We start from the raw sequence: 278,980 nt of genomic DNA on the forward strand, positions 1-278,980 counted from the left end.
AAAAGTAAAAAAAAAAAATATATATATATATATCAGGTCATTTGTCATCTGAAGTCAAGAAGGACCATTCATTTTCATATATGATCAAAATGATGAGAATCATTTTTTGAACAGGATTTTTAAAATGGACAATTACCTTGCCACCACTGAAAATTTGTCTATTTGATGGGAAACCTGCTTATAGCAATGACCTTTAACTTAAAGTGATATATGTCAAAGAAGCAGACCTCAGTGTTACAGAAGTAGAGTTACAGAAAGGGTAGTTTGAATGTCTGATCTGCAATTACTGGAAATCGTTTAACAAACAAGAGATCATTTCGAGGTAACCTTTAAAAAGGTTGTTACAAACATTAAAATGACAAACCCCCTTCCGGAGAGTATTTAGAGTCTTCCCATTACAAATCACATTAAAGGTATCCAAAATTTAACTGAAGACCCATTATTAAACCTTAAGTGATTTCAGGTGGGAAGCTTCAAAGGATAAAAACCACATGATCATCTGTGTGACAGATATTTTGCTAATCCTGATGAGATTTCCAAAGAACAGATCAGAGGGAGAAACAGGAAGGGAAAATGGGGTATGGAGAGGAAGAATATTATATGAAAATATGTTTGTTGTATTTATAACTCATACAGTCACTAAAACATTACTTTAAATGGTGTCCCTTTGATCTCTCTTCTGTTTGGCCATACTTGGCTATTTGAAGAGCCTGCCATCGAGGTATCGTAAATTGCCTTGATTTCCCCAGAACTGAATTGGAAACACCTGTCTGTTGAAAGTAACTAGCCAAATAAACCTCAGAAATAGCAATGTCAATGGTGAGGGTACTCGATGTGGTTAGTATTGTTATTTTGCATTGGAAGCTTTCTACTTGACCTTACGGTATTGACTAGCCCTAGCTAAGAGCAGAGACTGGAGGACAAGCACCTTGGTAGAGTATGGCCACAGACTATGTTCTGAAGATGTAGTCATGGCAATGGACAGCACGAGGAGAAAGAGGAGACCTTCAAACTGGCAAATAATGGTGTGGAAAACAATTCATCAGAGCATCTTTAAATTTGATAATGCTACTTTTATTTTACATAGCGAAAACTTTATTTTGATATGTAAAATAAAAATAATTACCAAATTTACAGAGCCTTTTCTCCGCTTACTTCTCATGGACTTGTCTGACACACCTGCTGACGCTAAATAGAAAATAACAAGGGCACAAGCTCTTTCCTTCACTAGAACAAGCATGAGAAATTCATCCAAGCAGACAAAATGGAGCCACATCTCAAACAATGATCAGATTATTCTGCATCAAACATAATTACACACATGAACAGCAGTGGGCCTCACAACAAATGTAATACCAAATATAGCTGCGAGCAGCAAAGGGGCCAAGCACGACTGGGGCGCCAGGAGGACAAGAAACCAGAACAACCCTTGTACAAGACACCAGTCAGTCGCAGGGAGAATGGCATAACCCTCTACCATTCTGCAAAGTTTTGTAAAAACCGATCAGTCGGTTACAGGGGCCGCCATAGACTTCCATGGCAGAAAGCAATTGAAGCATTTGTCAAAAAAGTTTAATTTGTGGAAGATCACAGCTCTAGGACAAAAAATGTCTAATTTGCGGAAGATCCAATGGGCGGGGCTTATGGGTCCTTATTGGAAACTTGTTACCCTTGACGAGTTGCACATATGTGCAAAATTTCATGACTGTAGCTCAAATGGGGCCGGAGATATGCTTGTTCAAAATTATCTAAGAAAAACACCTTTTAGCTCATGACAGCGCCACCTTTTGCCTTTTACAGAGTTTCGAAAACATCGGCACAGCGGCTATACCTAAACAGAAAATAAGCTCTCTAGCGCCAACACATTGCTTGATCGGGCCGAAAATGGAGGGTTAGCCTCCACTTATGTCTGCTGATGGGCCTACCAAGTTTCATGCTGTTAGGTGAAACCGTTCAGAATTTACACCCCTTCATGTTACAAGCCACGCCCTTCTCAATATTCATTGGCTCATTGTGGCCATACAAATAGATTTAGCAAAATTCTGTGAATAGCTTTTGGTCAGCACCATCTGTAGATCATACGTACCGAATTTGGTGGTGATCGGATCAACGCCCTAGGACTAGTTCGCAAAAGTAGGTTTTTAGAATAATTCAAAATGGCGGAAAATCTATTATGACGCGTTTTTAATGGTGCATTGGCATCGGCATGACCCAAGGATTCAGGGGAAACAATCCTCACAACTCTAGGACAAACGGTTCAAAAGTTATAAGCAAAAATGTACCTTGAAGTTTGGCCTGTTGGTGGCGCTACATGGATTGACCCCAAATTCGATGCCTGGATATATTGGACTGTCCTTTATCAATGTGCCAAATTTCATAAAAAACCACCAATGGGTTCTATGGGCTGCCATAGACTCGCATTGCAGAAATAATAATAATACTAACGATTACAATAGGTGCCCTGCACCTTCAGTGCTTGGCCCCTAATAACTAAAATATGATAGAGGAATATTCTAAATGTTTAATCGGATGGTTTGTTTCATGAACGCAGACTTTGTTCTTACCATCCATATTGAAACATCTGCCCTACACTCAAGCAGGTGTTGATTGGAACTTCATAAGCATTATCATGAAATGTTAACTCTGTTTACAAAAGTTTCATCTGAGACTGCAAACCGTGAAAATATTGTGACAGTTCAATGATTCCCAGTCTCCTGTTTGATGTTTGATGTTTTTGTAAAATGCAGGCTGTTACAACGACTGCATCTCATTAGTGCATTTACCCAGCAAACTAAAGTGAATACCATTTTTTAAATGAATGTTCCTTCCTTCCTTAGAAAAGGAATTTTCTTTTGCTTCTAAGCCTTCCTGTAATTAAGAAGATTACATGGTATGTTGCTGGGACAGTGATATGCATCACTTCCTCCCTGGAAATTGTCTCGTATTTTCTTGATGGCAATGATTCAACAACCGTAAAAGTAGGGGTTGCATTGCTTTTTAGCTTCAGAAGAAAATGCATTGGAGGAACAGAACAAATTCAAGAACTTATGGAGGTGTAAGAAAGATCATTTTCATCAGTCATGGGAAACGCACAACTTTACCAACACGGCATCCAGACTGACCCCATTTCGAATGCACCCGACAGTGATGTTCTGTTGCGAACAGCTTCTCACCTGCTCCTCTTGTGCTGATGTAATTCCTGTTTTTGTGTCAGTCACACTGAACATTTTACAGGCATCAGAAATGCAGTTTAATACAGCAAACAGGATCTATCTGTTAAAGCCAGGTGTATTGATCGCATTATTCATGTCACGTCATATCAAACACACTCGTAAATATATGAAAATGTTATGGTAATGGAAACTGGAAAGTAACACCCCAGGTAATACTTAAGTAAAGTGCTGCATTTGAATGATAGATAAAATGATACCTTTTGTCATACATGGTTTTGATTGAATATTGATTATATCCAGGAACATACATACCCTTTTTACTTTAGGGAAAAGCTTAACCATTAATAAATGGTCTCTTACAAATTTTTTGTACTTTTGATTTATAAAAACACATTCAGATAGATTATCTCAAAGGAGTATGAAGTGTGGGGGTAATTGTGCACGTTATGCAGTTTCTGTCAATAAGACTGTAGTAACTGTTATTTTTCTGTAAAAATAAAAAATATATTTGAAATATCAACATTTCAACTCTTTGAATACTGGTAAATTTTGCAATCACCCCAGCAGAACCCAAATAATTTTCCATAAAATCTATTTAGCAGGTATAATCTAATAAAATTAATTTTCAGAACATTTGATACAAATGGATGTTTCTTTTAAAATGGGTTGTAATCTGTAAGATGGCTACTGGTCGCAGTTTTTCCAGGTAATAACTTGACCAAAGTCTGATAAATAAATAAGGGTGCTTTAGAAGCTGATTTAATTCGCTGTTGAGAATGAGCATCCAAATTAAATATAGTTCATTGTTCACAATTAATATTTAATACCCATTATAAGATAAACCAAAGAAGGAAAACAACATTTTGGAGGGGGGAGGGGGTAGGTAAAATGAGGGCTAAGTTCCTCCTCTTGATGAGACCCTTCAGTTCAATTTCAAACCAATTCCATTATTCTAATCCCATAATATGAAACAGCATCATTTAGTTATTTTAAGTTGTTTAGTAGACTCTTACCCCCCTTAACTCGACATTTCTATCAAGTAATCATACTTCACTGATTGTAAAATGCAATGCATAATAAGCAGGTAAAAGATTGGACATCAAGTATTCTCATCTAGTGCACAGTAATCTCCTCTATCAATAAAGAGGCAATTGGTGCTTCACTGGAAGTACTGATTCCACACACTTTAGACTTTATTTTGCCCTTGATACTTAAATGAACATAACTAACTAAATAATATCAATTCACTTGTGACAGGACATCGACCCTGTTTGTAGAAAGCCAATAAAATAATGTAAGAAAAATCGATTACCTTTATTCATTCTAAAGTCAAGGTTTGACATCATAGAAATATGTTCCAGTTTAAAACACAAAACCATTCATCAAACAAATAATTTAAGAAAACAAATAGTCTATCACGGCATAATTCTATATAAGAAATCTGTACAGGAGACATCTAAAATAAAAATAAGAAGAATGTTATCTAAAATTATACATGTGCCATTACCTCTCACTAATTAGGATTCCCATATAAAACAAACTAACTTAGTGAGAGTCATATAATCACATAGCCAGTGTTTTACTTAAATATGGCAAATACACCATAATTGTTGAGGAATGTTCTAGATGGAATATTTCACAATATTCAAAGCTGGCTCCACAAAGCGACAACAGCACCCATCAAATTAAGGCAAACTGCGAGACAAGAGAATTCCTGAACAATCCATTTCACCTTTCTATCCTTGTCCTCTCCTAGTCAATCTCATAGCCTGGTCAACCAGGCTTGGCATAAAATTTTAAAAAATGTTTTTTTTTGTGTGTGACTGAACTCTAGTTCATCACACATCGATCATACCTAAATGAAGAAGACAGAACAAAGACTAAATCATCTACTAAAGTAACAGAGCTATCCCCTCTGAGGGAGAAAGCCTGGACAGCTCTTAATGCTGATGATCAGGTTTTGACAGCAGAGAAACTGTCGATGAGCTTTCGTGTGCTTTGAAGACTTAGGAATTCAGTCTTGGGTCTAATGCAAATACAATGAGAGCTTTCTGAAAATATATGCCAATTAAAGGAAATTTAAAAAATAATAATAAAAAGTGGATATAGGGTATGAAAGCAGAGAAGCAGTACTTTCGGTGACCAGCTCAAGTCAGCTGGTACCGGTATGAGAAAAAAGAAATAACCAAAAAAAAAAAAAAAACTAAACACATTTGTACCTTAAAATTCCTGTCGTGACATTGCAGAACTGACACTACAAGCTTTAAAGTGTGCGATACAAAAAGCAGCCCCTAAAGGCCGCTTTCTGTCCGTTACGTTTAAGGGAGTGACTGTTCCCCCCTCGGGGGGGTTAGAATCGCCCCTGCTTCGCGTCTCCGATGGCCCCCCAGACGTCGAAGACGAACTCGTCCGGGAAAGCAAAGTCCCCCAGGGCTTCGTCCAAAGCCATGGCGAACTCGTCCGGGTTCATCTTGTCCTTGCCCACCTCCACCATGGTGGCAGCTGAGAGATGGGGAGAAGAAAGAGGTGGAGCTTTATGAAGGTAAAGGGCTCAGGTAAATGGGGGGGGGGGGGGATTACAGGGAAGGGGTGTCCAGAGGGAAGCTATTTGTGACACTGAGGATTCATGAACTCTATACTGGGTGGAGCTACACAGAGCTGCCAATAACTGACTGGCTTGAACCAATGGAAGGAATTTGCTCTCAATCTCCCATCACTAGCTGAATGAATCAGAGCTAATAAGGGCAGAGCAATGGCACCAAAGCAAACGGATCATCCAAACCTTCTCCTATAGATAACTCTATGGTCACATGTCACATTATCTAAGCAGTAAAAATGACAGGAATATTCATGGCAGACTTGGAGGCTGTGTTGATGGTGCAGGTTGTATTTAATGAACTGTCACTCTGGCCAAATGCTAGTGACTTCTCACGTGGCACTGAGCTCTACCCACCTAGTTCCATATCACGGATTCCCATGTAGCTCTCTAGAAGATCATCCACCTTCTTGACGGCTTTTTCTTCAAATTCGGTTGGCTGTAAAAATTGAAGCTTCATGAATACAACATTCAGTAAAAATTCATCATAACACACTAGCCGTGTCACTGCTAGTCTTCACAACTCAGCCCAGGGTATGCAGGAGCATGGTTGTGTAGTCATCCATCCATCCATCCATCCATTATCTATACCCGCTTATCCTGGGCAGGGTCGCAGGTGGTGCTGGAGTCTACCCCAGCATGCATTGGGGCGAGAGGCAGGAATGCACCCTGGACAGGCCGCCAATCTATTGCAGGGCATCATGTAGTGACAGGAATAAAACAGAATTGTTTTTCGTCTGAATTTGTGCTCCTCCAAGCAGAACGAACAATAAAAACACATCTTTCTGACCTGCCAGTCAGGCACAAATAAAGGGAATTCACAAATACCCCTCACAGGCACAAAAGCACGTCTGTACTTGTGCCGTTCGTGACACCCATCTGAAAATAAAACATTTAATTCCTATCATGCAAACGTTGTGCCTGAATTCTAAATTCCCATGACTTCACGAGGCATTGCTTAATTTCACGGGATCTCTGATGTCTGTGTAAAAGGCGCTGTCTCGGCAGTGAGGCGCAGTTCGCGGGTTTCCTCACCATTTCCTCAACGGTTGCCGGGCCTTTCGAGCGCAGTCTCAGCGTTCCCCGGCCAGTGCCGATTTTGCCCTCTCCGCCAGGCTTCGTGCCCCTTGACCTCGGCTCAAGCATATCTGTCAATCAAAGCAGCGATAATTAGGCTCCGCATAAGTGCATAAATACTCATAGAGGAGGAAAGTGCTACGATGCACATCTACTCGTCTGCTTCGTAAGAAGTATGAAAATGTACAGAATCCCCATCATGACTGCCAATTGCCTTAATCTCTTTTTTTCCCCCTCACACCAGCACTCGGGCTTATAACCTGTCTGCTGTGGCAGTGTTTTCAATCCTCTCCTTGGGTAAGCCCAGCGGGATCCAGGTATTTGTTGTGTTCCATCTCCAGCACGCCTGATACAACAAATGAAGCCCTTGATCAAATACCTGGATCTGGCTGTGGCTGTTCGAGGAGAGGTTTGGGAACCACTCTGCTATAGTACATTGTTATTGGATTTAAGCATCGATTCTCAACATTTCAATATTGCCACAAATGTGGCTAACAAAAATACTGTGTGAGAATGTGGGAAAAACTGCATTATGAATATGTAAGCACAAACGTGCCTTGCAGTTTCATTAAATCTCAGGCCACTGCATGGGCAAGCATGAGCCAAACTTTCTTTCAGAAGCCATTTTACTCAGCAGGCAGAAAGCACAGAACGTCCATCAGATTTTCTCACCCCAGGGCATCGATTGCAAAGTGGGCCCCGATTCCCCTGCAGGTAATGACAGTGTGCTGAGTGCTCACTTTCGCGGGACACCGTGACCGCGATGCCAGCCCCGGTAAGGAGCCATTTTACCTCAGAGCCAATAGAGGCGGCTTTAAGGTAATCTGGGAGATGGTGAGTGAAGCCAACAAGGAGGATGTGAAGATGCCCGTGCCGCCTTCGGTTTGAAGGTGTGCGGCCTTATTTGGGGCTTGGTTGCGGTCGCGGTCGTCTCCCGCACGACAGCTCTCCCCACTTGCGCGCTCAGAGACCGCGGGTTCACTGACGAATCAAGCGAGCCGTTATTACAGCTCGGAGGACTGCTGCCGGCGGCACAAAGGCTCGGCTGGAGGGGATTTCATTTCATTGTAATTTGTCTCTTTCTGGACCTTGACACAGCAGATTGGACAATTTATGCTCTTCAGTGCAGTGAAGAGACCCTTCAAGTGCAAGCGAGTGAGTTAAGTAAGATAAGAAGGCAAGAGAGTTCCCCACTCAAGCAGACATTACAGCCAGGGATGCACTCAAAAGCTGCTTGAAATATCCAACAGAAAACTTAGCAATACCTCTATTGAATGGATGCTGGTACAAGTACAGTACATAGTACAGTGGTACTATGAAAAACTTGCATCAACTAATGCCACTGGATTGTTTATTGTGCTTTAATTGTATGGTATCTTTCCAGATAAAAAGCAATAGAGGAAATTCCAGCAAAAACTTTTTTACCTTTCCATATTATTTAGACAGTGCTACCTAATCTATAAGCAAGTCTTTTTATCTGAAAGACCTTACTTTGTCATAATAATGAGGAAAAAAAGAGAAATTCCAGCAGCTGCAGATATATGACTTCTATGAAGAAGTAGATGAGTAATGGTTCAGATTAATGTACACGAATTTCAGCAATATTAGAGAACAGCTCGTCCCACACTAGGTCATTATCAAAAGTGATGACGGTGGCCAAAGAGCTTAGATGGAAATGGCATTGCAGAAAAAACCACTTATAAGTGCAGACTACAACTCCAAAGAAGCAAATCTGAAACTGATAATCTACAGAGCCTAATATAATTCTGAGTATTACACTTTCAAAACTTAGCCCATAACGGGGGGGGGGGGGGGGGGGGGCATAAAGCTGAATAGTATAGCTAATGTCCTCACATATCTCCATTCCAGTCCACTCCACTCTGCTTCCTTATCTGTAGCCAACAGGCAGCAGTTAGAAACCAATCACATTCAGACAGCACCAGTAGAGGTCTCTTTCCCTAATTATATCTATTTTACTTTTTGCCCCCGTATACACCCCCACACCTTGGTGTTATGCTTAAACCTAAGATAATGTGCACTTTTAACAACTCCAGACTAGCAGATATGGCTCTGAATAATGTAATACTCCATCAAGTGCAACGGGCTTGGTGTGTGTGTAATGGGACAGAATGGGAAATGACTGTGGACTTAAAAATAAGGTAGGAGTTTGTTCTTCACAGGAGGGTATTGCGTTCGCTGCCAGGGTTGGAGCCTTGCTCATCGCTCCCACCTCACAGCTAGTCACAGCATGTGTCTGCCGCACAAGGCACATCGGATGCGGACTGAGCGTGACGCATCGGTCCTAGTACAACGGAAAGCATTTTAAAAAGGGAAACTTTTATTTAGGGCGCAGCCAATGAGCAGGTGACAAGCAAATGGCGGGTTTATAAATCTTCTACCTCGGCGTCACGGAAACTGGACTTTCGCTGGTCGGGACTACGAGAGGATTACGAAACCAAGCGCGGCAGGGCTATAAAAAGGCGTTAGAAGGGAGGCTGGGTAACAGCTGCATGTGTTGCGAATATGGAGGCTTCCAGATGGTTCTGTATGACTCCATTTACAGTGCATTAAAAAGTCAGTTATGACACGGTAAGCCCACTGACAGCAAGATGCATAGCCATCTAAAAGAAACTGGCCAAAAAATGATACCGGAGGAGACACAGCCCCATGTGTTGAACATCACTGCTTGCGGAACTAACTTGATTTAAATCAGCGATATAAATCAGTTTTATTTTTTTTTTCCTGGAGTGCACAGTCTAGCATCAGAAGTATGTGGGTTTATGGCACTCTCTGGTTGGGCGTGAATGGAACATCTTTAAACCTCCTCCTGCCTCCAGAATATTCCTCCCATGTGGATGCACAGACTTTTCATACGCGGCTTTCCAAAACACCACCGGGCTGTTCTGGGATCAGTTTCTCCAGTGCTAACCCTGATCCAGACTGCTATGACTGAAGTTGATTCAGGGTGAACTACTTCACGGGAGGACAATTCATGTGCCATTATGTGTTCTTTTCCTGTTAGTCATTGGGGGGGGGGGGGGGGGGTTATGGCGGTAGCGCTTGGTAGCTTTTTCCCTTTGTGGTGCCCGTGAAGTCTCGCAGCATCAGGTGCTCGGCTCTCTGATTTGAGTAATCTGTCTGTCTCCCCGTATGCTGCTATGGACGTGCAGTCTCTGTAATACACAGGCCATAAAGAGATCTGGGGAAGGCAGGTGCTTATGAATATTCACCAGCAGCGCGACTCTGATTTTAGTTGCCGCCAGTGTTCAGAACCATTATAATCAGCCATCGCTCACTGAAATCATGATGCCCAGCAGGCTTGCTCGCCCATCAGTATGCAACACCACACATGGAGCGCTCATCGCTGAGATTATTTATATTTTCATTGTTTTAAACTAAGAACGAGAGGACAACAGAGTAACGGATCCTGTCTGGGAAGATTAGCCCCTTTCCAGTGGCGTTCCCGGCCTGAACCCGCCATTAACAGCACGCGGGTCCCACTCACCGAAGGCCTTCATGGGCTCCACCAGCTTGAGGGTGAAGGCCTGGTCCTTGGGCAGCTCCTTCAGCATGCGGGCCACCTCGTAGTGCCGGCTCCCCACGATGTTCCTCCCGTTGATGCACTCTATGTGGTCGCCCACGGAGATGACCTTCACAGAGTCCACCACGCTCCCCTCCTTGATCCGCTGCGACAGGAAAAGCAGAGAGAGAGCGGGATGAGGGGGCGGCGCGTTCAGCTGAGCTGAGCTCGTGGACACGAGCTGGCAAAAGAAACGCGTTCCCCGTGTAGCCCGCGGTCATGTGACCAAGTTCCTACCACAGCGGCTTGACCCCTGGAGCGGTTGTGGGTGATAACATGAACCACAGCGCCTGGCATTGCTTTAGCTTCACTTCCATCTAGATCTTAACAGCTTAAGGCAAGCCCTTTTTTTTGGAGAGCTCAAGCCTCTTTGGATAGCTGAAATTCAAAACTAAACATTGAGCAACATTTTAGAGGTCAAATCCAGAGTGTGCAACCGCTCGTCCTGGCCTTCTCTGCGTAACAGAACCGCTGCTAAATATTTGACCCAGTTTTGCTAATTGAACTTCCTTCTGTCATTGAAAATATGAAGCCATTGCTGACGGAATGAACATAAATTCAGTGTTAACCTGTAAAGGAATCACATTTACTCCATGTTCAACTCCCCTGCAGATGTAAATTATTTGATAATCTGGTGCAATTTCATTTCAATTGTGCATGGTCCCTGGTCAATTAACAATAAACTCAAGTAACAAACAAAATGATATTGCCACTTGCAGCATTTGGAAGCGATTCAGTCAAACGCCTGTCCCCACTCCACTCAATATGCTGTGATAGAGCCAAAGCCAGTCCTTTCTGAATACTAGATTCTGATTGTACGCCAGGAAAGAACAATGTGTGTGAGCTTGGTGGCCAGCGCCACCTGCTGGTGAAACAGCTGAACATGATGAGAGCTGCGAGAAGATAAGTGTTGGTGAAACAGGGATGCGCTGAGAGATCACTGAGGTCGTTTAATTTCACCAAGGGCAAATGATCGCCGCTGGTGAAATGGAACTTTTATCTTTTAATTGGTTTATGTAAATTAACCATAAGGGCAGAGTCCCTTCACATTTTCTAAGTGTTTAAATATATCAGTGAGAGAACAAGAGAGCGAACTGAAAGAGAAATTAAGCGTGCGTGAAGGCAGGTGATGCATGTGTGGATATATACGTGTTTAAATACATTAAGGACAAAAAAAGAAATAAGCTGAAATATAATGTAAGGAAGCAAATTAAGCAAACCACTGAACTGTGCAGTGTGTGAGTATATGAAGTCCAACACGCAACTCCAGGCCCCACACATAAATAAACTTATCAAATTACTTTTCCCACAGTAAGATAACCTAACAGAGCATAAATTCACACTCAATGATCGCCTAGCTGCTTAGCAAGATAACCACAAACAGTAATTAGACGTCCATTATCCATTAATGGCTCATCTTCACTGACAATACTCTCGGCAATCTGACAACAAACATCGGCCAGTTAGCCGGCAAGACCATAAATCACAGCAAGAGATCCCACTGAACCATTTATGATGTGTGTCAGGAAGGTGAGTTTGTAAATAGCCCTTCAGTGGAAAGGTTTTGGTACCCCTGATAAGAGAGCCACTAGGATCCCGGGTCATTCAATAAACATTATGGCTGGCAGTGCAAAACCCTTCAGTGCTGTTTGTGTGGCACTAATATGCGGAAGCAGGTTTTGATAAGGGTGCAAAATTAATAGTGTGGTCTTTTATATTCAGCTGAGAACACTTGTTGGTGTAAGGGAGAGATTGGTTGTGATTTTTATTCTTCTACTACATTTGAATCCTTATTCTGAATACCAGTAATTTTGGAAGAAAAAAAAGAATGAGATCTAATTTATCTGTCCTTTCAACAGATTGATAACTCCATATATGGTTTAATGCAAGTGAATGCATTCATCAAAGCACTGGTTCCAGCTTTAACTATATGTTGTTATTTAAACAAAAGACGTATTATATAGGATCTATTAATAACAAAATACAGGTACTTTCTGTGCATTACATTTCCAGTTAAAGTAGATTTTTATGTTTGTAATTCCAACAGGCAGTCAATTGCAAACCAAAGCTCGATTAATTAAATGTTATATTTAACTTACTTTCCTTTGTCTGGCACACTGCATACGCCAAACATGTACAATAGCAGAAATCCTTGCAACTGAAGACACAGAAGGACTCAGTCTACAATTACAGATCTCCGTGTAGGTAATTAGTCCATCTTTTACCTTCCCCCCACAAAATCCAATGTGCTTAACAAAAAAAGTGTGTGCAATTAAAACCACACATGCTTCAATGGCTTCAATGCATTTTTAATGCACAACTCTTGAGAAAAATTTACAATTCAGATTTCTTTTCTGAAATGGGGTTGAGCAGCCTGTGTGGTTTCCTACCTTTGAATATGTATGATTTACTTAAGCCCACTTCTAGCCTTCTCACCAAGCCTTCCTGTTTTATTTCTGTGATGGAGAAAACTGATCATCAGGAGTGCTGCTCCTACTGGCACCCAGAGGGCGCCGTTGAGCTGTTTTTTTGTTTGTTTTTTTTTACATTGTCCCGATGACTAAGCGGCCTTTGCTGCACAGAATATTTCCGGGTCTATTTCAATACTTATTGAGTACCAAACAAAACTCTTATAGGAGGTGTATCATGCATTGGGATGGGGGTGCTGCTGGACTTGTCACCATCATTTGTGTAATGTTATTGTTTTACAAACATGCATTTTTTTGACAAATTAATTATATGAGCAGGGAATAACAACCATGAAACAACTTGAAAGTGCAAAGTCATTCACCAAAGTGTTATATTACGGGATAAAAGAGAAACCATTTTTTACTGAAATACGGGATGTCCCAGCTTGTTTGGGACAGTGGGCTACCCTCAGCCCAGCGTACCTTTATGAATGCGTATCCCACTCCATTGTCTGTGATGGTGAGCCCCAGGGCGTCTTCGGCCTTGAAGACCTCCACCTCCTTCTTCAGCCCCTTGACGTGGGCAAAGATGAAGTCCTCCAGGCCTATCTGCCCCCCCAGGAGCTTCTCCATGTCGATCTTGTGAGTGTTCAGGGTGCAGAAGAGAATCTGATCCCCAAAAAAAAGAATGAGCGTGATTTAATTCAGGGACAATATTAAGCTTCTGCGGAAACACAGATCATCCAGGAAAAAGCCACATTTGGATTTTGTTTAGCCAAGGCCATTTTAGCATTATTGGACACAATTATGAGATGCTTTTGCTACTGTGCACCGCACGTCAGTAAGATAAGAAAATTACTATTTAGAGATACATATTAACATTCAAGAAATGACCTTTTTAAAAAACACAATAACATATTTAACATCAGATAGTATTACCAGAAGTAGTAGAAATAGTATTACCAAAAAGTATCAGAACTTACATTGAAACCATCACGATTAGCTTTGAAGAACACAAGATAATATCAGGTAGCTCAACCAAAAGGTTTACAGCAAAACAGAAATATGTTCTTAACACCAGCTGGCAGCTAACCTTGATAAAAAAAAGATCAATGAGAATCACAGGCAAATTCAAACATTACTACATGTTATCACAGTTCAAAACTGGAGTGACAGCACATTTTGCACTAACAATACCCTGTGCTCGGTCTTAGCCATCAAAAATATTGGACCGGCCTTTCTGTAAACACAATAAAAGCAGGTTCCCTTCCCTCCCGTTATTGTATTCCATGGGTTTTGTTTGGTTTGAACCTTATCTGCGCACTGACCGCGCAGGGGAAAGAATGGGGAAAATGAGAAGGATAGTTTTGTGAAGACCGCTGGGACAGTGGAGCTGACCAGTATAGGTACAGACAATCTCCATCTCTGACTAAAGGTTTTAAAAAAAAGCACAGCTATTCTCCTGCGGTAAATTTATTTAAAATTTAAATGCCAAATTCCATTTATAGCTGAGACTTGATCATGACCACGATCTAATCGCTTTCAGTCTTAAATTAGTTCAACAGTTTGCGTTCTACATTTCAGCTGTTTATAAAAAAAATGGGAATGGCTTTTCACACATGGGAAAAACTGTTTAAAGACTATTAGACAATCTACTCCTGTAGGGATTTTCCCCACTCAGAGAACACAAAATTATTTTTTACCCTGCAAGAAAAGTCTGTCTTAAGAAGTGTTTTAATTTTGTAATGACACTTAAAAAAATATTTTTTCCCACTATTTTTCTACTCTCAGGTAGAAAAGGTCAGTTAGTTTAAAGTTAACTGTTTACTTGTGAAATAGTCTTCCCCATTCTTGAAATGAGTCAAACTGTCTCACCTCATTGGCAATCTGTTTGACTTATTTAGTAAAATTAAAAAAGTAATAGAAATAAGATTTAAAGTCTAAATATAAGACTTATTTTTTGGTGTATTCCTTTCATAATTGACAAAAGATAAACATCTCATTTGTAACTCAGTGATGATGACGCTAGTCTTATATTTGCACCATTTAGCCTCACTCAGTGAGTCAGCGATAGTGGATTTATGGCTGTGAATAAATATTTATAATGGTATTTGCACAACATTTGGACACACAAAGAGAGAAAGATCGTATCTGGTGTTACTGTACCAGAGATTCAACTGTTAGCTTCCATCTAAAATGGGTATATCTGCCGCCTGAATGCCCAGAGCTTTTCTAGAAGTTTCTCTCCCCCCCTCCTCCCCTCCCCTGCCCCATGAAAAGGGGAAAATGATTGGCAGGAACATAACATGGCCGCCACATTCACACCCGGATCCCAGAGGCTCGGCCAATCACGGGTCCTCCCGGGTGGGACCCTTCAAACTCAGGCAGTTACTTCACGCCACATCACTGAGGTACCAAGTAAGGCCTGAACCGGAGCGCTATTTACTTAGGAACTAATCTGGAGACATGTATAGCTCTGTAGCGCCTGTGCTCAGTTTACAGCTCCCCCCCACCAAAAATACCCGGGGCTCGGCTGGCAGAGCGCGCGGCGGCGGCGGCGAGCTGAAAAGCCGAAAGGGGGGCCGGTGGAGAGGCGCGAGGCCGCCACCCAGACCGCCCCGCTTGTCCACCGCGCTCCTTTTGTGCGCCACAGGCCCTGAGCACACATCAGCTGACGCGCATAGGCGCGTTGCCCCTGGTTACGGGAGCTTGTATAAAGGTCTGGATTAACAGCCCGGGGTGGGGGCGGGGGTGAGGGTGAGGGGGGGGGGGGGGGGGGGGGGGGGGGGGGGGGGGGGGGTGAGTGGCAGCCGGCGTCAGAGCGGATGCCTCTCGTAACCCACACTCCGTGGAAAAGCAGACCGGAGCTGCCCCGCTTGGTATGAAGAAAAACGCCTACCTGCCGCTACCGTGATGCAACCGGATCACACACACACCCCCCTTCCCAACCACCCCCCCCCCCCCACCCCCCCACTAAAATAACTCATGACGCCTCTCCGCACAGTACTTCCTCCAAGCGCACAAACGCCTCCCACATCCGCTGGCCCGGCTCCCGACGCCGACACTCCTACGCGCTCCTGCTACTGCACCACCTGCGGTCCACGAATCAGGAAGCCGTTCTTGTGTGAATTTGTACTCTCACTGTCTAATTATAGGCCGAGCTTTCAATGGTCTTGGTGCGTTTTGTTTTTTTGTTTTTTTTTTATACCGAGCAACGTGGTGTGTTTTCCAGAGTCAAAGAAAGCTGTTCATTCAGCAAGTGAAAGCAGGTTTTAGTGCATTCTATGGCACCTGTACGCAGCACTTTGTACCGGGTTCAAAGACGTAACAGCGCACGGCTGTATAGGGTGAAGAATGTGACATCAGTGTTCAGTCACAAACCATCTAATACCAGCATATAATATCTGATAGCTGGAACATGGTCATTTTGATCAAAGTACAAAGTCTCCTCCTTATTAATCAACTAAACATTTTTTCATTGAAGATTAAGACAGTAATGTAATCAGTTACCAACCAAAACCCATTACGTCTGAAAGAAACCACAAAAATGAGGACTGTTCACACTGAATATTACCCTATTATCCTAATCATTAACTTGGGAGAAAAACTGATAGCTCTAATACTGTGGGGGACAACTGTGCCATTATTTTCTACATAGTCATCTAAATTCAGACAAAGAAGATGTCTTCTAAAGTGAATTCTGTGGCACTGTAACATTGTGGTATTATGGGCATTATATCCTTGAGCAAGCACTTAACCTCAACTGCAATAGGAAATATCCTGCTATGTAAATGAATAATAAACTAAATGTGACTGATGCAATTTGCCCTGGTTAAGGGTATCTGCTAAGCTAACAAATAATAACCACTTATTATTATAGTTACATTACACATGCTTTTGCTCATGTTCTATCTTTAGGGTGGGCTACAGCATTGTACCAGCTGTTTACTGGTAACAAGGGGTGCCTCTTTTCAACACATATCCAGACATAAATAGAAGTTGCTACTCTAAAGAGAAAAGTGTCTGTGAGGGATGGTCTGTGAAAATCTACAAAACCTCAAGAAGTTTTATCTAACTGAAAACACCTCAGACAAAACCACAGGTTCAGAGGCAATAGGAGACTGCTGAGAACAGGCTAGGCATGTATAAACAAACCCTTTTGTGTAGCTAGATCTTTTAGATACTAGTACAGCTCCAGGACTTGCAATGAATTTTCTATAAGCTGTTGGGTACACACACATAAGGGCCTGTTGAATTATCCGTTATTTTCCAGAAACAACCAAAGCAAACCCTTGTTTTTTTTCTAGGAGGAGACACAGACACTCATGGTAAATCTGAAACCCCAAGCACTTTGTAAAAGACATCACCCTGCAGGCTAGTTACTGTGTTGAGACAAAGTCAGGTGCTCTACAGCAATCGTTAACTCGACAGCAAGTGCTCAAAAACGGTCACCCAGGCAACCTCAGTCAACTGTAGCGTTCCAAAAGCCCAAGCGCTTTCCTACGGCCAGGTAGACACAACGAGCCACAGCTGAGACTACATTCAAATGTCCAGTTTGCGTGCGCTCACTCCACCTTAATCGTGTTGTTGCTAAATAATGTGGCAGGGCGAAAGCGCGTTGCTGAGCGATGGCCAAAGGCAACAGTTCATCCACCGCTGGCCGTTTCACTTCTACGCTCTGCATGACAACAATGTTTGAAAAGGGACAAGTGGCAGGGCACTGCAAATGTTGGTGAAAAACTGAGAAAGAGCAGAGTGATACCGCGATAGGTGTGAACACTGAACCTGGGGGTCGGGGGGGCACAAAGACAAAACACAGCACAGCACAGCACAGCACAGCACAGCGGGGGCTATGGAGCAAAATGAGCCCTGAGTAAAGGCAACCGGCATATAGGTTAATCGAGAGGATTCCTGAACACAGGGCATTTATAAAGCAGCCACGAGCACACGGTAACATCACATGAACATATTACGGTAACCTCACATAAACATATGACATGTACACAGCAGTCTCGCGGTGGCGCGTATTGAGGAATAATTGAGTTCTCTCTGCTCGTCAGATGGTGCCCAGGGTAGCTTTTCACCCGAGGGAAAGCCCAGGGGGGCCGTACCCCCGGAGCGCTTCTCCCGGGACGGGGGACCGTACCTGCGCTCCCAGGGCAGCTGCTGGGAGGGCTCAATTACCGCTGCCGAATTGTTTTCCTCCATCGGAACAGAAGAAACTCACAAGGCTGGCTTCACACGGCCTTTGTCCCGGCTCGGCGAACGAGGCCCGCTCGATCGGTGCCGTTACAAAGCGGGTCTCAGCCGAGTCAGCTGGGCTGCGTCTGCTGTGAGCCGGGGATGCTGCACACAGTCAGGACCAGGGGCCAGGCTGAAAACAATTAGCGCAGAGCAAAGCTGTGTACCACCAGGCTTTAGGGGGAGGGGAGGAGAGGGGAGGGGGGGTGGAAGTATGTCAGGCTGCTTTCCATTTAAGCCGTAAACATTCTGAGCCAGTCAGTGCATTTGATGTTTTTCCTTTGTGATGTTTCCAAGACCTGCTGTGCAGCTGACATTTAAAGCACACACACGCATACATGCACGTGTGCACACTCACACACATGCACAGACTTTGAGGCAACTATAGTGTATAATAAGACTGTACATCTTATTTAGCAAAATGCACACTCAAAATGAAACATGCATACTATATAAGTGATAGTAAATGGCATTGTTCATATACTTGTGACTAAACTAAGCCATTTATGCAACCTCATTATTTTATTTTGAGTATACGGCTAATATAGTTTCTACTATACTTCAGGGGAGGTCTAAATTCAAATTAGGTGATTGTAATTGCACACACATAGAAAAACCAAGTCTGTTAGCAACAGTTCAGTTACATTCCCTAAGATGGATGGAAACAGTCTCTTATATTTATCATGAAAATCAAGTCTGGGTGACAAGTGACCTTTGACCAGGAGCACAGAGATCTGCCCAATGGCAATCAGTTTTAATATTCAAACTTTGGGCAAATTATGTGTGGGCTGGACGTCACTATACAAAACAGCACCCTGACTGGGCAGAGCCTCACACGGCCACACCTGTGCCGAACGCTGCCGCCGTTGCTGCTGCTAGCAGACTTTGTCCTGAGTGGTAAAATAGCTCCACGGTTCCACGCGCTCACATGACAATCTGCAGACCTTCACAAATGAATACCCACCATCAGAATCTGACATGCAAAGGCTGTTGCGGTAACATCTGCTTTGTATAGACGCCAGCAGACACATCAGTGACAGACAAACGGCGCTATCTTAGTTACAGTGCTCTCTAAAAATGATTCACTCTCTTGATAAAGATGGACAAAGACGGCTGTATAATATAAATGCTACAGGTAATGAGCTATACTCATAAAATGGGAAAGAAACATTTATTTATATGAATAAAATTTCCCAAGAGACAAAGATGTAGTGTTATGTTTGTAAAGGGAGAGAGAGAGTATTGAAACCAGGTGTGAATATTTGTGACTTGCTTTTGGACATAAATTTATAATCTGGTTCATTGCACTGAATCATCATTAAAGTAGTAGTAATGTTCTGCTCTAGAGAATTAAATACCTTGGTACTTGTATTATTTATAGTCTTTGCTTTGTTCATCTTTATCAAGGGTGTGAATCATTTTGTACGCACAGTTTCCCTGAGCCCATCCTAAAAGCACACACATGCTCATGCACACGGTCACACAAGCACACACCCACACACGCGCACACACACACACACACACACACACACACACACACACACACACACACAAACACACAAACACACAAACACACACACACACACACTCTCTTCATGCTTGTTATGAATCCAGTCATAAGTAATCATCTGGTTCTGGGGCTCCAGATCTACCTACACTGAAAATACAATAAAAAAATCCATATAGAACAGCCGTACAGTACACTCCCCTGTAAAACTTATGCAAAACTTCAGTAAACTTACAAAAGTTATGCAAGTGCCCTCACATACATGTGACATGTGCATGAAAGCTTCTGCCATAAACAGAAATGAATAGTTGCAGACAGTTTCTGTTTATTACTATGCTGCCAAACAAAAAAAAAAAAAAAACTAGAGAATGCACAAACATAAGATGATTTTTTTCTCCTCCAACATCTGCCTTGTGACTGATTGCTTTTGACTGTGTTTTTGTGACCACCTGACAGAATGTGACTTCCTGGATGGGCAGAGGGTCACTGGGAAAGGTCCCCTCTCCTTAGGAAGAGACTGAGCGATACCCTGTAGTGCCCAAAGTAGCATGAGATTGCACAGAGCACGGGCAATGGAAACACTATCATATCTTGTATGCATAGAAACTGGGTTGCTGGGATGCATGCTTGAGGTGCATTATGTAAGCAAACATATGCATACATCATAATAAATAGGTTGTTCTGCGCAAGTTCCTGCCCCCAAAGGCTAAGGAAATAAGTCAGCCTCTTGTGGATGAATAGACTTTTTCCTCTCACTACATTTATAAACTTAACGTCACTGAACCCATTCCTCAAAAAAAAAGAATGATGATCCCATTTCTTAATAGAAACGGGGACACAGTTACAGGAAACAAGGATCAGCCTTGTGTGTGAGAAGGCAGCAAACTTATTCTTCCCAACCATACAGACTCTGAAGCAATTATATCCCAACTAAACTGCCCTACAAAGCCTAACTGCAGTAACTACGCAAAGGATAAAACTGAGAAAAATGGCTTTAAAGTATTTTAACTGGCCAACCAAATGGGTTATAGGCATATAAGTGATATTGGACTAATTGTACATGTATTCATGAGGTAATTTTTATGCCCAAAAACCATGACGGCTGGCCAGTTAAAACACTTTAAAGCCATTTTTCTCAGGTTTACCCTTTGCGTCGTTACTGCAGTTAGGCTTTGTAGGTCAGTAAAATTAATCAGGAAATACCTGTAAACACAGATATCATTCTCTGAGTCTGAAATAAACAAATACTTTAGATGCAAACACAGTAGCCAATCCACGATTATGCACCACTGCTCTCCCACCTCTCTGTAGAGAATTCCACAAAATGGCAAACCATGTTACACAAGGGCAGGGCCCAGTGTTTACAGTACTGAACACTGCCAGTGATGATTTCACCAACACTCAGTGTGCAGCAGTTGACGGACTGGTTTCTGGATAACTCCCTTCTTCATTTCAGTAATCAGACTGTACCAGTGGACTCTCCCCCGTATTTCTGCGGCTGATACACCCCACTCAGGAAACGCTTTGACCCGCATATCTAATCCTGCTGCACGAGACAAAGAAGGACTGTCACTCAGAAAGTCTTTGTAAAAGAAAAAAAACGTCATACAGTCTGGGACCAGACAAAAGCTTTGATCTCACACTTATTTATCGGGCCTCATGCTCGTAAAGTTTTCCTTATCTCCCCCAGCGAATAGAGGAAAATGTTAGGAGTCCACGATCAAAGAGAAATACGACATATCAGTTTTATAATGATGGGCACCTCAAAGTTTGGCTACGTTGTCAGCGAAACATGGAGGATTCTGGAGTAGCCTACAACAGTTCTTCTCATAAGTACAATCTAACCAAAAAAGCCATAATTTTAACACTGTTACGTAGGGAGAATTGCAGATTATGCATATCTCTCAGCCACAGGTGCTGCTGACATGTTTCTGTCTGCACCACTAAAACACGTCTCCTCCTGTTGCGCCTCCGCCAGCCTGCTTTTATAAATGTGGTACAGTCTGTAAGCAACCAGTTCTTAGTTGTACAGTTAAAAGTTTAATAGTCATCACATTCACCGCAGAATTTAAGCTAAACCGACCGAATCTAACGACATAAAAGCGTACAGGTTCTCATAGAGATAAATGAATGTGGCCTGTGATTTAGGATCGAGTAACTTGCCTCAGCAGGTTGCACCTTACGCAACCTTGATGCTCGAGGCACTGTTTCAAAGAGGGTTGGGCTTTTTTTCCGATTTACAGTACGCCACAAAATATAACTGCTTTTTAGCCAGAATATGTATTCACAATTTAATAAATTACGACAAGGAATCTACCATTAACTTAAAGCATATGTGCGATAAGTAAATGCATACTATACCTCCGTCGCGCTCAAATTGAAAGCATCTGCTATTTTAGAGTAGAGCTCTTTCACATTTGCGAAGCCCTCGATCCTGCCGGTGGGACTACCGTGGGCTAGCTGCGTGTGAAACACCAGCTTGGGTCGGAGATTGACAGGCGGAGGTGGCAGTCCGGCTCCATTGACCACAGACTTCGCACCGCTTCCAACGCCGTGCCCCCCAACCTCTTCGTTTTCAACCAAATTCGAGCTCTCCCTCGCTTTGCTCTTCTTTTTCCTAAGTCCCAAAGGCATCTTTGAACTTGTGGTAAATCCGTCGCTGGCGAGGCAAAGTTTTCAAAAAGGAACTTTGTCGGCTAAAACATTTGAACGACACCCTGTTGCAAGACTCCCTTTTCTTAGTGCAAAGTTTCTTTCCAGGTTCGACTTTGTTCTTCGGTAGAGGCTGAACCCTCACTTACAAATAGAAAATTCTAAATATTCAACAGGTGGGTGGTGAGTTAAGAGCGCTGTTTCCTCTTCCCTATCTGCGGAAAACTCCTGTACGCTGGTTGGCAAACAATAGCTACACTGTTGCAACATTGTGGGAACGCAGGCGCAGTAGGAAGCACAGTCCATGGAGAGTTTGACATACGTCATGCAGAAACGTATTTACCTGTCTAAGGTGATATCAGACAGACCCCGCCCTGTCCCTTCCCGTGGAGATTCAGCAATGTGCGTTCATGTTTTTTCTGTTGATAATTCTATCTAACTTTCTATAGCAACAGGAGCTATCCGTATGTATGGTTTACATTGTCCTATTGCATGAAATGTAAACAAGTATATATAAATCTATAAAGGCAATGCAGTTTTGCGCAGGATACTTACTGTTCAATATGAAGTTTCACGAGTTTGTGATTGACACTGACATAATGGTTATGCTATTGTAGACATATTTAGTTGCATTTACAACGGTTTGGTGCCATGCCAGTCTGAAATCAGGCAATTTCACGTTTTCTAATACATTCTGTATGTTCTGATTCCAGTGCGCGGTTTGGTCGCGCAGGTTTGCTTGGAAACATTGCAGTTTATTTCAATCGCGGTATACAATCAGACAGTGACAAATTCGGTGCAACGATTATGTTGGCTACCTATCTGTATACTATGTTAACTAGACTACATGATTTCTCTCGGGGGTGGACGACTTAGCTTTGATACCGACCACATAGTATCTTTAAGCATGTGCGTATGACAATATGGTTATGCAAGTAGCCTGAAAGTGACGAAGCTCTTTAAACTAAATGCATGCAGTAGTCCTATTTAACCAACGTGTCACTGTTTTAAATAACATTTTTTAAAATCCGAGTACATCCCCCCTACAGCTTCACAGTGGTAGGCCTGCATATGCAAGACGCTGATTCAGTGAGTGGATGTTTCCAAGGTAACACTGCCCTTAAAAAACTCTGATGACGAAATATGTGGCGTCCCCTGGTGGTACATCTGGGCTACACTGGTGTGAGCGGTTGCGTCAATTTATATTAACCTGAATGGATGTAGGCTATATACGTATAGGCCCAATATCCTCTTTTTTCAGAGGTTGTATGCAGCTAAATCAATTAGACCACGGCAACCCAAATAGACGGTAGCTACTTTAAAGTAACCATTGACAACACAATTCCCTGCCACTGGAATACTGGCACTTGGAAATTATTAATTTCCAACATTCTTCTTCACCTCCATTGGCCACTAATATACCTCTGACATCCTCTGAATGACTTCGGTGCTTATAGTGCACTCATCTGCACCAACTACATGCCTGCCATCTGACCCCTCTGGCCCTCTTACTGCTAGCTGCTATGTCTGTTAATCCAACCCATCGCTCATCACGCAAGTACCTCATTTTCATCACTGGTCCCTCAGTGCTAGAACAACTCTCTCCCTACCATTACCAAGACAACACAAAATTCAACATTTACTGGAAATGCTTATTCATAGGATTCTTTGAGTCACTCAATGCAGATCGTTCCAGACTCGATACTGCTTAACAAGAACTTTGCGAGAGAATGTTCCAGCTGAAAAATGCTGCAGGTTTCAATGCAGGCTACTTGATAATGCAGCAGAAAACCAAAATCATCTTTGTTGGTTGCAGAACCCCAAAATAATATGTAATACCCATTTCACTGTAGTTGCATACCCCTTCTAATTGGTAAATATCACCATTTTACACAAATTTCTAAACACACTGTAGTGGCTGGCATAGCAATAAATAGCTGTGTTGCTTCTCACCTTTCCTATGCTCAAAATTCAATTAGTTGTTTTACACTTTCGTGAAATTTCTCCTTCACATGCAAGTTTGGAGAGCAGAAATTAGTCTTATTGCTGCTTTTTTCAATTGAGAAAAACCTGATATGGCTGAAATGCTTATACTAGACTTAAGTTGTACAGTTCCACAGTTAAGTTTTCATAAAAATGTCACAATTTTCAGGGTTCATTAATGTATGTTGTGGCTACATTTGAATCTTACTTTATGCATCAAATGTTCAATTTGTAATACTGGAAGCAAGACCATTTAAACTCTTACCACACACTTGAACTCTCTTTCAGGCTGATTGAGTTACCTGAATAATTTAGTGAAAACATGGAAATTGATTTAAAACTGAAAGGGCTCATTTTCAGCTCAAGACTAAGTAATATCAAGCCAAAAGCTGGCTACATTTTATAGTTAAGGTTTGGATGTAAACATCAGCTTAAGTTTCAGATCTCATTTTTATATTTAGGCCATTAAAGGAACATGGAATTTGACCTGTCCTGAAATGAAAGAACTACCAAAGTATAATGACAATTTGTTTGCGCTGCACTGTAAATACACACACACATATATATATATATATATATATATATACATATACATACACATGTGTGTGTGTTCAACATTAAAATGTATGAAGGATTAAATTTTTTAAATATACTGTCAGTCATGTATAATAATGACAATAATTCATTATTTAATGGCCATCTCATAAAAATAAGAGGATTTATAGTTAAATAAGAGGATTCATACAGTCACGTGTTTGACTACCAAAGTAAAATAAATAAGTAAATAAATAAAAAATCAGTAAGCAGGGAAATGAAACACATTTAAGGTTTACATTCAGACATCAAAAACTTTACTTTCACTTAATCATTGTTGCATGCAGGATATTTAAAAATAAACACAATATAGATAAAAATATAAATTGCACATTCTTTGTAAGGGTTTACAAGTAGTCCAAGGAATGGTGCACTGCCATTGCAGCACCCATTTGTCCAGTCCAATCCTTCTACGAGGCTGGTAAATGACGTTTCAGAACATCCTTTGAGTTGGATGGGAGGCTGTCCGGAAAATTCACATCAAACTCTACCACCAAGTCTCCCCTCTGGTCCGGGTTTTTGGGAAAAGGAAGTCCTTGTCCCGCAACAGTCTTTCTCATCCCCGGTTTGATGACTTCAGTTACCTTCAGGTTACACGATTTCCCATCTATTGTTGACACGGTGACTGAGCAGCCACACAATGACTAGAATAAGGGGGGGAAAAAACACGAGACATGAGACATCAACATACTGGCCACTAATTTACACTTGGTTTCTAAATGGAAAAAAATCTCTTCACTCATTCACAAATAGAATTATAAATTTGGACTGGGGTGGGCACCACTGCACCAAAGAAAAACACAAAGCTGGGCAAACCACTGCATTTCGACTGAATTTTAAGAGGAGTGGGACAAAATATATGTGGCTTACTATCTGGTGGTAGATTGCTTTTCTTGGGGTAGCCACTTAACCTTTGCTGATGATCCTCTGTGGGAATTTGTGCTTTGCAAATAAGATATTGTAGCTTAGTTCTATGGAAATATGGTAGTGATTCTGGACCAAGTCTCTCTTGAAAATATGGATCCGTATCTCAGTAGGGCAGCCAGTCAAAAACTTGCTTTAAAGGGAATATGCATGTAAAATTAAACAAATGATAAAGAATGTTGGCAGCCATGCGAGCACATCAGAGCATCCTTGCTGTATGTGGGTGTTATGATGTTGCTTTCTGGCACCCCACAAGTGTTTCAGCTCATGTTTCCCACCATATATATAACCACAAGTTATCTTACTCGTCATGCATAATTATTCAACTATGAATGTACATAACTTCTGTCCCTGGATACAGGAGAGCTACATAGCAACGATTTCAACCATGCCATTTTGCACAGACTGTAAACAGCAGCTAGTCCACTATTTCTGTCAGGGTGAAATTCAATCCCAGTATGCAGTCTGCTTTAATAATTGCTTTCTACCGCGTTCTGTTGGCTGGACAGCTTTGCTACAGTGCATTTGCACTCTGATTGAGTTTAGGTCTTACTTGTCATTCATTTTGTTCTTTGTACAAGACTCGAATTCTCTTTGCACAATAATGTCTTTGTGTTTTCCTGACTACTGTAAAATCGATACTAACATGAGCAATCAGAGTTAGGATGTGTTGTCAGCTTAAGCAACCATGGACTATGAAATCTCTCCTGCCTGTCTTTGGATCATTACACCCAAGTACTCCTTTTACAAATGCCCTGTGTGTTCCTTGCCCATCCTAAACGATGAGTTAAACAGCCTCTCACCTGCCGTAGGCTAACCCGCACCGGGTACACAATGTTCGATCCCTCACGCCGGAAGTGGGCATGGGGCTTGTCCTTGATGACGAACACTATGTCGGCGGGTATGGTGCCGGGTGACTCGTCGCCCTCCCGGGGGAAGGTGATCTTGGTGCCCTCCTTCCAGCCCCGCTTGATCTCGATGGTGAGGATCTTGTCCTCGGTACGCATGGTGCGCCCGTCTGGGTTCAGCCGCTTGCGGGAGATCTTCATCCTCTTGGTGCAGCCGTGGAAGATCTCCTCCAGGGAGACGCGCAGCTCGTGGTGGATGGCTGGGTCCTGCTTGCGCCGCATGGGGCCCCCGCCCATGTGCCGCTCCCGCGGGAAGCTGTTGAGGTTGAAGCTGGTGAAGGAGCCGAAGGGGTCACCGTCCACCTCCATGTCCTCCTCCTCACGCCCGTTGGCCGCCTTTCGGCCAAAGAACATCTCGAAGGGGTTGGCGCCCCCGAAGAACGTGGCAAACGTGGCGTGGGGGTCACCGTGGAACGTGTAGGTGAAGTTGCCCCCCTGACCGTCTGTAGTTCCTCCGCCTCCTTTGAGACCTGAAAGCACCCAAAATTTGAGACATTTTGTTATTCCCAGTACAAAGACTTAAGTACCAGCACAAAATAAGTAAACATGCAAAAACGTTCTATCTCTGGCCACAAAGACAACTATAAATTTATTTTGTGGTATTCAAATTACATGAAAGAACGTGATGCAGTTTGCTTACGTATTATTTATTTTCTTTTTTAATGTGCCATGGAGTGCTCTGCCTTTAAAGGCAAGGATTTATGTTCCCTCCTCTCCCTGTGAGATGTGGAAGCCTACATGGTTTTGCGGGGAATGTGGGGTCATGACTCGTACCCGTCTGTGTTTAAACCAATCATCTCACAGCTTTCAGAATTAGCATTCTAGCTATGTGCAGTTGGGACATGCGCACGGAATACATGGGATGAGTCCAATTGTTCCTTTAGTGTCAATTTCACAGGAAAGCTACTCATTCTAAATAACTGACGAACATAACACTGCTCAAACAAAGGGACAGCATGAATTTGGCTTTATGAAAGTACTGTTTAGGTGTTATAGCCCATCGTCATGTTTCATCCATGCGTGACAAGTGTTTTCTGATTTTTTGTTTTATTTCACAATTTAGCAACTTCTCCATCTCAAAATAAAACACTTACTTTATAAACAACTGATACCATGTTTTTGACACCATGTAATGGGACAATAATAGACTATGTATTCCAAAAATAGGCTATATAGCGTGCACCCAAGCACATAAAGGAGAAAAACGGTAGCAGACAGTTCAGTTTGTAATATGGCCACTGGCGCTACAGCATCGCGACCAAATGTAGGCTATCATTTTCACCTTAGATCTAACAATAATATGACAGGTAGTAAGAAAAGAAAAAATTCTTCACATTAGACGGTCTACATCAATCACGTATGGGTATAGTTGCAGCGAGCAAGATGTCTGAAGTGTAATGACTGCAATTGTAAGTTTTACGCTACACCGTTAATTGGACATCACAGCAAATTCGCAACCGACAAAAAAATATGGGTAGGGTAATAAAATTAAGCCATGCTTTTACCTTCTTCTCCATATTGGTCATAGATTTCCCTCTTCTTGGGATCGCTCAGAACTTCGTATGCCTCGGCGATTTCCTTGAATTTCTCCTCTGCATTGGCTGCTTTGTTTTTATCAGGATGCCATTTCAGAGCTTGTTTTCTGTATGCCTTTTTTATATCCTCGTCCGCCGCTCCTTTCTGGATCCCCAGTATTTTGTAATAATCCTTTCCCATCTTCCTCCAAACAGCCCAAAGTCTCTAGCGTTTAATGTAGGCTAATAGTCCACTGCAATAAAAAACAGATTTGTCAGCACTGTTGCTGGGCGCTGTCAGCTTCCGAGAACGAAATCCCAGAATATGGCGTTAGCGGGTGGAATCCGTCGCTATTATGAACATTGATAGCTAACAATGCCTACCCTACAGTGTATGCACGCTGATATCCGTGCTATAGCCTAAACCGCTAATCTAAACTCAAGTGCGTGTTCAGTCTTTCCAGCGCCCTCTTTAAATAGCCAATAACGTTACTCCCTCCCCTAGAATTCAGTGGTTCTTTCTAGAAAGTAGGTGCTGAAGCACGTCATTTCCCGGGCCATATGCTGATCAGTTTTTTTTGCCCAGCTATTGTATGGGAAACTAAAAAGCTCGGTCAGTGATTTCATTTCTGTGACACCTCACTTTAAACTCTAACTTATCCTACAACTAGAACAATTATTTTAAACAAACACACAACGCTCAAAGTGTGTAGAAAGTTTAATTCTTTAATTAGAACAAATAGCATATTGACATAGCACATGACTTAAACTATCGCAAGCTCCAAATCATTAACTTATAACATCACAGCTGGTGTCAACCAAAGTAAGGCTTGATTAACGGGTCCACACCGTTTCTAGAAATGCTAGCCCACATTTCATAGATTCAATGAAACTTAAAAGGCGAATTTCACCCTCCAGTTGCCTAGTTGTGAGAATTTTTGCGATCTGTCAATCACGTAAGGACAGTTCTGCCATTTTGTGACATTTTGTAAGCAATAATCAAGTAAATTTTGAAACACTATCCTCTTGGGAACCATTAATTCCATATCAGGCTAGAATCATCGAGGACGCTAAAAATGTATGACGGTGCCCGTGACACTAGAGAAATTGCGCTATTCAGAGCGTTAATGTTCGGACAGTGCCATCTACTGCTCAGTAACGAAAACGCGACTGCAATGTCAAGAGCGTAAAATACCGGACAACGAGATAGTGCAGGGGCAGCATCTGCAACATAAAGGTTAAAGGTATGCTATCATTTAAACGTGCACGCTTAGGCAGCATGGGGTAATGATTAACCGGATCACGCGGTTCTAATAATAAAAAAAACAGTTTCATTATATTGTCTCTACATTTCCTCTTCGAAGCATGGATCAATTTCGAAGCATATTCCTTAAACTGGACAAAAATGAGGATGGTTTCATTACTGTTGATGAACTGCGCAAGGAGATGACGAAAATTGGCATTTCGTCAGTGGATGAGAAAGCTCAGGTATATGGTCTGATTATACCACGTATTAAAATGTATGGCTCCCATTTTGTTTGGCTTATTCTGCGGCACTAACGACAATCGTATATGGGCATATTATGCTCTTATTTATTTGTACTTGGAAATATATAATTTTGGCTTTTTTTGTAATACTGTATGTATGTATTGTTCCAGGCAATTGTGGGGAAGTACGACAAAAATAATGATGAGCATTTAGATTATGAGGAGTTTCTCAGCTATATGATGGACAGAGAAAAGAAATGGAAAATACATTTTCAGACCCTTGACAAAAATAAATGCGGTGAGTTATTTTTCTGGCGTATTGAATATCCGCATTGATCAAAGACAATCACCCTCCTGAACTAGTATGCTACTACAGCGTGTCCCAGATCACTCCATATGTTTACAGAAGAGTTAGTTCTTTTGTTTTTATTATATTTTGTTCCATTTAAGATTGTAGGATTAAACTGGATTTTTGTTGTAGTAAAATAACTTGACGCACACTTAACCACGATTTTCAAGGTCAAAGCGTTGCTCTTTTCAGGAATCCATTTCTTGATATTCAACAGTAAGCTACAGGCAAAGTCATGGAGGGCATAAACGTGAGATACCTACTTGTGAGTCACGTGAGATGGTATAGGTTTGCATGATCAAATTGCATAATTTCCACGTCGTATATATACGTCACATATGATGTGAAAATAGCTATTCCAATAATAAAATATTAGAAGCCTATGTTTTTTTTTAAAATTCATATGTCTTCTTTGACTAGGAGCTATTGACCAGGATGAAATCATGCATTTGTTTAAGGAGTTGGGGTTAAGCATTTCAAAGCAGAGCGCAAAGAGAATAATTCAAATGTAAGATCTATTCTTTTCCTATTCCTCCCTTCACATCATTATTTTCTTTGGTAACAAGCTACAATATTGCATTTTCAATTGAAGAGATTATAAATGCAAAATTCTTTAAAAACAATTTAAAGGATTCAGCGTTTATAATATGTTCTTCAGTCGATTCAAGCAATGATCACACCATTACTCATTAAATAATTTAATTGTATTTATTTCTCATAAAAGGTACTAATCATACAAATCATATTATCATCGATTAATGCACTGTAAATGTAATGCTTTTGTTCTAATTAAAGTTTTGGACCACTATTACCACTTATAATATTTTTTTGTAGTCCATTATTCTGTAGTTTGGCTGAGCCAATTGTGTGTTATGGGTACCGTCAGGATGGATGAGGATAGTTCCATGACTGTGGACTGGGGGGAGTTCCTTCAGCACATCATCCTTAACCCAGCCGAGGACATAGCAGAGCTAGTTTCATCCTGGAAACGTAGCCTGGTAAACATCTGCATAAACTCACATTCACATTACAATTACAGCACAATTAGAATTGGTATGCATGATGATTTACAGTAAACTTTGATATTTCATTCTCCTGTTTTTTAAACATACTGTACTTGAGTTAAATTACGTTAAATACTTAATATTTATGCCTGTACCTTGTGATTTGGGGCGGTGCTTCAGGTGTTTGATGTGGGTGAGAGTCGTGCGATGCCTATGGATTTCACCCAAGAAGAAACTGATTCAGGAATCTGGAAGAAGTATATTTTGGCGGGAGGAATGGCAGATGCTGTGTCCCGAACTGCCACAGCACCAATCGACCGCTTAAAAACTCAGCTTCAGGTGGATTCAAGCTATAGCCACTTCATATTGCTTAAACTCCTCATTCACAAAGGTCTCTTTTGTCATATTATGCGCCTTGTCCTATGAAAGACTACAAACAGAGAACCTTATTTTAGATCACAATATTTTGGAACCTGGGTAAGACAAAACATAAGCAAATTTCTTAGATATATCCGTATAAGTTTCAATCTGTTGATTTGCAATGTATTTCCATCTAATTATTGGCATTTTATCAGTTTTGTAATATAATATTTGATCCCTTTTGAAGCTTTACATGATGTAATATAAGGTTATTAAGTATTTCACAAACATTTTTCCCATGAACAGTGTTTGCTAGTTATTAAGTTTCTTGCAACTGGCTAACTTTCTTATTTGTATGACTGTACAATATAAATATACTGTTGAAATTAACTGTTTAGTTACCTTTTATAAGTGAAGTGAGGATTACTTTTTAAAGCAAACTGTGCATTTGAGAAGTTATCAGAAGTTATTCAGAAGGATACCCACTCCCTGAGTTTGACTGTCTGAAGTAAAATTCAATTAACATTTTAAGCAATTGGTTATTTTGTACATTTTCAGGTTTATGGCTCGAAAGCTCTGTCCCGGGGTCTTAGAGAACTCCAGTTTGGGGGCTTTAAGTCCATGTGGCAGGGGAACGCTGTGAACGTTCTGAAAGGAACTCCCCAGTCAACCCTGCAGTGCCTCATCTATTCCCAGGTGAGTTGCAGAATTTCTGGGCGTCACATAGTACTTATAGGATATAACATGCAGTGACATTGGCCACATGGTTCACATGAAATCATAACCTATAAACTACTGTGGATATGAATGGATTTACGTTTTGTTATTTCTGATTCGTTCTGCATCCAGACTTACTGGATATGTATCACTCACAAAGATGTAAATAGTTCCCATGTCTCTGTGTACTCAGTACTAGGGGATTGCATGCTCTTATTGAGTGCATTGTTATAATCATTGGCTATTTATCAATGATTGGTAAACAAAATGCGATTCCTTTCATTAAGACATTATTAATGTCATGTGTCTGACTTGCGTCCTCTGCCCCAAGATGAAGGTGCACTATCAGGGTCCAGATGGGTTGTCTGTACAGCAGAGGTTTGGACTGGGCTGTGTGTCTGGGGCAGCCGCCCATTCTGTCTTCTACCCACTCGAGGTATCATTACAGTACATTACATTACAGGCATTTAGCAGACGCTCTTATCCAGAGCGACTTACACAACTTTTTACATTGTATCCATTTATACAGCTGGATATATACTGAAGCAATGTAGGTTAAGTACCTTGCTCAAGGGTACAACGGCAGTGTCCTTACTCGGGAATCGAACCTGCAACCTTTCGGTTACAAGCCCAGTTCCTTACCCACTGTGCTACACTCCGACAGCATTGACAGGTCTGAATGCATAGAGTGAATTATTGTGAAACTGTCCAGTTGATGTGTTGATGTGGTGCACTTTGTGTATGCTGTGAAACTGCAATGGTGTGGTTACGTTGCCAGTTAGCAATGTTGTGTATTACAATACCACATGCCGCTCCGCCAAGGGGTAACCTGGCGGGATGCCATACCTGCCATCCCAATGATGGCATACAATGAAAATGATACTATCATTTTCTGAAGTGAGTAACAGGGACATTTTGCATGAAAAAGTGGTAAAAGATAGTGTATTTCTGTGCTTGACAGAGTCGTCTTATTTAAATGGCTTATTACATTTACCAGTAGCTGCATCAGTGGTCTGTCCTGCTTTCTAATGGAGAAAATGCTGACTCTCTTTGCTGCAGGTGTTAAAGGTGAGACTGAACCTCATGCAGAGGGACGCCTACGGTGGGGTGCTAAGATGTGCCCAGTCCATTTACCAAAATGAATCTGTCCTTGCCTTCTACAGAGGTTTCAAGCCAAGCATCCTCTGCATGGTTCCATATGCTGGGGTTGAGTGTGCTGTCCACCAGGTAACATAACTCTTTTGCAGCCAGCCTTTCTCAAGAGCTTCTTCCATCCTGGTTCCAGAAGCTAGACTAATTGATGACATTAAGTATTCTCTCTTCACAGTCTAGCCACACCTTTAATTTACAAATTTAAGGGAACTTTTCCATTTTCCTTGCATATTTAAAATTTTTGGCCCATTCCAGTTTTGAATTAAATTTCGTAGCGGCAATTAATTTAGTGTTCAAAAAAAGGCCTTGAACAGGCATATTATTCCCTTGTTAAAAATGCTAGTGTCTATCTCTGAAGTAGTGAAACACTCTGATTTTCAGCCTCTTTTCTCCCTGTGCTTGCAGTCAATAATGTACTGGGCAAAGACAGATCCAGCCAACAGAAGTGATTCCAGGCTGTTTTTCTTCAGTTTCCTCGCCTTTGCGTCAGGACAAACGGCCAGCTACCCCTTGGCAGTAATCAGAACACAGCAACAGGCTCAGGGTGAGCACTACCAGAGGACTCAGTCCTCAAACGCAATGCAGTATTTCAACCAGTTTGAAGGAGAAAATGTAATATTACAGCCTCAGTAGTAACCCTCAGCTTAATTTGAATTTTTCTCAAAGCAGCTGCAAACTGGGCACAGCCAGTCCGTCTGAATATGTGGTTTCTAGATTTACTAAATGTATTTAATGAAATGTAACATGGCTTTGACCAGTAAATGAAAAGTCATCAATTTTGTTTAAATTTGATTTGTTCCACTGTAGTGCAAATGCACAACTCTCTGGAGTTGAGACATCTCAAATTCCTCTTGGGCAGTACAAGTTGCTGCCAACATTTGAATTTTCACTTTTCCCAAAAACTGGTTGCAGCATATTTCACTTCAATGAGTTGTGGCAACTGTGTGAAGAGAGTACACCACTGAATTATGAAAAGTGGGAGTATATTTAATTTTAAGGATGTTTTAATGTTCACAGAAGCAACCATTAACAATAGTTTTTTAAAAATCTTTTCAGCTTTCAATGTGAATCCTCAAACCGCAAATGCACTTCAAGGACTTACTGATATCTATGTGAAGCATGGGCTACGGGGCTTCTACAGTGGAATGGGAGCAAGTTTTGTGAGGGCAGTTCCTTGTGCCCTTTTGAACTACACTTTAACCTCAAAACTTGAAATGTTGCTTTCTTCTTTTAAGTAACAATTCATGTTGAAATATACATTTTCAAAATTGCATATAAAAGGTTTTGTGAAATTCTGAATGTATTCCCTGGCAACTATTCATTGTTGAATTATATTTTATTAGTTTGTTGATTTATTTGGAGGAATATGTGCTTTCCTCTTGTTTGTTTTCAAAAATGTACTGTTTGATGTACTCTGACAGATTATGTATTTGTTTTTAATATTGACTTATTAATGTCTCAGTTTTTTTAAAAGATGCTATTGTGTTCTATTTATTTAACGAGGCATATTTTAATGACTGATTAAAAAAATAAAGCCTACAACATTTTTAACAAATAAAAAGCAAACACTCCTTTGTTTTAAGCAAATACCTTTGTCTGTCCTTGATGCGAAAGAGATATTACTTGTTTCTTGACACCTAGAGGGTATATTCCGAAAACATGTCAATACAAGACGTAGTAACTCCCTTGTTATGTTTTAGAGATACGTAAGATCGGTTTAGCAGATCTTATAATACTGTAACAGTAAGAATAGCAGTTAAAGTAGTTTCATATTTTGAATCATGTCACCAATAGTTTACAGTTACAAAAAGGTGGTTACAATATATTACAGTGTTAACTTTTGACACAGAATCTCGATGTTGCTAAATCCTGACGTAATTAGGCCGATCTGATGTGAAATGGAACTACTTCATAAATTCCCCACCCCCGCGGCCACATCGCCGTTGAATAGTGAATTTAACCCAATCATTTTTGGTATCACTAGCACACGCCCTTCTTAATCCCGCCCTTTCGATATGATTGATATCTAGGGTAACCAAACTGATTCTTGTCACTGAATCTCGCGAGGTTTTCAACACCTTATGTCCCTCCCTTTTCTGTGTCGCAGTTTAGTTCATCATTTCCAGTCAAGCAGCCATCTTCTCCACTCAAAGAGAAGATTTTAAAGTGTTGCAGGATGGCTGACTATTCCAGCGTGGCTCCTCCGCAGAATGCAGGGGGTGGAATGAACGATGCTTTTAAAGATGCCCTGCAACGGGCGAGACAAGTAAGTTTGCTACCCGTCTGAGTGAAGTATACAATACTTTGTTGTAAAAGTTTAAATATGACTCCAGTTAGTGAAATGCTGACGTTACCTAGCTAGCCAACTGAGCAGGCCTACGGAAGTTGAAGACGCTAGCACTGCTAACCCAACAAAAGAGGTAGCTAGCCCCATCTCGCTTATTACGGAAACAACCTCACTATACGTACGGCCAAACTATACCTTAGTTGGCTAACCAGTTGTAATATGTTTGATACCAACGTCAAAAGTTGACTGGTATAACTGTTGCTTTTAGATCTATCGCTAAGCTATCGAGCTAAATAGCGCGAAAAAGGTCACGAGGCAAACAAAGAGTACACGCAGCACTGGTGAAGGCCTGTTTAGTACGGCAACGCTGAATTGCATAGCTAGTTAACTTAACGTTACTCGATGGTTTGATGGAGAGATTAAAAGTGGACTAACGTTGAATGTGGTATCCTGTATCCGCGTAGGTTTACCTGAGGTTAGATGCTGCCGTTTTTTAAATTGGAGATTCTTTCTACCAACTGGTATGACCCGGTTTACCAAAGTGTCAAGCGTTAGCCAGGTAACTGATTTGCGTTTGGCTATGTCTGTTGAACTTATTTTAAATGGCCAATTGGCTTAATTATTTGGCTGTGCCTATTTTTTGTAGTTATTTCCCGTCGAGTGGCTCTGAGTAGATACCCACTCGCGCATCGACAACCCCCAACAATACCTCACTCAGTGGGTGTAGACTGGAACTCTTTGGCTTGCTGCTGGAGCTTTGGAACACTTATGAATTTAGCGGTCACTTTAAAAAAAAAAAAAAAAAAATGACAGTCTGGTGGGTTATATTGGAGTTGTTTGTATATGTTAAATGTGATCTGATGTACACGGTTTCTTCTCCAGATCGCAGCTAAAATTGGAGGAGATGTGGGTGGTGCACCCCCTCCGCCAAGCAACGAGTTTAGTTATGGAGGCCAGAAGAGGCCATTGGAAGATGCAGGTTAGTCTGTGGGTTGATGTCCCATAACACGATTTCTCACATCAGTTCTTTGCAGTAAACCTCCAAAGGGTCTAATGCTAACTGCATTTTGAGGAAGGTTTTTTATTTTATATTTGTAAACACTATTTTATTTATACAGATTAACAGACAAATGATGCTGCAGATAATGCCATGAGAGTACATGTCTTTTAGTTACAAAATGAGATGGCAATGCAATGCCAGACGTCCCCAATATCAGGAAATGCCCAAACCAGTACCCTAGATTACTGAGTGGGCGATCTTGTATCTTGTCCCTGCCTCAGCAAATGCTGGATACTTTGATCATGGCTCTCGGTTGAATTGGGAGCTGGTTCACTGTTCTTGAACCAGAATTTACAGGCTTTTTTCACTAGTTTCTTCAAAGCCTGAAATCACAAATGTGGCTGTCTGTAATGCTCTTGGGGTCATTTCATTTTGGTCTATACATTTTCATAATAAATCTTAATAGTGCCCTAATGCCCTTAATTGTGATGATTGGATAAAAAGAGGGTGACATTTTTTCTGAAATGATTTTCATTTTAGATCAACCAGAAACAAAGAAAGTAGCTTCTCAGATGGACCGTAAGTATCCCATCACAAGCTTTGTTGGAATTTCAAAAATAAAATCTGCTTTGGCCTTTTTTTGAAGTTGGATGTCGCTAATGCATCAAGTCGATCAGCTGTGAAACTCAATTTCTGGGGAGCCACAGTGTCTGCAGATACTTTGTGATTTTATTTCAATCAGCAGCTGATTATGGGCTTGAGAACAAGCTGTGAAGTTTCCTTAGCCAATTAATTAAATGCTGAAGTGCACAGGAAACCAGCAGACACTATGGCCCTCCAGTACTAGCCTATATTCTGAAGCCTGTGAACCATGTGGTCTGGGACGCCTTGTAATCTGGGACATTAAGGGGTTAACACACTTGCCAGTGGACTTGCCAGTCTTATAATATCTGTTTATTCTTCCAGCGTATGCATCGATGATGGGGGGAATGAGTGGTCCTCCAAGGTAAGAAAATGCGGCAGTAATGTTGGATTGGCATCATATTTGATCACCAATAAACTGTATAGATTCTGTGCTTATATATAGACTGGTTTCTGTGGACATATATTTAATTTTTGCCTGATGATCCTTTCCCTTTCAGATCTCTCTCTGAGGATTTCAAGGTTCCAGATGGGATGGTTGGATTCAGTAAGTTTGTTGCCGGCGGGTTTTACATTGGAAACGCCGTTGTCTTGTCTTATTTACTTAAGCACAATTCCTGTTTTTATAGTTATTGGGAGGGGAGGAGAGCAGATATCCCGACTGCAGCAGGAATCTGGTTGCAAAATACAGATTGCCCCTGGTAAGTCATTGTTGATCAGGTTTAAGAAATATACCGGTGCATTAATCTAACTAAAGACCGTATATGTAAATGGAAGGGGTTAGGATTAGGGTTAGGGTAGGACCTCAGATATAGATCTCCTAATTGGGGACTATGGGTCAGCTGAACAGATTGTTAACCCAGAAGTGGCAGTTCCTATGCCATTCCTAGCTGCTTATTCATTGTTCTTTGTCATCCTTCCCATTCCTAAAGGGTTCATGACTAAAATTCTGGATTTGTGTGATCTGAATTTCTAATTTAAAAGCATCTTTCTCATTCTAATTTCCAGACAGTGGTGGTATGCCCGAGAGGTCTGTGACATTAACGGGTTCCCCGGATTCAATCCAGTACGTGCAGTTCTTTTCTTCTACTTGTTGGAAGATGACGCAATGAAGTTGCTTTTGAAAATTGAGCACATGCAAAAAAGTTTTTGTTCACCAGTCACCTGACTCTTGCTTTCCTTTGTCAGGGCTGCAAAGCGGTTGCTAACAGAGATTGTAGAAAAGGGCCGGCCCGCACCATCGTTCCACCATAACGATGGCCCAGGGATGTCCGTTGAGATTCTCGTCCCTGCGTGCAAAGCTGGACTTGTCATAGGAAAAGGAGGGGAAACCATAAAACAGCTGCAGGTGAGTTTGCATACGGGCACCTGGTGCCACTACAGATCCCAGCATGCAATGCTCTGTAGTGCACTCACTGCCTTTTCCCTTCTATCAGGAACGTGCTGGAGTGAAAATGGTGATGATTCAAGAGGGGCCGCAAAACACGGGGTTAGACAAACCTCTCCGCATCTCCGGGGAGCCTTTTAAAGTTCAGGTAGGACCTTAACCGCCTGACACAAGGGGTCTGTATCAAGGGGAAGTAACTGTTGAATTGTGATCCTATTATGACAACATTCTATTAAATAATGGCTCAAATGTTTAGCCAATTACGGGAATAGCCAAATTGGGATTAGTAATTTAGTAATTACACCTTTTAGTTGCTAGGGGAAATTAGTATTTTGATGCCAAAATAAGGTCTCCCAATAGGTTCCTAGTTCCTCACCCTGAAAATGCACTGAGGTTGCACCTCTTGCAGGTGAGGGACATGAACCTTCATGTTTCAGACGGCCAGATTGAGATGTGGAAACTGCAAATTGTGGAGAGGCAAACTGTATGTACTGTATGTACTTCATATTTCACTTGGTTTGCTTTTTTATCCCCAACTGCAGCAAGCCAAAGAGATGGTGATGGAAATCATACACGATCAGGGTGGCCGGGAGCAGCGGAATGAGTATGGGTCCAGAATGGGCGGGGGCGGGGGAGGGGGGGGAGGAGGAGGAGGAGGCGGCGGAGGAGACATGGATGTAAGTGAAGAGGTGATATGAACTTCCTTACCAGCCGTTGCTACGCGTTTACTACATTCATACTGCTTTTCTAGATTGGTGAAAGATTGCTTTTGACCTGGTGCACCATTTCTTCTGGAAGGTTCCGGTCCCAAGGTTTGCTGTGGGAATAGTGATCGGAAGGAATGGCGAAATGATCAAGAAGATCCAAAATGATACCGGTGTCAGGATTCAGTTTAAACCAGGTACCTACATGGATCCATATCCATTTTGGAAACATTAACATGCACATGTCTTTTAAATTCAGCTGTTGTGGGAGCTTTGTGTATTTAGAAGCACTAGAATTGGGAAGAATAAATAGCCATTACTGTCAGCCAGCTTTTCATGCTACTACCAACAAATGTCAAACCAATTTGAGGATTTTTCTGTGTTTCTACACTAAAATTGTACCAATATACACGTGTAGTTAAACAATTTTTAAACGGTCCTTCTCACTGCATTCCTTGTTGTAGCGGTGTCACTGTCTACTTAGACTGAGTGATGGTACCAAGTGCCATGATTCATCTCTCTCTTCAGATGATGGCTCCATGCCGGAGAGGATAGCCCAGATAATGGGGCCCCCTGACCGCTGTCAGCACGCTGCCGAGATCATCTCTGACCTGCTGAGGAGTGTGCAGTCCGGGGGCCCACCGGGACCCGGGGGCCGCGGCAGGGGCAGGGGCCAGGGCAACTGGAACATGGGCCCGCCTGGGGGGCTGCCAGAGTTCGTCTTCACCGTCCCCGCCATGAAGACTGGACTCATCATTGGGAAAGGTGCGAGACCGCAGGCCTTGGTTTTTATTTTAGATCGCTGGCGTCAAGAGTACGCGCAGGTGTAGCTAACGTAGCGTGCTTGGATCCTTCCTCCCAGGTGGCGAGACCATTAAAAGCATCAGCCAGCAGTCGGGAGCCCGGATAGAGCTCCAGAGAAACCCCCCTCCGGGTGCCGACCCCAGTCTGAAGATATTTACCATCCGCGGCTCGCACCAGCAGATCGACTACGCCAGGCAGCTGGTGGAGGAAAAGATCGGAGTGAGTATGGGCGCTGGGCTGGAGGCCCACCCCGTGCTTCGCTCATTTGCTTTAATGCGTTTGTGAGGAGACGGTTGTCTGAAATATCTTGTCTTATCCTCCAGGGTCCAGTCAGCCCGATGGGCGGTCCCCATGGCCCCCCGGGCCCACATGGAGGTCCCGGTCCACATGGCCCACCAGGTCCGCCAGGGCCCCCTGCACAAATGGGACCTTACAACCCTGGACCCTATAACCAGGGTCCTCCTGGACCTCAGTAAGTGGTTTTTATATATTTTTTTTTTTATTGATCACTACAGCGTTAACACCACCCTGAACCTTGTTCGTGTTGAGGAATGAGTTCTAACATTTGAATTTGTTTCCCCTCGCAGTGGTCCACCTAATCCTTACCCACCCCAAGGCTGGGGCAATGGCTTCCCCCACTGGCAGCAGCAGGGACAGCAGGACCCCGGTGAGTGTATGTGTATTACCAGTTACTAAACCTTTTGAAAACCATCAGTGTGTTTCCTGTGTGTTCTACACCATGATCCTTATATCGTAATAAGAATGGAAGCTGCTTAATCAGAAAAGCAGGCCCGGGGCTCAGCCGCACAGTGACCCGCTTGTATGTTTGTGGCGCAGGCAAGGCAGCAGCCGATGCTAACGCCGCGGCCTGGGCGGCGTACTACTCCCAGTACCAGCAGCAGCAGCCCCCAGCTCCCATGGCCCCTGCCAGCGCCGCCCCCGGCACGGCTCAAACCAACGGGCAAGGTAAGGCCGTCCCTCGGGCACACCCCTGTGCCTCTAGTGTAACGGGTGAAGCGTTAGCCTCTATGCAGAACATTAATTGCTGTTCATTAACAGCACTGTAGGTCCAGCATCTTGTGCAGTAGTGCACTGATTATTTCCCTAGGTTATGGGGACATGTAGCCTTTTAAATGGAACCGAAGAGCAGACTGGTGGCTTTGACCTGCAAGGCCAAGGCGTAGCACACTTAGCCAGGCAAAAGACTTAACCGTGGCTTTTTCAAGAATGGTTATCAATTAAATTGTACCATTTTTAACAGGTGACCAGCAGGCTCCAGTTCAGAGTGGACAGGCAGATTACACCAAGGCCTGGGAGGAATATTACAAGAAATTGGGTATAAATATATTTTGCCAAACGTAGACTTGGGACTAGTCTGAGCAGCTTAGCCTGAGGAGATCCACTGGTTTACCACAGGCAGTCCAGGGGGTTCAGCTACTGCAGGAGAAACGGTTATTTTCATTTGCATGAGGAGTAACACTGCGCTCAAATGAGCATACAGATCCGAGCCCATCTTCTGTTCTGTTGTGCCCAACCTGGAAATATTCACACCAATCCCTGATGTGAAGTTATGCAATCATTTATTGTGTAACCACTGACCTGTGCATTTACATGGTGGACTAGGTCTAGCTATTTTTGTTTGTACTTGAAATGTTAAAAGTTTGAGAGGAGATCTGGCAAAGCTCTAGAGTACTGAGATATGGAAAGTAGTTTTTGTTTTGTATGTAAAGAAAGTAGGAAGTAGCTGCTTTGAAAGGCGTTTTGAGAGGTTGTGCTGAAGTATCATTCCCCTTTTCAGGTCAGCAGGGTCAGCAGCCTCAGGACTACACCAAGGCCTGGGAGGAGTACTACAAAAAGCAAGGTACGAAGTGGCTTCACTTGTGAGCGAGTACTTAGCTGGGCAGCTTGTGACTTGAGTGCAGACCCTAGACAGTGGGAGCTCTGTGGACACCGCTGCCCCAGAGCAATGCAGGAGGTTTCTGTCCCGCCCCTGGGAGTGAAGGGGCGGGGTCGTTCCCCTCCTTACAGACCCCCCTTCGCTCATCCTATTGAAAGTCTCATCTGAACAGTTGTCGTACTAGGTCTTTCCATTAAATTGGCGATGGTCTATTCATCCTGTCACCTGTAATGAGTTAGGGTTTGGCATATAATTCAGTTGCGCTTACCATTGATTCTCTGCTGTAGACTATTAAAGTGGCTCCTTGCTTCATGCTTTTCGAAGTGTGATGTCACAGCCCCTTGTGAAGGCTGTAGGCCGCTATCGAGCATTCCAGTGGGTGGCGTCCAATTCCCCTCGTTATCCTTTGCAGGTCAGGCGGCCCCTCAGGCCGCTGCAGCTGCCGCCCCCCAGTCGGGGGGCCAGCCGGACTACAGCGCCGCCTGGGCTGAGTACTACAGGCAGCAGGCGGCCTACTATGGACAGGGCAGCCCGCAGGCCATGCCCGGGGCTCCCCAAGCGCAGCAGGTACTCTCCCACTAAGAGCTCCACCTTCGTCTTATGTGTCGGTAGTGTGTGTTTCTCTGGCAAATCTTTGTGTGTGCGTCTCTCTCAGTAATGAAATGACACGGTATAGTACTTGTTCTGCACTAATCATTCCCCCTATAGGTGTACCAGAACGCCACAGGAGCTGGCGCTTCTAGAACTAACTATTCTTTCCCCCCCTAAGCAGGCTTTTTTTTTTTTCTTTTGTGAGCTGAATAGATGATCTTGTTGTTAACTTCATTTGTATCTCTTATGTATTTCCTCTGCACAGGGCCAGTAATGTGAAGTGGACATAGAGTATTTGCTTCCTTGTCGAAAAAACCTTTGTTAAATGTTTGGATGCAGACGCCTTGATGAAGATCTTAATTTCTCTGGTATAAAGTGTTTAAAAAAACAGAAAACATGACAAACGCTCCGGAGGCAGTTTTTTTTTCTTGTACAAAAATGAATGGTTTGTTTTTAGTGTGGTGATAGAATTTTGGACATTCCAGCTCCTGTATTTCATATTGTGGTCAATTCTCATGTTTATAAACTGTAGTAATTTTCATGTAAATCATCTCAGTTTTAAAATTACATGCCTGTTGTGTTTTGCAATAAAACAAAATGAAACCTCCTGTGTTGGTAAGTTGGGTGAGAAAGTATGGGTTAAATGAAATCTTGCAAGTTCCCTGGTAGACAGAAAGCCTAAATGCAGACTTTTCTTTTGACTGTCCAAATTTGCTGACTGAAAGTTCCGGTATCCCGTCTGTCTTCAACGTTTCCAGTGTGGCTCATGGTCTTATTTTGAATGGTTTTGTTTTAGACTGGTTTGAGAACTGCTTCTTGTGAATTGCAGGGACAACCGAGGCCCTCGTTTCCGTAACCGACTTAGTTTATATATACATATATTTTTAAAAATCAATGTTCTGCTAGCATTTCTCTTTATCGGCATAGGCCTATGTATCCGCCTTGTATGGCCTTGATTGCAAGCTGTGTGACACATGCAATAACCTAGTACTGTAGTGTTTGATTGTACTGTACTTTACCCTGATCTCTATGTGAGGAAGGCTGTACTGTTCATAATGAGAACAACTTCTTCCCTCACAGGCAAGGTTAGAAATGCGGTAAGCAAGCATTTTTAAATGTTCCCTGAAATGTGACTCTGTTACAGACATTTTAGTTGGTCTGTTGCTTTTTTTTTACAGCACAGGTAAATGTGTTCTAATTGATAATTCTTTGCAAAGTACTGAATTGTTCTTCCCATTTTAACATTTTATAAGCCATTGTTTTTTTGTATATATTTGCTGGCTTCTCTCTCTTTTTAAAAAAAGAAATACCCTATGATTAAAACATTATGAATGCAAAATCGATTTACTTTTGCCATTGTCTGTGAACGTGCATCCAGCATAGGCCTGTAGGTTTTTAGGGGTGAGGACGCGTACGCTGTTCTTCACCCGCGATTTGAGCCTTCGTGGGGCATTACCACTGTAAGTACAAATATTGAGTCGTTTCCGAAACAACCGGTTCCTGTTTCTCTTTCAATGCATTTCTTTGAGAGAAAAATGAACAATTCCCAATTGTTTGAACAAAAATTGTTGGAATTTTTGTAGATTGTTAGGTTGGGTAAGTATCAGAAATATTCCCCCAAAATATTGCGTGCAATTGCAATTGCTGACAAGATTCCTGAACTTTAAAGTAATACCTGTTAAAGTTCTGGATTGTATAGTTGATCTTGCCTTGCCGTAACCACAGTGATGTGTATTTAGACTGTCAAGCAACTGAAAACCTGGCATTGTAGTTCTGTTTCTTTTAGACTGCCTCTTATGAGAGCTTGCAGGTCTGTCTACTGTTTCGAACACCGAAATGTGAGTTGACTCATGTGAGCCTGTTCTGTCGAATTGCGGATTGATACATGTACAGTTTCGTAGAATCTGTTTGCAGGGAATGCTGAATTTAATGCAATTGAAAGTATTTCACCATAAGTCCTAAAATGGTTGCGAACAAACCGAGATCACCATGTTCCAATTTCAATGTCGCTAAGCCTCATTCTCGTGAGTTCTCCGTTCACCTGCATAAATTTACACGTCCAGCTCATGTTCTAGCATGTGAAGTTGTCTCTGTCGGTATACTTATTCCGCATGTCGTACTTCAAATGGTTAGGTATGTTGAAAGTGCAAAACGTTGCGCATTGAATTGATCACAACCTGCCTGATATGCCATTACGTTATAGAGCATTTTTTTGTACTGGCGGCTGTTGTCTTGAGTTTTTACTGATTGCAAACAGTGCAATATTTAATTTTTGCAGTGTCACCCAGACCTTGCACCTTAGGTTCTGCTGCAGTAATACAGGTAAGCATAACCTAAGGACACCAGTGTTTGACCTGTGAATGATCTGTTTCTGACTTGCCTTGTCGAAGTAACAGTGAATGTAGACTGCAATGTGTAGGACAAGTTAAAGTAAGAGGTGTCAATCTCCTTGATCAGTGTATTGCGACTGCTAGAAAAACACATAGCAGCAGCCTTCATGTATTCAGTTCAGGAATGTGATGTGCATGGCAGTTGAATTGTGTACGTTATTGGCCGTTAGTTTGACAGAAGCCTGTAAAAAATATACCGTTAAGACCGAGCGTGATGATTGGCTAGGTTTTAGGATTGTGACCTACATATTTTTCATAATTGGATCAGTATGTTTTTTTTGTACGATTTCATGTAGATCAGCTTGTCCATGATAAAAGTGTATAGTACATTCATTAGCTCCTGGTAAGTCCAATTCTGTGTTGTGTGACTCTGATGCATAGAGCTGTAGGCATTGCTTTCTCTCCTTAATGTCACTGAGACGTACTGCATGCAGTAACGAGCTTTCAGTAAATAAGGGTAGCCCTGTGCTTATTAATGATGTATCCAAAGACCGTACAATTCATGACCATGCTTGCCACCTGTGATGTAGTTTGATGCCCCGTTTCTGTAGTGCCTATCTTTTAAAAATGCTGCCTTCATTTTCACACACAGTGTTGAAGATGCTGCAAGCATAGGTCGTAGAATCAGGCCGTGAGCTAGTTTGTCCCTAAGGAAGAATCCTTTGAATCTTTTCCGCTGGTGAACGTAGACCAATCAAGCCCTCCAGTTCTAAGGTAATCTTGAGGAACTGTTGTGATTGCAAAAGTGATGATGATGCTGTATGTTCAGGGACTGTGATGTCATCAACTTTGAACTCAAAAGCTTGCTATGTAGTCTAAATTGTTATGCCATAAAACGTTAGTGTATGATTTAAATCCAGTAATCCCAGCAGTTAAAAATCGTCTGCATCTGCTTTTCTCCTGACAATTACCAAATGGGGTTTCGATATTCACGTAAATGCTTTTGTTCGATTTAGACCGTTAGGCACTTTTTTTTTGTCTGTGTTGACTTCATCAGCAACAGGATGGTTTTTGGCAGTAAATTGGATAGTTTAAGGTGTCTGTATCAATCTAATCTTGCAAGTAAATTGTTGCCCATTTGGGTGTGCATATATATATATATATAAATTCATATGCATGATATGCGATGAGATGGTGTTTCCTTCTGAGGGACGTGTTCTCAACAGAATATTCGTGGGGGTGTATAAAAGAAGACAAAAAGAAGCTTAACTGAGAAATATGGAAAAGGGGGAGCATGCATTAGAGGTAAACAAAAATCTGCAATGTGCTGTGTATATTTTTTCATGTACTTTTTAGAAATGCCTGTTCAGATTAACTGTAATATTGTTCCCATGTTAAAAAATAAATTTGTAACGATGAATTATCTCGCGTTCAAGATCTATTATTACCCATTTAAAATGTAACTACTATTCATAAAGCCCACAAATGTATGTAGACTGATTACAGAACAAGCGAAATGCGTTGTCTTGGTTACAAGTAGTTTTAATGATCATGGTTACATGGCCAGGCATTGTGGCTGTCGGAGGGGGAAACGGGCAGACGTCACCACTTCAGAATTTCATGAATTTTCTGCCACCCGTAGGTCCATCAACTGTCATTGCACAAGGTCACACAGATTTTAATCGAAACATTAAGGTGATTGGAGAGCTGATTTTGAGGACTGAATTAGACTTCTCTAAAAGCTGTACTTTAGCATTTTGTCTAGTGCAAATTTGGTATAGCCCTGAAACTTGAACACAAGATTCTACATGCTAGGTGTTTACCCAGAAATGTATAAAATGTGGATAAATCTGTGTGCAAATCTATCAATTTTAACACACTCATTGGCTCAACTTATATCAGTTGGACTTTGAAACCCCTCAAAGCAAAGCCAGTACATTGGCAGAAGGAAGGGGGGGACAGTGCTGTCCTGGGGGCCAGGTGGTTTTACCTTTATTATGAATGGGGCTTCTAGAAATCTAGTTCAATCCAAGTCTATCTACTAATTTTACTGGTGATGGTAATTTTTTGATTTGTAAATGATTGTGCATATTTGTACTTTATTATTATTGTTTTTTACTATTAATCATTCCCACATAATACCTTGGTGTATGGCAAGTAAAATTGGAAAAGGCATGCAAGTATTAAAATGTGGCTTCTGACAATTACTTGCATCACAAAACGCACATGGAAGTACTTTCGTTTTCTCTACAGCCAATGGCATGATCTCAGTAAAAAAAGCAGATGAGATTAATTGTATCTGTCTGAAAAAGAAACCCTAATGTTTTGACAGTTTTGTGCTGATTACAAGCTCATTGGCTAAATGCAAAGTCGTGTAAGGTTAATTGAATAAAGGCAACTGATTCCATGAAAGTTATTTTATTGAAATACATTCTAAAGGTGGTAGATTCAAGGAAGTAGCTTAAAAAAATGCAGGAAAAGATGGGATTGGGGATGGTCATATAGCGAAAACTCAAATTCTCTGTACGAGTGATAAAATATCGGGTACCATTTTGAAAACAAGGTTTGTAGATTTGGCACTTTGAGCACTGGTCACGTTTGGATGAGGCAGAGGACCTCTATCACAACCAATATGTAAACGATGCATTTTCATCTTGAATACGTTTTCCATCCACCGGTGGAACGACGCTAAAGCAATTTGTGGTGCTTTTTGCCGCACCATGAGAAATAGAGATTGTAGAAAAGACTGAAGGGAGGGACAGGGAAAGTTCCAGTGAAGGCCATCAGTAGTCGTCAGCTAGAAGAGAAAAGGAAGAAAGTTTCAGAGATGCAGAAACTGAAGGGCGAGCGGTGAGAGGGAGTTAGGCATGGAAACAGGAAGCGGCGGCATGCGCTTAGAGGGACTGTCGCTTACTTTCTACTTTGAGAATGCAGGTGCTGGCTGCGGTGCCTCTGCTGTTCACAGCCTTGCACATGTACTCCCCCTCGTCTTCCGGAAAGGTCTCTGGCAGGTAAAGGCAGTACGTCTCTCCCCTCTCAATGTACTGGTAGTCCTCACAGTCTTCAAGCATTTCGCCCTCAAACCACCAGGTCACTTCCGGCTTGGGCTCTGCTAAGATCTTAACGGTAAACCGCACGGGTTCCGAGTCGACCACGGACTGGTTTTTGAGAGCCTTTTTAAACCACGGAGCCCCAGATTCTTCATGGTCCTCTTCATAAGCCATGGAGTCACTGATGACGCTTCCTTCCTTGTCCTCCTTGGTCTGCAAAAAAAAAAAAAAAAGGTTTGGAGTATTTGAAAAGCAATACATGTTTTCACTGGACATATATAATGCAAGGCCAGAGGTGTGGAGGTTTACTTTTTGTAGTGCTGCATCGATTTCTTGCTGTTCGAACTGCATTCTGAGCATTTTCTGTTCCTCTATCCTCTTTCTCTCCTCCTCCAGTCTGGCCTTTGCCATTTGTTCAAACCGTGCTCGCATGTCCACCTTCTGCTTAAACGAAGCGTCTTCAGCTCTGAACTCCTTCCCGCCCTCCTCATCCTTAAAGTAAGCAGAGCAGCAGATTAGTTGTTCTGACAGCAAAAATCTACCAGAGTTATGGGTTATAAAACAAACAGTTGGAAATGTGAACTGCAGTCGAATAAGATTTTATCCTACAATGCAGAATCCAGATCAATATCTAACCGTAAAACTCCCAAGTATTCCAAATTCCAAAATAGCCCTGTAAGATCTTAATTATAAAATAGTGTGATTGCTAAAGGCAACCACACTAATCAATAAATGACCACTGTAAATGCTAACCCTACAAAGTATCAGAGCAGTAGGTCTTCAAAGACTTAAGGCATCACTTTCCTAGTTTGCTAGAACAATGCCTTAGGCCTGAAACATACCATACATAAGTATGCGAACACACACGACAATCGCCAGGCCAGCACACTACTAACACATGGCCCAGTTATACGTAATCGGTGTATATTCTTATTTCCCTGAGGAGGTAATAAGCCTCCTCAAGGGGGCGACATCCTGTTGTTGTCTGCTATAGTGCCCCTTACTGCGATGCTTATGTTGCAGCTCGCACTTGTTGCGTAAATTTCAGGTGACATTTTGGAATGCAACGACGCCTGAAATCGATTGTGTAGCTGGAAGTGTTTGTATTCACGTACGTGCGTAGGGTATGTTTCGGGCTTCAGTTTAAAACCTCATTCCTGGTGAGTCTCAACAAAAGGTGGATTGTACCTCCTGAAATCTCTCAGCTTCCCTCTCTTTGATCTCAAGATCCATAGCCTTTCTCCGTGCCCTCTCCTCTTCAACCTTCTTCAATATCTCTTCTTCGGTGAGTTGCGAGATGTTCTCAAACTTCGATTTTAGGTTCTTAGCTTGTATGGAGCCAGTTCTCTTGAGCTTGCTCAGTTCCTTGTACTCAGCACTCACCACTTTAGTGCTTTCGTTGATTTCCTCCTGTTCCGAAGGGCAGGAAATGTGATAGTGTTTAAAATGTCTGTTAAAGGCATCTGTAAAAACAAGGGATTTTTTTTCCCACCTCTCCATTCACGCAAATGTTTTGCTCGTATGGAAAATATTTTACCCATGTACAAATGTGGATTCACTAGGTGGCACTATGGAGCAAATAATGGCTGTATTTATGCGAAAATGGCATCCTAAAGCCATGGGGCAAATATATATTCAATTCCTGCACATCCTTCACATTTTAATGTTATTGACACATTTTTTGTCACTGTCAAGTGTAGAAAGTGATGTTCACTATTTGGCAGTCACCCGAATACACCAGTAAGTCAAATCAAAAGAAATTTAGTCAATTTTGGTCAAAAAATTTAAATTTGTTCTTTGTTTAAATGCTTAACTGTGCAGCTCCTTCCAATAACCATTCAATAATAAAATTCAAACTCTAGTTATGTAACTCAAAAGAATTGGCAATTGTGTAGAGCAGGAGTGCTGTGGCTCTCACCTCTCCTATCTCTTGTCGCAGCTGCTCAAACTCCTGCTTCTCCTGCTCCATCTTCTGCCGGCGCTCCTCTTCTGTGCGCCTCCTTTCCGCCTCCTCCCTCTGTTTGAGCAGCTCCACAAAGTTGATTTCTAACTTCCCGGGGGCCAGTCCCTCCTGGGAATCATGCCGCACCAGCTCCTCCTCCTCCTCATTCACCTGCCCATGGAATCGGGAGGTGTTTACATCACATTCCAACTGTAACTTGAAAGCACAGAGCACCTGGCCAGGAAGCTATACAGCATGCAAGTGTCCTACACGTATATAAAACGACCATGGTTCTAGGTTTTCATGCATGCACCTTACTTTTACATGGTGTCATCTTTATTTTGCACTATTTATATTGCTTTTTCGGCTTTGTGTTGGAAAGTTCACAACATCAGGATACACAAAGAAAGGGATGGGAGACCCTTGCTTTAATTCTACATTTTGGATGACACTTTTTAGCGTGAACCATTTTTTATGTTTGTTTGGAAGGCTAAACCTCTTAGCCTACCATGTTCTTCCGTGCTTCAGCGAAGAGCCTCTTCTCTTCCTCCAGGCGCTGTTTTGCCTCCTCTTCTGCCGCCCTTTGCTCTTCTGCCTGTCTCTGCCGTTCCATCTCCTCAAAGCTGATGCTCAGTTTTCCTGGCCTGTCGCTTTCTGTGGTCATCGTGGTAGCCAGGATGTCGTCATCCTCGTCCACAATCTGCAGAGGGGCATCATGGTGATTCTCTGTGCCGTTGCACTCTGATTCGCCAGACCTCCCATCCTGGTTCTCGCTCCCAGGAAGCCCATTGCTGGCCATGCTCTTCTTGGCCTTGGTAAACTCTTTCCTCTCTTCTGCGATGCGCCTTTTGGCCTCCTGCTCCACTCTCTTGCGTTCCTCTTCTAACCTCTGCCTCTCCAGCTCCTCGAAGCTCAGCTTTAGCTTCCCAGGTCTAATCTCTTCCTTTGCAGGCAAGGTGTCTTTTTCTTCATCCTCCAAAGCACCCTGAAATGACAGCATACGTTTGTGAGACCCTGCCCAGTGTACCTGTAAGCTCAGAAATGGGAATGTCAGAGGTGTTTTGAGAGTGCGATGAGGTTACCATCTCCTGCCTGGCCTCCTCAAAGGCTCTCTTCTCCTCCTCCAGTCTCTGTCGGGCTTCCTCTTCAGCCTGCTGTCTCTGCTGCTCCTGCCGCTGCTTCTCCAGCTCCTCGAAAGTGAGCTTCAGCTTCCGTGGTGTAACCTGCTCCTTCTCTTTCTGCTGGGGTTCCTCTTCATCCTTGGGATAGTGACCGGCAGTTTCTGATTAAATAGAATCCTTTTTTTTTTTTGTTGCATAGTGCATGACTGACTGTATAACAATAGTGTTTGAAGTCTGAATCTGAAGACATTTTTAAGCTCTTTGGAAGCTTATGTCCTTACCTGTGAAATCATGGACCAGCGCTTGGCTTCTCTGAGGGAGCGCTTGTGTTCCTGGTACCGCTGCTGCTTCTCTTCCTCTGTTTTCCTCCTCTCCTCCTCCTCCCGGGCCTTGCCCAAGTCCTCAAAGTTGATCTTGATCTTACCCGGAGCTGTGGATGGCTTTGCTGTTACCACCTCCGCAAGTAGGCCGTCATCTCCTTCCTGTTGGTTTCAAAACCAAATGCTTTGGTGTTCAATGGGGACTGACCGCATTGAGGTACAATATAAATGATTGTGAGAAGTTGGTAGGAGAAATGGGTTTCATGGCCTTGGACAAGAGCACGTAATTTAATCAATTCATTATTGTGCCTTCCAGTGACATGTCTATGACTATGTCTAGGAGCCCGCATGCATTGAAGTGGAGGACATCCTACTGATTGAAATCCCCCCTCTTCATGCAATGCTGTGGCAAATGGTATCAGCCCGTAGGACTACCAGTCAGCCCTGGCACAGTAAGGATTCAATTTCAGCCCCGATCTGCTTTTTATCACCTGTCATCATGCTTGTGAGTAAATGGTTAAAAATTTGTCTGGAGTTGGTGTGCAGTAATTGACCATGTGCGGTTACAAGGTGTTTATAATGGAAATATTTCTTTACCTCAGTGTCTGAGCTACATCCAGTTCTCCTTTTGTCATCAATCTAGTGAATGAAAGTAGTTCATCATTTAATCAGACATTACCTTAATTTTTTCTTTTTACAAAGTGGTTTGGTTTTGAGTGGTGGAACACAAGAATCCGACTTAACCATACTTTCAGCAAAGGTTAATTTGACAAATCTTTAATTATTGAACCTGGGGTTGTGTAAATCAAATGAAATTCAACAGCATCAGAAGTATTTTGTGTGTGACCCAACTGCCAAAGCTTCAGAAGATAATTAAGACTTAAAACATTTGGGTCATCTTTTTACTTCTTATGGCAGCATTAGGATAAGCAGCAAAAAGCTGTAGGTTAGTCTTCATTTACCAGACTGAATCAGTTCGTAACAGGAGTGAGAATTTGTGTTTGGCTCCTCTCCAAGCACAACCTTTGTCTGGGAGCCTTTTTTAAAAGGAGGGAGGGCGGTCAGCACACAGTACGCGGTATGACTGTACTGAAGGGTCTCCGCAGAGAGACAAATTAACTTAGCATATGTCCTCTGCCAGCCACTCTCAGCGTGCCTGTGGTTTTCCGGAGCAGGGGGGCTGGGAAGGATGTGTAGATGTGCTGTGTGCTGCTGGACCTGGGCCCAGTCTGCACCCGAAAGATGTACAGTAGTGCTCGTCAGGCCTCTTCCTCCAGTCTGATGCTGGACCTGGGCCAGTCTGCTCATACTGTGGGGACCTGACTGATATTGGAAGCGACCGTTCCAGACAGGCAGCTAATTAATTGCAGATGCAGAAGCATAGAACATGCTAGAAGGTATCGAGTGGCAACATGCCTTGTCTGTGTGGAACTTTGTGTGCTAGTTATTATTTTCTTGTGCATGTTGGTGACGAGCAGCAAACCTCCTCTGCCTTCTTTGCCAGCTCCCTTTGGATCTTGGTCTTCTCCAGAGCGTCTTGGGCAATGCGCCTCTTCCGCTCCTCTTCCGTTCTCTTGCGCTCCTCCTCTTGTCTCTGCTTCTCCATCTCGGCAAATTTCCCCTTTACGCTGCCTGTTAAACAAGACGCAGCCTCCGGGTGATGCAACTCTTAAACTACCGAGAGGACTTTCTGCCTCCACTACCCCTTCTCCCACCCCTCCCAACTGCTGGCCTTTTCGCATTTCTTTCACCCTACCTGTTATCTTGGGGACGTAGAGTTTTTCAGGCTTGTTTGGCTTCACGTCTTCTTCATCACTTGAGGCAAGGAGTTCCTTTATCTGCAGAGGGACAGACAGTGTGTTTAGGTGCCAGTTTACCTCAGATAATCTACTTTGCTCTGGTACCATGCTAGTTCCAGCAGGCTGCACAGCCTAATCCTGGTTGAAGGCAGGTGCTCCAGATTGTCTCAGGCAAATCTGACTGGAGTAGCGCCTCATAAAGAAAATGAGTAAGAGTCATTTGGAAAATGAAGGAGCAACCGGAGTCTAAGTGGTTGAGGCACTATGGAATGCACTCTGTTGTTCAAGGCAGGTGATAAGAACAATGTATTCTCTCCCCTCTTTAAGATAACTGGGTTTTTAAAAAAAGTGATGGGCATGGTGCTAGGGTTAATATAATTGTTGATTTCTATCTGGAGGAAGAATTTGTTCTCCTACTTCATTTTACCTCAATCTGTTGTAGCTTCTTGGCATCCGTTGTGTCTTTCATTGTAATTTTGAAAAATTATGGGGTTAGTGTAGTATTTAGTCCTCAAATGCTGGGATCAAGGAGTAGTTGGTTAACCCAGTGAAATTAACACTCATTACATTATAATGCTGTAAGTACTGCATAGAATACCCAACATGCCACACAGGGATTGTCAGCATCCACTGTTCATAATCTTAACAAGGGGGCCCATGCCATGCAGGACACATATGGGCATGGTCTTCGTTGACCTGTTGCTTCTTTCGGCTCCGCTCTCTCTCTCTAACGTACTGTTCCTTCCTCCTCTGATGCTCCTCTTGACTCCGCCTCTTACCACGCTCCTCCCTGGCCTTCTGCATGGCTTCAAATTTATTTGTTACGTCCCCCTTCCCAAGCTTGGGCACATAGCTTCTCGCCACTGGCTTGGAAGTGGAAAGAAGGATCTTTTTTGGCAGACCACAGGTAAATGGGGGGGGAGAGAGAAAAAAGACGACAGAAAAGGAAAGGGAAAGATTACAGACATCCATGAGGGAGAGTCCTCTGTGCTAATTTGAGTATAGAAGCTATGGGTGAACCAGCAGAATTAAGTGACCAGTGCACAGAACTGTTTCCTGTCAAAGCCATTCTTCAACTTTGTGCCCCCAGCATTAATAACTGCACACAATCTTATCTTTATACAAATATTCAAGCAGGTAATGCAGGTAATTCTTGAACTCTCTGAATTTGAATTTATTTAAATTGATGTATTTGAGAATTAAGAGAAGGGAGAATTGGCTATCGTAAGATGGAAAAGATTGTTCAATTACACAACCGTCTACCTCTTTGTGCAGTGCAGTGGAAAAAAATTTGTTCAATTTACACAACCGTCGACCTCTTTGGGCAGTGGATAGCAACTTACCATGTCAGAAGTGATTAGTAGGCCTTACCTCTTGCTTTTGTGCCACGTCAGCCATAGTTACTCCTCTCTGAAACTTGGCCCTGGGATCTGACTGCGAGATTCACCTTGGAGGGAACCTGCAGGGAGAGTTAATTTGTGTCAGCAGGTATAATGATGTACGCACTCGCAACCGTGTCTTTCAGCAGATAATAAATGCATGCATCTCTAGTGACTATACGATTGTTTTCTAATCATCAAGTGGTGTGCAGGAAAATTAAGGTACTTTTTTGCCTAGAGTTGTTCTCTTTGAGATGAATGGTTATAAACTTCATTTTTCTGACCCTAGTTTTGTTAGCAGCTTTGTGAAAACCATTATTTTTGTGCTCTTTGACATTGTTTTTCAAAGTGCTGAATGACAAAGAGTTGGACTGACCCCGTTGCCAGATTGCTATAAGCTTTTGGAACAAACATTTTATGTTCTATGCTGTCCATGGAAACTACATTAACTCCACGCAAAAATCTGATGACTACATATATATTGGGATGGCAGGTATGCCATCCCGCCAAGTTACGCCTTGGCGGGGGCATGCCCCATACCTATACATATTATATTACTTTGGCAGAAACAGTAGTGGCCACTCATTGGTCAATGAATCACAGTACGGAAGCTGTATGTTTTCATTTAGCTTGGTTACCTACTGTTAGTGTTTATGTACTGGCTTCAACACAAGGTCCTCATCACATTACTTGACTGATGGGAGCTCACATCAATTTTTCCTTTTTTCCAATGGCCACAGGCTGCTGCCCTAACTTAAACCTGTTCCTGAACCAAAGTACCCAAACTAAGATTTGTTGTCCTTGCACTATCAACCCAAACATGGTCTGTTTTATGTTGTCTGAATTCATTAGTGGCCATCGCATTAACCGATGTTATCAGAGCCAGATGGTGACTGGTGAGCATAGATGATTCCGGAATATAATGTGTAGGATTTACCTCCTCTCCTAAAACAGGATTATACACTAATATAGCTAATATATCTAGCTTCAACTGTATAACCCGAAAATCATGACTATACAAGCCTATTGTCTAGAATTCTGGAGTTAGTTTATGCCTCTTGAGGAGCAAACGTAAGAAAAAAGGAAATGCCACAAATCTGGAAGGAGTTCACTGTTACAATGGTGATAATAGGTAGTCAGAAGTCTCTTTTAGAATACCATGCCCGCACAATGCTTTGGTGAAGGACACGGGCGCGTGGCGGTCAGAACAACAGCTGCATCGAGAAGAGGTTTCTTTCTCACATGAGTCACTCGCGTGCAGGCACCATTTTTGACGGATATACTCATACAGTTAATGGGATCATCGCCTTTCAGCTCTCTGAACAATATTTTAACCGTTACATTTTTTGGAGATGATAGTTTTTTCTGGGGGTTAACCGATTCGTGGCATGTTAGCATTAGGCCTACAAGTACATCAGTTGTATCAAAAAACGGTACGGACCAAAGCCCATAGATCATCTCTGATAAGACGCTGCAGGTTATTGTTGTACGCATGTACCGAGAAACAGATTGATGAATGAAATATAAAAGCTCAGTATAAATATTCGGATAATTACAGATGTGATTAATTAATCATTGTTGGTGAAAGGCCACAAAAAAGCCTTGCTTATTGGATAGGCTATAAGTGGACAGAAAGACGTTAGGCTACTTACACTTGACTGCCAGAATGATTTGGGGAATCTCAAGAGGCCTCTCAGTCACTTTCTAAATGAAGACAACCGTTCAAAATAAACAGCCAATAGTTAACTCTGAAGCCGACGGGAAACTTTTTATATATAGGCCTAATATTAGCCCTAATTGAAAACGAACTATATGTAGACATTATAAAAATAATATGAATACATACATAAAATCCAATATAACAAATCACAAGTTGCTTGTGTAAGGATTAAGAATAAAAAAATTTGGTCACATTTATTTTGGTATCATAAAATCACGGGTCTAAAATAACAATTTAAAATAATTATCCTACAGAATTAAATGCTGAAAAAGTTAAATATCCCGATTCCCTCTTCTCAAAAAGTATAGTTAAATGAACCGATGCTTTTGTGAAGTCCCGTGGAAAACTTTAAGCCCGTAAATTCTTACGCTGTCAGATAAGATGGTGTTTCTGCATTAAAAAGAAATATCCGCTTTTATAATGTTGCCTAATTCATCACGAACATGAAAAGTTTACGAAGTCCATTAATTGTACGGTTTCGCATAACCATAATGGAATGATAAAATAAAATGTGAGTTACCTTTCGTTTGCGCTCTCCCCCAACTTTCAAAATAGAATTCTCGGTAAAGTAGTTAAATCCAGTAAAAAACTAAATAGACGCTAATCCAAGGTGACTGAAACTCGCAGACGCGTGCACTCACTTCACTGTACATGAGCTAAATGTCCTGTGAGAGAATTGCATCTGCGGACGGTTTCCATAAATGTCCCGCTGCTCTCCCTATCTACCGCATTCCAGCTCTAGCCTCAGCTGTTCCAACACACACGCACGCGAGCTTTTCCTGTCTGTGCGACTCCTCTGCCCCCATTCAAGCCATAAAACTTCCATAAGCCCCAACATAATTGCTCACATTAGGACCATTCAAAACTTTACTTAACGGGTAGCGATAATGTGTGACCACTTCGTGGAGTATTGACACTAGCTGTTACAGTACATTAATTACATATACACTTTTTGACACTTAATTTTAATGTTGTCTTCTTATTTACAGTGTATTTAGACAGTTTAGTTTCAGTGTATTCCTATCAAACACTGATACAACGCACATCGGCTGGCCTGAAAGGCAATAAAGTGAGGATCAGCAGTACTTAATATAGCTTCCAGGTTCCCTTTTTTTTAGAATTAAAACATGAAGTGTAAAACCAGTATAGAGTAACATAAAAATCAAAACAGCTTTCGAAGCTCTTATACTTTCATTTAGGGCTGTGGCACAAAGTTTTTCCAACAAGAAGAGCAAGTGATTCAGAGATTTTATTGCCTTTGAATTTTGGAGTAATACAAGATCTTCTCCAAATACTCTGTGGGGCTCACCACTTAGCTATATATGTCCTGATACTGGCAGTGCCCAGTGTTGGAACCCATCAGGTCACTGGGCCCAAATGCTTCACCCCTAAGCCAAACCATCTATCCTAGTGATTAGATGAGACTCGCATGGACTTGACACAACACCTGAACATCTACAAACCGGAGTTTGAACTATACGAGAACAAAGCCCCAACTTTGATAGCCTTTTATTTGCTTACAGATGTGCACACAGATAAATAGTCAAAACACTGTTCAGCTTTGTACACACTGAGGAAATGCAATTTTATGTATAAACATAAATAAAATGACTCATTCTCAGTTTGTCGTCATACGTGTCCATCCTCATTCAAGCCCCAGTTTCCCCTATCAATAACAAGGATAACTTTTGAGAAAAAGAAGACCATCTTAATTTCCATCTTAATTTGTTGCGTTACATGGCCATGTGTGATCACAGCTATTCAGTGCCAACAAGACACCGAAAAGAGAAGGGTGGGGGAGGGGGGCGGACCTTCAGGTCAACCTGACATTTGTCACTGAAACTTGCTCACTGATTACAACAGCAGATTTAAGAAATCATGCAATTTAAGCAAGCCAGGCTCAGGGTAATTGGCACCTGGTGTTCAGAGGTTCCATGGGGAAGGGAAAACGCAGCCAGGGGGGCTTCACAACTGTGCTTCCAGCACCTGTCGCAACACCTGCCAGGAAGAAGCTAACCGCAGCTGGGGACAGGGCAAAAATATATGTGCTTGTGTGGTAAGGCTTTAATATTCCCTATTTGTGGAGGAAAAAATACATTCAGAGCAGCCTTACACTTTGTGAAAAGAATGCAAAACATTGTTTCCTTATGGGAAATACATTGGGGGGGCTCCTGTAGCATGAGGCCCAGTGTGTTGATATAGCAGTAATTTCATCCACAGCCTTGTGCTGTTGCATTAAGGTCTGCTGATGCAACAGGGTGTAAATGTATATTTTGACAAGGCATTTTAGCAGCAGTGTGGCATAATACATATTCAAAGGACAAAGTCGTCATCTAAGAACCACGTTACAGTGAATCAATACTCATTTCATATGGATATAGTTAGAGGATTATTTGGAGCAGTCTACAAAAAATAAGGTGCCACATTATTTCAAGTACAATTAAAATAAATATAGCCACTAAAACAGCAGATCATTTTACCCCCACACACTGTCAAAAATAAGTTAATGGAGGCAGCCATTCTATTTTCCCATACATCAGTCCATTGTGTTTTTTTTCTTTAAAGACATGGCATATGTATATCAAGTACACACATTTGTAATGGGTTCATAACACTGGATTGTGTCATAAATCCTCCCTTATTTCCATGCTTGGAGGCAGACATCACAAGAACTGCATTCCAATTGTGCTGGTGAAAGGGGGGGGGGGGTAGTGGGGGGAGAAAGTCTGTGGGGTGGGAAAAAGGGGTTGGGTCTGAGGAGTTAAAGGAATACAACTGAAGCAGGGGTTGGGAATCAATAGGGAACAGGGGCTACCTGTTGGAAGCATCACGAGTGGGAGGAGCTTATGGTACAAGAAAGGGTGGACTTATGAATGGGAGGAGTCTGGAGAGGGTGGAGCTGGATGACTGTAGAAGGGGGGAGCGGGGCATTGAGGCGCTCACTGCACCCGGGCCTCCAGCAGGGCGCTGGACACCAGGGGCCCCTGGGAGCTGACGCAGCCGTTTAGGTGGCGGAGGGAGTCGGCCCCCAGGTAGGCCAGGAGCAGCTCGGAGCGACGGTGCAGCAGCTGCAGCATGTCCTCGGCCAGGCTCTCCACGCTCGAGTAGCGCACCTTCTCCAGGTCAAAGATGTCCTTCAGGAAGAACAGTACCTGATCCTGCAGCAAGGAGAAGGGCAGAACCTTAAATCAACCTTACCCAAGGCTATCAATATCAACACTGGACGTGAGCATGGGGTTTCTGAAAAGCAAGGCACACATTTAACTCACGGATCAACACGTCTATACGCTAACGTCGCCCGTGTATTTAAGACTAACGAGGAGTAAGCAAATTTATAAGGCAAAGTGCTTAAGTGGTGAATGGCAATGGTTAGCATTACAGCCCCCTTACATCAACAGCGAAAAGCGTTTTCATTTAGAGTAACAGGAGATGTTAATATGCCTTTGGCGACTCCCACACAGCAGGAAGGCAGTGCGTCATCGCCTGTCAACCGAGAGTGACAACAACCGGGTCAGTGGGAGCCAAGTCTCCAGATCAGACTGGGACAGGTGTGCCTGAACATGTGGTTTGCTGGGCATGGGATTCTGCCAGTTTCCACCAGTTTGGATGCAGGGGCTAACAGCCAGTGTGTGTCCAACAGTAGCTCTTCAGACTCTAGTGAAGCGGTCGCTTTTGCAGAATGGCGTAAATTCTCAAGTGTGGTTTTGCAGCTGCCACCCTCAAAATGCTTTCCGCCATACCAGAATTTCGTTCAACTGCAATCCCCGCTGTTTTTTTGTTAGTATAAGCAGGCTGACCCAGGCAAGGAGGCTTCATTTTTTGAGGGGTGCAGATTCAGTTTTGGCATTGGGAAATGTGTTCTAAAAAATCTGGACCCATTACTTTAACCAGTGTCAGATTACTGGGCTTAGACAGAGGACACATCTCCACATCTTTCTCAGTAACATAACTTCATCACTGGTAGTTATGAAGACAATATATAAAAGCACTAAAGTTGTCAAATATGCGTATTGCGGTCAACCCTAAGGGTAATACTGCATTCAATTTAATGTGTAAAAATGAGTCCAAAATTCGAAATTTGGCTTGTGTGGGGAAACAAGGGGGTTTGGCTATGTGCAGAATCAGCAACTTTCTAAAGAGGGGAAAAATAATTTTTGCTCCTGAAATTCCATCCCACATTTATGTGACATGAATATAAAGCGTGCAAATGAGAAAAGCAGACTCGCCACCTCCATTTTAAAAACGCACCTTAAAGAAACAGCAGAAATCATGCAGGGAACTTTTAGGGCCCAAAAAACCCCAGGCGAGCACAGGGCTTATGTGCTCACAGACAGAGTAGAAGTGGGCGATGAATCCGTCTGACACCTGTTCGAAAGACAGAAATGAGCTTTAAGAGGATGACTGCTCAAGTCTCCCCTGAAATGTATACTACCTCTGAACAGTCTATTCAAATATATACAGCGCCCTCTGTAGAAAAGCGCAAAAGACAATTTAGTATAATTTTGTATCTCGTCTGAAGTTCCCTACACCTTCAAAGCCCACAAATTCCTATATTATATTAACCATTTACAGAACATGAATACACAAGTTACAACACATTATACTCCATGACAGGGCTTCAGGTCCGCTGAATTTGGTTTCCATGAATGTCACGGACGCTACATATTTAATTTTATACACTGCCTATTTTATCATGTTTTTGCACATGCAGACCATCAGAACTGGCGTCTTCCAAGGCCTACGCCTTCTATAAATTCTAGTTAAATTCAACTGAGTTCAAAGCCAATCATGATTTGAGATCATTCATCAAAATGCAATTCATTGTGTAGCATTTAGTCTTCAGACAATGGCAATCCATTCTGCTATGGGAGGAGAATGTTTGGGAAAACTTCCAAATACAGATTCCATCCCCATGAACTGTACCTTCATGTGCTGTCTCTTCTGCTTCAGCACTGACCAACAGCTTGATGCTACAGCCTACAAAAGACACAAAGCAGCAGTCTGTGATGAACACTTAGTAGCCCTGAAAAAACTAACGCGTTTGGAAAAGAAACACAGGAAGTTTCTGGTTCCAGACAAAACTTTGTGTAAGCTCTTATGAGAAGCAATACTTCATGTTTTTTTTTGCACACAGGGAAGAGGAAAGAAAAAAGAAGGAATTTAAAAAGCTTTCCCAAATAAGGCAATAAGTAATCAAAGCCAAAAACGCATCTCCCCGCAATGCCGAAAATCTCATTTCAATAACCTTATTCAGCAAGGTTTCCATCCAGCTTCCTTAAGCAAAACTGACGCTAATGTCTAAGAGACGTCTGGGATTCTGCTTTATGCAACTCTACAAGAGTTCTGATTCATGTAGCCAATAGCAGGGAATCTTCACATCGGTTTTGTAAACACAAATCCTCCAGTATAATTGTAGAGATATATCACAGAGGGTAGCGAGAGTAGCCTGCCAGAAGATGCAATGCTTCAGTCTTTTTGGAGCAATATTTGAGTCAATAACATGCATAGAATGTAATGTTAACATTTCTGCCCTCGGTATAAGGTTTTGTAGGGAACTTTCTGTTCTTCTGATGATGTGCTTTCAACCTCCTCTGAAGCATACTAATTAAACCAGAAAATACACAGTCTGTTTCTCATATAAAAATGTACCTACAACCAGCTTTTGGTTGGAAAACAACATCTGGATAGCATTCATAAGATATTAGAAGCAAGACAATAAGACTCACAAAAATGGCAACTTTGCTGCGAATGTGTACAGTACTCCCTTTGACGGTGACCTAGAGTGGTCACAGTTTAAGGGTAGCTGAACCCTTGATATGTTCTTTGAGTATTCATCAGGTCAAAGCTGCCCCATGTGACTGCAACACGCCACAGGCGCTCACCGTCTCTTTGAAGGAAATGTTGAGCCATCGGTTGTTGACCACATTCTGGATGGAAATGGGAGGATTCTCCAAGTCCTCAAAGGAATCCATGAGGATGAAATCTAGGACTACGTCATAGAAGTTCAAATGCTTCACCTGTTAGGAAGGCCACAGAATACACGCGCCAGATGAATAAAGCGAAATTCTGGCAAACTCATAAACATAAAAATAGCCATAGTTTTGTACTGTATGAGTAACAAGAGTACAGGTGTAGAATTACAGGTGCAGAAGCATGATCTCCTCACCCCTCGTGTGGCCAGCTCCAATTCGGTGTTCTCCCAGTGGTCAGTCTGCTCCAGGAAGGTCATCATCTCCTCAAACACTTCCTCAAATCTCTTTGGGTTCTGTCAATCATGAAGCCTTTGTCACTACACAGCCTGGTGTCTATTACCGAGGGAACAGAGTCGCTCGCAAAAAACATACATGCTTACCTTGTGAGCTTTCACGATTATGGATGACAGGATTTTCTTTCCAGCATCAGCCAGAAATGCTCTGGTGGCTCTATCGCACAGAATTACCTGGAAAGAGGGAAGGAGGGCTTGGGTTCTTAAAATTGTGATCCACAAATGCCTCTATACCAGGGGTGTCAAACTCCAGTCCTGGAGGGCCGCAGTGTCTGCTGATTTTCGGTATGTTTCAGCACGAGTGATTCATTCACTGGCTAGAGTCCACACGCCATGTCCTCAAGGTTTTAACTGGCTGCTGACTAAAAGGAAATCACAAATACTTACAGACACTACAGCCCTCCAGGATTACAGTTAGACACCCCTGCTCTATACAGTTTCGTTACACATGCACAAGGCATTTTGCCCTGAAATGTGAAACAAAATTAACTTCTAGTTTTCTGACAGTGTACTTGCAAACATTCTTCAATTTAATTTAATGGTTAAAATGTTATGTATGGTTTGTAAATAAATAAATAAAAATAGCTCACTCAATCTCTTAAATGAAAGTTCAGGACAAAGTTCATTGTCTAGGTTACAATTTGTTTGGGGATTATATTATGTTACCTGACAGGCCTGTCGCACACAGTGCAGCTTTGCCAGGAAGTCGGTGTCACCCAGACACTCCAACATCTCAGTTCTGGTGGAGAAAAGTACATTTGAGGCTTGTCATTTCATTCTGACCTAAAAGGCTAAAAGTTAGTAAAGGAGACACGACAGTGACGCTTATAGACCTTGCGCAGGTACGCAGTGGTGGCTTTTTAGGACTTGTGTGACTGAGGGCCCTTGGGGAGACTCAGCTGGGGCGTCTCGTGCAGCCCCCCTTACCTCAGCACCCTGCAGGAGATCTTGCCCTCCTCGGCCAGCTGCAGCGCCTCCTCGTAGAGCGGGTAGTGGCACAGCGAGCCCAGCGTGTAGGCGCTCCGCAGCTCCCGGTGCTCCGACAGCTGCCGCGGGAGAAAAGGGAGAGGCGCGCGTCACTGGCCATGGCCACAATGCAGCCGAGTCACACAGCACCTGAGCCGCACAGAACCCGAGCCACAGGCTTCCACTGAGAACACTGCAGGGGCCTGCGGCACGCAGTCAGCAGTAAACTGACCCTCCTTCTCCAGGGCTCCCCCCTTTTCAGTAAGGTGATATGGGTCTGGACAGATGCCCAGGTGTGCACCTGCGCTGTGGAGCTGCCTACAGACTGAAATCACACTTAATTAAATGAGAGGGCATTGTGGGTGGGCTCATGAGGTTTCTATTTCTTTGCTCCCTTCGGAATTTTAGGCCGCCAGCCATGCACTGCTGATCAACTCGGCCTTTCGGTCCACGGTATTTGCAGTTGTTTACAGTGATCTCGTTACTGTCCACTTCATTCATTCAAGTGTGATTTCCAATCGCATTTAACGGCGACAGACGACAATGTCGTCTCTGGTCTCAGGTTTCAGACAAACTGAGGAAACTGTGGAGTGAAGCGATGCCTCGACGTCCCGCTACGGAGGGAAAATGGAAGTCTCAGATAAGCTGAAGGCTCCATTTGTGGGCAAGCCATCTGAGGCTGAACCAGAACCAGAACCAGAACCAGATCCAGCTCCAGACCCGATCCGTTTGGGGCCACTTCAACAGAACGACTGGTCTGAGGAGAAGAACTGGAGGGGCCAGATCTGGTTGGCTGGCCATCTCTTTATCGCAGCCTGGCACGCTAATTTGCCATGAGTAAACAGGTCACCCAAAAAAGAGCTCAGCATTTCCCTAGTCCATGGGGAGAGAGGGTTGAGGGGAACAGCAACACACTCAAGGGTATGCAATTCAATTCAGTCTCCGTCCAGGTGTAACGTGCGAATGCTATTCTTAGTTTATTTTCAAACGGGCCCGACCTAATTTTGCCACCGGTCGCCTGTCGTTCCCGTCCGTTGGAATGTACCCTTATCTGCATTCCGGGAGGCTAACAGTGAACGGACATACTCCAGCACTGTGTCTGACAGCGGGGTGGCTGTGAGGGTGTTATTTTAGACAGCCCTCCACCCATGCCCTTGCCAACAAGTAAACTGCTACTGTTCAGGCCTATCTAGACCACCTGACCTCTGAAAGACTCCAACATATAGCGGACTCCTGGATAGCACCCGTCGAGTGAAAGATAAGTGAAAAACTTAGCGCTTTTTAGTATACTGATGGGGACATTGGAGTGATAGAACAGGCCTTGAATCCTGATTGTACATTCCAAATTAGGATAAGAGGAAAAACTGGGAAATCAAGCCATTTTAAACCAAATGTGTGTTCCCTAAGATTTCAATAATTAAAAAAAAAAAGCTTTTCAGGTCAAGACGTCGTGACCGTGTGGGAGGACAGAAGATGGCGAGCACTGGAACATTTTTCCCCCGACTTCTGCTTCACCTTTCCATCAGCACGGAAAACGAAATGGAGCGAATCGCCATAGCGTGACGGACACGACTTCGACCGACAGCTCCAGGAAGCGAGCGACTGGGAGCTAAAGAGCAGAGCATATTACACACGTTACGGTGGAAACGGCACCTCACGACACACAGATCAATATTCATCAGCCTGATTAATGGGATCACGCACAGCGCCGTGAAACTGGTATCGATTCTCCTCCAACGCACCAATTTGCTTATAAAAGTCACGCCGAGTGCAAAAGAGATTCGCCTTGCGAGCCGGTGGTCCTTAATCAAACCGCGGTTATGATGCAGTGGTGTGAAAGAAGAAATGCTAAATGAAGGTCTGAACATCCCTGAGCGACTACTTTTAATACATATGTAAAAGCAGCCACCGCCTCCCCCCCCCCCCCCCCCGCATTGATTTCACTGTAAACCCAAAGGGATTCTCGCTCATCGCACGACAGAGGTGGGAATGGCTGCACGTGTTCAGAACTGTAATCTGACTTGGAAACGACCGTCCTACGTGGTCTGAAACAGATGAGAAGATTACAGTCCCTTTGCAGTGCAGCTCAATAACATGCGAGACAGGCCATAAATAATGTGAAAATACATGCCAAGGTCACTCAGTGTAGTCACAGCAGGAGCGCCCATTCCTTTGTGTAAAAGACAGTCGAAGTTCTGACAGGTTTCGGGCAGACGGTAGTTAGTCTTGGGGAGCCCAGCGCTTCCTTTTTGACCTTCACCCTTAAGGAGCAGTCAGCGCAAGGCTGCCCAACACTGCCCAACTACTGTAATGTAGGTTTTCACTCAAATCCGAACAAAGTACACCTCATTCAAGAGCTGGCGATCTCCCTGAGCTGCTAATTAGTAGAGTCAGGTGCGCCAAATTAGGGTTGAAATGAATGCCGATTTAGGGTTCAAATGAAAGCCTACAGGACGGTAGATCTCCAAGAACAAGGTTGGGCAGGCCTGCCTTAGGGGAAGGGTGGGGGTGGGGGTGGAATTAGGGATACAGGCTCCGAGCTGCCTTGCCCGCAGCTGTGCACACACATCATCACCAGGGCGGCAGGCCGAGCGGGACCTTCAGCTGCTGCAGCCGACCCCCCGCTGAGCCTGACAGCCTGCCAGGGGAATCCCGCTCTCTGCTCATCCACAGGGAGCAGCCACCCCACACACACTCCACACACAGCTCCATTAGGAGCAACCACTCCACACACAGCTCCATTAGGAGCAACCATTCCACACACGGCTCCATTAGGAGCAACCACTCTACCCACAGCTCCATTAGGAGCAGCCACCCCCAAACAGCTCAGTTAGGAGCAGCCACCCCACACTCAGCTACATTAGGAGATGCTTTACCTCCTGACTAAATCTACTGCACTCAATACAGAACAAGATCAACTTAAGGTCAATAGTGACATTGGGTGTCATAAATTACGTTACAGAGACCTAATATGTTCAGGATTATTATTACTGTCAGTAGATATATTTGAACTGGGGACAGTCTGGAATAGCCCATATTCTAATATCATCATATAAATACATTGAAGAGACAAACATTTATATAGATTTCCTAATATAAACAAATTCAGAAAGTTCTCTGGGCTCTGAGGTGGCATTTGAGTGGTACCATGGCTGAGTCTGGCACACATAGTTCCGCATGCCAATCTCACCAGGTCATCCCCATACTTTACTCCACCAGTCAAAACTGGCTATCCATGTGGAAGAGGTTTGATGTGTTTGTTGCTCATTCATGACAAGAAACAAGGAACTTTTTAAAAGACAGTTAAGCAAGCTTACATCATTTACAACAGCTTTTAAGCATGCTTTTTACTGGGCTCAAGCTTTTAGGTTTTTAATTCATTTAATCTGGAATAGTTTACTTAAATTGCTTCTTATATAGCCCATCTTCTGGAACACTCCATTGGTTCTTTAATTGAGGAGAAACCATGACTGTTATTGGCAGAAGGACAGATATTAAAAGCAGGCATCATGTAAGACATGTAAGCATGTTCTATCGTGGCTCAGTTTCACTTCTACACTGTCTGCCTTCCTGGAACAAACTGGGAGCGTCAGGGATAAAAAGGAAATGGACTCTGTAAAAGGACCGTCTCACTGAGCTCGTAATACACCTTGAATTAGACCCTCCTTCCTGCTGAAGGCCACGGTTCAAATGCTTTTTAAATCTGTGAGCTTCACGCCGCTGCCAGGAGCAAGCCAGAGCGCCGATGAGGCAGGTGTGGCCTGGACAGCCGTCACCTGCTCCCCGCAGGCCGCAGATGAACTTCCCAGAATTCTCAGAGACATGCACTGCGAGGGACAGGCCAATATGGTGGACTGCAAACCTGAGTGTCCTGAACGCTGAGCACCAAGCGCTCCCTTCCTGAGACTGTAGGTACAGGTTTCCAGAACATCAGTCTCTTATGGGGGGTGTGGGGCGGGACTCTGTGAAGCAGCATGTCGTCATGGGTACGGATGAGCGATGCGTCTGGTGGCCATGGCGACCGCTCCCTCGCGAGCATCGCCGTCCTCTGCGGCCCGGCAACGAGCCCTGCGCCCACGGGAACGGCGCGCGGGGATGTCTACAGCCCCACCGCTGGGGTCGCCGTAGTAACCGCACGCGGAGGCGGCGTGCGGGCGGGCGGGGTCGCTTACCTCGGCGGCGGACACGAAGGAGTCTGTGGAGGCGATGCTGATGGTGTCCCTCAGACAGAGGTCGTCCGCGTCCTCCCTCACCGTCACGTCAGTGTTCTTATCTGCCGGGAAAGAGGAGGAAACAGACCGGCGTTCAGCGTTTCATCTGCGCTCCCATGACTGATGGCATCAGACGACTTCACTTCTAACAAACGACTTCTCTGGAATCAGAGGACGGTCTCAAAACAAGTCTCATTTAATTTACATAGAGGCTGATAACTGATTTATCACAGCATAATTAAGCCAAGAGGGAAAACAGGCTCCAAGGATGAGATTTTCCAATAGTTATGTTATTGCACAGACCAGACAGGCCCTTGAAATGTGGGTGCTACAGTTCACCAATTCATCTGCTAAATTTAGATGAGTTATTTATCAAGGTTACGGTATGAGGACTGGACGCGTGAGGACTGTAGAATGTGGCCCACAACAGACTGCCGAGCTGATCCTGGTCAGGATTTCGTGAAGTGAGAAAGTGTGTGCACAGCTGTGAGAAATATCCAGAGGAACACGGCGACTCTCCTCATGGACTAATTACACCTTCCTCCCCGTCCGCTCATTTGCCCTGATCGCACAAACAGCCAAGTCAGACAACTGCACACTGCGAAAAAGGTCTGTCTTAACAAGCCTTTTAGTCTCGTAATGACACCTCCATTTTTCTCTCTCAAGTAGAAGATATTAACTTGTTTTAAAGTACTTGACAAGTGAAACAGAAATAAGATTTTAAGTTAAATGTAAGACTACAATACTTGTTAAGATGGATTTATTTTTTGGTTTTGGCAGTGCAAGCACAGTGTCAGAAATGGGGCACCCGACTACAGTCAACATCACTCCCACAAACCTAACTAAGGGTCCTGTTATTGTCCAGTACCCACTTCATGACCAACAGCCGAATCCTAACATTTTTGGGACTTATTGAGATGGTTCCATCTAGTTGGGTGCTTGTTTCCATTTTGCTGCCAAAACTGTGGTCTCCTTGCCATGATGACAGGACTCCTTGGTTTGTATCATCGAGAGACCGAGAGACCCTGTCGGTAACTGCTGCTGAGCCTGGTGGATCACGAGGCCCGGTCTCCCGCTCGGCAGATTTCAAATGACGCTGGGGCCCGCAACCAGCGTCTCGCAGACAGCCAGCCAGCGTTTCCTCCCCATATCGTCTTACAGCTCACAGCCTACAGTGACCTAGCGACGCTGCTATCTGTTAGCGGGGTCCGGCTATATTAAGACCTCCCGGTGAGTGAAGACGGGCCCGGAGCCAATAGGGTCAATGGAACGGTCTGCTCATAGAGAGGAGATAACGTTCCGGTGATCTCAGGACGTGACGCGGGTCAGAAAAACATCTAGCAGGCCCCGCCGCGGATCCCTGCCGCAAAACAGACACTTGAGATTGAACAGTGTTTGGGTTGGACGGTTACAGGACGTCCTTCACCAAGACGGCAACGTGCGCTTGTGAAATTAAGACCGTAAATTACACCGACTGCATTTGACAACGCCATTACAGTGCACAGCTTTGAAGTACAACGTCAAATCCGATTTAATCTCCATGACAGAAATTTCCAAACACATGCTCGCTAATCTCTGAAATGCTTCTCGATCATGAAACGTTTAATTCTCTAATTTATTGGCTATAACCTCACGTGAACCAAGTCAAACACCCTGCAGCTGTGTCTAATTTAACTAGGAGGACCCCTGATAGTACTGGCAGCCAAGACCATTTATAATGCACTTATTTTGTGGATGCCACACACCGCATGATACTTTTTCTTGCAACTTCCAAAAGCTTACAACTGAATAAATACCAAATCACTGTGCTATAAAGCACTTGATTTACACTCAGTGCACTGTGAGCTGGAGACTGAATAGCTACATATCATTGGTGTCAAGCAAAAACCTGAGTGCTAAGAAGAAAATAAATAATCAGGGATTGTCTGTTACCGAGAATTAAATTTTTTGAAAACATTTCTTTTTTGCATGTCATAAACTATTGCTGTGTGAGGACACATATTTACCCATTAAGTGGTTTATCTGGAGCATAGGTAAATGTGGCAAAAATACTTTCCGCTTTGAAATATAGCTACCCTGAAGAAGACACAACATATAAATACATATTTACATTGTGGGTGAAAGATACTGTATCCAGGGAGAACCAGGAAGCCAAGAGTACGTCTCTATTCAATTTAGACTTGAACACAGACAACTAAAAAAAGAGAGAGACACAAATCCTGAGTCACTTGGGGGCTCTAGGCAACACTATGGGAGGACGGCGACCAGCACAGTCATGAAACCACCCGTGACACTCGTTCAGTTATAGCAGTACCACTAACAGGACTCTCACATTCACGTCATCAACATCCAAAAATGTGGGATTACTTTATCAAGCTGAACAGTAAAAATATGCATTTAATTAACTGCAATTTGGCACAATATTAAACACTAAAACAAATTAAGTGCATTTTTTAAACACTGTGGTATTTTGGGCTCCATAAAATCCACCTGTGAATGTAACCAGCAGCTGGGGAGGGGGTTAATAATGTGCATGTGGGTTGAATGAGTTATATGTGGTGTTGGCCAATCACAGTGCGGCAGAACACAGACCTACTGACCTAGCAACACAGATAAGCACGCTGATCATCAGCACCTATGTGAAGAACGGTGAGGCGCGAGAAAGGACTCCAGCCAATCCGAACAATGCTGCCCGGACAGCTGCAGAAGGTCAGCGCTGCCCGTCCCAAATTTAGCGCGACAACAAACCTCGCCGTGGTCTCGGTTCCAGATCACATTACTGCAGACTGCTCAAATGGATCGGGTTAAATGGATCAGAAATGACCACATATTACAATGAGATCCGTTCAGTCTTTTGAACACGCACTGGAGAACTGAGATGTTGATTTAGTCTCCTATCCAGACCATTTTTTTCCATTTAACTCAACAGCCATATGGAATACAAAGTGCAAAGATAAAAACAGTACTTCTGTGTCTATGACTATATCAATAAGAACAGTTTTTTTAAACAGCATTAAATAGTTCTCAAAATTGATAAGCTCCCCCAACCCATAGTAATGCAAGGGAGAAAACAGTCTCCAAGACAGAGTAAAATCCTCATTTTAGTGACATGAAGTTCTTCAAAAATTAATTCACCCTCTGTACAGGAATCCAGGCTGACTGCAAGGTCATTATCACAATTATTCATACCTCCATTCAGCAAGAAGGGAAATTTTTTTATTTTAATTTCTTAAACCTCTTGTATAACTTCACAAAGAACCAATTCCACAACCTTGAGAAGGACAGCACTAACAACCATGAAAACGTCTGGCATACTGATGATAAACAGACTTCAAAGAAAGCCGCTCAGTAGACAATTTGGAGGGAGTGCAGTTGGGCCCCCTTTCCCCGGGTAGCAGAAGGGCGGGTCTAATCTTGGGGGCGTAGCCTTAGTAAGTCGCACACACCCAAGAGACCGTGGAGATAAAGTAATGCCCCCCCTTGTGTTGATCGGACCAAAGTACACACGCATGCTCTCATTCCCACGCACAACTGTCCAGTTCCACTTCTCACCAGGGAATTACTGCTCTCCTGCCAGTACTTAAGAGCCGGACACAGATTTACATCCCACAGTAAACAGCCTCTAAACTGCTGGACAGCAAACTAATGAAATGCATTACTTATACTTCCAAACAAACACAGAAGTAAGACTAATAATAATAATAATGTGTGCATCTAGGTGACCAGCATACTGGCAGAACAGCAGTGAGGTACAGTAGATGACATCTTTAGCAGGGACCTGTGAACTGTTTGTGCCTAATCCGGCAGGTAAAAACTGGATTGGCTCTCTAGGTTAAGCACCAGACCACGTCCCGCGGTAAAGAACGTGTTAGGGAAGGTGGCGGAGAGAGATGACCGCAAAGGGCTAGCAGATTTATTTTAATCTCCTGACATGCAAACCCGAGGCGGCAGTGCAATCTATTCTTAATATCCTTGGCAACAGTTGCCGCGGCAAGCCGCGAGGGGGTACTGGGGGGAAGATGAGGAACACAGATGATTACGGTCCTGTGCAAATAGGCGCCCCCCTTTTGAGTGCTCAAGTGTTCCCATGTTCATAATCACTGGCTGCCTTCATTTTCTTATAATGTATCAGCATTTTCCTCAAAGTGGATTTTCATGAATTAGTGGCATAGAGGCAATTCAGTTTTGGTTTCTTTTCCTTCTGAAATGTTGCTTTCATTGTGCAGGGCTGTCAGTCTTGCCAATGGGATGAAATCAACATTACTGGCCTTGGGAGGTGTTTAAGAGAAGTACCAAGATAAAAGCAATCAACTTAAAACTAGTCCAGTCAGATAAGGTTACATTTAAAGTTAAGTTAGACCCACATTAGCTAGTAAAAGTCTGGTTCTGTGAAACGTAAAACAAATCGTAAGTCCTGTAAAGCTGAGGTAGCTGGCAGAGACCCAGTTTGTCTGGAATGCAGGTATTCATTTAAAAAAAAAAAAAAAAACCCCCCAAAAAAACCATTTCCCTTCCCCAGGAGTGAAGCCTGTCCTGGTGATGTGTAATCCGAGTGATGGGAGGGTCAAATGGCTCGTAAATACATCTCTCCTGCTTCCTAACCTTATCCAGGGAATCTCTCCTGCGAGATTGGACCAGAGCCCAGACAGAGTGAGGGGGCGAAATCGGTTTTACTGCTCCTTTTTGGTACCAAGCAGTATTTCAAAGGTCTGGATCAAAGCGAGGCCTGCTCTCAGTGCTTTTAACCCCCTGCACGTCCCTCCCCTGTGGACACGGCGATTTAAAACCAAGCCCGGCAACCAAAGAATTCTCTGGAACGAGGGGGTCATGAGCGTTAATCACCAAGGGCTGGGCTGAAACGTGACGCCAGCATAGCGGCGCTAAACTGCAGCGGCTTGTCTTTAGCGCTTTGGTTCGTGCTTCGCCTCCGCGTTGCACCTTGCCTCCGTGTGCCCTGTGGGTTCCTGGGTAAAAATAGATTCGTTCTGTGTGTTTTAGCAGAGAGCTGTGAGCCGGGTCCGTGCGAACAGAATTCGCAATAAAAGTCAGTTTGCTTTCTAAGTGTGGTGAAGAAAAGAAGCCCTGAACATCGTAGCAGCGTGACAAATAAAACAATAATGTGACAGAAGACTTTCTAGAAAAAAAAACATTTTGTCAGTGTACCCAGTGCAAAAGCACAATGAAGGAATGTTTGGCAAACAGTGCTGTTTTTTCTGGAGGTTGCTACTATCCTAGTTTAATGTATTCATATTCCATTGACTGCATTAATTATTCACATCCAAATTACATAAAGAGATGCTTACAAACTGTCACTGCTTAACAGCTGCATAACCGATTTGGGCAGGTAAACTTGCAACTGACGTAGCGGCTTATTTTCCATAAGGAAAAATCCAGCACTTAGACCACTAATTTCTCTCAGAGGAGAAGACTGCTCAGAGAGCTTGGGTCTAGCCAGTTGAAGAGCCGTAACCAGAAGTCACATGGGCAGGTGAATGTTCTAACTCCTGTCGGGCACATGCATATTTCCCCTGGTGGTCGTGCACTCCGTTGGGGACTCACCAATGTCGTTGGCAAGGGAGGCGGGGTCTGCAACTCCCAGAGTGGCCTCAAACTCCTCCTGCAGCCGATAGGCCCTCTGCAGCAGAGACTCCAGCTTGTGGATGAACTCTGCACTGATGATGTCCTGGGGGTGACACACACACACACACACACACACACACACACACATTGCTATGAGTCAGTATTCATCATCATGTACATTCAGTGGCTCATTTTACATGTACAGTAAATTTAATGTTACGTTCTTAATGTTATAATAGCTATACAATTAATCTCCCATTTAGAGTAGCAAGTGTACATTCAAAGCTGTCAGTGGGATGGCTTCAAAGAAGAATCTCTGATTTCCGAAGACTATGATGTGATGTCTGCACTTTTAAAAAATTCCTGCTATTTTATCAGTATTACGAAAGAATGCTTTGCTGTTTAGTCACAGCACTATTTTATTTTTATTTGGAAAGAAAGGCCTATAATTAACTTCAGCACAATTGCAAGTATTCTGCTGCGCTCTTGTGGAATCCATCCTATCGCCACGCTAGAGAGCACGAATCAGTATCAATTTAGTGTTGGGGGGGTGGTGCTTCATAAAGCTACAACAGCAATGATGTAAAGGTAGACTGAATTCACTTCTTACCTTCAAACAAATGCACCACCTCAGACATACGTTCGCATTACAATAACTCAAAGCTGTCACTAAGGAATGAGCAGCACTCACGCAGTCTTACTGCAGCCGCACAGCTGTAAGCTGGCCTCCTCTTGGATCACGTTCAAGCAATTATTAAATTTAACACAGCAGACAGCAATAGCAGGGCGCCTGTCCATGTATTTATCTGCGCTAATGCATTTGCTGGATGTTAATAGCGCGCACTCCTTTTCCATCTGTGTCAATAGGGGGCAGGGTACCGCGAGCACCGCTGTACGCTTTGCCCGTCGGTCTGCGCCGGGGCCTATCAGACTCCAGTTCCTCAGGGCCGCGGCGTCTGGAGCTTTTGGGCGCGTTTCAGCGCTTAAGTGATTAATGTAAGTCACGGACTGGCTTGAGTCCAGGCGCCTCGCTCCCAAGGCCTGAATTAGCAGCTCCGAAAGAAGCAGGAAGAACCCACAGACGCTGCGGCCCGGGCCGGGACTTCGGCACGACGCCCCCGGTCGCCGCCCGCCTCCCCCGCTCTCGGCACGACGCCCCCGGTCGCCGCCCGCCTCCCCCGCTCTCGGCGGCCGGCGCTCACCTCCACGCTCTCCTCGGCGATGGCGTCTCCCGCCCCCAGCTTGATGGAGCCGCAGCTGGCCTCGTCCTCCGCCTGGCGGCTCCTGAACGTGAGCGCCTGCTCCCAGCGCCTCAGCGCCTCCTCGAACAGCTCCATCCCTGCGGCGGCGAGCGAGCGAGCACAGCGTCACGTGACCGCGCGCGCACATGCATGCGCCAACCCGCAGCTCGCAGGAAACTAATGCGCTAATCCTGACGCTTAGTGCAACCCGCGCATGTTTTCTCTCTCGAGAGGAGAGAAACAGACATGCTGCGCATCTGGTCACAGACGCTGAAGCAGAAACAAGCTCCAACAACTGGGCCAAGCAGGAGGAAGTCAGCACAGTCTGACATGGAGCCATTCTCATCAAGATCTCAATGACTATTCCAGCTACATAACTCCGCTTAAATATAGCACTGAAAATAACTCACAAGGACAAGAGAATCTCTACAGAGAAATAATTCTACAGTTTGGAATGAGCTCAAGACCCATTTTTGACCCTTTTCCTCGACTGTGGGCTGGGATACAGCCAAAGCAGTGTGTTTTTGGCTCCTACCCATCAGGTAGAGGTTTTCGGGCGTGGTGACGGGGATGTTGACCACGTTACACATGTCGCTGTCCTCTCCAGCTTTGTCCCAGCAGCTGGACGTGTTGGCACAGGTGCAGCTGCTTGAAGAGTTCACGCTCTTCACCTGGGAAAGGAGACAAACCTCAGCGTGACAGCCTTAGAAACGCTGCTGAAATCAGCAGAGCACAGGTGCAAATGCAGCAAAGCTACGACAGCACTGCGCTTTGATTCATTAGTGAAAACTACAGCTGCTGCACAGGGACGCTGGATAACAAGCATCGGCAATTAACAACACAGACACCAAATCACAACGACAGTGAGAAGCTCTGCAATGTTATACATGAACAATGATAATCTTGAATCACACTAAACCCACTTCATTAAAATAGTGAATCATTTTGCCTTAACTAAAATGGGTATTAATAAATAATGCAGGAGCGAGTTTTCTGAGGAAAAACAGTGAAGGGTACAGTCTTACCGATGCCAGACTCTGCAGTGACCCTGAAAGCTTGCTGTACAGGCTGCCGTTGGGTATCAGATTGCAGGAGGGGCAGGTCTTGGAGTTTAGCGAGAGGCTGAGGTTCTGGCGAATGCTGGTGTGATACAAGTCTGTGGGGAACAGGGAAGGTGGCAGTCAGGCTGGCTGTTCGACATTATATGGCCTAACAAGTGCAATGGTACAGGCCTAGGTGCAGAAACCATAAAACAATAAAACAATTATGCACTCATAAAACAATTATTTTTTCAGATTCTTTGAATGTTAGAATTATGCAAAAATCTTGTATCTCCAAAAAGAAAATGAACTTTTTAGGAACAGCAAAAAAAAATCACACAGCCTTGCACACATACATCACAGGCTTCACCACACACACCTGGTGTGTGAGCTCCACACAACACATTAATTATTTCACTTTTTTCAGAAGCACAAAGCCAGTCTCGATTTTGTGTAGACACCTTTCTCTGCCGGGCCGGTGGTGAGGAACTCATAGTTCTCTGGCTCCCACGGCGACTGGGCCTTCTTCTTCCCTTTCCTCCTCTTGAAGTGGCGAGCGAGGAAGAGGAGCGAGATGGCGCTGAAGGCAGTGACGGCAAAGAGCTTCTTGGTGCTGGTGCTGAACCTCACCTGCAAGGGGAGGGGGGGTCGGAGGTAGGCGGAGAGGGGAGGGGTTGGAGTTGGAGACAGCTCAGCACGAATTGCCCCAGAAAGCTCAATGAGATGAAGGGGAGTGGGCGGAGATGTGCGAGGGCAGACTGGCACACTTTGAAGCTCAGATCACAGGGAATACGATGCTGAATTTTAATTAGGCCGCTGTGAGTCAGCCACTGCCAGCGTCCTCTGATGCTGCATACAAACGCCTTGATGTCTGCACTGACAGACTGGCCCACACAGCCACCCTGCTCGTTGGAACACAGACTGAATCAATCCAATGCCAAAGGAACTGCAGTGATTACAGTGTGCACCGTGGCCCTGAGCGAAGCACAGTAGTCCCCAAGACAGTTTAGTTCAGTCATTCCCTCCTAAGCCCCACAGGAAATGCGTTTCCCTTAATTAGAAAAGAGAAAAAAAGATCAATCTTTTGCATCTCAATGTGAATTAAATGCCCGGGTGTTCTTCCAATTCATCAATAATCTCACAGAAAAGATGAAATATAGATTTTTTACAGAATACATTTTCCACGCCCCAATCTTAATGTAACCATCAACCTGATACTGAGACTTCACCCAGATATACATAAAATTAATACTTTACAACCCTTTATATATTATTTAACTGCACAGTAGGAATATGCTTGTCAAATCCAAAGACTAGACAGTACTGTGCAAGGTGACTGATTTGGAAAATATCCAGTAATATATAGGCAGTAGAGGCCAAGCCATTTTATCTCTACAGTGAAGGCCGACTCCTGGAACAGAGACAAGCCTTTTGGGGGGTCACATGACATTAGTTTCCAGGTTACACTAAAGCAATTGTCACATGATGCATTCCACATTCTACTGGCCATGGTTAACATTGTAACACCTCTGGACCAACTCTGGTCGTCCTTGGCATGGATACCATGATGGTAATGCAACTTTCTCCCAAGTAATTCCTGTTAACTGGAGCTGCGTGCAAATGTTTGTTGTTTGCATTAACCACATAGCTTAATAGGCAGCATGGTACTACTTTCCACACACATAGCATTGCTAGCCTGCAGTGAACTGTTAACAAGGGTAATACAGCAATCTGTTTTACAACTGGAAACCATCTGTATTTATATCCCAGCTTCAGCAATGAATGATAAGTAGTCACCCGTGGGGACCAGCGTTAAGGCTAAAATTTAAAAAGGGAGGCCAGGCGGAAGGGAGTAGAGAGACACAGTATCAGTGTGCGGGACACAGAGCAAAACAGGGATGGTGTTGAGAAAGACATTATCAGCCCCTACAACTCTCACAAGCTGTAATCCCTGTAAACACATTTGACTGGCTATCTTGTGTGCCAAGCTATGGAGAGGTCAGGATTCCATCCACCAGACGTCATAAAATGGTGGACCCTTTAGACCCACAAGCCAGGGGCCTAAAGAGGAGGCCCTGTTACCTGGGAAAAGGAGTTGTAGACTGAGAGAGGGAGGTCGACCACTCGCAGCGCCACCGCCTTGAAGGACGACTGGGGGTTACCAAGCGTGTCTTCCGTCATCGCGGCCATCTCCCACAATCCCCCTGTTCGGAGGTCTACCCGGCAGCCATCCTGCCCGCTAGTGTTCCAGCTGCGAAGGCAGAGCAGGAATCGGAACGTTCAGAATGGCAGTTTGACCTGTCGCTGCTTTCTCTGTGCTGTGCGAGCATAGCCTGCCAAAAGTGGGATTGTGTTCGAAACCCTGCAGAAAGACCATGGCCGGAACCCACAAAAACATGCAAATAGTTTGGTCAAGTTTGATCCCGTGTCTTCAACCTGATATTTGCGAAATACTATCCCTCTACATAAATAATCTATTCCTTTCCACATCATACCTGGAGAAGAAACAGAAAAATAAACATACATTCAGACAACACGTTGCTACTCCACTAGAATATTTTAGGAGGCAGTCCTAAAATCGAAGGAAGCCAGCATGTACCGATGCATAGAAAGGGTACGACAGACCAAATTGAGAGTAGTACTACAAGACAAGAACCGTGAAGTCTGTGGCATCACATGATTAATTATCCCTGTGATGTATCCTCCTTTAGAGCTAAGAACACGGCAGTCTAAATCTTATTAGTCCCCTTCATCTGCCAGGCAAGGATGCGTGCAAAGGAAATTCAAGCAGATAAACGGCACGTAGACCGAATCCTCTGCATGACATAAACCCAGGGAAAGTGTTTGGACGGGTCTCTGAAGGAAAGAGATGGAAGCAATCCTGACACTTCCTCGTAAGCGGCATGCTTAGCGCACCCACTACAACACATATTGTGTTTTTACAGCATAATAAGTTCTAATCAAGGGTTTCGGTCCCTGATCAAGAAGAACTGGATCTGTCGGATTTTGACGTACTAAGTTCGTCAGTTAAGCCAATTGATTACAGTTAACTCACCTCACCTGGTTTAAGGAGTTGACTGGCTCGCGTGGTCATCCAGGACCAGGGTTGGCGAACCCTACTCAAGTTAGATTGATTCTATACGTGTCATGATAAACGTGGTCAATGTTTGCCTTTCAAAGCAATGCACAGATACTACGCGTACGTGCATCTACTGCCTTAACCACCGATTGTCCTGCGTTTAATTCACCAGTCACATTGGTGAAGTGATAACTTATACGTGAACAATACGCGCGTCTCCGTATCAAATTTTGTATATCAGAAATGTAAAAGGCGGAGTGACAGCTCAAATAAACTGCAGCTGCAGCTAGAGATGTACAGAAAACAAATCTTGCTTCGGCAGCTGAGCTGGCGAGTTCCGTCGCTTAATCCGACCAGCGACAAACTAATTTGAGATACAATCGCCGTATGAAAGCTATGGAGACCACAGTATGCTAAACAACGTTGCTCATTGTCATGAGGAACATCGCCTACGTGAATGAGCACACCCTAGCCTAGGTGCTTGCTATCAACTAAAATACGTCCACCCGAAACGGGGGTAGCTGTTTGACACGTGTACTTCTTCCATTGTTAGAACAATATAACACAAACAAAAGCCCATGCTAACAGTCACTTGTTGGTTTGCCGTAGCAGGTTGCTAGCTGAGTCAGTAGGCTACCACGAAGACAGATCTAAAAGTCAGTGTATTTGAACTACCTACCAAGACTGATCACATGGCACCATAATAATAATAATGTCAACTGTACTTCAGAAATCACAAACAACAAGACCCAGCTATACTTCCATCTGTACATATAGCTCTGGTTTTGTTGTTGTGAATCTCAGTGCGCTAGCTCGCAATGCTTTTACTTGAGGGAGCATGATTGCACGATTATTCAACAATCCAGTAATAAATTCACTTTCAATGTCAGCGATTAAGCCAAGCACACAAACATTCATATGTTTCGAGCAAGTCGTTTTCGTAAAGCCCTCGGTAACAGTATCTATGGGACGTGAAATTTATACTTACCAAAGCCAGCCTCCTTTACTTACTGGTCGGTGCCTCTTACAGCTAAAATAATGACCCTCGCGTTGCAACTCCGCAGCAAACACCACAGATGGACAACATCCAGATGGAACTTCCCCCCATAAACAAATACTTCCTGTGTCAAAGGGAAACCGGTTTACAGTTCTTTTAATTGCTGCAGTATACGATGGTTTCTAGACATCTACTGTATGATAATTTTAAATCAACTTGACAAAAGCTATATGCATAGTTCTGATCGTTTAATTGTTTATTCCAACAATGTATCGTTCAGTTTCTTTTTCCTTAGCCAAGAAGGCATTTTTTTTTGGGGGGGGTGGATTAAAAAACAGGTGTGAAATTAGAATATCTGGTGAATAATACTTAATCTGCAGTGAATACTTTGTTACTTAATTCACAATTGTGTGAATTAAAAGTTAAATTAAGAACACAAAAACGGTAAAGACAAAAATAAACTCTCTAATATGAAGAGTTCAGGGGAGTTGTGCTGGTAGAGGTGGGAGGCTAGTCTGGCTGGCGCATGGAATCTCAGTATATTTACATTATAAGTAAGTTACCATTTGGCTAAATTGTAAATTGGAATCTATTTGCTAACGTAATCATTACTGGGCCATGTCAGCTGGGTGCCGTTTCACTGGTTTGAAAACGTGAACACTTCTAAATCCATGAAGTTCAACCTTGAACAGAATCAGGGATGTTGTGTTCAGTACCCCTTTGTCTGCTTCACTCTTTAAAATGGAAGAGCTAATCAAACAGTACCTGTCGCGAATTTGATGTTCCTGATGGCGTAATTCACTTATTTGGCATACGGGGGCGTTGGGGCTGGGGTGTGCTCTGGGAGCATGAGCTCACTTTCAGTTCTCCTTTGCCAATGCGCAACCGTTAGTTGTGCAAGTGCAAGTATTATCCGCTAGATGGCACAGCGTCTGCCGACTTCGTTTTTCATAGAACCGGAAGAAGCTGTCTCGTAGCATCACAGGGCGGAGCGGGCCAACCTGGAAGCTGAGTAGTGCTTTGGTCGCGTTCTGTCGTTGGAAATTAAGAGCGTTTTTAAAAATGTAGCTGAAGGGTATATTGAAGACGTCTGATCGGATAAACGAATAACAACCGAGAGAAAAGGGTTTAACAACATCGTTACATCTTCATTTCATAAGGTAAGATGAAAAAGTCGGCTAGCTAGATGGCTATCAATCTAGCTTGCTGTGTCGGTTGGTGCAGAGAGGACAGTCGCATTTTCTGTAGTGTCAGTAGCCTAACGTTACATGTGAGGCGTTGATTTAATTTTAATGACACAGGCAGTCGATTATAAAAGTCCATAGGTCGATCGTTTTTTATTCTCAGATAGTATATGCAGAAGGACAACGTTCTGATATTAACGTTATATCCATGCAGCTAGGTAGCTAGCTAGCCCGGGTAATGTTATAATATTAGCCAGCTTGCTAACTCACCTAGCTATATTGCTAACTTGCTAAGTCCATAACGAGTCACTTTGCTAGCTATCTGGCTAATTCAGACCACATAATTTGGCACTGGAAGAAAGTCGCTAGTCTAGATAACGTTGCCTGGCTATTTTAGGAGCTACGATAGAAGAAGTATCGCTTAGTAACACTGCTGCGAAGGTGCTGACATCTGATCGATGTTTCCAAAACCGCTTGTCTAATCGAAACTGGATTTCTGTGCCTTCATACCAAGCTAGACTGGGTCGGTTGCTAACTCTCAAGACACATTGTTAACATTTACGTAGCTGTCTTGCTAGAGTTAACTAATATTGGAGAACCATTCATCTGCATATGTGCGATTCTTGTATAACCCAAAGATTGTGGTAATGACCTAATTTAACTGGACTAGCATGATGAGAGAAAGACGTAATCTAGATCCATAGAATGTCATACTGCACGTAGATCACAGAATAGCTAACTTAATATTGCTAGTGTGTTACTACGTCGCTGTTTGGTTCATTAATCATATAACACTAGTAGGGTAGCCAAACAGCGAAGTTACTGTAACGTTAAGTTACACTGTAGGTGTCCCCTGCAAACACCGCCTGCGTTTTAACTGACAAAGGAAACCAATGTTCCTTTGACGAACCTTTTGTAAAATTATGAAAAATTGTTTATTGCATTATTTTTTGGTTTGGCTGTCACGTTCGTCCAATCTCCCATATACGAGCCTCCGAGTTAACAGGAATAAGTGTAGTTTACGTCTTCCACAGTGCATTAGTTAATTATTTCTCATGCTTTGTTAATTGTATTTAAGCATAATAGGTTCAAATAAAAGCAATCCTGTTGTGAAATATTTACGATTATGTATCGTGTAGCTAGCTATTTTAATTCTATTCGCTTGGTGTGGTTTTCATTTTCAAATTGGACCTGCGATTTTAGTAAACTTTATTTTGGAGCATTTTACTTTTCGCTTGCATATCAGTTGCGATTGACCCTTTCTTTTTGATTACGTTGGGCGTAAGATTTAATGTGGATTTATTTCACCAAGTCACGTTTGTGTTGTATTCAGTTGGACTGGAAATCATTTACTCAATTTGTCAACTGATAACCCGCCGATATCTTGGTTGTCTGCTTCGTCATCATTATCATCGCTCATGATTTCAGCTGCAAGCAAGGGACCCGGGCTGACTGTTTGTAGTTAGCTATGGTAGTTAGACGAGTTATAGGAATCCACCAGTACTCAGAAAGGCAATAAATTATAGCCTCAGTTGACTGTCTCTCGCTCTACTTCTAGTGCAGCATGTGAAATGATGGACTGTTTGCAGAACTGGCATCAATAATTGATTTATCACATTTAAGTGGCACTGAATGTGTTGTTCGTTTTCACGGGAGTCGTTCACGTTCTTGTGCTTGACAACGTTTGCTCCACCGCTGAAAAAAAAAAAAAAAAAAATCAGTGTCACAGGATTTTTGGTCCTTCAAATTAGAGAATGCACAATACAGAATAAAAATTCAGCTGTACTTTTAAAATAAAATCAAAATGCAGAATAGCATGTTGCGTCCCCTTTATTCTGTCACGGCTCGTGGTTGTACTCTGTACTACACCTAGATGTAATCCAATCAATGGCTCATTGATGCGAATGCACTGAGGCACCCATTGTATTATGTGTCTGTAATTGGGTTGTCTACTGAACAGTAGCAATGCTAAATGGCCAGTACTTTTTCTGTAGCTTTTTTTTTTTTAAATCTCCAATTTAAACCATGGCTGCTCTTTGATGCATTTGCTTTCACTGTGATTGCATTAAACATCAATTTGTCTGTAAGTAATCATCTCTCTACGAGAGAAAGACCATTTTCTTATGGAGATGATGGGGTTATTGTTTTGTTTTTTGTATCACATTGGCAATAAATGGTGACACTTTTTTTCTCCTTGCATCTGCAATAGGATACTGTTGATCGAACCAATCTAATGGATGTTAGTTTGTGAATTCCCTAGCTGTAGTAGTAGTAGTAGCTAGCTGATGTTAATTTTGTGCCTCCACCATCTGTGAACCATGTACAGTAGACAATCCAAGTGGTTATGTAATTGTATTTGCGATGGTACAATTGTGCAATGAACTTCTGAACTGCAAATGAACACGGCCTATAATATTAGCAGAGCAACGTTCAGTAACTGCAATCCAGCTTAATGACATCATAATTGTTCAGTACATGAATATCATGGGAATACGTTGCATATGAGCCAATCAGAGGAGGATGGGTTTCCCCCTTGAGCCTGGTTCCTTCCAAGGTTTCATCCCATCTGCCACAGGGAGTTTTTCCTTGCCACTGTTGCTTTAGGCTTTCTCCTGTGGGGCTTTAGGCCAGGGTTGTCTGTGAAGCGTATTGTGACAATTGCTGTGAAGTACGCTATATAAATAAAATTTGATTGATTGATATGTGTTTGATGAATATTTCATACAACACTAATATTATATGAGCTGCTAAATGGCATCTCTAGCTGCTTAATAAACTGCAGGGCAGTGACTCTCCTGCCAGGTCAGTGGACTGGAAGCATAACTCCAGGATAGGCCAACGCTTATAAGACCGTGGAGCTTTAGCCCCTATTACAATGGCTGCACTAAAATGCAAAGATGGCGAAGCTGGCCTCCTGTGTTTCTGGACTGCTTTAGCCCCATAATACAGGAAAATTTAGCACCTCACTTATCAGCTGGGGTTTTAAGGGCGTAATAATTGTGAACTATCATCTGTTAATTGGCCTCTATGATCCATTGACATTGCATGTTTTAAGTAGATTGGATTACTCTCCCATTTACTTGAACTCTTCTGTTCATCTTTCATCCTGATTAAATCATTTTATTTTACTGACAGAGACAATAATAGTGATGTACCTTCTTCAAACGGCCATATCTCAGAATAATACAAATCTAGATGTTTCAGACAGGCTGAGGATGTGTGCGCCAATGGTAAAGAACAAGATATTCTTTCATTGGATTTGAATTTGGTTTCAGAAGTCCTCCTCCTTTCTGACTGCGGAGTTCACAGGATGGGTCTGCAGTGCTTCCATTGATAGGACCGATATTCTCCAGAGATAGCCATGGAGGCATTAAAGATTTTGCAAGGGCTCAGTTTCGTAAAAAAGGGCACTTTTATCCCCTGTGATTGTTGCTGAAACCATCTGAAGGTATTGATTTCTTCTGGAAAGATTCCAGGGAAAGGCGAAAGAAGGAACTTTACTCCAGTTAAAGGCATGCTTTGGATGAGTGGCTGTGGACTGATTTTTCTGATTTTTTTGTCAAAGCCGTAGGTCAATCAACCGTAGGTTTTGTTGTTTTGTTCACGTTTTGTGCCTCATAATTGGATGTTAATGAGATTATTTCTCCATTGCCGTGGGTTATGTCAGGTCTTGGTTTTAGTGCTTCACTCATATTGCTTTTCAGATCTAGATTTCTTTGCTTCCAGTTTTTCTTCCCTGCATATGTGTTTTTTGAACTATGCTTGCTCATGTATACTGCCGTTTGTATCACAGTAATTCACATTAAATACATTTAAAAGACTTCTTGGATGTGTTTGAGTCCATGTCCGTTTTACTGTTCTTAAGGAAAACCACATACCCACCCAGCTAATGCATGGAGTGGAATGCTCGCTCTCCGGCTCCTGGACTGTGTCCTGCATATAAGTGGTTCTGTGATGTTGGCGAGATCTGTGTTTGCGGAAAGGTATGGAATTCAAAATGTCAAAAGGCTCCATTTTCATTTAGGCCTGTTGCTTGTGTCGCTGTCTGGCTGATGAATTAGGCCCTAGTGCAGTTCGAGACAGTATTTTTCCATTCCTGAATTCTGGGGGGGGGGGGGGGGGCGAAGACTACAAAATCGGTGAGCGTGCCTGAGGTTTAAAATGGGACCGAGACTGTGTCTGCATCTAGAGAATTAAGTCTGTCTCCATCCTGGCATCTTGAAATCTCAGAAAAACAGAATGTTCCCTTATCTCTGCCTGGGACACATGCACACTGTTTGAGCCGGCAGATTTTACATATATTACTGGCAGAATTTCCCGCTGTAACCTTTGGTAGAGCGGTTTAAAGAAAACCCGAGTCTGGCTGTGTTGGGTCCTTTCACTGTGGAATGCCTAGCAACCCCATTACATAGCCCGGTCCTCTTTAGCACATTAAAAAGCTCCAGACTTCCTGTCCTGCTTGTGTTTCATAAGGCGTGACTGTGCACGGTGCTGTGTCTGTGTCAGCTGTGAAAACGCTCGCGCAGCTGTGGGTTTGAGCGGCGCTCGCGGCGGGGCTGTGCTAATGAGGGGCCGGAAGCGGCCCGGTCGGAGAGCCGTGATGGATGCCGGCCGACGGCTCCGCTGAGCTGAGGAGACGCTGCTGTCCATCCCTGCGGACGGACGCCCCGCCCCGCCTTCCAGAGGGCCGGCCTTCTGCTCGGTCCTCTCGGCCTCTGCTGTCAAACCCTCGCTCTCGCATGGGTGGAAACGCACTTAATCACGGCACCCGTGATATGTGTTATCTAATCTGGGTAATTTGTGTGTGTACGTGTGCGTGCGCTCGTGTGTGTGTGTGTGTGTGTGTGTGTGTGTGTGTGTGTGTACACAGTCTCTTTAAGATGTCGAATCTCTGTGCTGTTGCTTTATCTCTCCTGTCATCTATAAATGACACGTCAGCAGTTGTTTGGGTCTGGGGCTTAACACTGTTGGAGAAGCGAAAATGAGCATCATATTTATGTACAGTAGTAGGCTCTGTCTGTGGGAAATGTGACGTTTAATAGCTACTCTCTTGCCTAGTTGTGGCTTGTTCCATTTTGTGCTCCTGTGACGATATGCAACCATTTTTTAAAGGTATTTTTTCTAATAAACTGGGAACCGCGAATGGCGGCATGGAGCTGCCCACTCCCAGGCGGGAGCCCTGCGGCTGGAACGCGGATCTCCACGCGTTAAAAATGCAGCTGCAGCCGTCTGCAGGAACGCAGCTATCTGCGTTACCCTGCGCAGAGGTGAAGCGGACGCTGTTCTCATGCCCCTTCCCCTCTCTTATCTGTGCGCGGTTCAGACCTTGACTCTGTGTGGCTTTGCAGGTCACGTGGAGGCTTTTCTGTAAGAGGCTGGCTTCTCTTACCGCCACGCCCAACTCTCATTTTGACACGATTATTGTCGACCCCCCCCACACACACACCCCCCGTCCTTCCCGCTCTTCTCTGCTCCTCTCTCCTCCTCCTGGGACGTCTCCTGTCCTCTTTTCCAGCTCGTGGCTGCCTACGTGATGTTGGATCGTATTTCCCTCGATAATCCATGGGTTCCTTTTTATTTTTTTTCCCCTTCCCTTTGAGCTGTGCTGAAAAGGCGCCCCCTGCCCTACATGGAACATCAGCCCCCTTTCTCCTCCCAACGAAAACGGGGGTCCCGCTGGGACTGGCACCGGGAGTGTAAATGAGACTTTACTTAGAAGGCGCACGGTGTCAGGTCCCCTCCCACGGCACTCTTCTGCATTTAAAGGGCACCTCCGATTGGTCTCTGAAATCCTCTGTTTGCCTGGCGACCGTCATTTATCACGTCTGATTGGAGTCTGAATTTGAGGCTCAGGTTTCCATTGTAAAGGTAAAATTGGTGTAGGGCTGTAGTCTTGTGGATGGATTCTTGTCATGCAGCGGTTCCAGAGCTTTCCGAGCCCCTGAGCCGCTTCCTCAGCAAATCTTCTGTCACCCATACCTCATTAAAATATGGCCTCACACAAGTTCAAATACAGTATCAAATAGCCTACAGCGTGTTTAGACTGACTGCTGCTGTGCATGTATTTTGCATAGTGTCATTTGACTAGTCTGAGTGACTGTGGAGAGTGTATATGTGCTCAGTCACTTTTTTTTCTACCACATGTATTACATGACCACCTCAATCCCTCTCAGAACCTTCTAGTAAGTGCCAGCATACAGTTTGAGAACATCGAGAGTACAGGTCTTAGTGATAGTACATTGCACTGCCTTTCTAACGCTTTCACAGTGTTCTGTCACTCGGTATGCTTTGCTGCTGTTTAAGCAATTTAGTTAAACGGCGTAATTTTCTTTAGTCACACTGTTACTCAGTCTGTTTTTCCAGCGCTAGGTTTTTTCCCTCAAATAAAATGATTCACCTCACAGCAGCTGCCTTGTGAATGTTAGTGCGCTAGTGCAGCTAGCCTTGCAGTGTGAAAGCTCTATGTTTATCCTGCTGTCGTGCCTAGCCTGGCTTTTCCCACGTTTCATGGTGATGAAATGCCCAGCCTTGTTGTCTCCACTGGGCAGGCTGGCCTCTTGTCCCTGTGGTTTGTGGACAGATGGCTGCCATTCCTCCATTTTGAACAGAAAACTTGGGCCGTTGCAGGACTGAGCAGAAGACGGCCGGGGTTCCTAGACTGTGAAAGCCTTCCTGGTTTCACATCCTCGGCTCAAAAGCGGGTGTCGGGCGAAGGCGTGGTCGCCCAGCCAACCGCACCGACAGGCTCGGTTTCCCACCATCGTCACGGAAACACCGGGATCCACAAATAATCGTCATTCCACAAGCTTGTTACGGTGATGAAATCGCTCTGCCCTCGTGCCAAATATGCGCTTGCGGTATTCGTAAACCCCTTTCGGGAAATTTCCCCCCCCCCCCCACGTTTTAAACGGACCCCTTTTTAAAACCGGCAGTCCGTTGGTGACAGTCCAGGAAGGTCGGAAATGCGACCTGCCGCACCCTGGTTAGGCGGAACCCCTCCTGACCTCGGACGCCTCGGGGTGTTTTTAAACGTGTTTCCTGAATGAACTCTACTCTGGCTGCACGCGCAATAAACACGGCCGTTATCAGTCATGTCTGTTGCACAATAGCGAACGGTTGGCTGGCGGCGCGGGGCGCGTTCCTCCGTGAGATCTGCGTGGCTGCGTGTCCATAGCTCCTCCCATAGGCGGTGTGGAGCTCAGCGTTGGCATGGCTGCTGCAGAAAGCTTAAAGGAGACCCACAGGCTTGTTCGCTACGCCGTTTCTTCGTTGACCTCTCTCCAGTGCAGATTCGCGGGAGGAAGTGGTGTGTGGAAACGGAATCCTGCCTGCTCGTGTGCGCTCTTGTTTCACACTGTTTCAGTGCTTCCAGTGATTTATTCACAGATAAACGATGTTTCGGAAATGTTGCTTGCTTGCAAGTAAAGGACTGGGAGCATTGGAATTCTGTACAGACGTATTCCTTTCCTTAGGCTGCATTTCTTTGTTCTTCACATTTCATATTTTGTGATTGACAGGGTGTGCTTATGCTCTGTGTTTCCTTCTGACTCATACGCACTTACACATAGTTTACATATTGAAGCGTGTCTCATAAACACACGCACATGCACACACACACAGTTTACGCATACAGAAGCATGTCTCTTGCGCACACACACACACACACACACACACGGAGCAGAACATTGTGAGCTGGGCTGCTGTAGACAGCCTTGTTAAAAATGCAGTGGCACACATCAGAGTGGGGGCAGTGGCAGAGGCTGACAGCTGTAGTGACGGGGTCCCGTCTCGACGGTTTCCTCCACTGGCAGCGAGACTGGCGCTGAGTGCATGTGTGAGACCTCTGCCTCTCGTGCCCCCTGCACCCCTGCTAACAATCCAGGGGTGGGGGGGGGGTGCGTGGGGGCCGGTGTGTCCTGGAGAGATGGGGAGACAGTGCCCTTCAGGAAGAGTCTGCAGGGCTGTCTGACGCTCTGGTGAATGTGTACTACGGCAGTGGAAGCCCGCTACACGCTACCCGCTGCGCGCTTTAGCCCTGATTTCGCTCCCTTAATTGCCCTCCAGGGCTTGCCGCAGCTTTGTAGATCTGAAAAATCAAACGCCGCAGTCGTACCAGGCTTAAAGCCGTAGCTACCGTAGAGCGCTAGGCTCTGAGCGTGCTGGTTCCAGAGAGAAGCCTCTTAAGCTGCTGGTGAATATTAAACATGTTTCAGTTCCTCCTGAGTCTGCACTGAGTACGACCTGTCAAGAGCTGGGACGAACCGTCTACCAACTTCAAATTAAAAATAACCCTGAAAAAATAACCGTGAAACTTAATCTGAAAAGCTGTTAGTGTATACATATGTATGCATGTATGAAAGTAAACAGTATTTTGGTAAGAAAATATAGGCTATATCTAAAGAAGATGTTATTAAGTATGGTATGTAGGAAAGAAATTAACTCTGTTGATGAAACTTAGGGCTGAATCTAGACCTGCTATTAAGTGCATTACCTGCGTAACTCACAAAATGAAAGAGGAATTAAGTTGGAAAGTATCCAAGTAAGTTCATATGTACGTGAGAAGGTTGGTACACACGTGAGACAGTATCAAACTAAGAAATTAAGTACAACATCTAAGACTTGCTGCTCTCTCTTCTCACAGTGACCCCTGGTAGAGCAGAAGGCCCAGCCGAGAGCAGACCAGAGCAGGGGAGATGTCTCCAGCGGGGGCCAACGGCGACTGTCCTCACCTGGAGTGCGTGGGTGAGATCACCAAGGAGGAGCTCATCCAGAAGTCTCATGTGAGTCGCCGCGCCCAAGAGCCCCAATCAGCCCCGGCGCAACCGTGGCAACGCAACGCAGGGCTCCCTTTGGCTTTACGCCGATCTTATTTTAGGAGCACGTGGATGTGTCGTAACCTTACTGTCTGTGATTGCAGGGCCAGTGCCTGGACTGTAAAGTCAGTGGACCAAACTTGTGGGCTTGTTTGGAGGTGAGTGGGTGAGCCGGGCAGGCCGCAGTGATGTAAGCGCTGATTACAGCGTCTCTGTTTTCCCATGAGCCTCTGCAGGGTAACCTAAACTTCACCGTGCGGCAGTAGCTCTCATTACTTTCTTACGTAATACCCTTTCACATGTGTGCCACTTTCTCTTGTAAAAAAGTGGGAATCTATAAAAACAGTGTAAGGTAGCAATTATGTTCGTTTGGCATAGTGAGTATGTTATTAAATGTATGATTACTAGCTATTTGATACAGCTTCCTTGAATAACCTTAAAGCGTGGAAATTACAGCGCATCGCAAATTTGTTTAGGCAAATAAACACGATGGTTGTCATTTGAATAATGTTTACCTCCCTTGTGTGTTTTCCTCATGCTTGGGTAAAGCCTAGTAGAGACGCCTGGTGTCAGTGTGGCAGGGATAAGCTTCATTGATACTAAACTTTAACGCATGTTTTTCTGGACGGCGCATGGATGCTGAGTGGTTTGGTCTGCTCTCTCGCTCTCTGCAGAACGGCTGCGCGTATGTGGGCTGTGGGGAGTCCCATGCTGACCACAGCACTGTCCACTCTCAGGTACGTGTCCCCGCCCGCTTTACCTAGTTACGTGTGTGCTGTGTACGTGCCCGTGTGGACATGCAGCTCAGACAGTGGCCCATGTGCGTGCATGTGTGTGCGTGTTTCTGTGTGTGTGTGCATGTACGTATGTAGGTGTGTGCGCGTGTTTGTGTGTGTGTGAGTGTATGCGTGTGTGTTTGTGTGCGCACGTCAGAAAAATGTGCTGATAGCTGTAAAAATGACCTGTGTGTTTGTGTGTGTGTATGTACGTAGGTGTGTGTGTTTTTGTGCATGCATGCGTGTGTGTGTGTGTGTGTGTGTGAGAGAGAGAGAGAGAGCTTGGCTGTAGAGGCAGTATGAGAAGAGAAAATTCACATCAGATTCCTCTCATCCCGAACTTCCTGCTCGCTCGGGCAAACAGGGCGGCCAGCGCGTTTCCGGAGCGCCCAATTTCTGTTTGTTGCTTGAAGGACCATGGAGCCGAGCAGATATATACTCAGCCTGAATGCCTGATGCCATCCACAGGGCCTGCTGAAAGAGCCCAGCATGGGCTCTGTTTGCATTTCCAGTAGAACTCACATGTTAGCTCATCCATAATTCATCTCCCTATACTGGGAGCAGGCACAGCGGTCGACCCCATTGATATTCAACCTGGCCTGTGCCATCTTCTATTGAAAAGGCGTGCAAAATATGTGTTTGTGTGTGTGTGTGTGTGTGTGTGTGTCCTATTTCATCTTTTGCAGGGCTGGCAAATATATATTTATTTGACTCTTCACCTGTGATACATGTCAGGGAAGAGCATGGAGGCTTCTGTTGAGGAGAAATGGAATAGGTTTTCTGAAAGGACGGTTCATAGAAAGGTTCATAGCTGCAAGGATTACCCTGAATGGGGCGAGTGACCCAAGAATGCAAAATTATTTCTCACTTAATCCCGTGGCTTTGCTCGAGTCAGGGCTTTTGTTCGGAGGTCCGTCATGCGGCGAGTGACCTGGTTATGTCAATAACCTGGAGTCGCCGCCAGCGCGGTCACATCTGCGCCGCGCGTGCTCCGGCTGAAAGGCTTCTGGCACGTTCTCTGAAAACCAGCCAACCGCCGTTTTGAGCAAACGGAGCCTTTCCTGGCCCCGAGATCTTCCTTTTCGAGAAAGAATCACTTCTGCTTCTGAAGAGACTCCCGTTTTACCTTAACTCTGGCCAATATCATTCACTTGAGATGGTTGATCTATAAAGATAATTTGCATGGACGTCTATAAATCGATACCTGTGTTACTGGAAAGAATGGTAATTCATTGGGAAGGTGATATTAAATGTAATTGTTTCGACTTTGCATACTGTGGGCAGTGAGAATCCCAGAGGGACAATCGAAGATCGATGGTTGAGAATGAGACGTTAGATCTGCTGCCTCAGGCAGAGTCTTTATAGTGTAGTTTAGGCTTCTAGCTCTTTCCAGCTCTTGCTTGCAGGGGCTTGGGTGACCCATCGATTTCCTCGCAGACTGAAAACGACTGCAAGGTAATTAGTCTGGCTGTACCCAAAGGTTAATATATCTCCAGAGCCGGTGGTTGACTTTGGAGAAGGAAGGCCATTGTTCTCCACGTTGCCTGAAAAACGTCTCGGCCTGCTCTTCAGACCGGCGATATTTCTCCCCTTAATAGCATCTGGAAAGCGAATATTGTGCCATTAATAATTGAGCTTCTTTGAAGTGGGGGGGGGGGGTGGTGGTGGGGGTTTGCTGGGGGGGTCTGGCGAGCCATCTGCCCTCACAGCTGTGGAGCGGTGGCGTGCTGCGACGGCTCCTCGCCCGAGCACCCCCCCCTGCAATCGCAAATTCGCACTGTCCCCCCCACACCCCCCCCCTGCCTGTCACCGGTTTCCTAACCCCTCCGGGGATGGAAAGGGGCCTACTGTGCTGGCTGGCTGGCACGTAGGAAGCAGGCTTTTGCGGCTGGGTGGCATGAAGCCTTTTCTGCAAGCTTTCAGTCTGTCTGAAATAGCACCGCCTGGCATTACTCGGCTGCGGTAATAAGAATTTTGGCTGGTTTTGGAGGACCCCTCCCTGCCCACCACGAGCGTCAGATTCAGCCTGTTTGTCTTCCTCAGTGAAATAAGGGACTCTGATCTAACATGGCCGTGCTCTAATTGGACCAGATTAGCTTTTTTAAGTTTTTTCTCCCAGATAGGACAGGGTTATCATGCGTGTTTTCATGGCTGTCCTATGATGGGACCAGTTTTGTGTGTCTAGTATACCTGTGTTCTTATAGGACAGGTTTAGCGTGGGTCTAGCAAGGTGGTGCTCTGATTGGACAAACGTATTCTGGGTCTGAGTTGGCTGTTCTCTCATTGGACCAGTCTAGCGAGGGCACGCTCTGGTCAGACCAGTTTAACTGGCTGTCGTTGCGGGTCTAATATGAATTTTTTTTTCCTGGTAGGACACACGACACAACTTGACGGTGAACCTCACCACGCTGCGGGTGTGGTGCTATGCCTGTGGAAAAGAGGTCTTCCTGGACCGAAAGCTGGGCCCTCGATCCCCGCCCCCCGCCAGCAAACCGCACTCCCCGCTGCAGCCCGCTGCCCAGGTAAGCCTCACGCCCCGCCCTCAGGCCCCGGGCCCCGCACCTCTCCAGAGCCACAATCACCAGCACACCCTCTCCATCCAGCCTGGCCTCCAAACACAACAATACCGGCTTTTAAGGAACGGATTAGTTTCAGTTGCTAAAAATACAGTGGCAAATCAGCTTAAAACTACACTATTGCTTTTTATGGAAACTGTGTAAATGTCTCCTTTACTCCAGTTTTTATCAGCAGCCATTTTGGAAAAGGAGAATGCTCATTTGTGGTCCTACAGTTACTTTAGCTCTTCTGGATAGTTTATGCTTTAGCTCTTCTGGATAGTTTATGCTTTAGCTTTTCTGGATAGTTTGTGCTTTAGCTCTTCTTTATAGTTTATGCTTTAGCTTTTATGCTTTAGCTTTTCTGGGCAGTTTATGCTTTAGTTCTTCTCAGCAGTTTCCTGGTCAAGCCCTGAGACCAAAAAATTGAAGCAGGAGACCTTATTTATTTCACATAAAAATTCAGCACAGGAGCTTGGTCAGGGCGCTTGTAAATTCACTTGTATGCGAAGCGTGTACTGTAGCTAATGTAATAGAACTGTCTGTGTTTTGTCTGGTCACTGGTATAGCAGGGCAGAAAATTGAGTAAATTGAACTCGTAGGACTGCAGTTTTAAATTTGATTTTGGCCTGTTGTATAACGGCAAATATCTGTTGACAATGAAAGTATCTGCTGCAAATTGAGTAACAGAGCAGCAATAAAATGTTTACGATTTTGGGCTGAACTGTTGGGAGAGAAATTTTGTTACCACCGGCCTATAAAATGGTGCTGGTTCCAGGAACAGGGAAGTAATGCAGTGAAAGAAAAATGAAAGCCAAAATTCAAACAGCGAGTAGGTTTTAACAAAGGAATTCTGTGAGTTTTGGTGGCTTTGACTACATTCAGTTGTAAGTCAGAAATTCATATATTGGCACATTTTCAAAATTTCATTGTGTGTCTACATATTTATGTGTGTGTGCGTCAGTGTCTAAATGCCTAAATATTATGTATGCACCAAGCATGGTTTCTTTTGTTTGTTGCTAAATACATAGCTGTTAACATATTACTTACATTCCATAAGGTACATTGTATTGTAATTCGATAAAGTTCTAATCCTCATTGATGCATGTGTATGTCACCATGTTGCAAAATGCTTGTCGAGAGTGGGCCTCTAATTAGCTTTATAGCTTAGATATAGAATTACATTAATTTAACGATAAAAGCAATAATCATGACCACTTGGATCTTTGTGCTTCTGTAATTCCATATCTACGAGAGTGTAATTATCTGTGATGGCAGCTACTCTGTCTGTAGAAAGGCAAGCAAATATTCCCTGTGGCAGCATCTATATATGACATCATACCTGCGCGTATGTGCACATATCAAGTGAAATGTAATAGAGTATGTCTGTGTTTGGTCTGCTCAGGCCCTCTTATGCTGTACAGGGTCCATTATCTGATCCATTATTAGTGGGCTCTTTGTGTCCCTGGAGGAGTGCGGGTCTCTCTGGGATACTTCTCCGGGTTTTTCCTCGTGTCTCGTGAGCGGCCCGTGGCTTGTCGCCGTTTGAGGCGGGGGCCGTCGCCCACGGGCCGGCACCCGCAGGAATCCGCGCGGGCGAACGCTGAGAATGTGGAGGCTCGTCTCTGTGCGGCCGAGCCTCTGAAGTCCGCTCCTCTTAATTAACGGCTGGAGCGGCCGGCACGTGAGGCGGCGTGTCACGCACGCGCTCAGATGAAAGGGTGTGAATTCCCCCCCCCCGTGTTGTGGCGTCTGTTTGGTCAGGCCGGCAGCCCGTGCGCTCGCATTAAAACGCCGCGCCTCTCCCGTTTCGGCAGGACGCCAAGGCCCCCGGGAGCCCCGCCGCGCTCCGGGCCCCCCCCGCGGCCGCCTTCGATGACCTGGACATGGAGATGGAGGAGGAGGACGAGTTCCGCACGCGAGGTAGGTCGGTCGCCGAGTGCTCTTTCCGTACCCCCTGTGCCTATTGGCTGGATACCCAGGAGGGTAGGGGGTGTTATCCTGTTCACAAGCATTCGGAAAGTGCGGGATTAGCCAGGGTGAACTAACAGTTGTGTGGGAAAATAAATTCCAAATTAAACACAAGAGTTATTGCTGCATACTGTATGCTGTGCTGATGAAGCCCCAACTGTGATTGGCTGCCTGAATTAATTGCCTTCCTCTGACACATAGATATTAGTCTGTCTCTGATATAATTATATTTTAATCTACACTCCTACCCTGCCTGCGGAATAATTTAATGTGCACACACTCTCGCGCTGCTAAGTGTTTACTCTCTCTCTCCCTGGTGTGCCCACAGTCCTGCTTTGAACCTCATTAGACTATATAAATGTTAGCGAGCTAGCTAGCGCTAGCGGCATTTGTTTTGCTTGGGTCTGTGGAAACTTGCACTCCAGGTGCAGAAAGAAAATGGAGTCTCATGCGTTCACGATGTGAAAGGTCAACCAGTATGATAATAGCGCGAGCCGTTGTGGCCGTGGCAACGACCGTTTCCATGGCGCGCTGGCCCCGCCCTGACGGCGTTTCTCTCCCCAGGCCTGACGGGACTGAAGAACATCGGGAACACGTGCTACATGAACGCAGCCCTGCAGGCCCTGTCCAACTGGTAAGAGCCGCGGCGGTGCGTCCTGACCCTCCCGCCACCTCTCCGCAGCCTTGGCTGTTTCTCCCTTCTCATTGGAGGGAGTTCTGATGCGGTTACCCCGGCTTGCAGCCTCTGATATCGGGGGGTGGCCTGTCATACAACTCCCGCCACAACTGTTTTCCATCATCGGCTTGGAAAGTGCCTTAAGCTCTGTGATTCCGGACGAGACCCCCCCCGCTAACAAATCCAGCGATGTTGGTAATTTGAGTTTATCTGATGGCACAGAAGTAGTTGCTGATGAGGATAGTAAAGAGGAAGCGGATGGGGGGGGGGCAGATAATGCTCTCTGGCTTCGGTTCAGCTCCGAGCCCTGCAGCATCCGCCAGGCTCGCTGGGCTAAAGGATGGCGTGAGCTCAGGCTGCGCTTTTACTGAGTTTCTCTCTCGGAGTCTCTTGTTCCAGCTGCTCTCTGCTGTCAGCCACGTCAGCTAGTCGGTGTTATTGCAGGTGATACCCTCAGTCTCCTGGGCAAAGTAACTGTGGGCAGTCGCTGTGGCTAATGGGCCCAGTATCGTACCAGGAAGAGAGGATTAAAGTTGAGCGTGTATGTTTAATTGTGCCTGCAGGAATGTGTGTGTGCGCATTTCTGAGTGTGTAAGCCGTGCGAGGCACAGAAAGGCCGCACTGGCTGAAATATTGGGTTTCTCTACCTGCTCTTCGAAGGGATTAAAAAGCAATTAATTTGAAGACCCTGCTTGTGGGCTTGGGGCGGTTCTTTCCCCGGCCGGTTTTGCGGGCCCGTCTCATCGACTGTCTCTTGTGTCCCGCAGCCCACCCCTGACCCAGTTTTTCATAGACTGCGGGGGCCTGGTGCGGACGGACAAGAAGCCGGCCCTCTGCAAGAGCTATCAGAAGCTGGTGTCCGACCTCTGGCACAAGAACAGGTAGCTCTTCCCCTCGGTCACCATGGCGACACAATTAGCCGCAGCTGCGCTAATCCCCAGCTGAGTAGCAGACCGGGCCGTGTGCCTGTGATGTCCTCACCTTGCGGCTCAGTACATCTCCAGCATCTAATGCACTCTGCGTTTTTTGTTGTCTTTCAGGCCCGGCTACGTCGTCCCCACAAATCTGTTCCAGGGCATAAAAGCGGTCAACCCGATGTTCCGCGGATACTCCCAGCAGGTTTGTCCCTTTCTCCCAGGACCCGTATGTGGTTACGGTCACGTCTTCGCTGTGCGCCTCTGATCTGGATTAAAAACCCGTCTGTTGTACCGGTGTTAATGGCTTTTTTCAGAAACTCGAGATCTTTTAAAATCTGAGAAGGACGAGAAGAAGCCCGACGCTCCTTCACTCCGGGCTCAGCCGGTCTGAGAGGCGCAGAATTGTCTTTCGTCGTTTGTCATTTAATCAATGCGGCCTGAAACCGCCCAGCCAGAAGATAAGACCTCTCGCTCGTGATTACCGGCTTACCGGGGTGAAAGAAAAGAACGCTTGGAACTTGTTTGATTGCATTGCGGCGCTCGCAAACCCACGTCCTTCCAAAAAAAAAAAAAGAGCCAGAAAGAGCAGCCCTTTGATGTGCATGCCGAGGCGTCCTGTGGTAATCGGGGGACTGCAAATGAGCTGGGGCCGAACAGGGCGGCCATTTAGGGCCGGGGTCCCTCAGAAAGCCCGTGTTTGTTCAGTCCCCCCGGCAGCCGGTGAATCTTAATTCGTCACGCCGCTGTCGCGCGGCGCTCCGCGGAATTAGCATTTCAATGAGAGGATTCGGCGCGGGCCGCGACGGCGGAAGCTTCCGGGCGGACTCGCGAGGCCGGCCTCCGCTAATCCCCCCCCCCCCCCCCAGCAGTCACCCCTACCTGCTCTCACATATCCGTGACGAACGGAAAGACAGGAACGCGGTGAAACCGCGGGGACAGAACGTGGTGAAACCGCGGGGACAGAACGTGGTGAAACCGCGGGGACAGAACGTCGTGTTCTGGGCTCGGCTCTTTTGGGTTGCGTTTCTGAGGCTGCTTTTCTGATTGTGTTCAAACGCTCTTGTGCTGTGTTCGCAGGAGGCTTCGCAACGTGATGGGAATAGGTTAACGCACTGAGCTTGCAGTTATTTAACTGGGAATAAAACTCAGCCAAAACTTCTGATGAAAGTCTGCGCACAGGCATTCCTGGAAACACTCGTTTGATGTCATGCTCCAAAGTTATATTTATTGCTAGACGAGCTGATGTAGCTCATTGAAGGACGTGGGCTGTTGGAGTGTGTGTGTGCGCGCGTGTGTATGTGTGTTCCCTGGGACAGGCGGCTTGGCATGTCTGGAAGGCTCAAATAGATCTAATTAAAGGCATGGATTGAATCTATGAAAAGCGCAGAATCTTTTGTTGTAACCTACAAAACTTGTTCTTTATTTTAGAGCGTCAGTTAACCATGCTCCTTCTGTATGGCCTTCCACATTTAATGTTATAGCTAGACCATGAACAGTGAAGCAGAATTGGTCTTGCACCTCTGCATTTACGGCCACCCTGGACCATTACCCAGGATAATTTGATTTAAAAAATAAATAAATAAATTTGAAACACTGATTTGTTGCAAGAGGTCTTTGTTGAACCTGGGCTGAAAGTGTAGTCTGATGCGCTGAACTCAATTACCCAGGATTCCCAGGAGTTCTTGCGCTGCCTGATGGACCAGCTGCACGAGGAACTGAAGGAGCCGGTGGTGGAGCCCGAAGACCATTCGCACGCCATCACCATCGATGACACCGTGGAGGACGACAAGAGCCAGTCGGATAACGACTTCCAGTCGTGCGAGTCGTGCGGCAGCAGCGACCGGGCGGACAGCGAGGCCCCGCGGGCCCAGGACGACGCCAACGAGGCGGACATGCTGATCCCGGACGAGGCCCAGGCCAACCGCGACTGGCAGAAGGAGAAGAACCTCATCAACAACCTGTACCGCGCCGGCTCCAACCAGGACCTGGACAAGGACATCGACACGGCCGCCGAGCCCACCCCCGTCATCAGCAGCCAGGGGGCCGTCAAGGTGCAGATCCAGAGCCGGCTGTCAGGTAACCAGGACCTCCTCATCTCCTTATATGGGCCTCTTCTTATATCGACACCATCTTGTGTGGCCTTCTTATACCCCAATCTCTATATACCCCAGTCTCCTTATATGGCCCTGTCCACATCTCCTTATATGGCCCTGTCCACATCTCCTTATATGGTTCTTACATCCACATCTTCTTATATGGCCCTTATACTGTAGGGGCTGCACATCAAGGGAATTCAATATCCGGATCTTTGTCGTACATTATGTCTTGGAAGTTGTAGCACATATTTTAGATTCTGATGGATAAGTGGGTTCTGATAGATTCTGGGGCACAAGTACACACATTGGTGAGAGGGGGTGGGGACTTTGCTGGGAGGTGTTTCGGGGTCACATCTTAATCAGTAGTCGTGCTTTTGTAGATCTGTATTATTTAAAGGCAGGTGCTGTGCCTTCATTTGGTACGTTGCCCGACCGTATGAATTATTAATGCCGGTTCCCTGCCGTTGAGGGGGTTGTTGGCACCGACCGTAGCTCTCCTCTCTCTGCCGTCCTTCTGCCAGACTGCTACCCCGACGTCCAGGTCACCAGCACCTCCAGGCCGCACAGCCCCACCCCCAACGACGGGATGATCTCCAAAATGTCCAGCAGCCCCCCCAAAACCATCCCCAGCTGGCCCGGCATCAGCTCCTCTCACAAGAAAGGTACCGCGTCCCCCCCCCCCCCGCCCCCCGCCCCGTGGCACTGTGGCAGAGACTCCATGGTGAAAGGCGGGGGTGAAATAAAATTTAGTAGCCAGCGCCCCCGCCTTCGGTCTTTCACCGCTAATGGAGCGAGAAGCGACTCGAAGAGGAAGCGAAGGCCTGCGGCTGTTGGGACTTCACAGGAGCGTGCGAGCCTGGCGCCCCGCTCGAATATCCAATGTGCCGAAATGTAGCTCCGTGCAGCCTGCCTCCCTGGGGTCCCTTTCAGGACTGACTGGGAAAGAGCGGATGGAAGAAGGGCGCCAGATTCCAGTCAAACTCATCGCATTCATTTAGGATATCTTACTGTGTACTGTGTGTGACTACTGTTCCTTAATTTGGCATTACCACCTCTGTGGAATGTATTTTTTTGGTCCTCTTAGCCAGGAATACCCTTAAAAAAAAGAGATTTTATATATCTCACTAGTAAAAGATAGATAAAATAAATGCTAACAAGTTCACCGTCGGGGCTGGACATGAGTGGTCCAGAGGGGGGGTCTCTTAGCGTCGGATGCTAACGGCGCTCTCTGCCCTGTGCGACAGTGACCACGTTCGCACCGGCCAAGAACAAGGTGCAGAGGAGGTACCGCAGCGTGATCTCGGACCTGTTCGACGGCACCATCATCAGCTCCGTGCAGTGCCTGACGTGCGACCGGGTGAGGCCCGTTTCCCGTGCTCCGCCTCCGCGCAGACACGCAGGGGGGCTTGTGGGAGGAAGCGCCCGCTCGCTGAATCTGTACTCTGCTCTGCTTTTTCCCCAGGACTCCGCACTCTTTTCCATAAATAATTGAATTCACTTCAGTTTTTATTCTGTTGCTGCTGCACTGCGCATCCCTGTGCAGATCACAAAAAAAGCTTGTGAATGGATAATTGATTATGCAGTAAAATTATCCCAAGTGTGTGCATAGCCCTAAGATCTGTTATATTTTGACTGTAGTCAAGTGTGCGGTTAGTGTTGCAGTGCTGGGGGCTGCAGGTTCTGAGTCGTGATGGTGCCACAGTGCTGGGGGCTGACTGGTGTTGTGTTGCTCCTCCCCAGGTGTCCGTTACCCTGGAGACCTTCCAGGACATCTCGCTGCCCATCCCGGGCAAGGAGGACCTGGCCAAGCTGCACTCCTCCTCCCACCCGACCGCTCTGGTGAAGGCGGGGTCCTGCGGCGAGGCCTACGCCCCCCAGGGCTGGATCGCCTTCGTCATGGAGTACATCAAGAGGTGGGCCACCCTCCCCCCCATCTGAGATTGTTTCCCGAGAACGCCCCCACCCACGGTTCCCCCCCATGGGATAAGGAGGAAGTGCTCGATAAAACGTGACGCTAGGCTAGCGTTTCCCCTCCTGCACGTCGGGCGTGGTGAGACCGTCCTGTGGAGGTTCAGCCGTCACTGACCCTCCTCCCTCTTTGTTTCAGCTGGTTTTGGGGCCCTGTGGTCACACTGCAGGACTGCCTGGCTGCTTTCTTTGCCCGAGATGAGCTGAAGGGTGAGAAGATGCCTTCCCAGTCATTCGCTTCTTTACCTTTTCTGTTGGCTTTTTTTTGGCATTCCCAACACTGGCCTAAATATGTGAAATAGGTGCCGTGGCACTTTAATTGCTAATGCTCCTTCTGCTAATGGCTCCCATCTCTTAGAACTGTGTGGTTTGTTGTTCATCATTAGAACCAGGCTCTGGGTGAAATGGTGCAGTGACCACTGTAATGGATTTCCTATTACAAAGATTATTAACTCGGAGGCTCGATCAAGACATAATTGACAAGAAGCCATTTTAAATGAGTTAATTTAAATAACAATAAAAAAGTGATGTAGTTGCATGTTATGGTACACTTCTCTTTAATGAAAACTTGGACAGAAATGATCAAATCTTCTTAACATGTCAGAGGTGTGATGGAATGTTGTGAACGTGACTGAATTGCTTGTGTCTTTGTGTTTCACAGGGGATAACATGTACAGCTGTGAGAAATGCAAGAAGTAAGTGTTTATCTTAAATAAAACATTTTTTAATCCCCATTGAGGAAATTCATCTCACCACCAGCAGTAGGGCTGCACAAGATTCTCACCAAATTCAATTTGTTCTCAGAGTCCTATTAGATACCCTTTTTAGTGCATTTTTTTAACTGTATGACTTTTTTTGATTATTTAAATGCATTTTTTTAATGCAAGACGTGAGCATATTAAGTTCCGTTAAGCCTCTTGATCTTTAACTTTAATTCTGACTGAAGAGCTTGGGGTGACATTTCACAGTCCAGATTAATTGATTTATCCCCGATGTATTTGCTGGTTGGCTCGATCTATTTGCCAAGATAAAGGGGGAGAAAGCATATTTTATACTAATCCTTTAAATTTTCTAGCATTCTACTGTCTGATAATGGGAATAGTGCATAGACATTGCTGTATCTATACGTAACATGTTTTCTGTGTGTCCTTTGTCTCGAGGTAAAAGTGAATTGTGACGTGACATCGCATTTTAAGTAAATGGCCTGACGCTTGTTTTCGCCTAGGTTGCGGAATGGAGTTAAGTTCTGCAAAGTGCAGTCCCTCCCAGAGGTGAGCCCTTTGTTGCTCGGCCATTATCTTTGCCCCCCCCCCTCACAGAGAAAGCTAAGCTCTCCATGCTTACATCCTGAGCTTTGTAAAATAGCTGTTAAACGCGCATCATTGCTATTCCATCCTCTGCCGGCTCTTGAAATTGCATTACACGCTTCCTGTAATCATGTTAGGCCCGTGCTCCTTCTCTCTCTCTCTCTCTCTCTCTCTCTCTCTCTCTCTCCACCCCCCCAGATCCTCTGCATTCACTTGAAGAGGTTCAGACACGAGCTCATGTTCTCCACCAAGATCGGCACCCACGTCTCCTTCCCCCTGAGCGGCCTCGACCTGCAGCCCTTCCTGGCCAAGGATAGCTCCGCCCAGACCACCAGCTACGACCTGCTGTCCGTCATCTGTCACCATGGCACCGCCAGCAGTAAGTCTTGCGCTTTCAGGGAAGGAATTAATATGACGGATGTGCTTGAAAGGCTTATTGAAATGTCAGTTGTTTTTACGCCTGTATATTTCAGTATGATACAGAGTAAAGGGTAAGACTGTTATGTGTTTCAAAGAGATATTGCACACAGTCTTTTTTTTTCCTCAGTTGGTGGTTGTGATATACCGCTCCCATGATTCCTCACCAGTAGTCACATGGCAAGCCTATAAAATAAGTCCGTTGTGTCCCTAGCAAGTCCAGTTATGCTCTTTGTCCCCATTTACGCCTGGCTGTTTTGTGTCTTCAGCCTCTGGGATAGGAATTATGCACGAGACAGTGCAGGTGTAAATGCTCCCAAGATGCACTGGGAACAGATTCAGATCCATTAAACTACTTCAGGAGGTGGTCTGACACGTTTGAGGCAGATGTTATACCATTGTGAATGCATGTGCACACGACAACCAAAGCTCCTCCCAGAGTATAACGTCACACTGTATCCATCCCCCGAGGCGGAACACGCGTAGCTTCACAATCAAAACCCAGAGGCGGAGCAAAACAGGAAGTTGGTTGTCAGGGTTTCTCTTTTTATGCGCAAAACAGCAATCAGATTTCAATCTGGCTAACCGGAGATGCATCTTACCACAAAGTGTAAATGCAATGTGGTTAAATCTTACTCTGATAAAATCTAGATACAAGTCGAATGAAACGACCAAGTGTGAATGGGGTGATTTATTTCTTTTCAGTTAATGCATATTTGAATGTGGAACAGAGCATTTTCAGTTGAGAAATTGACATAAACTGTGTACAGTGAGTCAAACATATTTGGGCAGGTCAGGATTCTGCGGGCATTGTTTGGGCAAGCCTGTCTATTTGTTGTAGATACGCTGGCCTTGCTGACTTCCTGAAAAGGAAGCTTCCAGAAGGTCTCAAAATAGCCCCTGTAATTTGTCCGGGTTTCGAAGGATGACTCCATAAACCGTGGCAGATTCCGGGCGCTCACCGCGGTTCGTGTCCCTGTCTACCGCAGGCGGCCATTACATCGCGTACTGCAGGAACGACCTCAACAACCTGTGGTACGAGTTTGATGACCAGAGCGTGACCGAGGTGCCCGAGTCCTGCGTTCAGAATGCAGAGGCCTACGTTCTCTTCTACAAGTAAGAGGGCTTCTGTTGAGGTATTTACCATACATGTACACGTGTAGCACGCTCACTAGTTTCCTGTTGTTCCAGTAAAAAAAACCCATAGGTTGCTCTGAATGGAGAGACCTGCAATTCATGCATCAGATTACATTTTGGCATTTAGCAGATTGTTATCCAGACATTGTTATCCATTTTTTAACATGCAGTCCATTCATTCAGCTGGATGTTACTGAAGCAACTTGGGTTGAGCACCATGCTTAATGGCACAACGCCCCCAGCTGGGAATCAAACCCACAACCTTTGCATTACCAGCCCAAGTCCCTTAACCGCTACAGCATTATGGCGAGCGGGGGGTGAGTGACGTCTCTCGTGCCGCGTGCAGGAAGAGCAAGGAGGACGCTCAGAAGGAGAGGCGCCGGGTCTCCAGCCTGCTCAACATGATGGAGCCCAGCCTGCTGCAGTTCTACATCTCCCGCCAGTGGCTCAACAAGTTCAAGACCTTCGCCGAGCCCGGCCCCATCTCCAACCACGACTTCCTGTGCCCTCACGGAGGTGGGGGCTCTCTTCCATGCTTCCCCTGGCTAGATCCTACATTATTTTTATTTATTATTTTTTTTAATATGTTTTTTTGGGGTTTTTTTCAGCTTTTATTTGAATAGAACGGTGTAGAGAGACAGGAAGAACTAGGAGGAGAGAGAGGGAGAGACGTGCGACAAAGGTCGGCGGTCGGACTCGAACCGCCGACGTCGCAGCTCGCAATGAGCATGTGGAAAGCGCTCTATGGGCTACGCCACTGGAGGCCCCCACTAAATCCTGTATTTACTCTGAGGCGGGAAATCAGCTGTGCAGTAGGACGTATAGTTGACCCTTCTCAGGGATAATTTTGTTCCGTGAAATACCTACCAACCTCCAGAGTTTTTCTATTTTTATTAAGGGAAGTTTTCTGCAGGTGTAATACTTGTAGACCAAATAATGACTAATAAAAAAACAGTGGTGTCCAAAATGGTGGTATGGTTCAGCACCTAAGTTCATGTCTGACATGCTTCAAAGGTATGAACCCACCAGGTCCCTTAGATCCTCTGGTACCGGCCTTCTGGTTGTAACAGGAGTGAGGACTAAAAAGGCTGGGGAGGCAGCTTTTAGCTTCTATGCCCCCAGCCATTGGAACACCCTGCCAGAGGATCTGAGGAACACAGAAACAGTAAATGGTTTTAAAAGGAAATTAAAAACATACCTCTTTAGCATGGCCTTTACCTAGAATGCTGTTGTATCTCAATTTATACTACATTTATCTCAAATTAGTGTTCATCTCTCTGCCGCCCCCGATTTTTAAATTTTTATGCCTCCGCGACGGTGCAGCCGTGGCCGGAGGCATTATGTTTTTGGGTTGTCCGTCCGTCCGTCCCGATTCTCGTGAACGCGATATCTCAGGAACGCCTTGAGGGAATTTCTTCAAATTTAGCACAAACGTCCACTTGGACTCAAGGATGAACTGATTAGATTTTGGTGGGCAAAGGTCAAAGGTCAAGGTCACTGTGACCTTAAAAAACACGTTTTTGGCCATAACTCAAGAATTCATACGCTAATTATGGCAATGTTTCACACAAATGTCTAATAGGATAAAATGATGAAGTGATGACATTTTATATCCAAACTAGCTACTGGTTGGCGGAGGCATACAACCGCGAGGCAGTATTTCTAGTTAAATTTTATTTTATTTTATTTTATTTTATTTTATTTAGCTCTTTCGGTATCATGTTTTTGGTATCTCTTTGTACCATTTGTTCTGTTTTCTATTTTTTCCTCTGTAATATTTTGATTGAAAATGACTGTTAGCCATATTAAATACACTGTAATGTGTACTACAGGTGTAGTCTGCTTATTGACAACAGGCAAACAGTCTTGACTAATGCAAATTACAGTGTTAATGTGCGACCCATTATGCCGTCAGGTGTCCCACCACACAAAGCCGCGTACATCGACGACCTGGTGCTGATGCTCCCGCAGAACGTGTGGGACCACCTGTACAGCAGGTAGGGCGCCCGTGCGCCACCGCTCCACAGACACGTTCATGAAACGCTCAGCGCGTCTGGAGTCGCGGTACTAACGGCCAGCCCGTTGGCCTGTCGCCCGTCAGGTACGGCGGAGGGCCGGCTGTCAATCATCTCTACATTTGTCACACCTGCCAGACGGAGATCGAGAAGCTGGAGAAGAGACGGAAGGTGGAGCTGGACATGTTTGTTCGGGTATGGCCTCTTTTTGATAACCTTATATCCCAACCAATTTACCATGGTTTATTTTAGCCTGTTACTGTTGCATTGCCTTTCCATCAAAGAAACGGTTTACCAACCTTACTGATGCACAGGTGATACTCAATCTGCTGTGATGAAAGTGCATTCCATTTATTACAAACTTGGGTCAAATAATTATTTACTACTTTAACCCTTCATACACCTGTACAATTCATCCATCTGTTTTCATCAACATTCAGAACAAAAAGTTATTCTTTTATGCGCGCAGGTTAGTATAATTTATTTTTTTGAAAATTTTCTGAGATCTTAAGGACTGATTTTCAATTTTTCCGGCATCTTAAGAGTTAAACGTCGTATTTGACCCAGGTCTGGTTCATGAACAGCTGTGTCAGGCACGGCTCGGGGTTTGTGGAAATACGGGGAACAGAAACGCGAGAGTGAGTGAGAGATGAGGAGGTCTCCCTCCATTTGAAACGCATCGATCTGCTGGGCTTGTGCCCTCCCGACAGCTTCCCTCCCCGCACTTCCATCACCAGAGATCAGAAGTTTGCCCAGAGAAAATGAAGCACATCACTAATTCATAGGAACAGATGTAGCAGCTCTGTTCGGCTTGGCCAGATCGTCTGGGAAACGGACAGGGGGGAGAGGTGTGGAGAGACCCCCCAGGGACGATCCAGCAGATCGCTTTTTTTCTTACCGCCGGCAGATCCTAGACCTTACCTGGCATCTGAAGCGCCCCTAGGCAGGTGCCATAGTCCTCGTGGGTGACGCGAACGTGGTTTAACCGCTCCCTCTCCGTCCGCAGCTGAACAAGGCCTTCCAGGAGGAGGAGTCCCCAGCGGTCATCTACTGCATCAGCATGCAGTGGTTCCGCGAGTGGGAGGCCTTCGTCAAGGGCAAGGACAACGGTGGGTTCCCCAAACCGAGTCCCAATCCCCGCACCATACACCCCGCCCTTTGCGCCATAGGGAAAGTCCTCTCCAGTGTGTAATTCTCACATCCACTGCAGCTGACTATAAATAGAAGGGTCAATCATTGACAGGCCCCCTGCATAATGCTTACACACGCCACCTTTCAGCTCTTCGTCCCAGTTATTATACTCAGGGAAGAAACATGCCTTTATTATTCCTCTATGCTGAACACATTTTCTTTTGGGAGAAGTAAAGGAAGGTTCCTGGATTCAAGTTGAGAAACGACTGATAAAACCTGAGTTATTTCTGCACTGGCAATCCTTAACAGATTTTTCAATGCAAATCGAAAACCAACACAAATTATTACACAGTCCACTCACAGGTAGCTTTCGATAAGGGTTAAATGTGGTTGTAAATACTATGTAATAACTATGGCTGTATTTCACTTGGTAAACTTGTCTTGAAGATCCCCCTGGACCAATTGATAACACGAAGATTGCGATCAACAAGAACGGGCATCTGACGCTCAAACAAGGTAACGGCTGAGCTGCTGAACTGTTTGCTGCAGTTGTTATCAGAGCACTTGCGTGGTTATTATTTAAAGCAGATTTATTTTTATGACTGCAGTGTTTAGTCAGGCATACTGCAAATTTTACAACCAGAGGTGACTACAATTCCCATAAATCATCTGGTGCTGGGAGGCTCATGTTGTTAACGACCTGTTCTACTGCTTGGACGGGCCTCGTGGTCTGGTTTAGAATCCAGACCATGCTGGTCCCGACTGCGGCTGAAGGCACGTTTGGATCTAGTGTCACCCAGGTACAGGAGCGTGTCAGTTCCCCCCGTTTCGCTGCTCATGATGGCGTCTTCCTCTGACTCATCTCTCTGCGAGACTGACTTGCCAACGGTGGTGTGGTAAGGAGCGGTGCTTGGCACGGCATGCTTCAGAGGAGGGCTATAAAAAAATCTGGTATTGTCTATAGATTAGCAGTCTTGGGAATTCTTAACAGAGCTTCATCCTTCTTTAGACAGCAGCATCATTCTCTGCCAATCGCATGTGCCGCTCACTCAAAGAAAATGATGCTGTTAATGATGCCTACAACAGGGCTGTCTCTGTGACAACAGCACCAGAAGAATCCTTAGCATTCCGGTCAGCTGGAAGGTAAGTCAGCCAGAGACTGGACGTTTCACTGACCTCTTCTCCCCTCGCTGACCCAACAGGGGCGGATTCGGGACAGATCTCCGAGGAAACGTGGAACTTTTTGCATTCGATCCACGGGGGCGGCCCGGTGGTGACCGTTCGCCCCAGCGTCGGGCACCAGGAACCGGAGGCCTCCCAGGCAGAAGAGAAGGTGGAGGTGGAGACCCGCTCGATTTAAGGCCCTACCCCCAGCTGAAAATAAGAACGGATTCCCTTTTATTTTGCACTTGACTATTTATAATGCATCTGAGCAACAAGTACCCACCCTCACAGTTTAAATGGCACAGTTTTGACAACTGATGGAAGGCATAAAACAGATCACACATGAAGAACTTTGTACATATATTAAATTTGTGTTGACTGAGGACCACAAAAAATGTCCCATGAATTTTATTTTCTTGCGTGCAGCTGAAGATGTTACTGAAAGAGGTGTTGTTCTTTTGCTGACCAAAATGGAGCAAATGTCAACATGTGTAATTACAGAACATATTAAAGAATAACAATACATGTTAGACATTGTAGGGGTGATCATCATACCCATTCAATAAAATTGTCCTTGTGAATGGTTAAAAAACCTGTTGTTTTTCTCAACAATGTCTCAAACTCAAAAGGTTATCAAGGGATATTAAGTACTAGGTAGTCTCAGGAAGGGTTCTTATTTTGCACTGTACTGTAGACTTAAAAGCAGCATGCTCACAAGACTGATGCCTGATTCACTTTTGAATGTACCAGTACTAAAAAAAAAAAAAGTTTGTTGAGTCCCTCCGTTCGTTCTGTTATTTATCCCAGAAGGGTGAGATTTAATATGTTGTTTATAGATTTTTTTTGTAGGAATGTTTGGCAACCAGTGAACCTATGGAAAGCATGCTTAGAAGGAAGCTGTACACACGTGAGAGAGGTGAATTTAAACAAGACCCTTACTTCCAGGATTTAGTGGGTCTTACACTGATTTGCATGTAAATGCAGCTAGCTTACAAAATGTACTCCTCAGCAAACGTGTAACTGTCTTGTCTGTGAAACTATATGTATGTTATACATAATGACCTGTCCAGATACAACCAATTTCATCATTGCTATCAAGTTAAGGCATTTTATGTATATGGGCATGATGTCTCTTCAGTGTTCAGAGGTGGTAAAGACAATGTGATGAATGTTATAACTGTAATGGGAAAAAAACGCAAGTGAATGCTTCATAAATGATAAGTACAATTTGTTCTGTTTTAGCTGGCTGACACTGTTAAACCTTAACCAGATCTGAAAATGTTTTTTTAAGTGTGACCAAACAAAATTAATATGCTTTTTTCAAATAATTGTATACCTGAAATCTCGGTTGAATCCTGGAATACCTTGTGCAAGTATGAGGTGTGATGACTCTTCTGTTGCAAATAAATTACTGGAACCATCTAAGCCGACTGTCACTAATATTCACAATATGTTGATTGAGTGTGTCGATGCTTGTTCACATTTCCATAGAGCTTTACAGCCATGATGTAGCTGTAATTGATGTGGCACTATGCTCAGACTGAATACTGTTTATCCACAAGCTCATATTTAACCAGTGGGAGCACTGCCTTATCTTGCCTGCCATATATATTTAATGGAATAGAGAGCATCTCGGGTCTGTCATGTGACTTTGGTTATGCTGTATAAGATTGTGACTGATTGCAGGCAGTTTTCGTGTGACTCCGTTGAAAATGGGTCGTCAGACTTGTTTCTGTGGCACCATCTAAGTTCTCTGCTTTCTGTCAGGCCTGGAATTTGTTTGTCAAAGGATTTATGGTCAGAAACAGAAATACATATGTAAGATTGTACTCCTGTGTCTTCAGTGCCAAACATGCATTAGACAATGCTTTGAGTGTTTGTCTTCTGAGGAATTTGTTTAACAGAATCAACCGCATTAATTGGGTAAATAAAATAAAACCGCTATTCCTGCAAGCAGATATCAATAATAATGGCTTATTTGAGAAGAGATTGGAAAACAAATTTATATAGTAAAAAAAATGTAAATATACAATTCCGTGTATTGTGGAAGAAAAAAAGGGGAAACCTTGTATCTATAGATGCACAAATAAGAAAGGTTGGCTTGTTCATTGACCATCTTTTTTAACAGTGTAAATGATTGTATTTAGTGTTGATTTGTATTCCACATGCATAATATGTGTGCTCCACTGTGCACACACAGTGACGCCGGAACGGAAGGTGCACTTTTAACATTTACATTTTTGTGCGTTGTTGCGTTATGATTTGCAACGATAAAAAGCATCAGATGTTGCTTTAAAAAAAATCTTTTTACAGGTTACAAGCTTATGATTTTATCCAATTTATAGCACTCTTGCCGAATAGAGGTGTTGGCGGCAATTTCATTAGTTGTGGAACCACTAGGCGGCAGAGCACCTGTTTATTTATGCATTGCTCAGAAACAATCTGTTTGAAATGTGATTACTAAAACAGTTGCTCCTGTAGTTTAGCCAGCTGCATATAGGTTTTCCTCTTTAATTACAAAATGGGTGTTAATTGTGAGCTTTACATGGAATAATGGAATTTCATTCTTAACTTTTGTGTGTCATGATCTTGGCAGAATTCGTTCATGAATCCTTTCCACTACAATATTATATGTGATACAAGTTAAAGGCCACACATGCAAATACGCCTTTTAATTATATCAAGTGATCCACTGGTTATGCAACATCCATGTACTTTTGAAAGTAGCTCCGCACTTCAGATATTAATGTGCGACCATTTCAAACTAGCAAACGTAAATTATCACGATTAAAGCAACTAAAATGTGTTGCTATGTTTTGTTTAGCATAGCTGATATGAAAAATAATATAGAAGCTCTATCGAAGCCACTGCAACACCAATCTCGGAGACTGCATATGCACCATGATTGTCTTGCTGTTGCACGTTGCAAGCTCGGCTGTTGCAAAAAATGCATCGCAGTGTGTAGAGCGCGGCGGGATTGTGGGATTCGGCTGCTCACACAGAGCCAGGGGATAGAAAACATGGCGGCGGCCGAATGTGCTGCAAACCATTTGCGGAAGTGAGGTAAGTGTAATTCTCGAGCTTTAAATACCATTTTTGAAATCAAATGATCCCGTCGTTGTCATCAAATACATCTACGAGTAAAATTAGAACTTCGAGCATACTGTAGATGTAGAAGAAGTGGTTCAGCAGTTAGGCATTTGACGTATGAGCGCTTTGGGAAAGTTGTTGCTCTAAAACAATCGTCTAGCTGCCCCCTCGCTCCTGCTCCTTGCGTGTTTCTCCCTCTTTGCAGTCATCACGATCAGGCCATCTGGTCCCTTAAATTAGGTTAGTAAAGGTTGCAGCTATTGTAAACATTTCAAACACACTTCCTCATCTCTGTCCCGATAGGATTTCAGTTGAACCAAAATATATCTGGTTTTCAGGTTCGTTTTTGTTTCACCAGCCTTTTAGAAGCTGTAAATGAGAGTTGAAACGGAAAAACGCATAGCTGGCTATTCAGTCAGCAACCTTAATTTGTGTCAGTGTGGTGCATCATGCAGAAGGGTGCGACCAAGCTTTGCACGTTCTCTTTCCATTTGTGTAGCGGTAGATTATTGTCCAGCAAGTATTGCTGGGTTTAAAGAGACGATCTAACTAATGGTTTTATAGTGAGAAGCTTGCTTAATTGAGAAACCAGTCGAGTTACATAAGTAACTAGCTAGCTAGCGTGAGCTAGCTAAATATGAGCACACAGACACTAGCTACCGTTCAACAACGTCAAGCTCAGATTCTAGTGGCGGGGTAGAGTGTGCTCTACCGGCTGAAATTCCAGCCCGTTCCCTGTATTTCCTTTAGCCACCGAGGGCCGCTTTTTAGTGAAAAGGAGAGGGGAAAGCAGCCTTTGCTCAGCGTAACCGAGACTGCAGAGCTCTAAAGGTCCCCCGTAACACGAAGAAGAAAAGGAGGGTACTACGAACTGTCTTTGATCTTCATTAATCTATATAGTTACTAGCTTGCTAGTTGGCTAATGGCTAACAGCCTAATCACTAATGTGTGGTAGCTTTCTTACTGGCGAACGTTGTTTTGTCCGTGATTATTATCTTGTGCTTACACTTCACGTTTTTCTAGTTTGTTGATGTAGCTACCACAAAATATCAGACACGTTCTTGCAGTGACCGGCTAGCAAGTTAGCTACGGTATGTAGCTAGCTAGTTAGCGCGCTAACGTTAGCTATTGTAATGCAATGTTAATTTTAAAGTTCATGTTCTCCACGCGCACCGCTAGCTTGCTAGAATTATTCAGGAAGTTACTCAGCTAGCTAGTTAGCCAAGTTAGATAGCTCTCCAACACGTGCGACTCCATGGGTTCATACCGAGTCATTTAGTCAATTACTTTGATCTCACATTTTATGTTCATAGCTGACAATAATACGTTAGTTCTCACGTTACAGTTCTGCCTATCTACGATTAACTTACTTTTCATGGCAGTGTCAAAACAACAGCCGTACAACCGCATCTTTTATGGAACATTAACTAGCTATATTTTATAACCTATAAAAGTCTTTAACCAGCAAGGTTTGGTGTTATCAGCCTCAACATTCTAGCTAACATTATATACCCAGCATTAGCTAGCTAACACTGGCCCCTTTTTCCAGATGGGCACTTTTGGGGGCCATTTCATTTCTCTGCGACCAGCGAGTTTAGCTTGCCATGAGTTTGCTATCTTACAAAGCTGGCGGGTCTTAATGTAGTAAGTTAATTGCAGAAACATTTGTACTTTAAACGGAGTGAATCATATTCACGATAGCTCACTTCTTTATTGTGGAAAAAAGTTATGAGTTGACATGTCTTCGCTAAGGCAATGCTTGCCTAACTGTGCTGTAAGCCATATATCGTTTTTAATTAAAATTGAAAGGAGTCATGTACAGCCCGCAATCAACAGTTCCAGTTAAACAAAACATCACGTGTGTGCATTTTATTTTACATGCATTAAATGCCAAGGTCACACAAGACTGTCTAGTGAGGACTAGCAGACGGTTTTAGCAGTTTTTTTCCCTGACTTTAGTACCTCCTGCTGTGCTATTTATTGTTATTACTCAAGAACGTCCTAAGCAGGGGATCTTGCCCAGATTTGCATGCTGTTCACCCCTGGCACATTTCAACAAGATGCATTGCTATTGGCTGCAAAAACAATAAGTAGTACAGTACCAGACAGGATGCTGTGGGTTGTCCTTGCCTGCACACGTGCACGTTGTAGTTTTACCACGGATTTATTTTGTGGCAGTTAATCCGCTCTTGATTATATTTCCCGATCATGAAATTGGCCTGACATTCTCTGACCAATAATTCCTGTTTGGCAAAGGAAATGGCAATTTATGCGTACTGTTTCTATTTGTTGGCTGTCTGTCTCCTCACTGCTTTCTCTGTCATCATGGTCCCAGACTCTAAAAGAATGGTCAAATACTGTTCCCAGTGTACGATTGCGCATACACCTTGCTTATTACATTTTATTTGGCAGATGCTTTTTATCAAAATCGACGTACAGTAAGTGCGTATGCTTATGACATTGTTGTATCATTTGTATAGATCAAGTGATTTTTTCCAGGCTGTTGTCTCATGTGGTGTTATCTGATCATTTGCGGATGATTTAAGATTATAATCTGGTTTCGATTTTCCCATAACAAACATTTACAATCCCAGGCAAGGCTTAGTTCTGAAGCGTAGTTAATTGCATGATGAAGATTAGATTTAGGTTTCTGCATGATCAAACAGGCATGTTTTAAGAGCTCTCAGGGGTCCTGTTGCGATTTGGTATTTGAAATGAAAAATTTCATGACTTTTTGACCTGTAAAGAACCGATTGCATTAGATCATGGAGGATGACCTCTGACCCCTGATTGTTTTGATTTAATCCAGAGATGTTTGAGAGGCTGGGTGCCAACCCAAACCTGATTCCCTGGGTGTGGGACAGTTTCCCAGTGCTGCAGTAAATACTGCATACTGGTTAAAACCTAATCATGCCTGGAGAAAAACTTTGTTTTAAGTCAGAATTATTTGTTGCACACAAAATGTTTTCCAGTTTTATATTAAAAAACAGAATATATATATATATATATATATATATATATATATATATATATATATATATATATATATATATATATTAATATATGTCTGTGTGTGTGTGCATGTGCAAGCACACGTGTGTGTTACAGCTTAGAGCCTTGTAAAATTCTGATGAATTAAATATTGAGCAATAGGCACCTTTGTAACAAAATGGTGTATATGTATTGAATTGCCGGTGAACACAGTTCCTGTTTAACAAAGCAGGGTGCTTTTGTATGTAACTTGTTGAAGAAATAATAGCGTAGAGGAAAATAGCATAGATTTTTGAAGTAGATGTTATTTTGAGGAGTAAAGTTGCCACCTGGAAACTACGCCTGTGCCTTTGAGTGCTGTATCTATAAGTAGAGATCTTGTTTGAGGCGCACTATGTATGGTAGTGCGATATGAACATGTAGCCTATGGACCCTGCCTGCAAACAGGCTCATAATCCACTCAGTCATGTCTGAAGAAGCGTGTTTAAAGGTAGCGGGTGATGTTGCAGTTATTCTGGTGTTGGTCAGTTTGAATATTTTGTCCCATATCTTTGCTCTAATTATGAATGCAACAGACAGACAATGAGCCCCCTGTTGCCATATTTTGTTATGCATGGTCAATTCACATTATCTTTCTGTGGATCACTGGGTAATTCCTAACTGGAGTGTGAATAGAGGATTGTGGAATAAATGTAGAATCTTCTCCAGGTGACTAGTATTTCATGGCTGAGTGGCAAGATGAAGATTTTTCAGAGTGTAATTTGGTCGGTATGTGAATGGCTGTCAGTTCCGAAGTGCTTTGACAATAATGCACTCTCCACCAAAGCGCTTGCTCCCGCTCACTGTCGCAGTAAGAGCTGAAATGTTGCAGTCGGTGTTTTGAAAGACATTTAATGCACAGTTGATGCGTGGGGAGTGCAGGCACCCATTTGACCAGATTAATCATTATTGAGCGATGAGCTGTGGACAGTCCTGCCAGCTGAATCCCTTCCTTTCTGGGTTACAGTGCGCTACACTACCCTGTGGGGGCTGGCGGCCCCAGCTGGGGTTTGAGTCCATACTCTAAAACCCAGTATCTTAGCCGGATGATCCACCTCACAGGCTCCCGTCAAAACAAATTATAACGCTCGATGGTCAGCGGCTTGCAATCGATGTTGAAGTGTCGCTTCGTAAAATGGAGCATGTCATTATGAAGCGGGCTGCTTGAGGTTGTTGGAACATTTTGGTTTTAGACCTTCAATTAAAATTTTCAGTTTTTTATTTTCTCACAGTAGCTCTTGTACTGTAGAAGCCTGCCACTTTTTGCTAGCTGCTGGTAATAAACAGGAGGGCAATATTACAAATGAAGCCATTTCTTGGTGGCATTCTCTATATTTGGTTGCAATGTCAGAAACTAGCTGTGTAGTCAACAATATGGAAAAAAAAAAAACAAGACAGAAGGTTATGTTCAGGAGTCAGAGGAGCAAATCAATCTGCATGCTTTGGAAGTAGGTCCTGATTCCTTCTCAGAGTTTACGCATGTTGGAGTGTTTGCGATTAGCTGGTGCTGGGTAATCGGTGTAGGGCATCACTTTGAGCCTGGGAGCACGTTAAGACTTCCCAGCAGGAGCCGGTCAGCCTTAAATTGGTGAAATGTCATCGGCACTCTGTCTGTTTCTGATGCGAAGACGGGCTGTGTCCGTGACACCAGCACTGCTCGGTGCAAATGGAAACCATATTTTTTGTCACGGACGCGTTCGTGGCGCTGCTCAGTGTGTGACCTTTTCCAAGAAATCGCGAGTGTCAGTGCGTGCGTGTCACAGGTGGTCAGAACAGTTCCGCCCTTACCGCCAAGGTTACTGAGTTGCGTGAAACTCCGCGTTTCCCTCCTCGTGAAAGCGGCTTGCGCGAGAAGTCACGCGGGCTGAATTTCATTTAGTGCAGTGCACTCTAAATTCAAATTTCCACCGGCGATTTACGAGTCTGCTTCTTGTTTTATGTATTAATGGACGACCTTGCCAACACATTAATCAAAGGTGCCTTTAAGCTCAATAAGCGAAATGCAGTAATGAGCCGTCGCATTCTCACTTTGACGTGCGAGCGTTCAGTTAAGCAGCGCGTTGCTAAAGAACCTTGGGCCTTGAATCAGGAAGTTGAAAATAAGGGAGCCCCCCACCTCACCCCTTGGCCCCTTTCTGTGAAAACAGGCAGGAAAACAACAGAACTACAGTAGTTGTGTTGTTTTGGAAACTCAGACAAACCGTTAATTGCGAGTGAGGGAAATGAAGTCTGCTTTCCTGCTGGGGCAGGAGATGGGCCGATTGCGCGCCATTTCATCTTTAATGGCTCAAAGGGGCGTTGAGATTGACTGGAGCTGTGGACCGTGACCACGCCGTTTCCCCTCCTCTCCTCCTCCTCCTCCTCCCGGCTCTGTGACCTCTGTGAGAGTTGGGCTTTGCAGTAAATCCACACGTCGCTGCTGTTGTCCATTCACTGCTCACCACCTACTGTTCGCATTTCTCGCATTGTTTCTGGAAATGTCTTCCCCAGTGGCGTGCGGTCGGATACAGGCCAGCCTGACCAGGAGCTCAGGGGAGGGTCTGATTTTGATGAAAGTCGGTTGTTTTTGGTTGGTTACAGATCTAAATATCCACTTTGAGAACTGTAGATTTCATACGTTTTCTTTTTATTAAACTTGTCCAACCTGAACGTCGCAATTCATAAACTAGAGTGTAGTCTTTCAGTTGGAAATGTTCCTGCCTGGCAATTCTTTTACTGTTGACATCTGATGAAATTTGCCTACGTTTTGTGGAGGTGAAATTAATGCAGCGATGGAAACGGCTTTCCCGGTGCGTAGCGGGTTTGAGCCGTTCCAGCTCTCAGCGTGAGTGGGTTGGAACACTGCTAACAGGCAGTTTATGCTCGGTGCCCCAGACCTGCTTCTCGTAAAACCTGGCCTGGCTCAAACGTATACGTGTTACTTTTTACATCCCTGTAGTCTCAGTTTCCCTCCCTTTTTTTTTTTTTTTTTTTTTTTTTAAGCAGTTGAGGGGCAGTTTTGTTTGAGGCTTCTCGTTTTTCAGGATGTTCTGGTGGGCGAGAGAGCACCTGCTGTGTGGCGATAGCCCAGGCGGCGGCCGTTGTCGTAGCGGTCCGAGTCTTCCATGTGCGAGGCCCCGCCCGGCACAGCGGTGCGTCGCTTCACGTGCTGTCCTTTTTTTAGGCCGTGTTAACCGCGCTTGCTATTTAAAAATCCCTTACGGTTCAACGCTTGGTTTAGTTGCGACCACCTTTGTTCCTTCCATAACCATGCAAAAGTTTAGGTTTCTCTTCGGTGTTATGTCAATTTGTGGTGGTAGATTGGTCAGATATTTGGCCAATGTCTGGCCTGAGTAATAGTTTGGGAGGAATTTGCTCGTGGTTTCTAATGAATTTGTGTGTCTGTGACTCAGTTGGGTTCTTTGATTGTAAACACAGGCTAAGAAATCCTGTGTAGTATGCCTTTAATAATGCACAAAAATTATTCCCACCACAAGATCCAAAAAATGATTACAGGCCTATATGGTGAACTAATGAACTGTCTGGCTCTTTGGATAAACATGGTCAAATTGATATGCTTTGTGTTGGTTCTGTGCTGCAACTTTACTCATTGTCTTATTTACTGGCATCGGTTTAGAGCAAACGGTCCATAGATCCTCAAAGTCATACACTACAAGGATGTGTCGGTGTGATTGTCAGTGTGGAATATTAAGCCTTGTACACTGTGCATGGCTCGGTTCTGTGCAGCCCTGTTCCTGTTCAGAAACTGCAATTTTGCGAGTGGAAAAGCTCCATGCTCAGCAGGGAACACGCAGTCTCTCAAAATGTGAGAAATTGCTGTCCGCTTTCATTTATGCAGTTCACAGAGTTTGCCTCGGTGATAAGGTTTCCAGGCTCTTAACTTGGACGTGTTTTTGTGCTTCGGACATTCATTTTGTTCCCTGTACGGCTGAAAATGACAAGCTCACTTTGATATATTAATACCACATACCATGTCAAATTATCAAAAAATATATTTTTTTGTGGTAAATAAAATTTAGATCTACTCTGTAATTTCTTTGCGGTGTCCAGCTCTGTTTGTGCTGCTGACCGCGAAGACGTCCAGAAAGAACGACCTTACGCGACACGTCGAGTCATTGGAAAAAGCCCTGGGCGGCTACCAGCATTAGTAGCCCCGTGAGGACAGCGACAGTAAACAGGCATTCTTGGATGTTGAGAGATGTCAGAGGACGTCTTGCTAATATGCAGGCAACGTTAAAGGTGAAACCAGGATGCGGCCCGCAGGCCTGTCCTGCTGAAAGAGTTTTCAGTGTTGCGATGGCCACATCCAGGTCTTGTATGGAATCCCGCGGGATGGTTCTTCAAAGGCCATAACTAAATAAATAAAATACTGGCAGCAACTGGCTCCTCCTCCGCACAGTGTGGCAGAGTACATTTGCCACACATTTTTTGTCTGTCGATGATGGGGGGGGGGGGAGGGGGGGCGGTAGGGTGATTGGTGTGCTCTTTAAACAATGCTCCTCTCAGCTCAGAAACTGTAGGCTCCTGTCCTGTCATGACCATTATTCATAACTCGCTGGATTTCAATTTAATTCCGGCCCCGTTCCTCCCTGTCAGGTCCATTCTGCTTGCAGTTATAAGATGCATGACTGTCTGGTTTCAGAGGCGTTTAATTGAAAGAGGAAAGAGAAGAACGACAGGCTTTTTTTTTTGATGAGAGTAATTTACGACGATGCTCTCGTTCCTTAGCCACTGTAGATTTATTTTTGTAGTTAAGAAAACTGTCCAGCTGTAAAGTTCTCGTACTCAAAGAGCAGAAACCCTGGCAGTAGAAGTCCTTTGAGTCCGTTTGGAATGGATTCGGTTCCGTTGAGAGAGAATTAAATGGCAGATCACTGCAGACGGGTTCCTGTGTGTTTTTCTCATAGCATGGAGGTGGTGGTTTTTTGTGTGAACTGGTCAGATGTTGAGGAATTTGTTGGTCAACTGCCGGCCTTTACTGAACTCTGGAGTGTACACATTGATGGGGACAAGACACTGCTTGATATCTAGAGTGCACACTGTCCATGTGAGTCTTCGTTGTTTTAGAGAGTTAGTTGTTGTGAGAAGGTCACTTTGTAAACGACTGAATGCGTGGAGCTGTTCTTCATGCAAGTTCCCATGAGAACTTCAGCTTGCTATATCTAAACGCTAATAACCACGCCATGGCTGTCAAAGCTCTTTTCTTACATTACACTCTCGGTTCAGATGGATCAACGTTTTTCTGACAACATTGCTGTGTGATACATTATCCTCCGTTACGCCTTAAAACTTTAATTTGGTGCCTTTACTCAGTGTTTCCCATCAGGAATGTTTACTTTCCCCACAGCTGTCAGAAACCACGGGGGGTTTCCTTTAGACATTTCCACTGTTGCCTTGTGTGCGTAGCAATAAAGTCTATCAGATTCTCTTCTTATTGGTGTGAGGATGGGATTAACTGTGGGAGATCCGGTGGCTTGCTCATGTGAAAGTCTTAAAATCTAATGCTAATCTGCCCGGTTAATATTTATGTTAATTGTGGTGTGTGTATGTGTATGTATACGTTAATGAAGATGCTAGGTATCATATTGCTTTTATTTCTGTTTGGCTTGCTGTAAGCAAAGGGGCCTGTTGCACAGTGCTGTACAGCGTACGGCAGCACATCACACTAAATGGATTTTGGATTTTAAAAGCTGTCAAGCCCCTTCGAAGCTTGAGGAGTAATGCTGGTTCTCAGAGAGGCTGTCAAGTGCAGTCCTTCAGTCCCTTTCCAGTTCAATCCTTCATTATATTTTGTAGACTGCATCCAAGAGATGTAGTTCTGCTACAGATGAAGGTAGGCAGTCTGTCAGTCAGTCAGCAGCGGCATGTCCTCATTGGTCAGCTGGGTCCCTGTGGTCTGCTCGTGTCCGCGGGCCTGTCCGTTTGGTACATTAGCTGGAGTGGCTGAGCGGGAGGATCGTACTGGTAACTCAACTCGAGGCTTGGAGAACTGACGCTATTAGGCGTCCATCTTAAAAATGTACCCCAGCTTCCATGTTGACTAACCCTCCCCTCTTCTGTCTTCTTTCTGTGGGTGTCCTCCAGGTGCCCACAATCTGCTGGAGAGGAGCGGACCACCATGTGGAGACTGTAGGCATTCGCCATAGCATGGCTGCTCCTCGCTCCACGCGCGTTACAAGATCATCCGTGGGGATCAATGGATTGGACGAGAACTTCTGTGGCCGGACGCTCAGGAACCGCAGCATCGCGCAGCCGGAGGAGTCCCAGGCCGCGCCGCTGCCCCGAGCGCGCTCGCCCAAGAAGAGGCAGGAGTGCCCCCCGAATCAGCAGCTGCAGCCCCCCCAGAAGGGCCCCCTGTCCGGGCGGCAGGGCCCGGAGGAGCAATGGCTGAGCCCCCGCAAGCGGGTCCTCTCCTGCTCGGAGAGGGACTGCCCTGAGGGCGGCGGGGGGCGGGGCCCCGCGGAGGCCTCCCACGTCCAGAAGAGGGCCAAGCGCTGCTCGCGCTCGGGCGACGCGCCCGGGTCCGAGGAGGACTCCCCCGGCAAGGCCGAGCGACCCGCCCGTGACCCGACGGAAGGCGAGCGAGCGCCCGGGGAGAGCGACGAGGACACGCCCGCCCCCAGGCCGGACAGGCTCCGCCCCCCGCCGGACGAGCGGGACCGGGAGGAAAACGCGGGCGGGGCGGCGGAAGGGGACGACCCCCCGGCGTCCGCCGACGAGCCCCGCAAGGTCGCCAACGGGCTGGACGGGCGGCGGTCGGCGGACGCGGGGGCCTGCCCCGAGAGCTCCGAGCCGAGCCCGGGGGACGCCCGCGTGTCCTCCGACGAGTGCCAGAGGAACAGTACCCTGGCGCTGCCCAACGGCGGCCAGGCGGACTCCGCGACGCCCTCGGACCCCCATGTGCCTTGTAAAAACTCCAACCCTGAGCGGGCGGAGCCTGACGGCCCGGTGATGGCTGAGGAGCCGCCCACCCCCTGCCCCGCCCCCTCGGGAGCCCCGCCCCCGGCCAGGGAGCCGGAGGAGGAGGTGGACGTGGTGGGGGACGCGGGGTGCCGGCCGCAGGAGCGCGCGCCGGAGAGCGCTAACGGCGGCCCGGGCGCGGCGCGGGGCGGCTCACACATCTCAGGGGAAGCCCGGCCGCCCGACCCCGCCCCCGAGCCCGAGGCGGCCCCAGACCCCGCCCCCGACCCCTCCCCCACCCTCGCAGACGCCCCCTCTTTCACCGAACCTCAAGAACACAGATACACACTGAGAACTTCGCCCCGGAGGCCGGCCTGCTCCAAGCCCCCCTCCCCCTCCGTGGGCAACGGCCCGCACAAGGAGGACGACGGCCGGGCGGGGCCGGCGGAGGAGGAGGCCTCCCCAAAAACGGACGGGCCCCCCTCCTCTGGGCGGGGCCCCGCCAGCGGGCAGGGCACGGAATGTTCCGGGGAGGCAGCGGACACGGCGGGTGGGGAGGCGGGCGTGTCGGAGGCCAGCGTTCCCAAATCCACCAAAGAGCCGGCGGGGAGCCAGGCGGCCGAGGAAGACGAAGACGAAGAGGACCCGGACGTGTATTATTTTGAGTCGGATCACTTGGCTTTGAAACACAACAAAGAGTATGTGAAACCATGGCAACCCGCATCCTCTCCCAGCTCTCCGTTTGCCTTTACTTTGTGCTTCTCCCGCAGTGGCTTCTGCTTTCATTCCTCTTCATGTCTGCCTTTGAGTTTGAGCCATTACAGCCCTAGCATAGCAAATGGAAATGTGCGTTCGCTCAGCTTGAAAAGGAAAATAAAAAAACTAATGAAAATGCAGATATTCTTTTAATGTCTGGTAAAAAGGACTAAGCTGCTACACATAGTTACAGTCCACATGAAATCTTTTCATTTTGTAGTGTGCTCACTCCTCTCTCTCTTGGTCTCCCCCTCTCTCTCTCTCTACCTCTCTCTCACTCTCTCCCTCTCTTTATCTCTGGCTAATGTTTAAGCAGTCTTCGAATGGAGAACGAGGTCTCTTGGCGTTTAATTGTTTGCAGCTGTCGTTTGATATGATCAGAGATCTGAGCGACAGCCAGCACCGGGTTTGTTCCTGTGAGTTCAAGAAATAGACTTTTAGGAATTAATGGTCCATCCCAGTTCAAACAGTGCATTGCACTGCCGTGTTTGCACTGGAAGAATATGCGTTTACCATGAGGCTACAGTGCACATCATCAGGAAATAAACGATATGGCGACTGACCTCTGGGGCTTAATACTATCACCCATTTAAAATTGGAACCATTCTTGCTTATTACTTAAACCATATTTGTTCTGGTAATGCTGTATCAATAAGAACAGCTCTGCAGCAACCCTTATGCATAGCCTGAAAGGCCTTGAAAATGTAAGCGTAGTGACTTTTATAGCTCAAAGACAGACAGAAATGTCTCCAAATACATGAGTTTTACATCATATTAAAACAGCTGGTTATGATGATGTGATCTGCTTTATTTTTAAATGGTTGGCAGATAAGCATTTAATAGCGTTGTAGCAATTCCTGATGCTATGTTTGAAGTGCTTTTCGCCCCTCTCAATTTGTAGTTTCAGCAAATGGCAATTTCAGGGAACGGTTTCTAATGCGATGTCAAGGTAACCATCAGCTCATCTGGAGAGCGAATCATTCGTTGTTTTTTTTTTTATTATTTTTTTTTTTGCCTGTTCGTAGATTGCCAGCTTTTTTTTGTCAGGACATGCTTTGTGGCAGTCTTGTAATAACAGCCGTTCAGCCTGTTCCCAGTGCACCGTGGGATTGAGCCGGCTTCATCTGGCTGTGCAGCAGGGGATCATCCTCTGAAGGAGGAGTTTGGCCTTCACGGCAATAAGGGGACAGGTGGAGCCCTCCACCCCAAATCAGATTTGTGTCCAAATATGGAGGACCGCACGTAGTCGTCTAATAACGTTGATTAACTCTGGTTGTGCTGTGTGTGGTTTTGGTGTTGCAATGTGAAAAGACTCTTGGCCGGCTGTAAGGCAAGGGTATAGGACTCAACTGTATAAATTTTTAAGATTAGAAGAACCTTATTTTTCTCCAGAGGATCTTCCTTTGTAATGTCAGGTGCACACGTGACATGTATATTTCACTGAATACAGTGTGAAATAGTGTCTTTGAAGAGGTCTACTCAGAATTTGAAATGGACCCCAGGGAAAGTATTCGTTTGAACTCCACAGACTCGCGCCCAGTAGAATGCTTAGCCACAGCTCTGTTTTCTCATAGAACAGCCGTAGATGCCTTTTGTGACATTTTGCTTGTCCGAAGGTCCATTCGCTTCACCGGTTTGCCTGTCGCGGGCGGCGCTGTTAGCGTTAAGTCCACACGACGCCGCAGTGCGCAACGCGCCAGCTCCCGGGAGGCCCCGTACCCTCGCGTGCCCCTCGATGTTGTCGCCCCCCCGGTGGCGGTGTCCGAAAGCCGCACCTGTCCCCAGCACCCCCCTGCCCCCCACCCCCAGGGCTGCCTGCCAGCTCCTTTCACACAGGTACAAAAGCCTCCTCACTGCGGAGTGCTATAGCGCAGTCTGCTTCTCCAGAAAGGGCCCTGGACATATACACTCCAGCCAGCTCCCCCAAGCGCAGGGTCACCACATAACCTCAAAGAGAATTGGTAAGCGAATTTCTTCACGAACCTCCGTCGCCGCGGCGACCGAGGGCACAGCCGCCGCGTGGAATTGTAACTGGAGCTGATGTAAATCCGTGCAAGGTGCCGGAGTACGAGGCGAGCCCGCTGTAATCCTGCTTGGATCAGTGTTTCCACTGCGATTTTTGCTGCGGTTTCTCTATTGTCAGTAACTTAAGTGTGTCACAGTTCAGTCCTTTCCATCCTCCTCTTCGCTGTCCTGGCGTACCTGAACACGCGCATTTCTACTCTGTTTATTTGGTGTTAGACCCCGTGTTTATTTTTTGGGGGTTTTTTGGAACACCCTCGCTGACCCCGGCTGTTAATTTGTTAAGAGGTGCAGCGAAACCTGGGTGTAAATGATGAAAATGATTCATGTGGACACCCGCAGTCTATGCAGGTCCAGGCTGTAATAACTCCCCGTCTTGGCTGTCCGCTCTAGTCAAAACATTGCACTTGGCCTTCCTGCTTACGTTAGTGCAGTTCTCTCTCAAGAGCGGGGACCGGCTGCGGTTTGGATGTGACATTCTAGAATGTTCCGACGCGCGCTTCCAGGACGGCGGTAAGTCGCGGCGTGCGGCCGTTTCAGTAACGCGTTTATTCGCCCCCCCAACCCCCCCTCCCCCCCCATCCAGTTACCAGAGGCTGCTGCAGACCATCAGTGTGCTGGAGGCCCAGCGCACCCAAGCCGTCCTGGACCTGGAGTCCCTGGCCCGCCACCAGAGGGAGGCCCTCAGGGACCCCATCAGCTTTGTGGAGAAGCTGCAGAAGCAGGTACTGGGCCATCCGTCGCTCTGTGGCCCCGCCCACTGGCCGCACCTCCACGATGCCTCCGCCAATCACGAGCCAGTCTGGTAGTTTGATTCTGTATACAAAAGTCCTGTGTTATCGTTATGAAGTCTTTGCTTTCGTCTAGTTACTTCAGTTGCTTTATTGAAATGGACTTAATGAGATGCTCTGTGAGATGAAATTGGGTAAATGTGTCAAAATGTTTCGTAATTGTCAAAATGAACAGAGAAGTGCTGCTCTTATGTTCGTAGTTCAGACGAATCCCTGAATTCAGTTTTCTTCATTTTGTGGGTTATTGCAGTTGGCAACGAAAAGTGAGAGGCAACGACTGAGGATGCTTGCGCTCTTTTGCTAAATGTATTAAATCGTTTGGTTTGGGAGATGACGCATACATCACACCTGACTGTAAGCTGCAGTGTGTTATTTTAAGCTCCTTTAACCAGGCAGGTTTCCCTGAGGTGAGTCCTCTACAGCACGCCACGCCCCTGGTGTTCTGAGGGGGTGTCTGTTCTGGAACCCAAACAGCTCTCAGCCCGGTCAGAGCCCGTGTGGCACCCCCAGGTCCCCGGTGCCGGGCGCAAAGAACCTGTCAGGCAGGAGCGCGCTCAGTCTTGCTCCACGGGAGCATCGGGGGGGACTGTAGACGTGCTGTCAGTCACTCAGCAGCCTCGACTGCCAGCGTCATCTGGATTCTCATTTTAGTCTGCGTTTCCTCAGGAGAGAGAGAGAGAGAGGGAGAGAGGCTAAGAGAGGGGGGCAGACAGAGAGACTGAGAGAGACAGAGAGAGAAAGGAACTAAGAGAGAGAGAGGGAGAGAGCTGAACTGGTTCAGTCGGGCAGATGATTGCTGTGATGTGGCAGAGGCAGCCTGTGCTGGGTTTGGCAGTGTGCTGCAGGGTTAGAGTGATACAGGGCCGTGGCAGTGAGAGGGACGTCACGCTCCTCTCTGCTCACGCGCGCTAATTTATTTTTCCTCAGCAAAAGGGAACGTGCCCCCTCACGCCTGTTTGAATGCACACGTCGGCTTTATAGATCAATGTGATTTTTTTTCTTCCCCCTGCGATTTAGTTTCCCTGTTAGATTGCCGCATTAGCATTTGGTGACAGTTACCGTCCACCTTCAGGCAGTTTAGGCCTTGGTGTAAATTGTGAGGTGTGAACACGACGCATTTGGCTGTCAGCGCGTTTTCCTCCAGGCGCTGTTACAGGAAGCTGCATATGTGGTGGGAACACAGAATGATAACCAGTAGAATGGAGCCCCCCCCCCCCCCTTTACATGCGTGTTCTGGAAGCGCTGGCCTTCAGTGTGTGTTGATGACAGAGTACATGACTGGAATGCAGATTCTGTCAGAGGCCACAGTGGAACAGTTCTCTCCCTGTTGCGCGCGCATACGCTGGACCGCCCTGTTGAGCGCGTTGGCGGTTCCCTGTCCTCTCGCGCAGGTGGGGATGGGCTTGCCCTGCCCCCAGCGCGTGGTCCAGCTCCCGGACATCGCGTGGGACCAGTACACCTCGGGCCTGGGCGACTTCGAGAGGGAGTTCCGCGACAAGAAGCGCAACACCAGGCGGCTGAAGCTCATCTTCGATAAAGGTCAGCGCCGCCGTACGCAGGGGGCGGGGCTTATGCACATTACTGCGTCCCTTCTGGGGTACCACTACCATCTTTGAACAGAGAAAAAGCAAGGAGATTTACTTCTGGAGTTGAGCACCAGGAAAGGCTTCTGAGACACACACTGCTCTATATTTACTCTGAAATTAATATTTTTAGCACTCAAAGTTTTACACCACCCACAACATTTTTGAAAAGTTGTTAAATGGGATTAAATGTGCACCCCGCTCTTGTGTTGTTTTTTTGCAGTGGGGCTGCCCGCTCGACCAAAAAGCCCTCTGGATTCCAGAAAGGAAGGAGAGCCTTCGGCGCTGTACTCCGCGCTGCCCTCTAGTGACGCTCCGGAGCACAGCGCCTCCAGCAGCCGGACTCAGGTACCCACAACCGCCGCAACGCACCGCGCGGCCCTGCAGTGCCGTCCGACCGGCAGCCGTCATAACCGACTGCACACCGCTGCCCGCTAGGCCTCACAACCGCCAAACACTGTGACTGGTTCTCTTCGGTTAGAGAGGCACTGATTGGACATTTAGCCCCAGTCCATTTAGAGGCTCATGGATACCTGAATCCTCTCCCATCAGCTGTGCGTGAACGTGCCGGTCTCTGTCAGGGCAGAATGAGCAGGCTCTTCCCGGCTCGCTCCAGGGGGTTTGCTGTAACAGCCGGTAACAGACGGACTGTAGATGTTAAGCTGAATCTTGAGGTCTGGTTACTCCAGCGAGCTCTGGCCGTGCGGTGGAACTCTGGGTCTGAAGACGCGCTCGCGTCTGTAACGAAACGAGACCAGCTGCGCACCGGTCCGCTCGACGCCGTGTAACGACGCGGCGCACCCAGAAATTCAAACGAACGGCTAGAAGAGAAACCGACAGCTCATATTTCCTACTGGGGAAGAAGTCCTGTAGCTTTAGTCCACAACCCCCCTTCCAAGTTGGTACCGATTTAAGTATATTTGCGGTCCATGCAAGCGTGAGAGATGGTATCTATGGAAACCTGATGTTCTTGTCCCTGGGGTGCCTGAGATGGAGTTCCTCCTGTTTCTCTGTGCTCAGTGAAGAGGAGTGCTGTGAGACTGATGTGTCCATAGACTGAACAGCTCCAGGGTCTGACCGACAAAAATAAAACCAGGCTTTTCCCTTTTTTTTCTGTTCTGTTTTCTGTTTTTTTGTTGCTGTTTCTGTTCCTGTTCCCACCACAAATGACCCTGTTACTCAATTCTTATGTATTGAGCAAATTCAGTGCCAAAAGTCTGTATGGTGTAAAACGCAATTGGCAAACAGATCCGTTTCGGATCCGTGTCAAGCTGTCCTTTCGTTTCTTTTTCACATTTGCCAGTTTTAATTACATTTGCAAATTGTGTTCGTACTGATCTGACATTATACTAACGCCTGCCTAAAATAGTTAATTTCAAAACACAGTCGACTGCTTCCCTCAAAACTGCCTGCTCTTGATAGGAGTGTTTCTTTTATTAATTCCCATTTATTAGTTCCCTTCAGCAGTTTGTGCAAAAAAAAAAAAAGGCAACAACCACAACATAATGAAGGAACAAAAGTAAAACAAAACTAATGACGAATGGATTAAAGGGCAGAAGATAATAGAAAAAGCAGAACAGATATGACAAACGGACAATAGGTTCATTAGCGGCAGCACTGTCGGCAGTGGCGGGTACGTCACGGGCAGGTACGTTTGCGATTGTGCGCTTCTTATTATATCGTCTGCTGGAAGCGCGCGTTGTCATGTAGAAGAGCGTTTCACGTTAATCCGCTTCAAAAGTTAATTAGCGATCACAGTTGGCGAATAATCACTCCGTGATGCCAGTGCCACTTGTGCCCGCTGCTTAATTGGGTTGTATGGTCCTGATTATTATAATGTCCATTATATTACCTTGAATAACACAAAACCTGCCTGGTCAACTCTACCAGTGACTCTACACCACCGGCTTTGTTTCTTCATGTTGTCTCTTGGGATCGGATGAATTGAGATCCCTCGAACAAGCAGCTCGGAATAAAGGATTCAGACCGCGATCTGGCCGTCGAGAGCGTTGTCTGCGTGAGCGTTTGCTTTGTTTCCGAGCTCCGTGCTGCAAACGGCTTTCCTGTTGCCTGCGCTGTTGCTCTTGTTCAGCGCTGCTGTTTGGCATCATTGGCAACAGAGGATCCCGTTGATTAGGGTCCTGCTTGTGCATTCTGCTGGAAAGAACGCGACACGGTTTGTTTGCTGAAACCTCTGAAGGCTCCACACCTCTGCGAGCGCTTCCACACGGGAGAGCCCGGAGAAACGTTCCACTCATCCTTGCGAGAATTCGGTTGACTTGAGAGAAAATGTCTTTTTATTTCAGTGGACTCGTATTTTGCAGCAAAACCGTCTTTGTGGTGACCCCAGCAGTGCAGACGTCATTGACCTACCACTTTTACTGAAATGCTGTTTTTTTTTCTTTTTTTTTCTTCCCGCAGATGATAAGAGGGAGGGTGTGTGATCAGAATAAACCGGACACCTTTAATCAGCTGTGGACCGTGGAGGAGCAGGTAGGGGGGGTGGGGGCATGGGACTTTCTCCCCTGGGTCAAAGGTCATTTCTGAATCCATTTCCGGGTCACAAAATTGACCTGGGTGTTTGCAAACTTTTCGAATCCAGGGACCCCCGGCCAGGCTCAGAAACATTCATGGGACATCCCAAGTCATGATATTATAAATTATAATATAATCTTTTTTATTTTTTTTTATTTTATATTTTGAATTTTTTTTCCCAAATCTGCATGGAGTCATTGCAAACCCAGAAACTAACCAGTTCATGGCAGGTGTAGGAGTTGCATGTTAAGCAGGCACTGGTGCCAGACTTACCTGCTAAACTGCTGAAGGCTGAGATGTGAATGCCGCTCATGTCAGGCGGTAGGGAGTTTAGGCACTCTGTCTCGCCCGCGTACCGACCGCTCTCCCGCCTGCGTCTGCGCAGAAACGGCTGGAGCAGCTGCTTCTCAAGTTCCCCCCGGAGGAGGTGGAGTCCAAGCGCTGGCAGAAGATCGCCGACGAGCTGGGCAACAGGACAGCCAAACAGGTGCCCCCACCCGCCACCCCGCCTACCCTTCCCCTCTGCCCCTCCCCCTTCAGGTTCCCCCTGCTGCGGTGGAGATCAGCATTTCCCATTGTTCTCATGATGAACGTCATTATGGACTTTGGGTTTTCATTAAAGAATGTTTAGGTCAATGTTCATGCCTTATTGGGAGCAGAGATAAGTTTTGCAAAAAGTAAAAGTGAAAAAGTATTGTGGGCTTGAGTGAGTCTAGTAACTTTGTTATTCATTGGTCCCTTAAAACCGATCACTGTGACTGAGGGCCCCCGCCTTAATAAAGTGGTTACTGTTTGAAACCTTGCCCATTGCTGTGTAACACACAAGTATATGGAAACATGTCTAAATCATGCCATTATACCATGATTCTATATAGGTAATGTAGCTATTTTATAAAATATTTAATTATTGAATACAATATTATTAAGGCTGTGACAAGTTTAATTTTATCTGAAAGTATATGTAATTTAATGGATTAGAGAAATATATTGGTCAACAGAATATCTTAAAAAAAGAACATTTACTTCCATTTTTCTGAGGACGCTGGGACTTCTTCGTGACCCCGATTCGGGAGCCGCTGTTGTTCATTCTGTGGACCGAGTGAGAAGGCGGTAAAGCGTTTAATAAATGGTGTCTGCTTTCAGGTCGCCAGCAGGGTGCAGAAGTACTTCATAAAACTGACAAAAGCGGGAATCCCAGTGCCCGGAAGAACGCCCAACCTGTGCATGTACAGCAAAAAGGTAAGGCCTGTTCACCTCGGGCTGGGGCTACAGCCTAAACATCAGCTTTATTTACGGCCTGCACTTCACTGCCGTATCCACAACAATGCTCGAGTTTCCTCGAGCAGGAAAAATGGCTCCTTTTTTCAATTTACCATTAAGAAAACATTTAAAAACTGACATTTACTGAACATAGAGCTGGATTAGAATTTCTTATGTGTGTTAGAAAACCAAAATGACCCAGGTTTTTTCATGGCACTGGCTATGTGCTAGTGTTACTCAACCTGGGCCCGAAATGTACTGAAATGTATTTTGTGAAGAAAACCGTGCTTGAAAATTGATTTCAAGTATTACTCCATTTGTGTATGAATTTACTGTATGATTTTGGATTTAGTCCAGCCTAAAAAAGTATGAATGTGTTGAATTGTTTCTCTGATCTTACTGCATTGGAGTTGTTAGTGTGCTCTTATAGCCTTCCCCTTTAGAGTGAACCCCAGCCACTGACAGTGTTCCTTTAATACTGTGGGTTCAGTTTTACTGTGTGCCCAGTACATGGTGCAGGTTCAACCTTCTTTGGTGGCTGATGTCTTTTTGGGACTTTGTGATTGACACTTGCGATGACTGTGATCGCAGGCCTCCAGCAAGAGACAACACCACCTGAACAAGCACCTGTACCGGCCCTCCACCTTCCTGACCTCCTACGAGCCGCCCGTCTACATGGACGATGAGGACGACCGCTCCAGCTTCTACAGCGGCCTGCAGGACCCCACGGCGGAGGACTCTGTGAGTGTTTCACCACCAGGGGGCGATGCAGCCACAGTAAAACATGCACTGCTCTTTCACTCACAGTAGCCATGCCACCATGTGGCCTTCTCAAGACAACTGCTGCAGCAATGCATGCTGGGCTAGGTTAGTGCTTAGATGGGAGGACTCCTGGGAATGGAAGAGTTGGTGGGCCAGTAGGGGGTACATTCTCCTCTGCATGAAATCAGTCCAATAATCCAATACAGTTACCTAAAGGTCCTGACTCACAGTGGTCATTAAAGGTCCCATAGAACATTTTGAAAGAGTAGTGGTGTTAAGATAGGGTCCTGGGTTAATTTATATAATTAATATCTGCTATGGTGTGTAAATTCTATAATGTGGGCTTTATATACACACATGAGCACACAGACACACACACACGCGCACATGCTTGTGTTGCCTCCAACATTTGAATTGGATGCGTTTTCTTGTTGTTGATGTTCTCAGTATAGAGATTCCATTAGAATTTTTCATTTGTCCTCGAGAGTTAATTTGTCCCGCGGCCCAGCAGAAAGCTGTTCCGCGCAGAAGCCGAGATTGCCATATACGAGCAACGGCCAAAAGAGAGCCTTTTGAAATGCCTTGACATTTCGGGAATCGCATTTTCTGAAAAATAGCATTTTAGCATGACCTGCGTTTTTTTTGCGGACCGCGCGACGGCAGGGGCCGATAAACGAAGCGGGCAGCCGCTGACATTTCTGCGCGCTGAGCCTTGCGTGCGACCTTTAAGGAAGGGTCAGCGTGCTCTGCGGAGATCACGGGGAGTAGAGTTTCTGAGAGGCAGATCGGCTCTGATAGTACACGGCAGAGCTGGGCTTTGTGAGGAGGCCGGCTGCATCTATTAAAGCTCCCCTCTGACAGCGCGAGAGTTCGCACCATACACAAACACCGAACGTTTAGCTTTACTTTACACATTCTTGTTGAAACCAAAACAGTCTTTTTTCAGCTGGTATAGATTACATAATTATATAGTTATACCAGTTTCAGCCACAAGAGGGAGCATTCCTATATAGTGGGCATTCATGTCAATGTGAGCACATTTGAAACAGCACACTTTCAGGTCTTCTCCTTGATTCACCATTATTTTAATATGCAAAAATCGTGGTGACTTTTACTGTCACGTCTTTACAGTACCTCTGTGACTAAACCCCCTTCCCCCCGCCCCCCCCGGCAGGACGAGGACGGCATTCCGGTGGAATACCGGGGTTTGCCGGAGTACAAGGAGCTGCTGGAGCTGAAGAAACTGAAGAAGCAGAAGATCCACGAGATCCGAGCGGAGAACGCGCTGGCGCAGCACATGGGGTACAAGGTGGGTCTGGCCCTGGCACCCCTAGCGTACCCCTGTCCCGTGGAGTATGGGCTAACAGCCTGGAACTCTGACCCCATTCTCATGAGAATCCTTGGCTGTGCCTTCATCACGGACAGATTGCTTCTCTGTTGCCTTGTCTATTCTGTTCCATAAAAAAAAGTGTGCAAGTTGCATGGGGATGTTGCAAGGGTGGGACTGGGATTCCTGGTTTGTGCGTGCGGGGGATTTGCGCGTGTGGGGGATGTGCGCGTGTGGGGGGTTTGTGTGTGTGGGGGATTTGCGCGTGTAGGGATTTGTGCGTGTGGGGATTTGCGCGTGCGGGGGGTTTGCGCGTGCGGGGGGTTTGTGTGTGCGGGGGTTTGCGCGTGCGGGGGGTTTGTGTGTGCGGGGGATTTGCGCGTGCGGGCCCCTGACCGCGGCTCTGTTCTGGCGCAGTGCGACGGCTGTGGGACGGAGCCCATACAGGGCGTGCGGTGGCACTGCAGGGACTGCCCGCCGGACCTCGCCGTCGACTTCTGCAGCAACTGCTCCGACTGGTAAGGCCTCCGCTCCCCCCCGCTCCCCGTCCAGGCCCGCTTCCACGCTCCCTTCTCCTTTGTACGTTTGGCAGACGGCCCAATACAGGGGGGAAAGAAAAAGAATCCTCCCATTGCTGACATTTTGACATATTATGCATTTTCACAGCTGGATAAGCACTTAAGCAGTTTGGGTTAAGCGGCGTGCTCCAGGGTACGAAAGGGCCGCCCCAGCCGGGAGTCGAACCCGCACCTCCCGGCCTTCCGAGCCGACTTCCTTTAGTCATCACGCCAAACGCAGCTCCCCTGGCTCGCTGTGTTTTTTTCCCCCTGCTTTTTTTCCGCTTCGTGTTTACACTGCTCTCTTCCTTCCTTTCCGTTCCTCCATCATCCCGCCCGTCCTTCTGTCGAGCCTGTGACTCAGTCCGGCCCCCCCTCATCAGCAATCCCAGACTCCCTCAGGACTGCGCCCGCTCCACACACTGGACACCTTCCTCCTTTTTTAAAAAGGCCTTTAAAGAATCGTCACCTGCTTTCGGTTGATCAGACCCATTAAAAGTGCTGTCGTTGGTTTGAGCTTTTAGTCGTTATGGCGTTGTTACAGCTTTAATCATTTTTCTTTTTTTTTGCAGTGATTTTGTCTGCAGTTTATTTTGTGCCTCTTGCTTTGTGCAGCGCTTTTTAACTGAACCGCGGTGTTGCCTTTTTCCCTGCGCCTTGCGTTTTTGAAGTCAGCAGGTAGGCATTGGCATCGATGCCGCTGAATGTGCAAAGCCTGCTGGGAAGGGCAGCCCCGTCTCTGCTGGTTGGGGCGCGGCGGCCTCCTGAGGGGTGCGCGAATTAGCGGAACTCTCTCGCCCCTTCTCTCCCACGAAAGGAGGCCGTCGGTCCGAGCCGGTGGGAGGAGCTCCGTTTGGACCGGCGCTCGTGGGGGGCGGGCTCTGTCGTCTTTAAAGAGAAGCCGCGGCAGGCCTCGCTGATCCAGCCCTGCAGAGACCCTGCAGCTCCAGAGCCATCGAGCTGCTGTGTCACCCAGCCCTTAGTGCCCGCGCTGCGATGACACCTCTTCAGCTCAAGCAGTCTAAGTTAGGGGCCGTTTAATCAAGGAGGATGGCTACATTTGTGCAGTAGAATGAGGTGCTTGTTTGATTGGATGAGCTTGTCCCTCGTCCTCACCCTTAGAGTAATAATGCTCAAGAATGCTGTGAATTAGATATTATCTGTAGCAGGAAACAAAATGAAATCATAACTGAGCTAAGACATGCTTTTTTTATAGATATAATTACATGGTCATTTAAGATACGAGTACATTTATCATATCCAGGTTTTTTTATTTTATTGCTGTTCAGCTGCACTGTAAAATTTTACTTCACTGGGGTTGCGCATGGTAAAGTAATTCAATAAACGGTGTGGCAGTATGGATGTACAGGAGAACATGGGCTGTGCTAGGCACCATGTGTTTTCCACATCGTCGGTGGATAGTTGGGTTGTTTTCTGGGGAGTGAACTGAGACGGAGTTCCGGCATGTTCCCCCAACTCTGTTCCTGGGAACCTACTGTCATGGAGGTTTTCACTCCAACCCTAACAAAGCACCTCATTCAATAGCTACTGATCTCCTTGGGCTGCTAATTAGTAGAATCGGGTGTGCCAGATATGTGGGTTGCCATGAAAGCTGACAGGACGGTGGATCTCCAGGAACAGGGTTGGGCAGCCCTGTAAGACCTTTTGCTTTATTACTTTGAATCTAGAAAATGTGAGGAGGTGAAAGGGCTTGATTGAAAGCTTTTCGCTGTGTTCTTTGTTTATGCTTTTTCAGAAGTATTTCCCTAGCAACAGGATTACAAACTGACCTAGCAAGTTTGCACGGCCAGCAAACCAATTGTGTTATCGTGGAATTAATGGAAACAGTGTTTTGGGTTTTTTTTTTTTTTTTTTTTGAAAAGGCTCCCAGTTATGATCACACCTGTTAATAAGGACTTCAACTAATCCAGATTCAAGAGTGTCATTTATTTAACCCTAACCCCCACCCCCCAGAATTACAAAACAGGCCAACCCCCCTTATATTTTATTTCATATTATGAAGATGGGGATTTCATGTTGTCATAGGGATATACTGTACTGGTCAGGAGTCAGTTCAGAGGGTCTACGCGTTTCAAGTACTAATGTCCCCCCCCCCCCCCAGTACTAATGTTATAATGTTAAACTAATGTTATGCACTTGTGCAGGTAATATTTTTTTAATGGCTTTATATGGAAAGTCAGTTCAACACCGAATATGAGTTAGCCTAATTAATTTCATTCTCAAATAATTTCAGTCTTAATTACTCGGGCTGTGGGTGGAACTAAAATCCAGACACAGAGGTTGGTCAGAGCCGGAGTAGAGCCCTGCAGATTTAGATGGAGACGGTCTTTGGCAGGAGAGAGATAACCTGCTGTAACGTGCTGAAGAGCGGCTCCTTCACGGTTCTCCTGTGTTCTCCATCCACAGCCTGTACAAGACCGAGGCCCACAAGCCCAGCCACCAGCTGGAGCCCGTTTTCCAGCCGGAGTCGTTCCTGGACAGAGACTACTGCCTGCCGCAGAGCGCCGGCTACAACTACCTGGACCCCAACTATTTCCCCGCCAACAGATGACAGGGGCGAACAGGCCAGCTCCAGGGCCCCGCCGCGTCCAACAGGGGAACTTCTCACACGGCTCCGTCGTCCACGTTCAGCGCTCGGGATCGGCAGTGGGGGGGCGGGGCTAGGGCGCCGCCCGAGGGCGACCCGCCCCCGCCGGGCGCCGCCCCGCTCGCAGAGCCCCCGGCCACGCCTCACTGCGGTCGTCGTAGCGACAGGTCTCCAAAATAACACAGGCACACCGACATTCCCCGAACCCGAGGAGCTGAAGGCGCCTTCTCCGCGCGGCTTCGGGCCGGCGAACCTCCGCTGGCGAAGTTATAAAGGGTGTGTAGTCAAGCTCACTGTCTCGTAGTCCTGTAGTCAACCCAATTTCACTTGGACAGGAGGCTGGTCTCGTATCGTAACACTTAACACGATATAGCTAGGTGTCTGTAGATGAGTATTTATATACGAACCAGCGAGATCTCGTCACAAATTGAAAGGAAACTGGGATGGAGGGACCAGTGACTTTGATTCAGTCTAGGTTTTTAACCGATCAGTGTTGGCTAATACAGTAAAAAAAAAAAAAACAAAAAAAAAAAAACTAAAACAAACGAAACATTAAAAAAAGACAAATTCTGTACGAAGCTCCTGTTAATGGACACCACCGATGTCTCACAGTGGACCACCACTTTCACAAAGAGCTGCTTTTTTCCTCACCTCCCAATCATTGTGTTCTTTCTTCTTCTTTTTTTTTTTTTGTTTTGTTTGTTTTAACTTTACACCTCATCACTAAACCGTTTCACTTACCGACACGGAAGCACTACAGCACCAAGAAGACAAGCGACGGGAAAGCCCCCCGCGGGCTGCTTGAGCCGCGGAAGAGCCGCGCGGAACCGGAGAGGCGCGGAGACGTTCTTTTCTCAGTGTGTACTGTTGTAATCATGTGGCGTATACAAATATATGGTGAAAAAAGCGGTAGCCTGTGGTAGTAAGTGTACCATTTTGTCTGGACCTCCCCCCCCCCCCCCCTCACCCCACCACGAAAACCCGGTCTGCTTCGTCTCTGCCTCTGCTTTGAAGGAAAGTCGTCGTGGCAACGTTGTCCGTGAACCCGCCTACACATCGTCCCCCTTTCTTTGAGTTCCCTAATTTCTGCAGTCTGCGCGAGATCAACGAACGATTGTATTTTTAATCACCTATTTAAAAAAAAAAAAAGGAAAAACCTGAGGCGGTCGGTGCAGTGCGCAGAGACACACCCACATTCTTTTATACCGGTAGATTTTGTTGTGCTTTGAGTAGACCATTTTGTATGGTTTTGTTTATCCCCCCCTCTCCCCCGCTTCAATATTTGTGTATACAGTCTGTTCTTAAATAATGTTAAAATGTCAGGAGAACTGTGGAAATAAAAGTATGTGGAAATAGTCTTTATATTTGGCATGAGTCCCGCATCTTTATTAACCTCTAATACGAAAGCAGAAGTCTCCCCCCCCCCCCCACTTCTCCGCCCCACCCCTGTTACCTGACTGCACGGCATCTGTACGAATCTTGGGTCCTTGTACTGCATGACGAGGTGGATCGAATGCTCCTGAACCAAAATATATCTGACCGTTGTAGTCACACACCTGTAACCAGTCACTATAGACTTAATAAAGGCAGTATCCTCTCCAGTTGGGACAGGCTTGAGTAGTAAGTGAAGTGAAGGATATTTTCATTTTCTCCCCCCCCCCCCCCCCATCCCCTTCCCCTTCTGTTTTGAGGCAACGTTAAATTGACTGCCTTTAATGTGAAGTGAATGATAGTTGCCACTAGGAGGCGCCTGTGCATCATTTCTGCAGCAGGGCTGGGGCTCTGTGGAAGTTCACCTAGAATCCGATTGAATGCCATGAAAGCCTCATCCTTTATGCTTTAATAATTCAGTCAGAGAAATCATTAAATTGTCTTAAGTGTTTGTTTTGATGGATAACCGCATACAGAAGGTGACAACGACAACAACAACAACAAAAAAATTAGGAATTTATTTTTTTACTGCCATTTTAATGTCTGTATTTTGACCAATTATGTTTTGTACCTTTCTTACAGATTTTATGTAGTGTTGGTGTTCGTATGAGATGCCACGATTAAAAAAATGGGTTTATTAAAGCAGACATGCTTTTTGTTGTGTAAGTGACTGGTCTAGTGCTTAAAAATTCCTCAATAAAATGGAAAATGTGCCTCTCCATGCGGAAGCGGTACGTCCCGTTTCTAAATGCTTGAGTTTTAATGTGCACAGTACTCTCTCCAGGAGGCTTACAGGACTGCTGTGCTCTTGATGCAAGAAGGTCCCCCATTTCTCACCTGTGAATAAATGTTGTTCGCAGCGAGGACTGTCTGTGGGGGAAGGTTGTGAGGTAAGTGTTTCTCCGACGTTTCTAATCCTTTCTCTCGTGACTGCGTTGGGTGTACGTTTTGTGTACGGCTTTCTCTGCAAAGCAGGTATCCATATGAATCTTCAAAGGACGTACACTGGATAATTGGGGATGCCTTAGCCTTTAATTGAAGCACTTATGGGTAATCCGCTTTTTCAAAAGGGTGCGAATGTACCATTATAAATTCCCTCTGGACCACAGAAAAGCACTACTAAGCTGATTGTCCTGCACCTTTTATAAGGTTTAATTTAATACTGATGTAAACACAAATTCTCCACGGTAAAACAGCATAGCTCACAAAGATAAGTACAGCTACAGAGCTATTTAGAGTGAGTGATTAAGAACATTTCATAAAGGATAAGTATCAATGTAATCTGTACAGAAGGGGGAGGGGGGGGGATTGAGAACAGATGTGGCAACCTGTGATCTCAAATAGATAAGGAAGCACCACAGGATTGTAATTAAAATTGTTATTAAAATGATCGTTTCAACATGGATATCGATCATCGTGAAGGTAAGGACCATGCTTATTTATTATATTACCCTTAATGTTAGACAGGAAACGGAGACCGAGGGAAGGAATTAAGCCTGTTTGTGCTCCAGCCAAATTGCAGTGCTTTAGTCAGTCTGTTCCCTTATTTGGCTGGGTGAATATGTTTATCAGTGACGTGCCTGGGTGCAGTCGTGTTTTTGACTCAGCCTGGTGACGCCGTAGCGACAAGTGACAGGAAATCTGTCGCCTGCCTCCTGTTACCGGGGTGGCAGAACATGCGTCTTCAGGAAAGCGGCGTGGTGTGATGTCTCTCACGCAGGGCAGAGAGGACTGGGAAACACACATTGCTGTTCGGTGAACAAAGAGGACAGGTCGATAAGTAGCCGTCGTAGGCAAAGGAATATGGCCAAACAAGGTGCACGTATGAAGAAAATGGCTGTCCAGCCCTGTGCCCTGGCAAATGGTGTATCTGTATCACGATTGCTGACTGCAGGAGGTACACCTCAGTCTCACAAGGACTGCAATTAAGCAGGTTTACCTGCTCTCATTAGAACATCCTCAGAGCATTGATTTGAATTGAGACGGCCGTTGGACTTAGATGTGGATGGGCACAGTTTTCACACACTGCTGTCCTGCAGCATAGAGAGAAATAGACTCCAGTTTGGTCTTCATAGAGATCATGTGTATATGATGTTGCCCTCTCTGATGTGGGCTGTCCTTGAGGGGGACGCCTTATTGGTCGGCGGCCATTCTGGCTCTTGGCGATTTAGTGATTAAAATGAAGGAATCATGAAGATGAGACCCAGGCAGGAGGATGTATGATTGCTTTACTAGACAAATCCCTTTTTTCCCCCCACTGATGCCTCATAGGCACCATAGCCTAACTTAATCATTATATCATAATTAGCCTGTGAACATTGCGGGCGCCTCCACACGTCTGATGATTAAAGCAGACCCAGAAGCCCTGCCGCCCCCTCTGCTAATCACTGGCATTAGCACAGCAAGCGCCGTTACACGCACCGCCCAGGCACGTCCAGCAGGGGGAGCACTACTCGCCGACGTGCTCCTCGGCCTGCGTCACAGAGGGACCACCTGTTCCCCCGAGCGCTTTCCGTAATCGCTTCCCAATAACTGCTGTAGAAACAGGTCCTCACCTGGTAATGGCACTGAGATGGATACTAATAGGAGATGCGGGAGTCCCTGGGGCTCTGTAGGAAAGAAAAAAAGCAAGAAATAAGTGTTTTATTTTTGGCCCGTGGATTGTGCAGGGGAGGCAGGACTGTGTGGAGGCAGCCGTCTCAGCCGGGCTGAGGTGCAAAAGCCTGAAATCGCGGCAATTTAGACGCGACTACTATCGTTAGCCGCTTTTCAGTGACACAGGAAGTTGCTTGTCCAGTTAACTAAATACATTTTTACAGAGATATTCTGTTTAATGCATGTTATTCTCCTGTCTTAAAAAAAACTCCACCAGTCTATACCGAGACGTTTATGTGCTGCAGTCTACAAAAAAATAACAAAAAATGCAAAATTTGTAACAGCCTTTATTGAGTTCAAATGATTTGGGGTAATACCATTTCTTTTTTTTTTTTTACAAAGTTTGAAAAATGAGATCCCTCTGAACGAACAGCCTGTGGCAAATTCTGGCTGATGTTTGTTACACAGTCGTTCATGCATGATAACCACAAAGCACAGACATGACCAATAACACACTGTTGCCTATGTTTGCGGGTCGGCAGAGCGGCGGCCCGTTTGAATGTCGGCGGTCCGAGCTTCGTCGTGTTAAAGCGGCAGTGCTGGAGCAGGAGTAAATGCCCTGACAGTAGGCAGTGTTTTTTTTTTCTTTCTTTTTTTTTGGCTCGGAGGGGAGCGGTGTAGGGGATTGAAGCGGCGTGGGGGGTGGGGGTGGGGGTGGGGGCGGGGGCGGGGGCGGGGGGGGGGCGGGGAGCTGGACAACAATCATTAGACGGCATGGGGGCTCCATCACCGCAGTGGCACAATCCGATCTGTCTTCATTCGTGAGCGGCTAGCCCGTGGTCTTGTCCCGAAGTTGACCCCATCGAGCTCTGCTTTCCCAGTGTGTTGTCCGGATTCCTTTCATCCCTTGGTGCTGTGGAGGAGTGTAAGCAGGTGGGTTTGCTCAGTGGGTCTTCAGGGGGGTTTTCTGGGTCCATACATCAATGAGACATCCTGACCACTGGGTGGCAGCACTGAGGGTCCTGGGTGGGATTTTAACAGAAGTCCAGAATCTGGCAGATGATCTGGAACACCTCGTCCGGGGGCCTTTCTGCATCGACCTGGAAATCCAAATGATATAGTTGTTCATAGGTGTGAAAGCATAAAATTGCTTGAATCTTGTTTTAAATGATACATATACATTAACCAGGCTGGATTATTTTGTGATGAATCTACACCCCGTCAAAAACTGAACTGAGCGATATCAAGACCAACGCTAAATTTTAAAAGCTATTATAAAATCAAAATGGATATAGGCTACATACCAAAATCAAGAACCACAACCACTTCGAAATGATGCCCTGAACTGCTCACCTTCACTACTTTCCCCACAAATTAACAGTGGACATGGGGTCCTTGTAGCCAATCTAAGCATAACCACATTAAATTAAACTTTTAAAATAAATTTACCAAATATATGAGTTATTCCCCATTTTAATCAGTGTTACTCAAGAATGCAATTAGCCTACCCAATTCAATGCAGAAATACCACAGTGTGAAAGTCAGCAGTTAGTCATATATTTGAAATGCCATGGTCTTTCATAGATGATATTTGAAGTTTAATGGGTTTGCCTGTGTGGGTAATAGGAATAATAACTAATAAGATGAATAGTATGAAATATCAATGAACAATAAACCCATTATTAATAAACCATTTATTTGACAAAATTATGCAAAAGATTTGGAACCTGTACTGATGACTAGTACTAGGTGACTAATGCTGTTTAAGACATTTTGTTCATTAAAATTTCACCAAGAAGGTATCCAGACGTTTCGGTTGAAAATCAGAGAGGTGCCGAGCCAACTGCCACCGTGCTGCTGCTCGGCAACCCTAGTTGGCGCTGTCCCACCCACCCCCCCTCCTCCTCTTCCTCCTCTTCCCCCTCCTCCTCCTCCTCTTCCATCCCACCCTCCTCCTCCTCCTCCATCCCACCCTCCTCCTCTTCTTCTTCCTCTTCCCCCTCCTCCTCTTCCTCCATCCCACCCTCCTCCTCCTCTTCCTCCTCCATCCCCCTCCCCCTCCTCCTCCTCTATCCCCCTCCCCCCCTCCTCCCCCTCCTCTTCCCCCTCCCCTCCATCCCCCTCCCCCTCCCCCTCCCCCCTCTCCCTCCTCCCCCTCCTCTCCCTCCTCCCCCTCCATGCCCCCATGCTGTGGGTGACCTCATACCCTGTGTAGGAGCCTTCTGCGCTCGTAGTGGGCGGCGACCTGCTCGCACGTGTTCCAGAAGGCCTCCAGCCTCTTGCAGACGGCGTCTCTGTGGGCCTCGGGCCGGAGCCCCGCCCCGCTCCTGCGTAGCAGACGCCTGGACAGGACGTCTGTGGGGCACTCCAGCAGCAGGACCAGGCTGGGCTCGCCGATCTGCCGGAACCCAGAGACACGCCGTCAGCGCCAGCCCAGCCTGGCGCACGAGGCAACATGCACAGCCAGCAGCCGAGGCTGCACCAACAGCAAGACGTCCATAATAATAATAACCATGATGCTGATAGGAGGCGATGATCTGAGTGGGCGGGATTAGTGATAAGTGATGTGATTGACTGGACCCAGGTTTAGTGCTCTTCTTTGATTCTCTTTGGTTTTCAAGGTAAAGTTTGCTGCTACTGTCACCAGAGGGTGCTGCTGTCACTCACATACAAATGTAATTGAATTTTTGAATATTATTTGTTTTAGTGCATGTTTTCCAGACAGTATGTCACCCAGACAGACAGACTGTGTGATTGTGTGCGATGACGTGATTGGACCTGCTGGCTTTACAATGGCTGATATACAGATCCTCCCTTAAATATCTAAAATATTCTTTATCTCACACATGGAAACAAGAAACATTGGAAAGTTAAATATCCCTTTAAATTTGGGAATTTTTTTTTTTACTAGGTTTAAAAAATGAGGTGTCTGTCTTGCCTTTTCCTAGCAGTGGGTCCTGAGCTCGGGACAAAGATGTAATTTAGACTGAATTTCCCTCTCCCCATAGGCTCATAACACCCATCGACATTCTACTGAAGGTGCGCGTTACGAGGGAAGAGTGAGGTTTTGGGACCGGAGGGCTCTTGGTCCGCACACTCCTGTTATGCTCAGTGGCCAGTATATTCCGGCTTGAAAGGTACCATTAAACAAGCAGATGAATTAAGAGGCTAATTAGCTATGCAAATACAGGCTAATTAGAATAAGAATAAGAGACTAATTAGCTATGCAAATACAGGCTAATTAGAATAAGAATAAGAGGCTGATTAGTTATGAAAATACTAGCGAAGCCAACTTAAGCTCAGTATGCAAGCTAAGCAGGTCAGCCTGGACCAACAATGCAACTGATGCTTTTTTTTTTTTTTTTAAATGGTGAAATGTAATGATGTAATCCCCCAGGAGCTCAGAGCTCAAAATGCAGAAAATGAGGCGGGAGCACGAGTCTCTGACATCCCCCCCGCTCTAGACGACATTACCGCTCATTACAGCCCCAGCATTAATTCAGCACTACTGTAAAGTGGCAAGGAGGCTTCGTCACAACATCTGCGATTATTCAAAAAGGAACAAAGAGCTGAAGACTCCATCGGCACGAGCGCACTCCTGATGCACTGTGTGGACTAGGGTAGGAAATGGTCACAGATGGGCAAAGTTCCATTGAAAAAAAAAGGGGGGGGGGGGGGGTGACTTCATTAAAATTCCCGCTGCGAATCTTCCTCGGTGCCCACCTTGGCCTCGAACTCCTCCGCCTGTCGGACATCCCGCGGAAAGCCGTCAATCAGGAAACCCTTTCCTTGGAAGGGGCTGCCGGCCATGGCTTCCCCCAGCAGCTCCATCATCAAATCCTATAAGGACGAGACGAGACACACAGACAGGCTGTCAGCTCTTCTCCACGGAGACACCTGGCACACCGAAGTGAGAAACTAATCTTCTACCGGCAGTGAACTTCGACATTCTGTGTACAGCTGCAAGCCTTTTGCCCATCTAAAATCCATAGTAGGTGACGGGCACGTCCAGACACCACACCACACCATCGACTGCTGCCGGTCGCTCGGGTGGATCTGAGGGCGTCCTTGCACAGAGCCAGCCCACTGCATTATCCTGTCTCTCGGCCAATGAGATGTCCTTTTGCATCGCCGGACAGTTCATGCATTGAAAATTGCCTCTCTGATCTGAGGGCCGCCGAGAGGTTCGACATGGCTGAATCTTGAATTGTTCTGTCAGGGCAAAGCTCCGTCTCTTCCTCAAGCTCATTTATATTTCATGCTGTTTGGCCACAGAGACAGCAACGGTGGAGAACTGGAGGGATCTCCCGTGCGATGTGTCTATTTTCAAGAGCAGCTCGGGAGCTCCCCCTGCTGGTGCTTCTAACGCTGACACCTGCAGTGCAGCAGGAGGGTTGGCATGGGTTACATTGTTTGGGTGATGGTAGTGGGGAGACCTGCAAAAGCACAGACCCGTGTTAACAGAGGCTTTTCTGTGAAGGTCACTCTTCCCCTGCTGCCAGTTAATAATGCAATGCAGACCGCATCTCATGCTGATGAGGTCACACTGCACTGCGTAAAGGTGGGTGGGGGTGGGGGCTGGACAGGCAGAACGCACCAGGGCACCAGGCTACTAGCTGTGAATTTCAACAAAGTCCCTTTCGAGCAACCTGAACTGCTTCGATAAAATATGCAGCTGGACTGTATTCTTAAAAAAGTAAGCAAATCTGTGTACTGGATACGGGTGTTTGCTAAATGCCAAAGGATAACTGTAAATTTTGAATGAATACCGTCGTTGTCGTGACATCACAGGATTACTGAGTTAACATGGACGTGGCGGAATACACTCTCCTTGACCGAGCCGTCTGTGGCCATTTGGTGAGAGCATATTGCCCTGAAGAGGGACAGCTCTGCGTTCAGTCATCTGATGATGAGTCATACCAAGGCCTTTAGAAAAGGCTCCCATTGGCCATCTGACAACCACTGTTAGAGGAGAGGATTGGGGGGGAAACCGTACATCTGTCATCTCCATCCTGGAGACACACAGTAATGGGTCCTCAATACTGAGGAAATCTCAATAAAGGCCAACCAACTGTCTGATCAGTACAGGCAGAACAGTTCCTTCACTATGCTGTTCTATGGGAAAAGCCTCTGGGAAGTTGGATGCACTAAAAGTGGTTACCAGCCATAAGCATAATAGCAAGCAACCATAAGTCCTTCTGGAAAGGGTCATTAACTTGCATTTATATTTACAAACTTGTTCTCTCTGGAGGAAGTCAATTCCAAGCTGCGCTTCGACATCTGTGTTAAATAATCAGCATAATGAAGACAAATGACGGTGTTTCAGTCAATGGCTCTTGGTGTGCTTTAAAATGATGAATCACTGATCGTTTAAACACAAGTAAACCTCCCCAGTGTACGTTCAGCAACACAGACCAGCTACTGGCACCACAGGTTAGAACCAGCATGGGGCGGGGGGGGGGGAGCTAACACCTCGTTAAGCAGAATGCCGTGGGTGCCGTGTACAATGCTGGAGAAAATCAACAATTAAATGGAAAGGATCCAACATACTGGTGTGACGTCATAGCATATAGCTGCAGAAGTTCAAAGGTCAGACAAAAGTCTGGGCCAGCCCTCAGCTTGTGTGGCTCGAGTCTTTCATGGATCAGAGAGTCCTGCTTCAGATCTGCGGCAGGCTGCTCAGCAAAGCTTAAACATCACCGTCTGAAATGAGCTTAACTGTCGCGAGACTGTGTGGAACAGTTCAGCATTGAGAGGCGCCTGGCATTTTGATGTGGTTGGGACATCCACAATGCACGCAGACTTCAAAAACGTCAAAGCCCGTGCGGCAAAAGTCATTTAGGTGGTAGACTAATTTACAGATGACCTTAAGAGACTTCAATTCTGCACAGCCTCCCGTGGCATCAATTAGAAACTGTGCACAATCTTCATATTGGAACAGTGGGCAGCACATTGCCACGGCGTGTATGATTTAACAAGGCATAAAATTGGACTTTTTTTTTTTTTGGTACCCTTCAGAACCTGACACGGGGGGCGAGGAAGGTGAGGTGATTTATCCCGTTGAATGTCATGACTTTTTGAAAATCACGCAGGAAAGAAAATCGCACAGGGACCGACGGGCCCCGCTAATTACACCGTCGACTGGATGGCGGTCGACACTCTCTCTCTCTCTCGCCCGCCGTCTGGCATGTTAACAGACGTCGGTTTCTAACCCGGCAAGATGTAACGGCCAATCGCGATCCGCCTAGGAACGGGGGGAGAGGGAGCCCGGGACTAATAAGGGCTCACCGCTCTCCGTCTTCATAATCACCTCGGCGCTGTCTGCTCCGCCGCCACGGAAACACGGCGGCACTTTGTCTTCTTTCCGGTCGTGATATTCACGGCCGCGCGTACGTCCATGAGTCTGTCTACCGAGCCGTCCCACCACATCGAGCCGCCAGATGAGCAGGGTACTTGTCAGAGCAGTGAGCAGGAGGCTAATTGGCTGAAATGGGAGGAACTGTCCAGAGAACAAACAGTCTCTTTATGGCCTTCACAGATACGGCCCCTCCAGGAAGATGGGTGGATGGAAACATTCTGTGAAATGCAAGCATTCAGTCAGGCCTGGGGTTCGCCAGAAGACATGTGACAGAACCCGGAGCCCTTCTTGAAGAAGACACTGTAATTAGAGTACAGTTGAGCTCTTCGGTCTCGAAGCAAAGTGCTATGTTCGGTGCAAAGCGAACAGCCCGTCACGCAGGAACACAATCTTTATGTTTAAGGATGGTGGTGGCAGAATCATGATATGGGGCCGGTTCTCAGCAAGAGGGACTGAAAAGCCTATTTCCATCAAGGAGCAAGATGGAAACACCCTTCCTGGGAGACGAAGCAGAAGGAAATGCAGGCGTATTCATTTCAATTTGATTTATACAGCATTTTTTTTTTTTTTTTACAGAGACAAAGACACTTTACAGGGGAAAGAGAAAGGAAAACTGGACAAGAAAATGATACGTAGGTGTCTGTAGCACCGACAGGAAGTATATCTCTGATAGCAGGCCCTTTCTTCATTAGAGTTGATCAGATTAGATTAATCTCTATTGGGCCTGGTTATTTGGCAGGCAATTCTATTACCTGTATCTTCGGGGGGGGGCGAGGGGGGGTTGGGGAAATTGGGATTGTGGACGAGGGGGGGCTCATTTCTCTCTCCGTTAGGGCTGAGATCCCCCTGGCTCCTGCAATTTGAATCGAACACAATCTCTCTCAGCAATTAATGTGCTAAAGTAATGAGTGAGTCAAGCTTGCCCAGGCAATTTCAACGGTTAAGAAATGCTATGACCCCCTGTTGAGGTGTTCAAAATTGCAGTAGAATTGTACTTCAGACACAGCTGGGCAAACACATTTGCATTTACATTTATTATTAGAATTACAGTTTATGTAAGGATTTCAGAATCCTCCCTAAACTTTAGTTTTTAGCTCCTTCAGGGGGGGTTTAAGTTCCAGATAGGGGGCCCAGTACCCCCCCCCCCACCCCCCCCCAACCCCCCCCCAACCAAACCCCCCTGTAATTCGCACCCTGTTCTGATCGTGGGGAGTAAGACACAGTACATGGTCATCATGTCTTACCACAGGCAGCTGCTCCCCTCTCTCCAGGACGTCCCGTATGAAGCGTCCCCGCTCTGTGTCGGCCTGCATTTCGCTGTGCAGGAGGTCCCCGGGAGAAAGGGTCCTGAGTCCGTATCGCTCCTCAATCTTCTCACACTGCAGGCCTTTCCCTGCACCCGGCCCCCCTGTGGACCCCCCCACCCCACACACAGACAGGCTGCTTAGTTAGGATAGACTTCAACCCCTGGACACGCTGTTTTCACACTTTCAACACTGTCTATTCATTTCAATTCAATTCAGTTCAATTCAATTCAAGTTTATTTCTGTTGCAATTTTTATAGAGCCACTGTCACAAAGATGCCTTTCAGAAGAAATGGGATAGATAACTGGGCGAAACCAGGCCTGAAGAAAGCGAGCAATTGCAGTTTAAAAAAAACTCCACACTGGGGAAAAAAAAAACTCAATAAAACAAAGGAGAGAAAACTCTCCCAAATAAGAAGAAATCTCAGATCGAACCCGGCTGTTGAGGGGGAGCCCACCCTCCGCTGGTAAGCCCGGTGTAAAAGTAAAGACAGAATGAATGAAAACAGAAATGTCATGAGGGATCTATCAGTGCAAACAATCAAATGGGTTGGGTGGGTTTCAGTCAGAGGTATTAAACAGACCGTCCAAGCAAAGAAATGCACTAAATTCCTCTATGTGCAGGCTGAATGTCTCCGAGCACACATCAGAATTAAACCACCCACTTCACTTTGGATAATAAATCAAAGCCCAAACTACGGAATCTGAGGTAAGGATTAGGATGGATTTTTTTTTTTGCGGTTTCCCGGAGTGACTGAGGGAAGTGCGTGGAATTCCCTTGGAAAGAAGGAGGGATCACATTCCGAAGAATGGATTTATTCCACAATGGCACGAGGTTAAACACGGAACAGACCTCGCCGCGGCGTGACAGAGAAGCGCTAAGTGCTGTGTCTTTATCCGCCGCTCTGCGATCCATTCCGCCCGGGTATTTGTCAGCTGGCTTTTCGCGCGGCCGCACACTTTGAAGACGGGACACGCCGAACGCGCTGCCTCTGTCTCTCAGAGGGAGGCGGAAGCCTTCTCTAACAATTTTAAGACACCGCAAATGTGTCCCCATCACGACGGGTGGGAAGCTCACGACTGCGGTTATTCGAGATGAAGTGGGCTGAGATCGCATTTTCACCAGCTCTGAGCGCCCGCACGGTGAATGAGCTTCATGCGGCTTTAAAGGGAGAACGGGGTGCTCCCAGTCCATGGAATGGGCAGAACAGCACCTGCTAAAGTCATGTTTTCAAGATGGCGGATTGGGGCCGGGGGCTGCAGAGATTTTTACTGGTGTAGCTGAACTGCCATCACAGTCTGCTCCGTAATCCTCAAAGCCTTTTTCTGTGGGCTGCAGGCATAGCAGTGGGCTTTGGGAAACGTGATTTAGTGACAGGAAAGACTTGAGGGGTCACTGCTAATATGTAGCACCTGCACTCCAGGCTTGCTCTCCTGCACCGCTGCCTCCTTTCTCTGATCCTATCCAAACGGCCTCATTAAAAAAGGCCAGGAGCGGGTCCGAGGGTCATTACATCACACTGTTGATCAGCCTGGCTACCGCGTAGCTTTTAGCCTGCAAGGCTCCCCGTGTTAGCTACCATAGATCACCACAGGAACGCAGGTAAGGTGATATGGTGCTAGGGGGCGGCAGGACAGGGTTAATGCACACAGGCACCAGCGCGGACAGCTAATGAATGGGGGGCCCTGAGTATCTCTCCAGACAGCTGTAGCTAGCCTCCAGTCAGGGTCTGAATTACACTGTGGCTTTCAGGGGGATCTGTGAAATCATGGACCTGGGGGTGGGAGAGATTGTGATCGCTCTTATTGCTTTGGGGAAGGGGGGAGAGGACTCAGGTCTCTTCGGGGAGCTCCAGTGTCTTTCGGGGGCAGGGGTGGGGGGGTGGAGCTCTGCCTAGCTCCCCTGTAATTAAAACCCTGCCTCCAGTCCTGTCCTGGTCATCACTTGTTCTGGAAAAGCAACATCTATACAGGTTATTTTTCGAAAATATCCGCAACTGGATGAAATAAGATACTTCTGTAAATAACACTCTGGTGCAATACTGAATAACTAACACCACATCCAGCAGCAATTCAGTTTTCGCAGGAAGTCTCCCAGCCAGGTACTAACCAAGGATGCACATGAAAACGCACGACTTGTTAATAACTGGATATTGGGAGGAAATACACAGCACAGACGCTAATTCACTGTACTCATAACTTCATTCATCTGCCTCCTCTAGACTAAAACTCACCGAGATACCGTGCCATTGCTTCACCAGGTTGGTGTAAGACGGTGAGTTGTGCATGGAGTGACCACACATGACCTTATCAGGTTAGTGACACCATATGACTTCCCACAAAATGATTGACAGCTCATCTGCATCTCCATGATGTACATTCTGTAGTCTGTAGCCTGACTCCAGGTAAAAACAGAACATGGACGGCGGCCAACAGGAGAGCCAGCTAACAGGATGAATTCTTTGTTTCTGCCTGCTCCGCATGTAGCTGGTACGGATTTGGAATTCTGAAACGAGCGCAGGTCCACCAGGATCAAACTCTGCGGAAAATGGCAGCGTTTGTTTTTGATGCACAGCCATTCTAAATATATCCAGCTGGCAAATGAACAGGCAAGACAGCTTTCTGTTGCTTTCTCCTGGGTGCATTAAGAGGCAAAGACAAGCAAGGGATTACATTAGGAAATTAATAGCAGGGGGAAGATTACGCAGCCAGATGGGTGCTTAGAGATGGGAAACCTTGCCAGGACGTCAGGACAAATGCCACGAGGTCTAATGAATACAGTGAGGCAGACAGGCACCTCCTACAGCACAGTATCCGCACTGTGAAATGTAATTCAACTGATCTGAAAGGACGAGTGTCTCCTACTAGCTCAGCAGTAACACTTCCGTTATTTTTGTTACACTTTTGTTCTCCCACCCAAACATAACCTAATATAACCTAACATAACATAACATAACATAACATAACATAACATAACATAACATAACATAACATAACATAACATAACATAACATAACATAACATAACATAACATAACATAATGATGAGACCAGGCCATTCAGCCCAACAATGTTCACCATTTTCCTAACTAAATTGCACCTAGTGCTCTGATAACATACTGACTAGATAGTATTTAACAGTCTATCACGGCTGGTACACAAGCCTACAAGCTTAACTTCAGCCATTTTGTAGGCGGGAGAACCAGAGTACCAGCCCACTGCAGCCCGGTATCTATTTTCATTGCCTACAGTGAGTTATTGGACTCCTGCCTGCTTTGTGACAGGAAGCTGATGAAAGACTGGGGGCCCGTGATTTGTATTAGTTTGTATTGGGGGGGACAGGGTTGAGGGCAGAGAGCCACTTCATTTTAACCACATCCAAACACATGTGTGTGTGGCAGAGACCCAGCATATTGCAGCACTCCCCCAATGCAAGGCATTGCACAAAATCGCTGCGCACGCAGTCCATCACATGCAGCATGCATGAATGCGCATGCAAATGTGCACACGCACACATGCACGCACAAACACGCAGGCCAAGGCAGCTACTGGAATGAAAAAAAAAATCTATGTAAATAAACATAAAATAAACTGAAGAATACCAGCCCAGAAATGACATTCTACTGCTTCTGAAAACATTGTTTACTGAGTATTCGAAGGACATCACTCACACCAGATTTTCTTTTTTGATTTGTGACTTAATACGTACAATATGCCATTGTTTTCAAATCGATGCAAATTTGGAATAGCGAATTACGAGCGTCGAGCGAGATAATTCAAACCCTACTGAATAAAAGAGAATAATTTTACTGTGTGCTTCGTCCCAGTGTTTCAATAAATCTCAGCCCTCCATGTCTACTGAAGAGTCCTCCAAGCAATTGACAGCCCCTCTGAAAGAGGAGCAAGGAAATGCGAACTGAGCGCGCTCGGCTAGCGAGGCGGCAGCAGCGGCAGTTAGAGCCCCGCGTGTCATTCTCTAAGTGGCGACGCGGCGGGAGCCGGGGGGGGGCCAAGACAAACGGGCACAGGATGTCCCCTGCATCTCAATGACGGCGTCCCGGTGTCCCCGCTCGACTCTGAAGGGGAAACCTGGCATCCTCCAGACCACCGAGCGTCGGGGTTTGACGTTCATCGTGATTTATGGGGATTAGCCGATGCGCTGCGCATCCCTCTAAATTCCCCCACCCCCCTGTAAATGAAAAAGGCTACTAAAAATGGGCTGAAGGGCTGAAGTCTCAAATTGTCACGTACTCCCCTTTGCTTTAGCTATAGTCTCTTCGCCAAGTGTCACTTGGCGAATTGTTTCCAAAAAGAGTTTTTTTTCCCTACAGGTAGATGCAGCGGTCTTGAAAGGAACTGGTGAGGGCACCGAATAGCTCGCACAGGAAGCACGAGAGTGCACGACGCAGAAGGCCTACATTTGTCATGATGCGTGTACATTTTCAGAGAGTCTCTGAAGACAAGCACGGAGCAAGCAAGCCGAGCGTGACGGAAAAATCGAAGAAGCGAAAAGCCGTCTCTGGGCAGCGCACGAGCCGCGAGCGGGCGAAGCAAGCCGGCTCAAGTTCAGCAAACCGCCCCTGGGCAGCACGGTGGGGGGGGGGGGGGGCGGGGGGTTAGCCCAGAGACAACATGGCCGCATTCAGAGGCACCCTATACTGAAGAGACACTAAGGGCTCCTCGGTCGCCCTGTCCACACGGGCACACAGCACCACTCGCTGGCACCCTGCACTCAATAACGCATGCGAATGCGCGCTCACAGACACGAGATTCACAGGCTCTCCCTATCTCACAGACACAGCTGCACAGTATCAGCAAAATGGAGGAGGAGACAAACGCATCCCTTCCAGTTGCTTTCCTCAGCCACAGTAATTAAAACAGCTGAGTAATAAAACTTGTGGAAAACCGTGACTGTGTGTCTCCGTTGAAAAGCCCATAATTTATTTCCCTTTCTTCTGCTCTTTTACGGGTGTACAATTTAGCTTTTAGTTCAGTCTCTTTAGATGCCACTTGGAGAAGAACAAAATGGGGGAAACCCATCTTACATCAATCACTTGCCGTAAGACTCATTAAATCAGAGCACAAACAACAAAAAGGCACCACTGTGGTTGTCTTCATCCAAGAGCTTTTCTGAGTCACCCAGAATGCATTTCACTTTTCGATTTGTCTAGTATGATTCATGTCTTCAATTCTTTCAATTAGACCCCGATGAAAAATTTATTTACTAAATAAAAGTATACGTTTACAACACTAGGCATGACTGAAACACTGTGATGCACCTATGCAGCATTATATGAAGTTGGACCCCTCAATAAATACTGACCCAGTTTTAGTTTGATGCAGGCGATGGGAAGTAATATGCAAACCAACCCATAATCATTGTTCATGTTTTAGCAGCATGGACCGCACTGGAATATACCTGTAATGTCCTCAAAGGATGTCAACTGAATTCCGCTTTATTTTATCAAAGAAGCCTTGTTTCTTTGTCCTTGAGTAACCACCATCTGTACACTAGAGTCCTTATCTTAAAAATGAATGCAGGCATTCATACTGTGAAAAACATTCAATTATTCAATTCCCTGATGGAGAAATGAATTAAAAAAACACATTTAAATTCAAACTGGCTAGTTTCCTTTGTACCACTGTAGAAAAGCAATAAAGTAAGCAACCCACCCCTTGCCCTGATCGTTTGAACCCAGCCGTCTAACGGAAAACTGATGCAAGGCTACTGCAAACATTCTGTTTGGAGCCGTGAATGCCACATTTGAGGGCACTGAACGTCTGACGTACCGACAACAAAGATGATCTTCTGTTTCTTCATATCTTCTAGAAACCCTGACAGGAGAAAACAGAAAACGAAAACATGAAATTTAGAAATACAAGTATTTCAGCATCAACATAACAACTTTGTTGTATCTTGCTATGCCTAACACAGTGTTCTCAACACTGTTCCTGAAAATCTGCCATCCTGTAGGCTTTCACTCCAGTCCTAACAAAGCACATCTCATACAGGTTTTCATTTACACCAATTACCCTGGCTAAATGAGCTAATTGGCTGTACACACCAACAGTGGTTCACTCAAAGATTAGATCACAGTAAAACGTTTCATATAGGGACATATCTCATGACAGTCGCTCATATCAAGAAATGTAGATAAATTTTAGATGGCGTAAACGTTAGGGGTAATTAAGTAATTAACGGCAGGAGTTGGCATGAAAACCAGGAACACATTCAGCCCCCGTTGCTCATCTCAGCACTAGAGACTGTGGCCAGTTCATTTCAATCAAATGTTCTTTCCTGCTCAGATTCTTGAGACCCATTAGCTCAGTTCGCTAGCAATTTGGGAATATTATATCTTGGGGGCAGAATGTATATAACTTGTTTGGTGAATGAGCCATTGAGATGAGATGAAACCTAGACGTGGTCAGAGAAAGTGAATTTCCTTCAATTTAACATGGCTATTCATTTCTTATTATTTTTTTTTATCTCTCCTTTCATTATTTCCGGTGAGTCGGCAGTAAAACAGTATTTGCAGTCTCATGCTGATTTTAAACCATTTCTCTATTCAGAGCAACAGGATGGAATACTTATTTGAAATCAAATGAAGTGAATAAGGCTACAAGCTGTGAGCTCAACTTTTATTTGTCAAAAAATAACATTAGCTCCTCCACACACAACCTCCTCCGCACGCACGCACACACACACGGCCCACACCCCCCCCCCCCTCCACTGTTTTAGGAAGTCACCGCTCTATCATGAGAATTCTGAGTCAATAAAAATGCATATATTCACCGGTTGCATTGGCCCCAGCAAATCCCGCCAACTCATCGTAGGCCTGTCAGGGAGAAGGACAAGGACAAAGACGTATTCAGAGAGAAATCTCAGCCTCCCTGGAGTGACACTGTGGCCAGGCACCAGTGTGGGGGGGGGGGGGGGGGGTGTGGGGGGTTGGAGAGCGGGGGAGGTGTGTAGGGGGGTCGATACCGAACGTGGCCTGGCCCCGCGTTCATTTTCAATCCCCCATGTGGGACTGCCCAGAACTGGCCAGCCTAGAACTATGCAACTATAGTCCCTTCATGCAGAGGAACCCAGACAGCATCGATTTGGAGTCACAGTGTCATGTCCATGGGCACCATACACTGCTGCTCAATCTATACATACATCTGCAGTGCAGTTTGTGTTTTGATGGTGACACAATTGTTTTGTCTCTGTACTCCAGTGCAGTGGATTTCAAATGAATCAACAAATCTGTGGTTAAAATGCAGACTGTCAGCTTTAATTTAAGGGTATTTACAGTGCAGTCTGTAAGCATTTAGACAGTGACACCGTTTTTGTTGTTTTGGCTGTGTAATGCAGCACACTGGATTTGAAATGAAATGATGAATAGAACACAGAGCGTACAGCACAGCTGAAAGTATTATTTTGTCATCCACGACAGTGGTCTTCTGTGGTCTGTCAGGTTGTTTGCTATTGCTGAGCTTACTAATTCATTCTTGCTTCTTAACAGTGTACCAAACAGTTGATTTTGACACGCCCAATGTTTTGGCTGATTCATTTATTCAGATTTTTATACCCTATGATGGCCTGCTTTCCTGGCATTGACAAGTCTTTGCTCCTCGTGTTGAGAGGCAACAGACTGCAAATTTCACATCTATAAGCAACTCTAGAACTAACCGAGCAGCCCTATTGTCCAATTGCTTTCGGTCCCCCAAAATGGTGGGTATGTATAAAAATAGCTGCAATTCCTATGTGGTATGTCTGATATGATTCCTGCAAATTAAAGCTAACAGTCTATACTTCAATATTATACTTGTTGTTTCATTTCAAATCCAATGTGCTGGAGTAAAGTAAAGACAAAAATAACACAAATTGTGTCAAATACTTACAGACCACACTGTATATATCTGTCTATGATAACAATAGATATATGAGTGCCAGTATATAGTTCACTGCCCAGGGGGGTTACGCTGACATGAAACTCCACATTGCCTGGGTGGTAAGCAACTTTAACCTGGATGCAGGCTTTGTCATGAGTTTCACTTCACGCACAGCTTGACTTGACCTGCGTGAGCTGAGATAATATAAATATGTACGCAGAGGCAGAAATATGAGACGAACTCTCGACCTTTAGATCCTATCTGAAATAAAAAATAGTCTCTTAGTTCATCACAATGCTGAACAGGAGAACTTCAGTCTGTGGTGTGATCAATACTTTGTTAAGGCAAGGAGAAGGGTCAGCCACACAGAAGAGTGATGACGCCATAGCCATGTTTTCCACACACACACACACACACACACACACACACACAGAGCATCAACTGGGCACTGGGGTGAGAGTGCTCTCAACAGCTGGATAGATGTGTCTGCAGGAACTCTCTCTCTCTGCCAGGTCTTTGTCTTTCATTTTGAAATACACTTTATATTGCCTTTCAGCACAGGGCTGTGTTGATGGAAAAAAATGTCATTCATTCCAAGCAGGCAACTGAAATGTCCTGTGGAGGCTCAGCTGATTGGTTGCCATGGCAAGTTCTCAAGGTTTAATACAATTTTCATGCACATCTGGAGGGGTCTTGAGCAAATGCTGGGGAAAGATTAAGCTAAAATAGACCTTGGGCTGAAATTCCACAGAAACCACTGCTAACAACTGAAATACAACCTTTTTGTTAACAAATTAGCTTGTGAGAAAACCTGATTTAATTGGGTCATTGAATCATCTTTTTTCAGGAGCTTAAAAAGAATCATACTGCCACTATCCCAAAATTATAATTCAGATTTTATTTGCCAAGTATATTTGTAGCCGGTGGAAATCACCCCATTACTATTACAAGTATTAATACGCAAACTATCTCTGGAATAATGTAGCGGTGCGCTGTCTCCATATAGTACTCCAGAAACAATCTGCGTTTGTGAAAAAACACTTGAATAATTAAATAGTCCAAAGATTCAGCTATGAGATAAATGTAATTCATTTTCTTAGGGTGATGATTACTTTTCAAAATTATACTTCACCAAACAAAATTTAAAGGCGTACTATGCAGGATTTTTTAGCCTTGCTGTCCCGTGTTTACAGTCTAAGAATTTGATCCTCCTCCGTCTTCAACCCCGCCCAATCAACCCTGAGTTCCCAACCAAGCCATAGACACACATTTCATTATGGTTATTTTATAATATTTTCAAGGCAAAAATCCTGCACAGTATGCCTTCAAGACCTGAAAGAAAATAAAGTTACTACTTAATGAATAAAAAAACTGATTGTTAAAAATCAGAAATTTATACTAAATAGGTGCATAAGTCTACGCTTTTACGTAGAGATTTATCTATACTTGAAGGAATTTTAGGAGCCCTGAAAGTGGCGGTATTAGGGATGGCGAGTGATAGCGGGTGCAGCGGTGCGTGGCAGAGTGGTGGAGATGGTGCTAGAGATGAGCCGTCCTGTCATGTGGGCACGCCAGCCGGCCTGGGTGAGTCACTCTCAGAGCTTGGGGAGTGGAGGGCTGGTGAGGACACACACACACACACACACACACACATACTTGCACTCGCACGCACACACACACACACACAAATACACATACACACACATACACATACATGCACATGTGTGTGCTCAGACACATACACACACACACACTTGCACTGGCACGCACACACATACACACACACACTTGCGAACACATGCATGCACGCATACATATACACACACACACACACACATACACATACACTCACGCACATAGGCAAGCACACACACACAAACACACACACACACACATACACAAACTGGAAAGAAAAGCCAACTGCCCAACCAGCCCCCGGACAGAGCTGGAAGATCTGCAGTTTTGTTTTGTAGATGAATGCATCAGACTTTGATGAGTCACTCATTTGAATAGACTAAATGAGAGTAAAAAATCATCTTGACTCATTGAATCATTAAAGTTAAGGCCAATTGGTTGCCGCATTTGAAACAGCCGTGTTTGCTTTTGAAGCAGTGAATTTAAATCCATCTCTAATGACATTGAAAAGATGTCAGATTTTTCTGCATTTCCTATGCCCTTTGGAGAAGGAACCCTCCCTCCTAATTTTATTTCATTATACGTGACGACCAGTCACCACCCATTGACCGATTTTTAATTTTTGGCACTTGAGAATTCGAGTAATTGAAAGAAAAAGACACAAAGACGCCCGCCTGGGATTTCTGGCGGGGTACAGCTGTCACATAAAGTGACAGCCGAATTGTGTTTGAACATTTTCCCACATGGAAAAGTGCTTATCTGCCACCTCCTCTCCTCCAGGAGAGTTGCATTACCATGAATATGCATGATCCGGTTTCAGTGGCCACGCAGTGCGAGACATAATGAGGTTGATATCATGTTCTGACACTTGTGAAAGAACAGGACATTGTCTCGGTGAAAGTGTGCTGTGAATGAGAAGGTGGGAGGCAAAGGATACTGGTAGCTGTCAGACGTGTTTCCTGAATCTCAGGTTGCACAATATCTTAATCTTAAATTGGGGGTGTTTATACTAATGCAGTACCCAGTTCATCATGGTCAAATATTACACGGTATTACCAAATACCACTATCATGCTGGATACTGTGGATCCTTTCTCCCAAATGGTACATAATTTCAGATTTAATAATTGTAGCTTATGAAATGGAAATGTCTACCTATATTGGTTCTCTAGAAAAGCAAAATTTAGGGAATGCAGGAATCACACACAGTTTAGCTTTGCAAGGACCAATGATGAAAATGTCACCCATTTATAGCAGAATACTTTCATACTAAATCAGAAAGCTTTGAAAGTTAATGCTTAAACACCTCAGTATTTTTAGATTCCCAAATCCAATTTCTTTGGTCTGAAAATGTTTTTACTCAGACACCACAAAGTTCTCCTGAGACCCATGAAACACGATCACAGGGCAGAGCCGGGGGTGGGGGCAGAATAACCTGTTTTAACCTTGAGCTGGTGCTTAACCTGAATTACATCGTAACAAACCATGCTTAGGGATGGGAGGAGGTCTAAGCTGCGGGTTCAGTAAGGTGGTGGGCTGGGCAGCACCCCAGGACTAAGGTGTTACAGAGGCAGTAGAGAAAATTTTGCATGTTCAAGACGGGTGGGGGCTATCGCCCAGACATGCTTCCCATTTTTTAAATCTCATCACCATCACCAGGCTAACAAACTACACCCACATATAAAACAAATAACATCCATATAACATTAGTGATATGATGTAGTTTTCCCCGATATACCAAGTAAATGTTATGCTTCATGTATTACAACATGCCATGTAATTACTAATTAATCTGGTGCCAATACCAGTGTGTTCACCTATTCATTTTAATTTCTCTTGCCTTTTTAGGGAAGATTCTAATTAGATCCCAGGCAACATAGCCACCAAGGTCTTTGCACATTTTCACTTATAAATAAATAATAAATACATTTAAAAAACCAGGCTTTCCAGGCACATTTCCATAAAGGACTTGTTAGTCAGTGGTAGGAGGACTCTGATATGGCTATGGAGAAATTTCAGAATTAGCAAACCTGTACGTTTCTAAGACTAAGCCTGTAAGATTCTAAGAATAAAACTGTAAGATTCTAAGACTAAGCCTGTAAGATTTTAAGACTAAACCGTGAACGTTTATTGTTAAACTCAGTGCTGTCAACAACCTAAAGCTACCAGGGGAAATTCTCTGTGATCCTGCATTCACCTGTATATCGCTGAAAGGAAGGGAGCAGAAGAGTGACAGACAGATGAAAGGGAGATTATTGAGTGGAGATTATAGTTTTTTTTTTTTTTTTAATGTTCCAGCCACTGACATTTTCCTTTGGCAGCTAATAAACTGAGCTGGCTATAAAGTCATCACGTACTGTTGGGATATCTTGAGCCAAGGAGCTCTGGCACGGTTAGCTCTCTGGAGAAATTATTTTTATTGACAAGGACCACTGAGGAGGTGCAACAGATCCAGTGGAAATTCAGCCCCCTCCCCATACTTGACGAGGAAGGCCATCCTCTCGTCAAACCTTTCACTCCTGTTCTCCATCCACTGCAGCAAACGGAGATCTGCAGCAAATGGGTGGCAGCCTCGCCCTCAGCAAGCAGTGCACTGGTTGTTGTAATTAACAGATTTTAAATAAAGTTTAAATAAAGCCGCGCCACATAGAGCCACTGGCTTATGGGTCTGAAATTCTGCACGCTGGGACTCAAGGTGCCTTGGCTCCCACTCAAATTCAATTCAAACTCCCAGTCCGCGGCCTCACAAAAGCAAGAAAACAGGATGCCAGAAAAACAGACAATGTCACATGAGACCCTGGCATCAGCTTCAGCAATGCCTATGTACCACCGGACCAATCCCTCCGGCAGCCAAAGCCAAGCATCCTTTCCCATCCAAGGTAATTAAAGTACCACTTTAAGACTTGAACAATTAACAACAAAAATATTTTTTTTCTAGAATCCTCCGTGGAAGTCAGCACTTCAGATTCAAACACAATGTTCAAAAAAGATACGGTGCCAATACCTGCTCTTCAAACTCAGAGGACACATCTGCTAGGCTGGAAGTTTCCACGAGCAAACTGAGGTCGAGTTCGCTGGGGCCTGGAGACAAGAGAATGGGACACATTAGAATGAGATCATCTTCAGCACTCTCCAGAAAAAGAGGCCAGCCATTGTTCACACAGTGATTTGTGATGTGCACCTGGCCCAGTTTTTTGGTGTTGTTCTTAAGTAATGTACACCTGACTCATAAGAAATAGTGAATGATTATAAACAAATGTCTCACACTCGCATTTTGTGCCTGCATGTTAACTGCTTTCAGAACAATGAGAGCAAGGTACAGAAAAGCACATACATGTGGTTATAAATGGAAGAGGAATGTAATTATTAATATTAATGTTAACATTAATATTAATATCAATATTAATATTAATATAATTATAATAATAATAATAATAATAATAATAATAATAACCAGAGACAATCAAAGTAAACGGTCAATCAGATGACAAACCAGAAGAACGAAACACACGCAACAGAGACAAATCTGAACACAAAACCTATGACAGGGGACTCCTGTCGGATCACAGCAAGAGAGTGGGAGGAACAAGACTGGTCATATTCTGGGAGGATAAAGACCAGCCAAGGCCAGCAGTGCTCTGAATGAGTTAAAGTTGTCTTTTGGTACGAGAAAATGGGGGACATTAATTTCTGTTAAACTCAAATGCATTTTTGGTAAAAAAATATTTGGTAAGATAATGAGGACAATGAAATCTGCCTATAGAAAATGCATGACAATGGATTTTAATTTCATATTGTTCATAATGATTTTGCCAAGAAGGACACCAAGATAAAATTATATATATATATATATATATATATTCATATACTGTACAGTACATGCTTTCATCAAGGTTATTACAACCTCTACACCATGAACCGAGAAAATGAATGGCATTTTTATTTTCATAATCACTTAACATAATAATTTTAGCACTGAAACTGCTCTGAAAAATGTTCCCACTTTCATATGCTGTTAATGACTTTAATTTGATGGCAGCTAGATATGATAAAATTTGTGTCATTGTGAATTTTCCTTTAAGGATAATTATACATTTTGCACATGCTGGTTTTATTCTCTAAAGCAGCATTCATGCTCCAGCTCCCCGAGCACACTTCCAATGTGCTAACAGAGAAATGCACAAATCCAAAGGGATAAATAGAGCAACTGTCAGTACCAGGAGCTATGATTAGCAGGTGGGCAGAAACAGACAGCAATATGCCATATTGTCGTGGAAGAACCTGCTGAGGCACTGGCCTGTTTTCATGGGTAAAGCATCTTTGTTTTCTGGAAAAAAATGTACAGCCACCCAGAGGCCTTGGGCCTTGAGGACAAATTATAATTCAGCCAAATCATCACTAGTGATTGAACCTGAGACACATTCTGACTGGGCTTCTACAGAATCCGGGGGGGGGGGGGGGGGGGGGTGACACGCCACGCATTTCTGAAATCGGGGAATTGTACTGTCACCACCTCAGGACTGCAATGATCACTGACCAATGCAGTGCTGCCAACTGGAAATGATGCTGGCCTAGAAGGCTGTGAAGCATTAAGCACATGTCTAGGACACAGAAGTCACCAACTGCTTCTTTGAAGATGGCTGGATTTTTTAAAATCCCAGTTTCGGCGTTTGTAATTAGAGGTAGCTGCGGACCAATTAAATGCCCACGCACTTGGCACAGCTCAATCGTTTCATCATCTTCGGCTTCGAAACAACATGCGTTTCTGGCTAGAGGCTCTCCTGTCCTGCATTAGATGGTTCTCATTGGCCTCTTTTGCTGTTGTCACTATTATTTTTTTGACGTGACTGAACAGGAAACACTAATAAGTGTGCACCTTAATATTTACGGAATTGATACATCTTTAAACATGACACTGTGGGAAACGTTTTATCTCAGTTTACAAAATGGAAAATATTACCCCGGACGTATTTCCTCTGATTGTATGCTGCATTCACTGAGGTTTTCCGTATTTTCCTATTATTGATAAAATCATCCAGCTAGTCATCCAAGACAGAGATTGTAGTCTGTTGACAGACATGCACTCTGACCGAATAATAATAATATTTGAATAGTTACACAACACAGAATGCAATGAAATATTAATGCAGAACGCATCCACAAAGCATAACAATGATCTTGAGGGCTAGCTGAAATAGAGCTAGCTCTAATTACATTTTGAAGGTGTGTTTTGAGCACATATTCGTAGGCTACAACCCACATATGATCAGATCTTTTTTAATAGATTTTATTCTGGCACAGATGTTACAATGTTACAATATTACAATTTATGAGTACAGAAAGATAAAGATTATATTTTACTATAGTAAAAGCTCTGCACTACTACATATAATGCAATGCAATGTAATGCAGAGCATGAAAATGAATGAGTTGGACATATAATTCGACTATTTAAGAAGATTATAAGTTAAATTATGAATAACTCACAAGGAATGTTATGCCAATGAGCAAACAAATAAAGTGCATAAATAATTATCTGCAATGATTATACATTCCCTGTGCTCCTCACAATACTGAAAAGGTGCACACAGAAGTTTTCACTTCAGACTTCCTGTTAACACAGTAGAACATCTCTGCTCGACCTGCAGGGAGCCATCCTAGTCAGCAACGGAGGCTTGTGAGTAGACGAACAGGGCAACATTTTCGTACTTACGGGGCAACTAGTCTGGAAAGCTAGCTTCTGTCGATGTGTCTCGTCCTGTTCACACTAGCCTTGTGAACACTACAGTTTATATACTTTTAACGCGTGACACCAGAAAAGGGTGGTGGGAGGAGCAGAGTGTCGGTCCGTGTCTTTAGCTGCTGTCTGATTTTCGGGCTGTATCCAAAAACCTGTTAGGCCTTCAGGACATGAGACAGGAGCTGCCGCACCTCCAGGGACTCCAGTGATGGATTATCCACCCCGGTTCTATTTGTTGCTTTCATAAAGGCGCACAGTCTATTGTGTTTTGCAGTGGGGGAATCTCTGGAGAAGACATCTGAGAGCCTGGGAGGTCCTTTGTGTTGGGTTCTTAACTGTAGAGCAAGCCTTTTTATATTCCTGAAGATCTGTTTTTTTTTTTTTTTTGGCACATTTTCTCTCAGAAAAAGCTAAAATGAAGCACACTGGCCTCTGACTCACATTCACCATCTGACACGGTGGCCCCACACAGCACTGCGCCACACCACGTCAGGAATTCAAAGAAGATCTTGAATGTTTCAGGTCCACAATTAATATGTTTTCACTATGCATGTATTCTCCACAGTTACATAATGCACAGTTACATGAATATTAATGCAGACTGGATGTGGATCTGGAGTGCTAACTCAAAAGCACACTTGCTTGTTTACCCAGTCTATTGCCAATATTGGTCAAGTAAGAAAATCTTACAGAATGAAAAAAAATGCATTGTTATTCAATCCAGCAAAGTAAATTTCTGGACAAGTGTCAGCCTACTTTGTAAATACGTGAAAGAAAGCCAGATTCAGTGGCAAGAAAGCGGATTTCAGCTGAATTGAATAAGTCATCCAATCGAGTGAAGCGGCTCCTTGAACAAATGTTAACCTGCTGTGTGTATATACACAAAAGAGCATCCAGTGGCTTCCCACTCGCGTAGTTGCCTACTCCCGTCTGGTGACATCCCACCGCTGTAGGGCAGCAGATCCTTCGAGAGAGGTCACATGACTAGGCTTCACGGAGACATATTCTGCTCAGTGCCACGGCCGACTGACAGCAGCTGTCCCCATGGAGGCATCACGGCTAACCGTCACCGGCAAGGTGCAGCGCCAGTCACCGCCAACTCTCGCCGACTGTCCTCAAATGACAACTGACGCTGACAGAGATGCAGCACCAACCCTCCCCCAACACAGACCAAATCTCGCCAAAATAAATACACTCAGCAGCAGGTCGCAGAAATAATCTCCCTGGTTGCTAGGGGGCAATGAATTGTGACTCGACTCAATGTCGTGTTTGACATTTCCACGTGAAAACTTATGTGGAGATAAATCTGTGACCATAGGTGAGTACACAGAAAGTTGGCAGTTGGGTTGGAAAGTTTCAGCAAACTGATGACAGTGCACTAGTGGTCTGATGGAACAAAGTCACTGCTTTCTGTACCGCTGGCTACGCATTTTACATTTACTCGCTGGCGTACGGCTACGGCGAGAGACAGTGGAAATAGTTTCAGACCTGAAGCTCAGTTTAGCACGGCGCCGGGGCCCCATTCAGGCTAAGTGGATTTCACGGTCTGGCTGAGTCAATCAGGGAGGTTACCGGCCCCCATGTATCAACAAGAGGATTCCAGCCAATTCACACAGCCCCCTTCAGCAGCACCGCACAAGAAATGAACAGAATGGCGGAGGCCCACCGCCGACCAACGGTTATGGACAAGTCTGCGTGACCTCTGTCAAATCGTTCGTTTCGAAAGAAAATGAGAAATGACCTCAAGGCGAAATTAAGTTGAGTCATCGGCAGCTGAGGTCCAGGAAAAAGGAATCAGATATAGAATGTTCCAGTCTATTCCGTGTATGAATACGAGATTCAAAAAAAGAGCCTGAAGATAAAGATATTACAGTACCATAAAATGTGTCCTCAAATAGCACTGTTAGGGGAAACTGGAAGCAATTCATTTGGCCATTCAGAGTTTTTTTGATATCCAAACAACAGCTTGGTCAGACAGTGTTCAATAGGATGCCCCAGTCACATCCCATAATAATTGGTCATATCCCACAGTCATATTTCAATGGCTGTGAATGAACTTCATTCTGGTGCTCAACTCAACTGTAAGTCTCAAACCTAATCCAGTTTTGCCACCAAACAGACATATAATGTGATATTTATCTATCCTGGACTACAGTTGGGAGACCTGGACATTTTTTTTTCCAATTTCTACCTACAATAACACAAAAATATAAGTTTTACTAAAAAATAATCTTAGACATGACTTTCCTCAAAATAACCTCCTTTGGCTTTAATCACAATCTGTCCAATAATTTGGCAAATGAGGGGTGGGAAGGAGGTGGAGTCACTAAACTGATTGAAATCTTATCTACATTAAGAGTTTTAAGACAACAGGTAGCCTAATACCATTGCCTTGTAGTGTAACTAATATAGACACTAAAGCTGCAAGCTATGTGGCTTAAGATTTTCAGGTATACTGCTCAGTACACACAAGGGCAGATGGGCATTAATGTTAACAGGAGAAGACCAAGAAGACCGAGAGTAGACAAATATCTTGTGGTTTCTAGCAACAACAAAAAACCATTGTACAATTGCACCACAACTACAGGAAGAATTCGATGCAACTAGAGAGAAACCAGTTCCCCTGACTACAGTGAAACAGCAACTATGATCTGCTGGCCTAAAAGGATGTGCATCTGCCTTTTCCCAATATTTTTGGTCCAGTGTTGATGATGCTTGGCCCACTTGGAGTATTTTCTTCTTGTTAACAGCACATAGCAAACCCTGCATCTGCAGTTCTCCTCTGAAACATGTGGCATAGCCAATCTGCTTCTTTTCACGCCGCAGACTGCAGCTAACCTCACCGAGTGGAGTGGGAGGAAGATCATTCATATGCGGCTTTAACATGCAGGCCACGGACTCCCGATTGATCAGTAGGGATCGCTAGATAGCGAAGAAATGTGGGTGGCATTTTTTCCAATTGCACATCTCTCTATGGAGCTACCGGGAACAGTCAGCATTAGCACAGCCAGCATTTGATTGATGACCATGGGGCTCATCCATTATCATTATCCATTTAAAGAGCCCATCCAAACCAAACCCTATAATGAAGATCCTGTGTCTGCCAGTAAAAAAAAAGCTCATTTCTAAGAGCAACCAGAGCAGCCGTTCAGCAGGAACAACATTACCGTGCAACAGCCTACCTCTCTGTCTTCCTGCATGAAATATTTAATTATATTCTTCAAGGCACAGATGGTCACAGATGGTCTCAATTCACCACAATGTTGGGATGAATCAGTCAAGCTCCTGAGATTGCCCAAAGCTGAAATCAGCACTGAGGCCATTAGAGAGCGATCAGGCAGCCACTGCAGGCCATCATGAAATCCTGAAGTGTGAATGTATCTTGATGACAGGGAAATAGGAACAGATTTGAATCCATGGGAGTTTAGGGACTTGAATTTCATCATATGTAATTATGACACCATTCTCCCTGAGGAGGAGTGGAATCAGTTTAGGGATGAATGCAGTTTCAGGACAATTCCCGGAAAAGAAAGGAATGATCTATAATAAATATTCAGGACAAGTAGGTAAAGTAGGCGTCTGGGGGTCATTTTACACAAGGCACTTTTATATTGTGTGTATGTGTTTTTTCACCATCATACCTGAATCAAATGACTAATTGTAATATAGTAATTTGATCCAGGTATGATGGTGAAAAAAAAAAACATACACACAATTTAACAGTGACTGGAGTGAAAACAAACCAATGTAGAAAAAATGAAATGATATCATTTTGGCAGACAAAAGGAGAAGGCGGGAGCAATTCTGAACCGGCAGAAAACCGGCTTGTGCCGGCTGCCAAAAAACTCTGGCCAGCTCGTCGTTCCTTACGTGGCTCTACCTCCAGCTCTCCCACTGATGGGGTCTTTTTTTCTTTCCAGAAGCTTCTGAGTGACACTCGGCCCTGACAGCGGGCCTCCAGGGACTTGCTGTGCCGCGCACCGCGGGTCCGCATCGCCTGTGATACCAGCACACCCCCAGGTGTCTGCACCCGCCACCGCTGCGGAGTCACATCTGCTAGCGTTCTGGAGGTTGTCACCCTCGTAAAGCCCAGTCTGAGTGGGGCCTCTCAGGGGACGGTCGGGATCAGCCGCTGTACAATCTGTTCCACGCCATTAATAAGCCAGGAAATGACAAATCCCCTCAAAGTTACCGCTCGGCAACATGGCAGCCGGGGGGGCGTCTACTGGTATATGTCTGACAGGGTATTTTTGTCAAAAAAAAAAGCTGCTGGCCTTTGTGGTTTTGAAGCCTTAAAAGGATGAGGCATATGGGGAACAGAATGCGCTGTGGTTCAAACCTTAGATGTGAGGACTGTGAAGAGGCAAAGTCTTCCCTTCCCTACGGAGTGCAGCCGTCACCACATTGCCCTATAGGACTGCCAGCCACAGTAGGCACTGGCACAACCAGGATTTGACTCCAGACTGTGGTGTGCGGCAATACACCGAAAGCCATTTCTTTATTTTGTCATTTGAAACGTGTATGGGAAATGTGAAATGGTTGTGATGTGTTATCATTACTGACTCAAAGTTCAGCAGGCTTGCATTAATAATGACATCACTTATAAGGTGTTTCAGTTAAAAGGACATTGCACACTGACCCCTGTCATATTGTACGGTCCACAGAATATAGTGTCAATGTAGTGCTTGATGAGAAAAGGCCATAATTGCATTTAAGATGCTGCCACATCCACGGGGACATTTTAAAGTAAATGTGCAGGCAAAGCAAAACTGTGCTGACGCCAAGAACAAGTGAACTGTGATGAAAAGTGCACCTTTGGATTTCTGGTGCGTCATCAAAATTCGAAAAAGGACATGCGTTCCGCGTTTCTTCAGTTGATTAATGCCAGATCATACTGTAAATGTCTAGGCCATTCAGAAAGTGCTCTACTACTCCAATCATGTGGCATGCCCTTACCGGATAATTCAACTTAAAGAGACTCTCCTCTGTGTGGCCCAATAGCACTTTCCTCTCAGCTTGTCATTTCAGCAGATTGCCTGCACCATGACACTAGCAGCAGCTCAGATACTGGATGGAAAATTGCCAAAGCTCGTCCTTTCTTCTAAAGTTCATTTTATTAATTATAATGAAGAGGGGGAGGAAAAATTTAAATGAAGAGCGATAAGATGATTATTTTTGTATGCCCTTTTTTTTTTCGAAAACCAATCCCTTCAATCTTCATATCTTTATTTCATTCTGAATAGCGACTCACAGTACACACCTCTGCATCCATTTTACTGGAAATATGAACTGTATTCTCCAGCAAAAAACTGGTGCCTACAGGTGCTAATCACTCCAAAAAATCCCCATGGCCCATGGGGAATGCAATTAATTCCAAAAGCCGCATACTCCACTTTCCTGTTGGATCTTGTGAGCCTGTGGGAAAAGCTTGGCTGTATCTGTATCCTGAAATTGCACCTATTAATTACACGGCAAAGGGGGGGGGGCAGTTCAGGGTCACGTCTGGCACCTGCTGTGAAGCTCACATTTATGCTCAGAATACATATCAGAATCCGATCACCAGCCCCACCCTCCCTGTACGTCCCTCCCCAAACTCTCCATCTCTCTCTTCAGCTCGCGGCTGCCAGGCTCCTGCTAGTGAACGCTAACGCTGCGCACGCCAGCCCCTTCCGGAACACTGACCCTGAACACGACAGGCCCCGTGGCTTCTCGTGTCCACGCGGCTGCCCCCCCCCCCCCCCTTCTCCCACGAAACCCAAAGCTTTGCCGCTACCCTGCGGCAGCAGTACTGCGCTACCCTACAACGTGGCAGCGCAGTGAGGATAGAGTGGTAAATAAGGAGCAATTGTTTTTAGTTTCATTCACTGGACTTTCAGCCATTGCACGCCATTAAGATATTTCCAAGGCAAAATACATTTTTTCAAATGTATTTATTTAAAAAATATATATAAACATAGCAGTGCCATGCAGGTGGACTGTAGCTATTTAGCCCTTCAGAAATCACTGTAGATCACTTTACTTACCGGCTATGGGTTCTTTGGTCGGAAAGAGCTTGTTGTCAACGGTTACACTGATATCATAGAAGACCTCCTCTTCATTTCTGTCTGCGTCGAGCTGTAGGGACAAAAATCATTTTTCATCAGTGTCTGTAAGGTCATTTGGCTAATTGTCCTCTTTGCAAGAGATCTGGTTACTCTGCAAGAAAGTTTGAAAAGTTTGAAGTTATTAAGAACAAATACTAATGATTTGTATATGTCACTGAATCCTGTTTTCTGGACCACCACCAAACCTTCTACTCTGAATTCCATCTGTTTTTACTCCAGCCCGAATTGACTAAAACATTACCAGACTCGCATTTACCCATGTGTGACGTAATACACAAAGCATTTTCCCTAATTTGGAGAAATGAATGGCATGTAATTAAGAAAGACATCTATCACCTCAAAATCAGTGTCCCCCTGCGCTGTCATACTGTACAATCAGACATCTGAAGTGCAAGGCTGTCTGTTCTGCTGGACGCACTCATCAGTTTGCCATGTGACAGCCCTGTTGCTTGGAGGGGCACCAAATGCCTCTATATTGCAGTCTGCGGCGATACAGCTTTGAAAAATAGGAATCTTGCAGATTTATCTCAAGAGGAGGTGGCAGCCAGCCCCCCCCCCCCCCCCCCCCCCACAACCCACCCCCCCACGACCACCCTGGATGTTTCCATGGTAACAGACATGAAAGGGCCACCGTGTAGTTCAGTGGGTCTGCTGAAGAAAATCTTGGAGCTTTGTACACAGCACCGGGTATTGCCTGTTTGCTGTGGATGATAGGTTCTGTCTTCCACAAGTGTCTTGGAATCCTTGCCTTCATATCTCTGGTGTGCATCCTATTAACATACCATTACGTATCTATGCCACCTGTTTGTCACAGGCAATTCCCAGATGACCTTCTCCACACGCACGTCTGACATTTAGTCTCGCATTTCTATGTCACTTACACAACATGCGTTAAAGCAATACGCCGTGTGTGTTTCAGACAGTTAATTAAAATGACCGATTCTCATTTGAATTAAATTTAAATTAATTCCACCACAAACAGTTAACTAGATTAAATTGGCCTACAAACAGTTAACTCATTTAAATTGCTCTCTGCCAAAGCCAGTGAGAACAGAATCAATTACCTCAATATGTGCGCCTCGTACTTCGCATGCAGCAGCATGACCAATGCGATGACTGTCTAAGCATGCAAAGAAATAGTTTAATTATCATTCTGGGTTTATGTACCAGGATACAGTATATAAGGTAGCTATCGGGAGAGAGATGGTGTTATGGTTTCAATCAGGCGATGTCTGCAGCAACTGTGGTCCTTTTGTGGCCTTAAATAATTGGTGTGACCGGTGGGCTCTGCTGTCAAGCTTTGCTCCCTTATCGCTTCCGCAAAATACGGCTCTGCAGACTGTCAGTAATAAAAACAAACATCTGAGGCCTCCATCTTTCCTTTAAGGGATCCTTTTCAACATTCAGCATGGATTCTGGACTAGCCAGGAGCGCAGTTTCAAAAGGCCGAGATCAATATGTCCCCACCCACTCACGCCGCTCTTTGTTTTAAAAACAAGCCCTGTGAAAGTGTAGCGTAGCCGCATCTATCGCTGTGTCTGTGTCTGCGTTTGAGTCTGTACCCTTTTATTTTCACAGATCTGCCAAGAGAATTGCTCTCCACCTTTAATATGGAGTTACCTGGAAGCGGCCTGGTTCTCAGGGATTCACTGTGTTTACTATAAACTCTGGAAAAACAGCCCAAAGAATGGAAAATGCATCTAATTTGGAAAGTTGGAGAGTGATAAGCTTCGAAGCCTTCGGCAAACTCCGAAACAGCTTTCTCTGCCAGCGGAGTCATCCAAGTTGTGAACGGTGCACTTACTCAGCTGAGGCTGAATAAGGGTAAGACCACCAAGTAACCACCAACTGATTGCAGGACACGCAGTTGGATATGCTGCAGATAACAGTGTGCAGCACAGAGAAAGACTGTGAGCATACAGCCGTAAAATTGCCCTCAATCACACATGAAAATTGAACTGACCACGTTTGTCCCTGTGAGCACCGTGTGCTGTCCACAGGAAGCCGGGCTCCCCCGGCTCAGTATGGTTCCTCCCAAGGTTTCTTCTAACATGCCATCTATGGAGGTTTGTCTTGCTACCATCACTTCTATATACAATGTGCTTCACAGGATATACAGTGAAGCACACTGTAACAGAAACTTAATGAAATATGCCATAACAATAACATTGCATTGATTTACATAACGGAACGGTATCCTGGACAACGAAAATATCCTCCTGGCAATTTATTTCCATCCCCTGTAGGGGACATGAGTCTTTGGTCGTAATCTCAAGAACCATAAATTCTAAATATGCTGAAACCTACACTATAAGGGAGATTCAATAAAAATAGAAGGATAATATTTCAAAAAATATGTTCACTGGAACATGTTTGTCATACAAAACACTAGCATTCTGTCAAAAAAGTTAAATACTGAATGCGTTTGAATGCATTAAACCCAGTTAGAGTAACCTCAGTCAGCCAGTGTGCAAGTATAAATTCCTCAGTGTGTCTGCTTCAGTCAGGTTCTCCCTTAATAATGTGCCTGAGTATTTTATTTCTATTTTACCTTTATTTGACCAGTTGGATCAACTGAAAACTTGATTCACTTTGGTAGTGACCACTTAGGCATATGTAACTTTAATATACATATCCATAATATATAACTTAAATTAACACCAAATATAATTCTTATTACTTTCAGTTTCTCAATGCAAAACATGCATGCAAATGGAGGGTACATCAAAGGATGCCTGTAGCAACTTGATAAACATCCTGATGTACTTTTTCATTGGTCGAGCATTAGAATGAACAAATACAGTTAAAAAAAAAAGGCTTCTGACTTAAAGTAAAAAAAAAAAAGCCTTCAACTCAAAGTCTTCAACTTTGATCCATGTCCTAATTACAACTAATTAAAAACAGACAACATCCTTTCATAGGATATTCATTAATTCGGCTTGCGGCAGAATATGCAATTAAGTCCTTATGAAAGAAAACATTGAACGCAGAGAAATAAAGGGGTTAAGTCGGGTCAGACCTGCTGGCATGGCTTATGTTCCATAACTTATGCAAAAGGGGCGTCTCATGCAGTGCTGTGTGCATGGCAGCCACTTCAAGCAGCGTACTGTAACTAGGGTGAAGTAGCAATACTGAAGAAGGCCTTCCAAGAATAGGAGGCTAATCTATGAATGGATGTTGCGGCAGACCGCTATATCTCATTAGGAAGAAACGTACAGTAGTGGAGCAGTGGTGCTGCATATTAATCACAGCCTCTGCAGTGCACAGCGCCTGCATTTCCGCCTGCTGTTTTTCTGTGCGTAAGGCTGAATTGAACGTATTAATGATCCAATGGCGGCGGTCACAGTAATTGTATTTTCTTGAGAGGTTCTTGAGGGGATTCCACTACCCTACCTTGGCAATCTAAATAAATTGGCTGTGATTGCTCTGTGGCCAGATATAAAGCAAGCATAATTAACAGAATGATTCCATTAAAATTGTCACCCAAGAACAAGCCCACCTACTCCTAATGGAGTAGCTACTGATGAACTTTTCAGTTCTGTGGCACAAAAATAAGCATTCATTCATATTATACCAATTAATCTTCAATTCAGTTAGCAGATGCAGATGACCTTAGCTAGATTAGATTACTTACAAAAGCACATATAAAAAGGTTAGGCATCTTCTTTGGTTAAGGGATAATTGCAAAATAACAACGGTACATTCTATAGCCGTAAAGTGCTACAGATACAAGCTCCCTACACTAATGGAAAATGGAAATACTGAATATGTTACAAAGCTGTAAACACATCCAGTATCACATTAAAAAGCATATTATATGAATTTAATTATAGTGCAATATCACTCCATTTCCATTGTAGTAATATACCATTGCTTGCATATGTATTAGTAAAATATCAACTTCTTTACAAGTTAGACATAAATGAAACAGCCATCAGTCTGTATGTAATTGCTCTATAGTACGAGGCTTCTCAGTGGTTCACTCAGCATGGACTTCCTGAGCATTTTCCTTGACCGTACTTAGGCCATAATGCAGCACTTATATGATTATTACTGAGAATAATAATTTCCATGAAATACATTTCAGTGGAAGAGGGGGTTAAGCAAATGGTCTATTATTTTGTTGAAAAAAAATAAAGGATGAAAAAAGATAATATTCTTTCTTTAATATACGATTAGTTCAATGAGGAGCAATTTTCTTTTGCCATTTTGAAGCAAACGGTAAATACATTTAATCTGTGCAAAATGAGTGCGTCTGTGCAATCATTTCCCGCAGAGCAGCAAGCTGGGAAATGTTCTAAACGCAGATTCATTTTTCCTCAATGCAGCTGTGGTGCTCTCCTTAAACACACAGCCGCAATAGGCTGGAATCCTGGCTCACAGCAGCACCTTACCCTCCTTCAAAGACTGACAGAGTCTTCAAAGACTGACAGAGTTTCAAACCTAAAGCTGCATGTTAATATCTGGAACTCGCACAGACGGTGCAGCGGAAAGTTTGAATCGACAGTCTTTTTCTCCTGCGCGGTGCGACATTGCGCATCATTTACAGTCCTCCATTATCCCTGTCAGAAATGTTTAAAGGACAGTTGCGAAGCGAACAGCCCACTGCATCGCTAAGGTCCACATCCACTTTCAGGCATATCCTTCCATTGTAACTGTGGGGGTGAGGGTGGGGGCTTCATGTTCTTCCTTTCCAACCCACAGATTGAGAGTCAGATATTTTTAGAAAGTTTGGTCCAGTCGGTGAAGTTGTTCACTGAGGTCGCTGGTTCGAGCCTGGCCTTTGCCATTAGCCAGCTGGGATTGGCAGTCTGCAGTGGCAGGGACAACACTGGCCTAGTTCAAGATGGCAAGGGCTCCTTGGGCTATTTGCTGCTTTATTCCTGCCGATGATGTCAAGAGCCCGCAGGCTATCAGCAGTCATCAGTGAAATACGTGCCTCTGCTCCAGCGCTGTGTGTCCGGGGGAAAATTTGCGAGGTTGCAGGAGAGTGCCTGCACTTCAGCTTCCGCTCGCTTAACGTGGGAGCGGGGAAGGGAAATTTTTTACGATTAGCATAGTGCATGCCACAATATGCGACAGCTCTTGACACTAATGTAACTCCTTTCTCCGAGTTAAAGGAACAGACAACGATTTGTGTGTGCAGAAAGGCTGTCAGGAAAAGCCAGCCCAAATCTGCTTAACTTTCTCAATGTATCTCAATCTGCAGTCACGATAAACGAGGACTGGTATCTTCAGTGAACAATCTAGATACATCTTGTGGGAAAGCAGCCAAGCTAAATTCCACAAGGGACATTTTCTCTTTTAATGCTGAAGGATTTCCATATAGGTTCACCATCAATGAGCTTGAGAGAGAAATTAATTTCTTAGAATGTGAATGTTCAGATAAATAGTCAAGGTCCATTCATTTTGCTCTATTCAACATTTCTCTATGTAACTATTGCTACTAATCAACTGCACAAAAACAGTGATATTCGTGTGAGGTGCAGCTGTTGCACAGGCATTCTCTGTGTGATCAATCCTTGATTGATATTAGTTGAGTATCACTGAAAACAGGTGTGAGGATCTGTGACATTTCTGGTGAAAAAAATTCAGAATTTGAGAAACACGTTTATTTTTTGGTTGACTACACTGAATCATTATTCACGTATACTATCTTCCACGTTTGAACAGTAAAATATGACACACTACTTCTTGTGAGTGACATCATCAGTTTTGACAGAAGTTTCCAAAAGACACCTTCGCAAATAATGAAATTCACCAGCAGCATTATGGCTCCGTATTGTTTTCAGGCTTTAAATGGAGAAAATGAACCGAATAATATTCCAGGAACCTGTTGTTCCTGAGGTAATATGGCTAATAAGGGGAACTTCCTGACTGAGACGTGGTACCGTACGAGCGGTAATTATGGAGCGCGGTGGTGGGCTCAATGCATCCTGCGCCATTCTCTCCTCCTTCCCCATTAATTAGGCCAGCGGTCCAGTCATTAGCGGAGCCCTTTTGAAGATTCCCTGGTGCAAATTAAGCACTTACTCCCAGCTGGTGGTTGTCTCCAACATCCACCTCCACCCACCAGTCAAATCTTACTGTGACAACCCTTGCTCGCCTAGGCGAGCGCTATATTGCCAGAATTCCACAGAACAACCACAGTCAGGGTTCTGCCCTTAAGCTTGGAACCTTGTAAAAAGAACAAATCTGTCCTGCAGAACCTCAGACCTACTCTAGCCCAAGCCATTAGTGCTCCTGTGCTCCACCTGTGCTCAGGCAGAAAACAGTGTACAATGTTGCATGAGGTCTACTAATTGGGCACCTTTTCACATAGTCTCACTGCACCGTTTACACCTCTAATAAACTGAGGCCCTGTCGATCATTGACACCTCTCCTTGGAGGCTGAGGTCTCCTGGGGGCCCTGGTGCTCAGCAGTCCTCCCGGCTCAGACGCTATTCCTGCACGGGCTATAATTGGTAGGAAGCCACACTTTCAGGAGTTTCCCCGGGGGGATGTTCACATGAACTTTCCGAGATCTGCATCCATCAACTTCTCCCCTCTCTAACAGATCTAGCCTCCTACTCCCCATCTCTGGAATGTAGACAATCTCCCTGAAGCGTGTACTAACCAGTTCCTGGAACTCTGCATTTTTCCGTTTTACATGCTCAAACAGTCAGCAATAGATTGGATTTGTACACACAATCATTTTTTAATTCTCAGACTGCCACAGCCAATATTTTAACAATCAAACAGCTAAGCACCAGTAAAGCTGTCTGTAAAAAAGGAAATGTTTTTCCTGCAGTGGTCATTGCATTGATGTGACGGGGAAGACTAACATACGGTCTCCTCCAAAGCACATGACATCAGCCACTGCTTCTAATCACTCTTCAGTTCACAAGCTGGGCTTGCACAGACACAAACAGGAGGAAGACTTTTCATGTCCAACTTAACAGGCGAACGTGCGGGTGGCCGATCGACCAGCTGGGTAGCTGGGGTGAGATGGAACCTTCTGATCCTCCCCAAATAAAACCCTCCAGTTCCTGGGTGACTCAGGAGCCAATTATGGATGGTTCCATAAGCGTGGCCCACAGATGGATTTGATGCCAGACTGTGGGGTCCCTACACACACTAAAAAAGTGCCTTATCAGACTGAGCCACCAGCCGCCCCATGAAGCCAAAACTGAGGCAACAAGCTTGCTGGCTCTAACCAGTGAGCACCAAAGAGAAAAATGACATACATAAAAAGCCCTCCACATTATTAACGGCCCAGCCAACTACCCAGGTGAATAATATACAGGCAGGTAGCAACTTACACTGAGGACAACAGTTACTGGATGATTACTTAGTCACACCACTTAAAAGATTAGCACAGTTAAGCACGCAGTAGCACAGCAAATAACACCTGTCACCAGGCTGGAAATATGTATATTATAAATGTTGAGTGACTGAAGGTCACTGAGCAATAAGCGATAACATAGGTGTGTGAATTCACCCACGTCTATGTGTGAGATTAGCCCCAGGTAACTACAGTAATGACTGTGTACTAATGAATGTTTCAACTCTCCCACATCCTATTTATATCTTATGAAACAAACAAACCAGTCACGGTAGAGCTCAGTTTACGGTAATGAGCAGCCATTAGTCATTACAACAGAAATGTAAGCCGAGCTAATACTGAACCGCGATGGATGGGAACAGACAAGAACCCTGTTCCGCCATCTTACCGAGATCACAGAATGAAAAGTACAGCACCGCTGAAACCAGGAGAAATGTGCATAAAACCGAATTACGACATAAAAACTGGAGAAATGGTAGCAGTCATATTTTTAACATGCTTACTGAGATGAAAGAAGAAAAAATTCATTTGGCGATTGGTGTTATACAAAAAGAAGACAATCAGTCAGCTCCGAGTTCACTGAAGAGGAAAAGTAGATTCAGCAAGCAAACTCTTACTAACACAATGATACTGTTTGCTAGTCACTGAAAAGCCAATGCCCTAAGTGATTAATTTGGCAATGAGAGCAAACATGTGGTCGCTTTCATAATACACCAAATGTTTGTTTTCAAATATAGCATCTTTCACCAAGTATAAATCACACCATTGCATTTTGTTGTTGGATATTAAAATGTGTTAAATCTATGCGAGCGCTTGGCTGGCTTGGTGTTCCTCTTATGAAACAGACGCTAATTCGGGGGCTACATGCAATTTGACCACATTGATCAAGGAACCGTTGCATTCACATACAATGTAAGTGAGTTCTAGCAGTAACGCACAATGTGGCTTTGGTCTGAGAAGGAGCTTCTGCCAAGAAAAATAATCACTACTGAGCTGAGATTTTCCTATTTGTGTTGAATTGGGAGGCACATCCTCCTGGAAAAATAAAGCTTCCTGTTACTTCCAGTGTTGGGCATTGCCAGCTGATGATTTTGGCCATGTGCCAATAGCAAGACCCTTTGGGAAGGAAGCATGGCAGTCAAATGTTACAAATATAACGGCAATGTGCAATGCAGTTCGGCTGAATCTCAGACATGGCTCTAGATTCAATCAATTTGTCCTTGCCTTTACTTACAAACGAATGGAGGTATCCTGTCATTACACAGTGTTTGTGTGAAATCAAACCGTTTATTTTTTAAGTGAAAGCACAAATGTTGACTGAATCCAGCCGTAGGTCTAAACGGCAAATTGCAGCTAGATACACTGTCATACGCAAATCTCAAAATATCTGTGGTCGACGGAACGCGTGTCAGAGGATGCAATCCAATAAATACTCTGCACAACAGCCTATTTTCCTCGGAATATGCCGCAGAGTCCGCGGAGGGACTGACGGATGCCGCCGGGAGGGCACGAGAGTCGCCCTGCAATATGCGGCGACAGCGATGCGCGACAGCTGATCTCATTTCTCCATTTTTAGCGCTCTACTTAGCAAAAGGCAGCCCGCAGTCCTGCTCTAAGTGGGCCAGGTCACGGCCTTCCTTGGGCTCAAAGGTTGTTCTTTTTTAGAACGGTAAAAACGCAGAGAAGAAAGAGCTCTGCCCCCTGCCCGTGTCAGTTTGACCTCCGAGCGCCGTCGACGTCGGGGAGCAGAATCGGAGACCGGAGCCCCGACACTTCAGCTGGGATGCGGCTGAGCCTACACCTCCCTAAATCTCATGACTCATTTGGGAACCTTAACTTGCTAGCAGATAAAATCAGGTTCAAATGAAACGGTAATTAGCTATAAAGCCTAGTTAAGAGTTACGCAATTGAAATGCAGTCAAGGGAGTGGGAAAAAAAATGAGATGCCTCTTGGGACTGGAACACATTGCTTTTCTGGTCTCATAAAAGGCATGCGTGCTGCTAAGCGGCACAGATTTCTCACCAGAGCCAGAGGGCAGCGTGTACTGGGGGGAGGGGGCGGGGGGGGTTTGTCACTCATGTTTTGCATCTGGTCATTTTTATATATGCATTGAATATATTGCTGTGACTAATTTTCTTAGAATGTACAAATGTGCAATGGTTATTGCACATATGTATATGTATTCTACCCATCCATTATCATTAAGCAATATGCAATAGGATTACATTTCTCTGCATGGTTATTGTTTTCCCATGAAGAGAAATGTAAGATATCCTGCAAGTTTGACTTTGGCACAAACACTGCAAAAACATACAAACTCACTGAAGGCTACATTTGCATTAAACTCAATGATCCCTTAGGTTCAAATAATTTGAATTCTTCAGTGTCCCTTAAATACAATTATATGAATATAAATCCTAGGTATCCCAGAAAAGCAAGTACATTTTAATTAAATACAACATATTCCTTAAATCCTAAGGTATTACTAAATGGTAGGCATCTGCACCTAGGTTGATATTAATAGTGTTCATGGAGCACTCGAATGTATTCATTTGCCACCCGTTCTTTAATTGCTCTAGCAGTGACAGAAATCTTCAAACACCGTTCACAGTGTTGTATTCAGCCAAAGCGTAAATAGTTTTGTAACTGATGTGCCCAACCAATTTCCAAGGAGATGACAGCTCTGAATGACAAAATAATGGCATCGTTCTAAAAAGAGAGAGAAGGCACCGCACTGGCTGATCACGATTCATGAGGCATTCGACTGATGTGTTTTCACAGGAGTACGCTCTGGCTTGTTCAAATGCTGGTGTATTGTTATGAAGGCCACGGGGATGTTCTAGGCAAGTTCAACTGAATCATTAAAAATAAATTGGTGTTTCTACATTCAGAACTGAGCAGCAGAGTTGATCTGGTCGATAAAAAAAACAAATGGTAAACTACTGAGGCTTAGCAAATGGGGAATTTTCACTGCATATGAAATATTTTTGCCACCAATATATGACATGCATTGGCGACAAAACATACATAGTCATGTCAATGAGGTAAAATAGCCACAGATTGAAGCCCCCCCCCCCCCCACAACCAAAAAAAACCTTTTAAAATGCAAACGCTGTTTTGTGAAAAATACTTGGGTGTTATATTCCGTTTCACACTTTTGTGGGAAGTGTTTTCCAGTAATGGGTGTCTGTTTAATTCTTCTTCCCACACATAAAAAACAAAGGAGACTGCTAAACACAGAGGACTGCTAGGAGAGGCTATTCTTCTGAAAGTCTTGTCATGACTAAGCCGTACGAAGACTGAAGTGCGCAGTTTCTTCCCCTGTTATGAAATGATAGGCCACCGCTGCACGAGGCCAGGTTGGCAACAGAGCCCAGAATCCATGGCTGAAATTAAAATTCATCAACGGCAGAAAGACTGAAGCAAGCGGAATATTTCATAATGCATTTATGACATTTAAACCCACTGCCTCGATTTTGATACCTGTATAAAGTGTATAGAGCTCTACATTTCCTCAGTAGTGGGATGAAGAGTCCCACTACTGAGGAAAAAAGAGTGTTTGATAGAAATCCTGTATTCAGTCTTGATCTGTGAATTTACATGTGAAAGCTTTCTGAACACTTTCACTACATACCGGATAACTATGACAATGACAGCTGATAAGTGACCAGCCACTTAGGAATGGGATGTAGTATCAGATGTGCCTTACATCCCATTCCTAAGAAGGCTGATCAATAAATCACTTAGGATGGAAAAAACATACAGAAAAAATTATAGAAGTTTTCAAATCCACCTGTTATAAATCTTCCATCTCGAGTGAAAAAGGATTTTGCAACAACCTTAAGGTTGTCACTTCTTAACAGACTGTATTGTGCTAAACCCGATATATCTATCAAAGACACACACAGTCTGTTTTCAAAGAATTAAAAAAAGAAGCAGAACAAAGCGTGTTGCCATGAGGAGACAGAAGGAGGGAGGAAGAGAAGGAGAAGGAGGGAGAGGGAAGGGAGGTGAGAAAGAAGGGAGGAAAGTGAAAGGAGTGGAGGGAGAGAAAGAGAAAGACAGGGAGAGAACTGTGAGAGATGAAGCGACCTTAATTCTACTGTTTTTTTCATGCTCCCTCAATGGGTCGTCACCATTTAAAAATGTCACAATGGAGTCCATTTGTGAACTTGAGCAGTCTCTAAAATCATCTGACAACATGTGTTGACACATCGCTTGTTTGCTGCTGCCTTTCAGCGAGTAGTAAGTGTAGGTTATTATAAATGATCTCTCACATTCAGCAAAGAGCTGAGAGGGAACTCAAAACAACAACCGACTTTCTTGCCACTCTACCGCACTGCAGTGATTTACCTAAAATAGTCCTTCCTTCCTTCCACTCTAGTATAAATGAGATTCAGTTATAATTGCTGATGCAAAAAAATATTTAATATACAAGCAACTGTACTACGCATCTGAATTAGAAAGCGTGACACTCAATAAGCACAGAAATATCCACAAATGCCATGTTAAAAAAAATATGAAATGTCACCGGGCGTTATGCAGCCAAAGTACGTTCACGTCATCATGTACTGTATTCTATAATGCCGATAATACATGCCAAAACATAATTACAGAGAGAATAAGACTTCTGTGACCTTTCGTTCTACATTCCAACAACAAAAAAGAAAAAAAGAAAAAAAAATCCCCATCTGTGTTTACCACAGTCACACACTCTCTCTCTATCTGCCATTCATAGCACACGTTTCTGAAAAATAGAACACTTATTATTGATTTTTCTTTCACCAATCTTTGCTGCCTTTTGCCACATTTCTCTAGCCAGGGGTGCAATGCTGCATGAAATTTGATTGGATGCTTTGACAGATCAATTAACTTGTAATGCCTCCCTCCCAAACAAAAGTGCACTTGCATTTGCTCTTTTCAACTTTAGCTTCTATGGTAAGTATTCCACACCAGTAACAGTCGCACGTGGGTACAGCTTCCTCATTCAAATAGTCACAATTTACACAGACGCTGACGACATCACATCAGTATTTAACATTTTTTATCACTGTCATTCAAGACGGTCATTTCCAAATCCTGACTCCACAGTTTATGACATCCAGGGCTGTCCAGGATATCATTTGAGATGCTTTAAAATCAGCGTGAGCAGGGTTCACGCTCGGGCAACAGTTGAGGAATTTATCAGCGACCTGGGATTACAGCAGATAAAAGCTGGAACTGCATGGCACTAAGTAGCCACATGTCAGAAATACCGGTACATTTACTCTGTCTTTCGACAAACGTATCATCCAATTATGAACTTGGCCCTTGACCTTTTACTTCCTGAACATAATTACCACATAAATGAATGTTGGGTTAGGTGCTGTGTGTTGTTTGAATGGAACTGTAAATAGCCGCAGTGATGTTTTCATGTACACAAGTGGCATTTTGCACAAGCAACAGATACATTCCATGGCAAAAAAAAGAATTGAAACCCTTTTCAACATCTCTGCATCCAAATTTGTATTTGCAAAGGACTTAACAGTACTGAGCCCAACATCCCAGTCTTCAACATTCCCCTGTCTGTGTGCTCAAATGCCAGTCAGAATGCCAACCCTGAGATCCAAGTTATTTTACTGACGTATGTAAATACTAAATCACTGCCTCAAGTGAAAACTTGAGCATGAACAGAAATTCAAGATTTGTTTTCAAAATATTTTAATATGAGCTCTTATCTTTGACTGTAAAATAACATAACATTTAAATGAATCACTTATGCTAGCCTATTAAAAATTGACCCAAGCTGGCAACTGCATATTTGTGTGCTTTTTAGAGATGCAGAAAGGCCAAAACACTTCAACATCAGTTCCAATGTTTTTCACGTGATACTGAAGAGATTTTATATAAAAACAGCGTATTGCTTATATACCTATTTATAGAGGAGTAATGAACCGTGCATAATGACTCCTAGAAGATATCATACTTTTTAATAAACACAAAATTAGCTATGTATTAATGGTAATATATTTATGTCTCGGGATGGTTAAAGTTAAAAAGTGTTATATATTTTTAATTTATTGTAACCAGGCTAGTCATGCCGATGCCTACATTTCCTACATACATTTTCTTCAGATTAAGTAATCATTTTAGTATGATTTTACAATTCATGAATTTGATTCATGAACTGGTAAGCTACCAGTTATTACACACATTATAGTGATCTGTGGGGAAAACCTGTCATTAACAATGGAGCAACAGAGTAATTGCGCTTAATTGATTTGACCTGTGCCGGCAGTTAGCTTTTATGTCTACCTATCTGTAACGTAAGCTTGCTGTAAATATGAATTATCTAAGGCAATCTGTCAAAACAACACAGCTGGATGAGATCTCAGTTTAATTTTCCAAACAGGTGACACGACAAGCCAATCACCATTATTCAAATGTCCAGAAAAACCTCATCTGTCCAACAAATCCCTCAAATTCCATTTCATTAAAATTATTCAAATAGAAGCAGGCTGCCATGTGACAAAATTTGGCTTCATTTAAAGAAACAGCATGGCACAGTAAATTCTAGAACAGTCCAGTGGAGTTGCAGTGACCCAGGGCATTACCATTCACATGTGCTCTAGATCCACCATTTCATAACACAGCCTTGTCCTCATGCTAATACCTAATTCTGCTTGCAAATATGGATCTGTTAATATATACAAAAAACTTTTATTAATATGTTAAATCGGTTTTAATACCAGTTTTGTCCCACTTTTTAGCCCTTTAACCCTTTAGCCCTTGGTGCAAACCAAAACGCTGGGGCCTAAGCCCTGTTGTAGGCGCGACAGGAAGCACATCAGCTTCCTCGCACGACCGCTTTGCCAAACAAGAACGAGAAGGAGATCATCAATAACACAGCAGTGTAATTAGCACTACTGTCAACACTTCAATTAGTAGCAATGCCTCGCCTGGTTCAACGGGGCCACATGAAGTAATACTAAAATAGCTGCTTTCACTGTTTGGATTCCCTCCGTGGGATCCCAACCCCGGTAACTGAATATTGGATAATAACTCTAGGGCACCAGTGCTGCCCCCCAGCAGTGATTGATGGTGTGGCCAAATCTCCCATTCCATCTGGACCATCTTGGCCGCCCAAAGCCTCCAGATCAAATCAGCACCGCTCCCCAGCGAACGAGACTGCCAACGGAACTGTAGCGGCTTCTCTTGGCTGCGTTCAGCGAGATCAGCAGCTGACCACACAGAACCCACAGGACTCCTACTGCGAGTGAAAGAGATGCAGAGAGACAACCAGCTCCATGCGCAGAAATTACGGATGACCTCAGCAGGCAGAAGACGGATGGACAAAGGGTCTGGGAAATGCCGCAGGGAAGACCGGATTCTCTAGCCAGTCTGCATTCCCTGCCTGGGTTTTTCAGGAAATTGCAGTGACATATGAAATATGAAATGCTTGCCTGTTCTAAAAAAAAACTGAAATAAAAATGCAATGCAAACTACGACCCAGTTTGCAGAGGAGGAGCATGCCACTTCAAACAAGCAGATTCAGTTCAGACTTAAATTCCCCGCATTCTCGGCATTGCAGCTACAGGAAAGCCGCACCTCTTCTGTCCTGTGAATCCACATTGACCCTCTCTGTGATTGGCTGGCAGGACTCACCGTGACGATGAGGCCCTTTTCCTGGAAGTACTTGACCAGGGGGATGGTGTTCTGTTTGAAGTTGGTCAGGCGCCGCTCTGTGGCCTTGGGGTTGTCGTCGGGACGTCCCTGCTGCTCCGCCCGTTTCTCCAGACGCTCCTTCAGGCGGTGGTTGGTGCAGGCCAAAAACACCACCAGGTCAGGAGTGCAGATCTGCTCCGGGGAGAGAGGACAGAGCAGGCACACAGGAGCTCAGTACCGTGCACAGCGACTGCGTTTCGGATCAACACACACACGCGTACACACACACATACACACACACGCAAATGTGCACACACACGTACACACACACACGCACGCACATGTGCACACAAGCACACACACACACACACACACACACAGATATACACATACACAGACACACACATGCACGCAGGCACACGTGCACACACACACAAATTTGGACAACCACAATAATATTAAGTATTTTCCTGCAGAGGTAAGGCATTGTGTTTTAATACAGCATATCTGGGTTATATTCCTTTTACATCAGTCTCACAGCTGGAGAGAATTGAGTAAATACAGTACCACAATATCACTGAATATAAATAGCACGATTTTATTCATATTTTTTGCTTCTTACAAAAATACCAAAGAAACATTTTTTTCGTTCTTGTTCTTTCATCACCTTTTCCCATGAGAAACAGAAGGCATAAACATTCAGAAACAAGACTGCATGCACCAGCTATGTGAGAGTACATTTACATTTGAACCAATCAGAAATAGGAAGACAACTACGATGCAGCCACCTGTGCTCAATAAAAAATACATGTTTCCATAGTTACCAAATATCTGCCCTAATTTTTTCCAATAAATTTTCGCAGGCATAGGTATCAGCGAGATTTGCTGAACCACATTATTTATATGTGTGAGTGTGTGTATACTGCATTATTGCATAGTTAAAGGCCCCCCTAGGTTGTTCTACAAAAACACATAAATGCATTGATATTATCACACACTATTTATGTATACTGTCTATAACTGTGGCTGGAATGAAAAACGTTTTAGGATGTTGGATCCTGACAGTATTGCACTGCTGAAGGTCTCTGCTGCTTCCACAGGCCCACTGCACTGACAGTTACCTTGAGTCTCTGCTTTTCATGGCTTACATATTTTAATAAATTATTCATACATATTTCCCCTTTCTCTCATTTTTACATGCTAAATGATATTCAGAGAGCCTTGGAACTTTTGCCGCATCATCCAAAGAGGGAGGGTTTCAGTTTAATGTGACATCCCTGCCTCATTGTGACACGGCTGCTACACTGGCCAATCAGGCGCCTGCAGTCTGACTGCACCAGCTGCATAAACTCCTCTGGTGGATGGCAGAGGGAAAGGAAGCAGCAGTTGGCTGCAGGTATTTCAGAGAACATGCTCTCTGGGGCGAACTGTTGGACAGGGATGAGACAGGCCTAAAAATATTACCAGGCATTCTTAATGTGGAAGTAAAATAAATTGGGGATTAAAATGAAAAAGCATTAAGATCCACCGCCAAGCAACAATCGAAAAAAAAACACTCACTTTTCAAACATTCATTAAATGCACAAATATCAATTTGTTTTTTCAATGCGCAGATTGGATTTCTATAATGCCTTTTTAAGAACACATTTCAAGATGTAGCAAGAGAAAAAAAGAGGATTTTATAAAAGTGGGAATCTAGAAACCTGACCTGCAAATTCAACTCCAGGGACTTCAGCATGATTAGCACAAAAAATCTCAATAGAAACAGTCTATCCTATGGCACTGGATCCGATGTAACAAAATGAAGTAAAATTAGTTTACTTTGAAAACACACTACTTTATGTGTACCTTTAGATTGTCAAAACCTAAAAAGTGAAAATAGCTAAGCAGAAAACAATTTAAATGTTACTATATTTAAACTAAATACACACCCCCCTCATGGTTGCTAGGTAATCAGTAATTCAATTACAATTTAATTTGCACTTGTACATTTTCAATCTTAATTTTTTAGAGGGTTTAAAAAAAAAACTCAAGTTGAGGTTAACGTACTGAGTAAGAAATCTAACCATGATTGGAAACCAACATTCCAGATTCTACTAACATACATACTGTCTAGAATGCCCCCGAATGCAGCTTTCTCTATGTTTAGTATTTGTTCCTGTACGGTTTAAAATAGCACATTAATTGGTTGTCTGGTTGCTGTGATGAATAAACTAAGTGAACTAGGCCTGCTCTCTCAAGGCAATAACAAGTAAACAACAAATAAAAATTTCCCTCCTTAGCCGTAGTGTTATATATACCAGAGGGGAGTTCTCTACCCTTGTTTCTCATATGTTACACTGGGGTCCACTCCCATTGCTGTTTTCAACCTAGAAAGGCTGTGCTTTTAAAGGGGAAGCGAGACTCATTACGTGCAATTGTTTATCTTGTTCCCCATGTTAAAATATTTCCTGCTTGATTCTCTGCCAAGCCAGTTGTCTGGATTGTGCTACAGGGGCTTCAAATCTTGTTCTGTCAGGGTTAAAGTATTTAATGATTTCATAAACTGCTCTAACAGAGAACATGCAGGAACTATTCACCAAAAACATGTTGTTGAACTTTGAGTAATTACCTCACGTACACACTTCGAGATACAGACAGCCATCAATCTCACACCCATTTCTGAGCATTTGATTACTCGAAAGAACAGCACAGATTCGGCTCACGTTTCCACTGGCCAAGGCATTTGCGTCCATCACTGACTTCTCTGTGATGCATGGTTCAGCACTCCTTCACATACAACAGAGCCTAGACTGAAGTACACTGAAACAAGCTTGTGACATTATATCCTATTCATCCATTTAAACCTTTTAAATGATTTAAACCATTCAAATCTACAATATATAAGATTTTATTGTTTATCACCAAACAAGAAGCATTGCTCCACTTGGAGGGAAACAATTTTGCCTATCCCCCTCCCCCTTCAGAATGACCAATAGCGCTTCCAGAGTTACACATACCTATACTGCAGGCTGCACAGTGCTACAGGAGAGCTGCCACTGACTGGAGGAAAAGCATCTCTCACTGCCATCAGACTCTATGTACCTGGCATGCTGTTGTAAGGACCAGACTAATGAAGCAGCGTCCTAAGAAACCTTAACTGGCTTAGACACGCCCTGCTGACCCTGTGGGAGGTGGGGCATCCCAATGAATCCTACTGCTGTGGACATTCAGTCTTACCTGGTTAATGACACCAGCAATACTACACATCAAACGCTTTTCCAGTGAAACACCAGAAGCTTGAGTGCTATGTAGCAAAAGCAGTCACCAACCCCAGACAGTCACATCAACAGACTCAACTGTTTGGGAACAGCAGAGGTTGTACTAGACCAGGTGATTCACAGAAGCGTGACACATCCCTCTTGCTTTTCAAGCACTTATATTTGTCTCACAGTTTATGTTCCCCGAGGAACATTATTCCCTGGTGCGGTAGAGTAACCACAGAATTTGCTGAGTACACTATGAAATGGGATTCAAAATTACACTGGTAATACCTTTTGAAAAGACTGCACAATAACACAATGGCCCTCACCATGCCATCTGCCTTTATAGCATACATGTTAGGCCCTCCATAAATTCTGGATTTACAGGCCAGTCCATTCATCGCTTTTCTCTCTCCATTCTTTCGCATAAACAACATTCATCTAGGATCAATTTTGATGGACACTTTTCTGGGGAATGCTGCAAAATTATTCCGTGGCTTTCCGTGCGAGCTAGACTGAAACTGGGAAGACTGTTCACGAACGTGCCTGAAACAGGTATGAGCCCATTTACAAAAGCACCTGACTTTCCTCTTTGAATCCCACCTTCGATAAGATAGGATTCCTTACAAATATATGAGCCAAAATACTGAAATGTGGGCAGTTCCATCACTCTGAATTTCACTGCTTTTACCTGGCTTATAGCAAGGCTATGTACAGACTGACTATTTCAGGTGAAGAAATTAAAGATTTATAATGACCTCACACTTGTTTAAAGCCAACGTCCACTTGGAAGATGGCAAATTTACTGTATATACTATATGCAGTTCTTGTATTTGCTAGTGGTTGAGAAAATTAAGATAGGTGGATAAATATGATAACAAGTCATTATAAATGAAAGCCTGTTAATCTTAATGAGCCAGAACATTGTAAACAGGGAATATGAAAGGTATTTCCATATTTTATTGCTGCCAAATGTGTGTCTGAACAACATTTGAGTAATGCTTCACAGCTCCTCCTGTGCCTTAATGTTCTGGCACACACGTGTTCCCTGGAGGGCAATAATACTGCCTGCAATAATTCAAGAGGTGTTGCTACTTAATTCCTCCCCTGTCAAAAAAGTACACATCGAAAACCAGGATCATTAAACAGAAGGAAACAGATAACAGATTCGTGTACACAGTATCCAAGCTCATTACTGTACATTTTCGCCAAAAAAACCGGTCGAGGCCTCTGCTTTTACAAACAAAATTCTGCCACCGTTACCATTTCAGTCTGTTTCACAACTTTATGAGCCTGTAAGTAGCCGAAGGCAATGTGTAAGAAACAAATGAATAATTGCACACGCTTAGATTCAACTAAATCAATGTGCGGGAAAAAGCCTTAGAGAAAGCTGGATTGCACAGAGGTCTTAATTCCCTCACCTGACGGACAACCAGCTCGCTGAGTTCAGTTGATTCGCCCATACCTGCCATCAAGTAGAATCAGCCTTCAAAGCACAGTAAGTTAAGTACAGCAGTGATTTCCCAAACTGATCAAATAGAATAGATCCCCAAAGTGTAAATCCAGCTCTTCTGGTAGTTACCCATTCGATACACAGTATCATTGCCATTCTCCTGGCATTAGTGGGAAGTGCAACAGAAGCAGCGGTGGAATGTTATATCATATTTATGTTCTACATGAGTGGAGCTCAGATATGTTTGGAGGGTCAAGCAAGGTTCATTCGTTCCCCTTTGTGATTCACAAGAAGGCGCCATCCAACAAAATTCCACATGCAGTTTTCACATCATTCATTCGTTCATTCTCTCACTCACTTATTCAGCCATTGTACCATTAATTAATGACTTCACTCTATGGACAAATACATTAGTTTAAAGTGTACATTCCATTAGTGATGCTCACCTGATCCTCAAATGACAGAGCTTGCCCGACGTCACGAGGGAATCCATCAATGACGATGCCACTGGCATCCGGGATTTTCATGATTTTCTGTTTTATCTCAGTTATGGTGGTTTCCTAAAGGAAAATACAATCAAGAGTCAGAAACACCGAAATCACAGCGATACCATTTCAGGCATCAGTGAAAATGGCATGTAGCTGGATGCTAAGGAATGAAAACATTTTGCGGAACTGATTTCTGCACAAAATGTAGTATTTTCATGTTAGGGGTTGGTATTAATGGCAAAGAATTTGCGATATTTTTAACTTAAATTTAACTCCTTAGTTCACAAAAGAGATAACAATAGGTAGGACGCAAATATAATTTTAGTATCATGCTTCTGGATCACCCAGTTGCTACCTATGGAAGCAATATTCACAAATTATCCAATAACTTTTACATTCATTACTCAAATATGACCTGCAAATACATGCTGGACATCACACCCACATAAGCAGCCACACATTCTACAGGTTAAATGAAGAATTTCATTCATCTCTATGAATTATGCCAGAATGGATCAGCTTCGATCTTTTTTTTTGCTATTCTCCTTTTACAATACAGCTCGGATATTGTCGTTACTTCATTTGAAATACCGCCATTCTGACGCGGAGCTCACGAAACGCATTACAGCTGGTGTCCTGCTGACCTACACAGGCGGAGTGGACTTTCTCCCGTCCGTGAGAAACTTTTTGTCATCACCGCTAAATCGGTTTTCCCACTTCGCCGATGATGGAGGAGCCGATGCACGCTCTCAGCGGGCGCATGCAGGCTCGGCTCCGGGGGAATGACTCATACGTGCCATGCCTATAGAGCTCTGATATCACACTGTGTCGATTTGGCAACGGCGGCGGCAACGACACGACAGAGATTGTTTTTGACACCGCACGTGTCAAAAACAACAGTTTATGACACGTGCGGTTGCCTTTCGGTGGCCACTGTTCAAAGGAAAGGCTAAGCAGTGGTTACAACTAAGGGTAACCAACAGATTAACAGCAGCAACAGACTTTGTGGTTTCAGTAATACACAACCAAGCAAAATGAAGGATATATTTTTTTAAAAGATAGGTGAACATCATGACTTTGTCAAACTAGCCTGAATTCCATCGGATGCCCTAAAGGGACTGATAGTGGGAGGGCACATTGCTTGCCTGGACAGCCATGTGCCCAAATATATGCCCCATGCTCAATAGCAGAGCTACTCCACAGATGCTGTGACTAATCACACTGACGCTGAGTTTGTTGACTGCCACATACACATCCACCAATTTGCACACCACACTGCAGCTGTCAGCTGAACAGGACCTTCTGCAAGCCTGAATTTGGACACCTGTGGTGCCCAACTAACCATTTAAAAGACACTTGTACAGACACCTGTAAACAACAAGCAGCACTCGTGCCTTTTGCAGTCCTGAAAAAGCAAACCCTACTGCTTTTATTCCCTAAGCAAACAGCCCTGCCCAAAAAAACTACCACCACCACCATCTGACCCACCTAGGTTACAGTAATGACTACATTAACGCCAAATAAACAGCTTTTTAAAAAAAATAAACATCCTGATAGCAGGAGTAATGTGTATGTGTACAAAGAGAACGGCTGCTAAGTCACATTGGAACAACAGGCGCTTTTGCAAAACAACATCTGGGGAATGTTTATTAAAAAATGTGACCAGGCAACCCAGCTCTTAATAAATCCTCCAATTAATCATTTTGCTGCGCTGGCAGCATCATTGTAAGTGTACAGAGACAGCTTTTCATTACTGCTTTTCCAGCGATGCTAGCCTGAGGGGGAGGGGGCTCAGGACTCTTAATCAAAGGACAGGGCCCTTTTTAGCATTAGCAACCAATATCCAGACAACCCACTGCACAGCATGCCACGGATTACAGACAGTTAATTGGCTGCTCCTTGCAAAGATGCTGCAGTAATGGCCCCCGTGACTCATACAGCGCTTTGACACAGCAAATCTCCTGCCCCAACCCCTGCCCCCCCCCCACCCACCCCATCCACCCCCCCCTCCCCCAACCTCCACCTGTGGGGCCAGCTCCCCATTGGTGATTATCTTGGCAATCAGGCTCCACTTTCTGTTGCTGGTGGCGTTGTGGATCATCTTCTTCCTCAGCAGCTCCCCCACCGACATGTACTCGAACCCGTATCGCTCGGCAAGCTTCAAGCTCTGGGTGCCCTTGCCACTGCCTGGCCCACCTGCAAGTGGACATGAATTTGGGGGGTGGGGGGTGGGGGGGGGGGTACTCAGAAGGTCATGGGCTTAGGAAAGGGGTTATTTTTACACTTCACACAAGCAGCCGTGAGACCATCGCCTTCTCATGACCTCTTCCTGGGACGCACAAAAGCTCAAAGCTCGGGATGCTGGACATTAGAGAAAAGGTCAGGGGGACAGCCGGGCTCACTGTCAATAGCCTGCACCTCTGTGAAATGCTACATACTGCCTTTGTGAAATATTTAGAGGCCAGCATCTATCTGCCTTTTAAAGATCACTCCGGTTACGGCCCTCCCTTCGGGCCCCCTGTCTGTGCGGGTTCTGAACTCTAAACCACCAGAAATTTTAAAAACCCCTTTGTCTTTGGCTCAGGGGCCAACTGTATCCCTGACTGCAACCACTGCACTGTGTGGCAATGTGAGTACAAAGAGGGACACAGAATGACTGATGCACAGACTGACTGAATCACAGACTGATGCACAGACAGACTGAAGCACAGACTGACTGATACACACTGATACACAGACTGATGCACAGACTGACTGATACACAGACTGATGTACAGACTGACTGAAGCACAGACTGATGTACAGACTGACTGAAGCACAGACTGATGCACAGACTGACTGAAGCACAGACTGATGCACAGACTGACTGAATCACAGACTGACTGATGCACAGACTGACTGAATCACAGATTGACTGAATCACAAACTGACTGAAGTACAGACTGACTGAAGCACATACTGACAATACAGATGAACTCTACACTGCCCAAAGCTGCAATGTGGGGGGATAATTAGGCAGACTGTGGTATGTGGTAAATTAGGCAGATCTGTCTTATGAAATGAAAAAAGAGAAAATAATTTCCATTCCAGCTTGGCATTGCTCTTTTTAAAAATTGCTTAGAGCAGTAGGGATAATTCATAAAAATAGGGCAATGCACTTAACCTGCAACAGATTTTAGTGGTCTGAAATAAAGACTGTATAGAGGATTTTAACATCTTCAAAAATTTAGTCTTCCCAAACTTAAATTTTATTATGGTACAACCACTTTTAGCTAATAAGTGAAAGCTCACGTAAACTTTCTCAAGACAATTTTTACAGCCCAAAATCTACACTAACACATCTGTGCATTAAGAAAAAATATTTTCCAGGAGAAGCAAACTTGGTTAATAACCGTCAAACACACACAATAGATTGTGCTTTCTCAGACTGTCACAAATATAGAGCAACAAAACTTCTTATTTGTAACTCTGCAATAAAATGGTACATTAATACCAAGGAAATCGGGCATAAAGATGATATACACCTTATGGTCTCTGAACATGGGAAGACTTCGGCTAAATGATTCCCCACAATGCTATTATTTTGTAAAATGCCGAAATAATGAAGGAACTCATAATCTGTCTGCCAATAACAACTGCTGACGCATTTTAATGTGCATAGGTGTTATACAGCAGATAAAGGGCAAATGAAATGGTGATGACTGGTTTCTGCACAGGCCTGTCAGTAACACATTCAGATGTAATCCTCTGCAACAAGCAATTATTCAAAACAGCACTGTGAATGAAAGAAGTTTATCAGAAACAGCATTTATCTTAAATGACAGCCCTCCATTTATTATGAAACACAATGATTCATTCATTTTTATAGTCGTTCATAACCTGCTCGGTTGCAACTCTTCGGCAACCATCAAGTTTAAACTGAGAGTGCAAGTCAACGGAGGGTGTTTCGAGCTGCCGCGACCTTCGCAGTGACTAGAATCCTCCAATTTAATTTGCAGTTAGCCATTTTCTCCCATGGCAATGAATAGAAATGTTTGGCAGCAGAAACTAATTGGTTAGCATCAGAATCCAATTTGGATGTCGTGCAGTGGACAGCAAGAGGCTCACACAAGAAAGCACTCATGCTCATTCTCATCACTTCCCCTTGAAATTAAAATTCAGCAATGCCTACTACCCTATTTGCTATGCTCACCAACAATGTATAGTTAATGATTGGGGAGCAAAAATATAATAAGGCTGTTAAAATCCATTCCAGTTTCGATGATGTTATATTAAAATAAAATTAGGTCTGGAACTGAAAGCTTTTTTTCTTGTATGTAACAAAAAAAAAAAAACAATGGATTCAAAAGGCACCAGTCAACTCCATTTTGGTCTTATAATTATAATGACAGCATTTTGCAAGTGACATTTTAGTTCTCAGAAATAGGTGACTCAGGCGGCATATTTGTAGTCACCATAAGGCTCTCTTTCTCCCTCTCTCTCTCTCACACACACACACGCACACATAACCCGTTAGTGACAGCCACAAGAGATATGAAAAGGAGAAGAAATATGGTTACACTAAATATTGTTACGTTGGCCTATATTACTGTATAAAAACTGGCCGCATGTCATCTTTAAAGCTGAGTACTGTTTTTACCAATGATGAGGATGACTTTGGGCCTTGGTCTGGATGAATCAAAGACCTCATATTCCTCGATGAGCTCCGCAGTCTCTGATAGGTCGGAATCGCTCTCGATGGAGAACTGGTGGATGGGCGGCAAGCGGTCATACCGCCGATATGGAAAGTTCGGACTCTCTGGCAGCACTGCAGACATAATACACAGATGCATGCTGGGAATGTCACAAGGTCTGAGCGTATAGGCAAACTTTAAGTTTCAAAAGAGACCAGAAAAAACAGCTTTTTAAACAAGGATATATCCTGTTTTTATAACTTATTTTTATTATAAACTGTACTGCATTTGTAACTTTTGCACATAAGTTTTCTTGTTGTAATTCTATTTTCCATCTGCAGTATCATTTTAGCACTTTAAAAAGTGATTCATAAATAAAAAAATGTATAATTATCATTATTATTATAATTATAATTAACATCATCATCATTTTTATATAGGTACATTCAGTCCCAACACAGTGTTCCTGGATCAGCCTGAGTTTTTCTCACATATTAATTAGGAATTCAATATAGCTGTCCAGCACTGATCCTGGTCCAGAAGGCATTCAGATCTAGGGGCTCAGCCTCAAAAAAAGAAAAAAAATCCCCCACTGTGGAAGCAAATCCCATTTAGCATATCAAATATGAGTCAAGGTTAAGCTGAGAGACACATCAAATACCAGTCTGTGTAAGCTAGGATCAGAACTGCCATCCCACACTCAGAACAGACATCTGGACGAGACCAAAATATCTCATTGCTTGGGACAGGAAGAGATTCGGTTATGTGCTGAAGCCAGACATGGCAGCTGTTTTTTTTTCTTCCTGATTCTAGAACACATGCAGCAAATTTGCTTTGCAAATTTGAGGCTGTCAGGTACGATTCCCCATATGGTACATTCCCCTTGCATAATGTTTTCATAACTGCTGACCTGACCTGACAGGGCTGCCGTGTGAGTATAGGAAAACTAATCAGATGGTGGTTGATTCTACTGTCACCTCAGTTTTACCTCAAGGCACGTTACATGAATGCAGCTATTTTTTTCCCTTTGGCCTCCAGGTTTCTCAATGGCATACCGTTTCTGAAGAAGGACCTTCGTGATTGTCCTCCATTGAGGGGGGGCAGGGACTTCTTGTCCTGGCCAACGAAGGTGTCCCACCTTACTTTCTCTGTCCCGCCCAGCTCCCTGACCTTTTTCAGGCAGGTCTCCAGATACTCCACCGGGTCATCCGGTCGATAATACATCAAACCTGTTAACAAGCTCTGTAGAAACAGTGCATGGCTGCATGGATTATGTTGAATAAAATAATCTAAATAGTCAAAAAATACAATTAATATATAGTATTATATAATAATAATAATAATAATAATAATAATAATAGCTTGCATTTATACACTCATCTAAAGCTACTGATCTCGAAAGTAAACAACGTAACTGTTCTTATCAAAGCAGGCTTTTTTCAATCTGTGAATGTTTTAAACTCTGAATTTTCTTTTTTGTATTCACTGACAGAACAACTTAAAAATAGACGTATAGTTGTGATTTTACTTTCAACTTTTTTATTTTTGCTTGTTTACTGAATAACCTTTCCGTTTTTCTTGCAGTGTTCACCTTCCCTGCTTAAAAATATGTATTCCATTCTTGGAGCTACTGTGCAGCTTGGCCCTGAACTGTGCTTGAACAATGTGTTCCTCGGGGATAAAAACCATCATCCACCCTTTAAAACAACATTCCCCAAGTTCAAAATGTACTGGCTTCCCAAGCCGAAAACAATGGATGGGGTTAGCAGCCAAATAAAATATTTTTTTAATTATTTGATTTGTTGGTTATTTATGTACATGAAGGCAACTGCATCTCAGTTTTGGAAAATACAGTATAATCAGTTGCGACAATAAGAAGTTTCCCTAATCTCCCAGAGTGTGTGTTGTGTTTTGTATTTACTTGCATTAAACATAGAGCATATAGGAAATCCCAAACAGCATCAAACCAAAGGAATGGGTGGTCCGACACTGCTTTTCTGCTGTTTCATAAGAATTCATAGTATTGACTGTATCATATACAGTATCTGTTTAATATTCATCTTGAATTATGTAGGCAGCATGTTGTGTAAGTTCATAGTGCTGCAATATTCAATAACAACAAAATCAAAACAAGACCACTCAATTTACAACTAGGATTACATTGAATCATATTTGAACTATAATCTTATGGACTGGTGTGGCTCAGTTTGACAGATTAAGACAAGGTTAAGAATGAATATTCACTAAATTTGGTAATCTTAGCCATTTCTGCCACTAAATGTGTCGGATTATCAAATTATTTAAGCTTAACCACGAATTTCCTCAAGCCTATCGTGTATCAGTCTCTGAAAATGACAATCGTAGAATCCAAGCAGAGCAACACATGTTGACTACGCAATATTATCAAACATGTTCTAAAATAAAATTGTTTAATGTTACATACATATTTTTTCATCTTGATTCATCATATTTTATTCATCAAATGTTAAGCAAACAAACAATACTGTTTGACACGTATGATAAACATAATAATGAATGGCTGCAAATAATTCATGATTATGAATGGCTACGAATAATGATAATCTAAAACAGCACCTTAATTTTGCATTTACATTTGAAAATTAGAATTTTAAAGAGTCCATAAGAAATAAATATGCTATATACAAACAAGCAAACTAGGAATTGTTGAAAAAATACGAATGCTTTATATTTTGGCTAATCGACTAAAAATCGTATATTAAACGCAACCTACTTTCGTCTAAACAACGTCAATATAAAAATACATTATACAGACTACACCTGACTGTTTTCTTGAAAACAAATTTCAAATCTGCTGCAGACCAAGAGTGCCACAATACACACGTCAGTGTTAAGTAAGAATTAAAGTAAAATGCACAACGCAAGGTATACCACAGGTAAACTACGTTTATCTTACCTCAAAGAGCTGAGGTACCTCTCTTCGTGCGAGATACTCCTTGGCATCACTGGTATTCATGCCTCTTACAAGTGGATAAATAGCTATGTATTCCGGTGTTCAGTTATGTGCTGTTGTTTCATGCACAATTTCGCTGAAGGTTGAACTGTTAGGATCCCTAACTCCGCGCGCTGCTGGTTCGAACCTCAGAGCATTTTCCCTGGGGGCGGAAAGCTGACACCAAAAGGCAAACCTCTCCTTGTGTCGCTTAGTGGCTGCGCTGTGACATGCCGATTTCTAAGCAGTGCGTCTGTGCACGCTCCTAACAGACCGCAGGAGCTTACAGTTCCAGGACTGACGGAAATGTCGCACACGTAGGCTACACCACGAGAGCGAACTCACTGATGTAAGGAGAAAAGTAGGATATATGAGAAAAAATGCATTACGTGAAGCTCGAGGACTGGCATTACGAGCAACTCTGGTATAGGCTACGCATGGCCATTAGAAATATATTGACAATAAAATGTCACTGTAATATTTAAAAATGGCATTAATGCAGATACAATGTAGTCTATGACATTTTCACGTATAATCTCCGTTCACACATGATAAATATATATTTGACACTGTTGTATGGCTGAACTGCAGCCTACACTAATTCTGTGGTCTAATAGCATATATAAACGAATAGGCCCTTTATAACAAAATAATAGCGCAGAGAGAAATATATTTCTCCTTTTAGTCTTCTAGAAAATATAGACTGAACGCGCAAATTTACAACAAAGATTTATATTTGCGTGTTTGTCAAACAACGCGCATTTAATGCATATCTCACAACTTTCACTGATTTATCATCTCACTTTATAAACTCTATACTGCTGCCTGCCGGTGAAATCTGAACAGGCTATTGGGCTAAATGACGATCAACATCGACGGCCTGATTGCAGCCAATCTAACGAATGCGGACAGGAGAAAATAGTACCAAACTAATAAATGATAATTAAGAAAATACTAAACTACCTAATAGCCTGCACAATACCATGTTAATACACGTTTTGCCAGCAATCTTGGTTAAGAGCATGCGGGTCTGGATTCATTTATGGCAAATTCCTTTATCTGCGAGCTTGTCTTTTGCCTGTTATCGGGTCCTTTACCTAGGTTCCGTGGTGCTACACGGACTTCATTTTGTGAAACACAGGAAAAGCTGTCGTTTGCCTTTTTAAAAAAAATGGCTGAGTGCAGGTGTTTCTTGTATTTGAAAGTATTTACTTTACTTCTTCTCCATTTATTACCAGCGGCTGGTGATCACGTTGAGGTAAATCACTGTCATTCTTTTAAATGCTTCTGTTGCTCGCCTTGTTAATTATATGGTGGACTCACAATCGTCTTGTAAAACCTAGATGTGGTAGGCACTTAGCTAGCCGACTTGCTAGCCAGCTCTCAGATGCTATTGCCTGTTAGCAAATTACCAGGTACTTAATACTTGCTTCACAACATGAAATTAGATGATATTGCAATCTGCAGGTACATTTTTAGATGTCTGTTCCGTAGGCCCTTGGGGAATTAAGGTTGCGTTGCCGATCCACCCCCTAGTAAAGCCAACTAGCTTTTGCTGTGTTCTATTGTGACATTTGAACATGAAATGATTGTAGCTAGCTAGCTGATCATGTACAGCGACGCTCTGACTTTTAGATCTGATTCATTAACGTTAAATGAGGAAATAAAATATTGATTCATTGAGTATCTAATTTGGTTCCTGTTTAAAAATTGCTTAGATTTTTGTTACTCAGGTTTAATAAAACGAGTGTCTATATATTTAATATAAACACAACCGAGCAATGCACCATAGGTTCACTTGCTCCAGGCCCTGCCTTTTGAAGGGGCCTTTACTGATTTTGGAGCTAATGTATGTACAGTTATAGTGTTCTCAACATCCCCTTCAAGGTTCCCTTAAAGATGATTGTCCTAGTGACCAGCTAGCTCTCTGGCACCTGAATGGCTGAAGCTAAATCTCTTGACAGCCTGTTAAATTGAACCCCCTTAAAGATGTGTTTGTGGGATTTTATGATATTTCCTTCATGCAGCCATAACTATTTCATGTGTTCTGTTATTGTTCTTTATTATTTTCAAAGGCAAAAGCAAGCCAGTTCTTTAGCAGTGGACATACCAATAACTGGGCTGTTTTGGTAAGTATTGGTGGCTACTCGCTAGATGGAAATGTGAATTGTTTGATTGCAGGGTGTGATCAAGGATTCCATTTGATACAGGTCTTTTAAGTCTTTGTTTTTTTCCAACTCACCAGTGTTTAACATTCGTGTACCACTTTAGAAGTGCAGTATTTAGTTAATACCGTTTATCTTTGCAAGATTTTGCTCGAGGAAACGATTCATTTTAAACAGTGGCTTCGTTTCTAAGATTGAGCTTTCTGCATTTGAGGCCTGATTGTCTGCATTACAGTCTTACTCTGGCTCATAACCTATTTGTCCCTAATTGTCCTCTTACATCCAATTTCTCCCTTGTTTCAATGTTCTGCATTGTAAAATTGTATTAACTATTTTACATGTATTGCTGTGCTGCTCCTGAAATTCTTGCTTAAAATATTTTATTGTAGTTTAACTCAAATACAATTGTTATTGCGCCTGTTGTTATTTTTTGTAAGTTGAATAACGAGGCATTGATTTTCACAGCATGTGCACTAGTTCACAGAAGATAGCAACTTGTTTAGCTTCCATTTCAAGGCCCCATTATAAGTAACATTTTGTGTTGGTTGCCTGTGGTACATTTGCATTCAGAAGCATGAAATCTTCTGCACTTGTGATTCAAATCCAAGATTTAACTTGATTCCAATAATGAAAATGTGTCTATGGGGCAATGGCTAACCCACACAAATACGTCGCATGATGCTCGTACAATTCCAGAGACAAAACGCTTAAAGACTGATGTTGTTGCTCTGTTTGTTTTTCCTTTTTTTGTTTTTTCCTCATAGGTGTGCACTTCGAGGTTCTGGTTTAACTATCGGCATGTGGCCAACACTCTGTCAGTGTACAGGAGCGTCAAGAGGCTAGGGATCCCTGACAGGTAACTGTATGTGGAGCATGTATTAGACCTGCAGTGGAGATGCACTTGTTTTAAATATGCCTTTTAATTTAATTTGATTATTAGGATAAATGAATGCATTGAACCATGTGCTCAAATCATTTGTTGTTTCACAATTAAAAAAAAAAAAAAAAAAAAAAAACTAATTAAGATACCAGGATGATGTCATGCAAGAAAAAGGACGTTTGCCTCACTGAAGGTGATAAAAGGTGTCCTGTGGACAATCTTGAAATGTAGGAATGGATTTCAAACCACAGTAGTTTATAATAGGGAAAATGTGGGTATGTATTATGATCAAAGATATTGTGCTTAGTTAGAATAGCTACAAGCAAGTACACATAGTGTATTGCTGAAAGTATATATGGAGGGAAAACAGGGTTTATTATAATTATTTTGTTATTACTAGTTTTTAATGGTGTTTCAATAAACTACAATTGTGGGGGTTTGTGTGTGTACACACACATATTGTATATTACATCTGCATACATACATGTGTGTATATGCACATGTATATATCGGTTAAATATGGATAGCATGTTAGTTTCACATGTTTAACATATTTCATTTCATATTGTATAATCTATTGCAGCAGCTTTAATTGTTACAAGTAATCATAATTGCCTGTCCTCCTCGTGCTTTGTATGCAGAATGATATAGGCTATCAGCTTTGCTAGTTTTGCAACGTACACCCAGAATCTTTCAGTGGAGGAACACATATTGGCGCTTGGTAAAGAGCCATTTTGTGACATTTTATCTTCCCAAGGACGTTTTACCATCATAAGCTGACATTTATCTTGAAATATCCCTGTGACACACCGTTGGAAATGGATGTATGGTATTAAATCAATATCACATTATGATGGATTTATTTTGAATGGTCAACAGAACCCCTGTTGGAATTTCTGCCGAAAGCAGGGATGTTCTGAAAGTGAAATCTCAAGGTTATAGATCCTTTCAGTGCAGCATCCTCTCATTGGACACAAAGATTGAACCAAGTCTTTTTAACAAATGATTTATTTATACTTTTATTTTATTTTATTTTTTGCTGTGATTTGATATTAATCATTACATGGATATCAATTCCTGTGTTCCAGCCTCTTGTGTAGTAGTGTCACAATGGGTTTTTGGAATGCGTAGCACGTTTTTAACCTTAAACCTGTTGTTAAAAACCTGTTTATATCTCATTTATCTCTATAAACTTGCAGAAGTGTACTAATTCCAAGTTTCCCTTTCCGTGTTTTGGAAGTAATTTATTATCCAGCCATCTGAGAATGTTATCATTTGTTATGGGTGTACCTAACGGTTTCTGGTGTCATGGTAAAAATATCAGTGGTCGTTACTGGGAATCATGTTTAATGTTCAACTTTATTTGTAGGTGTGAGTTCACCCTTTAGTCTACCCTCTACCCTTTAGTCTATTTTTTAGTGCTGATGTGTGTGTATGTATTGGTCTTATTGTCAGATTCACATTAGCATACTTTCATACATATTGGAGAGTTATTTTATGTTTTGGCTTTTAAACTATTATTGTAGCGGTGAGTGGTGTTTGATGACAGTGTAGTATGGTTAGGAAACTGGGCTGGTATCTCTAAAGTCATGGGTTTTAGTTCCCAGATCAGTTTGGGGTGCAGTGGATTCCCCTTGAATGAGGTACTTAGCCTCAATTGCTTCAGTACAAAAAAATTCCAGCTGTATAAATGGGATGTATGCAAAAACAGATACAGAAAAAACAAAAACAAGTATAATCTGTGTACATTGCTGAGGGTTGGAGCATCTGCAAAATGTGGCGATGATAATTTAATGTAGCGTAGTGGAACCCTGCTGTCGCTAATCTGAAGCCGTTTTGCCTTCCAGTCATATTGTGCTGATGTTGGCGGACGACATGGCCTGTAGTCACAGAAACCCCAAGCCTGCCACGGTCTTCAGCCACAAGAACATGGAGCTGAATGTGTATGGAGATGACGTAGAGGTGGACTATCGGGGGTACGAGGTGAGCGTCCACAGGGCCTGAGAAGGACTGGGGAATCAGAATTATGAAGAAATGTAGTACAAAATAATAATGGTACAGTTTTAATTAGTGGAGATTTTAAGCTGTTGCGTTTACTTCGTATGAATGCAGTTGTAGCATGTTGTCATAGTGATGGACACAGTAAATAATTTAACTGAACAATCCTATTGTGATGTGATTTTTTTTTCTGTTGTGACTTCTTTAGTCTGATGGTACAGTCAGGATACTATCCGTACTCTTGTAGCACTGTGCCAAACTTCAGGGGTCTGTTGTGGCTCGTTCCTCTGTAGGGTAAGCTCAGCTGGGGTTAAAACTGTCCTCGCGCTGTTTCAGGTTACCGTGGAGAACTTCCTCCGCGTACTGACTGGGAGGCTGCCACCGAGTACCCCTCGGTCCAAGCGACTGCTCTCCGATGACCGCAGCAACATCCTTATTTATTTAACCGGTAGGCTTTCGGGATTTGTAGCGCCTTGCTAAAGTACCAGCGTCAAAGGTTCAGGGTATGGTTTCTAATTCACTCCCCTGCGTTAATTTTACCATTTTTTCGCCTCCCCTGCGGGGTGAACCCTCACTTTCGCAGGTCACGGAGGAAACGGTTTCTTGAAGTTCCAGGATTCTGAAGAAATAAGTAACGTGGAGCTGGCCGACGCGTTCGAGCAAATGTGGCAGAAAAGAAGGTGAGCGAAAGTGGAGGAATTAAGTAGCGAAATCTTTTATGCCTGTAAATGAGTTGCAAGTTCCAAATCGAGTTTGAATATTTGCGACGGAAAAGGAAATGGACGGTGACGGTGAATCTATACGTTGTTTCTCGTTTAAAAGCCGATTTGTGGATGCTGCTGCCATAGACATGTGTCTATGGCTGCTGCTGGCTTCACGGCTCCATGTTCGTGAGCGAGTTTCAGAATGGTGGATGCGAGTGATGACGTAGTGATCTTGCTTACAATAAGCAGGTTGCAATCGGAGTGAACCCGGACCCCGTCTCTGCCATTTATCCTCCTGTACTTCATGAATATGTCTGAATACATTATTCCAAGTGCATCGACACGGTTTACTTTCTTTTTTCCTGTCGACCTATGCTGACGCACGCGATACAAAGTGAAGGACAGTTTTAAGGACACCTGTGAAGAAAATGATTGCAGGGAAAATGTTTGATTGAATGTTTTTCCCCCCCGTTCATTTCCTCATGATTGAATGTACCAGACATAGCTAATTCTGCTTTGGGTAGGTCATTTAATAGTTGTTTTAAAAAACATTGGCAGATATGGTTCAATGATAATTGGAATTTAAATTGCTCATCTTTCGATTCGTCCTGGATGCACTTGAAGATCGAAATTTAGACAAAAAGATTTTTAAAGCTCTCTAAATGATAATAAGCATTATCTGAATTTTGATGTCGGATAGATGAGTACGTTTATGAGACTTATTTACCTAAACCAAGAGTATGCGGCTTATTCTGCCAGAATGACAGGGTGGGCCTTGAGCCTATCCCAGCAAGCATTGGGCATGAGGCAGGAATACTCCCTGGACAGGTCACCAGTCTGTCGCAGTGCACACCCACCATTCACTTGCACGTTCATATGTACAGGCAATTTAGACTGTCCAATTAGCCTAATCACCATGCCTCTGGACTGTCGAATGAAACCGGAGTACTCGTAGGAAACAGCAAGACATAGATGTCTGTCTGTCTGTCACAGGTGATTTACGGATGAAACATTCTCAGTCCTGTTTTTATACCATTAAAACCCCCTTTAAAGGTAGTCGCACAACAGACTTGAGTGCTGTTCTACCCCAGTACATTGTACATTAAAGCTAACCATGTTCTCAAAGGGCTTTTCTGTGTCTCTTGCTTAAGAGGTACGGAACGTTGAAATTTAATGCTTTAAAAGCTTCCCATGTCCTCTATGCAGTGAAAAAAGAAAGCACATAGTTTTATGCCTTCTGAATGGAGCTGCGGTCCTGTCAGAGCACTAACTCCTCAGGCTCAACTGTCCAGAACAGGCACAGATCAGTGGCCAAACTACTGCGGGCAAACATTATGTCCTTTTGCCAAAAACAATCTTAATAAGCACGTCACGCATTTGATGGGATGGCCACCAGAGACCTTGGGCTAACTGCTAAAAACATAACCCTTGAGGGTGCAGTGAAGATTTAATTTCTGGTTGACAGTTATGGGGCTTCTGTAGTGTCTCTGTTGGGATAAAAGGCTTGGACTCCATAAGAGAGGGATGGCTCGTTAAATCAGGCCAAAGGCCTTGTCGGTGTCTAGTTATTTGCTTTTAAAGTGGCCCATAATATCTTTGCGATCCCTCGGTGTGTAATTAGCACGGGACGTAAATGAGCTTTTACTGCGCGTACGGTTTCATGCTGTTTATGAAATATTTGTTGCTCGCAGCGGATGAAGCTTTTGACATTCAGTCTGAAGTAATTGAGTCTGCGCTGGTTTATCTGCCAGTATCGCTCCTGTCTGTTGCTTCCTTGACAGCAGGCCTTGTAGTCCTTCCTTGTATGAATGTTTCACTATCATTTCAGATTGATTGTATCTAAGGATTATATGCGAACAATAGAAAGGGTTTTTCTATTTAAAAAAATAAAATAAATAAAAAATGTTTTTGTTTTGCTTGTAGAAGAAGACAGGTGAGTCATGTTAAATTCCTATTGGAGGTTGAAAATTCAGCAGGTCTCCGTTGCCATGGTGACTTCCGGCCATGTGCAGGAAGCGGCTTTGTCCGTGCGGAGCGTTCCGTTCGGCTCGGGGAAACAAACAGGCTGACGTCCCGGGGTGTCTTCTCCGCAGGTACAACGAGCTGCTGTTCATCATCGACACCTGCCAGGGGGCGTCCATGTACGAGAGATTCTACTCCCCGAACCTCATGGCCCTGGCCAGCAGCCAAGTGGGGGAAGACTCGCTCTCGGTAAGCTCGCGCGCTTAACCGCGCCGCCGTTCGGCTACATCCCCCATAAGCCGCTGCCTGCCCGTTGAGCGAAGCCCAGGCGCGCGACGTCGCACCCTGGGGACGGTCGAGCTAATGAGTCTGTTATCTCGCCCGCTCAGCGCGGGGGACTCGGTGCCTCTGCGTTCCCGCTCCACACTGGAGATTGGGCCTGCAGCGGGTCTCACCGCGTGCTGCGCCGGCTATTTTCGGCTACGCCGACGGCGGCTCAAGGGCACATTTTAAGGCCGATCCGTCATCCCAGTTGGGCCGACGAGGCCCGCACCCTGCCTTCCTTCTGGGCCTGTGAGATTCAAATGAGCTCTCTGCACTGTCTCTTATTTTCATTTATTTACTTTATTCCTTTATTTTGTTTTGTCTGAGGGGGTGGGGGTAGCAGTCCGGTGGCGGGGCACCACCCTGGCGGTAGTGGCACTGTATTTGAAACGTCAAAATGTGCTCAACTGCAGTGCTCTTAAGTGATAAATTGGGTACATATACTGGTAATTTCCCAGATGGGTGCAACATAAGCAAATAGTACCAGCGCACTACAATTATCCTCCTGAGTTATTTATGTAATTTGTTAAATAACAATTAAATGAATGTTATTTTTTATAACAAACATGCCCCACAAGTTGTGCTTGGTCTGACCCTCAGCACCAGCCTGACCTGGCCATTGGAGTGCACCTGATGGACAGATACACCTTCTACCTGCTGGAGTTCCTGGAGGACATACACCCTGCCAGCCAGGCCAACATGAACGACCTGGTGAGTGTCCCCCAGCCATGAGCCCTATCACTGGCACTTTTTATTGGCTTGCAGAGATGTCAGTCAACCCATGGAACGTTTCTATTGGATGTATCTGAGCATTTATCGGCATGTTTTGTTTATCTCGACAAATAAATTTTCAATGAAAAAAAAAAAAGCCAAGTTATAGATACAAAGTTTACGGTCTATACGTCTGTACAAACAATTCCTTAAAGTCTTTTTCATCAAAATTATGCCACGTTACAACTTTTCACCAATACATTTCACAAAAACTGTATTGGCCATACCCCAAAGTAATCTGTGGATTCCTATATTTGTTCAAGTACCTCGGGCCCATGTTGTTTGTCCTGTGCATCCTGAGCCATTTCTTGCCTAGGAAGTCATCTTTGGAGTGTGTGCACTGGTGGTGTGGAAAATGTGCTTGCTTCCTCTTTTCATTGAATACAAATATACTGTTTGCGCTTAATGAGGAGAAACCGCGGAAGGCTTTGGAGAGTTCAGGAAAAAAAATAGTATAGAAATTGAAAATTTCCTGCACATTTGCACTTGGCACATCAGATGGTCATCACAGAGCATTTTTGCTGACACTAGTGAAGATTACACACACTGATTGCATGCATAAAGACCTCATTTCCCCCTTGTTATTCCTCTCCACAGCAGCACCTCAATGGATTCACTATGGAATGAAATTCAGAGCTTTTTATACTTGAAATCGAAATGCATTTCAATTTCAATTGAATAGTAAATCTCAGCACAGACCTTGGTACAAATTTGAATATAGATTAACTGTGCATTTTAGTTTGTAAAATGAGTATTTATAACATTTTCAAGAGGAGTTTGTTAATTTGATGCATGCCTGTGTTACAGCAGATCATGGCGTGTTAGTTTGAGGTACTGTTCCACAGTGACATCATATACTGTGACTCATTTCCTTCGGCGGGACAGTGCGTCAGTATTTCTCTGTGTCGGAGTCCTTGTCCTTGGGAATTTGGTTCTCTTTGTATTTATACAGGCAGCTACTCAGCCATGCACCTGGGGCTGTGGAGGACTTCCAAGTCCTGTGAGAGATGGACTTTCAGCCATTTTGTTTTGCCATTACATTTGACCTGTCATGATTACTGTTCACATTTAAGTAGTAATAGCCAGTAAGGTTCCACACCTCCCAATCTCAGTTGTACATCCATGAAAGGATTTGCACATTATTTACTGGCTGGTTCTTGTCCAGAGGAATGTTATTTAAAACCATTGATGATACTCTGCTGGAAGGAAAGCTTAGTTACTCAAACTTAGTTGGACTCCATACATAGAGAATAAAACGATGCTCTTTGATCGTGTTCCATGTTTGATTCCCCCCTACGTTTAGACCTGGCATCAAATAAACAGCAGCTCTAATCTCCAGAAGTCTTGATTTTTTTCTTTACCATGCTAATGGCTTCTTGCCTGACTAACAGCTCCATCAATATATTGTATTTTCTGTTTCTTCAAAGTTGCAGCCTGGTTTGCTGCACTGGTAAAGAGACCTAATAAGAGTGAAATGCTCTTCAGGTCTCTGATATACTTCCCTTTCTAATAGACCACCTTGTGTTGTTTCATTAGGAGGCACAAATGTAAAGAATTGGGCTGAATGTACTAGCCGGGTACTAGTGTGTCCTGTGATCTTCGAACAGAGTGACTTTAAGGATTGTGAGTTATCAATTAACCAACGATTACGGGACACAGCGACTGTTCCCTGAAGTCGCCTTCTCCTCAGATAGTTTTAAAATCGGGAGTACAGAGGGGATCGCTGGCGGCCAGCGGGGACAGAAGCCCCTGTCTGATTAAGGGGCTAAGGGGCGTCCTGATCCAGCGTTGCCTGTGCTGGCTGTATTTTACAAAGGAAGCACTAGCGCTAATTGCAGATCGAATGATGCAGTATCATTCTGTGGGGCCTCTGAGAGATGTGTTGCTGCTTCAGAAAAGGTCCCTGGCTTAGAGAACAGTCTCCTTTTTTTGTGTAGAGACGAAATGGGATTTTTTCGTAACGCGCCCCCCCCCCCCCCCCCCCCCCCCCTCTGGCACTCTTCACAGAGGTGCCAGCCCTCAGAAGTCGTCCCGTCACAGAGAAGAAAGCGGGCGACCCGAGGCCGCCCTCCTTGAAAGGGCTTGAAAAGGAAGGCGGCGTTCCTCCAGCCGGACCGGGGTCGATTCAAAGGCACGGGGGGGTGGGGGTGGGGAGGGGGGGCTGGTGAGGGGGGGGGACACACGCTGGCCACCGGCCCCCGGGCCCTCGGTTTCGTGTCTGTTCCGTTAATCCACTGGCACTAGAACAGGAGCCGCCGTCCCCCCGCCAGCCCCGCCGTGCCGTGGCCAGACCGGGCTCCGGATCAGACGCCGTAATTCCCGCAGCTGTCGAGCGCCCGGGCTCCGCGCGGGCGACGGCGCCGAGGGCTAGGCTAATTGGCGTCTCTCTGGCCACTGTAGCGGTTTAAAAAGATGGGCTTGTCCTGGTTGATTGTCAGGGATTAGTGTTGATGTTGTGGATCACCGTCCTGGTTGGGAAGGTTTGATCCAGTTCTTTTCGTGGTCTTACTTCGGAACGCTTGAGGGACTGGCTGCTCTCAAATAAAATGCTTGTGGGCTTTGAAAAATAGGCATATATGAACTATGAGCTGATCTATATGATCTGATGACTTTGAACACCAGTCTGTGCTTTCATTATTTACTGTATTTACAGTTTTAAAGCACTTTTTTTAGAAAATCCATTCTGGAGGTTTTTTTTAAAGGTGCATAACAAACTTCAACCACAACTGATCTATGAACGTTGTAATTTGTGATTAACTAATTGGTGTATCATATTCAGTTTGAGAAATAAAGGACGCTGGAGTGCTCTGATATTATTTTAATTTAGCATTTGCTTCAAATGAAACATGAAAAGGCAGCCAAAATTTTGCCTGGCCCTTCAAAATTGGTCCCCAAATCTGATGTGAACTCTTTTATCTGTGCGTCTCAGTTTAAGGTGTGCCCAAAGAGCCAGTGTGTGTCCACCCCTGGCCACCGTACCGACCTGTTCCAGAGGGATCCCGGAAGCGTCCTCATCACCGACTTCTTTGGTAGCGTGCGCAAAGTGGAGCTCACCATGGAGACCGTCAATCTGACGACACCCATAATTCCAGAGGAGGATCAGTAAGTCAACCCATGATTCCCCTGTGCTTGTGGATGGTTGTTTTCCAGTCTCTTAGTACTTGCTTCACAATGTACATTTCAAATTTTCACTATTTTCTTGAGTATCTGATGGTCTCATATGAAATTTAATTGTGACTAGCTTTTAGTTGTGACTAGCATTTTCTCAAAAATTGATATGTTCTGTAAACTTAAAATACGACAGAGGACAGAAGGGATTTATACATACTTGTTTGGTTGGTAATTTACAATTTTATGCAACTGTGTGTTTAAATGTATACTGTTAATGATAGCAGTAGACCTGATTTGCCGCCAGGGAATGTTCTAGAACTAAAGGGGGTTGCCCCTCCAGCAAACACGTTTAGCACTCCTGCTAAAGGGAATGAGGCTGAAAAAGGAAGTTGCAATTAGCCTGTTTTCAGGCTGTGTTTACAAATGAATGCAGTAGCCTAAGCGCCATGGAAACGGGGCTTTGGAAAGGTGTAAGGCCTACCACATTAGAAGCCCTGATGGCGGTTTGGTACAAAGCTGTAATGGGGATATTGATTTCCTAATGGCCCGTTAGCAATAGCAATCAACAGTGCTAATAATTTGCAAGGTTACCGTGGCTGCTATGCAGTTTAAGCTGTGTAAAATGATGCAGATGGCTAATTAGAATATTCCACATCAGATGAGAGGACTTGATTATTAATTATGTATCCATTTATGTTAATTATTAATTAACCAGTGGGGGGTTTGAGAAGTAAGTTTGCTTAGACTTAGAAGTATGTGCGCTTATTGATGTATACCTAAATGTATCCCAGCCCTTTATCTGACTCTGAACTTGTGGACCTTGCATTCAGCGTTTTAAATGAACCATTTTCAAGAGGCAATCGACTTCTTTTGCGTTTGGATTGTTGCAGTAGTGATAAGTATTTAGTAGCGGTAATTAGTAGAAGTAGTAACTAAAAGCCGTAATCTTGGCATTTACTAAGGAATTTTTTTTTGTTGTTCCATAGATTTATTTCTTCATACATTGTGCCATTTGGTTCACTTTTGATAATAAGCAGGGTTATGAACTGGCAGTCCTCTCCACTTTTCTGGCTGGAATGATACTGTGCTGTACGCTTGTCATCTTATCACGATTATCATGTGATCCTCAGTGCTCCACTGTATGAGGGGTATCCTCTCTACAGTTCTAGCGTGTCTTTGGATGTGCACTTTGCTCGTCTTTGGGACAACTTTTGGGAGAACTTATCTCTGGCAGCCAGACAGCCCCAGCCGATGCAGTCTTAAGTGGCCTGAAACCTAAACCTAACCAAATTTGACAAGACCAGTAAAGAGGGTTTTCATGGATGGGGTTGCATGCATGAGGTTCTTTATTGCTAGATGTGAGAGGTGACATCAGCCAGCCAGCACTTTTTTAAACTTACTGTAATGCTTACTCACAAATTTAGTGAGTTAGTTGCAAAGTGATTCCAAGTTTAGTTCTTTAATGCAGTAATAGGACTGTGCAGTTGGACAAACTTCTGCCTCAATTTCGAGCTCAAGTCTTCTTTAATTTGTGCAAGAAAGAAGTTCAGTATAATTTCAAAAGAAATGTGGCTGTTGGTTTACTGCATATGATATCTTAGATATTATAGCATTGAGTGGTTAATAATATGGCAAAATCAAATGGGTATTCCATGACAAATAGCTGCTTTTTGCTACCAGCAGGCTTTTCATCATTTAAACTAATTCTGAATGATGTTGTATTCTAACGTCCCCTTAGCACTTCATCTAGTATCAGAAATGCTGCTGGGTGAGTTGAATATGTTCATCAGAAGAGTTGACTGTGCCAATAGTGCAATTGATTCTAACACTTTTTTTTTAAGACCATCTACCATTTACGCTGTTCCTGGCACTTCGCTTCAATCATCGTTTTTCAAGTGTGACTGCTGCTCTTATTGACCATTTTCAGAGCACCGGTTTGCTTTGTTTTGAATAAGTGCTTTGGATAATGGTGTCTGCTGAATGGATGTTGCTGTAATTTACATGTAATGATTCATATGGATCTTAAATGACTCAAGCGCCTGCTTATGTGGTCTGGGAGCACCTGTAGGTACTGCGTGTCCCATCTAATCTAAGGAACAGTACAGATGAGTTTATGCAGGAGTTAACCACCAGATGGCAGTAGTGTGTCTTGTATTAATCTTGCTTTCCTTGGTATGCTGCGTCTTCTTTTTTTTTCTTTCTCACTCCAGGGTGATCAAGGTTTTCATTATATGTGAAAGTGTTATTCAGTCTGAGGGGAATTATGTATTTTTATGGTTACTTTTTGATGATGGTATTTACATGAATTCTTACAAAAAGATAAATGAAACCCGAAGAAATGTTCAAAACCTGTCCTCGGGGACTTGCACCAAGGTTAAACCCATTTTCAAGGCTGTGCTTATTCATACTGAATGTGAAGGTCATGAAAATAAGAGGCAACATTAATCTGTTTGCCATTGCAGCTTGGTATAACTGCACCCATACCCAATTTAACTTTTCGCACAGGATCCCTATATCGGTTTGGCATAATCCAAAGGAAGACACTCTTCTACGGATATTAATTTTTTAAAAATCCTTTAATAGCAAAGTTAATATTCAAATTGGGCTCAGAAAAAAAATCAACTCAAGAAAGAATGACCCAGATGACATTCGTGTGGGGCTTTTCGCCGCTGTCCCCACTCGCATAAACTGCAGTTATCCTCGTAGCGTGGATTTGTCCCCCGCGTTGGCCGCGCGCCACGTTTTTGGATTATTTAACAGCGGCTGGGAGCAGTGTTCTGGGAGCCGGGGGCCTGCGGGTTTATGTTAGTCCTGAGCGTGACACTGAACCTAAATTGCTTCAGTATGAAATCCACTGGCTGCATACGAGCAAACATGTACAAGGCGAGCGGTGCAAGCGGGCCCGGATAAGGGTGTTTGCCGCGAAAATAATGCATTGTGCTAATCAGGTAATCAGAGTTGGGTTACAACTAATTAGCATCTCGAATTAGATTTTAGTTGCATTGAGCAGCTCTGTCCTCGGGGCACGATTGTTAATGAACAAGATGCTCTCGTTTTCCCCCCTTCTCCCATTGTACTGACTTTGAAACTGAATAATTCAAATACATTCCAAGCGTCTAAACGGGGAGAAGGAAAGCCGCAGCATTACAGAGGAAGCTGTTTGCCGGCGCTGTATGAAACGAGCAGCTAACGGTTTGTTTTTCACCCTGTGAAAACATTTGTATTCTTGTTAATTTGTGCGTAGTGTATAATTATGATATTAGCGTGCGGCGAGGAACCTGCTGACGCTCTGGTTCCAAGTTCTGAATGGAGGGTCTTTTTTTATTGAAGTCCACAGTGCCAGTGGAGAGAACAGTAGGATTATGTCCTTTATTTATGCATGTGTGTTTTTAAAAGGCGGTAAAAATGATAGAGCTCTCCCCTTTTTATCTTCCTTTTGAGGGCGAGACTAGATTAAATTTATCCCCTGGTCTCCCTTCTCTTTTCCCTTAAAGGTGGAATTCACTGCCCATGACCACTGTAATAGCACTCTGAAAATGAGTTTCCTCAGAAGTATTTTCAAAAATAATATTTCTTTAGTTGTTTTTTAACCAATATTTTTTTTAACTCGATTTGATGCAGAATTGTATGTGCTTTTCTGTCATTTTATCTGAATAGTACATCATTTTAACTGAATAATGTTATGAAGGAAATATATTGTCCTCCGGTACTTATTTTGTATTTTGGCAACGCAGTCATTTTGAGCCATTCTAGCATGTTCCGTTGATGCGTAAAAAAACCACATGAATCTTTTAACAGTAGTTGTCTTTGATTAATAATTGACGTTACATCTCTGCTCATATTTCATGGCCATTTGAGTTATGTTTTTGTGCTTTTCTTCAAAGGCTTGGGTGATTTGTTTTGGGGGGCGAATGGCAGAGCAGCACTGTCAAATGTGCTTGAAGATGAAACGGAGCAAATTGATGTTTTTGCACCTTCAAATGGTCCCGCCTCCCTTTCGGTGTTCAACCGAAGCGTTTGCATGTCAGCACTTTGTTAAAAGGCGCGGATGTGAAGACGGACTGGTTCAGCATCCCGTTCAGACACATTACAGCAAGCGCAGTGCATACGGGACGGTCTTAGCGATCAACCGTGTGGCTGGAGGCATCTACAACAGAAGAGCCAATGAAGTGCCTTTGTTCTGCACCAAGTGTGGATCCGCTACTTTTCCTGCTGGTAGTATAGAGTTGAAATGTGATTGTGATTACGGCAGTATGAATTGGAAATGGAAGATTGTTACTAAATTTTATTGGCAAGATTATTTTATCACTCTCTGGGTAAATTGGCTAGATGTGCCTTGGGTGTCTGGACAACATAGGGAAACTTGGCAGGTTTTTATAAGCCACATTAGGGCACCTTGTTACGCATACATCACAGGTGTCTACTACAAAACCCAATAAGTTGTAAACTGGGGACGCTAGAAAAAGCGTTTTAGCAACTGTATGATGTAGAGCCCTGAAGCATTATAAGTAGGGTTATATTCTGGGGCGGAAAGCCATTCACCCCAGGCTTGACATTAATCAGAAGCTTTGTATCCATGTACCAGTTACTCGAATTTAAATCCCCCCCCCCCCCAAATTTAATTAGAGATTGCGTGTATATTGCAGGTCTCAAACCTGCTGGCTTGCAGTTTGATGGCGTTTAAGATTGCGCTTGGCCTTGCCTCTCCACTTTAGTCCTGAGTGTTAACTCAGCATTTATTCTTCAGTTCTTAAGCGGCGGCTTGCTACATGGCAGCGCCTGGCACTGTGCGTTCAGAAAGAAAGGACCATTTGTGCTTCCAGAAATAGCCCGAGGAGGGTAGGAACCAGCCATCTGTAACAGTTCAAGTGGATATGTAGCCACCAAGGTGAAACCCTGTCTTTCTTCCTCACGTTCATCCGCGTTTTGAGGAGGAGTTTGCCTCAGAACCTGTGCCTTCCCATTAGCACGTAATTAAATTTGTACGAGCGGTTATAAAGAGCCGAACTGTGAAACTCAATTTGATTAAACAAATTGTGGCTTTAATTTAAGCGGCACATCAATGAGCTCTCGGCCGAGTTGAGGGCTGGACGTTAAATGCACTTCTTTTTATCCTTGCGCTTGCGATTACATAGCCTTCTGCAGTTGACTGGTAGCCCACTGGCTAATTCCCAGGCGTAGAATTGTTTTGGGAATGCACCGTATTTAATTGTGTATCCAAGATTGTGATTTCCTGTATCGTAGTTTAGATGTTGCCTAGGCGTCATTCGTGATTTACTTGTGTCAAAAATAATTCTGCTCTATTAAGCTCTTTCGGCATTCTGTGCAGAGACACAGTATGTGTGCTTATACACATACTAAAACCAGTCCTCATCTCAGTGGAGGGGAGTGTGCCCAAATTTGGCCCGGCCTGGCCCGGTGCGATGTGACGAGGTGCAGGTTCTGTACAGGTCAGAGAAGCGCGGTGCGCGCCGGTGTGAATTTGGCACGGTGGGCGGCCGTGAGAATGGCAGCCCTCATCGTCCGGCTAAAGAACAGCGCCTTCTCCTGCTGCCGGGAAGCAGCTGACCATGGACCTGCTTCCAGTTACGTCTGAAATGCAAGAGCGACCTGTTGGCAGAAACATCTCCCACAGACAAGGGGAAATTGCTCTCCTAAAAAATGACTTTTTATTCATGAAACCTCATGGAAGAATGGCATTATGAAAGTTTTTTTTTTTTTTTTTTTTTAAATCTTCGCAATCAGGAAAAGCCTGTCACGTTTAGTGTTTTCAGAAAAATTCAGTTTTATTTATTTTTTTATTTTTCGTAAGCTTCTGTGTTTTAACGTCTGTTTTGTTGCATTGATGAGGTCTTCCCCTGGCCAAAATCCCCCAACAGAAACTTCTGTGTCGAATGACCGGATATTAAGGTATTTCAGTTGGAATAATCTACCGAGCTCCTTAAATTCAGCCTGGTGTGATTTCCCGTGAAGTCACTCAGAAGTTTAATGAATATAGTGCTCCTTACAAAGGCATTGCCACATAGCGCTTGTGCGATCACTGTCCATATGAACATAAGTTTTATATGGAATATGGTGGGAAATATAGTGCATTGGGAAGAGTAATATTTTGCCTACAGAGGAGTCACCTTGAGAGATATCAGAAGCAGTGTGTTTGGACTGTGCTGGTGTGTGGACAGAGATGGCCGTTGAATATAAAGTATCCCCCTTTGTCCATTAATTGTATCAATGTAGACATTAACAGCGTGTCAGCCTTGCTCCCTCGCTGCATCATAGACTCGGAAAAGTCATTGAAATGTCCTAGAAAATGCAAGTCTGATGCAAGAGGGAACACTGCGTAGCGTTTCCCTCTGCGCGTAGACCTGGAGCAAAGTGGGTTTTGGGATCTAAATGGCTCTTAGCAGTGGGGTTCAAGCAAGATGAAGAAAACTGAAGTGTTTGGTAGCAGAATTTATCATATTAGATTTCATCCCACAACACGGTGACATGTAGGGGACCTTGGCGAAATTTAGCCCACAGGAGGGTAGCTATGGGAACGTACAGTGGTGGAGAGAGGACTTATTTGTTTAACTCTTTGAAGAGCAGGTTTTTTGGAATGTTAAAAAAAAAAAAAAAAAAATCCCAAGTCGGTGTTCTAGAACTCCATCTGTCTCAATTACCTGTCGTGATTGTGACATCAGCATCGGAATGTTCAGTTAAGAACATTCTAATCGCGTATTTGTGATGTCACGCCTTTTAAAGGGTTAAAACATTTTTAAATGCAGCTCTTGATTTTCAGAGTGGCTGAGGCGAGGCCTCCCTTGTGTAATTTAGAGCCCTATATCCGGAAGCCCTGCCACCTGTTTAAACTCCTCAGAAGTTTGGTGCGAGGCGGCAGTGGGCTGCAGCAGACCGTTCGGGTCTAGCGGCGAGCGGAATAATGAGCCAGCTCAGGTGTGAAAGCGTCTCCCTCAGTGGCTTGTGGGAAAGGGGGCAGAGTTTTTAAATTCTCGGCCCTTCTCAGTCCGTAATTGGACGCCGGCGCTGAGACGGAGGCACAGGTGCCGTTTTTTTGGTTTTCATTTAGGCGCGATCCCCGCAGCAGCTTTTCCGCTAATTGGGAAGGGGACAGACTCGGACGGCTCGACAGGCTGCTGCGATAACTCAAACCTGAGCAGATGCGCTCGCAGTGCGCATTTCTCACTTCTGCCACTGTGCTTAAAAGAGGAGGATTTGTAATATCAAAATATTTTTTTAATAAAATGAGTTAACTTGGTCCAGCAATGACACAAATGGATTTTATATGTATAATTGCATTGTGAGTAGTGAATTGGTTCTAAGGATTCAGAGGCAGGCTTGCATTCAGGGATGGCTGCTCTGCCATGATCTAACCAATCGTCTTGCCATGGAGGGCCGAGGGTATGCAGGTTTTCATTGCCACCAATCACTACACCTGCTGATTTCACTAATTAACACACCCTCAAGCAGAGACGAGGGAACTAATAGAAATGAGAGAAATCAGCAGGTGACGTGATTGGTCGGAATTAAAACCTTCATACTCCCAGCCCTGCGCGGCACCTGATTGGGCACCACTGATCTAAACTGTAACTGCATGTGGGGTTATGAAACGGGAGAGTTTCTCTGTTCTTTGACTGGGGAGTAGAAATCCTCACCATAACACCACTCCCGAACTAGTCTGCTCACGTTTCAGTCAGACGAGCAGTTGTTAGTCTGAGCTGTGGTATCCATTTTGTTGTGCGTTATTTATTTGGATGGCTTTGCTAGTCAGAGGTCACCTGTGTATCATCCTGAATTTGATACAGGTTTTTTTGTATGGCGGGGGCAATACGACTGTGCTCCCTGCAAGTTTTTCGGTGCGAGGGTCCCGTTCTCCGGTGGAAAAGTGTAAAATTTTCTATTGACACCGTGAGGTTGAGAGAGAATAGAGAAATTGAAGCTGGCACTATGCGGAGTACTGCTGCTCAAGGTCACCGTGGCAAGCCTGCCAGGCAGCAAGAAATAACAACTGTTGCTTTCTGCTTTTTGTTTTTAACCACACCAAAAGTAAATCCCACTTCCCCCCCCCGCACAGAGCCACAGCCACAATTTTAATTTCGGAAACTGCTGGAGTATGAAGTTGGGACAGTGCAAAATTCCTCTGTCTACACCTTGCAATTTAGCGGGCCCCAGCCAGGAGAGATTATCTGCAGAGCTTACTGGGGAAGGCGGTGCTGTGTAATTTTGTAAAGAGGAGTCAGGCTGGGGTGAAGGTTTGGGGGTGGGCGGGGCTGAGCTGGATGGGGACCCGCTGCTTGTTTCCCTCTGGCTGGGTTTAGAAGAGAGGGCCGAGCTCTTTCGCTTGTTCCATGGCTCCAGGGGCCTGTATCACAAAGCAGGGTTACTGAGTTCGCTGGGTTACTGCACAGAGTAAAACGTGGAACAGCTCTGCTTACTTCAGTCCATGTTCCTTATTTGAGAGGGTTCCGGGTTTTACTGTTATCCAGCCAACTCAGTAATCGTGCTTTGTGATACAGGCCCCAGGGTCCCAACACACACACCAATGCATACAAACATGCTTGCACGCACACAGCTATGCATACAAACATGCTTACACACACAGCTATGCATACAAACATGCTTACACACACAGCTATGCATACAAACATGCTTACACACACACACAGCTATGCATACAAACATGCTTGCACACACACAGCTATGCATACAAACATGCTTATGCACACACAACTATGCATACAAACATGCTTGCACACACATGGCTATGCATACAACCATGCTTGCACACCCACAGCTATGCATACAACCATGCTTGCACACCCACAGCTATGCATACAAACATGCTTACACACACAGCTATGCATACAAACATGCTTACACACACACAGCTATGCATACAAACATGCTTATGCACACACAACTATGCATACAAACATGCTTGCACACACATGGCTATGCATACAACCATGCTTGCACACCCACAGCTATGCATACAACCATGCTTGCACACCCACAGCTATGCATACAAACATGCATACACAAACACACACTCAAACACACATGTGCACCAGTGCGCACAAACATGCTTACGGACGCACACTCGCACATGCACACACCCACGCATACACATTCATGTCGACGCACACACACACACACAGACACACACACACACACACACACTCGTGCGCACACGCACGCGCACTTGTGTGCACACGCACGCACACTCGTGTGCACGCACGCGCTCAGGCACAGACACACACACACACACACACACACACAGGTGAGGGAGGAGGAGAGGAAAGGGCTGTTGTTCTCGCTCTCTCAGGGCCTTCTTTGAATGTGAAGTTTGCTCGGCTAATGGAAGCAGGCCTAATGCGACGCTCCCCCGTGAGCCCGCAGGACCATTGTCTTTCCGCACGCCGCCCATAAATCTGCTCCCCTCTGAGTCCCAGGCCTTTTACTGAGACCGGCGCAGGACTCTCCATCCAGACCTGCTGCTGCTGCTGCACCTCCCCGATTGCCTCCGAAAGTGATGGATTGTGCTTGTGCTTGTGCCCGTGTGTTTTTTAGGGGCGTAGCGGGTGGGCAGAGGACTGAGGCCCAGTCATACGTGGACCAGCTGCCTGTCGCCGAAATTATCCACCAGGTGAGTTTCCCGGGTTCACTCGCATGTTTGGTGATTTTTATTTACAAGCTCTGTGTATCGCTCACATTGATACACTGCGTTCTCGCAGTCCGTTCTGTGGTGTGGAGCTCAGCTCCTTTCTTGGGGCTGTGAATCGTAACGCACCGTAATTGTGGTCACTGAGTTAATGGTTCGTGACTTTCAGGTAATTGAATAGTTTGGGTTTGTCAAACATCGATGTCAGCAGTGTAAATTTCTGCCATTCGTGTGCACCACCTTGGACATTGCGGTACTTTAGTGCAAAGCAGTAAAGGTTTGTGTTTTATGCCACTTAGAAGTTTTTTGCCTCTGTGAAGTGAGATGTTTATGTTCTTTGTTTAGGCTGAAGGCCAACTTAACCTAAAATCAACATTAATGCTTTGTCCATATTTCCACAATCTATATGTGACCAGAAACATGTGACGCATGCTGTGAAGTCGCATTGCAGCATAAAGGGTTGTTCAGTGTGCATTAGACCGTTCACATCACTTTATGACCAGAACAATGTTTCATTAAATTTTGCATGTAACACACAGTGATTCTTCTAAGAGATAGGGATTCGAATGAAACTATTTTTTCCATGTCTACAGCAAGGTAAGAGCAAATGAGCAAATGGTTATCCTGGACACATTGAGCCTATTACATACATGGAAAAAAATAAATATTTGTTAAATATTGCACAGGACAGGCATTGATTCTTAACTGAACAGAAACTCTTTCAGAGAAAACCCTCTTTATTATTTTAATCTTAATTCTCATATTTGGAAAACATAAATGTGTACACCATGCATTTGTTCTGCAATACGGATTAAGGACAGTGTTTAATAAAATATCTAATATTCCAAAGTAACTAAGTGCGTAGAGAGGGGCATTCATGCAGATGTGCTAGTGAGTGTGCCCCCCCCCCCGCTGCATGTTATTGTGATGGATAGAAACAGGCAGTAGCACAGACTCTAGCATGGCGGGGGCTTCCAGGACATGAGCCCTATCCCACATATCTCCGTCTCTCATCAAAATTCTGCACCTCCATTACCCAGCATACCTTTGCCTTTAGCCTCTTCCTGTCCTGCCGCTTGGCTCAGTCGAAGCCTGAGAGAATATTTTATGAGAGCAAACAGATTCATTAGCTTGAGCTGCACCGGGTGAAACTGACAGATTTACTGACTGAAGATTTACTTTGTTCTGAATTACTTTGACCGAAGCTGACTTTTTTTTCTTTCTTTTTTTTCCCTCTCTCTCCCTCTCTCTCTCTCCCCCTCAGGCGATATCTGAGCCTGAATAGATGCAATTAAAACTGAAGAATTATTTGAGTGCAATAATCTTCATGAGTTTGTCCTGAACACTGAACACTTTTTATTTCTTGTTAATTGCATCTGTCTCTTATCTGTTAACAAACAGGCTCAATCACTGAACCTGGCACTCATTAGACACTCCCACTCTAAGTTAGGATCTGCAAGAACAAAACCATTCGGCTCATAAAATGTTCCACTCGATGGGCGCTGAAAAGATGCACCTGATACTTTAGTCTTGTGCCCAAATATGTGCCTGTTAGGCTGGTGATGTATCCAAAGATGCACCTGATAGGTTGATCCTGTGTCCAAAGATGCACCTAATTGGTTGGTGTTGTGTCCAAAGATGCACCTGATAGGTTGGTGTTGTGTCCAAAGATGTGCCTGATAGGCTGGTCCTGTGTCCATAGATGCACCTGATAGGTTGGGCTTGGGGTGCAATAGGCTTTGAGATATGTCTTTGCACTTGGATCTTGCCTAAGCTGAAGGGGAGATCGAGCAGCACAGAGCACTACCGGTGAAAACATGGATGAAAGGCCTGTGTGGGTTTGTATAACATGAATGCCTCCCCCACACTGCTACAGTAGGTCAGGCTTTACCTTTATATGCCTGTTTATAAAGGGATACCTTTTACCACTTTACAAATCATACAGAAATACTCCTCACATCTCTGAGGAGAGAGAGCTGCAGAATCCCTGGTGCTGGTGTGGGATAAATTCCTAGAGCTGAGAGCTAGAACTTTCCTCTCAGTAATATCCCTTTCTCTATCGTATAGAGCATGCAGAGAGTAACTTAATGATATGGTCCATGTTTTTTCCCCACAATGCAAGATGAGGTTTGGGACCAGTGCTTAGAAATGGCCTTAGCACAAGGCGCAGTGCTAGGAACAAAAATAACAGGTGAGACCAGTGATGAACCGTTTTCTCCCAAAAATGTGTTAAATGCATTTTTCTCCCGAGTCCCGAGGTTAGAGAACAGCGACGCTTCGCTTCCCGAAATCTGCTCTGGGCCAGACAGCGTCTTAAATCTTTGCCTGCATGCCATCTGCACGAGAAGTTCGGGATTACGACACCAGATCTTTCACATTCACTGGCCATCTGTAGCTTTAACTCAAGTCATTCAAACCCCCACAGGAACTTTCAGTGTGAAGGAAGGCTTTTTTGGAACTTGGGAACAACTTGGGGGGAAAAAAAAATCACCATAGCTAAAAAGCACAACTTTCTGTCCCAGATCACTGAGTCACAGAGTAGATGTCCTTCATTCTTGGAGTGCTGTGTGTAGAGTGCAAGCTAGGTGTTAGCTATGCAGTAATGTAATAAATATACAGCAAATTTATTTATTCACTTTAAGGGATTTTATGCTTGTGAGCCTGTGATGATGGAGTTTTCTGCTTGGCGGGAGTTGTTAGCGCCTTAGAGGATTGTTTGTTAATGGCCTGCTTTATGCTCTGTATGTTTTTAAACACCTGGGAGTGATTAAGGGACACGGGTTTGTTTGACTAGCTCAGCTTGTAAGCTCAGTCAATATTTAGCATCAAAAATTAAGTCATTACCGTGCTATTTACCGATGTGAATGAGCTTCAATGAGCTCCGCAAGGCTTATCAGGACTTGATCCAGGAGAAGAGATAACCCCCCCCACCCCACCCCCGAATCCTAGAGCGTGATGCTAGAACCGCGGCACTGCAGCGTTCGTAGGCCGTCGCTAACGCGCGCGTCCTTCCAAGAGGCTGGCAGTCGGCTGGCCGCCCCCCCCCCCCCCCCCCCCCTTCTCCATGCCGCAGTGCGCCAGCGGCCGCGCGGGTTTGCACCGGACCGCTGCACGCGTGCGCTTGGCACCGGCTGGTCCCTGACCCCCCAGAGGAGCCGCCCCATTGGCAATGAGAGCCTTACTGTGCAACCCCCCCCCCCCTCCCCCCAACACTCCCATGCTGCACTACAGGCCACAGTTTGGCTCCTGTACAGGCGGGGTTTGACTCCAGACCCTGGGCCACTTCACTGTGCTGAGAACCGGCGCTTCAGCAGGTCGCGCTATCCCGCCGCTCGCTGTAGAGCTGCGCTCGCCGTAATTCATTAGCTTCTGAATACAGTTTTATCGCAACAGTGGTTTCTCGATGGCGAAGGAGGGACCCTTGGAGAGCGGTCCGCTTTCATTCCGCGGCCCGGAGCGATCCGTAATTTCACTTTCCGTTTGATTTTCCTCCGTCTGAAGCAGGGTTCCTGAAGTAGCCACATCTGCGGGGTGCGTTCGCGCGCTGCCGCGTGCGCCATAGTTTCTGAAATGATACGCCGTGGAAATGGGACTTCGAGTGCCGCTCACGTTGAGGACACGGGAGTGTATTTCCAGGGAGTCTGTGCTGTAGCCACGACCAAGATCATCACTACTAGAGTTGGGAGAGCCACCTGCTACTCAACAATATATGCCAGCGAGAAGATACGCCATTTTTTTACATTTGGACAATTGTTTGGATCCAAACAATTTCTCTTAGCATGGCCAGTTTAAACCTGCTGTTGATATGATTTCAGTATATAAGTGTCATGACACTGGGCTATTAAGAAGCACAGTTTTATTAATTTCTTGAAAAATTTGGTTTCAGGCCATTGGAAGTTTCACCATTTCCAAGTGTGTTTTGTTCAGCCTCTCTGAGTTTGGTTCTTTTTTCAATATGCATAGTTTGTATTTCTATACTTTGGATTAAAGGCATACTATGCAGGGTATTTTTTCGGAAAATATTATGAAATGACTATGCTAAGGCATAGTCTGGCAGGATGTTTCTGGGCGTGGTGCTTTTTTCTGCGTGGGAAGGGGGGGCATGGGATCATGCTATTTAGCTAACATTATGTGTAGCCAACTTCACTGACAAAGATAACAAAGTTGCTAAGAACTTTAAAATGCTACGGATAACTTAATGGAAAAGTCATTCAGTTTACATGTGTATTAGCTTGCTATGATATACATATGGCCTGCTAGTGTTACTTATTCCACTTTCGATTATATCCCAATTCTAAGTAAATGTCCAGGGGGTATTTCAAAAAGCAGGATTACTGAGTTTGCTGGATAACTGTGTGGAGTAAAACCCAGAACAGCTCTTTTTCAGTCCTAGTTTTAAGGGGTGCACTCAGTGTAAAGATTGTTATTGTAACTGCCTAATTACATTTACAATCTATATGGAATCATTCATGGCGTTAAGAATGCTATTTTCAGTATCTCTGACCACCTCACCTCTTCGCTTGACATTTTGCTTGAAGCGCTCAAGTGTGTGTCCTCAACAGGTGTGGGTGGGGTTGAGGACAAAGGAGGTGTGAGTGAAGTCTACAAACACAGAGTCTGCAGGGGCCACAAAATCCTACGTAGTATACCTTTAAGCAGAGACGATCTACCAGTTCCCAGCATTGATACATCGTGGCAGAAAATGTTTTGGATTGAACCTTTTTATGAAATAATTTACTCAAAATCATGATAAATATCTATCTGCAGAAAATAAATACAAACATCTAGAGCTTGACATATGTAGTACCCTGCTATTTTAAAGGAAACAACAGAGAAAACAAATGGAACAACTTATTTAATTCAGTCGTGGGAAAAATATTGGGTCAAAATGAGTTCTCTGCATGTGAAATTTATAACTGGAAAGGAAACTTGATATATTTATTGAATAATTTATGTGTATATTTATTTCATTGCTTGCTGCTGTGTATTTACCGGCTATGCTAACTCCTGCCTTCCCCCCAAGGGGCTTATTCATAATCCGTCTGAATGCGATTTAAAAAAAAAAAAAAAAAAAAAAAAAAAAACCTGGGGTCTTTCATTTTTTGGAAATGACAAGTTAATGGAAAGAGCCGTCTTTGGGTTTCCTTTCAACACGCGCTTTCATGCTTTAATTCCTCAACTTCCATTTAAATCAGGCAAATGCGCCAGACGCCTGTCATTTCCCTTTCCGACGTCGGCGGTATCGGAAAAATAAAGTCCCGGGAGTATTCAAGGTGTCACCGTGGTAACTACTTTCTCAATCTGTCTCTCTCTCTTTTTTTTTCTCCCCCCTTTCCTTTTTTGAATAAATAGTTGATTAATGTGCCGGCTCTCTGACAGCTGTCTCATGCTTGAGATGAGGTTAGCCTCGCCGTGCCTGGGGCGCACCGCATTCGAATCGATGCTGCGGGGGGGGAGGGGAGGCGGGCGGGCGGGCGCTCTACTGAAGGTACAACGTTTTTTCTATTAGTTTTGTCTTCCTCTGATGGTTCCTCTTCACAGCTCCTCTCCGCGATATCCAGTTTGTTGTTTATTGCCCTGACAGTTTGACATTTTACAGGCCGTCTTGTCTTCAGAGAGTCGCAGCCATTGTCTGAAAGCGAGCGGTTAGACCGCCGTTGTCACGTTGGGAAGATTTCGGCGATTTGACGCTAATAGCCCGAGACGTTCTCGGCGACTTAAGGGCCAACACTGCGAACGCACAAACGTCTTTCATTTCAGTCATTATGACTAATGAACTTTAAACCCCCTCCGGCAAAAAAAAAAACACTGCTTGTTTGGCTGATTTGAGTGATCGCTCTCAAAGTTTTAGCAACTATTTGTTTTTTTTACTTCTCTCCGAATTTGAGTTCCCAGTCATATTTGAAGGCTTTTCTCATCACTGTAGCATCCAGTGTGACTTTAGGAGACTGCTCCCCGGCCCACGCATCAAATTTACATGCAGCCAGCCATCACGTTGAGTCATTCAGTAGGTACAGATAGTCTGCAGACTTGAGGTGGGACCGTATCCTGCCAAACGAGCCCCTCTGTCCCTGGGTGACGTTATTGGCAGTTGCACCCGGGGCCACATTTGGCCCTGGCACGATAGGGGGGGTTCCCGTCTGGACCATGGGCTACGTCCCGCATCGACAGCTAGTCCCTTAACTTTGTGCACCGCCCAGGAGGCAATTGGCATGTTTTTCAACAACTTGAGTCGTGGACAAATTAGGAAATGAGGAAATGAGAGTTAATTGAGTTTTAAAGGTCAGTAATTTGGATGCGGCAGTTTCGGCGCTCCGTTAATTGGGAAGACGCAGGAAGTGATGCGAGCTGAATGGAATCGCGTAGGCGCGCCTCCTCGGCTCGGCGTCCGGGCCTGAAAGGACGCCGGGGGGATGACGGTGTTTTTGTTTCCCGTCTAGACAAGATGCGCGGCCGTCTTTCTCTCTGCCCGTCGGCTCGGCTGACGCCGCGGCCTGTCGCACCCCATCCATCAGACCGCCCTGTCGGCACCCGGTGCACGCCGACCGCCGTCTGGCCGCCATGCTCACGCTCCCCACGCCGGAAGGTTCTCTCCACTTTTTTGCAGCTCTTTTCCAACGTTCGCTCGGCCGCTGAACTTCCTGCCAACGCGATCGCGGTTCTTCTCGGCATTAAAGGGCCACCGCTGCCGCCGCGTACCGCTACGGAAGATGACCTTCAGAAAGCGTGCGGCGTCCGCGTGCCTGTGTGCCCGTTAACGCCCGGGCCCCTGGGTCGCACAGGGACCTTTGTGGAAGGTGACGAGAGCGGCCTTCAAAAGGCTTCCTGTGCATTCCGGCTATATGAAGTGTGGCTTCAGCAGCACCTCAAGTGTGAAGAAGAATAGGAGCGAGAGAGCCTCTTCCTCTTTCTCTTAAAGGCTTTGTGTTGGCTTTGTATTGTGTTGGACTTATTATTTCCGACGCATGGTAATACGGCTTCAGCACTGAGCGGGTAAAAGCAGCCCATGATGCTTGTGCACTGTACAGAGCCGTTTAATGCATGTTGCTCGTTTGGAGAGATTGACGGTTGGTTGCTTGTTTGGAGAGATTGACAGTTGGTTGCTTGTTTGGAGAGATTGACAGTTCTCACTGTCTTTTGCTTGTTATCTCTCTCACTTTGAAACAGCAGTAAGTCAGTCATTCATGGATGGTTTTGAGAGAAACGTCTCATTCTGTAGAAACCAAGGACATGGTTATTCACTAAATTAAATTTTTAGGACAAACTAGGCAGGCGTTCTCTCAAGGTGTGGATATTGAGAGGGTGGGTGAATATAAAAAGTTTGATGGTGAAACTGATAATTAACACAAAGTCTGGAGCCTTTACCGTGTCACCATTCAAGAAAATGCAACTTTGCAAGCTTTGACTTTTTAAGGCAACTCCACTGCTGAAACCGTTTATAGGAGCCATTTCATAAAAGTGTGCTGCAAAGCATCATTAGCTTCAGGCTCTTTTGTGTTTTTGGTAATATGCAGAAACAAACGAGGAAGAGCTGATAGGACTAGGGCTATTAGGACCGCACGTACGGTAATTAGCCCGGCCCAAGTTACTGTGACTGAGCTATACCGAAGTCTAATGCGCAATAAAGCTAATCTTCAGTGATTTTTGCCGCCCACTACATGCGAAAGCTATGAAATGAAAGTAGATTGGGGAGGAGTGGTCTCCGGCAGCACAAAACACGGGGACCCATTCTTTCCTGAAGCGCTGAGGTTTTACAATGAGAAGTGAACGAGTGCCATTGTGTTGACGTGACGTGATGTAGTTTTGTGTTTTATAACCGTATTGTGTGTTGTGATTGTTTTTTTATTCGTGCGGCTGTGGGGGCACTGGAACGGAAACCGAAATGGATTTCTATCAAACGCGGTGATGGAGCGTCACGACTCTCTCGCCCCCTTTCGCGTGAGTCACCCCCCCGCGTGGGCCCGGGCCCCGTGCGTCTCGGGAGTAGATTGGGGTTCTCCCCTCCCGTATCCCCCCCCCCCCGAGTCGTGACTGGTGAGACGGGAGGACGGGACGGGCGCAGATGAGGGAGACTCGGGTTCCCCACAAACTGCAGGGCTCATATTCGGGCGAGAGGACGTGTGGGCACGGGTGCGGGCACAGGTGTGGGCACGGGTACAGGTACGCTCGGGTGGAAGCAGATTGAGTAATTAGCAGAGGGGCGTATCCTAAGCACGTGACCTTGTTATTCTGGGCTGTAAGGAACTGCGAAGGTACCTCAGGGTTCAAGCGGAGGACGTATACGCACAGATGGTAGCCCTCCGCCCTCCCCCTTGCACTGCAGCGGGCAGGGTCACGCAAAGGCCAGATTACTTCCAACCTCACGATCAGGCTAAGAACGCAGGCACGCTGCTGCATGTTTCTAGGGGGTTTCTGCCATCCTGCTCCACTTTTGACCCAGCGGCTGTCTTCGCTAACGAGGGACTGCATTACTGCACCATAGGAGTCTGTATCGCCGCATTTCATGCCGCTGCATGTTTCCTGTGTGAGGTCATAACGAAATACGCCGTGCATTACACACGCCTCACTTATACTGATAGCGAGAAGGTCACGCGTTGAAAGCTCAAACGTGGCACGTTGGAGACGAGCTGTTTGCCGTGTTCTCAGAAATGAGGAGTGGAAGTTGTAAACGTGCTCGTGTTGCTCGCACTGTTACCGTTTTCCGTATTCTCAGAAATGAGGAGTGGAAGTTGTAAACGTGCTCGCGTTGCTCGCACTGTTAACGGAGAATGCAGGGTTCCATTCTCTCTTTCTGCCTCTGTCCGGGAGCCGAAACGGCCGCTGTTGAGCTCGCGTTTCCGAAATGCGAAGCGGAGACGCAGTCGGAAGGAGTTTTCGAGGTCAAACCTTCCGTTTGTAATGAATGTAACTAAATGCCCTCCGGTCCGCCATGCAGTGTCCATGGGCAAATGCGTGGGCGGAACATCTGCATGCAAACGCGGGCGGGGGGTTGGGGGGGCTGTGGGCGAAATCGGAGGCGCACCCCACCCAGCAGATGGCGCTCTGCGGTGAGGCGGTGTCGGCTCCTCGTCCGTTTCGTCCACCGACTCTCCCATTGGACGCCAGAGTTCCTCATGCCCCGCTTTGCCCGTAGGGCTGGCCGGGGCTCTGGATTAAATCCGTCTGATGAGTTTTCAAACCCTTAATGCCTCGCTAATCAGAAGTCCTTAATTGAAGCCGTTGTTTCTGGAGAAGTGTTCGGGCCCCTTTGTGTTTTTTTTTTCCTTACCCCAGTAATTGTGATTTCTTGCGCGGCGTTCGCGGCTCGGCGTCGGGATTAACCGCCTTTCAGACGGCGGGGGAAGCGCCGCGGCCCCGCATCCGTCTTGATTACGGCGTCGGGACGGGAAAGGCCGGCGGCGAATCCCGCGCGCACCGCCACCTCTGCCGCAAGGCGACGAAGCGAGAGCGGCTAACAAATGCCGGCCGCGCCGTCGTTCTTAAAAACAACGCCCCGACCCCCCCGCCCCCACCCCCACACATTCTCACACGTCAGAAACGTGACCGTGGAGCCTGAGCAGGTTTTGTTTTTAGAAAAAGGGCGGAGCGGAACGCAGGACTGCTACTCGCCCGAGTTTCACGCCGGCTCTCAGGGTGATGATTATACAGCTTTAACTGTTTGTTGTGAAGCGGCTCGTGTATACAGTCCAGGTGTGGTTATGGCAAAGAGGGGGCTACCGGTTCAGTTGAAAACCTCAGGTTAAACGTACGCTTATGAAATGTGTCCTTGGCTTGTGCTGTGGCTCAGAATGAATCATGTGCACATTTATGTCGCAGTGTAGCGGAAGGCAGAATGAAAAGCTAAGCGCTTCAGATCAGCAGCGCTTTAGCGATTGTACTGTGCTAGCTGATGACATCATGTGTAAACCTTACGTTCAGCCTCTGGGGTTGAGCCACTGTGCCTCTCGAGAGACTGAAATAACTCTCCTAATTGCAGTTTGCTCCTGTATGACTCTTCCCCATGCCGCCTGCAGGCAGTTTCCACTCTCTGCACTCACCGGTAACCTGTTTTTTCCCACAATGCTCTGCGCTTCCTGCACGGAGCCGCCACCGCCGTCTGACTGACGACTCTTTCCTCTTCCTGCAGAAACCCAAGCTGAAGGACTGGCACCCCCCGGACGGCTTCATCCTGGGCCTCTGGACCCTGATTCTGCTGGTCTTCTTCAAGACCTACGGCATCAAGCACCTCAAGCACATCTTCTGAGCCTTCAGGTGCCCCCCGGGGAGGGGGGGGGGGGCGGGGAGGAGGGAACTCACCCCACTACCGGACTGATTTTAGTTCCCCGTCCACCCCTCCCCCCAACCCCCCCTTCCTACCAGTCTCGATGTTTTGATGGGGAATACACTTCGGTAAGGTGGCACGATTGGCAAGGCGGTGGGTGCACTGATAGACCCTCCCCACAGCAGACGCCAGTGGGACGGGCATGGAAACGGCCGTTTGCCGGGCCGAGACTTTAGCCGGTCTGAGGCGGCGACACACTCCGCGCCAGTGCTCCTCTTCCTGCGCGCCAGCGCTCCTCTTCCTGCGCACCAGCGCTCCTCTTCCTGCGCCCGTCGCCTGCGTTTGCTGAAAGGGCTCCTCTGAGAGGGAGGCAATGAAGCGGCAACACCAGCGCCGCTGAAGCCTCACGCAACCGCCGGCAAACAGAGCTCCGCGGAACAGGCGGGCTCTGCCAGGGAACAGGCGGGCCATGCCAGGGAACAGGCGGGCTCTGCCAGGGAACAGGCGGGGCATGCCAGGGAGCTGGCGCACCGCCGGGGATTTAACCCTCAAAGCTTCACTCATAAAGGCTCCCCTCGTCACTTGTGTGTAGTTGTCGTTCGACTCTTTATTTTCCTTCTCGTAATTTGTTGTCTGCTGTTTCGTGCGCGCCCTGTGCCTCCGTTCTGGGTCGGAAACAACGACCCCCCCCCACCCCCACCCCCGCCCCCGACCCCTTACCCACTGCACCGGGGAAACGTTCAAAGATGTAAATTTCATTTCGCTGAAAGCTCCCCTTTCTTGCGTATTTCCCGTGCTGACCTCGCTCCTAAGCGGGAGTGGAATGCGCTTGGCACCGGCCCCTGCTCACGCGCGCGGAGAACGGCGCTCCCGCGCTCGCCCCCTTTGATGGATAATCCCTTCCACCCGCTCCAGATTTTCTCCCATTTGCAAGTCGTCTCCGTGGCCTGAGCGGCCTGTCCGCGGCGTCGCGGGGCAGCGGCGAGCGTGATGGATGTCCGGGGCGGCGGCGGCGCTCAGCCCCGCTTCGTTATACCGTCTGTGACAGCTCTGGTATTGACAAATCGGATGAAAAGGCGCTCTCTGGCACCGGTCAGGTTTCCGTCCAGCTCCGAAGCCCAGTTGCTCAATGAAGGCATCAACAGGGGGCTACTGCGCCTATGCCAGCGACTGGCCTGTCTCTCATTCACAATTCCTGTACAAAGGTTTTTTTTTTCTTCTCTCCTCTCCTCTCCTCCTCCTCCTTTTTGACATTTTGCATGTTGTGTGCTCAGACTGCTGCAGTATGTATTGAAGCCGATGCTGATGAACCTGTCTGGAACTGAGATGAAAGATCACATGAAAGCTGCATTAAAGAATACGTTTGACCATGACGGGGGGAAAAGTGATTTTTTTTGACTGTCAGGTAATTTACCGAGAGAATTTTCCCACTAGTCAGCTGAATTCAAATACTAATATTTCAACAAATGACTGCCTGTTGAACCACTTTGTCGCTGCAGCGCATTTATGGCCTTAAACAGGATGTCGGCGCTTGATCACTTGGCGCGCATCATCCACTTGGACGCCGAAACGATGCTTCGTGACCTCATTTCGTTTGAAGTGTTCGCGCGAGCTTCCACCCGCGCGTCGGGAAAACGCGCATTATTAAGAAATCTCTTCGTTTAGTCCATCTTTTAGCGTTTCGAGTGCCTCTTCTGCTTAAATCGGTTCAGCCGCCTTATTTGTCCCCGCGAGGAAAACGCGACGCTCGACGGGCCTCCCCGGCGCCGACGCGGCCGCAAACGCCGGGGGCGTAAGTGGGGTTTATTAGCAGAGCAAGACTCGCCCTCTCGTGTAGTACAAACACATCTGCCAATATTGCTTTTCGCTCCGGTTCGTAAAAACGCCGAAGATCCAAATCGGTATGCAGCGCGTCCCCAACCCCCCCAACCCCCCAACCCCAGTCTAATAGACTATTGATTCATTCTCTCTATATTCTCTGATATTTCTTCAATAGCGTTTTGCTTGCGTTCTCATAAAGCGAACTTGAGCGAGGTCGGTTCTCTGCTGGGCGCCGAGGCCTGGTGTTGAAGGCCCCTCGGTAGCTGTGAGGGAGGCGGGAGGAACAAAGGCCCTGCTTCACAGTTCACGCAGCCTACTGGTCCCCATGAATAAATGAGACGGAATGCCCTTTGAAGGTTGTGTGGAGTTGGGGGGTGGGGGGGTCAGGGTTTGTTTGAGGGAAGCTTATCGAAGCTATATAATTTTCTGGGGTTTGAGTGTTTTTGGTGATGTCCGTCTACTACAGGAAGTTGAGAAGATCGTGTTGATTGGGAGCCAGAAATTTTTTTTAAAAAGCAACTGATACTGTGGTCACATTGAAAAGAAAGGTTTGGTGCACCAGCGTTTCTGTTTGCTTTCAAGGGTTCTTTGCTTTTACAGTACATCTGTCATGATTGTTTTACGTTGGGGGGTTTGGGTTTGCCTGCGACACACACTGCTAGAGACAAGGCCCTCCCAAAAGCCAGAACTTCTATAGACTGATCAATCACTCCCAATGTAGGACCTGACCTAAGTGGTGCCTTGTGAGGCTGATGCTCTCTGTGTCTATCATACACTGTCATTTTCTTTTTGTTGTCACATCTGTGTGCTGGCATTGGGCATCGGGGATAGAAGATACTGAATTGTGTTGTTCACAAAGTGCAAAAAAAAGGGTCAAAAACGAAGAAAAAACCGAGCGGAAGAACGTAGGTGTGCTGCCGTAGTCACGGCAGATTTTCAGGTGTGCGTTTGGCAGACTGTGAAGCTCTGAACGGTGCCAAATTAGCTAAAGGGAAACCGTTATTAAGCACCAGGCTGTCCTAAAACTCTCCCCTCCAAAAACATTCATTATTGATTTCAAATGATCGTCCATATGAAGCCATGATCACATAAATGCATCATATTAGCCTAATGGGAGAGATCATTGCTTTGCACATCTGGGTACAGAACATGCATGTGTCTGCACTGAACTTGCTGAAGAAAATTCTGTGCGCATATGATTATCTATTTGAAAACTGTAAAATAGGATCGTTTTATGGTTGCTTAATTCAATAAAACCCCTGATTAGGTTTTAATTACTGACATGACTATCAATGTTGAAATGTTTCACTGCGTATGAATTTTGCAGATGCGCATCTATGCACTAAAAAAAAAAAAAAGGGATGCAACTACTTGTTCCCAAACATCTAATATTTATTATTTAATTATTTATTTCCCTTAATACATGGGTATAAGTCTAATTTGAGGGTTAAGGCAGAGGTGCTGTGGGTCCCATCGCAGGACTACGGGTGGAGGGGATCGGGACATGTAGAGACAGGTAGGCTAATGCGTCAGCCCAATACTCACCGGTTATTTTGTAGCCCCCTGCGTGATAAAGTCCTCGCAGTAACCCCTGTGTCTTTTGTAGTCTTTTTCAGTTTTCAAGGCCAGGTAACGTTGCAAAGGAATGGAGAAATCACTGGGAGTTAATGGCTACAAATGGAAAGGCCTTCTCTCCGAGATAAAAGATATTGAACTGCTTCTCTCGGTTGGGTTTTATAATACAGTACGGGGGGGGGGCTCGGGGCGCCCCCATTCAGGGGCATAAACACTGTCCTTGGAGTGCGGGGAGGTTGTTTAAATGGCAGCGCCTGCACATCACATTTTGCAAGGCCAATTTTGAGCTATTCGGGAAAGGTCACATTACTCCTACTGCCTGTAAGCACTGAATATAATAGAGTCCATAGAAAACTTCTGACAAAGGGAGGAATGCTCGTTGCCTTGTGATAATTTAATTTCATGAAGGCTGTTCTGAATATCGCAATTAGATGTTTGTTCACTGCAATTCATTTCCGTGAGCAATTCCATCTTTCCACACTTTACTGAAGAATCATGTAAATGAATTTGTTTTGACGGGATACTATAAAAGTGTCTCTTACTGTAGCCTTGAGCCTAAAGAAAAGCCAAAACACCCCTCTGAGAGTGATCTCATCTGCAGATTTACTTGAATTCTAAAGCATCCAAAAAACTGCAAAAACAATATTTGCTGAGATTCAAAATGGCTGCTCACAATACAAGCAGGTACAAATTTATCAGTAAAGCTTCAAAAGGACAAAAAATAAGTGTCTAAGGCATTTCTTTCTGTAAAAAAAAAAAAAGAAAAGACACTAAAACAAAAAAAATCTAGAGTTGTGAACGTCATTTCAGATTTATCTTGGATCCCCAGAGAAGAGTCTGTATCATGATTGGGTGTAGAGATTGGAAATGTTTTTGCAAAGCCCCACAAGAGTCACACAATACAAAGTTTACTCTTATCACAAGGACCGTCCATTAAGCTAATGTTCTCCTCCTTAGATCAGTGGGCAAATGCGGGGTTTCACTCTCTAAAAAAAATGAGTATATCTGTGTATAGCCAAAATAAGTATCTGTAGAGGACTGGAAAGTACACTTAATTGTGTTATGGAAATTCTGCATTTTATCGTTGAGTATGATTGGGTTTCTCCGGACACGTTTTGTCCACCAGTAGCAGATATAGCAGGTTAGCGCCGAGCTGTCATGTACTGCAGACAAATTAAACAATGCAGAGACAGACCGCCTGGCGCTTATCTTTATCGTCCGTCGTCCTCTCGGACAGCGCTTTCGATCTCGGACAAATTCCTGATGCACGTCACTTTTCACGGGTTTGGATGGTTCCTGTCCTCGGGATTTACGCGCCCCTTTACCTCGTCGCCTCATTTACCGCTTCGTTAATTGTGGACTGAGCCGCGAAGGCCGTAAATAAGGACGTCTCTTCCGTTCTCCCGAGGCTCGGGGGGTCCGTGACGATTCGACGTCCGGGAGACATTTTGGGCTGGTTGCATAGCGATGAATCCGAAAGCGTGTTTTACATGTCTTGACGTACGGACGCGCGCTCACACACACCGGCATGCACGCATTGTAAATATTTCATGAGCTGCAGACCTGCTAATTAGTAAATGGTGGCTTTGGCTTGTACACACAATTACAATTCTGTGCGAGTAACTATTGTTCTTGTCCTGCCGTTTCTCACCCGGAGAGCGGGCACGGGAGCGACTGAGAGCACATTTTTACAGTTGCCACAAATTATGTGCATATAAATTATTCCTGTGTAATATGCTACCATCTTGGCTCCCTCTCTCTCTCTGAGCCGAAATGGAGAATCTGTTTAATTATGTCCTCATCATTTATGGAGCTGGGGTGGGAATACAAAGAATCTCAAAGGGAGCGCTGGCTCCCTCCTCTACTTTCTTCAGCCTCTCAAATGGAAATTTTCCACAACAGTGGATCACGGACCAGGCAGGAAACGACTCCTTCCTTTAATAATAGGAGAACTACCGTGTAAGAGGTGTCATATACTTCCTATTATAGAAGTCTTGAGGGGCCATTAGGAAAAGATTGATTCCTTGTCATTGCTGTACATGAGTTAAACATTCCTTCAGATCAGTCAAACGCCTGCGCTACAGTTTGCCCAGCCCTTTCCCCGGTGCTTGACAGCATTTCCCAGCATACGCTGCAGTAATATACTGACAAGTTCTCACAATATGTGCTGAGGAGACACTTTCAGCCCGTGCGGATTACTGGAGACAACCTGGCAAGCAAGGCGCCTCTGTATTGGTTACACAGCCGGCTATTTGCTGAGCCGTTTCAGCCCGAGAGCCCTGGCTCTGCATTACATCAGCGTTGTCCAACACCCAGGATTTCCTGCTGCAGCCTCCCGGTTCCAAATCAAACTTCCAGACTTGCACATCCATACCGCAGTTTCCTCAGTGTGTGGCAGTGGCAGTGGGCTCATTAAGCCTTTAAATTCAGTCCAAGGGTGCACCCAAGGCCCCCAACAACTGAGCTGAACACTGGTGGTTATGACTAAGGTTGCCCATGCCTGGTCCTGGAGAAAAACAAATGTTAAAGTACAGTATGAGTCGAGGGCAAATTGGCTCAATCTGGGCCCATGTCTTTCTGCCACAGTCTTCATTTTGAATGTCCCACCTTGCTGTGGAGTATTGCACCAACCAACAAAATAAAATGACGTAGACCACTGGATTGCATTTTTCTGTTTATATTGTATTTAAATTTTTTTTGTTTTTACATTCAAATGAAGCAAACATTTTTTAATAGTATGGCTGTCTTAGCAGTGGTTATTCAAGTGACAAAACGGATTGGATAGGATTGTAAAAGTTTATCAAAATATTTAAAAGAACACAGGAATTTGGTGTTCTGTTAGATTTCATTTAAAATTTCTCATTGTTCCCTGTTCAACAGTTGTTTTTATTTGACTTGATTTTAATTCTTACATGTGCTGAATATTGGTTTGTATTGATGATGCAAGTTCAGAAAAGAAGTACAGTACCACTTTTTCTGTGAGCTGTGGCCCAGATATTTACATAACATTCCTGGAATTATAAGAAACAAGGAATTGTCCTGACTGTACAGGCATTTTAAAATAAAACTCGCACATCATTTGAAATGACAAAACTGAATGCTTTTCACAAATCATTCAAAATAAATAGCATACAAAACATCCATTAAAAACGTTACGTAGGAGCGTGGCATGTTTAAATAAAGCATAATTCTCCAAATTGAGTAAGAGAAACTATTTGGCACGTTCAAGATACTCTTCCCCCTGATTCAACCCTCTACTAAAGTCTTAGCATCTCTCAACTAGCAAAAAGTACTCTTTTGGCATTTCTCTAATCCTAACATAAAAAATGGCTTCCGTAGCAATCCTATGAGAACAGACTACTGTGATGTTGAAACACAGACTTGATGGCTTTAATATATTGAACCCTGCTATTGTCCCTGACAGCACAAAGGGCCAATACATGGAGGCTCATTAATCACCTGTAAACCATTTGCTGCTTTTTTTTTCTGTTCTTGGGTTGAGCAAACTCATGATCAAAAAGGCATAGAACTCAGAATGAGTTTGTAAATGAGAAGAAGAGGCGGGATATTAAGAGGAGAGAACCGTCCAGGGGGGAAAAAAAGCATCGGTCTTGGAGGTTGAGGGGATTTTGGAGGGGGGGGGGGGGGCGGTCCTGCCCGCGCTAGTCCGACCGTACGGCCGCGCTGTTGCCTAGCGCCGTGAGGAGTCACGTGTTGCCGGTGGCGGCGGTCGTGCCGCCGGGTGCGCCGGAGGGGGCCGGCGGTGCCGTCCTGTTCCCGCCGACGGGCGCCGGGGTCCATTCGGGCTGGTAGAAGTGGATGTCGAACGTCCGGGCCCAGTTGGCGAAGACGCGCTTCTCGGTGATGAAGCGGTGGTGGCTGCCGCGGCGACCGCGCTCGTGGGAGATGTACATGGTGCACTCGTCCGGCCCTGAAGGCTCGTAGTAGTGATACGGGACCGAGACGTGGGCAGGCTCCCTGCATGTGAGAGAGAGAGAGAGAGAGAGAGAGAGAGAGAGAGGTTGAAGTTGAAGGGCCCTTTTATTTTGGTTGGACTGATCTCATCAAAGCCAATCCTGTCGTGTGAAGCAGGCTCAAAGTGGAATAGCATAAGAAAGCGGGCTGTTTGATAATGGTGAGGAAGTGATGAGTAAATCGGCTCCAGCTGGTTGGACACATGCAGTGGTTTGCTGGCCATCTGCATACAGTAATTGGCCAAATCAATATTAATTATTATGACTTAATTCAACTTATGGGAACATCATTATGAATCATTTCTAAGCCATTGCTTTTTTATAGATCACCTACACAACCTATTTCCCTGTTATCCCTCTGTGTAAAAAAAGAGCATTGACTGAAAATTATAACAGCACTCGTTCAGCAGCATAGTTAATCTTTAAAATTTAGTCTTAATCACTTGGGTCTTCAAAAAGTATTCGGTTTTTCATAAATTAGATAAAATATGGCAACCAGCAATATGATCGATTTCCAGGTTCATAGTCTTGTTCCAAGTTGTTACAGGGCATTCCTGTCTAAACTATTACTGAAATGACTGTATAACATTTCCCTGTATACAAGTCACATGAGCCCCTTCCTGACTTTTGCAGCAGCAGGGCAGGCCTACGGTTTGACGGTTCAGCATTAAATCAAGCGGGGCTCACCTGCAGAATTCTGGAGGAACCATGCCGTAGACATTGATCCTGCCACACAGCTCCAGAGCGATGGACATGGTGAACCAGCCTGTGCTCAGCCAGGAGTTGGAAATCTTCCTGCGAGAAAAACAGATCGAAGCGGAAAAGGTCATCTTTAGTCACTCGCAAAAAAGCATAATACCAATACGCAGCGTGTCACTGACGGACTTCGCCGGTTAACTGGAACACTGCTGCAGCGCAGGGGGTAAAAAAAATAAATAAATAAAGAATGAACTGATGACTGAAATAGACAAAAGTTCAATTTTGAATAAGGTTACAACTGACACTTCGTTGCAGGCGACCGATCTATTGTTACTTTTCTCAACGGGACCCCAAAAAATCATTAATATAGAATATTATACAAAAAACGTGTTAAAATAGTTAACATTTTATTATGGAAACTAAATCCATCCTTGCTTTAGGAGAGGGTGTGTGTACGAATGGGCTTTGATTGCATTGCATTTTAATCATTCATACGGGGGCATAATTTCAGTCTTAAGGATCAGCTGAGCCTTCAATACTTTCTAATTTAATACAAGGTAATAAAGGGACTGCAATGCCAGTGGGGAGAGAAACCGCTACTCATAATAAATCTTGACATGTGATTGATTCTGAGACTCTTACTGGTCGTAAATTACATCTAAACTGCAAGAACGTCTCCACCTGGCCACAGCCAGATCACTCATCACTATGGTTACACACTCCATACCCTTATCTAATTACTGCAGTATTTGTTTCAGAGTTGAATCATTCCCAGCCAGCACTTCATTACTGTTAATTACTCCTCCTTTACAATGGGTAGCAGCTGGGTCCTTGGAAAGCAATCTGACTTTGTTCACTGTTTCACTCGGTACCAGGATCTTGGTACTCTTTTTCAGCTTCTCTGAGGTGTGGGGAGTAGAAATGATTCTGCAAAGATGCCGTGGCCCAAGAATAAGACGTCCATGTTTCCCGCATCCTGGAATTTCTTATTCAAAGAGTTAGCATATGATCTATTCTGCGGCTGGTTTCTGATCGCATCTCCAGGGGATTTCAGAGAGGGATTTCTGACGGCCAGAGATTTAGCATTTTATTTTTGTTTTGTTTTTATGGGAACTGGATGTGACTGTAAAAAATCAGTCAAACAGCTTGAGTCTTAAAATTTCTGAGCTGTGAATCTTTACTGTGGGCCTATGAGTTGATTTAAACAAATTTCATGCGCATTTACCTGGCTACTCTGAGGAATGTACAGGGGAGGGTAAATACTCGGCCTCTCCTGGAAACATCATGAGCAGCGAGCGAATAAAAATCTATATAACTGGAAGCAAAACTGAAATAAAACGATAGATGACACTCGCAAATCCTTCCACTGGAGGTTGGCTTTTTCCCTCAGTTTGAGAATAAGGCAGTACTTTGCATGTACCCACCACACGCCGATAGTGCTTGCAGTTCTTGGCACTTTTTAGAGAGCTTTTTGCAGAAAAACGGCTTTTGTACCCACCTGGGGTTTGCATGCTGGTGTTCCCTCTAAATGAAAAGCTCAGGCTGGTCAAGGCCAGCATGCATCACTGAAATGAAGACCACGGTTGGGTTCAAAGCTAACAGGACACGGTTTCTAATACTTAGTCATGCACTGCGTATGTATTTCTGAGATATCAAAAGGTATATCATATTTAATCTGCCAGAATGTTCCTTTTCTCCCACCCACGCACAACTCTATTGATAGAAATTGTGTTTGCCTGGTGTGAGGGTGATTATGACTTATACCAGGCTAGACACAGAGGACAAAGCCTTTTTATAAAAAAAAATATAAAATATGAAAAGTATATCATTCCAAAGCTGCTTTGTCAATTAATGAAGTTAAAGAATTTACTACAGCAAAACCCTTGAGCTCTGATTGGCCATTTAAAGTAGACCTATGCGTTAGCAGCAAGGTCGACTGCTAGGAGAGCCTTAGGCAGCCCTTAAGGACATCTGCATTGATCCTGAAATCAATCACAAAAGGACTAAAAAACCCAGGAGATATGAGCAAATGGAGAAAAAAAAAACTATGTGAATGTCACACTAGTAAAGCTCAATTATCTTTACTTAAATTTATCACCGTATTGTTCGACGGTATAGACCTTGTGCAAATGAGAGAAGGGGAAGACAGGTACAGAATGTGAAGGTGTGCTTATCAATTCTATCTGAAAAGGGCTTACTGGATTCTTACTTAATCCGCCTTTGATCTTCACGGAAGAACGGATGTAAAAAAAACTGGAGAACGCTCTGCATATTGTGATGGATGATGGGACTGGCTTACGAACAGCGGAATCTGTTGTCAACAGTGGGATTTCGATCACGGATACAGCTCGGTCCCGACAAAGAAGGATTTTGGGGGACGGCGCAGGGTCCCCAGCCACCGCCTTCCGCGGTACGGTACTCCCATTCATTTTAAAACCGGTGAGGAGCCTCTGGAACCCCGGAGACCAGGCGGGGCGCACCGTTCCAGGTTAGCTTCTGTCATGACAACCCGTTGACAAATGCCTGGAGACCGTTCCCATGGCGCAAGGGGGGAAACAGCCTCCATTAGCTCTGGGGCTAACAGAATAAATCAAGCATCAAGTTCTGTCTCCGCCCCCGGTTGCTGTCAGTGACTGCATCGACATCCCCCTCCCTTCACAGTGTGTCCTCAGGTCACAGACAGGCTGCTGCCAGGTGCTCTTTATTATGCTGGAGCCCAAAAGATTAGCTAATGCACTATAATTCATTTACATTACACCCACCCCCTGAGACTAATAGCATGCATAATAATTATAATCTATGGTTTGAAAAAAATACATGCAAAGAACACCAGGGGCCTCATTTATAGAATGGCCTTATGATCAAATTGCATCTTCAATAGTGGCTTACAGAAAAAACCATGACTAAGTACTCCCACTTTGACATGGATATGATTGTATTACGCAAGGTTTATACTAGACGTAAGTTAATTTCCTGCCGGTTATGTGCAGTTACTGCATGTCTGACAGTTGAAGTGGGCTGAAGTTTTACTGAAAACAAAATGGCGTATTACAGTAATTGTGCACTACATGAGAATACTATTATTGGCTCCACTCACATTTATTGAAGTTCAAATTGAAGTACATTTGAGATTTATATATCATACCTGCATAAGCTGCAGATACGCCATGCTAAACCAACATTAGCAACTTTCTTTGGTCTTATTATTTCTATCAATCAGGCGTAAGCATACCTTGGGAAATGTTCTTAAGATTGTGCTTAAGTTTAAATCCAAGCACACTTTTATAAATGAGGCCCCATGACTACACGCCACTCAGCGATCAGAGATGAAAGTGATACGTTCGGTCTGAGCTGGATGTGCTGGGGTCTGTCCATATCTGGTGACTGAATCACAGCTTGCTCCTGACAATCGCACTGTACTTCCACTCCAGAGTCATAGAGCTTGTGCGATTTTGAGACGGCCTTGTGGGCTGTTCTACGGGGCCGCTGAGTGCATTCCCACGTTGTCGGGGGTCGCAAAGCGACGGCGGCAATGCCGACGGCCCCCAAAAAGCTGAACAATCAAGCCGAAAGCAGAAAAAAAGCCACAAGTTGACCAAGAGAAAGGTGTACAAAACCGCATATACGACGAAAGGATGTGCTTATGTCTTCTTGCCTTGTGGGCTGTTCTACGGGGCCGCTGAGTGCATTCCCACGTTGTCGGGGGTTGCAAAGCGACGGCGGCAATGGCGACGGCCCCCAAAAAGCTGAACAATCAAGCCGAAAGCAGAAAAAAAGAGAAAGGTGTACAAAACCGCATATACGACGAAAGGATGTGCTTATGTCTTCTTTTTTTCTTTTGTGCGTGAAACTGGCCCATACGTGCCGTCGGCGAAAAAGCCTCCCTTTATATCCCTAACCAAGAGGGGTGACATCCCCCCCTTCCCCCCCCCCCCCCCCCCCGCCGGTTGGAATGATCCAACAGCTGCCGTTTTTTTGTAGGTCAGAGGGAGGCTCCTGAGAGTTTTATCGATATTTATTCACGGCCCGTTTTTTTCCCGCCGAAGCCTGAGGCTGCACTTGCATGTGCTCCTCTCCACTGAGCAGCGGAAGGGTCCTCGGAGGCAAGCGGTGTGTACGTTCGCTCTGCCAAGGCTTTAACGCTTCGTGCCAAAACCTCTCCATACCGTGCCTGTCTTCTTCTGGGTTTATCAGCAGAAAGCAGAGCCGGAGACCCACACACTTCTGAACACCTATCCCCCATCCCCCCCAACACTTAACTCAACGTCGCTCCCATATTCCTACCCTCCTACCCTCCTTCCCTCCTTTGGGAACTGACTGAAACCGTTTTTCCAGAAGCAAGCTTTCTGCCTTTATAATCATCGCCTCTGGAAACACGACCACATTTCTCCTGTAAAGAAGGGAAGTAATATTCCTACTATGCCATCTGCCTCTTTTTTTTTACTGTTAATTGTTCTCTGGAAGACCAAATGTAGAGCCATTCAGGCAGACTTTGCCAGCTACTTTCAATATGTGGGTTGAGCACAGCCTTTTTTTTTTGTTGAAACTCTGCACAATGCAGAGACCTTTTCTGTTGATCATTACTCAGACTGAGGCTCTGTTGCATACTGTCTGCTACAAGTGCTAATGATGGCCTTTGAAACGCTTCATATTACATTCTTCTCACAGTTTAACATTTAATGCTTGGCTGTGCACACTTCAAAGTTTGATGACCGAAAGATTTATCGGATACTAAAACTTTAATTTGACTCTTCAAGGTATACTGGTCACTTTTTAAACGGAATAATTTTGTTTAAAATGAGCAATTTCAGAACAAAAACAGGCACATATTCTATACAGACTTGTACTTCAGTACTAGACCCATGGGATTGTGTGTTTTAACCTAGCTAGGTATTCTGTTGAATTCTCTACCTTGGCACTTCAGCTCAACAATAATCAGTCTGAATAGGTTATGAAATGTGTTAGATCATTTGCAAGAGCATGTATGATGCTACTGAAAAGAAGCAATACTATATGTGTACTCTCTGACATTATCAGACCTTCCTACATCACCACAAGTCTTCCACAATTGAGGAATGGTATGTGGAAAGGCAACAGTAACATGCCACTTCATATCTCAGGATTACATACAGACATACTATAGGCACTCCATTCCCTGAGAGATAATTAACCTAATTTTATTTAATTACTGCTTTCGGTCAATTATTTGCCTTAAGCAGGCCAGTGTCCCATGTCTGACTATATGTCCATGGCATGGAGGATGTTTAGTCAGGCTTGGACAAGTAATTAGTAAATACCTCAGTAAATTCACAGTGCAATTTTTGGAAATCACAACTGAGAGGATTGAAAGTGCACCTGTCACACCGCATAAGCTGGCTTCTGAGGAATTACAGGAATCAGGGCTGACGCACAAAGCAGGTTTTGAGATTGAGAAATTGCAGTAACTACTGCGCATGCCATTCCCCTAGGAGATGGCTACAATTACTACCACACGTATTTACGAAGTCTTGCTTTCTTGCAGGTTTGACAGTTTCAAGTGGTCTCGCAGAATCGCAGATCATTTGCACCAAGCCGGCCAGCTCCTGCCTCTCACTTACTGTGCGTCTGTTCGTCCCACTCATTGTGCTTCTGTTATTTGTGGTGGTAGCCCGGTGCCCGCAGATGGATCAAATAAACGCTTGTGCGTCTGCCAAGATCCGCTAAGCTCCTCGTCGTCTGTTTGCGGGCCACGCGCACTTTTTTTTGCATTAATGTTCACGTCCTGCTTGTGTCTCCTTGACGTCTTTCTTCTTCTATGGCTCACACACTGCTTCCCGCTGGAAACAGCTGCTGGGAGCATTTAGCTGGCAGCCCTTCTCGTCAGCTTGGCAAACGAAACCCAAATCTGACTAATTATTTTTATTTATTTATTTATTTATTTATTTATTTATTTATTTATTTATTTATTTATTTATTTATTTATTTATTTATTGTTTTTACAAAATTTGTGACCTGCTAGAAATTGCTTACAGGTGCTTTATGAGGCCAATTATCTTCAGCTATTATGTATGAATTCAGCATGTGTAAAAATATGGACCAGAATCACAGAGAACTTTTGTCTCCAAGTTGCATATAACTTGTAAGTCACTCCTTCCTGAATAATTCTTCTTTGAGAAAGATGCACAATATTAGCCAATAAGGTGATAATGTGTGGCACGAAGGACAGCGTGAGGTGTGCCCAGTCTTGTCTTTCCAGGCCTCGTTCAGGCACTGTTAAGTTCAGTGCTGGAGAGGCCGTTCAAATTGACGCAGTAAATGGAACAATTAGTGTGATCACATAGCTCCCAGAGATAAAATTGGATGAAATCCTCTCCGATCAGGAGCGAGATCCTCTAGGAATAGTGGACCCCTGCAGACTCTAAATGGGAAACCTCAAAGCCACAAGCACCACTGAGACTCCGTGGGCTTCTCACCTCCGCTCAACGTTCAAGGTGGTGAAACAGCTGTTAGCAAAAGGTACTGGAATAGTCTTGAGAACCCTCTTCTTCTGCTAGCCGAGTTTATATATTTCTCTGGTGGTGGCATTAGTATTTGTGGGTAGTTTGAGGGTTGTGACAGCGCCACCAGCTGTGGAGTAGGGGGAAGCTGCCAAAGAACGCAGCACACCAACTGCTTTTTGTAACAAAGGGTTTTTTCCGAGGAACTCACATCTAGCATAATTTACTGAACAGTTTCCTACTTTCATTACTTCAGAGAAATGAGTTTAATAATCGAGATTACCTTGTCACATCCAGAATCGTGCATTTATCTTTTTATTAAAGATGTAATTTTTTCCCCCCCTTTCCATGTGGAAGCAATCAAACGTACCTGTCACACCCTCATCCGGTTTGCATTGAAACTATTAGTCACTTTCAGCCACCTAATAGAGCCAAGTCAGATTGGTGCAGCTGACGGGCCTTAAAATGAATGTAATACAAGAATGAATCTTAAGCCTTTGGCCCAGGGCATCCCATCCGCAGTAGCCAGTAATCACTGAAAATGTCTCAACATTAAAATGACCGGTTTTGGCGATGAATAGTAAAAATGTCCTCTCGACGAAAAAGACGGTACAGTACCTGCGGGTGCCAGCGTGCATTCATTAATTTACGTACAGGGTCAACCTTTCGAATCCAAGCCGTAATTAGATTGGTTCAGGGAAGCAGAAAACTCTCCATTATCGAGTGGGAGAAAAAAAATAGAGCCAGGCCCCTGTGGGTGTGTGCTTCCGGCTAATTATAGTGTCTTAATGAACTCCTAGCTTTTCGGAATCTGGTCTGAATTATGCTTCAGAGGTCTTTTTGGAGGATTATGGTTCCTCTTTCCGTGTAAGGCTGATATTACACGCGCTGATAAAAGGGCTCAGATTACAGCCCCTACCCCTGCTGCATTAAGCAGTGCCGGCTGGTTGACTCTGAGTTGCTTCAGCTTTGCACCAAGGCTCCTGAGTGACCATTATTTCCATGCAGAATTTAATTGGCTCAGAGCTGCATGGAAAAAAAAAAAAAAAAAACGTTTTATAGCATCTGCCTGCTTTCCTGCATGCTTGCAAATGCACTTGTCCTCTTTTGTGCTGGCAGCAGTTTTGTGACGGCCCCTGGGCTTGATACCCATTCTCTTGCCAGCTCTCCGGCGCAGAAAGCATTCGAAATATCTCTCCAGCCAAAGCAGAGATTAAAAGACGATCCCTTTTCCAGATTCTAAGCCTGGATTACCATGGCACTGTCATGGCCCATTTTGGATTAAGAGGAGACATTAATATCACAGCACTATGATCCTCTGCTGTAAATATAAGGCAAATCTGAACACTGGGTTTTTTTTTCATTTTTCTGTCTGTAACATACCAGTTTTCTGGCTCCGCCAGCTGCTCACATTTGCATTATGTGTATTTTCTGATGTCCTTACACACAACCTCCATGTTCTGATCTAAATTTGTGAGGAGACATATTTTAGAACTGTACTCTGCATACCTAACAACCACCTTCATGTTTAGCGTTGACAGCTCATGTTTATTTAATAACTTTCAACTGTACTGCCACTGCCGAGGCATTTCTTCCATTTCTGTCAGTGTCCCTGGGGCAGTAGGTTTTAAAAGGCATAATTACTGTTTTCTGTAAAAAAAAAATAAGCGCAAGATTTCTGCTTGACATTGACTGCAAACCCGCCCGGAATCTCATAATCTGGTGACAAATCGGCGGGTGCGGTCTCTCACCTGTCTTTGCCCGTCTCCCTCTTGAATAGCTCGTCGAACTGCAGCATCTTCTGCCGGGAGATGATGTAGACCTTGAGGCGGGGCAGGACCTGGTTCATCAGCCGCAGGTTGTTGTAGACCAGGCCCTTGCCGTCGCGGCGCATGTAGTTGCCGGGGCCCCAGAAGATGAAGACGGTGTCCTGGCTGGCGTTGAGCAGCTCCTGGCGGCTGCGGAGCACGCGCTGCATGCTGGAGTGCGCCACCACGCGCAGGCTGGTCCGCTGGCCCACGTCGCGGCGGTAGCCCGCTGTGGGCGCGTCGTTCATGCGGATGACGCACTCCGTGCGGTCGATCTCGTCCCCGCGCCCGCCGTCCGTCAGGTGGCCCGAGCTGGTGACCAGGGCGCAGCTGTTGCAGTGCATCTTCAGAGTCTGTGGAGGGAGGGGGGGGGTCGGGGGGGGGAGTGGAAGAGAGAGCCCACTTTAGCGTCAAGTACAACCGGAACACTGGTGCTGGCCCTTCCGTGCTGCAGAGTACCGGATACACTTTAATCTGATGAACTTTCACATGCTAAGATACCTGACTGTAGTTTGAAGCCAAACTACATTCATTCTGTGCTTTCACTTAAGAAAACAGCAACATAAAAAGCTATTGCATGTTTCCCCTCATGCTGTTTCTCGGGTATAAAATGTCAAGGAAAAGAAAATTAAATGTTGGTGGGCGTTGTTGTTAGTGCAGGTGCAGATGTATTCTTAATATTAGCATATTAACTAGTTACTGAGAAGTACTGGGAGATTCCACTGCCATGTTTTGGACCCCAAATACCCTTGCGATGGCAGGACAGCCACTTACAGTGGTGACTCTGGACCTTAGGGTTAAGTTAATCAATCAATAACGCACAAACCATTACTTTCACACCTTGGACTAATGTACTGATCATGGGAAAACGTACGACTGGGCTGAAGCTTAACAAACAGTTATATGGAAACTTTGTAGATGTCCCAATGTAGTCATAATGTAGTTTTATACTTCAGTCTCATTCTGAGAATCGACATCTCTATTTCCTGCATGAGAAACAGCAACGAGTAAAACATCTGGAAAGAAAAACTAAATCCAGTTTTCCAGCCAAAATGGTGTTGCCTTATCACTGCCCTGTGCTTTGGCAGTAGAGTGCAGTTACATTACCAAGAAACCTGTAACATAAAATAAAAATGGGAGCCCAGCATTGTGTTTTTTGAAAGGAAACTAGGTTCCATTTCCTTTGTTGAACACTCCCGTGGGGGGCCTGGAGGCTGCTTCTGTAGTGGCAATTTTAGACCCGCAAGAAGATTTTTCAATCTACTCTCTATATGCTGAAAATCACTGTTTACGCACTTACAATGTTTCTTCGTCACTTCAGCTATCAAAAGGGTGGAATGGTAGGTTTAACGCCATAATTTTCCAGCCCTTGCATGATACAAAATTGATCATAAGCTGAGGCTACTCGGCGTGGGAGCGAAAACAGCACAATTATACAGATAAAAGCACTGTTCTAACGTGGATTTCAATGGGACTGAATTGAGGTGCGCAATATGAGGCGCTATTTTCTCTCTTAAAGATCATTTCGCACTTTTAAAAAAAGGGCCCGTAAAATCCTTTCATTGTACTCAACGACGTGGCGGTGCAAAGACAGGCTGAATCTTTGGAGCCGAGAGGCAGACGACGCGTACAGCAATCCCCACCGAACAATTTCTCGCCCTCTTTCAGAGTCACTTTGACATTCAGTATAACTCCTTCCCTACAGAGACTCCGTCTTATAGGTATATATCTTACGTTGAGGCGTTCGCTCTTTTTTAAATGCGGCATTTACATGTGCATTTCTGATGACTTTTCCCTCGGTGATGGATTACCCCGGTAGCTCAGGGGGAAAGCTGGTGGGTGATGTGGTACATCACTGTGTTAATAAGGTCCTGGTTACTCAAGCAAGCATTCGCTCCAGACCCACACAGTTAAAAGAAAAAAAAAAAAATTCCAGCATTTCCTGTGGGTCAACCTATACACATCCTGGCCCTCGTAGGACATTCCTGATTTGCAAACCACAGAGGCAACAGGGGAAGCAGGAAGGCTCACATTCTAAAAATACCGTAAATCCAATTTCACCTGACTTTTTAATGGGCCCATAAAAGGCAAAGGAAGAGGGACCTGTCATCTGCTTTTCTTGGGACAATGTACACGTAAATTTTGGCATTTATCAGACACTGAGGTGTTGCCAAGACCTGCGTGGGATGACATCATAAAATTTCATGTTAAAAATAATTGGTTGCTCTCTCCTTTTTCCATTTCGGATTATATCCATGGCCATTTTTGAGATCCTGCATATTTTTTGTCCCTCTGTTAGCGTGCTTCTCCCTCAGTCGTCTTAGAGAATTGCCGGTCGAGAACAGGCAGGAGTGGAAATATTAACCGGAACCACAGAGGGGCTGGAAATGGTGCCGTTAAGGCGATAATATGCACTATATATATAGTTCGTATTTGGATAGTGACAGTGACACGATTTTTGTTGTTCTGGCTGTCTACTCCAGCAAATTGGATTTAAAATTAAACATGACCGTCAGATTTAATTTGGATGAATCATGTAGTAGGAATTACAGTCCTTTTTATACACAGTCCCCCCAATTTTAGTGACTGAATATTACATGTATTGCGCATGTTCAGTCACTAATTACGACAGTGATAGTTTTGTTTGTTTCCGAAGAGACGGATACATTTCGGCGTGTACGCGAGCGCACAATGCTCGCCATTTTTACGCTGAATGTCGACGACCTCTGAGAAATCTCAGAACAGCGCACACCGTGGCACACAATGCGTGCGCGCAGATTAACTAGCTTCCCAGGCTATGAGCAGCTTCCTCTGAAAGGCGCACGAATCATTTGCAGTTTATGGAAACGAAACAAATATGCACGACGTTACCTTGAAGAGCAGCGCTGGGAGAATCAGTGTCACATGCGGTGAAATCACATTAGAAGGACAGGATCTGAGCAGCGCTATGTGAAACATGACTCCTTTTTTTTGCCGTGGTACATAAAGAGATAAATAATTATCCCCGCTGTGAAAAAAAACAAAAAAACTGTAGAGTGCAGTGGTGTCAGACTCATTTCCTGCAGGGCACCTGTAAACATGTTATTGTTAAAAACATTCTCTTGCCTTAATTGCTGTAATTAGTCAAATAGCTGTACGCATTTTCATCCACGCAGTTCCCAGAATAAACTTCGGGAACACTCATTGAGCGCAGAGCAAAAAAACAAGCTTCGGCTGGTATGCATTTTTAATACATACTGTAGAGGGGGAAAAATTGAAACTAAGTATATTATTGTGCTAATTAAGTAATTACAAGCAGAATCTGGAACAAAAAAATAAAAAAAAAAGCTGTAATAGGGCTTCTCCCTCCAGGAGTTAAATTTGACAGGAGTCTCTGAAATTCAGAAACATAATGACAAACAGTGCGGGATCAGAAGCCCCAGTGTATCAGGGACTAATGCGTACTGAAATCAGAATGCTGTCCTTGAAATGATACTGTGGGTGCTCGAGCCTGTTAGTATGCGCGACGGACGACGAAACAGAACCTGTGCTTACACTTCAAATTTGACCCCAATTTAGGGCCCTCCGTCTTGGCCCTCGCGCGATCTAATACAGTGGAAGTGCAATGCAAAAAAAATAATAATAATAAAAAAAAATAAAAAATGGGTTGGGGGGGGGGGGGGGGGGGGGGGGGGAGGGAGAGGGGGTGGAGGGTGGCCTGAAATGAAAATGTCATACAGGAAATTAAAGGCCCAGATTGATGAGGGAGGAGAGCTGTTGCATCAGATGTACTGCAGTCAGTCAGTCAGTCAGTCTTGATTTTCATCACTATTCTCTACAATGCCATGTCACGGGAGAAGTTCAAGTCCATGAATATTATGCAATATTGATTAACAAGTGTGGTAGAAGCAAACAAATATATGTGTTTAAACAGTTGCTAAATGCATAATAATCCATGAATATTATGCAATCCTCGAATATAAATCTATGAAGATCATGCAATCTTGATTAACAGGAATGTGGTGGAAGAAAACAAATATACATGTTTAAACAGTAGCTAAATGTAAAGCCTAATTAACATGCATCAATATTTACTTGTGTTTCAGAATTCATATTCAATTTTATGGTATCGCCCTGCAATCAGACTTCCAATCTATTCAGTGTACTTGGGATTACACCTTGGTACATGACTGAATATATGACCCTGGGCTTGTGGAATTATCACAACTAAGTAATTACGATCATTTTAGAGTTGGCTTAGTTTTATTTAAAAATGACCATGATATCTTTCAGACCTCACGGAATCTGTTGGTAATCTGACAGAGAACAGCAAGACTTCCCGGACTGAAACAGACATGACAGCCGGTAAATGCAGTGCCATTTCTGAAACACCACTATCAGTCCACCCAGCACTGGAACACAGTAACCCTCCTTCAACTCTTTCGGAAGAGGCCTTCACACCCATGTGTGGGAAAGGCTATCACAACAGGCTTCCTCCTCTTAGTGGTCAGATTATTTTTTTCAGTATTAACAGAAAACAGAGCCAAAGCTCATACGCCGGGCAATTACAGAAAACAAGTCGCTGGTTTAAAAAAGCCGCATTGAAAGGGAATAAAAGTGCAGTTACATTGCGAGGGTAGTAATTAAGGCCCGGTCAATTGAGGACCCCATTGGGACCATTTCATCTGTATCTCTGATTTCAGATTGCTGGTGGGCTAGCGAAAGAGACAGCAATCAAACAACCAGGCTGAGCACGATGCTGGAATGGGTCTAAGAGGAGTACGCCCATCGAAAAATCGTTAAGTTACACAACGGTTTGACTAACACTGATGGGTCTAATTGGGGAAAAGTTACTAACAGGGGCTATAAAAGCCATTCTGCAGAGCAATTATCAAGGAAAAGAATAATTTGATTAGATACAGTATGTATGTTCAAATGTGAAATCTTGCAAGTGGAGACTGTAACAGTTATTTTAGTGCTTAGGAAAGCCCAGATTTTTTTGTATTGTAATTGAGGCAGACATTGTACTGTAGCACACAGGAGCTAATGTTTGTCTTGTTAAGTTGAAATCTGATCGGCAGGGAAGCGCAATTTGTTCTGCGGTAAGGAGGTGAAACTCCTCAGGGGTTCTGCAGTGTGGAGGTTCCACTGCTGGGCTCTTCGCTTGGCAGCCTGACAGACTTGGTCACTTCTTATTCAATTTCTTTCATCATAAAAATAGCTATTACTGTATGCAGATGGATCTCAATTGTCAAAAAAACTGTCCAGATTTGCTTTTGTACATTTATAACAGAGTGAATTAAAAGCATTTAAAAGCACTCCCGATAAGTCTTATTCGTGACTGTTTTTACAAATGAAACTCGGAGAACATTTGACCCATATGTGCTGTTTTTTTTAGAGAGAGCCTGGTCCCCGGGAGGAAAGGTATTTCAGATGAAAAATCCAGGTCTGAAGCAGGGAGGGCAGATGGGAAAGAACACAGATGGAAAGGCTCAGCCAGTGCGATTCTTACATTCGTGGGGAGGCCAAAGCAGCTAAGCTCAATGCGCTCATCATGGGCTCATCATGGGCTCATCACGGGCTCATCATTACGAGCAGTAAAGCTTAACTGTAGGTCCGCACCCCCTCTTTACACCCGGAGCTAAATTACTATGATGTAATTTGCAGACCGTGTGATTTAATGTGTTCATATCCATCTACGTGAACCCAGCGGTATGTTCAGTATCTGTGCTTATTCACTCTCTTATGGCTGAAAGAATTTGCTTTGCTATTGAGCTCTGGGTGACGGGGATTGGACGGCATGAAAACAGACAACGCAGTAGAGCTTGTTCGTATCGTGAAATGTTATCTGAGCACGGCAAAAGGTAGAAAATGCTGGAAGTTCAAATGATGATGAGGGCCCCAGAACCGGCAGCAGGACCACCGGTGGTCTGTCTCCCAGTAAATCACACCCTCCCTTGAGTACCGAGCTACGGCAGGCAGTAAAACAGGCGTGTGTCGAAGGGCCTATCCGAGTACGGGGGGGGGGGGGGGGGGGGGGGTTATGGAGACGCGCTGACGTACCCAGTCCCCGGCCGGATGATTGTCTCGCCTCTCGCCCCCTGAATGCGAAGGCGCTGGCTTGTAAATCTCCCGCGCTTCTGAAGCGCAGATTAACAAAGTCGGAGCCGTCCCGGGTTCCCGCGGAGCTGGGGGGGGGGGGGGGGGACGGGGGGGCGAGGGGGGCCCCCGGGGGAGATATTGCCATTCATCCCGGCTTTATAAGAGAGAGATGGGCCGGCGTGATAACCCGCACCTTTCAAGGAGAGCCGTGGCGGGGGGGGAGGAAAAAAAAGCAATCACGGAGAAGAAAAGGTGAGGCAGGAGTGGAGAGTGAGGAGAGGAGCAGGCAGTAGGCTGGGGTAAACAGAACAGGGGAGTGCATGGTACAGAGAAGCACTTTCTCCACCCCCATTCCAACACTTATTGCAATTTGTATTTTCGTCCTAATATTTCAGCTTGTTCTTCCCCCTAGTTTGACTCGGCATAAGTTAGGTCAGAATAATGTTCACTGCGTGAACTGAACTGTGTTCTTGGCTATAAATAACTGTACGAAATAAGCGTTGTACCTTATCGAACTTGTGTTATGTAGTTTTTCCATTAACCATGATATGCAGTTTTGTACGTTGCTTTGGATAAAAACATCTGCTAAATAACTGTAATGTAATGTAAAAGGTCTGAGGGGAAGAAACCGTGTCAGGATTACTCTCAGAGAGTCGCCTGCCCATATTTATGCGCAGAGATAAATAAGTAACCATCATATGGAAGGAGGATTAAGTAATTCAGTCAGGGAAGGAATACAGTGTATCTGTGTCCTTACCAGCTCAGTGGAGGCCAGGATGTAAGGAATGGGATTTGCGTTCAGTAACCTGCTTCAAATTGCAATGATGCCAAAGTCCCACCCTAACATACTACAAACAGAGTTTTTTTACCTTCTTACTCTTGCTTTTTAGAAATTAGTGTGAGAATTTTAGATAACTTGTAGACCATAAAAATATATAAATAAATAATACAATAATAATTATAATAATTATCATGATCATCATTATCATCATCGTCCTTATCTTTATTTATTAAGAACTTCTTCAGAGCCCTTTCCAATTTAAAGATGTTTGTTCAAATATAATTAGGATTGAAAGTTTGAAAACTAACTAATGACAGCCAACACTTCCTTCGCCTGACATTTGGCATCGGCAGCAGGGCGGTCCTTGATTGGGAGTCAGACGCAGAGATGATGATTGGGTGGGAGCGAGTGTTTACACGGCGTTGCGCGTTGCGCTCCAGATGTGCGCGTCTATCCTCAGCGCTGGCCAAACGCCACAGAGCCGCAGACAATGCGACAGACGCCCCAGACAGAGCAGCGCTGTCAAATGCAGCTGGGGGGGTGGGAGGGGGGGGAAGGGGGCGGGGGGCGAGGGGCTGAGTTTGGCAGCCCACAGCCGGCTTTCACGCCCGTAAAAAAAGAACGCGCGCGCAAAAAAAAAAAAAACGGCGCTGCCATCAACATTGTTTCAATGTCATGTTTGCCACATCGCCAGCTGCCAGCGCTCGGCGACATTCATCAAGCCGCGTTGAATGATTCTGCGCCACTTTCCTGCCGCTCATTAGTGCCCATTGAATCGCAAGGAAAAAGGAGAAAACCTTTGTAAATGAGATTTCGGTCTCATTTATTTTTTATGGGCCATAAATATAAACAGCGCGGAGCTGCTTGCCAATATTGTGTGATTTCAACCGACGCGACATCACCCTTCTGATTTTGGAGATTCAAATGTCATCGCAGATTTCCATTTTGCAATCTCAAAAGTTATCATGTATGTGCATACTGTATCAGCATACCCTGGGCCATGACTGTGACTAGGCCACAGAGTAATGCATTTTTGTTGTTTGCTACAGTACAGAGGAATGCACAAGTAGTGTTTGAGTTCCAACTCTTTGATTGGAACCAATATCTTTCCCCCACAGTGGTGAATGGTCAAATGGTAGAATGCAGTTTGACATTTGAACCAAAATATGTCAAGCAGTGACAGCGTTTCAAAGCTCTACAGACTAAGTCACTCATTAAGGTTAGCTTTGCTTGTTGCGGAAGGCCTCTATTTAATGACAGACAAGCTCGGGTGCGCTTTGCGCTGTCATTCGCTGTCAGTCCGTCACATGCTCTTAATTCTTAATGACTTCTGCCGTCAAGCCTTAAATCTGGCCATTTGCTCGATGCACCTGCACAAGTGGGAGGGCTGGAAGCCAGTCGGAGGCTCGGAGCGAGCGCCAGGATTGCAGACAACAGCTCACCGCTGGAAATAGCTGGAATTTCACATCCTATTAGCCCAGATCATAAAGAGGCTAAGTGGGACAAAGCTGAAAAGCTGGAAAGGTGTAAATATGAAGGTGGAGGGAAAGGGAAAGGATCCTCTACAGACTGGTCCACTCCATCTCCATTAGTAACGAGACAGCGGTCCAGCAGGTCACCATTAATGTGTTCTGCAATGGGTAATGCGTGTGCAGTACGGCTGCGTTTCTGTCGGAACCGTGGGGCCTTTGTGCCGTGTGTTGGTTGAGTAATGTTTAGTGAAACTGTCAACCCATGCCCTTCACTGAGTGCAGCTCAATGAGATATTCACAAATTAATTTACCGTGTGAAACAATAAGATTTCTCTTCCTGTGCGGCTATATCATTGTGAGGTGGATCCATAAGGCAGTTTATTGACAGTACATGAGTGAACACAGCAAGACAGTGGTATGGATTAAATAGACTTCTGTTCATACAGGAGTTCATGTTTTGAGTTCATAAACACTATTTGTATAGTAAATACTGAATTTATGTGCTGCAGAACTTACCACCACTACCACCGAAAGATGAACACTAAAGCGTTTATTTGTCTGAGTCAAGGTTAATAACAAATGATGATTGAATCCAGGCAAGTGTGTAGAACAGAACAACTGCACCACAGTGTTTGCATAGATTTTTTTTACAGTATTCAATTACAAGAAAAATTGGAAGAACTTTGGCATCTAGTCATTGTGTCATGTTCACTTAATTCTATTCGGTAGACAGTAGATCATAAATAATCCATGTCATATTTTTAAGAATCAAACATGGAGTCAGAGCAGAAGAAAACTATTTTCTCTGGGTTAGTACTTTGTGTGCTGCCTCATTTGCATCAGGGATTAGGCTAATTGTCAACACAATTAGCCACACTGTAAATATTTAAAGACTAACCGTGTGTGAATATGAACTGATTTTCTATTGTTTTTTTAGTTAAATAGTCAAAATTTTTATAGTTTAATTAAAAATAGCTATTAAGCCTGGCCAAAAATCTTGTCCGACTAATTTTGCCGACCTTTAATTAATACTTCTGCTTCCAATACGCGGGTAATCTCTGGGGAAACACCATTGACATAAGGACTTATTGCAGCAAGATTACACCAAAAACACAAATAATGGCTTCATCATTCTTTATCTCAGCGTGGAAGAAAAACTCATCAATCAAGACTAAATGGTTGAAAAGTGCCACAAGCAAAAACAAACCAGGGAAGATAAATGTTTTCATGCGGCGCATTGATCCTTTCTCTTTCCATGGCTCTGATTGCAGAAGTAGTCCAATATATATAAGTTCAATATCCAAACTCTATCGAACGATAACACGCGACCAATCGATATTTAAACTTGGGAGATTTAAAACGATCATTCCGCGCTTAAAGGAGCACGAGTAGCTCTGCTTGTGGCTCTGTGCAGGAAATGCTAATTCGGCCGCCTATTTCACCTACCTGAGAAACACCCAGAGGAACGCGGCGGCATGCAAATGAGGGGTCTTTGTGAGACGCGCTCGCTGAAATAAAAAGCCCTCCGCATCCATAATTACTCCTCGGCCCTGCGTGGGATGGCGGGAGCCGAGGGGTAATAATGATGGCGGGAGCCGGGAGCTTTGCTCGTTTGTCCGTGCGGCGAGCGCGTGAGGGGACCGGAAACGCTGCGGCTCGACATTAAACCCCCCCCGCCCCCGACGCTTCCCTCCCCACCTCACCGCCGTCCGCACGAAACGGGGGCTGCGTTTCATAACGCCCCCCCCCCCCCCCCCCCCCCGCCTGTTCCCATCATGCCATATCCCCCCCCACCCCCATGTCTTCTCAGCAGGGCAGACGTGATTTAGCGTTTTTCCTCTGCTGGCCGATGAGGCCGCGTGGCCCTTTCAGGGCGAGGAGAGGTCGCCTGCGAAGCGAGGTGAAGAGAGTGTCGCCCGGGTCGCCCGGGCTGCAGCCGCGCCGGCGCTTAACACTGCTCGCATTCTGGAGAGCCTCTCGCGCTCCAACTTCGACCCCCCAGGACAGCTCCGAGGGCACATTCTGTATGTAGAGCAAGCCTGAGCATGCACACCCCCCCCCAGACACCATTCACCTTTATTCATGAGTACAAGCGCGAGCGTTGCGCTAAGGGCGGGGTCGCTGTTCCCCTCAGGAAGCAGGAGCATGGGGAATGTAGGGGCCAGAGCACGCGCATCAGAAACGGCGCCATGCGCGAGCGACAAACGGGCCGACGGTCTGGGGTGAGGCGAACGCCGCGTTTGCTCGCCGTGCAGCGTTCCTACGCCTGTTCCAAAACATCGTCTGCCAGAAGGGCGGCTACTCCAAATACCGTAATCCTGCCTGTCCTACACGAAAGGCCGGCACGCTAGTTACTCTTTAATTAGCCGTTAGGGGGGGTGAGTCAAAAGTTTTGATTCCTGTTTTGAAGAGTTATAATTGGCTTTCACAGTGGCCACGTATGCCGGGCCAGGAAATAATCCCCTCCTTCTCTGCTCCTTCTGTCCCTATTAAGTCGGAGCTTGACAACTTGAGACTCATTATAACTTTTTTTCCCCTGATGTGAAGGAGGGAGAAAAGATCCTGCTCCTCAGTCCCTGGTCCCGCCGCTCCGGCGGCAGAGGGAGAAAGAGGAGAGCTCTGCATGTCATGTTCTTCTAATGGGCCTGATGTGTCATCCTGGACGCCCAGGAGATCATCACTGATTAAGGGTCAAGAGTGATCTACACTAACAAGGACCCTCTGTTCGGAAACTACGTAATTGGTGTCTACCGCAACCTTCTTGCCACCCCCCCCCCACTCTACCCCCCCACCCCCTCGCTCAAACCACTCAGGCAGTTCACTTCCCCGAGTAGCACTTTCACCACATACCGCCAGCCGGCATTTCTGTAAGACACGACCTGACGTGGCTTTCTAGCTCTTCTGGGTTGCTCCTGCCACTAAGATTGTGAGTCTAAACTTCACTGTGTTCTGTTGGTCAGTTTCCATTGCTGGATGGATACAACCACGAACTGACAAAATGAAATGGGGGACGGCAGTAAGCATGAGGAGAAAATTAGACACGTTCCCATCTTTTTTATACCAATGTTGTATGCCATTTTGGTTAATGTGATTCATATTTTACAGGAATTTCTTCCAAATCGTATTGATCAATGATAACGTGCTTTGTGTGACTGATGATGTAGCGCACTTTCATACGCTGAACGAATGGTAATGTTCTACTCTACAGTGGGTAAAATCAGCAGGCATTATGGGGCACAGTCGGTTTGTAGGCTCGGGTGTTCCCGAATGTGACGTTTCGGCAAGCCATCCGCAGACAAACAATTGCTCATAACAGCTCAAAATTTGACTGCGTTTCAACTGAAAGATGCAGAACGTCCAGGAAACCCTGTTTCTGCCCTCTTACCAGGCTATTAATGACGTATTTTAAAAATTGAAGAATCTGCAAATGAGTGAAAAGAGTGGTGAAGGATATGATGAAGGATAGAAGAAGCTGGTACTTGCTGGTCTCTAATAAAACCTTTAATCTTTTACCATCCTGGATATGCCATCACCATGAATTCATTCTTAAACAGACTCATATTTTTGTTTGATGAACGTTATGCAAGTCACCTCAAGAGTCATGAAGTACACTTCACTCATAATGGAGCAGTAATCACAGGGACTGACCTCTGACCCGAGCCATGATTACAGTGAAATATTAGCCTCTATGGAGTATTCGCGGACAGCAAGGCAACTGAATTATGGAACCTTGAGATATTTCTTTTCATTAACCATAAGAGCACCGTACGTACTGTGCAGCTACCAAGCCGCCAAACTTGGCGTAAAGTATAGGCTGTTGGTTATAAAGTTCAAATAGGACCCGAGTTCAACGTGCAACTAGAAAGCTGCCTCACAAATGGCAGCTTTTACCTGACGGCGTTTAGCGAAAACGTCCAATTCCCTCCGGCAGCTGGGCCTTATTACGGGATGACAGAACGCTCCGGAATGAAGCCGTGATTTGCGAGTGTTGTGATGGCACGCGGCGGTACGGGCGCGCTGGCGTAAATCTCGCCGCCGCGTGCCGTAATGTACCGCGCGCGCTCTGCCATTGTTCTCCAGCGTCTCTGATGGCTCCACCGCCGCCGCCGCCGCCGCCCGCGTACTCGTACTGTACATCTTTATATTTTCTTTTTCTTTTTCTCCTCCCCCCCCCATCATAAGTCGTATTTGGTTTCAGTCCGAGCAATAAATCCCACAAAAGAGAGCCGTGCAGGTGTTTTCTGTCCTCTGATCTGATAAACTGTCGGCCGCCTCCCCCTTCCTCCGTCGCTGATAGCATCGACACGGGGCCCCGCACTCAGAGCTTACCAGCGCAGAGGAGGGGGGTGGGGGGGTGGGGGGGCAGGTGGGGGGTTGCTTGAAGAGGATGCTGGGGGGGTTGGGGGGGGGTGTTGGGGTTGGGGGTGGGGGGGGGGGAAACCTGCTACGGCAGAGATTTACCGCGTCGACAGGACTGGTGATTACCAGGTTTAAAGGCCAGCTCAGATTGATGATGCCGCAGCTGACACCTTAAAGGTCAGTGGCTCTTCGGGGGAGACATCTCTTTGTGCCATTGGAGAACGGCGGGGGGCGGGCGGGCAGGGGGGCCGGGGGGGGGAGTGATGGTGGTTGGTGGTGATTGCATTAGCTCTGCAGTTTTATGCCACATTCATGATTCTATAACTATAAAGATGAGACAAAGCGGCCACAGCCTGCATTTTAATAGCCTCCATCAGTACCTTTGTTGTAAAGAGCCGGCCATCACAGGACCCGAGGTGCTGTGTCACCAGAGATAGTGCCAGCCGATTTTTCTACGCTTGCTCCTGTTTAGTGTTTGAGTATGCTATTCTTTTCCTTATCCCACCAGCTTGGGCAAGATTGACTAATGAGGGATCAATCTGACTGGCCAGAAGCTTATGGATCCGCCCATTTTATCTGTCAGTTAGGGGTGGTGGGAAAGTGGTGCACTTTACTCTCACACTCAATGAGACTTTCTATTTTCTGTTTCGCCAAAGTTTCAAACAGGCCTGGGTCAAATAATGTATTTTTCTATGCTTTACTGATCTAATCTGGTGTATTGGAACCAGTGAAATACTCTCAAAAAGTGCAAACCCCGCCTTATGGTCATATTGGCAGGCTCAATTACACCAGACAAGATCAATAGAGCATAGAAAAGTAGTTGAATCCAAAACAAATACGTATTTGACCCAGGTCTGGTTTCAAAAAACCCCGTGCGGCCCTGTAAAACATCATCTGCAGTTTCTTTTAGTAATAATGATCAGTAATAAAAAATAAAAAATCAGTAATTAGAGCTTGGTATTTATTTGAAGTTTTTCCCAAACAGTCCTTAAGTATTTTAAAATGAACCCTAGGGAAAATGTTATGCGGGAAGACCTAAGCATACAGCATATCAATGACCCTCATTGACTGATAGCAAACGCTCCTTATATTCAAACACAATCTTTCCACCGGCTTTTATCCTCCTTAGTATCCTCCTGTGTGTCTATTAAAAGGGCATCAGGTACCTATTCTTAAAAACCCTTTAATCTATTATATATGAGCTCCCGGCCCGCTCTCCCCTCCTCCTGTTTGAACTATAATAACCACCAATGCCCTGCAATTTCGCCAATGCACACCAATCAAATTAAATGGCCAATTAGTGACAGGCTTTTTCTTTTTAATTGCTGAATTTCCCTCCTCCTCCCCCTCTTCCCCCCCCCACTGCCCCCACTGCAGCAATCTCTGAATTAGAGTAATGGATTCCAGGGTTTGCCTTTGAATAATTTCCGGACCTCGTTGTCGTTAGCAGTTTTATTGAGTGCCACGAGCCTCAGCGGCACCTGGGGGCGCATCGTTTAGGAAGTTCTCTTACGTTCCCCCGCACTGCCCAACAGGTAAAGAAAGACGCCACAGTCACCTCGTACCTCAGGCCGATTTTTACCTGTGAGATGGTTTTTTTTTTAGATTATTTGAAAAACTTTTCGGGCGATCGGCAGGAAGTCCAGAGCTCGAAGGGAAGTGATGTCGGCGAGCAGCGCTGCTGGACTTTTTTGTGCACAGGGAGAATGACAGGCACTGTGTCACCTGGACCTCGAGGCCTGGAGCCAAAAATAAACCGGAGGAAAAATAAATCTTTGAGTGACCCCGGGAGGATCCCGCTGAAACCCATTACTTACAGCTGGCCGCGCGCTCGCTGCTCCCACTCTCAGTCAAAGTTCCGCGCTAAAAGTCCATCTCGGGCGCCGGTTGATTTAGAGCGTGAAACGGACAGAGCTCTCGTCTCCGCGGTTCTGAAAACCGCCGTGCAGATGTGCCGTACAGATGTGCTTACGCCATTTTTCAGCGTGGTTAATGGCATGGTTACCTGTAGACCAAAATCGTGCGAAACCCCAGAAGCAAAAAAAAAAAAAAAAATCATTTTGCAGTTCCTGATCACCCTGACAGGATTACAGAGTTCCGTTTCTCAGCAGTCCCAATTTCTGCACGATTGACATATTTCCTAATTAGCTCGATATTAATTGATGCATGCATGCTTCGTGATAAAATGAGCAATGTGCTTTTGTATCATGGTTGGTATCAATTCCTGTTTCACTTCAATTCATAAAATCATTTTAAATGTAATTAATCAATTGAAAAATCCTCAAAGAACATTATAGGCATTTTTTCCACTTGTAAGTTAATTTTAACGCTTAATTTTGTCATTATTGAACTAGAATTGACACCGACCCTGATGTGTGTGCGTTTCAACCGTATGTTCCCAACGATTTTGTATCATGGTGTAGAGGGAATCCTGACCCTGCCACTGGCTGGAGGTCTGTTGGGGAAATACACAACTGGCCCCAGCGTTGCCCAGGGAGCATTGCAGTCAGACTTGGCACCTTGGAATTGACACTACTCCTTTCCTTGCCTCATCACACAATAGCAACCTGGTGAACTGGGCACCTGCCATCCATCTGTGCCAGCTACACCTGCAGGTTCCCCCAGTGCAGCAAGCGTGCAGAGTCGCTGTCGGATCGCAGAGTGGAAAGAGGCTGTGTCTGGAGTGCCGTTTGGAGGATGCATGCACTAGTGAGTCAGGACGCTGCAGCGATGGGACACACCGACAGTTACAAATTATAGATGGGAAAATCTGGTGGAAAAAACTATTAATCATATTCATATAGAGTTTTGTAGCATGCAAAGGTATATTACAGGCATGAGTGTGTGAGTGAATGGTGTGTGTGCCCTGCGATGGACTGGCGAACAGTTCCTGCCTCTCACCCAATGCATGCTGGGATAGGCTCCAGCATCTACCATGACCCTGACCAGGAATAAGCAGGTACAGATAATGGATGGATGGATGAAACACTGTAAAGTTATGTTCGAGCTCCCATTCACAACAGTTGCAGTTTTACCCCCACCAATGAATTGGTGTGGTGTGCAAAACATGTAGACTGCATACACAGCGTTACACAGTTACTGTGACATGTTTAAGATATTTAATGTCTTTATCTGGAGTGTCAAAATGTCAGTAGTAAATGATCAAAAAAGGATTCTACTGTTGAAAATGACCCTGACCCAAGGTACAAAGTTCCCAAAAAGATCTGAGTTTCGCAAGTGAAGACAAATACAATTCAGTTCTTTTCCTCAAGAGAAGGTAAACAAATGATTAATCTTGTTCCCCTAGTTCTGTCCCTTCTACCCATAAATCATTATTCAATAATATGTGGCTGTGGCATTAAGGAATAATCCATCTCCAGCACACAAATGTCAACATTTCTTAATGCAATGAATGGCTCAGCAACACTGACATTATTGATGACAAGCACCTCGTGCGCGATCGCTGATCCTTCAGCAGTCTGCTCATTTGAAAGCGCTGCCTCATTGGGAACCAGTGGCATATAAGCTGAGGAAGCATGCTCCTCCAGTCTTTAATTTACTTTTGCCCCGACGACGCTTTCAACAGGGGGGAGAAACATCATGAATATAGCCCTTTCTTCAGAAAAACACAGCTTCCGCTGATGGAATTGCTAGCCGTGAAAATGTTTGCCGTTTATTGGAGTTCACTGGACTGAATGATAACAGAGTAGGACAGGGCAGGTATATACGCTGGCCTCAAGTACCACAGGCTCAAGTTCATATTGTGCTGCCAGATTAGAGTGATTTTCATCTGATCCCATCCCAGCACCTAATTGAATAGTCTTTTTAAAACTTCTGAAAAGGCCCGTTCAAGTGCTGTCTAAAATAGATACGATACAAATCAGCAGGCTTCTCTGGCTGTCTTCAGAACAGTACAGCACATACCCAAGATGACATTTCACAACAATAACTGTGACACATTCATAAACAGAAAATTAATTTTTTGCATTTCAACGGACACACTGTAGGACTGGGAGAGACATGCTCCATTTGGAAATGCATGCACGTACATACAGGTGTCCACTTTCCATGAAGATTTTGCCAGTAAAATTGCAGGCTAAACCATAAGGGTAACTTTTGAACCTATCAATATTAAACATAGCATTATGCCTATGGAAGATTACGCCTATATTTGAATTTCAAGTCTCTTTGGTAGCCTAACCTGATGGGTAACAGTGGTTTACAAAACTTGCACTGTTGTGCTATAATGCTGAGAGGGAGAGTGTGGGACTAGGCAGGGCACACCCCTGCTATTTTGAACAGCCTGGGAAGTTTTCAGGACCCTGGACAGTTACATCATTGAATGTTTTGCATCTTCAAAAAAAAAACCCTTTCAGCCAGAAAGAAGAATCACTTTTGATAAACCTATTTTGGGCTTGCTTTGTTTTGTTCATTTCCGCTTTTCATGTTTGGTAGAACGATTGCAAAAAGGACATCGGTCAATGGAAAACTCCCAAATTCTTACTTTAATGTCACTGCATAAGACAGCATTTCCCAGGTGCATATAACAGAAGTGGCCAAAACAATGACCACTGAGTAGACTGGAGTGACCAGCATCAATATGTGACTTAACATAACATAGTAAAAAAAGAGAGTAGGAGAAATTTTTTTTTAAATTATATAGTCAATAATTTCTTCACAGAAGAAATGTGTATTCAGAAACGTTGCTTATATACCACATATTTTCAGGAGAACTTGAGACTGAGCTGGCTTCTTCTTTGGTAGCCTTTTAAAGTGGCTCAGAGGCGGGTGCAGGTGCGACCAGAGGAGTCCTCGGGGTTTGTTTGAAAATGCGCCCCAATTAGTCTGATGAGCGTTCTGACACAGGTGGACAAGGAGGGGCTGCTCATCTGCACATGAAACGCATCGGGAGGCGACCGGGGAGGGGGCCGCGCGTCCTCGCCGGGCTCTCCCTCCGCCCCCTGCACCCCTCCAGGTGTATTTACCCTGGCCCCGCTATCTGATGCTTTGGCAATGCGCTGGCCCTGATTAAAAACAGCCGCCGCAGATGCAGCTGGGCCAGATCTAATTGAATTGGGAGGCAGCGTTGTGGATCAAAGACGGCGACGCAGACGCCTGTGGACGGACCACCGGCACGTGCGGAAGCACCTGCTCCTTTTGCCGGGCGAGATTTATTCATGGAGCAGACAGCCTCAGCCCGGGAAACTTCCCCCTGCTTATGTCTGACTAACAAACCATTTATGCAGGTGGATAAATAGACTGATTAAAATTTTTTTAATTTTTTTATCCTTCGCCCATTTTTCTTCCCTATTTGGAATGTCCGATTGTATTCATCAGCGCTCGTTGCTGCAGGCTTCGGTATTGATTGGGCACAAAGCAAGCGCATGATGTCATCGGCCACTTTGCATCGCACTGCGAGTGTGCAGGCTGGGCTGGAAGGCACTCCACAGGTGGGCCTCCAGGCTGATCTGATCAACCAGCAGGGGTCGCTGGTGCAATCCCGACAGACCTAAAAACTTCCCTTCCCCGGCGACGCTGGCGGCAGCTATCCATCACCCTGCGGGGCTGGCAGCCACAGTTGGAAATCGGCGCGTTCTGGAACCGATACCAGAGCGTGGGGCCGGTCCAAGCAGTAGAACAGTGGCTTGACTGGATGAGCCTCCCAGTCAGTCAGGCTGATTAAATGCAACTGTCAAATTGGTGCTTTGTCCGCGACCCACAAACCTCTGGGAGCGAGTCGAAAATACAAGTCTTCTGATAAGAGGAAAACATTTCAACAAATGTAGAAATATAAACAGAGCATTTATTTTTTATAGCCTTGTGGGGCTATATTATATGTTAAATGCCTGTAATGCCTGTAATATTATAAGTGTTCTAACTGTTTTGAAATTCACTTTTAATCAAATGTATCTGATTAGATTCAAGTGAAATGAGAAATGCTGAAAAATATTCAGAGGTCTGGCTGCGTGGACCTGTTCACTGGGTATTTTGTACACGTGGTAAAATATTCATATTTCAAGAGCAAAAAGAGCAGCCTCATCTACAGGCATCAATGCAAATATCCCACTTGTGCCTTTTCTAAGATGCCTGGCTACAAGGCTCCTGAAAGGTACTGTACGGAAAAGTACCGCTGTTACTCAAAGCAGTCTCCTTTACGACTTTACACAAGAAATGTATTTTTAAGTGCTCATCTTATGCACTTTGACTATATGGCTTTACTGAACTATGGCCTCCCGGGAAATGGTAAGAATGCCAGAGAGCAGAAGCCCATCCTTTCAGAAAATTATCAACATCTAAATATTTCATGTGCAGCCCATCCATTATATATTTCACAAAGAGACATCCGTGGCACTTAGGGTGCTTAGAGTTCCAGATGGCTCAGAAACACACTGTTCTGAGCACGAGGGCTTATTTCAGATACAGAGCTCGCTGATTTAATACCGGCCCCCTCTTCCTCCTCCGTACAGCCACATGTGCGTCCACACCACCCAGATTCCCATAAGCCTGAGTCATTTCAAATGTAGCTTTTATGACAGTTATTTGTTAAATGAAAAAAAAGAAAATGCTGGAATGCCGTTCCCCTGAAATTTCCGTCACTCTCTGCACCGACCCTCAGCTGAGTGCCCATAGACCTTGGCCGGGATTCAATTCAGCAACAGTCCTTAATTTGTGACTGGCAAACATATTAAAGTGTTTCCCTCACAAAAAACAGTTTGGCAGATTGATTTTGCTGACTGTTTAACTCAAACCCCAACTCAACGAGGAAATATAAATGCAACCACTCAAATATAATACAGTTGTTGTTTGAGAGCATTTATGATGGCTCGGGCTACATGCATGGTGGAGCGTAAGCGTCCAGTTGTCCAAAGACATCATCACAATAACTCAATAAGAAATCCATACAGAGCACTCTCCAGCACTTAGAACTCTGGCAGCCCCCGGGTTATTGTCAGCTCATCAATGCCAGCCGGTTTGCCACTAAAAATGAGATAATCACTGAATAATCTGCACTTGGTCACTTTTCCCCCCAATTCTTGATGGGTGTATGAACAGAGATAATTCAAGAATGGCGAAGAGGATTTGCGAGGTCCTATCACTCTAAACCTGTGGGGAAATTCCGGAAGCTTTATCGGTCGCCCATTTAAACCTTTCCCAGGGGCTTCTTTTGTGTTCTAGCCTGAGCCTCTCTTGAAGACAGATTAGCATGGAAAGGCAAGTGCTGGGTAAGTTATGACAAGTTGTTAATTCTACCCCACGAGTTGGATGGAGAAAGAGGTACGGGCTGTTTGTACTGCAGTTGTTCAGAGGGTAGGCTCTCCAGTTTTAGCCATGCAGTCGTACTGCCGATTCCCTGCGTTGGCTGGCAGTGTCCTCAAAGTGACCACAAAACCAGACATTTGCTTACTGCCGCATGATTCAGAAAGCTGACAGCCACTGAATCATTTTCCGGAAATATGCCAGTGTTTCCTGTGCAAAGCGTTAATGTGTTCCAGTCAGCACTGGCCCACACAGATGCTCACAGCCAGGAATATGGACAGTCTTGCCAAAAAAAAAAGGACTGTTTATATCACAGTACAGAAAATCTAATTCGTTGTTCACTTTCCTCTCTGTGACACCTTGAACACCGTATCATGCAGAATGTGACCATGATCTCCACTATCAGGCTTTTGCAACACATCACCACTTATTTGTCTGAATGCCAGATCAGCATAATATCTGCACACTACAAACGGCAATCTAATTTGTCTTTGTTTAGATGTTCTATACAAACCAGAAACAGCTCATCTCTTACAGCACTGTGTAACAAATAAAGCACTATGCTAGACAGCTATAGGGGATGTATGCTTGTGGTAATTGCAAGGGTGTGCAAGGCACTTTAAAACAATATCCAAAATTCTTCATTTTGATTCTGAGGTCGATAAAGAAATAAATCCAGCGAATACAAATGATAAACAAAAGCCAGTATTTTTCCAAAGGGCATCAAATCACAGTGATAGCGCTCTGTACCCGTTATTGACAAGCAACCTGTCGATTGCCTGCGCTAAATACCCAGCTTCAAACCAAAGCTGTCGGGGGGTAAATAATGATTAATTTAGTAAAGGACAGGTCGTCAATACAGACTGCCCAGGTCATCTATTTAATTCCAATAAGGGACCAGATGTTTCAAGCTTACCTTTTGATCGATGATGCTGCTGTATCCCTGTAAAGTTGATATCTGCGGTTTTTGGGGCTTGGCATTTGTTTTGGCGGGTTCTTTCTGTCCACTGTCCACATCGCTACGATCTCTTGACGCGTTGTTGTAGCTGGCGTTGTACACGAACAACAAGCTGGTACACATGGTAATCACTAGAAACACAGCCACGCCATGCCGCTACAACAAAGAAAGTCGGGACATCAGAAATTAGCAATGCCATGCACATCAGTGGAGAAACAAGTTGCAAGAAAGACTATATTCTGTGGACATGATGTGCAAAATACTGATGTGTAGGCTACAAAAAGAGAAACCCATGACACCTGACCAATTTTTAAGACGTTTGCGTTTCATAAGATTAAGTATTAGCCTATAGAAAGCTTTCATACCGTGAGTGCATACAAATAAATACATACATGGAATATGCTCGCAAGTAAGCCCCCCCACACCGGGGTCTCTGCAATACATGCAATTGTTTTCAAATATAACTTGTCAAACCCTAGTGATTCAAGAGTAGCCTATTGGTGACATTATCAAACAAAATATCTTATGAAAACCTAATTTCTGTACTACAGGTGGGTGACAGGTTGCTTCTCAGAAACCATTTATTTATTTATTTATTTATTTATTTATTTATTTATTTATTTATTTATACGTTAACATTAACACATGTGACTCATCCTTCTTTGTTGAACAGATAACATGCAAGTAGGCTATGTAAAGCTAACGCTCAAGCTTTTGCGAATAGTTTTTACTAGCCTTACGAATTTTTAAATTGAATTAGTCTATTGACGGAAGGTTTAGCCTAAGTGTAAGTTGTGAAGTCGCAAATGCACGTTAAATCCCCGCTTCGTCTTTCTGATTGTTAATAGTTTAAACACTGAGCTACAATTTTCATAAAAGCAATCAACTACACCTGTGCACTAATGCGAAATTCGGTTCCCAGCCAGTAAGCATTTCAGTGCACTAAAACAAGTATCCATATCATTATTATAATTTACTTTCCTTTGTCACGAGATGCTATTGTGTTTGGGACTGCAGGACACGCGATAATCCTAAAAACGATGAATTATGTGTAGCGATACTCGGTGGGAGACTATCTGAGCCGTATAATATTTCACAAAAGTATCACAAAAACTGTTACCATCGGTGTCTTCATTTTGCGGTGCGCTCTGCTATGTCCACAAGTCTTCACATGTAGGTCCACTTCTCTTCATAATACGGTACATCTCCTCATCGCATCCTCAGTCCGGCTGGAGCACAGCTGATGCGTTAGGCAGTGTATCGCTGTTATGTCAGATTACCGTTCGCACGGGTATGGACTAAACCTATTCTCTCACTGTAATGCACAGACTAAGAGCGGTAGGCAGATGTTGCCATTCGCTGTGGTCTGCATGGTCTTAAAGTGCACTGTGTTTTATATTATACTACGGATATCTTAAACAATGGAATCTACATTTTACAGCAATTTACACTCCGCCGAATATTTTTTTGTAGTTATCTCCGAGTTTAAAATATTTAGAATCGTGCTTGTAAAATATATGGTGTAGCCTACTGGCATATAGACATTACACATTGGCCAGTATTATATTGGTGCGATTTGGCAATATGTCGATCATATTTAACTGAACTGTACCCTACAGTGTTTGTAATTAAAATACGAATCTGCAATGGTAACATTAATACGTTTTAAGTCGTCACAAAGACGACTCAATCTCTCGACATCAGAAGGTGGCAATTAAATCTTTTTTCCTCAAAACGACTAAAATACTAGTAAGTCAGCAGTCGCCTATCTTTATGTATGGAATTTTAAAAAAAAACACACACAAAACGCGGACCTATGCGCACAGAACAATATTATAATATAGCAAGTTGGATTCATGTGTACCTGGTTTTGTGCCTGACTTCTCATTATATTACATTACAAGAAAATCTAATTATAATGCATTATATTCTTTATCCAGGATGCAAGTGCGATATAGACATGTAGGCTACTAAGCACAGAAAATGCAAACTGAAAGGCTAATGGGCATTCAGAAGTTTGCAGGCAAAATATTAAATGCGTATACACATGAATGCTATTTAAGAAAGAGCCACACTGAGGCAGATACAGGTACTGTCTACAGTAGAATATATTTCCAGTACTGGACTTGTTCTAGGGAGCTTGGGTGCTCCCTAAAGAGCAAGTCTTTAATAAGCCTACAATAAATTCAGCCACACAGCAACACACAACTCATTCCACCACCTTGGTGCAAAGTTAGGAGAATGAGGCTGCCTCTGCTGGGGGTCTTGGAGAGAGCAGGGTAATCATCTGAGCAACAGTGGGTGTTCACATGGGGTTTGCAGAGGTGTTGGGGGAAGATTGGGTGATGAAGGTTAGCCTACGGTTATACTGCAGAGGTAATGGTAGGAATAAACAAGGCTGAATTGGATATGGGACACCACCACTAGATGAGGTAGCAGGAAGAAGAAGGGAACAGTGGGGAAAAGCTATGTGGAGAGGCCATACCAATAAATACCAAACAGAGGGGTCTCCTTTTTTGGAACCATTTTAGTTCTTTTTCAAGGTCAGGTTCTTGGCCTTTGCTGAATAAATGGTGCCAATGTAACTTTAATCTTGAAAAACGTGAACAGAATGGTTTTCATTATACTTTACAGAATTCCTCATCAATCATCTTCAAGTAAAAGCCAAGCTAAGTAATAGGACATATATCACACAGTATTTATATTCATTCATTACTAACATTTAGTGCAGCACATGAAGATCTCTGTGGCTTTAACTACGAAGATTGACAGTGAGGAGAGTTGGTGTTGTAATGATACAGTTTACATCATCATAATTTCAACTTCACATGTGAATGTATTAAAGCTCTACCTTCAGTTTAATTCTAAATAGAATGGAATAAGTGGGTGGTCCTGTTCCTGGAATGCCACATACCTGTATCTATTCAGTCTCTGAATTAGAAACCTTAAACAATCTGTCACTTGCATTTATTCGGCCTATCCGCTGATCCAATCGTCCAATTAAAGCTTGGGATGGGACAAAAAACCAGATCCGAGACGCTGGAACTGTCTATGGCCATCACCTAAGCTTGAAAGTGACATCACACTTCATTAAGTTCAATGTATCCTATAGCAACAGCTCCATTGTTCTGAATGGGCAGCTTCAATTTCTGTTCATGCCTTTCTGCGACACATCAGGTGGAAACAAGCATTATGAGCATAATGGAAGGTATTTGACCTTATAACATTTCAGGCCCTTATTAAGCTGGCAGGTAAAATCTGAAATGGTGTCCCTGAACACACACCAAAGAAGATTTAAGCAGTGTTTTGAAAAACCCAGGCCACACCTTGGCAGCATTTTGAAAACAAACGTAAAAGCACTGCCAGGTGTCGTCACTTATCGAATCATGCGGGACACACTTTAGAAATGTGATAAGCTACCACTTTCCGCCTACAAAACAAAATTAGGAAACGATTTTCCTACTGACTATTTTTGTTTCAAATATATCAATATTTCCTAACCAAACCTATAAAGTAATCAAATCAGAATAGCAACCCCTGAGGACTGGTGCAATATGTGAGATGCAGCCTCATACATTGTTTTATTATCACCATCTTGATTGTGATTTATTTTCTTTAGTTAGATCTTTTCATTGTTTACATTTATCTTTTATCAGCATGCTTGAAAGCTACTGCGTAGAAAATTTAATTCTGGAGAGATTAAATTACAGATACAGTTGCAATGCAATGAAGTCAATGAGAAAGATATACCCAGGTTGATATTTTAGTCAGTTATTACAAAAGGCATGGGGAAATATAAAAGCAAAACTAATAAATACAGTGATACTTTATTTGTGAAGAGTGTACTAGCAGGCACACATTTCAACCATGATTCACAGGTGTTATTGAACAAGATTTTTTATTGTTCTTAGTTATTTTATATTTAGTACAAGGCTGTGTGGGGTTGAACTTATCTTCACCAACCAGGGTTGCTAGTGGTGGTGGTGGTGGGGGGGTTCAGCCATATTGTACGGCACCATCAGATAGGATCTGTGGGGCTGGCTGAATCAGGAGACTGAGCAGCCAATAACAGTGATACAAAGTTGATGTATCAAGCGCTCATGCAAGGTTCAAACTTGAAATTTACCATAAGGTTATTGCTTCCCAGAATTACAGATCTTTGGATTTGATGACACAGACAATATTCAAGATCGAATTCCACCCCCCCCCCCCCCCTTTCTCATTCAAATACTTTTTTCCCAACATCTAAATTTAACCCCTCACTTTAAATGTAAATCTGGTTGTTAAGGTGATGACAACAACAGGGGCACAAAGAAAAATGGGAAACATCAAGGACTTCCGCTGATGACCACCGATTTGCCCCCCGTGCATTGGATTTCATATATATTTCATATGACAGACAGCTGCATGACCTATGGCTCATTCTGGAAAAGCACCTGTTCGGTTTAGTCACACCCTATATAGTTACAGTTATTGACTCTTGAGCATGCCCAGTGCCGAGTGTGGCTTGCAGCCCTGCTGGCCGTAGTGATGCCCACAGTGGTAGGGGTTCATTTGCTGGGATTGTCCCCGTCTGCCCGTGACAGGTGCACTTGAGTGCATACAGTATGTGGAGCTACTAGCTGGCAAGAGTAGCTCTCTAGATTGGATCAGAATACAGATGTGGGCACAAACTCACAAGATTACATTCAATATAGGTAAATGTTCAAAGTTCTGCATTTAAGGGAATATACAAATATAACAGGATTATTTTAGGGGAGGGGAAAAATTAGAATTCATTCAATTTGAAAATGACGTAGGAGTAGTAGTTGACAAAAATCGGTCAGGATCAAGGCATTGCACTGTAATTAAGAAATGCCAGCTGGCTGCTAACATACTGTATAGAGCAAAGTACAAGCTTTATACAAATACTGAGTATAAATCAAAGGAGGTTATATTAATCAATTTTATGCAATGCCTTTGTCATGCCACATTTTGGGTATGATACTGTGTGTAGTTCTGGATGTTGTGTCATAAGAAATAAATAAAAGCTCGTTAAAAAATACAAACTAAATGGGTTCCTGGTATGAAACAGAAAGGCTATGAGGAAATAGTTAAGATGCTTTATATTAGGTTTAGCAACAGGAGATTAAAGGCGATTTGAAGGTTTCAATTCAAAAAGGGGGTTGACAAGGTGAACAAAAATGGATTTTTCATGTTGAGTTCAGTCAGCAGAACAACAGGGCACAGGTAGTTCAAGGTAAATTTGCACTGGACAGTTTGACAGGTCATTTAGTAGAGGCATAGACTCTGGGTAGGCTATTCTTGTGCAGGCTTGATGCTGTGCTAGGTACGCTCATACTCTGAAGGTAAACGACAAGCCTACGTACACTGAGCAGCCCATTCTTGTCATTATGTTCTCAAGCATACTTATGAATTGACAGGAAATCCTGGTAAAAAGACAGCATTGCAAATAGGATTCTAGGCATCTTCAGAGAGAAAAAAAGTAGATCAAATTTTGATAATATTATTTTTGGAATTAGCAACTGATCTGTTTTGCAACCCTTTACAAAGGAGTACTTTCAGTGTTTTTTAAATTTAATTTTAATTAAAGTAAGTTTTTGTCCAAATGTTTTTTGCATGTGAGAGGAAGAGTGAGGGCCAGTGTCAGTATTAACCTATCTATCCTCAAGCTTTCAAAGGCACGGCTTTTGATAATGAATGGCGCCGCAAATTTCTGCTCGAGAGCTTCCCTCCCCGATCACAGGAAGCACAAAACAGGATTGCATCCGCGTGACAGATGTCTGTGCGCTATCAATTCAGCACCCCTGGGCTCTGAAACTCCGGAGTTATGGATGTTCGCTGAGACTATTATAGCGGTCCGAGGCTTTAACCATCACCCGCGAGCCCACTCCAAATCAAATTAATGCGAACCTACGTGCCACGTCGCGGTAACAATCCGCAGGAACTGGAGAAAAAGCTGCGGGTCGCACTGTCCATTTTACGTCAAATGCGCTAAGTGATTTTGCCGGCATCTCATCCAACTGGAAATCGATGGAGCGGACATGAAAGGTGCTGAGCTAACAGTTGCCATGAGTTACGCTTTGTCTTGGTGACAACTATCATTCCACTGTCCCCAGTCTCGGCAGACTTGTGTAATGAGGGGTGTCCTCGTCTGGATAAATGTCACAACCATGAACACATGTCTGTGATACTAGATGTGCAGTGTGAGGAAGCATTGTAGCGCATCGCCATTTAATAGAGTATGCTCCTGATTTACAACAAATGATTTCTGACAACAGCTATTAGCCCAATTTATCCGGCCTTAGGTTTTTCATCATAAACTATGTGCAAATGGTGCCTATAATTTTTCATGACAAAATTGAATGTGTTCATTTCAAAAGAGGTATCTCGTAGCCAGCAATGGGTATACTGTAGCCAGCATTCCTACTTTTATAACTAATAGCAAGTTCTGCTTGTTAGCACATTGAATTTCAAGCTGTAAATGGATTATGTATGGGGCTCTAGTTTATGAGTACAGTAGAGAGTAGTAGCCTGCAGCTTTCGAAATAGCAGGCTAAATGTGTCTTTCCAGCCATTTTTCCAGACAGATGGGGAATTTGCAAGTTTTTACTAAGCTCGGAGGGAGTACAGTGCTCTTTCTTTGTACAATTTATAGAAGCAATTTGTGACACAGTGCTGCATTGTCAGAATGATGGCTATAGAAGTTTCCAGGCTGCCAAACAAGCCTATCATTGCAGAGATCTCTGAGAAGAATGAACTGATTTTCGGTTATGGGTATTGAAAGGATTTCTCGCAGGTGCACGCAGACAGCGGGGCCAGGCATTGTATTAAGGTGGAGTGGGTGAGTAAACATGAGTGATAGCACTGTTTACCGTTAAAAGCAGTAGGGGATGCTGGGAAGGACCTTTATTTCTGGCGGGCCTCATTAACATGCCTAATGCTCGACCCGACCTTTCTCATCACAGCTCCGACTGTATGTTAAGCATTCCTTTGTGCTTCAAGGAAGGCTCTTGTGTTGCCATAGCTGCAGTGCGCAAACGAAGACGCTCGCACGTGACTGTGTGAAGAGTCATGTATGTGAAGCTCTCTCTGTGAGTCCGTACTGTGAACACCACACCCAGGGGTTCCATTTTTTTTTTTTTTTGTTACTGTAGGTCGTTTAACATTCTTCTCCCACGTTAGTGCTAGTTTCACTGGAACCCATGCACTGAAACAAAAGGCTAAAGAGCTAGCTGCCATTTGTAAAAGCCTGTATGTGATATGTGAATTGCAAATGTGTTGGTTTGTGGAGCAGGGACGTCCCAGTGATAAACAGCACTGAGCCCTTATCAAACAGCAAAACCTCGATGGGATTCAAGTCGGATGGATGAAAGCTGCAATCTCATTTCACTCCCCGTGTGGCGAGGAATATGCAAATGCTGCCATGCTGCTTCCGGGAGAAAAAAAAAGCATCTGATAAACTAGTTGTGACCCTTGTGTGTGTGTGTGTGTGTGTGTGTGTGTGTGTGTGTGTATGTGGGGGTGGGGGGTTAAGCAGTATTAATGACTCAGATTTAACATCCCTGTGTGGGGCGTGAAAAGGAAGTCTTTGGCACCACAAGGCTCTGAAATGTGCCAGGTCAGGTGCAAGCTCAGAGAGGGGGGGGGGGGGGGGTCAGTGGAAATGAAGAGAGGTAGCATGCAGTGGAGACATACCCCCAGAGAGCAGCGTGGTGGAAAGCAGATTGAAAATATGGAACGGGAGCATCGGCCGCATGAAAAATAGCATCTGCTCATCAGACATGGTTAATCGAGCAAGAGAGGTCCTTCTGGGACAGGAAATTCCCTGAAATATCGGGGTAGAGCCTTTGGGTAATCATGCAGTCGGACTAATTAATTTTTTTTTACATCCATACTGAACTTTAGAAACGGCATTACATTTTTAACACTCTGCTACACCTAGAGAGCATGTTTATGTTTATGTTTACTGTCCTTTTAACTGCTTGTTCATACAGTATGTCAGCTTGTGGGTCAGTACAGATTAAGAAAATAATTTACCACTTACTAAAACTGTTAAGTAAACAGAATTCTCAGCATACTGTCATAATAAAACTTTAATTTAATAATGCCTCAGTGTAAAAGCTGCAGACACATTCTTTTCTTTGCCAAAAAAAGTTTATTCCTTCTGATAACAGGCAAAGTCAGTATTAGAGTTTGCTAATAGTGGCTTTTGCCAGGGTCCATATTAACAATGCTAACCTGTGACGTGCATGTGATGTGGGGCACATTTCAGTCTAACAGAGATCAGCCATAAAATTTTGCCACACAGCATAGGATGAAACAGAATGCCCCCTTCCACTGACATTACATTTTGCAGAGGACCTCACAATATGAGCCCTTTTTTCTTCACTGTCATTAACACGCAGTTAGATCGCAAACTCTTTTAAATGAATTACATTCACAGGGTCTTCCAAAAACCCATCATCTCAGTTTCTGCGGCAGAAATGCGAGGAAATGAATCAGGGCTACTTTTTGCCCCAGGTGACTCTGGCCCCTTTACTTCCGTTCCTATTACAGGGCTAACATTTACAGTAAATGAATAAGTAATGGACCCCCCCTTGCTCCACGCCTGTGGAAAATGACCAGATCGGCTGATCTCTCTCTCTCACTGCAGTGTCTGCCCGATGATGGGCTCAGTGGTAGGGAGTGAGCGAAAGCCAGCTTTTAATATCTCCACAGACTGCCAAATGGCGCCATCAGTCCGTCTCGATTTATCACACCTGCAGGGCCAGACACGTGGCCGGGGGGGCTGGGGGGGGGGTGTCCCGGAAACTGCGTCATGTGACTGGTTAGCACGCACCAACGACGGAGCCCCCTTCTGCCATCCCCGCTGTATACCCTACCCCCCGTCTCCTAAATGGATAATGTGATCCGGAGTTCTGCAGAACCGTAATGATCAATTTGTCCATATTTCAGCGGCAGGGGGTACGTGAGACACGCAGAGATAAGTGGCACTTTCCATCAATTAAAGCTTGTTATTCTGCTTTGATCACCTGGTGTTTATCAAGGCAATAACGCCGGGACGTTTATGCTACCCTAACACCATAACTTGTGAGGGGCTGGGTTGAGTGTATCAGCCCCACAGGCTAACGGTATATATCTCTTTTACAGCACACCTAATCTGGGATTCCACTGTGACTCTGTAGTAATGTTTTGGGACATCGCCTCATGACAGCAACAGGAACACCTGGCTGGGATTTGGCACAGTTTTTCTCACTTATATTATTTAAGAGTGCATCCAGTTCACCGCGCATTAACCCATGGCTGGATGCATACAACAGCACCACACAACACTGCCCCCCTCACATAACAGAGATGAACAGATTATGGGCATGGAGAACAACCATGTCGAGTTCAAGGAAGTGGCCTTGCAGTCATGAGCATGTTGATGTAAATGTGACAGTCATCACATGACGAAACCAAGAAATTATTCCTTGGGTCCTGAATACTGCTTTATTCATAAACAATGAAATATCTGCAATTGTCCACGCCACAGTTGTTTAAAGCATCTGTCAGCACGCAATTGTGATTCTCAGCATGCTCAAAGCTAATGGGGACCTAGAGTACAGCTTAACAGCTAAGGTGCTTTATTTTTATCTTTCAGTAGAAAATTGAAGCCATTTTTGTTCTTACACAGCATTTTTGATTAATTTCAGAGCCCGCCAAACTTTCGCTGATGTCCAAGAATTGAAATACTCATCACTCGGGCTTTGAACAATGGGCCGTAGACTGAATGCTCCACACTTTTCATATGATTGCGATAATAAAGGAAATTGTGCACTAAGGGAAAAAGCCAGGTACAGAATGAAGACAGTGTCTTTAGCTGGTGAATATTGCATAGAAATTGAAGATCTATAGTGCTAAAGAGATGCCGCTCAAAGATGGATATAGGCTCATATAATAAGGCTATAATAAGGCTATTCCCTACAGTAAAGCTAGCAGCTGTGCACCAGGATTGTGTGACCCCATTCAACATCAGGATTATTGTTATCAGTAATTATACAGCACAGGCCAATAGTATTCGGCCACCTGTAGTTTAATAAAATCAAGAAGAATTCTTCTTATATATACTGTATGTACATTTATTGAATAACAAAGTTTCCACAATATGTTTACTTGGCCCCACACATCTAAACCTAACTCTTTCTTCTTCGTTATATTTTTTGCAGCTTTAGTGCCTATATTACTGACACTACAGGCCAATGGTATTAGGCTACTAATAGCCTAGTGCCTATTTTACTGACACTATAGGCCAATGGTATTAGGCTACCTGTGGCTTTAAAAAAACTTAAGGTAGGTAAGATTTCAGTCAATGTAACTATCCCTCCACCTCCCTCCCACCCCTACATTTGCAAAATTATTGGATAACTTTCAATAATTTGTTTAATTGAGAAGTAGTAAGCTGTTTTGTGGAAAGTCATGTTTTAATATTATTTTTGAGAAAAACGAATCGCTTTGTGTTATTGCAGGTAGAAATTGAAAAATGATTTTATATTCAATACATACATACATATATTAACTGAATTCTTCTCTACCTCAGGTTTTTTTTTAAACACCACAAGTGGCTGAATACTATTGGCCTGTACAGTAGTACATTCAGGACAAAGTCAAACGGGCAAGTCTGCACTTCATTCAATATTTACTAGGTCCTCATTCATTTTAGGAAGCTAATATTTTTAAATGTGATGCTTTGCAATCAGAAGAAACTGACTGACTGACCTGCAGTCAAGGTGCTACCATACAATTCAATAAAAGAGTGAGAAAATACAGCTACAATACCAATTTGGAAAATAAAAACATGCTGTACTCGTTGTACATGGCATTATTTAATAGTTAGCTTGATTCATTTTTTGGTTTTCTCCATCCCTTGTCTGCAAATTGAATTATGTTTGTTAAATCGTGTCCTTTTATTGTTACATTTAATTAGTATTCACTGCACACATGTTTCACTGCCGGATGTTTTTTCCTAGCTGTTTGTCATCGCATTCTGGGTAAGGTCAGCAAGGCGATACCTGCTTTAAAAAAAAAGCAAATGCCACGAGGCATACTTTCTTTAATTACAAAAATCTTTCAATTATCATTTCCTTTTGAATCCACCCTCCATGCATCCCAGACATTTGAGGTTTTCGGCGAAAGACATACTGCCATAGCGTACTGTTTGCTCACCTCGCTCACTGCTAATTACAAATTACGAACAGAACTCAACCAGCGATTCACGGAGGGCGAGGCTTGTGCGGACATATTTCGCAGATAAAAATTTGTGAAAGAGAAGCGCTCTGAAGTTATTGGTGTGTGGCCGGCGCTCTCAGAGAAACAGTCTCTAGAGCATCGCTGGTGGTCCCGGACTGTCTTATTGCGTTTGTGTGATGGGGTCGCCAGGTCAGGAAGCTGTCCTGCGGAGGATGAAAGCACTTTTCCCGGCACTCATCTCACTCGCTCGTTCTTTAAAAAGCCCCCGCGGCACCGCCCTCTCTCCCCGAGGTGTTAGCCTGCCTCCATTGGTTACACGGTAGCCACAGCGCAATCTAGCCGCGGCGAACAAGCATCCATCTCTTATCCATTTCCCCCTGTCTGCGCCGAACAACATTATCAAGCAGGATCAATGTTTGAATGGCTGTGCAGAACACATTTAGGCATTCGCAGGCCGCAGGTTTGAGATCTGATTTGGATATCTACACAGACTTAATCAATTGAGGGGCTTGTTTTTCAGATGATTTTTTTTTTCTTCCTGTGATCGTTTTTTGCAGCTGAAACTGTTCATTCTCCGGAGTCTATTTCATGCCTTTAATGAAATTTCCCCCTTGGGTCTAATGGAGCTTGGAATAGGGGCCACAAAGGCAGAAAGCTAAAAAAGACCATCAGACAAATGTCCAAATACATTATTTGAAATACTCAAACCGTTTAAACATCAATAAAAATTCAGCACATTACTGACAAATTTAAGAGAAAAATATTATTATTTTTTGACCAATAGTAGGATTGCAGTCAAATTTCTCTGTCCGTTAGTAACATGTTTCACTGAGCATTCAGGAGTGTTGATGTTTTTTTTACTGGCATCTAAAGAGTTAAAAGCATTAGAAATACATATTTGACCCACAGCTGCGGCAGACATTGCTGTGGATCCACCAGAGAAATGGCGGGCCCATCCAGTTCATCCAGCATGGACAAACACAATGAGCCGTAAAACCAATACCACTTTATATCAATAACAGTGTAATATAGTGGGTAGCATTTTCTCCCCCTTCCTGTAAAACAGTAACATGCCCTTCCAAGCTTTTTGCCTGAAGCCTTTGTGCTAGATTGTCTTCCTGTTCCATTTAATACCATGTTAATGCCTAATTGTAATTGCATTCAATTAGAAGTCATTTTGTAGTCTCATCTTTGTTGCTTATCAAAAGCACTTTCAACAGTCCTCCTTCGTGTGGTGGGTGAAATCTGTAATGGTACTTTCTTTTTGAAATCTGTTTTTAAAAAAAGTAATGCGTCCACCACTCTTAAAATCTGTGTCCCCTTTCCATTTCATTAAATTTGTTTTCCTGGTTTTCTCAGATTTGCTTTTTAAAAAAAAAAAGAAAAAAGAAAAAAGATGTTTCCCAGCCACGGCTGCGCTAGGGGGGAGCTCCACATGGAGGAGGTGTTCGAGATCCAGCGGTCGGGGTCCTGAGGCACCCCTCGCTGTGTTGGCCCTGAGCCTGGAGCCCGCGGGGCCAGGAGAATGGCGGGAGAATGGGCCGCGGCTCCAGCGGGATGAAAGGGAGGGGGGCGTGGCGGTCACGGCGACCGTGGGTCGAGGGCCCTCGAACGTCAGCGCGCCCTCAGCAGATGTCTGCCGGAGGCTTTGGCTCCACGCCCCCCCCCCCCCTCCTCCCAACACCCTCCACCGCACTGCCCCGGGCGCTGGCAGGCCGCCCCTGCCCTGCAGATGCAAATGCGCCCGTCAAGTCTCCGGAGAGGCAGCGGCGCCCCAGCGTTAATGGCGGGAGGCGGGAATCTGTGAAAGAGGGGCGGCCGCTGAGGCCGGGCTGCGGTCACGCCTCTTTCCCCTAAGAGAGGCTGCGCCTCCTTCTGCGGTGGCTCCTGATCCAGGAGGAGGGGAACAGTGTCAGTGTGCTGTGGCTCCTGATCCAGGAGGAGGGGAACAGTGTCAGTATGCTGTGGCTCCTGATCCAGGAGATGGGGAACAGTGTCAGTATGCTGTGGCTCCTGATCCAGGAGGAGGGGAACAGTGTCAGTGTGCTGTGGCTCCTGATCCAGGAGGAGGTCAAAGTGTCAACAGATACCTGCCTGAAGGGACTTCTTTGGTGTACTGTCCCTGCTTATTAGGTAAACAAACCTGATAGAGTCAGATTCATGCAGCTCTTTCAGTAGCAGCGCATATACACTGCAGCTTGAAAGACCTGAAAGACCATAAAAGCTCTCGGGTTCAAGCAGGGCATATATTTTGAGCTCCATTCCCAAACCTCAGCTGAGTCAGAGAGTCAAGGATTTATTTATCCACTGAAACTGGGGAGTGATTAGATGGGCAGCTTGAGGGAGCTGGATTGGGAAATGAGAGAGCTTGATGGCTGTAAATCATTTATTTGCCTCCCCCCCCCTCCCCCCCCCCCTCCAGTTATTGACTCATATCTTTTGTGCATACCCTAGTGAAAAAACCACATGGCTCTTAAGCAGCGGAAGTGCATTCAGGCCTCCTTTAGAAACATTTCATTCTTTACCTCTGCTCTGCCTCCGGTTGCCGGGAACCCATTTAGCTTAAAAGACAACGTGTTCTAACCCTTCCTTGATAGACTTAAATGGGGGCCAATTCTTGTGAACTGACAAGCCAAGAACGCGGTCGATAAAAGCTCCTCATATCCACCGCTGCCCGGCTGCGGGTTCGCCGTTCCTTCCTGTCAAATCGTCGTCTTCGGCTACTTCGCAGAGGATTACAGTCCAGCTCTTTTTGAGGCGTTCTCACGCTCGCGATGCGGCGCGGCGCGGGACAGGTCCCCTGAACGTTAGCCGGCGCCGCTGCGAACCGCCGGTGTTCCCGCTCGCAATTCGACGACGCTGTCAATTTGGGGCTCGTATCATCACT

At 44.7% G+C, this 278,980-nt stretch overlaps 11 protein-coding genes and 1 non-coding gene across 32 annotated transcripts; 6 read left to right on the forward strand and 6 right to left on the reverse strand.

Annotated features, from left to right (window-relative positions):
• Window positions 1-4,342: 4,342 nt before the first annotated feature.
• Window positions 4,343-22,498, reverse strand: gipc2 (GIPC PDZ domain containing family, member 2). Its single transcript, XM_035423977.1, has 6 exons — window positions 21,944-22,498; window positions 13,318-13,503; window positions 10,352-10,532; window positions 6,805-6,917; window positions 6,127-6,208; window positions 4,343-5,675 (listed from the first exon to the last, which is right to left on the reverse strand). Exons 1-6 carry the CDS (start codon window positions 22,214-22,216, stop codon window positions 5,524-5,526), a joined length of 987 nt encoding a protein of 328 aa, XP_035279868.1. The 5' UTR covers window positions 22,217-22,498; the 3' UTR covers window positions 4,343-5,523.
• A 2,523-nt stretch (window positions 22,499-25,021) lies between these two features.
• dnajb4 (DnaJ heat shock protein family (Hsp40) member B4) lies at window positions 25,022-28,685 on the reverse strand. The gene is made up of 3 exons (XM_035422731.1): window positions 28,149-28,685; window positions 26,539-27,113; window positions 25,022-25,455 (listed from the first exon to the last, which is right to left on the reverse strand). Exons 1-3 carry the CDS (start codon window positions 28,357-28,359, stop codon window positions 25,222-25,224), a joined length of 1,020 nt encoding a protein of 339 aa, XP_035278622.1. The 5' UTR covers window positions 28,360-28,685; the 3' UTR covers window positions 25,022-25,221.
• Window positions 28,686-29,232: 547 nt separating this feature from the next.
• slc25a24l (solute carrier family 25 member 24, like) lies at window positions 29,233-34,798 on the forward strand. Of its 2 annotated transcripts, none has more exons than XM_035422730.1 (11): window positions 29,233-29,401; window positions 29,487-29,645; window positions 29,817-29,943; window positions 30,415-30,502; window positions 30,881-30,992; window positions 31,179-31,337; window positions 31,917-32,054; window positions 32,407-32,511; window positions 33,135-33,302; window positions 33,633-33,771; window positions 34,284-34,798. In XM_035422730.1, the coding sequence occupies exons 2-11, from the start codon at window positions 29,523-29,525 to the stop codon at window positions 34,463-34,465; spliced, it is 1,341 nt and encodes a 446-aa protein (XP_035278621.1). In that variant the 5' UTR covers window positions 29,233-29,401; window positions 29,487-29,522; the 3' UTR covers window positions 34,466-34,798. The 2 variants fall into 2 exon arrangements, with proteins under 2 accessions (XP_035278621.1, XP_035278620.1); XM_035422729.1 differs by having other exon boundaries at window positions 29,234-29,401; window positions 29,522-29,645.
• A 532-nt stretch (window positions 34,799-35,330) lies between these two features.
• fubp1 (far upstream element (FUSE) binding protein 1) lies at window positions 35,331-46,292 on the forward strand. 11 transcript variants are annotated; one of them, XR_004765780.1, is made up of 21 exons: window positions 35,331-35,493; window positions 36,397-36,493; window positions 37,055-37,093; window positions 37,481-37,520; window positions 37,657-37,703; window positions 37,786-37,857; window positions 38,165-38,222; window positions 38,345-38,504; window positions 38,593-38,691; window positions 39,086-39,232; window positions 39,342-39,444; window positions 39,776-40,012; window positions 40,110-40,270; window positions 40,375-40,523; window positions 40,639-40,724; window positions 40,889-41,017; window positions 41,313-41,387; window positions 41,850-41,912; window positions 42,361-44,861; window positions 45,522-45,643; window positions 46,096-46,292. XR_004765780.1 is itself a non-coding variant. In XM_035422719.1 (20 exons), the coding sequence occupies exons 1-20, from the start codon at window positions 35,404-35,406 to the stop codon at window positions 42,811-42,813; spliced, it is 2,016 nt and encodes a 671-aa protein (XP_035278610.1). In that variant the 5' UTR covers window positions 35,331-35,403; the 3' UTR covers window positions 42,814-46,292. The 11 variants fall into 11 exon arrangements, 8 of the variants coding, with proteins under 8 accessions (XP_035278610.1, XP_035278609.1, XP_035278611.1 ...); XR_004765779.1 differs by having other exon boundaries at window positions 42,361-45,643; XR_004765778.1 differs by having other exon boundaries at window positions 45,522-46,292.
• LOC118230915 lies at window positions 41,983-42,080 on the forward strand. Its single transcript, XR_004765961.1, has one exon.
• A 979-nt stretch (window positions 46,293-47,271) lies between the features above and the next one.
• On the reverse strand, window positions 47,272-57,174 carry LOC118230029 (nexilin-like). 7 transcript variants are annotated; one of them, XM_035422713.1, is made up of 15 exons: window positions 56,721-57,174; window positions 56,133-56,184; window positions 54,473-54,560; window positions 53,798-53,989; window positions 53,059-53,140; window positions 52,786-52,934; window positions 51,900-51,941; window positions 51,264-51,464; window positions 50,944-51,120; window positions 50,370-50,846; window positions 49,838-50,032; window positions 49,108-49,329; window positions 48,229-48,411; window positions 47,784-48,132; window positions 47,272-47,666 (listed from the first exon to the last, which is right to left on the reverse strand). In XM_035422713.1, exons 3-15 carry the CDS (start codon window positions 54,497-54,499, stop codon window positions 47,653-47,655), a joined length of 2,310 nt encoding a protein of 769 aa, XP_035278604.1. In that variant the 5' UTR covers window positions 54,500-54,560; window positions 56,133-56,184; window positions 56,721-57,174; the 3' UTR covers window positions 47,272-47,652. The 7 variants fall into 7 exon arrangements, with proteins under 7 accessions (XP_035278604.1, XP_035278601.1, XP_035278602.1 ...); XM_035422710.1 differs by having other exon boundaries at window positions 47,272-48,132; XM_035422711.1 differs by lacking the exon at window positions 56,133-56,184 and having other exon boundaries at window positions 47,272-48,132.
• Window positions 57,175-57,693: 519 nt separating this feature from the next.
• miga1 (mitoguardin 1) lies at window positions 57,694-79,706 on the reverse strand. Its single transcript, XM_035422728.1, has 16 exons — window positions 79,571-79,706; window positions 77,586-77,754; window positions 75,965-76,133; window positions 75,489-75,619; window positions 74,999-75,134; window positions 74,425-74,561; window positions 73,202-73,325; window positions 67,604-67,704; window positions 63,393-63,511; window positions 63,132-63,204; window positions 62,553-62,639; window positions 62,367-62,465; window positions 62,083-62,217; window positions 61,124-61,177; window positions 60,449-60,565; window positions 57,694-59,358 (listed from the first exon to the last, which is right to left on the reverse strand). The coding sequence occupies exons 2-16, from the start codon at window positions 77,691-77,693 to the stop codon at window positions 59,140-59,142; spliced, it is 1,809 nt and encodes a 602-aa protein (XP_035278619.1). The 5' UTR covers window positions 77,694-77,754; window positions 79,571-79,706; the 3' UTR covers window positions 57,694-59,139.
• An 829-nt stretch (window positions 79,707-80,535) lies between these two features.
• usp33 (ubiquitin specific peptidase 33) lies at window positions 80,536-109,131 on the forward strand. Of its 3 annotated transcripts, none has more exons than XM_035422375.1 (24): window positions 80,536-80,739; window positions 89,405-89,543; window positions 89,681-89,734; window positions 90,251-90,313; window positions 92,725-92,874; window positions 94,725-94,830; window positions 95,443-95,512; window positions 96,322-96,435; window positions 96,595-96,673; window positions 98,139-98,547; window positions 99,089-99,229; window positions 99,812-99,924; window positions 100,308-100,480; window positions 100,675-100,745; window positions 101,197-101,230; window positions 101,761-101,806; window positions 102,041-102,221; window positions 103,249-103,375; window positions 103,743-103,912; window positions 105,312-105,393; window positions 105,498-105,606; window positions 106,418-106,520; window positions 106,990-107,058; window positions 107,745-109,131. In XM_035422375.1, exons 2-24 carry the CDS (start codon window positions 89,457-89,459, stop codon window positions 107,900-107,902), a joined length of 2,709 nt encoding a protein of 902 aa, XP_035278266.1. In that variant the 5' UTR covers window positions 80,536-80,739; window positions 89,405-89,456; the 3' UTR covers window positions 107,903-109,131. The 3 variants fall into 3 exon arrangements, with proteins under 3 accessions (XP_035278266.1, XP_035278267.1, XP_035278268.1); XM_035422376.1 differs by having other exon boundaries at window positions 89,418-89,543; XM_035422377.1 differs by having other exon boundaries at window positions 89,423-89,543.
• A 1,493-nt stretch (window positions 109,132-110,624) lies between these two features.
• zzz3 (zinc finger, ZZ-type containing 3) lies at window positions 110,625-137,003 on the forward strand. 2 transcript variants are annotated; one of them, XM_035423523.1, is made up of 12 exons: window positions 110,625-110,769; window positions 119,911-121,424; window positions 124,091-124,229; window positions 125,687-125,834; window positions 126,102-126,226; window positions 128,300-128,371; window positions 128,799-128,900; window positions 129,557-129,652; window positions 130,265-130,414; window positions 131,610-131,744; window positions 132,180-132,280; window positions 134,747-137,003. In XM_035423523.1, exons 2-12 carry the CDS (start codon window positions 119,974-119,976, stop codon window positions 134,889-134,891), a joined length of 2,664 nt encoding a protein of 887 aa, XP_035279414.1. In that variant the 5' UTR covers window positions 110,625-110,769; window positions 119,911-119,973; the 3' UTR covers window positions 134,892-137,003. The 2 variants fall into 2 exon arrangements, with proteins under 2 accessions (XP_035279414.1, XP_035279415.1); XM_035423524.1 differs by lacking the exon at window positions 110,625-110,769 and adding an exon at window positions 111,273-111,657.
• A 2,681-nt stretch (window positions 137,004-139,684) lies between these two features.
• On the reverse strand, window positions 139,685-196,253 carry ak5 (adenylate kinase 5). Its single transcript, XM_035423526.1, has 14 exons — window positions 195,731-196,253; window positions 193,851-194,037; window positions 192,762-192,929; window positions 190,146-190,318; window positions 188,081-188,194; window positions 182,940-183,131; window positions 167,890-167,980; window positions 159,131-159,207; window positions 153,408-153,450; window positions 152,405-152,449; window positions 146,556-146,719; window positions 142,677-142,793; window positions 141,160-141,351; window positions 139,685-140,053 (listed from the first exon to the last, which is right to left on the reverse strand). The coding sequence occupies exons 1-14, from the start codon at window positions 195,788-195,790 to the stop codon at window positions 139,988-139,990; spliced, it is 1,689 nt and encodes a 562-aa protein (XP_035279417.1). The 5' UTR covers window positions 195,791-196,253; the 3' UTR covers window positions 139,685-139,987.
• A 619-nt stretch (window positions 196,254-196,872) lies between these two features.
• Window positions 196,873-228,973, forward strand: pigk (phosphatidylinositol glycan anchor biosynthesis, class K). Its single transcript, XM_035423527.1, has 11 exons — window positions 196,873-197,024; window positions 197,842-197,895; window positions 198,696-198,787; window positions 200,659-200,794; window positions 201,146-201,257; window positions 201,393-201,489; window positions 203,607-203,724; window positions 204,400-204,510; window positions 207,500-207,672; window positions 217,249-217,324; window positions 227,466-228,973. The coding sequence occupies exons 1-11, from the start codon at window positions 196,938-196,940 to the stop codon at window positions 227,580-227,582; spliced, it is 1,173 nt and encodes a 390-aa protein (XP_035279418.1). The 5' UTR covers window positions 196,873-196,937; the 3' UTR covers window positions 227,583-228,973.
• A 4,684-nt stretch (window positions 228,974-233,657) lies between these two features.
• Window positions 233,658-266,205, reverse strand: st6galnac5a (ST6 (alpha-N-acetyl-neuraminyl-2,3-beta-galactosyl-1,3)-N-acetylgalactosaminide alpha-2,6-sialyltransferase 5a). The gene is made up of 5 exons (XM_035423528.1): window positions 265,982-266,205; window positions 264,820-265,017; window positions 243,897-244,306; window positions 235,658-235,765; window positions 233,658-234,974 (listed from the first exon to the last, which is right to left on the reverse strand). Exons 1-5 carry the CDS (start codon window positions 265,994-265,996, stop codon window positions 234,704-234,706), a joined length of 1,002 nt encoding a protein of 333 aa, XP_035279419.1. The 5' UTR covers window positions 265,997-266,205; the 3' UTR covers window positions 233,658-234,703.
• Window positions 266,206-278,980: the final 12,775 nt, after the last annotated feature.

The sequence above is a fragment of the Anguilla anguilla genome, chromosome 6 (genome assembly GCF_013347855.1).
Source record: "Anguilla anguilla isolate fAngAng1 chromosome 6, fAngAng1.pri, whole genome shotgun sequence".
Taxonomy (NCBI): domain Eukaryota; kingdom Metazoa; phylum Chordata; class Actinopteri; order Anguilliformes; family Anguillidae; genus Anguilla; species Anguilla anguilla.

Excerpts from the sequence above, each read along its gene's own strand:
- fubp1 (XM_035422718.1), top strand. The coding sequence starts at position 35,404 with ATGGCTGACTATTCCAGCGTGGCTCCTCCGCAGAATGCAGGGGGTGGA. Across the intron at positions 35,494-36,396 it reads CCCTGCAACGGGCGAGACAA|ATCGCAGCTAAAATTGGAGG; the intron begins GTAAGTTTGCTA and ends TTTCTTCTCCAG. Across the intron at positions 40,524-40,638 it reads CAGGGTCCTCCTGGACCTCA|TGGTCCACCTAATCCTTACC; the intron begins GTAAGTGGTTTT and ends TTCCCCTCGCAG.
- usp33 (XM_035422375.1), top strand. The coding sequence starts at position 89,457 with ATGTCTCCAGCGGGGGCCAACGGCGACTGTCCTCACCTGGAGTGCGTG. Across the intron at positions 94,831-95,442 it reads GGACGAGTTCCGCACGCGAG|GCCTGACGGGACTGAAGAAC; the intron begins GTAGGTCGGTCG and ends TTCTCTCCCCAG. Across the intron at positions 105,607-106,417 it reads AGCTGGACATGTTTGTTCGG|CTGAACAAGGCCTTCCAGGA; the intron begins GTATGGCCTCTT and ends CTCCGTCCGCAG.
- dnajb4 (XM_035422731.1), bottom strand. The coding sequence starts at position 28,359 with ATGGGAAAGGATTATTACAAAATACTGGGGATCCAGAAAGGAGCGGCG. Across the intron at positions 27,114-28,148 it reads TGACCAATATGGAGAAGAAG|GTCTCAAAGGAGGCGGAGGA; the intron begins GTAAAAGCATGG and ends GGGTGCTTTCAG. Across the intron at positions 25,456-26,538 it reads TGCGGGTTAGCCTACGGCAG|TCATTGTGTGGCTGCTCAGT; the intron begins GTGAGAGGCTGT and ends CCCTTATTCTAG.
- gipc2 (XM_035423977.1), bottom strand. The coding sequence starts at position 22,216 with ATGCCTTTGGGACTTAGGAAAAAGAAGAGCAAAGCGAGGGAGAGCTCG. Across the intron at positions 6,918-10,351 it reads GGAGCCCATGAAGGCCTTCG|ATATGCTTGAGCCGAGGTCA; the intron begins GTGAGTGGGACC and ends TTTGATTGACAG. Across the intron at positions 6,209-6,804 it reads CGGCAACCGTTGAGGAAATG|CCAACCGAATTTGAAGAAAA; the intron begins GTGAGGAAACCC and ends CAATTTTTACAG.
- LOC118230029 (XM_035422711.1), bottom strand. The coding sequence starts at position 54,499 with ATGGCTGACGTGGCACAAAAGCAAGAG. Across the intron at positions 53,990-54,472 it reads ACGTGGCACAAAAGCAAGAG|ATCCTTCTTTCCACTTCCAA; the intron begins GTAAGGCCTACT and ends CTGCCAAAAAAG. Across the intron at positions 52,935-53,058 it reads CTACGTCCCCAAGATAACAG|GCAGCGTAAAGGGGAAATTT; the intron begins GTAGGGTGAAAG and ends CTTGTTTAACAG.
- miga1 (XM_035422728.1), bottom strand. The coding sequence starts at position 77,693 with ATGGCCGCGATGACGGAAGACACGCTTGGTAACCCCCAGTCGTCCTTC. Across the intron at positions 62,218-62,366 it reads TGGAGCTGGCCACACGAGGG|GTGAAGCATTTGAACTTCTA; the intron begins GTGAGGAGATCA and ends CCTTCCTAACAG. Across the intron at positions 61,178-62,082 it reads ACATTTCCTTCAAAGAGACG|GCTGTAGCATCAAGCTGTTG; the intron begins GTGAGCGCCTGT and ends TGTCTTTTGTAG.
- st6galnac5a (XM_035423528.1), bottom strand. Across the intron at positions 244,307-264,819 it reads GCAGCATCATCGATCAAAAG|ACTCTGAAGATGCACTGCAA; the intron begins GTAAGCTTGAAA and ends CTCCCTCCACAG. Across the intron at positions 234,975-235,657 it reads GTTCCTCCAGAATTCTGCAG|GGAGCCTGCCCACGTCTCGG; the intron begins GTGAGCCCCGCT and ends TCTCACATGCAG.
- slc25a24l (XM_035422730.1), top strand. The coding sequence starts at position 29,523 with ATGGATCAATTTCGAAGCATATTCCTTAAACTGGACAAAAATGAGGAT. Across the intron at positions 32,512-33,134 it reads CTGTCTTCTACCCACTCGAG|GTGTTAAAGGTGAGACTGAA; the intron begins GTATCATTACAG and ends TCTTTGCTGCAG. Across the intron at positions 33,303-33,632 it reads TTGAGTGTGCTGTCCACCAG|TCAATAATGTACTGGGCAAA; the intron begins GTAACATAACTC and ends CTGTGCTTGCAG.
- zzz3 (XM_035423523.1), top strand. The coding sequence starts at position 119,974 with ATGGCTGCTCCTCGCTCCACGCGCGTTACAAGATCATCCGTGGGGATC. Across the intron at positions 121,425-124,090 it reads GCTTTGAAACACAACAAAGA|TTACCAGAGGCTGCTGCAGA; the intron begins GTATGTGAAACC and ends CCCCCCATCCAG. Across the intron at positions 132,281-134,746 it reads TGCAGCAACTGCTCCGACTG|CCTGTACAAGACCGAGGCCC; the intron begins GTAAGGCCTCCG and ends CTCCATCCACAG.
- pigk (XM_035423527.1), top strand. The coding sequence starts at position 196,938 with ATGGCTGAGTGCAGGTGTTTCTTGTATTTGAAAGTATTTACTTTACTT. Across the intron at positions 197,896-198,695 it reads CCAATAACTGGGCTGTTTTG|GTGTGCACTTCGAGGTTCTG; the intron begins GTAAGTATTGGT and ends TTTTCCTCATAG. Across the intron at positions 203,725-204,399 it reads TGGGGGAAGACTCGCTCTCG|CACCAGCCTGACCTGGCCAT; the intron begins GTAAGCTCGCGC and ends TCTGACCCTCAG.
- ak5 (XM_035423526.1), bottom strand. The coding sequence starts at position 195,790 with ATGAATACCAGTGATGCCAAGGAGTATCTCGCACGAAGAGAGGTACCT. Across the intron at positions 190,319-192,761 it reads CAAAGTCATCCTCATCATTG|GTGGGCCAGGCAGTGGCAAG; the intron begins GTAAAAACAGTA and ends GTCCACTTGCAG. Across the intron at positions 153,451-159,130 it reads CCTCTGAGTTTGAAGAGCAG|GCCTACGATGAGTTGGCGGG; the intron begins GTATTGGCACCG and ends TCTCCCTGACAG.